This window comes from Embiotoca jacksoni, unplaced genomic scaffold, assembly GCF_022577435.1.
Source record: "Embiotoca jacksoni isolate LCO1_2020_lvr unplaced genomic scaffold, fEmbJac1.0.p SCAF_19, whole genome shotgun sequence".
In the NCBI taxonomy this organism is placed as follows: Eukaryota; Metazoa; Chordata; class Actinopteri; family Embiotocidae; genus Embiotoca; species Embiotoca jacksoni.
The window spans coordinates 4,914,202-5,185,753 of record NW_027185329.1 but is presented as its reverse complement, the minus strand read 5'-3'; the positions used below and the strand labels follow the sequence as shown (position 1 = coordinate 5,185,753).

General features: G+C 41.6%; 3 protein-coding genes across 13 annotated transcripts in view; 1 reads left to right on the top strand and 2 right to left on the bottom strand.

The window, feature by feature from the left end:
* Positions 1-9,726, bottom strand: part of usp1 (ubiquitin specific peptidase 1) — a 9,881-nt gene extending 155 nt beyond the window's left edge. The window contains exons 1-9 of one of the 2 annotated variants that reach the window (XM_069153157.1): positions 9,491-9,726; positions 8,628-8,940; positions 8,369-8,510; positions 6,610-6,711; positions 6,223-6,389; positions 4,558-5,252; positions 4,113-4,271; positions 3,677-3,878; positions 1-2,473 (exon numbers count right to left, since the gene is read on the bottom strand). The exon at positions 1-2,473 is cut by the window's left edge and continues 155 nt beyond it. In XM_069153157.1, coding sequence (XP_069009258.1) covers positions 1,693-2,473; positions 3,677-3,878; positions 4,113-4,271; positions 4,558-5,252; positions 6,223-6,389; positions 6,610-6,711; positions 8,369-8,510; positions 8,628-8,794 — 2,415 coding nt within the window. In that variant the 5' untranslated portion in view covers positions 8,795-8,940; positions 9,491-9,726 and the 3' untranslated portion in view covers positions 1-1,692. The remainder of the gene's footprint in view (positions 2,474-3,676; positions 3,879-4,112; positions 4,272-4,557; positions 5,253-6,222; positions 6,390-6,609; positions 6,712-8,368; positions 8,511-8,627; positions 8,941-9,490) is intronic. The other variant, XM_069153158.1, reaches the window with a different exon arrangement.
* A 702-nt stretch (positions 9,727-10,428) lies between these two features.
* kank4 (KN motif and ankyrin repeat domains 4) lies at positions 10,429-83,659 on the top strand. 4 transcript variants are annotated; one of them, XM_069153153.1, is made up of 10 exons: positions 10,429-10,995; positions 64,007-64,080; positions 64,667-68,155; positions 70,668-70,764; positions 73,768-74,100; positions 76,321-76,405; positions 77,345-77,564; positions 77,771-77,913; positions 78,445-78,645; positions 81,905-83,659. In XM_069153153.1, exons 2-10 carry the CDS (start codon positions 64,062-64,064, stop codon positions 82,022-82,024), a joined length of 4,707 nt encoding a protein of 1,568 aa, XP_069009254.1. In that variant the 5' UTR covers positions 10,429-10,995; positions 64,007-64,061; the 3' UTR covers positions 82,025-83,659. The 4 variants fall into 4 exon arrangements, with proteins under 4 accessions (XP_069009254.1, XP_069009257.1, XP_069009253.1 ...); XM_069153152.1 differs by lacking the exon at positions 10,429-10,995 and adding an exon at positions 13,309-13,811; XM_069153155.1 differs by lacking the exon at positions 10,429-10,995 and adding an exon at positions 54,133-54,151.
* Positions 83,660-95,758: 12,099 nt separating this feature from the next.
* lrp8 (low density lipoprotein receptor-related protein 8, apolipoprotein e receptor) lies at positions 95,759-262,845 on the bottom strand. Of its 7 annotated transcripts, none has more exons than XM_069153127.1 (19): positions 262,409-262,844; positions 261,354-261,479; positions 185,851-185,973; positions 161,160-161,288; positions 143,776-144,150; positions 140,083-140,205; positions 138,691-138,813; positions 136,248-136,367; positions 134,993-135,118; positions 128,998-129,169; positions 125,719-125,943; positions 124,929-125,047; positions 123,176-123,315; positions 116,421-116,562; positions 113,476-113,628; positions 111,336-111,803; positions 107,464-107,532; positions 104,163-104,353; positions 95,759-102,298 (listed from the first exon to the last, which is right to left on the bottom strand). In XM_069153127.1, exons 1-19 carry the CDS (start codon positions 262,473-262,475, stop codon positions 102,260-102,262), a joined length of 3,030 nt encoding a protein of 1,009 aa, XP_069009228.1. In that variant the 5' UTR covers positions 262,476-262,844; the 3' UTR covers positions 95,759-102,259. The 7 variants fall into 7 exon arrangements, with proteins under 7 accessions (XP_069009228.1, XP_069009230.1, XP_069009229.1 ...); XM_069153129.1 differs by having other exon boundaries at positions 104,163-104,335; XM_069153128.1 differs by having other exon boundaries at positions 111,348-111,803.
* Positions 262,846-271,552: the final 8,707 nt, after the last annotated feature.

Below are 271,552 nucleotides of genomic sequence, written 5' to 3'. Positions count from 1 at the left end.
CTATTCAACCAAGCAAAACCAGGCGTAGACGTCTCTCCCAGGTAAAGTTCATGTCGAGTGAAATAACTAAAATATGGCTGGCGATTAATTTACTTACGAACAGACGGTAAATTAGAAACGAGTCAATCCCTGAAGCCATGATTGGACCTGAACTTTACGAGCGCAATTTAATTACAGAAATCTAACGGCGAGTACGATACGATGCGGAATATTTAAATCGTTGATCAACAGTGAACTCGTCCTTTATAAAACTCTGACGACGGCAAAATCCTGATTTCAATTTAATAAATAAAAAAATTAAAATGTAAAAAAAACCAAAAACCTTTAATCAAGATTCTGGTTCTTGCCAACTAGATTTCAGTTGAAGCAGAAATCGAGAGCGTTTAGGAGTCAAAGCAACAGAAAACTGGTGCAATGTTTGCGTCCGGGTGTTTGTACCCGACGCATACAAACGGTTTGCAGCTGTAAAGTCGGTTGAATCTGCTCTGCGCCCGGCAATTTACAAACAAAATCCTCCCGTGGCTCAAGAACGAACTGTTGATCGGCTACTTTTAGCCTCGCAGGTCGTCCCTGTGCGAAACCTGGAGGCGGAGCCTCAGAGGGACAGAGGCGGAGCCTCAGAGGGACAGAGGCGGAGCCTCAGAGGCTTGGTGACTCTGATCGTTCCTTCTCACAACATGAAGCAGGCAGCTCAACTTCTACCACTGAATTAAGGAGCTTTAAGTAACTGGTCCTGATTTGAAATCCTGATTTGCACATTGAAATATGCAAACTGTTCGTAAACACACTACATTAAATGAGAGAGGCAGTTTTTCCATCAGTTTGTATCTTTAAAAAAAACAAAAACAAGACAGTTTCCTGACATTTTTTTTTTTTTTAAGCGTCACTTATTGGCAACTTGAAAAATGTGAAGTCTGAGTGATAAACTACCCGAGTACCCACAAAATATTTAAAAGCTTTGTATCCATTATACCAAACAAGTGCTTTATGTAAATATATTCTGCTACTGTAACTTGGAAGTTACAAGAATAGATGAGGTTCATTTCTTTCTTTTTTTCTTTTTTTTTTGTACAAAAATTGGATTTCCATGTTTGGGGAAACGGGATCGGTTCAGAGGAGGATGAAGGCTTTTCTGAGAGGAAAATGTCAAACAGCACCGACGGCCTCAGCAAAATGAACAGAAGGCAGAAAAAAAAAACAAAAAAAAAAACACCGACTTGATGGGATTTTAGTTCGAAAGTGCATTTCCATTTTATATAAATGAATCAACTGAGAAACGACAACAAAAAGAAGACGGTGGAGACACGGACAGTATTAAAGCCAGTGTCAAAAGAAATTCTCGTAAAGTACAGAAAGCAAAAAAATAAAAATTTAAAAAAAAAAATACACAAAATAAAATAAAGGCGTAACCATCCCTGACGAGTAGAAAAACAAATCGGTGTTTGTGTGAGGATTTCCGTGAGGAGGGTCCCTGCAGGTGAGCGGCAGCGACGAGAGACCGTCGCGGGCGGGAAAAGTTACCTGGCAGCCGCTTGTATTTTTGGCACCGTTTGAAGTATTGCGAAACAAAAACCGACAACAACAACAACAACAAGAAAAAAAAAAAAAAAAAAAAAAAAACATCTGTCTTTTGCCCGAGCGCTCGGCTGCCAGACGGCCCCCGTCCCCCCCCCCCCCTCCACCGTGTGGATTCTAGCGTTCGGCTTCGGGCATCCTTCTGTAGAACAGCAGGTACGGCGTCGAGGACGAGCAGGTCTCGGGGGAGCAGGCTCGCAGGAAGTCCTCCTCCTCGAACAGACGCACCTCCGAGTCGTCGAACAGCAGCCACTTGCCCTCGTACTCCAGCAGGTTGTTCAGCGCCTGCTGCTCGGTGGCCTCCGCCCCGTCAAACTCCTTTTTAAGTCCCGCGTCGGCGTTTTGGCCGAAGCCGTTGACGTTCTTTCGCCGCTTGGATCCCTCCGTCGATCCGCCGCCCCCGAGCTCGTAGCGGGACAGACTCCTCTGTCCCCCCAGGAGGCCGACGCCGCCCTCCGACAGCTTCTTGCTCCCCGGTTTGGCGCCGGCCAAACTCCCGCGCCTCTGTCCTCTCGCTTTCAGCTTGAAGGACACCTCCCCGTCGTCGTAGTCCGGCGCCTCGTCTTTCGCCGGCGCTCCCTCGTCGCTCCCCTTCTCCTCCTCCTCCTCCGCCTCCGCCGCCTCCTCCACCGCCTCCTCCTCCTCCTCCTCCTCCTCCTCTTCGTCCGTCTCTTTCCTGTCCCGCAGCCACAGCTTCACGTCTTTCAGGTCGGACATGCGGACGTAGGAGGTGTAGTGGCCGCTGCTGATGGTGACGCCGCTGTGCATCACCACGGCGAACAGCTGGTAGCGGTGTCCTTCGGCAGAGGACGTCCGCGTGCACCACTCCTCCAGGGACAGGGTGAGCGGCGTCTGCAGGGGCGTGTTCACTTTAGAGAGGCCGGCGTACGGGTCCAACCTGGGAGGGACACAAACAGGGCAGCTCAGACCACATCCATCCCAAAGCCTTCGCTTTTTCTTTTTTTTTTTTTTTCTCCCCTCTCTCTCTTTCTTTTAGACGATACCTTCCGTGACCTTCCGTGACCTTCCGTGACCTTCCGGATCAATAAATCCCACATTCAGACCAAAAAAAAAAAAATAAAACCACGCGTCGGCACGCTCCGAGGTTGCCGTTGTTCCGTGTGCGGAGTTTGTTTTTAAACGTTCCCCGTAACGCCCAGAAACACATCGGCCGGTCCAACAGTGCGGACTCGAGTGATGTCGTCAGACGTAAAGATTATAGAAGAAATTTAGACCAAAAAAAAAAAAAATGAAAACAAAAAAAAATCACCAGTTAATAAGAAAAGCTGAACATTTCGGAGTCTGTTCTATTTCTACGTGGTGCACGTCGACCTGTCGGTTTACAGACTGCGTATTTCCCAGCAGCGCGCGTGCTCGTGTAAACAGGACGGGCCTGCTGCTGGTTATTTATTTATTTATTTATTTACAGGATTAACATCTCCGGTGAAAGTCCCGACAAACATTACACAGTCGTCCCGCAGCGAGGAACTCGTGTCGAGCAGCGGCGGGGAACTCCGACGTGGACGAAAGTCGTCTCGCGTTTAAAATACGATCCGACGTCCCTTTGAAAAGACGGGTTCCATTTTTTTTGGGGGCGAAGGGTGTTTAAAGCGCCGCTCGCGCGTTTGCGTGAACGTCGACGTTGCTTTTATTCCTCCTTTTCATATCTGAAGCCGTTTTAAAATGCCGGAGGTGAAGAAGTGGAAATTCACGGCCCTCGTTTTTTTTTTTAAAAACGTGTAAAAACACAATCGAAAGGTTTCGCTGAAACTAAACTTCACCGTCCGCAAACTGCGATTTTCCAGGTTTTCTGTCTTTTAGAAAATCTTTTTTTTTTTGGGGGGGGGTCAGATTGTTTCCCTGCTGAGCCGCAGAAGAGAAATAAATCAATAGAACAAGAAGAACAAACATCCACTTTTTGTCAAGCTCACACTTCTGAAGTCTCATGAGATGAACTTTTTAAAAATGTGTTTTTTGTTGTTGTTGTTTTTTTTGCACAAACATTCCTGTTGTTCTTTGTCCTTCGTGGCTTCACGAGGGACGATGACGCCGATTCTGTATCGCACCTGGTGTGAAAGTGAAAAGTTGGACGTGAACTCACTCTAAGCTGTTGGCGGAGAAGCGCTTCAGGTGAATGGTGATGACTTCGGGGGTTTTATCGAACAGCAGGCTTCGCTCGGCCTCCGCGTAGTGATGGCAGGTCTCGCAGAAGTACTTGTCCTCCCCGACGATGCGCTCCACCGAAGCAAACTGAGCGATGGCCCACTTCAGGGTCTTCGGCTCGGGTTTCGGGTCCGGAGAGACTGGAGGAGGAGAAAGAATATCCGTGACTGCATCGATCTGGCGATCGTTTTTCATCTGCTTTGGAGAAAGAGGAAGCCGTTTTCTGTCGATTAAAAACCCGAGCGTGCCGCTTATCCGTTAAAAAAAAATTTAAAAAAAATAAACAAACGTCCCGAGGTTCCGACGGTGCGTCTTCTCTTTCGACCGACGGTCACAGCGAAGGACGGATTATTTAAAGCCGTGGAGCCGCTCACCCTCCGAGAGGTCGCCGGGGCTGCCGGGCTGCTCGTCCAGCACCGGGACGCTGATGTCCTGGAAGTCCTCTCTGCGCTCGGTGAAGCTCTCGCACTCCAGACATCGAGTCCTCAGAACCAGCCGGCCCTGGAAGAGGCGCTCCATCAGGCCCAGGCCCTCTGAACCAAACACACACACACACACACACACACACACACACACACACACACACACACACACACACACACACACACACACACACACACACAGAGTCACTGCAGGCCAACTTGGGACGTTTAAGACCCGTTAAGCTGTCCTGCTCCATCTACGCTCTTTTTAACGGCGTTGAAAACGGACAGAGCTCCTGTCCAAATAATTCAAAAAATCGGTGAGAACAGCTGGAGCTGGAGTTTCCTTCAGACTGAAAACATTCGTTCGTATCAAACGTGTCTCTTCGTCTCCTACCTCGGCGTTTCTCTGCCGTCGTGTCTCCGGCGGTGTTCTGGGATGGCGGCTCTTCACTGCTCTTCTTCTTCTTCTTCTTCTTCGTCGTCGTCTTCTTCTTCTTCTCGTCCGGCGGTTGGTTTTCCTGCTCTGGTTTGTTCTGGTTCTTCACGGTCGTGGAGCTGAGCTTCCCCACGCTGCGGAACTTGGAGAAAATACTCGGCTGTTTGCCGGACGGCCTCAGCCAGCTCAGCTTCGCCCTCTTCTTCTTCTTCCCGTCGATCTCTTCGGACGCCTTCTCGCCGCTCGCCTCGTCGTCGCTCGGCCTCGTCGTCCCCTCTTCTCCCTCCGCTTCTTTCTTCTGGGTGCCGTCCACCGTGATGTCACTGGAGGACTTCCTTTTGGAGCGAGTGACGGGTTGATTTGCACTCGCGTCTTCCTCCCCGGGTTTCTTGGACTTGACGGATTTGGGCTTCTTCTTGGCGTTCCCCACCTCGGTGTCGCTCTTCCTCTTGCCGCTCACCGGGCCGTCCTCTTCCGCCGGAGAGTCGCCGCTTTCCGCTTCGACTTCGACCGCGTCGTCGTCCTCGTCCTCCTTTTCCAACTCCTGCTCCTTCCTGATGGTGTCACAGGCCTCCTGGACATATCCCAGGATGCACTGCAGGACTTCCTGAGCATCATGCTGAAGGTAGCCTTCGTACATGGGGTTGAGCTGCCTGCAGCACAGAAACAGAGCCGACTGTTAACGGACGGAAACACGGCGTCATGACACGGACGGACGGACGGAAACACGTCCGCCTGGACTATCAGCGGCTCGGAACGAGCACGAACGATTATCTGGACTTTTAAACACACTTGATCATTTACGTTTTATAAAATGGCGTGCCGTGTTCGGGTCGTACCGCGAGCGCGTGTTGAATTCAATGGTGACAGCGTTCGGGTGTTTTATTACTAAATTTGATCAGAAGCATCCGACATAATTCTGACGATGACAACGCGCCGTTGGTGCCTGAAGACCGCGGGAAGTATTTTCCACTAAAACCGGATGCAGCATGTGCGTGTTTTGGATGATCCCGTCAGAAGCTCACTGATGTCCGAGAGGACGAAGACGTGACGTCACCGAGCGAGTGTTACGTTACGGCGTTGATCAGCTGGATGCTGTGACTGCCAGCGTGTTTCAAAGTAAAAACCTTCCGGCATCTCATTTCCAGCCACATAATCTAATCTGGTTCTGACAATGCAACAATTATATTGACTTTTTTTTTTTTTTTTTAATGTATTGATTTTGATTTAAAATGTTAATAAATGCAATAGTTTCCAATTAAAGACAAAGGTTTAAGCTCTTAACTGTTTTTGTATTTTGAGTCTATCTGCTAGAGGCTGATGAATAAAGACTTGATATCAAGTTGTTGTTTTTTTTTAGAAAACCCTCAGTTTTTAAGAGGCTGTTTTCAACAATGCTTTCAGTTTTAGAGGGCACTCGAGCTCTTCAATGAAAAACGGTTGAAAAGAACAACATGTCGCATCAAAAGCTCTACTTGTCTAAATACCTCGTGCACGACGAACTTGTTGAGTTTTTCTTAAACGGAGTGTTTTTTTTTCTTCTTCTACCTTATTCACCACTTTGGGTAGAAATAAACTACCAGCTGGTAAACGGGGTGTAATTCAACGTGGCCACGTGGCTACCTGAGTGTGTGCAGCAGTTTCCGAGGCGGCGTGGCCAGCTCCCCTTCGGTGAAGCCGTCGGGGTTGAGCAGGAAGCTGGACTGCAGCTGCTCCACCGACGTCATCAGACTGCTGAAGGTCCCGAGGAGCTCGATGTGAGCCGGCGGGGCGTCGGACGCACCGTCCGCCTGCCGAGGAGATGATGAAATACACTCAAACGTTCACATCTGCTGCATCAGGTCGGTTAAAGGGGTCTCGACGCGGTAACTGTGATACTTGTATTTGACCACGCTGTATTTGTACAGCAGCCTTTTAAACACGTGCGACGTCGGCAATTCTTTAAATCGGCCGTATTGTCGTTTTTGTGGGAAACCCCGTCAAATAAAAGTTGATTTGTTTTGCACCAACCTCTTCGTTTTTGTCTGTTTCATCCTTTGGTTTGTCTTTTCTTTTCGACAGGTTGCACAGCCTCTTGATTCCTTCTCTGAACCCTGGACAGTAATAGAGAACCTGCAGGGGCAACACAAGAGTAATCATATTTTTAACGCGACTTGTTTACAAGGAATCCATTCACAAAAAAAAACAAAACAAAGGAAAAGTCTCCAAAAACAGGAGAGATTTTTTTTTTCCCCAACTTGTCCAGGAACATTAACAATCACTTACATTTTGAAATAATAATAATAAAAGAAATTCAGTGGTCTGCGTGTTCTGTGTGGGTGAAAACAATTACAACTGGGTTTCTGCAGGATTGGCCAAGTTACAATTAAGACATTTTTAATACAATTTAACTCTTGTTTTACAGTCATACGGGAGAGAATATGAAAGATACTGCATTCCTCAAAGCAGTGGTGAAACAGCCTACATGTATTAAATAAGAGATTAAGTTTGAATAGTAACCATTTTTAAATTAATTTCTCCTAAAAAAATCCCATAAAAACAAGCAAAAGCATTTCAGAACTGACGTTCTGCCTGTTGCAAGCTATAAAAAGATGTTTAAGTCGGTGTTAGTGAAACGTAAAACTGTTTAATAGCTTATGAGGCCTTTAAAGAAAGTGGAATCAATACCTGCAGATACCCCGTACAATGTCAAAGAGGTAAACAATAATATACAATTACACGCCGAGTAAGAGGTCACCTTATTGTGTAAATTAAAAAGGGGCCTAAAGGAAGAGTTGTCCTCACGGATGTTCTTTCCTCTACGAGGGAAACGTCTTTCTTATTCTAAAGAGGAGCTGAAATATGACCCTGCAGCCACAGCTCTGTTTGATCATGTGTTACGGAGGAGATGATACGAACCGCCTGAATGTGTGATAAAAACCCTCCGGTCTCTTCCCATCCAAACACTGCCCACTACAGATAAGACTCCGTGAGGTCACCTGACACGCAGTGTGTCCCCGTGAGGAGGACACCAAACACCGATCTCTGTCCTTTCGCCGTTCTAACCGAGGACGGCGCTTTATTCACTGGACCAATCATTTCTCTTGGTGACATTTTATTCCCTACAGAAATTATTTGCTGTTGCGTTACTTTATATTTATGCAAGACAATGCATAACTGATGATTTGTTTTGTTTTTTATAAATTTGATGATTCGTTATACGACATGACGCACACAAGTTAAAGACATGACGAAGGTGAGTGAGGTCAGTACATCCCTTTTTCAGTGGACATAAAGTAGGGCTGGGCAGAATATTGATCACACGAGAGAAGACATTGTTTTTGAATTTCATATATCCCCATGCGGTACGAATTGTGTAAATATTTTTGTTAAAGAGCCCGCATTTGTCGCCGCAGGCATTTTTATTTTTTTTTAAATTTTAGTTGAACAGTGAAGAGAAGAGAATAACAACACAGGCCATGAGCTGGTTATACGATACGTGCCCTAACTTTTATCGACTGTGATGTATTTTGGGGTCCTGGTTGTGTAGTCGTATATTTACATGACTTTTGTGAAGCGGCATCTTTTATAAACACGTTTCATATAAACATTAACAGAACTCATGCACAGTGGCGTCCAAAAGTCTCAGACCTCATACAAAAATAAATCTGTCACATTTGTTATGTAGATCTAGAAACAACCGTTGAGTTGTAATGTTTGAAAACACAGGCAGCTCAAGGGCTCGAGAGCAAAAGAGCACAATTACAAAAGGTATTCTGAAATGACCCGCCTGCAAGATGCTGTTCAAATAACAGGTGTTGCCCAGGTTGTTGAGGCCCACAAACGGCACCACGCTGTCTCTCTTCTCACAGGGCGGGCGGCCCGGTGAGGCCGGACGTGGAGCAGGACCGGGGACCACCTGGTCACAGCCGCTGAACCGAGGAGAGGGACGAACCGAGGAGAGGGACAAACCAAGGAGAGAGACTCGTCATGAGTTGGTCGTTATTGTGACCCTGTAACATTCGGCACACTGACGTCACAAACCCCACCTGGACTCGGGCTCCTCTGGTCCAGCTGTTTTGGCTTCATCTGTCTGCAGCTCAGAGAAATCCAGAGCCCGTTTGGCTTCTTTCTTCTGGAAAAACTTCAGAGAGAGTTTGCTCTTCTTCACGGGACTCCCCAGCGCCACCACATTTTCACCCTGTAGACCTGGCATCGTTTTTTTTTATTTTTTTATTTTTTATTATTCCCCGGTGTCTTGAGGGTGATTTTTGTTGTTGTTGTTGTTGTTGTTGTTGTTGTTGTTGTTGTTGTTGTTGTCCTCCCCGTCCCTCCTTTACCGAGACGCAACAGCGCACCTCACTGGCAAGAAAAGGGAAAGGCAGGATTTTAATATCAGCGGGCGCCATCGGGGAACGAGAACGAAAGTAACTGCGCACCTAAGTTGAAGCCGAGGCGGTGAAGCAACTACAACCGAACCGATTCGATGTTATCGAAGCAGATCATTCTGCTTTAAGAAGTTTAAAAAACAACAACAACAACAACAAAAAAAAAACCCAGTTTACAGCCTGAACTACGCATTTATATAACGCGTTAGCCAGCTAGCGCTAACTTAATGCTGCCTTTCTCGTTTCAACAACTAAGACTAACGGCTCCCTCTTTAACTTCAACAGCAACGACGCGGGAAAACAGCGTCCGACGAGCCGATGTTGTCGAGTACTTTAAAAAAAAAAAAAAAAGACAACAACAACAACAAACAAACAACGGCGGCAAAAAACTGGGTCGACGCGGTGGGAGGAGAAAACAAGGCAGCACGTCGTTTCTAAACGCTCGCTTCAACAAAACAACAACAACAACAACAACAACGACTTCTCTACATTCACGAACCGCCGATAACCTTTCTGGATCTTACCTGGACGAGTCATCCCGGTGTTTTGAGTTCGATCTATTTCGACGGATATCCAAAAGTCTCGGCACCATTTAAAGTGTTCGGCGATTCGGACGGTGCAGCAGAAGTTGGCGCTTTTTCCTCCTGATGAAAGACCCGCCGGCCGGCCGCGCCGCCGGTAAAACGCCGTCACGACAAACGAATAATCCGGGGGAAAAAAATGTCTGAATGGCGGCACCCCGCGACGCGAAAACGGGTTTCGTGCTCGCTCGTCGCACTCGCTGGTGGGAACTCACCTCTGGGAAATTATAAAACCAAAAGAGTTACGTTCCTGATCTCAGGCTTAAATTAAAACACCTATTTCATTTAAGGCCCCTTCGTCCGGTTCTGGACGCCATGTTTGTAGTCCGTTGCAAAGACGACGTCAAGTTTGATTAAACTGGCAAAGATATTTTCTTCAAATTAAAAGTAGAGAAGAGGTTGGAAGTGAATCCTAAACGTGATATTTTATCCGATTTAATGAAGAAACCAATCAATTACAACTAAAACGACTCTTTAAAGGTAATCAGTTTCAGTTTAGCATAACCTAACACGTTTGTAATTTATACACTTTAGATGTTGAATGCAGAACTTATACTTGTAAACACCTACTATATTTGTTAATGCCTGCATTTTTAAATGTTATTTCAAGTTTAGACATTTGTACAAGTAAAACAAAAATAGGTTAGTCCAATATGATACACAGTGTATATAGATAAATTAACCAGTACATACACATTCATTATAAATATACATCAATCAAGTACAACAGTTAAAAAAAACACACAATAGGCCATATTAAGAAATGATTATAGCCTACCGAATGTAAAAAAAATACAGCATTTCACAATTATATTAATAATACGTTATTTTCGTTTGCATTATGTGGTATTTTAAGATGAATGCAACTTTGGTTTCATATTGCCAATATAAACATTTTTTTTAAGCAAGCTTTGAATACTTGGTACTTTCTAACTATGTTTTCGTTTGAGTTGGCTGTTTGTACACATCTCTTTTAGTCCTATTATGCGGTGTTGAAGAAGAAAAGTCAAACAGTGTACTACAGAAACCTAAGCAAGAACATAAGAACCACATATTATTGAAGTAAACAGGCACTTTACTTTTCACTGGCCCGTTCTGCTTTTATTTTGAAGGTGGTAAACGGAAGACTATTTTACACCCTCTAAAAATGATAACAGTCCTTTTTCCGCTGAACCCAACCTAAAGAAGTAGATATGAGTTTATTTTGTGTTTCACAACAGCTATCAATAATTGTACTTCAGGGAAACATTTCCGTACGTCAACAAAAGAGAGAAAACATCTCGTCATCGTAAACATGTTCCGGTCGTAAACAGTGTCCCCGTTCAAACGACAGGGGGCGACAGTGTCCAAGTAAATTGAGGCTGAACTGTCCAGCAGCACCATTCCCACCTTCATCAGAGCATCTCCTCATCTGACAGTCAGCAGACTATCCTTCCACGATTTTCACGGTAAGATACTATTGCCGTTTTCCCTGCTTTCTGCGCTAATTAATAAACATAAATCCGCTTCTATCGCTCGTCGCCAGAGCACCGCGTTTTAATCTCCCTTGCGGCTCCATTCGTCTCAGTTGCACTGTGTTGATTTTATTAGGGTTACTGAGTGTTGTTGCATGCGTGTTTTTTGTTGTTGTTTTTTTTTTTTACGATACGCAGCGCCTGGATGCAGCACATAAATAGGAAACGACAGGTGTGTCGTTTCATCCCTTTGCACGCAGGGTGTGGGGGCATTTGTCAATACGACGATATGTTTGCTTGACGATCCGCTGCTGCTGCTGCTGCAGAGTGGCTGCTTGGTCAGCAGCAGAGATGTATCGATGGACATGAGCTACTGTGCCTCAGCTTTCAGAAACCACTCAGGTTTGCTGGCTTGGTGATCAAGTGATGTTGCAGTAAAGAGGCTGACACAGGAGTGGATGGAAGTAGTTTAGGGGGTACAAGACTTCCTGTGGGACGAGATGACGATCGAGCCACTGCAATTACCATTCCCATCCTCAGTCTAATGCCTCAGCATATCACTTCAATCTCCGGCTCTGAGGTGGCTTTAAATCTCTTCACTGAGTGTACTTTCATACCTCTTTTAAATTGGGGTTCAATTTATCCTAAATCACATTTACGGTGTTTAATAATTGCTTAGGGAAATAGGTTTCATTACAGATGAAATAACCAGCTTGTGATTGATCCAGATTTAACAAGCGAGGGCTGGCGGGGAGGTGTTAGATATGCTCCCGCTCACATCCCATCTAAATCCTCACCAGCAGACGTATTAGCAGTTGGTTTCACTTCCCTCATCACCTCCTGATAACATCATTTTCTCGAGGGAAGGCAGAGTCTGTCACCCATGTCCTGAGCCATATACACAGTGCAATCCACACAAGGGGTATGATTGGCTGTAGCATTGCACGGTGAATGCAACAGCGTGGCCAGACACTGAAAGCGATCACTGGACAGATTTGGGCAGTGAAACGCTGGAGGAAATCTTCTTACTGTGCAAATTGTATTTCTGTAGTCTTTGGGAAAGTTTTTTTTTCCATTTTTAGAAGGCATAAAACCACAGACTCGAGGATATAGAAGAAGAAAAACATTCACTTTGTCAAATCTGGACAAACTGCACCAACATATATTGCCACCTGCTGGCCGATCCAGCAAGAATTTAACCCCTAACATGTGGTAGTAATGAGGACCCTTCTCTATGCCCTGAGCTTTATCAAGGCAGGCTTTGTCCCAGGAGGCACGGAGCTCTCACGGCCGCAGAGGTGGGTGGCGTGGAGGGCTCAGAGCCCGTGACACAAAACAACCCCCCCTCCGCCCTCCGAGCCTCCAACCTCCAAACCTCCTCCTCTCCCAGGAGGGGAACACTAGAGGGTAAAATGAAGGCATGTTGAGCGACAGGCAATGGTGCACTCCAAGAATGAGAGGCATGTACTGAAGTCGACTCTCAACAACAGACCCTCTGTACACGTATGCATGCAGTGAGTTTCCGCGCTTCTTTATCCGTGTCACACCAACTCCTACGTAAAGTATATAATCTACGCATATATTTTAGATTCAGTAGATTCAGAAAATAAGTTAACCGATGAATGCTTACTTGATTATCAGAGTAGGCCTGCGGTTGACATTTATTTGCTCTTGTGTTTTTACTGACTATTCGTGAAGACTACAAACTGTGAGAACAAAGCGAAACACCCTCACAGTGCTTGTTTTGCCCAGAAGTCAAAGATATTCAATTGGCAATAATTGTAAAAGGGAGAAAAGCAGCAAATCTACACATTTAAACAGCTGGAACAAGACCTGGGATGTTTGAGCATTTTTTTTTTTTTTTATCAAACCTTTAACCAACTAATTGTAGGAGCGCTACACGAGAGTGACTCTTTCCTTCTTTTGTTTCATTTGAAGGATTTATAGAGGCCTGGAGAGGTGACAATTTCCAGTATTTCACAAGCAATTAATCAGTACAGTTAATGTTTTTCCTCCTCTGATCCTTCCAAGCCTGAGGGCTTAGAACTGCTGTATTTATCAGCACATTTTTTTGCAGCACTAAAACTTAATAAGAACTCACTATAAGCACCAAATTCAACTCATCAGCGGTTGTTCAAGGCATGAAGACTGTCTTTGCGCTGCTTTCACGTCAGCTGGTTTATTTATTTTCACTCAAAGCCCTGGCAGACACGTCTCACAGGCTCTGCTCAGCTCAAATAATAGTTTCATGTGTCAGTGTGCCAGTAAAAGTGAGTTAATGAGATCCTTTGTGAGCACATGCGTGTGTGCATTATCTCGCGTGCATGGATTGCACGCGTCGTATCGAGTCAGATCTCGGGCTGCACATCGGATTTCTCCCCTCGCTCTCGATCTGCATACTTGAGAGCATCTGAGCGACTCCCATTTGATGCATGCAGAGGAGGTGGGTGTATCCAGCCCAGCCGCTCTGATGTTAGGAAGCGCTAACTCTCCCATCCTACTCAGTCTGCTCTCTACTCTCCCTGCTCTCCTGTTACAGCCAGTCTGTCTGCCCTCCAGCGTAGTACTCTCCTTTTCACTCGCCGCTATTCATCACCATCTAGGATATATTTACACAAACCCTCATAGGTAGACAGAGCACCATCCTGGACTGAAGAGTTTGGCTGATGGGTAGATAGGTAGACATATATTTATGTGCATTACCCTGGAAGGACGTAGGAAAGTGTGGCTCTGTAGCACTGCTGCTGGAACTGAAAGTTTCCTCCCCACTACATTTGTCGTCCCAGAGGATACCACACGCAGCTGCACAGGTAAGGGAAAGAAAGCTGCGGTCTGCACTTTAAAAAAAAAAAAAAAAAGTGCCTTTATTTGACTGTTTTGCGCTCATTCTACCTTCTCAGCTGTTTAATTAGTTCATTTCTTACGTGCCTTGTTTGCTATCCTCTGCTCTCTCGAGGAATCTTCTGGTCTGTTACAGGTTTAACATATGCATCCATGTGGTTTGATTTCTTTTTTCCTTTCACCCCGGGGCTCTATTTTTTTTGCATTTTTTTACCCTCTTGTCTCAGCCCTGTTCATTAGGGCCCGAGCACCGATGGTGCGAAAGCCCTATTGTTTTTCGTAAAATTATTCTCGTTTTGATTTCATTTTTTTGGTACAGAAATTAAAAAAAACAACAGCTGATATAGGATACCGGCTCTACTGTAAAGACTCTGGCTTTTTATCAGCTTTGTCTGTCTCTGCGTGCTGGTGTTGTGTTTTTGCCCTGAGCTCTGAGATCTTCAGCATCTGTGCGGTAATCAGATGATGCAAGCCGGGCATGCACATACATATTTGCGCACGTGTACAAAAATGCTAACAAATGAAATCTCTTCCTTTATCCTCGTGTTCCTCGCTCTCTTCCCGTCTCTGTCTGTTTGTCTTTCATGCCTCTCTATACCAGTTGATCCTTCCTGTGAGACGTTTCATTAGCGAGGCCAGGTTTCAGTAAAATTCCCTGCTGGCCTGACTAATGTCTTTCAGCTGGAGCCTGACAATGTGCACATGTGCACACGGTTACAATGCAGACACGCTGTAAAACGTATGTAGAGGATGGTGAGAAGGAGGGAAAGTGAAGACTGAGTGTTGTTTAGAGTGATCTTATATGCGACTACTGCTCGGTTGTCTCTTGAGTGCAGCATCTCTTGGCTTGGTTCGCTGTCCCTCCTTCTCTATCCAACCTCCTCGTCTCACTCCCTCTCTCTGCTCTCTTATGGTCTGCATGTATTCACAGTTAGTCACTGTTCTGCTTGCCTGCCACAGAGCATTGGCCATGGTTGGCTGGCTAACCGCAGCTACACAACATTAAAAAGGCAAAAGGTTCCTATTACGAGGGGCATGTTCACGGGCTTGCCACGTTGTGTGTGTTGTGTGCCGTGTGCCGCGTTTACTGACATTAAAAACTCTCCATCCATGCTCAGGTGAAAGGGCACATTGTTATTTACGCGCACACACATTGTCCTCCGAGACACGGCTGACCCGCATTCGCGTACAGTCCCTCGCCACGCGTGTGTTTATGTTTCTTATGTGTGTCAGTGTGATTTCCTTGGAGGTGCAGGGAGGTGAGTCATACCAGCTCGCTTGCTGGTGTCTGTCAGAGGCACTCAGTGTAACGATGCCATGATGTGTGATTTGCAAATTGACACTGTCTGATGAAACCGGGTTTCTGTGAAATGCCAACTTTTCAGGAAATGAAAACAAGCAGAACTGCCTTTTGGGGAGGGGGGGGGGGAGGCTTGTTACCCATGAATTTTTAAAGCTATCTAGTGTGATCTGACAAGGGTTTGTAATCCCAAATCTCACAGAATTTTTCCAACACAGACAGGGGTTTGTAATGTTTGGAGTAAAAATGCTAAAATTAGAAGAGAAGATTTGTATTTCACTGGCAGCAGTAACATGATAAACTTGCTGTGTCTGTGGGTTTATGTGTAAATGAGCTTTAATAGCTACTGTAGGATATTGTTAACTCAAAGCAGCAAAGAGAACAAATGGCAAATGTATTATAGTTAAAAGAAAAAAAAAAAAAAAGCACATTTATTTTTGTTTGCTTGTAGAATCCACAACAGGATTTTCACATATGATATACTTGCAGGCATGTTGGTCTACCGCTTTGGCCCATACTGACGGCATTGCCATGACATTTTGTTCAGATGTTCATGATCCCGAAAAGAGGAGGACTCCAAATGACCCCCGTGATCACGTGACTTTTTCCTCTTGTAAGAACATAAGGCTGACATTTGTGATTTCAAGTGAAATGTCATGACAACTGTTGGGTGGATTGATTTTAAAATTTAGTTTTATACATTGATGCCCCTTAAAAGGTCAACATAAATTGTATTTCTTTTATTTATGACTTTGATTCATGACAAATACCTACCAAACTGATGACACAACCCGGCATCAAGCATGTAATACACCCATCAGTCCACTAGAGGATACCGTGTCAGTGTCACGCTTCACTTCGCCAAGGCGTGAAACGCAAGGTGCCTGTTTGTGGATGGGTTTTGGAAAAGATCATGGTTTTGGTTCAAATCAATAATTGTAGATAAGTCACATAAGTTACTTAACATGCATCAAGTAAGTTAAATACATTACATTATATATATTTTACATTACTTAAAATAAATCCTTGTTGATGTTCACTTTTTCACGTATTCGAAACCTGTCGTCTGGGTAAAAGTCATGTGTTTTTTTAATTCAACCAGCCCAAACATCATCCCTATGCAGACTTTACCACTCTATACTTCATCACATGTCTTCTGTCACATGACCTCCCTTTTCAACCCCGGTCCTATATGCGTGTAGCTTTCACACCTAGGGGAGGCAAAACGTGACCCTGACACGGTGTCCTCTCGTGGACTGATGGGTGTATTACATGCTTCAGCATTATACTGACATCAGTCTCACTGGATTTCAGGACATTGTGTTAAGTGCTCATCAGTGCCTATTAGCATGCTGAAATGCTAAACTAAGCTGGTGAACATTACACTGATGCTATACGCAGGTGCTGTAGTTAGCGTTTAGCTCAAAGCGTCGCTGTTCAAATGACCTACAGTGGAAAAAAAACAAAGATGAACAATATATCTCCCTAAATTGCATGTGTTGTAAATTAGCTCAATTTGCTCCTGCAGTGGAAACCAGACCATTAGGGACCAAGCTTTCAGTAGAACTGTCCAGCAAAGGCTCAGCAGCTTAATGTGATGGAAAGTGTATTGAAGCACTGAAGCAGACGCACACATACACACACCCTGGGCCTATCCAGAATCTGTAGCCACTCCAGTGAGCATCTCAGGGTGGCTGCTCTTATATGGAGCTAAGAACAGAGCAAACGCTACCCCATGAATGCTCAACCCTCCCAAAGACTTTTGCTACAAGTTTGTGTGTGTGATTGTCACGATGAGGATTATTCCAGTTTATTCTTTTGAAGATAGCTGTCGGCAAAGAAACAACCCAACACAAACCACATGGCACGCGTCACGATGCCTTCACACAGACATTGTAGTGATGTGATGTATGTGTGTGTGTGTGTGTGTGTGTGTGTGTGGCATGGCTAAGGCAGTGTGTCAAGACCTGAGACGGGCAATAATGTGCATGGTGTGTGTGTGTGTGTGTGTGTGTGTGTGTGTGTGTGTGTGTGTGTGTGTGTGAAGTTGGCCGGTGCCAGTAGATGCCAGTCTGTGCTCTGTCTCGACTGGCTGAGCGCCTGGTGCTCCCATGTGGTTCGAATTCTCCAGACTTTCACATCCACTGACTTTTCCTAAGGCTTCACTGAACCTGTAAATGCTTTTCTTGGCCCACACAGCGTGAGTGTTGGTGTACAAATGTGCGTGCTTAGTTGATTGCTTAGCGGGATGAAGGTGTTCAGTTCTTCCTGAACCAAACAATCCACCACAGAGACAAAACAGGGCTTGAAAAAAAAAAATGGAATCTGTCAAGGTATGTTTAGTGAGTGTTAAAAGTTTAAAAAAAAAAAAACCCGCTTCTTTACAAGTACGCTTGAGGTTGAGCCATGCAGGGCATCATGACGATGGATGTTTTATTGTTTTATCTCCGCAGTATTCCTCGTTCTAAAAACATGTCGGTTTATTGAACAAGTGGCAGAGTTGGGGATAAGGAGCTTTAGGCCTTCTGAGCTTTGCTGTGGGAGGGAAAGGGACTCCCTAAACTCTGTCTATGTCAGTCAAAGAAGCCAAAAAAAAACCTCGCTGAGAACACACACAGATACAGTACATGAGAGCAGGAGTCAGAGCGCGCTCACACACACACCAGCTGAGCGAACTAACGCCGAGGGACACCACTACTAATCTCATTCTTTGTTGACACGCTAGTCCTCAGCTGTGCCATGCTTTCACAGCTCTCTCTCTCTCTCACCACGTTGCTATCCTGAAGCTGGAGGTGTATTCCTTCCTATCAGCCTCAGCAGAAGGTAAAGTTCACAGTGGGCCAGAGGTGTGTGTGTGTGTGTGTGTGTGTGTGTGTGTGTGTGTGTGTGTGTGTGTGTGGGTGGGTGGGTGTGGGTGTATACTTTGTGCCCACAGCACTTGCGATCTGCACACCACAGCATCCCACAGACGGCACAACTTTAAAAACAGTGGCACTTTGCAAGTTGAGATGCAGTTCTTACACGGTTTCTCAAGGGCAGGTAGACGTGAGAGGAGCGATTCATCCGGAAAACTGCTGTGGACAGATTAAGAACAAATTTATTCCTATCCATTTACTTCAGAAATGCCTGTAAAAAAAAGCAAAGACAGATCTGCGAGATGAAATGTAGAATATAAATTCACGAATCAGAAAAAATGGCTTCACTTTATTTACCTTTGACAAATGGAGAAGTTTGTAGACATCAGCACTTTGGCCCCAGACAATTCATGAGTTTGTTGTGGCTGGTTTTGATGCAGCCCAGTTTTGGATAGAAGCCAGCCGCTTTTGAAGTCATTGCCAAGGTAGGCAGATTTCTTTCTTTGCCCTGAAAGCACAATTTTTATTTAAAAGGAATGTCAGCTGCCTTAGATCTGCACACAGAGAAAAAAGTCTAACTACAGACTCTGAACTGATTTGATCCATTTGGGTTCATTCAGATCAGGGTTATTCAAATCTACATCTGATCACAGACATGACTTAATGGTCACGCACACTCATCACATGGAGTATCACATCTCTTAAAAAGACACTGTGAAGCTGCACAGATAAAGATTGAGTGATTAAAGCTCAATATTTCCACTTCTGATGCAACTGATTTCACACAAATTGCAATCTCTTTAATGCATTGATGAGTGAGGGGAAAAAAAGGTGCCTATTTTCGTGACCAAGACAATATGCCATAGAATCAGTGTACTGCAAAAAGCTGATGATTCATCCTGTCATCAAACCTTCATGTTTTGCTGTATTATGTGCTGCCACTTATCACATTAGTCCTGCAGAACATTTGGTTTTCCTTGTGTAATATCTTTACCTTCTTCTCCTTCTTTGACAACAACTAAATGAGATCTGAAAGGTTTTCCAACCTTTCTTTGAATTTAAAAGACAGTAACTGAACACCTTAAAATTAATGTAACTTAATATTATCTGAGATAAATAGCTATGGGAGTCAGTCCCAGTGTTTGAAAAACAATGGGTTATGCTTGCATAGATTTGGATTGTTACTGAGGTCAACAATGGCATGCGTGTCTTTGTGGAGTTTCCATGGTGGATGCGTGAGTGGGTGAGTTTAGCTGGACAAGGGTCACCGAGGTGGGCTGCAGTTCATCGCTAAGGGAGGCGGGGTGTGGAGGGGAGCTATGGAGATCAGAGGAACAATACTGGAAGACTTTCCCTTGTTCTTTGGTTTCAGGTCAGGTGGGGGACACCGGCCTGAAAAAACACACAGTACTGCTAACTTTATAAAGCAAGTTTTTCCAGTTACTACATACTGATCTTTGTGTATTACATTGTAATTGCTTGTATTGACATGTCCTCGTGAAAAAGTGTCAACAAAAAGGAAATAGAAGGATTAAAGTCATCACAAAAGTGTTGGCAGCAGACTCTTAGAGCTGTTGGATTTTCGCAGACATGATTTATACAGCCGGGTTTTCAGGTAAAATTTAAAGGTCTCTGCCAGAAATAACTCATAATAAGTAACACGGGCGGACGTTTCTCGAGGAGCAACACTGAGGAACAATGGCTTGGTCCATCCTTACATTGTTTCCCTACGTTATATCCCCACCACTGCTTCTTAATGGGTTCCCGGCATTGACGGGCAGGAAAAAACAGTCTATCGTGAGAGTGCTGAGGGGAACGTGGGACTTCCTTAATGGAACCTTCATCGTCAAATACTGTGTTTTAATTGGCTGGATGCAGGAGGCAGGAACTTCCTGTTCAAGTGTTGTTGGAAGTGACCGCTCCCTGCGAAAAGTTCAAGACCTGTTGAGTGTGTGCATGCATGTATGTGTTTGTGGTAGAGCCCTGTGTGTTCTATGCACACATTTTATGCTTATATGTACCAAAATCTTAAATTTAGATACAGTTTGAAGTTCTTTGAGGAGGGTTTTGTTTCTAATGTGCACGGCAAAGAATGTGAAATGGAGCAAATCCTGAAATACATTTCAGTCAGACCATCAGATGCCCTCTGCTGTACCCACGTGTGATGTATGTTATTCACGGCAACATCCTGAATTGAACTTTTATGCCGCTGCACAACATCTGCAATGCAGCGATTTATTTAAGCTGCTTTACTGCTTACTTTTTGGTCATTGATGCCACTATTAAAGCTGCTTCTTAGTATTTTTTTTGTCATAATGGCTCAAAAAAGTGGTGTTTGATGGATCGACCTCAATTATTAGCGCTTTCATGCACACTCCGCATCCAAAAGTCTGCTCCAGGTGAGCTTTGCTGACTGAATGGCAGAAAAATACACACATACACTCTGTGACTGTGGCTTACTGTTTGCACTCAATCCCACTGTTCCCGCTGACAGCACGAGTGGCGAGGAGAGATTGCGGGGTGAACCACAGCTATGCGAGAGTGTAGAGGACTGTGATTGTCACTGTGGCAGCTGCACAGCATTGAGCAATCTTTAGTCAAACTTCTACATCAAACCAGATCGTTTGCAAGTTTTGGATTGTTTAAAATGGGTCACAATAGAGTGAAGCTGTCTTTACCATAGATGAGTTAGAAGACTGTATTTTTTTTAAAATATGGTAGAAGTTTGAGACACTTCAAAGAGTTAAGGTGGGTATTTCTCAATTAACAAAAAATGAATCTGAATTTTTTTTTGGACAACTGATTTGTTGTTTTAAGTCATTTTTTTCTTCTGATTGGAAACCCGACGATACTACATCCCGCCCAACTGATAGCCGTAACCTGACTCCATCACAGGCCTGTCAATCAAACAGACACCCCAAAAATTTAGTTTTTTGAGATTTTTTTTTGTCTAAATAGAGACGGGATTATTTTCCGATGGACCGTCAGAAAATGAATAAGTAGGAGTGATTTTAGCTAACAACACCAAAATAACTCTCAGAAAAATTGGATCGACTTTGAATTTCATGAGAGAAGTTGAATGGGAGTCTACGGAGCCGGAGGCTTTTTGGAGCCGCCAACCTCTAGTGGCACTCGGTGGTATTGCAGCTTAAGTATTGCACATTGGCCTTATTTTTCAGACCCGGAAGCTACGAACACTTTTATGTACAGTCTATGCATGCGGCAGATAGTTGGTCGACAAGTGACCAATGGTAAGCATTTCTTCTTGAGTTCAAGAATATTTCGAAAAGAAAAAAACCCTCATACAAACAAAACATCTTTGCAAGCATAAGAAATCGGGGACAATCAACATCATCCATTTGCAGAACTGCAGTGGCAGCAGACCTGCGAGTCCTGTTGGCAAGAAGAGAAACGGCAGCAGCAGCATTGTGGAACTGCAGATGGAGACATGTCAGAGTGAGTGAGTGTGTGTGTGTAGTTTCTTTAGTGTGTGTGTGTGTGTGTGTGTGTGTGTGTGTGTGTGTGTGTGTTGTCACAAGCCAGATCCATGAGCTGCTTCACATCTAAAATCTCTTGTTCTTCCTCTCAGATTTATATTCAAGTGCGATTCACAAAAAAGTCGTTTGTGATTCTGCTGTTGCTGCATCTTCTGCTGTTTTCCTCCCTCGTACGTCTGCGGGTGTGTTTTTTGTTTTTGTTTTTTAATTTTTTTTATTAAAATTGTTTTCTTCTTGACTATCCCATCTGTTTTGTCACAGACGGTGTTGACTGGAAAATGCCAAAATGGTTTCACCCCTGTGTTTGTGGATGGGCATCTGAGAGAACCGAGCGATGGATTTTATGTCCGTCTTGTGCTCAAAATCCCCCAACGTCATTCTCAGGACGACTGCAACACGTGCTGTCTCTGCCTGACAACTCATTTTTCGAATGAAAGTTTTATGTCTCCCATCTGCAAGCCAAAGAGAAAATTAGCTTTATGGCTTTTTTTTCTCATCTCTTTCTCCCACATGCACACAGGCAACACACATATGCTCATCTCGGTCGTTTCCAGGGTAAATATTACTCTCCAAGAGACACATTTAAGATTGCAGAAGTTAAGGAGAGAGGCGGACATGAATCAGATTGAAAGGTAGAAAAAAGGGATGAAATGCAAGATAGAACATTTTGCTCCATAAAAATTTGCATTTGTGTGCACGTGCACAACAGTTGTTTGATGTTCCTCATTTTTCAAACTAACTGCGGTGAGATGGCTTGTACTAATGGGCTGCATGAAGCTCAGGAATGTAGGTAAACAGATGAATGCCTTGCTGCCGCATATAACTGTCTATGTGTTTGTGGATGCGTGTGAGAGTGAAAATCCCACCGCACACGTATGCAGTTTCACGAGAGACACACACACACATACACTGGTTTGTAAGCTACTGTGAGCTTCCAGAGGTGTGTGTGTTTGCTTGCACATGTTCATTGCTGTCTGAACCTTTCTCATGCGAGTTGCAGATTGTTTGGCTTCACTGGAGCTGCTGCCCGGCCGAGATTCAATGATCCCTGAACTCTGTCTGCTCCTCCACCTGCAAGTGTGTGTGTTTTTGCAGATTGGTATATTTCCATAAACCAAGTGTATCAATGATGTGTTCAATACAAACACGCCTGTGTGGACAGCTACAAAAAGGAATAAACTGTGTGCTTGCAGAGATTTAAAAAAAAATAATAATAATCACAGCCACATTAGCCCAGAATTAAGATTTGCTGGCAATTGGTAATAGGATCTAAATGTTAAAGAAGGGAGCAATTTCATTCAGTGACAGGCGGGCAGGATCGGGCAAACAAACACAGCAGACTTGGCAGGCAGAACATCCACAGCTGGCAGGCAACAGGTAGGAGGCAGGCAAAAAAAAAAAATCACTCCAAATCAAAAGAAACCTGCAACTACAGCAGCATTAGGCTAATTAAAAGATTCAGAAGTTCCCTCCTGATGTGTGCAGTTAACAATGTATACAACAAACAGGCTGACAAAGCTCTCCCTATCCAGAGAGATGCAAATTTGGACGACACACCTGGTGAGATCACTTACTATCCCCAAAACCATTAAACGCCCCTGACTTGGGAAACCACCGCAGCGACTCCAAAAACAGTCGGCAGTACGAGAAGAGGGAGCGAGGGAAGGCGCAGGTGTCACTGTGACACAATCAGGCTAGATTGCAGCACTTGAACTGTCACTCCCACCATGAATGACTCTAATCAGCGGGGCCGTATCATCAGGGAGGCCTCTTCTGACTGTCAATCAGGGACAAGTGTTTGAAGCCACGCTTAGTTTCTACAACCAGCTCCTTCAAATATCCCAGTAGTAAAACTGAATCCAAGTCATATCTTTGAATATATATATATATATATATATATATATATATATATATATATATATATTTAGCAGTAAACAAATTCAAGGAAAGGGATTCATTAAATTATGGAGAAAAATTGTGTGTTAAGGGTTGGCTGAAATGAGGGCTTATTTAATGGTTATTTATAAAGGCAGAGGTGCTGCATTTGACAAACAATTACAACATTAGTGGACTGTTGGGAAAGCAACTTATTCAAGTCAATCACGAGACAGAGTGGTGATCCGCAGCACCACAGTGAGAGTCAGTACACCTTCAGCTGTGGCAGCTCAGACACAAGTCTGCACCTGTGCAGCTAGAAAGATAACCAGAGGAGCGGCCTTTTCACAGCTCTCTCATTAACCACCATCAGACGTTGGTTCGAATGGTTAAATAGAATGATGTAGGATATAGTGGATCTCGACACATCCATAGCACCAACCAGCACTTAACATATCCACCACAGCTTCAGCCATCGCGGCCGGGCAGAGCAGCTGCAGCTTTGCTCACAGGAGGCGATTACATGCTGCTGCAGATTGCCCTTTTAAAATGAGCAATGAGCAGTAACTGCATCACGTAAAGTGTCACATCATGCGTTTCCTCGACTGGTAGCGTATCATAACTGAACCAACATGAGGGAACGCAAAAGTAGTCCAGACAAAAACTCCATTTCTACTCTGCAGATTACTTTCTCTATTTCTAATCAGCAACTCTGAAAATAGACCTGATGTATTTTTGATACATCAGAGTTTGATTCATTTTTCATGCCATGTCTCGAAGCGACATTTACAGAACATCAATTTTATAATGTGGTTGTGAAAAATAAATAATGAAATTCAATCATCACTTGACTAAATATACAAGAAACAGTGAGAAGATGTGCGTTTTTTGCACATTACTGCCCACCTTCTTCTGTCTTCCTCAATGCCCCTGCAGCCCCAGAAGTTGCTGACACTGTGCCATTATCTCCCTGTTCTCCCCGGTAACTAAAATCCACAGACAGCTCTCCATGTCAGCCAATCAGATAACAGATAGCCCCTGATTTCTGCTTTTCATCCTGCTGCTCGAAAGCATTTTTCTTGACAGATAGGATTCCTGCAAAGTGTTTACTGTATGCAGCATCTGAGAAACGGACATAATGAGAAAGATGACACGGGGGAAGAGGAAACAGATGGATGATGTTGTGCTTAAAGATGGAGAAACAAATGAAGGGGGGAGGGGGGGGTGAGAGAGAGTAAGGAAATAGATGAAGACAGGGATTGAATAGATGGAGGGAGGGAGGATGAGCAGAGGGAAACAGAAACCCTCTTTCAGCTCACCTCTCCCATGTCAGCTGTAAAGGAGGCAGAGAAGAGAGACGTTACAGGAATGAATGGAGGGGGGAGGTGGGGGGGGGGGGGTATGTCAGCACGGCATTCCAGAGGCCATGTTTTCCTCTGTTTCTCTTTCTGCCTGTATGTACGCCTCCCAATCAGATATTTCTATCAGTCAGCAGCGGGTTCCTGAAACACTGAGATATCTCTTTTTGCATCCGTAAAAATCCGATGCAGCGATAGAAGAAGGGAAGGAGGGAGACTGGGGAGAGAAAGGAGGAGAAGATGAGGAGGCAGCAGCAGTGGCGGTTGAAAGGGTAGCGAGCAGAATCTGCGTCTTTGATGTATTTGGCATCTTAACTAAGGGTTTGGCTGACACCAGTGCACCGACTCCATGTTGTGTATTTCACTGCACCGCGGTCGTATTTCCTCCGTGACATTAATGAAAGTCTCATCTGAGCCCAGACCAAGCCTCTGAGTGAATTAGTTTCCTGGCCGCTATGATCCCTGGTTGTACCGCACATTTGCAACGGACAGAGAAGACTTTCCTGTTCGAATTATCCCGTCGGCGAGAACGGCTTCATCCATAAGATGTAATAAATGTTTCAGGCTTTTATAGCGACGGCGCAGACGTACTGACAACTGTAAGTTTTATAGCTCATACGGATGCACAGACTTAAACAGGAGCAATAAGTGCACATCACGCACTCCACAGATATACGATCGGTGAGTAACTCCTGCTCGCAGCCTAAATGTGCAAAACTGGACCAACGATGTCAAGTATACTTTTTAAGTATCTTATTTTCATTGTTGTTACAGTAAGCACTTCAAGATTTTGTAGTGAAAACATTACTGCGCTTAGGCTTTGTAGCTTGTCTTGGCTTGAATATTTTTTTGTACGTTTGTTATGTTTTATTCACTTATGCCACAGAGCTTTTTGTTTTTTTCCTGAATCAACAACTAGTGGATGGATTGCTATGAAATGTTGGACAGACATTCATCATTCATCTCCTCGTGACTTCATGGATCCCCTGACATTTCTTTAAATGACATCACACTGTTCATATTTGTAAATTTGAGTATTGTCTCCAACAACTGGATTTATTGCCAGTTGTTGAGACATCCTTCTGACTTTTCATCTTGCATCGCAATCAAGTCAAAACTTTTGTCTATTGAAGATTTATGAACAAACAGCTGCAAAACGACAGACATTCACATCAGCCTCAACTGAACTTTGATGTAAGCTAAACGAAGACAGTGAATATAGTAAATATATCTGCAAAACCTAAGCACGTCAGTAATGATATTGTGAGCATCATGTGGAAATCATCATGACGCAACATTGGTTTGTGAGCTGACCTTATGGATGAATATCCATAAGGTGTAATAAATGTTTCAGGCTTTTATGGCGACGGCGCAGACGTGATTGAATTCAGTATTTTGGCTGTCGCCATCTCGCTATTTTGGAGCCAGAAGTGACCATATTTGGACGAGCTGGGGACGAGGAAGCGAAGGATCTGTCCGCCTTTTTAAAAAATTTGTTTTTTATGCAGTCTATGGTTAGCCTTTAGGTGAATGCACCGCTGTGTCTAAGTACAGCCTCACAGAGCTGCTAGCATGTCCGTACTGTTTCACTGTGCCCTCTGGGATATTTGTAACAACTTTTGTTGCGTTGCTTCTTAGTCCAGCACATTTGAAATCCAATAATGAGTGTGACATTAAAGAGATAACGTTCAGGTTTAATTTTAGTGTGTGGATAAAACTGCCTACAACTGTCAAAACTGTCTCGAACGTGAAGCTGCTAATCAGCTATTGTTCTCTTTAAATCCAGTAAGTGCATCGTCAAAATAATACAATCTCTACAGATGGCATCAAAAAAAATAGTTAGAAATACAAAACAAATGTCTGTTACCACCATCGGGCCTGAGTACATCCCAGTTTGTTCCTGCTGTGTGGCCGTGCCGTTCACCATGAGATAGCTAAAAATCAACACATGCTTCGCCAGCCCGCATCGTAGCACAAATACAAACCAATGGTGACCCACTGACGCTTTGTTTTTCTGTGTCATGATGCGAGGTGCTGTGCATTGTCTGCAGCTGACTAAGCCTCTTCAAATCTCTCAATGCAATGCGGCAGTTTGGCCTCAACCCAGAGCCCCAGATTTATCCCCAACCATTTCAGTTAGGACGTTCGTGCCAACTGTGGTTTAATGTGGAGAGAAATAGCCTGAGTAACAAACCCAATTTGTGACCAGGATGAAGCAGATGGGGAGTGTTTAGCATGTCTGCTCGGTCCAGTCGTGGCGTGTCTTTATCCGAGCGTATTGCTTGCCTTACATCAAAGGTGGCCATCTGTTTGTTTACCGTGAAAAGATGCAGGCTATCTAGACAACCCGTACCTCCCTATCTTTTATCAGATTTATGGTCAGCGTATATCTCCTGTATACGGCATCACTGTATATACAATATGTGTGTGTGTGTTTGCACTCATCTGTCTTCTTTATCAATGTTGAAAACGTGATTCTCTCCCTCATCCCCGCTCTTGAGTTCTAATACCGTGCAGACACACATACCTAAACACGCACATGCATATACAAATGGATGGAGAAAGGTCTGCTAAAAACGATCTCTTCCCGGCTCTTAGGTTATTTTTACCTTGAATGCTCGTAAGCTCGTGAGTCTTCCTTTTTTGCGTACCTCTGGCCCTCAGTGACTTCTCTCTCTTTCCCTCCCTCTTCCTATCCATCCTTTCATTAGGGCTGTGGGAGAGTGAAGCTGCAAGAGAAGAGATGAAAGACACCAGAGTGGGGTTTTCGTCATAGATACACATGCAGTTCTCCTAATGCAGTGTGTGTGTGTGTGTGTGTGTGTGTGTGTGTGTGTGTGTGTGTGTGTGTGTGTGTGTGTGTGTGTGTGTGTGTGTGTGTAGTGACCTGAATGCTCGCGTTCTGGTGTGTTTTTTCTTGCATTCTGCCCGTGTTTTAAAAAATTCACATGTTCCACTTTCTGATGAATTCATAACATGAAAAGATTAATGTGCTCCGGAGCTGTCTGAATCAGAAAAATGTTTTAGTGTGTCATTCATCCAATTCACAGCCAATTCTGTCTGTGTTTGTGTGTGTGTGTGTGTGTGTGTGTGTGTGTGTGCATTAAAAATAACCAGGGTAAGTCAGTTACCATGAAACCGTGACAGTGAATTAAAAATTTTACAGAGACTGTATGTGTGTGTGTGTGTGCGTGTGTGTTTTTGTTCATGTGTAGGCTGTTGCACGCACATAATTGGATGGCAGTAATGAATAGACATTGTGCATGTTGTGTTATTATGTGCTCACACCCTCGCAGACACAAACAAACACAGAAACGACATTATTTTGGTCGTCACTAACAAATATTTTCAGTGATCATCTCTTCATTTCTTTTTTCATCCGACAAACAATCCAAACTCCAAAAAAGATCAGCTTACACTGACGCGACACAAAGACAAGCTACACATTATAATATTTGGGAAGTTGAAACCATCAAATATTTGGCCTTTTTTTAAAATGACTTTATTGTTTCAGCACTACAAAACATTGTTCTCGTCTACAGTTAAACCGTCATCTAATTTAATGTAAAACAGCTAATCACTACAGCAGCTAAAAAATGGATTTACTGAAAAATGGAAATGCACTGCCACAATTGATTTGCCTTGTCAATGGGAAAATCCTGAGTGTGGCATCCTGAAATTGAATGAACTGTTGGTGGACTGGATGCGGTGCTGCTGAGTGGGGGGGCCCCGACCTCTCCGTGCCGAAGCCCGGTTGACTCTTGACATATAGCTTTGTGAGGTGTTTAACATGGTGGTGAATGGGAAGAGGATAAGCTGACAGGCAGAAAGAGCCCTCCTTTGATGGGATTAGCACAGTGGCAGACAGGGACTAGTGCTTTAGATTGATTAAAGTGTAATCCTGGTGGATAATCATGCCTCCTGATGTGACATGTGTGGCCAGCACCCTCGTGCAGTGCCCCCCCCCCCCTTTCCATCTCTGTCATACACACAATCACAAACAAGCAACGTCTTAAGTCACATTCACGCTTCTAATTTTTCTATTTCTTATTTTAGTTTTCCTTGACTTTTCAAAAAGGTCAAGCGGAATGGAGACGAGAGAGCAAAGATAGGAAATGAACACTTGCGCTGTGATGTCATCTTTTGCTCATCTGAGGAGGATTTAAGGGATGGTGTCTGGCTTATACATCAGAGGATGGAAAAACAGGTTTCTGTAGTTCATATGATAGCTTATATAATACTTTATGTAGATGTAAAAGATTAAGTGACTGCCGGACGGACAGAGAGAGACCCTCGGGGCGTTTCCATCAGAAAAATACAGAGCTCAGAACAGATTCCCAGCAAACCTCGCTTATTTGAAAGGGAAAAACAAGGGAAAAGGTCTATGAATACAAACATTTTACATACGACTGCCCCTATACGCGGCTATGTCCGAGTTGCAGCTACAACAAAACTTTAGGCTCAACCTTGCGGTCACCAACATACAAAGAGCACTTTATATGCGCTTTAACGTCAATGCACTTTACCACTGACACTGGTCGCTACATATGCAAAAGCGTAGTTTGTCTATATGGTGACACAGCAGCTCTGCTACAAATTGGTGAAAACATTATAAACTGAATATTTGGGGGTTTGGGTTGGTCAGATGAAACAAGCGCTTTGGACTCTTGGAAATTGTGATGAACATTTGCACTATTTGCTGAAATTTTGAGTAGTTGGCCAGAAGGTAAAAGTATGAATCATTTCTAATGTAATTAAACCTTACTTTCAGCTCTCGGTGATGATAATTGACCAACTTATTGTAAAACTGAAATGAACAGTATTACTTTTTTGTGTGCCTTCAGTTAGGTGGGAGGTGCTGCTCCGGGAGGGTGCAGTCTGCGAGCTGTTGTTTCTTTTTACATTCATCGGTTTTGCGCCGTTACCTTGATACAGCGATCACTGACCAAGCAATCCCATCAAATCCATCTTTTTATTTTTTTTTTTACAAATTTTACATCCAGTACATAGATGATATTAAAGACAAGTAGTGCGTAGCTCACTAGCCATTAAGAACAGAAAAGCAAAGAAGAAAAATAATGATAGCTAGCAGGCAATCACAACATAATACTCGTGCTTTTTTATTTCAGTTTCACATCACAAAAACATAGTGGAGCATAGCAGAGTTAGTTATCACAATATCGCCCCTTGTTCATTTTTCTCCCCTGAACAAGCTGCACATTTCTCTCCTTTCTCTCTGCTCAAAGATTTCATAATATCAATGCAGCTCAAGTGGTGACATCTTATCCCGGCGGACAAAGCAGGGGACAGGAAAGGAAATCAATTCTGAGAGAATAATAGAGAGCCAAGACATGAGATGATGCCAGCTGTTATGTGGTAAGATGAAGCAACAGAGACAGAGATCTTGCAGCTATTCTCGAGTCATAAAAAATTCATACAGGCTATGTAGCCTGTCGCGTTTTAACATATGGAGACATTTAAGCATGTGACTGGTGATATTATGGACCCATACGTTATAATCTAAAGCATGTGCGGCTGAAGCTAAAGTTGTCCTCTTGCTTTCTTTTTGAATTAGTTAATTAAAAAAACGTGTTGCCTCCCTTACATTTGTTTGACACTTTCTCCACTATTACCTTTAATGTTTTTCTCCCGCATCTCTCTCTCTCTCTCTCTGAACCTCGATTGGCCCCTCTGTCAGTTACACTGACCTCCAACTTAAAGGATCCCCTTAGGGCCGTCTGTACTGTACAGTATGTCTCTGGCCATCTGCTCTCTCAACCCCTTGACAGTGGTATCAACGTTAGTGCTTTCGATGGAGAGGCGAGCAGATTAAAGATTTTGACTTTGTTATGTTTCCCACATCACTCAGTGTGTGACGGTCAGAAACTATAAAGTAACAGATGGTTTTCTCACATCAGCATCATGAGAGGAGGAGGAGGAGGAGGATGAGGAGGGGAGGGTAGTGGAGTGTAGTTTGATTTGAAGGGCATTTCCCACAAGGTGATTTTCTAATAAACACACAGCAGCAGCTTCTCTAATTGTATGCTAATCCATTTCATCTTGTGTTACAGTACATCTTGATTGATTCTGACTGATTTTGGGAAATAACGTCGGCACTGTAATAGACTGATGACCCGTCCAAAGTGCCCCTGCCTAGCGCCCTGTATGAGCTGGCCCACATGGCCTTAAACAGCATGATGGGGCGCCGGTGATGAATGGGTGGATCGATGTGACACATTACCAGGTCTTTTACTGTCCGCGTGTCGAATAGAGCCTGGCTTCAACACACATTGACATCCTTTTCATCTGCATCAACCAGTACTTATTATCTCTTTACAGTTCTGCGTCTTCTTAGGGGGACAGCATATTGTTGGTCACCTTCCCTTTTTGAGCAAACAATTCAGGAAATGCACTCATTTGCATTCTTTCTGAGAGTCATGGAAGATTGATGCCAGCCTTACAGCTAACAACAACTCAGGGGGGCTGTGACCTGCAGGAGTTTTGTTGTCACAGTGAGGTTGCCGGATTCGTTACAATCTTGCCTGAACACGGGCCTACACCTAAACTTGTGGTCACTGTCTGGCAGCAGTTGATGCCGCGGAGAGGACGTTAAAACTGTTGTAACTTCCTCCACATTACTTATTTTCCGTGTACACGAGGAAAAGTCCACATGAACGGCCCCCTCTTGTAACATTCACCAGGAAGGCCATGGAGGCACATTTTTTGGGGGGATGTTAGCTAATATATTGTAATTTTAGTCATGTAGAGTTTGTCATCATAAATGTTGATATTCGGCCCTTTCCGTCCGTGCCTTTGTATCTCCTGCATTACATTATCTCCCTGTTCGCTTGCTTAATTGTTAGCCTCTGTGGCTTGTCGATGCCGTCCATGTTGCCGTTGCCTAGTAATGACGGTCTCACGACTTAACCACTTGAACGCCAAGCGTACGGTGTACAATGGCTTCCCACGTTGAAACCACGATCTCACGGGCGTTTGAATCTTAACACTCAAGCACACAGAAAATATTTTCTTCAATGCACAACTATTTCTTTCCGACTGGGAGGTAACGAAAGTCCTTATTAGAGTAAAAATGCGGAGTAATTTTCATGGTACAGACTCTTAAGCTTTTTTTAAGATTAGCTGGCTTCTATATTTTGTATCATAAATTAAATACTGGTTGCACAAAATGATTGGAAGATATCGCTCTGGGCTACGGGGAGGTGATGGGCATTTATCATTGCTTGACATTTTATAAGCCAAGTGATTAATCAATTAATTTCTTGCTGTGAAGCTTGATTTAAAATTTGGTTAACGCAGTGCCACTGTGAGCTGTGACACTACTGTCATTTTAGGATATAATTTATTCAAATGCTTTTTATTGCTACACCGCTTTGAAACTTAGTCTCCTTTGACTTCTGTGTTCTCAGAAAAGACACTCAATGCTGGGTCTTAGCCCTCGCAGCTGGAGGAAGTTTTTCTTTATTTTTACTACTTTGAAAAGTTGTAATTTCGAAGTTGCTTTTCCAACACTGACAGGCTGACAGCCAAACCATGTATTTCCCTGGTCAGTAGTCTGGTTCTAAGGAGGAATGAGAGAAGGAGAAGTTGTCATGGTTTTTAGGCCTCAGTAGTGTGAGTGGGGAGCAGAAGGAGACGGAGAGCTGAAGCATAAAGCAGTGAGAAATCGGAGCCAAGCGTACACTCAGAAGCTAAAATAAGAGAGGCAGAAAACAAACATGGCTTTATTCCATCTACTGAGGAGAGAGATAAAGATGGAGTGTGCGCACATGCAGTTATGGTCCTTTGAAGAGCAGGGGAATCCCACTGAGGTGACCAGCTCCCACAATCCCCTTGTTCTGCCGGTTTCCTGTTTGTGGTTCCTCTTGACTGAACCATATGATCATGAGCTTACTGCAGCCCTCTTCGACAAACGGAAAACCACCCAGAATACACTTCTGTGGTTAAATCGTATAGCAGGTTACTGGTTCAGTGCTGTTTCAGGAAATAAGTAAAGCTCTGTCCTTCCTGAACAACCAGGCTGCAGATAGGAACCGTAATCCCAACAGCACCAGTACATCTGTCCCATTAACAAACAGTAGAAGGCTGTGGTTGGACTGGACAACACCCAATGTATATCTCCCTATATGAGAATAAATCCTACAAGTTCATCAAAATCCTTCCCTGATTTATAAATTATGAAATTACAACAAAATATTTTAAAATGACCACTTTCTTTCACATTTTTTCACTTTTTGTCCTGAACTCTTGACAGCTTCATTCACATTAAATTAATGCTGGAATAATTGAATCAGGATCAGTCAGAAATAAAATTATTTTTGCTAACTTGAATCACTTTGGTCTTTGGTATTGCAAAATATCGCTGAGCAAACGCCGATCAAATCGGGAAGCGCACGCCAAAACAAAACTGTGCTCCGAGCCAGCACAGAGGGTTGCCTGGATTCAGCCAGGTTTTCACAGACCAATGCCTGTTCTTTTCCTATTCCAGTGCCTTCTGCTACTGCCTCTTTTTGGAAAGCAATACGACTTCATCAGTTTTTCTTCTCTGCCGCCAGGACTCTTTGATTTAAATTGTAAAAATTGTGCTTTCCTTGCACATGAAAATTTGTGTTTCAGTGTGGGTTACCACAGCTAAAGCAGGTACATTGTGTCCCTGTCTGTTATCCTCTCTATGTTGGCACTAACAAGCACAAAAGGGATCAATAAAATGTGTTATGGATCATAACCCAGTCTTAATTTGCTCTTTGAGGAAGCACACAAATTAAAAAAAAAAATCAATGCACTGAAATGAACAGATACCATTTCCCCCTTCTTTCATGTATCTTTTATAAACATCAAAGCTGCCTCTGAGCCGTGCGTCTGCCTCGGGTCAGCCAGCCAGACTTTTGTTTCAGAGACCTCTGTGCTGCCCAAATGAAATCGGCGTTGTTAAATGAGCTCCCTTCAGGCCAAACCATATTAAGTTCTCTCCATGTGGGTTTTCGAGCCGTCATTGTCCGTGATGTGCACTTGCGAGACCTAGTGCCCGTGTCCTGATGTGACTGGAACATCTTTTCAAGTTCTTAGAAATCCAGTTTTAGGGCACAGAAAATTCTGGTCTTTGGAATAAACTCTCTGTGAGTTCAAATCAACTCTATTTGAGTGTACATGTCAGACCATGCAAGGTTTTAACCCTTTTTAGGCATTAAACCTGAACTCTAGTGGAAGGTAAAATACAAATGAAGATCAAATTCAACTTTTACCTTGAGCTGTTTTAATGTGAACTCTTTCATTGTTAAAAGTCAACACTTAAAAGTATGTTTTATTTGACATTCTTGGAGTTAAAATTCAATCACACTGAAAAGGTTTTAGGCATTTATGACAATCGACATATTCATCACAAACTTCTGTTTAATAAATATATACAGTGTGTATACATTTCACGACTGTGATGGGTATCATGTTATGGTTTTTATTCATAGCCCGATTTTATGTATTGTTATGTCTTCATTGAAACGTTCCAAAATGGCATGTTTTAACTAAATTAAATATAATCTCTGCCCATCTAAGAATTAATTTAGGCATTCGGGGAAATGCTAATGTTTTAAATCATGTCCTGAACACCCAGCGAATGAACACTGTAATATCACTCCGCCAAAGAGTATCCCTGAACACAAACTGTCGTCTAATTTAGAAAATAATCTCCCAAAAATCTAATGCTTACCTTCTGTTTAGTTTATCTCCAGGATATTCCACTCTATAAATTTGCTGCATGGCCTCTTGTATAGTCTGCTGGAGCCTTAAGTTGTAGTTCCATAAATGGCCACTAGATGCTGGCGCCAACAAATCTCCGATTGCAATTGAAGTGAAGGGGAAACCCCCATTTTTCTCTCCAGAAATATCAAGTCAATAAATATTGTCTTTGATATGTGGGGGTATTTGTGGTTAACTCACAGACGTCTCACCCTACCAGACTCACTCCACTTCCAAGAAAGCTGCAGCCTGTTTGCCCAAATTCAAATCTTCCAACAACTGACAAGAGAACAGCTGATGACACATTCAGCTCCAGGGTACAAAGCAGACCTTCAGAAAACTATGAGGGACATCAAAGAGGCTAACGTTTTACAGCCAGTGATGCAGGATTCCCGCGAAATTCACCAGCGGTGCAAGAAGCAGGGCTGCGACCACGTGAGAAGTGGGTGAATCTTCGCCTCAACCCTCAGTTTGGGTTCAATTTGCAGTTAAACACAGTATACGATGAACCAAAAGAAGCTGGTTGTCTGTGTGCGTACATGTGCTGTTGTTTTGACTGGTGTCAATGTGTGTGTGTGTGTGTGTGTGTATCACTTTTAAATCTCCTCCCTTTGTCCTGCTGTGGACCTAAATACACACATTTCATCTCACCAGAGAGCAGTTCAATTCTATTTGAAGAAGCTGGTAATTTGGGTAGCTTTGGAAACAAAACGATTCAGGAGAAGTAATCTTCCCTCCCTGTCTGCTCTCTCTCGGCTGGCTAATATGGAAATCTAAGGAGTCGAGGTTTGGTGGGAAAGAATGAAAGAAGCTTTTGTCTTTTTCTTCAGATGGAGAATAAAAAACGGGGCATGTGGGGAACAGTCTGAGATTTATTAAGCGTTCTCGTCGTTCTCGTCTTTGTTATTAAACTGCAGTACAAAGTTTTCCGCAACCTTCAAAATATGTGCGTGTGTGTAAGTAGCTTATCATTTTTGGCTCATCATCTGCAACCATCTTTGCATTGACCTTTAACCTTTGCTCTTGTGGTTTGTACTTGAACGTCCTCTGCTTTGTGATTGTACTGTCTGCTGTGTGTGTTCTTCAGGTCATTAATGCGTGTGTGGTGTGCGCGCATATGTACTCACGTGTTTATATTCCAACAGAACCGAGCTATATTTATCCTGACGGTAAGATAGATAATTTGACACTGACAACATTTAAGCCCTTCAACTTTTGTTTTCTCTTTTTGTGTCGTTATTGTTTATGTTTCTGTCATATCTCTATTTATCTGTCCACGTGTAATTCCTCTACTTCTATCCATCTATTTCTTCTCCCTCAAATTATTTAAGAAATCTTGCCAAAAATACACTTTGATGGTATTAAATGTAAAAAGTGATTCAGATTTAGGAGTGACGCTTGTGATTAAAAAAAAACAGAGGGCTATGAGCAGAGTTTACAAGCTTGTGTTTGGGTCTTGGTGATGAGAAAGTAAAACTCGACATTTGATTAATAAACCAAAGAACTGATCAATTTGATTTTGACCTAATGATTACTGACTGTATTTTAACCTGAAGGAAACATCCACGCATGTACCAAACATCACGGCAATCATGCCATAGTCTTTGAGACATTTCACTAAAAGACGATACATTTCAACCTCATGGTGCCTCTAGAGCAAAAGCTGGTTGACTACTGAGGTCAGTGGAATTTATTCTCTTTCAGCACAATGGACGTCTGTACCAAATTCCACAACAATCCATCCAATAGTTGGGTTTTAGCCACATATTACCAAACTCAAATCTACTTCTTGAATGGATAGTGTCCGGCCACGGTCCATTGAGGATTGTTTCCAGTTGTTGCATCCTAATGGGCGTAGACCCCGGGTTCATTTTGAAACGATTAGAGCCAATGGCCATTGACGACCATATGGTGTGTGTTGTTCTCCAGAACTCGCCGAGCTGTAAACAACACAGACCCGCCCCACATGTGAGCAGAGTGCACCAACGTGTCATTAAATGATGATTGCAAACTTTGGCTTCAATTGTAAGCACTGCTACAACCGTTCGAATCCCTTCATCTCGCTCTACCACCAACAATGTTGGAACTACATTTCAAAACACTTTATCGCCATTGCACTTAGCCAACCCCACTGGTCACTGATTGGTTTATATTTTAGAGTGGCTCACGAAATCTTCATGGCAACACAGTTTCCAGACTATAATCACAGCAAAGACTGAAGCTGTGAGCAAAAGGTGGGCGGAGAAAAATTTCACGAAACACGACAAATGTCAACTTCATGGAGATGCTTGAGGGAAACTCAGGGCTCCACAAAATTCAGGATTTGTCCTCTGAGGACCATAAATATGAGTATACGATTCTTGGCAATGTGGGTGAATAGTTGCAGAGATATTTGGAACCAAAGTGATGGACCCACAAAAAACAACAACAACAACAACAAGTGCTATCCCAAGAGCCAGTCTTCTACCACAGCAAAATATGAATTTAATAAACATATAGAGTCATCCTCAACAGTAAAAGAAATAGAGTCAATTATAGTCCAGTTACTCAGAATGTTGTTTTAGCAACACATTAGCATCAGACAGGAAGCATAACGGTAAGATTGGTCTGTAAACTGACCCCAGAGGTTGTCTTAACTGTACTATCATATCACTGTATATATTGATTTTGGACTATATCCTAATATCTTTTTGATATTACCATAAGGATTTCCAACATGCCAGTCAGCATTAACGTCCATACCATCTGTCTGACATGACTCCTTCATTTGTGTAACAAAACGTCATGAAATCATGATGAGCCTCTGTAAGTGTATGTGTATGTAGCAGTCACATGACCACTGCAGTGAATAATTAAGCAGTACTTCCATATTCAGCAGAAATCACGTCTATCCTCCGTCCTCTGAGAATATACATTGATATGATTGTGTGTGTACGTACTAAAGAGACTGAGAAAGAGGGAGAAAAGGAGAACAAAAGTGACCTTGGCAACCTTTTTTTTTTTTTTCTTTTTCTCTCCGTCTTGTAGGAAAGAGTGGGAGAGGGTAAGGAGTTGAGTAGGAGACGGATTTCACTTGATATCTCTGCCGTGTTGAGGGAATACTCCCTTCCTCGTCTCTCAGTCCGACTATCTGTGTGCCTTTCTTTTTGGTTTACAGCGAGAATAAAAGCTGCCCTTGGAATTAATGGCTCGGTCCTTCATCTTCATTAACATGAAATTCACATATGATCTGCTCAGGGATCATGAATGAAGGTTATTTTACCGACTGACCTCTATGAGACCTTAAACTAGAATCAAGCTGAGATTAGTGCACTGAATTATGGTGTTTTGCTCCCTTGTCTATCCTGTTAAGAGCCTCTCTCCACTAGTGTTGTGTCCTTGTTTACAGAAATTAAACAAACCATAAGAAGACTTTGAACATCCTCCAAACTTTTTGATACTAATACGAGTTACGTTTGACTGAACTTTGTACCAGCTGTCTGACCCACTGCGGTTAGGAAGGCACTGATCAATATTTCCATTCTCCCCTTGTTGCTGCGACCAGGAGATAAATTGGGCAGAAGCTTAGTCAACCTGAACACGGGTAAATTGGGCCTCCCAGTGGTATAGCTGCACTATGTCCTTGCAATACTGTGCACCTTTGTAAAATCCAATGAGTAAGAAATACCAAAACAATAATTATAAGATGAAGTGAGTGATTTCACTGCCTGCCTGTGGAAATAGAGGGAAAAAAAGGCACTCCACACTAGGTATTGAGCTTTGAAAGGGGAAAAAAAAACAAAAAAAGCACAGGGAGAGAGGAGAGCAGGAGGCACAGAAGGAGGCAGTCAGACAAAGAGAAGACAATAGCATCAGACTGGAAGTGTAAGTGAGCTGACAGTGCCTGCGAGCTGTGGGTTGGGAGAAATGCTTCTTGTTTTGCGTGTCTGTGGAAGGACTGGCAAAGTTTTAGTCCAAACCGGTATCTTGCAGTTGTCGCCCTTTCCTCATGTTTAGTCTGAGCCAGCAATCATCTGAACATGCAGCACCTGTGCCACACGTGTGACCCAATTAAAGACCCCGCAGAGCCACACAGGTGTTTTCATTTACTCAGGCTGATTGGACCTCCGTTCATGTCGAGACTAGGAAGCTGGTTTGGAGGTCTCCAAACGCAGCTGCTTACAAAAAAATATATGGAAAGGTGCTGTTCAGTGCAGGAATTGAATTTAATACAAGGAGACATCACTATAATAATACATTTCTGTTATTCTAAAGCAGTTTAAAGGAGGATGCCGCCCTGCAAAACAATATCAGTGGTGTAATACTTCAGAGCAACACATTATTATGCACTGTAATATATAATACAGACAGGGAAACACTACGACATGTACATGTAGCAGGGCAAGAATGAAGATTAAAAGCCTTAAATGTATTAGTCAAATATCAAGGGAACTGGGTTGATGGGCTGTATTATGAGAACAGGGTTAGTAAACAATGTTATGTTTTTGTTTTTTTTCTTCATCAAGCTAATCAGTATTCAGGTGATATAAGGCAGTGAATCTGGTACCAGGTGGTGGCACAGTGTGCACGTTTAATTTTGGTATGTGTGACACCAATTACATTTAAAAAAAAAAAAAAAAAAAAGGAAAAAGAAGGGTTGGCACAGATTTTTCTCTGCATTAATTTCTATGAAGATTTAGCTGAGACGGATCTGCTTACAGTTGCAAATTCACCCAGTGAGGCTGTTCAGCATCCAACCCGTCAGACAGATATTGTTTTGTTTATATCCTATAATTAGATTGCAGGATGATACTACTTCGCTGTAGTGAGTACAAGACCAGTGACAGAGAATAATAGCAGTAAGGACGCAGTATAATCTACAACCTATACTGCGGTTCTTTACCGACCAGCCATGCAAGGTCCCCTAGTTAATTTTTACGACTCAAGCCATGCATGCAATTTTCTCTCTGGCCTACTTTTATCCAAACCGTGCAAGTGGATTTTACCAGGCAAAATCCAGTCTGACCACACTTAACCCTTTTAGCCCAAGGCTCTTTTTCACATTTCCACCCCCCCACCCCCCAAAAACACATTGCTAAATTCAGTCAATGACAGCTGCAAAACAGCAAGGCCAAAATCAACAACGTTGGTCTCTATGGATAAGAAATAGTTGTGGGAATTCTGAAATAGAATACATTTGCTATATACTTATCACCAAGAGATTTCAAAAACTGAAGGAAAAACAACGAGTCGGTAAACACTGATTGTATATTCATCTGCATTCATTTCAGTCAGTAGTACAGGGCAACAGGGCAGCCTCTTCAAAATGTGTCATGCTTGACTACCTTCGAAATATGTGGCTGGTTCTGATTTTATACCAGATACAGCCACTAGGGTGGAATGGGTTAAATATAAATGATGATGGAAGTCATGCTCAGTAAAATTAAGAATATGGTGAAAAAGTAAATCCAGCAAAGTCTATACCCACCCATTTAGAGGAGGTCTGATCTGGCAAAACAAATGCAAATACCTGTATGACACACTTTATCGTAACAGTTGCCCTAATTTTATGTTTTATCTAAAAGTAGAGATCTGTCTCAAATATAGATACATGCTCAGATAAACACACAGCTTCTGGCTGCTGTTTGGCTACATTTTCCAAAATCATTTAATGGTTTCAATCCCTCTGCTTTTTGACAACTTCATCAATCATCCTGAATCGAATACGGCTGTGTTTACTTTGTAGTTTCAAGACAAAATAAATGTTTTAGCTCTTAAATGAGTTACAAGCTGCAGTATGTGAGATATGTCATTTGTGGGCCAATTGATTCTCTACTTCACATCCACACTTGATGGGATTTGTCTCTTTTGCATTAATTTTTTTTTTTATGCACAAATGTGCTTCCTATCAGAATTTTGAACTTATCTAAGAAATCTGGTGAAACATCTGCAAAGTGCTCCACATTCAGAGCTCTAGTTATGTTAAACAGAAGGGGAATTTTGAAAGTTAATTAATTTAAATTTGTTACTTCAGTTCCATCTGCTATTCAAGTTACAGTTGTAATCATTTACTTATTCCTTATAAAAATAGGATTTTATACAGTTTTCTGTCTTTTAAATGTCCGACAAGTGGCTGTAGCATCACTGGAGACCTCCTGTTGGACCTGAAGAAGAGTGACGATGGCAGAATAAGGGACACTTTATCGTAACAGTTGCCCTAATCTTTTGTTTTATCTATCAATTTAAAAGTAGAGATCTGTCTCGAATAGATAGAAACACGCTCAGATAAACACACAGCATATGGCTGCTGTTTGGCTACATTTTCTAAACCATTTAATGGTTTCCATCTCTCTGATTTTTGACAACTTCATCAATCATCCTGAATCGAATACAGTTTCCGTTGTCGTAATATGTAAATCTTTCTGCCATTGGCCTTGGTATTTGATAGTTGTTTTTCCAGGGCTCTTACTAACACCTGCCCCTCGGGCTGTGTTAGTAATGAAAGAGTGCAGTTGTACACCTGCTGTCCATCCATCATCAGCTTTAGTCCGAAACGCACAAATCCACAAACCCAGGCGACAAAGGTATTGCTACGACTAATAAATAAATAAACTTCTTTTAAAACAAAAAAAAAAAGATGTTTATTCTTCTCCAACACCTCTAAAGCGAAAAGAAAATATACGTGAAATAACCTAAAAGACATATACTCCCCATTAAATAATTTGAGATACAACTAATGCAGCCATGGCTCTCCGACTTTCTTCATCTCAGTTCGGCAAGATGCAAAAGTGATGGATCGTGCCACAGTCGCAACCAAGTGGAAAATCAATTTTCCCCCGAGAAAACTTTTCCCTACACACATTATCATATTTCACGCTATGTGACACAGACTGAGATGTTTTATTTTCAGATTTTTGATTTCGCTCATGGCGAAGCAGAAACGGGCTGGTGATTAAAACAAGTGGGAGTTGGTTAACGAGGTGAGGAAAAATAGCACTTCAAAGCCAGAGTCGGGAAAGATTTTCTAATCTTTTTTTATTTTTTTTCGCCCATTAGGAAAGAAAGACTGAGAAGGGGAGAGGAGTAAAACTTATTTTTAACACATGAAGTTAGAGTTTCTAGGTGGATGTTAAATCACAAAAGGGTTGCTGGTCTGAAATCTGTTTACATTCTCAAAAATGATATTCTTGCAAATATCCCCCAGCGGACATGCACAATTAAATTCCTAAATTGACATAATTTAGAAGAAAGTGAGACCCTTGGATGATGTCCCCATTTAGTCAGTAAATTGAGATTTTTAAATCCAGCAATTACGAAAACAAACCAGCGTTACATCGGCGCTGCTTTAAAACAAAATATCACAGAAACATTCAGAAAATGGATCATTAACAGAAAATAAGAATAGAAATTGGCTCAGTGTGTTCTCCGTATGCTCGCGTGGGTTCTCTCCAGGTTCTCTGGCTCCCTCCCACCATCCAAAGACATGCACGTCAGGTTCATTGCTGATTCTACAAATTGCCTTTAGGTGTGAATGAGAGCGTGAATGGTCTCTGTTTCTGTCCGTCTCTGTGTGTTGGCCCTGTGATGGACTGGCGATCTGTCCAGGGTGTAACCCTGCCTTCGCCCATAGTGAGCTGGGATAGGCTCCAGCCCTCCGTGACCCTGTTCAGGATAAAGCGGTTATAGATACTGGATGGATGGATTGGCTCAGTGTCTCCGTAGAGTCAGAACAGATACATGCCAAAATCCATAGATAAAAACACCAGAAAAACAAGATTATCTGATGAAGATAATCTCTGATTTACAGGTAAATCTAAAAATACGAGTACTTTTATATACTAAATGTTTAATGCAGAGAATGCTTGTTTAAATAAAATTAAAAAAAAAAAAAAAAAATCGAAATATAAAAAACAAGACTATAAATCCTCCTTAGGGAGACAAATATAACATGTCAAAGCAGGATTAATTACTTTGAGTAATGTGGGTTTTTTTTCTGCACCAATTATGTTTTCAGGCTGTCCTTGACGCACTTGTTGAGAAGTGACTGCAGATGGTAAACAGTCCCAACAGTATTTAACAAAGGGAGTCTTTCTGTAAGATTTTTACTCTTTCAGTCGGCAGTTTCATCCTGAGTTTTGATGGTTTTGTGCCAAACCCTGATCCAGTAATCACATGTGTTTTGTGGCCAAACCTGAGGTAACTTACTTTTCACGCCTGGGCAAGGCAAAACGTGACGCTGACATACTTTTGCATGAACAAGGCACAACTTTAATAGATAAACATTTTGTCCAACATGAGCTGCTGAAGCTTCACATCAGGATTAAATAAACTGCGGCTTTTCACTTACGCTGAACCTGATTTGGGAATAGCGCATGTGAACAGTAGGAGTGGAATTAAAGCAAATAAAACTTGTTTCACTGTTTGTATTCAGATCACATTTATATTTGTGAAGCATTTTTTTTATTTTTTTTATTCTGCAATTGCTGTGATGTGTCTTTCTCCCAGTTTCCACCACTGTATTACTTTGAATTTGCCACATCTCTGATAATTGCGTCTCTCTGGCTTATAGAGGACATCTATCAACAATTAAAACATATTTTTGCCAGGATATTCACATGTGTCTATTCTGAGGACTACGGTGGAAATATTATTGAGAAAACTTTCCGGAATAAAATAAAAAGCAGTTGCTCACAGTCCATAACTCTATCTGCTTGTTTGCATTTGCATTCTGCTGCAGTGAATCAATTTCCTCACAGTGATAAGTTCCATCTATTATAAATTTAGACACAGAGATACAAATATATGGCCCTTTATCTTATCTCCTGATATATTGTCAGAGTAAACATGATTGCATATCAACAGCATTCCTCTTGCCATTACACATGTTTTGCTGTGGTCAGTTTACATCAACTCCACAACCTTTATCTGACAGGATATGTATGTATATCAGGCATGCTTTGCTAAGAGAGCCTGGCACGTTCATGGCCACACAAACTTACGAGCCATTGTCTCAGGCCCTTGCCTCTGCTGTGAAATATTTGCTTTGGCATCAGAAACAAGGGAGTGTTGGCAGTTTTCCAAATAAGCATGCAGACGTCTTTACTTCAGCATCATCTACCTCCCTTTCTCTCTGTGTGTGTCTTTAAGAAGGGATAAAGCCTTTGGTTTTTTGGTCTAGTAGGAATTTCATGTTACTTATGTTATTCCCAGTTCCCCCCCCCCCCATGGGTGCTGCGGAGATAGATGACTTCTATTAGACAGCGAGAGACAGAATGAGGTGAGTTGAGGAGGGGGTTTAGCTCCAGAGAAGCAGGTACCCTCAGAGGACGTACTGTTTTGATCAATTTGGGGTCGATGAGTTTTTTTGATGCAGCGATGGGATGGAGAGGCTGAAATTATGTCCTTATTGTTCAACTAAAAATGACCCAGATCCTCAAACGTGTGCGTGCGTGTGCGTGTGTGTGTGTGTGTGTGTGTGTGTGTGTGTGTGTGTATTTATGTCATTTGTACTGAAGATTTTCAAACTGCTCTTTGTGTTTATTTATGGTGGTGTGCATTTTTTTAAAAACTGTATCCACTCACTCGGGCACTTATGGCAGCGAACAGACAAACAGATGGATGCTGCAGCATTCGCAGCATCTCCCCAGTGACACCGAGGAAAGCGAACTACAGGGCTGTCATTATGAAAATAAAGTAGCTACAGTTTGCAGCGGGGCTGAGCGAGGGTTGGTCGGGACCACGCTGAAAATGCTTACAGCTCAAGAACAAACGCACTTTAAAAACTTTGGATGGACGTGATCAGAAAGACAAAAGTGGAGGGAAGCAGCACACCCCTTCGAAATTAATAAAAAAAAAAAAACTGCATTCAAAAACTCTCCCGAAATCCTCTAGAAAATGAAATATACCACGCTGACACCCAAATTAATGTTTTATCTCAGCTGGCAGTGAAAGGGGAAGAAAATTAAAAGTCATGTTGTCGCAATGAGTCCAATCTGTGCTTTACAGGCATGTCCAATAATCAACAGCCCTTCATCTCCATCTTGTCTGTCTCTCATTGCCTCTTCTTGTCCCTGTATGTGGTTTCATTTCCTTTCCAGGCTTGATTAATTTCTCTTCTCGTCGAGCTCCTTGTGTTTCCTCTTTACTTTCTCTTTCAGCAGTTTGATATCTCCCGATTCTCCCGTTCCCTTTTCTCAACCTTGGCTAATTGCCTGGCCACTAGTTTCCCATCACTATCGTCTCTCCCTGCTGCTATTTTTGTTCTAAATATTGGGCATCATTTCATAAAGTTACTGAGTAAGGAAACACCTCTCTGATCTCTAGCAAACTTGGTACCTGCTAGTTGGCTCGGCCACTAATAAATTCAGAGGAAGAGAATGATTTGTATTTGTACCATTGACTGTCTGCCTCTTTTATGGAGTATTTTACACACCCGTTGAGGTGGTGGAATAAAAGTGGATGGTGCAACACAGCTTATAAGCTAATGAGTTTTGGACTTGTTTGTTCTCTGCTCCCTCAGCCCCTCATGTTTCCCCAGCTATTTGAAATTCCTTTTCCATTCTCCCTTTCCCTTTACTCTAAGCTTCCTAAACACGCTCATATTCCATCATAACCCTGTCACACTGCTTATAAAAGAAGAAAGTGACAGTTTTATTTGCACCATTGAAATCCCCCCATACATAAAGAAAGGCCAGCAAAAGACTGCATTGCCTCGTCTATTGCAGTAAAACCGGCGGGCCTCGCTCCTCACCCCTGTCCAGTCCCTTGCTGCTGTGCTTTGTGCAGTCCTTCTGCCTGCAGCCCTCCTCTGTATTTAGTGTGCTTCCCATTGTGGTGAGACAGATAATGAAAAAGGCGAGGAAAGCAAGACTACAGGTGGTGAAAGGGGGAGACTGAAGAAATGAAAGGGTTCAACCCTGACTCGCTGTATCATAGCCGAAGGCAGCTGTTGCTCTACAATGCCAATAAACAAACCTCTTCTCTTTGGTTGCACTTCATCTTCCAGATTGGTTTGACACTTTTGGCATTTTAAGATAGGGAAGCTGGGAGAGTGTCAGGAAAGATATAGGGTGTAGGTGTGACACGCAAAAAGGGGCTCTGAGCCAAACTTGAGCCCTTAAAGTACATAGTAGGAAGCTCAGCAAACTTAGTCGCCAGTATTGCCCCCTTTATTCTTCTTTTTCGTATTTTCTGAGCTTTACTAAAAATTTCTCCTCTCCTCTCCCCTTCACGATAAAAAAAAAAAACAGCAAGTAGGAGTAAAACGCCTGAGTCCACATTGTTTTTGTTTGCATGCAACTGGAACCAGACCAGGAACAAATTCCCACAAAAGACAGTTTATTTACCCAAAGAAATTATGTCCATTGTTATCAGCAATTATACAAATCCCCAAAGTCATCCCCAACATGTGGCCCCACTTTTTAATAATTCAAAGCATTTTGTTTAAATTATAAAGATTTATGTTCATGTTATCTTGTGGTTTTCATTTTTAACTCAAAGGAAAACATTACATTCACAAAAAGGATTCCCTTAGGGCAGATGGAAATGGCTCTGCTTTGTGTGAGCAGTACTCAAGGATCTGAAGTAGGAGTATTACAGGCTGTGAGAGGAGTACATGTTGAAGAAAATTATATTAGTCTTTACAATCTTTTAGCCCCTTTACTGTGTGATTAAGAGTCACATTTGGTTTCCGTGAGGCCTTTCGACTTTAATCGTAAATATTTTGTTCTCAAATCTTCCCACTATCTAACGCATTACTCTCACAGCATGAAGACCGACCGAATAGATTTAACCCTTTTAGCATCAACACACCTCTGACCCACAACGCATCACCCCCTCCTCAGACCCTTACTTATGTAAGGAGGGATTCTTGGGAATTGTTCAGACAAGGTCGCGACCCCATGTAGCTTCCCGTCAGACTCAACAAATTGCTTGTGTTGAGGCAGCCTCCTGGCTAACACCGCTGTTTTCCACTTGTACAGTGTGGCACAAGGTGAGCTCACACGTGCCTGGAGATATTTGGATAAATGTAAAAGTATTTAGGGGCGACAAACGACAGTTTTATGAAGTGTAATTTCATTCATGCGATTTCTTTTCCTTCCCACTTGGACTTTTAATCTAGAGGCTTTGTGTTTCCGGCCCTTTTTGTCCATTATGAGTGGCCATGATAAAAATTTTACTCACCACCTCTGTCTAGTATCAGTATAATAAAACAGTAATATAGTTGTATGTTTCTTGGGAAATGAATTGAGAAACTGGTTGCTGCTGATCAACCAGAGGTTTTAAATTATTGACAAAATGTAAGAAAAAAACAGATTAAATACATGTTTATCCACACTTATTAAAAGAGACTTATAGATACAAACATGTTATAATAAAAGCTACCACAATATAAACAGTAAATCTCTGGCAAAGCAGTAGACAGTTAACAAATTTATATCATCTTGTAGCATACATATCATCAAACTGTCCAAACCTATTTTATGGTCGAAATTTGGGTAACATGGATTCTGGAGAGACCAATAACAATCAGGAAAAGGGTACAAGCCTAAAGTTTCACAAAATACTTCAGTATTATATCCTGATAATCACAATATTCTGATTCTTGTTGACATAATGACACCATATTGTTAGACAGTGTAACGTGTGCGTAACATTCTGGAGGGCAACGACAAACAACATATTTTGTTCAATTTGGATGTACCACAGATGGTGAGTAACATATTATCATGACAAATTGTCAAAATATATATACAATGGGAATAAAATTCAGGTTAAAAATATAACACATTTTCTGTGTGTCTAACTGATCTGTATTCATCGTTTTGAGTGTTATGCTCTTAAGATTGATTTCCGTCCCTCTGAGCAGCTGTTGGTTTCTGTCCATCTTACGTGATGAACATTTAGTAAATCAATCTCTATTTTAGACAGCTTTGTATTTTTGGTCTGTTTTACTATCTTCATGTGTTAATGTTGCCTGCAGCAGGGACTGTTTATCCACCACAGGGCCAACCTCGACTACTTCCCGTTGCTGCTTGTATATCACTGCATTTGTTTACATGCATAGTTTGCAACTCTCCACTAAAAGACTGCAAGTCGAGACACATTGTCTTTCAGCGCTGGTCATTGTTTATCCTTCAGTGCTAAATCCGGGTCTGGGAACACACGCAGCTAGATGCCAACGGAGAGAGAAATGCAAGATTTACTGTTCTTCTACAAATGCTGTAAAACATAGATAAACTAACAGATACATAAACTATTCTATGTTCTGTGTTCCCTCTGTGCTCTCTGGCTGTGGTTTCTTGTATGTACTGATAATTCATGGTATTAGAGCCAAGCCTGTAGACTGTTTCCCCCCCACAGGTCAGCGGAGGTCAGCCCTTCAGGAAGAGTCTGTCTGTGGGAAGAGCAATCCCATTATTGCTCAGCCATACTTCACCCACACTTAATGATAAAACTCGGTCTCTCCCTTCTTCTCTCTGTCTTTTCTCGACTTCTTTTTCCGCTTTTGTTTTTTTCAATACACTTTTTTTTCCTTTGTCCTTCCAAACCAGGTCACCTTCTTAGAAAGTCTGAGAGAGTAAAACTAAGCGACACTGGATGATAAATAAATACAGATTTCATTTAGGGAGGGAGACAGACAATAAGAAAGAGTGCCTCCTCCAAAATCAATGAGAGCTGATCATATTGTGATCGAGCTCTGGTTGCGTTGTATCACACCTGATGGAAACGTGCAAGCTCAAACAATGCCCAGATTAAATTTCTTGATGGCTGATGCACATCGTCATCTCCATTTAATGTGCATTGAACCAGCAAGAAACAAAATTGATTGAGTTGTTTGGGGTCTTTGTTATTTACAGCTCGGTTAGTTTCATCGCACAAATGACGTAATACGGAGGTCAATACCAATTGGTTAATGGCTGTTTCAATAGTTTCAAAATTCACCCGAGTTCTACACCCATTAGGATGAAACAACCGGAGGTCCAAAAGTGTGTGACCAGACTTTATCTATTCATGAAGTGAATTTGGGTCTGGTAATACCAATCTGATCGACATGTAAAGTACAGATGGACCTGCAGGATGAGAAATGATGAAGGAACGGCACTATCCCTGTTGTTTCAGAGGAAAAGTGGAAGACAGGGCGCATTATTTTCTGTATTCTCTTCCTATTCTCACTATGTTTCCCTCGCAGGCCAACACACCAGCAAACGGTGGTGGTGGTGATGGACTTCAAACTGCAGCGCTCTGTCTTTAAAGATTGTTGCTCACTCATTCTCGCTCTTTTGCACACACACAGACACAGCTCAAGATAGTTCAGATCATTTCCACTTGAGCAGTGAGGTGTGCACTGTGGTCAGTTCTGTGGGCGTCTGTTTCAACGTATAAACAGTCTTTTCCCTGCCTGAAGGCCTTATCAGCAACTGGCCTTCCTCAGGATGTCTGCCAGCCATGGCCCAGCAGAAGACACACACACACACACACACACACACACACACACACACACACACACACACACACACACACACACACACAGTGGAAAATCCTGCTCATAGCCTGATTCATTGTTTTTTCCATCTTTAAACCATCTTAGTAATGGATATTTGCTGCAACACTTGAACCTACAGAATTTTCTCAGGCAGTGCTTCATGTTTTTACGAAGAGTCAGGGTACAACCTGCATGAAGGGGATTTAGCTGGCGACTGATCACATTACTGTAACTTTGGATTGTGTTTTTTTGTTTTCTTAGTGCACTGTAGTGATTGCTATAGAAATTCTGACTCACTGCTCAGTCAGCTGTCAAAATGTCAGGAGCTGTGCTTCATTTCACTCCTGACTGATTTCTGTCTCGATTTTAACATTTAAAAAAACATGTTTAGCATTAATGCCATATCATATCACTGCCTCTAACTCCTCCTAAAAAAAAAAAAAAAAAAAAAAAATCACCCCAATATGCCAGAAGCACTTTGTCAAAGTGCGTATCTCGGGTGTTATTCTTGTCTTTGCTTCTCCATAATATGATTCCCTTCAAAGAATGAGAAAACAGAACGATGAAAGCAAAGAAATAATGTAGCACACATTATTTTTGTTAGGGGGTGATGGCCTGTGACATCATCAGCTGGTGCTTCACCGTTAGTCGACACTATATATGGTCTGGAGCTGGACTCTGTGTGTCTGTGCGCTCAAACAATTAAGTATAGTTTCAATTATGCGCACGCACGCGCACACACACACACACACACACACACACACACACACACACACACACACACACACACACACACACCACACTTAAAACATTAAAAAAAATGATGGGGGTCAAACTTAAGCTCAGTTGGAAATATCTGATGTGCCAAAATATTTGCTAAATACTGTCAATTCTGCAAACAGTTATTTAGCTTTAATGACAAGGCATACTGTAATACAATGAAAAGAATACAAAAAAAAGAAAAGAAATAAACTTTGATAAACTCATAGAAAATAGGATTTCTGACGTATCCCCAAACAACACGTGATCCCATTTATGAATAATTACATTGCTAGAACTGGATGAAAACTCTTCCCAAAACACGTTTGAATTTGAACTGGATTTTTTTTTTTAAATTAAACATAACATAATGTATGTGTTTCTTCAATTTTCCTATACATCCCTTCCAGAAAAAACACGTGCAAAAACTCATGATCACGTGACCACATGGCACATGTGATTGTGCTCATGTGAAATGTGGTTTTGGAACATTTTCCTGGTGTAATGTGTGAGGCCCATGCACACTCCCATGTGCAAACTTTTCCACATCTTTTCCAAATGTTATCATATGTGGTAAACGTGTTATACACGTGATCACAAGTTTTCACCATGGGATTTTGAGCATCTTTAAATATCACTCGCATTTACATTTCACCATCTAAAATTCAACTCTGAACTATTGTGCATTTCAAAACACTGTTATAGTTACATAGTCTGGAAATCAGCTAAACCCTAAGGCATTGCACAGACAAAATAAAAAGTTGAAACTGTAAACTTGAGCGTAAATGACCATTTTTCTACCATTTTTGGTGTTTGGGTTTTTAGTTAAGTTCAAGAAGAAAACTTTTATTTCCAGATGTTGGATGTAATGTTGTTTGAGAACTGTGAGCTCTGCCAGTAAAAACTGGTTTTGTTTTTTCACACTTGCACCCACTCAGACACATGCACACACCACACATACTGCACGCTACACAGATAATTGTGTGTTGGGAGGTTTGGCGTAAGTTTCCAGCTGCCGGTGTTCTAAAACTGTAACAATAACACACTGAATTATGTTGCGAGACATAGCAGGAATTTAAACTGATTACCAGGAGTATTTCTATGACACTATAATGGAAAATGACATTAATTGCTGTTCCCAGAGCTGAGATAATTTTTCAAAAATGCAAGTCAAAATAACTGACAGTGTAACTCGATTTGAGGTGAGCTGAACAATTAGTAATAGAGCAACTTGCATAGGTTCAGGTAATGGTGAGTGATTACTGCAGTGTCTTCTTTTGGCCTCAAACCATTAGTTATAATTACATTCTTCATATTACAAATACGTTTGTTTACACAATGCTTCTGTGTCGCTTGAACAGTTGAGAAAACATTCTGACTCCGAGCCGTTCTGCTAAACTGCATGTTTATAAGCTGCTGAGTGCCGCATTTAAAACATTATGTTTTAACACTTTTACACAGCCAGACACAGTCAGACACACGTATTTGCAGAATCCTGAGGTGCCAGACTTTGCATAATGCTGCCTGTTGTTATTTTAACATTTTAACTGTGTGTTTTTGCCGGAACACAGAGACTGATAATATACAATACAGGTTGTTGTGTATGTCGACATGCTAAACTATTTTAGACAATGAAGCAGCCAGAGGTCGGTTCGCACTAAGCTCCCCCCAAACTTGTGTGTTTTCAATGCGCTGTGAACGAGCACGTTGTCACGTTGGGAGAACCAAAAGCGCCACAGTTCAGGTGAAAGTTTTTCCTGAGACACCTCACAACATCACAGTAGAACTCTGTGTTGACAGTTTGACCGTGGAGGACAAATTCATGGTGCAGAGCTTCGTGAACGTCAAACAAAAACCACTTGGTTGCGCGCCTGACCTGACCTCACCTCACCTTTTTGGGCTTTGGACAGTGAAGTTCTGCCCTTTGGAAATGGGAATGTCACTTAAAACATCTCTCCCTTTCTCTTTGCGTCATTGGCGTAGGCTTCCTGAAGCATTTCAAGGATCTCCGTGGCTGATTTCCAGAGTTTGATATCAAATTTGATGTGTGCTCTGTGGTCATGGCCAAAACATGTGCAACTCAGGAATTGATGATGATCAAGCGACAACATTTTTAACACTTACTCACTGAGGTTAAACTTCCCTCCCACTCCGTGCACGTCATGATGCTTTGCATCGTTCGCACGCAACAGGAGCAGTCTCAGAACTTATTGATCCACCCTCGTATAAACGAGTCTAACCCATTCTTCAGGCTGGTAAGGACATCGTCTTCACCAGGAACTATTTCCTCACATGTCTCAGGGTCACGGGGGCATTTCAAACCCCTCCGACAAGATGGCGGTGATTAAGCCTAGTACACCTAATAACCCTAATTCGTGCTCCATCTTCCCCTCGTTTGTGAGAACAATATAAAGAAACTTGAACCTCTTCTCTTGAGGCAGCTTCTCCCTTCCAACCATCGTTTGTCTCAGTACACACCATTTTCAAATCAAATTTTTCTATTTTTTTCCAACATAAGAAGAAGCGAAATGGACAGACGATGTCTAACCTCGACATACAAAGAAAAGACAAGAGAGGAGTGAGACTCTAGAAAGTCCTAAAGGTCTGAGGTGGGATCTGATCCCTCCTGACAGGAGACGGTTCATGTGATCGGCAAGAGAGAAGCTTAACCCTATAGGCCGCATCACACCCTCTTTCAGTCCGCTGCTTTAGATGAAAGGATGCGAGCTGATTTTAAGCAGTGTGTTGGACATATACAAGGAGAGGGGAGGATTTAGCCACAGAAGCTGTGAACGATGTCTGAGTTTGTGCTTGACAAAGGTTCCCTTTTGTCAGCCTCAAACTTTCCCTTCACAAAGAAATGATGTCTTTTATCATTTTTAAAGTACAAAATGCACATGATAGAAATCTTCCATACATCCTCACATGTTGTACTCCTCCTAAAGACAGTAAACAAAGTGGTTTATGACAATTAAAGTGCACATTAACAGTTAACCTATCAGATGGGTTTTTTTTATACTAAACTCACTCCAGTTGTTGTGAGTCATGCACCCCAAATCTACGTCTCTCCCTCCAGTCTGAATTAAACTGAACCTTTCCATCTATACAGACTGCTTTAATATAGAGCACTGGTGTTGCTTTAGCTATTCCATATATCCCCATGAATATTTCAGGAGCTTCTTGTATCTGTATACTCACATGGCACTTCAGTCAAAGGTGTGAAGGCTGCATTTTAAGAGCTGTGCTCGAGTTTTTTTTTTTTTTTTTTTTGGAGTGGATGTTTTCTCTTAAATTGTGTTGCACACACACTCTCTAAAAGAGGAATTAGCATTAGTGGTCTGAGGGATCGTGCAGGAGTGAGATAAGAGATAGGACCCATTAGCCTGGGCAGTTAGCCTATTTAAAGGCAGTTAATTATTTACCTCATTTACACTACAGAGCTAACGGGGCAAGTCCAGGGTTTACTCATTAGACTGCTTTCTGTTATTGAGCCAGACAGAGCTAACCAGGGGGTTTACTCGTTAAACTTCACAGAGACGATGCCTCAGAACCAATAATATGGTGCTTCTGAAAAGTATTTTAGACCCAGAGTAGAGCTCGACCTGGTCAAAGCTGGCCTCGTGTGGCCCTTTGGCAGCACAAAGGGGGTTGACTTGAAGTCCTTCAATAATAATTATACTGGTGCATGAAGTTCACTGTAGGGCCGGCCTTAAGCCTGCAGGCTAAGCACACAGACACTAACCACACATGCACATATCCAGAAACACACATGCGTGCACACAACAGTATATGCATGAATAAGCACAGACTCGAACACAAAAAGTTTCCACACACACAAAAACACAAGACTTCTCTGCGCCGTGGCTCCCTTGCGGGCATTTTCACTTTAGGAAATCTGAAGCTTTATACACATCCACCTCTGTGCACACTTAAAAGTTGCTGCACTATCAAATACAGACAGGTGGTTGATTAACATGTTTGTTTGTTTGTGTGTGTGTGTGTGTGTGTGTGTGTGTGTGTGTGTGTGTGTGTGTGTGTGCGCGTGTGTGTGCACGTGTTGAGCCCATTTATCTGTCCGGATGTTATTTTTTTCTGGGCCAGTTGGTTGCAGCAGGCCGGTGAATCTATCACACCGAGAGAGAGAGAGAGAGAGAGAGAGAGAGAGAGAGAGAGAGAGAGAGAGAGAGAGAGAGAGAGAGAGAGAGAGACGATGGTCTGACCAGCTAGACAGCCTCTCCTCTTCTCCCTCCACCTCTCAGCACCATCTGCTAACACGTCAACCGTTTCCCACCCTTCCTCCCTCTTTTTTTTTTTTTTTTTTTTTTTTTTTTACCAGTTTTTTCTTTCATTCTCTGCTGATGTTAAAAGAGAGACAGGGTCAGTAGCACTCATAGAGACAGAGACAGAGACAGAAACAGGAAGGACAGGAGGTGAGAGGAGCCGCGTGGCAGGTGAGAGGCAAATTGCCTCCTGGGAATTAACTCTTTTTTTTTTTTTATTTCTCACTTATCCCATTTTTGTCTTGTTTACTCACGCTCTTTCATTATTTCTGTCTCAAGCTGTTTCCCTGCTCTTCTCACTCCTGTGTTTTCGTCTACCATAATTCCTTTTGTTGAACTCACATTGCTAATTTTTCCTCTCCTTTGATCTGCTACACCTCACCTTTCTTTTTTTAACACCCTCTTCCCGAGTCTATTTTTTGCAGGGGCGAACATAGGTCTCGTGTGTTTGCCTGCGATGTGTGAGAGGGAGTGTGAAAAAGAGAGCGACGGGGCGTGTGTACGTGTTTGCATGCATGTATGTGCATGTGTATGAAGAGAGGGAGAATCTTTTTTTTTTTTTCTTCTTCTTCTTCTGGTCGCACAACGTTAGCGCTCCCCACACAGCTTTGGCAGCTGAGACAGCACGGGAGAAATAAGTAGGCAGGCAACACACAATCATGCGTTCACACACACACGCGAACCCACAGCACTGAAATAAGCAGTGAGCTGCTCAATTCGGCAATCGGCCAATTCTTTCTCTTAGGCGAGTCCTGTGATTTGTGTTATCCTGTGCATTGTGTTTTGTTCTGCATGTGCAGCTGCAAGGTTGTCAGCATGCTTAGATCAATAGAGTGTACATTTACATGTGTCCTCCTGCCTGCTGTGCTGCGACACTTCGTCGTCATTGTTTTCCTGGCTTCATATTTTGCTGGTGTCGGGCAGACTCTCTATAATCATAAGGAGAATTGTGTGTTTGCATGCACAGATGTCTTATTTCATGATTGCACGACTGTGTTTGAATTTCCTGATTGCATGCAAGTGTGCTTGTGTGTGTGTGTGTGTGTGTCTCTTTTACTTTGACTGTGTAAGTAAAAAGTAGTAATTAATGAGCAAGGGGACCCATATTTATTTCAAACTCATGTTTCTGTGAGACTGCTAACACATCAGCTCACACTGCTTACACTGTATATTTGAATATTTTATGCATGCTTGGTGTTTGTTTGTGTGTGTGTGTGTGTGTGTGTGTGTGTGTGTGTTTGTTTTTTACCTGTCATAGCGAGTGGGAGAGGATGTGATGTGACATGGCAGCATCTATGGCAACATACGGCACACACCTTTCCCCCTCTGCCGGTTGACACATTTCTCTTCTTTTTTATCTTTTTGTTTTATCCCCCAAACCCGACTGCATAACCTGAGACTTTCATATTGTCGTCTTTTCTTCTCACTTATTTTCCCCCTTTTCCTTTCATTTCTTGTTTGCTTCCTTTTCAGCACCTGTTGACATAGTAATAGACAATGGCCCAATGCTAATTAGCATCACCGGCCTCATTAACATCCATGAGCGGAAGTAGCCATAATGCTAACGTAGCTCCGACCTGAAGCGGTTGGCTGTGTGCTCCACCGAATAATAGATGGCGTGTCACTTCCTTTGTCACTAATGAAAGCAGGCAGCTGCTCCTCGTACTAGAATACCACTACAGGGCGCGAGGACTGCCGTCTTGAAAAAGGAAGACGCTTTCATTCTGCATAGTGGCATGAAGAGATGGAGCAATGAAATAAGAAGAGATAAGAAGACCGTTGAAGGAAGGGCGTGGCCTGAGAGTTATCTGTCCTTTGACAGATGTGGCAGAAGCTGGACAGGAGTGGTGGCACCAAGGTCATGTCCCCCCCCAACCCCCCCCATGCAGATAAAGCTGAAATGGCATCTTTCTCCTGTTTCTCCCATTTTTAACCTGTATCCACATTTTCCTCCAACACCAGAGCATTAAGAAAGTGCCCTCCACACCACTCTTTGCCCCTTCACCTTTTCTGTATTTCAAAATCATGCAGTAGAGGTGTCATAAGACTGAGTATAAAATGAAGATTTGATTTAGGGAACTCTGGATGGACGGTACAATTAATGAGACGCCGTTATATCACGTTTAAATCAGTTAAATCACGTTTAAATCAGTTAAATCACGTTTAAATCAGTTAAATCGTGTTTTATACTCAAGCAGTAGTTGACAAGAGATGGATCTGTTGTGTCAGTGGGCTCACCTGCAGTGTGTTCAGCTACAGGATACTAAAATATAGAGTCAAATTCAGAAAGAGTTTGATGTAAAAGACTGTAGCTGTATCAATGACTTCACTCAATCCCAGTCTATTAATTTAATCAGAAAAATAAATACATTTGTGTTTTGAATATTGAATACAAATATTGGTATTTATTGCAGAACAGTAAACTAAACCTTACACGTACTTGTCTGATTGACCTTCAATAGAAGATTAGTAGTCTTTCTCAATGTTTAAGCTTCTTATTTAGCCGTAACCTGATTGAACAAAGTAAAAATGAATGGTATTTATACTTTATGTGGAAACTGTGTGTAAATGTGAGCTGTGTGTAATGGCCAAGGTTACACTCGCTTCAAGGTTCAGTGTTATTGTTTCATGGCTCAGTGTGCAGAGTGATTCTGCTGTGAAGCCTTTTATGTACACAGTCCGATTTGTTTACAACATACAACAACAGCTTTTGGCAAATTTAACGAAGCGACATCACTGACCCACTTTATACTCAAATCGCATTAATTAGATGGTAATACAAACCATTTGACCTGCACATAGTCAGTGAACACAAATGAATGTCTTTCTCGAACAAACAGGAAACCAAGCGATCAGGTGTATTAAGATGAAGTTCTCTTCTCATTTCTTTTAGTGAAACTACATGGTACAAAGCAATACAACTGTAACATTTGGCAGAGGTCCTAAACAATCTTGCCAAGCTAAACAGAAAGATTAGACATCCAATGCAGAATACTGCACCTTCTGAGTCATCTTGGAATCCTTGGGCTGTCTAGTAACTGATGGTCTTAAAACTAATTTCCCAGGATAGAAAGAAAGGAAACTGGCAACTGCAACTGAACAATAGAAAGACAAACTTAAAAGACATTGGTTTGTGCCTTTTGGTCTCTTTGTTTCTTTTTTGTGTAAGCACCAATTTCTATTGATTGCCCTAAGCTTAGAAAGAAAATAACTTCCATTCTCTAGTCAGAAAGAGAATATAATGCTTCGTTTAACCTCAAATAAAAGAGCTGAATACAGATTTGTTTCTTTTCAGTTCTGCAAATAACTGATAACCAGCAAACAACTGGAGGTTTTGAACTCATTTCTGCCAATATCTTTCAATGTTGTACCGACAGCGTCTGCTTATTGTAATTACATTAAAATTAATGTTTCACTTAAAGATGGGATCCTTATTTAACTACCCAGTGTAGCCCATAACATGATTCTTTTGTTTTGACCTAAAAAAAACAAAAAAACATCTGTTATAACTGACCTATAATAAAACAGTAGCCTGCACAGCCCAGTAGGATAATTGTGCTACTGTTTAATGAAGCCCACAGACAGAAGTTCCCTCTTTCATTTTCTCTCTGGAGTTGAGAGCCAGATGTTGCTTAAAACAAGGGGAACAATCTGGCCCCTGATGAACACAGATGTAGTCAAACTGGATTGGATTAGATCATACTGGATTAGGAATGAAAAGGAGAAATCTGGATGATGAACTTGCATGGACCCAGATGAATGGATTTGGCCCAGAAGATGTATTCCAGTAGGATAGTATTGTTGTGACGCACTATACACAGACAGGTCTAATCTCAGACTGGAGCTGGAAGGAACCAGACTGTTCTCAAATAGCTCTTGTGGAGCAGAGGGACTGATCTGTTCCTGCAGAGCACACACGGACTAAGCTCTGCGATATCAGATAATGTCTCCCAGTTCCGTCTTTATGATCTGAATGCTAACGGCGTCCTTCATTTGATCTGGTTCAGCAATCACAAACTTTCAGGTTCCCAGTTGTCTTGTCTGGCAATTTTCTCAATTTTCTCAGTTCGTTGCTCAGGAGCGTCTCAACTCTGTAAAGCGTCATTATGCAAAACTGTTATCCACACCTGCAACTCGCAAGATTGAACTAATTGCACCATCACCTGCTCCCTCACTCACATTTGTAGCACAGGGAGAGTTGTCTCTGTATTGGGACACAGACGAGTACAAAATAGATAACATGAGATTTATTGAAACCTCCTGCTTTCATAAGAGCTAAACTTTTGCTGAATACTGGCTAATGGGAAATGCTAAAATGTGGTGTAAGAAAAACACTCCGGTCTCCAGGAAAAAAGAGTTAGAGAGTCGACAAACCAACTCATGCGGTTACTCACCAATATCAGTATAAATGGTAGGTAATCTTTGCTGGTCAGACCAGAACAGCTAAGGCTACAGCAGCAAAATGTGTGGCTGTTTTTTTCATTTCAAACAGTACACAGACTTTCTCTAAAGGTACTTGTGCAGTGCTCATTTAAAACAGACCACTTGGCAGTATACTTGTCTGGCTTGTATTATTGCTGTGTAGCTTTCTTGAGAAAAGCTGCAGACGTAGTTGAAGACACACTTTGACTACGGCCGCTGCGATGCTGTCTGGAACTGCAAATGCGCGGGGCGACTCCACCCCTGCCGCTGCACAGAGAGGCAGTTGCCCATTTGTTAAAAAAAAAAAATTCCAATATTAAATGTGTCCCATGTCCAGATCACAATAAATTCCTCTAACCAAGCTTGAAGCAGATGGGACGAATGGTTTTCAAGATGTGCGAGGGACAAACAAACAGTCAGAGATTCCTCGCGTATTATTATTACAACTCTTTGGATTTTAACGAGGTAAACCTGTTCAGTAAATGCTCTTAAATCCATCTAACTTCATTTCTGCGGTGGGGAGAGCAAATATGGTGGCGATGCAGTGGCTGAAGTTAAAAACTCCTGGATTTTTGAAAAAAAATATCCATTAACTTTTAAATGTATGAATCCCTCAGATAACCTTAAATGTTGATAGGGTACTTTTAAACACCCAAATCAGGTTGCACATTCACCTTTAACTGCGGTTCCCCCATGGGTTATTACCTTTTGCTGCTTGCTTATTGCAATTGCACTCTGGTAATCTAGTGCTGTAGTAGGCATTTAACAGAAGGTACTTCTTCGGTACTTTGCATTCACACGTCTTTATCTGTCCCCCCCCCCCCCCCGTGTTTGTCTGCACATGTGCTCCTGCTTGAATGTGTTTATGTCTATCGCAGGCTGAGAGTTGGCGTTATTAAGGCGGACGGTCCTGCTTACGTTCTCAGGGTAGGGGGTAGTAGGAGGGTAAACAGAGATAGCTGGTCCCATGTCAGGGCTGCGATAAGGACTCGGGTCCGGTGTTATTTTTGCTTGGCCTGCCTGTTTCTCTCATCTGCTGCTGCTTACAGTTCCTCACAGCCACTCTCACACATCAGCTGATGAACACATGTTCGGGGCCGCAGCTGCAGTCGGTACACAATGCTTGAGAGTATACGAGAGATTGTAATGCTTTCATACGAAGGTTTTTCTTCAAAATGGGATGAAGTATGAGACAGAAAACGAGCAAAGGAAATCTGGACATATAACAGTAAAGCCACTCTGCATGTATGCCATACAGCTAACACTCCAATTTCTGTCTCTTTCTCACTTTCTCACCCACTTTCTCTCTCCCACCCGCCCACCTCTCGTCCCCTGCTCGCTCGCTCCAATCTTATTTCCTGCTGGTCTGTCTTGTATCCAAACGCGCTCTGTGTCAGTGTATCAGACTAATTCAATCTCCAGAACACAGGCACTCCAATGTAACGACCAATGACATTCAATTAATGCCTCTTGGTAGGTTAGGTCAGCTGCAATTTTATGTGCATGTATTTGTCTGCTGCGTATGTGTGCATCTCTGAATGTGTGTTGTGTGTATAATTTGAAAAGGATGGCAGTCAGTATAACTTAATTTTTTTTTTTTCATATCCTCACATACTTTTAGTTATAAGAATTTAAATATCTATGAATGGCTGTTGACACTTCTGTGTTTTTTCATATTTTTTACAATACAATGTTTTTCCTCGATTCCCTACTGGCAAAAAAACAACTATAATATTGTGGCTGAGGGGTTTTTATATTCCATCAGCATAGCTGTCAGTGTGAGCTAATTTTCTGTACTGTCATTACTCCTATTCTTCCGGGCTTCTCATTACCGTTGTCGTCGTCGCCTCTCCACCAGCTGTCACGCTTATTGGATTGGTGTTGAGAGATCGCAACGCGTCCTTTGAGGGGTTATGTGCAAGTGAGAGACATGGAGTGAGTTCCCTGTTCAAACACAGTGACTCAACCACACACACACACACACACACACACCACACACACACACACACACACACACACACACACACACACACACACACACACATATATGACCCTACATACTGCAAGCAATGTTAGCGCACACGCAGACACACATAAACAAACACTGACAAAGAGAGAGTGACTAAGTTGGCGCTGACAAACACATTCACAGTTTTGGACACACATTCTCGTGGCTTCCATTTAGCTTTGTGTAGCCTGTAGCAAATACTTTCAATTTGGATTAGCGTAGCCTTTATGAGCTTTCAGTTCATAGTCATTATGACTGTAATCCAGCGAGGATTGTGCATCATCAGTGTCACCAGGGGCTTCCAATATTTAATTACTAACCTAACCCGGATAATCTACTAGTTATCGTACGGAAATAGCACTACCTGCATATACAAACTTATGAATTACCAGTATCTGTTTACAGATTGGTATTTTGGCTCGACATTGACAGTAATCATCCATATTGCCCTGCTGAAGCTCACCAAATGCAACATGATTCTTCTGTTGCTCTGAGACCTTCATTAGCCACACACACATTAGGAGTGACTTTAATTAAAAGTGGAAACTTTTTTTTAAAAATCCTCTCAACCCCACTGCAGGGAAGGTCAGGTAGACGCAGTCTCATTAGAGAAAAATTCCAGCAGGTCTGTCATGTTTGTAATTGTTACAGATTTTATTACCTTTCTGTTATTTCTACCCTTCTCATCCCATCCTGTGATACCCGTTTGTCTTTCTCCTCATACGCTTCATCTTAACTTCATTCCCCCTTCTCGCTTATTTCCTTTTTTGAAGTCTCTTCCTCTCCCTCCATTCTCTTCCGCCCTACCTCGGTCTCTCCGTTTCAGTAATGATCTAATTAAAGGGAGTTTTGTGCCTGTACACTGTTGTCGTTGGGGTCTGCCTGTACTTCACTCAGCAATTACAAGCAGTGTTCTTCTGCGCCCAAATCGGCTAATTAAGCCTTAAGGACTGCGAGCTGATTGTAGTCGCATTAAGCATCGTGAGGAGTCGGGAATGCCCGTGCTCCTCTCACTCCTGGGACACGCAGAAGTGGTGGATTGCAGGATGGTTGCCATGGTAGCGATCACGGTGTCAGATCCTGTGCAGTCACTGTCAGTCACTCTGTGTGTCTCTCCGTGTGTGTGTGTGTGTTTATCTGTTCCTCTGAAACAGAGACAACAATTCTGCTCCAGGTCACCTATTCTTTTCATTATTAAGGCTCGATCTGTGAAGACGGCAGAAGGGCCAAATAGCGCTCGTCACAGTTCCTGTTTAGTTCCCCCTGGTGGACTGGCTGTTATTTTGATTGATTACTTTGCCAGCTCACATAATGCTTGCCTTGCAGTATGTCGCCACTCAGCACTGCACACAACGCAGATGTTGCCCCATGGCCAGGACGCTGCACTTGCTTCAACTATTGTATACTGTATAGTCCAAGTACCAATCCAAGTATCTTGGTTTGTTTGTATATTTCTTGGTTTGTTTGTATACAATATATATAGATATATACTGTACTGTATATATATATATATATATATATATATATATATATATATATATATATATATATATATATATATATATATGTTGACTGTGTTCTTGGTTTGTTTGTATATAATATATATAGATATATAATGTACTGTATAAACTGTGCATTTTATATTTATATTTTTTACTGCTATTTACTGCTATTTTATTGCTTTTCTATTATTATATTATATTATATTATTTTATTCTATTATTTCTATTATTATCTTATTGCTTCTGTATGCTGCTGTAGCGAAAAAAATTTCCCCTCAGGGATTAATAAAGTAAATACCTACCTACCTACCTAAGTATAATCCAAGGCTACAAACACGCCAACATTTCCAAATATGCTGCAATAGATCCAATTTTAATGGTTTAATTTATTACAGTCGGGCTCTTTCGCATGCAATAAAATGTGTATGACTTTTGGAAACATCATTTGGTACGAGGTCAACTGGAAAATTGTCTCAACTGCTACAGAGAAAATATCAACAGTTTTTTTCAGTACTGAGACTGTTTATGGGAGTGTTTTCAAATATCACGTATGTCTTGCAAAAAGATACAGTGTGGAAATGAGTGTTCCCATTCTTTATCCAGACATCAAACCAGCCATTTCACACGGGAAAACTACTTCTTAAGAGACAGTGTTTCCATATTCCCACAAGACTTTTATCTTCTGAGAGTAAAAATGGCATCAAAATAAGAAATGAAATGACAAGTGATAGAGAAAACACCACTAAAGCAAAATGGCATCCACTGTTGCACTGTTTTAACTCCATGTATTGCATCAGTTATAATAGCTGCATACCTTGAGACCCACAGGCATAAAAAAATACAATGCATAAAAGAGAGGTGTGAAAAATTCCATCTGCAGCATCTGTTCCAATACAAATATTGCATATACTGTAATGGACCACCTACTAAAAATAATGAAAATGCTAATTTACACCTCTGAAAATGCCTCATGTTGAAGTTTGAACTCTAGCACTTATTAAGCCACGGTTTCAGGCTTTTGTGCGCCATGACTCCTACATAGTAGATATTTTCTCCACTGACACAGATTTGCATGGAAATTGCGTGAATAATGTGTGCCTATTTTCTAAATAGCCTTAGAGCTGATATTTGGCTGTAGGGGTTTAAGTGTTCATTTAGTTTGGATTTGAACTGTGCGACTCGCTCAAAGCTGGGCGATTTGCCTGGGTTTTATTATTAGTATTGGATATTTTATTAGGAGGCTTTTCATAAGCCCTTAAAAGTTTTGACTCCACACTCTGAATTGTTTTTCATTTCTCTTGCCTCTACTCTGCAGTAAGCTCATTGAGAAAATAAAAGCTCTGGTTTCTTGGCTTCTTTATTTGGAACAAATAATACAAAGTGCTCTGTGGGCCTGTTTAGGGTTTTGCTGACTTTTAATGGCTCCTAAATGTTTGGACTTGGGAAAACCAAATCAAATTAAGCCAATGGACACAATGACACTGCATTTAACTTCACTGAGCAATTAATATTTGCTTTTGCTTTTATAATCTGTCATTTTGTCTTCATAGCTGAGACAGCACAATATTTATCTTTAAATGCAACTGAAAGATATATAATTTCTTCATTACACATGAGCCTAACAACTGAAATGCCATTCCTCACCTCAGTGTAACCATCTTGACTGTTATCACTCTTGCACTGCTGTAGACTCGAAGACAATTGGCCTAAAAGTGTGCTGTTTCATTTTACCATTAAAAAGTCCCTCATGTTTATTCGACATCATGTTGGTATTACCTAAATACTTTTGCAAATTGCTTAGTTTAAGGTCATTTATTTTATTTTGCCTTGTCTTTTATTGCTTTTTTTATGATTATCGTAAAAATGTTTTAACCATTTACTTATTTATGTTTAATTAACTCTTCCAAAGTAGGTTTTATTGAACCTTTTTCTTTCTAATCTATTATTGTCTTTTATTCAAGGCACCTGGTTTTATTTTTGTTCTGTGAATGTCACACGTTTTACTCTCGTAAAATTCTGTCCTTTGTTCTGTTCAGACAATGAGGAACAATACTTCAGTTTGTCATATGGCCCTGTCATTTCTGTTTTATCCAGGCTGCCAGCTCCAACTGTAGCAAACTCAAGTAGATGACTGAGAACTCTGCCTCCCATGATGGACAAGAAAAGTGGTGAGTTTCACTGAGCCTGTATTCAAACAATCCCATTGCATCTCTCATGTGCCATAAACAACAGCTTCTTCTTTTTTTTTTTTTTTTAAACAGCACTAAGAAACATAATTAATCATCAGATTTGTGTTCATTATACTATACAGTATTTGACATAAAAGGTGAAACATGTACCTTGCTGTTTCTTTGTTTGGCCAAAAGCGGCTTCTGGCTTATTTCCCTGAGGTGATAACCGTCCTGTCTCATACTGCATTCATAAGTTGACACAGCATGAGGAGAATTTTACATGCTGATTAGTTTGTTTTGGCGCAATCACTGCATGATAATTACTTTCCAGTAAGTGATCAGGTTTTACATAATGAAGCACCATGTGTTCAGCTCAGTACAGCCTGTCTGCACAAGTGGGCGAAAAGGAATAATAATGCTAATAATAATCTGTGATTTGCGTCATGTTCATTTTGTCAAGTTATTGCACATGTTTAGCACTTTAATTTCAGCTGTTACCATTAGTTTTTGTAATAGGAGCAGTAGAAGAAGAAGAAGCATTGACTGATTAAGAAATCAATCGATTGTTGTTAATTTCCTACAGCCAACGGCTTTCAGACCAAGGCCAGTGAGGGCGGTGTTCAGAGGAAGCAGCTGCCCTACTCAGTGGAGACTCCCTATGGCTTCCACCTGGACCTTGACTTCCTCAAATATGTTGACGATATTGAAAAAGGAAACACCATTAAAAGGGTCCACATCCAGCGCAGGGTGAAGGGCCCACCTAAATTCAGCACTCTACCGAGGAATTTTAGTCTTCCAGGACATGGAGCCAGGCCTGCCCCTAAGGAAAAGGACACAACATGGTCTGGAACATCCACTCTGGGGCCCAAGCCTAAATCACGAGTGACAGAGGTACAACAGATCTTTGACTTCAGGGCCAGTGAAGGTCTAACTTCCAGCCAGAGCAGCAGGGGGACAACCAGTCAAGGAACTGGCTATGTTACAGCTAAACCCAGAGAAGAAATGGGTGCAGGGGCTCGAGGTGTTGACGACAAAACTGCTGGGATTCAAGGTCGGCCAAATCTGCTCAGAGCATCAAGCATGCCCATCACCCTACAGCAGCGTAAAGGTTCAGATTCAAGCAGTCCCGACCGTACCTTGGGAACACCAGAAAATGGCTCAACAGAGAACATTTTCCGTGCGTCACCAGATGTAACAGAAAGACGATGTATTCCTCAGGATAGGACAGGACTTCACCAGCAGATTACAGTGGCACTGAAGAGGGTCAGAGAGCTAGAGGAGCAGGTCAAAACCATCCCAGAACTAAAGGCTCAGATCTGCTCATTGAGGGAGGAGAGGGAGAAGCTCCTACTTCAGCTACAAGCCCAGGTCCAAGCCCAACTTTCCACATCATCTTCTGCAGTATCCACAAGTTCTGATGCTGGGGCAAGCAGTCAGTCACAAAGACATAGACCTTCAGAAGGGCTCAACTTAGCTCTGATGAGTCAACCCACTGGATATTTAGACGCTTCAGAGCTTGTGCCCTCAAAACCGGTTACAGGGAAGGAGAAAGTGCTACCAAAAGAGAAGGAGAGTTCCTCAGCCCAAGGAGAAATGGGTGGGTTGTCAGCACAGGAATTGGAGAGACAAAAACTACCATCAGAAGAAATTGACAAACGAAAAGATACATTAGAGAGTGCAGTGGAGCATGCTGTGCAGAAGCTGTCGCGGGACATAAGAGGACAGGAATTAACATCACTTAGGGTGTCTATAAAAGAGGCACAGGCTAGCAGTTCGCAAGATGCAGCAAAAGCAGGAAAACTTGAAGAACCAGACGGTGTGCAGAAGCTGGAGGAGAAGCTAATGACACTGGAGGCTAAACTCACTCAGGCTAGTCAAGAGCTGGAGAGGACAAATTCCCTTTTGAAAAAACAAATTGAGGATAACAAGGTAAAAGAGGAGAAAATACTACTACTAAGTGAGGGAATGAGAGTTGAGATTTGTACTACGGAGGAACATGAGCGACCGAGAAGAGAGAGCATTGACGCGGGGACAGTGACAGAGGCATTAGATTTAGCCAACCAAGAAACAGAGACAGAGTTGCCCGGTACAGTAGATCAGGGGACAGACACCGATAGAATCTGTGTTGAAGTGTGTGTACCCAAACCGAGGACCGGAAGTATAGATCAAGGAACAGTGACTAATAAAGTTGACAACCAAGACCAGGTGACAGAGATGGAGGCAGATATAGCAGCGGTGAGTCCACCCAGACCCAGAGCTAACAGCATGGAACGGGGCACAATAACCGAGAGGGTCATCACTCAGGACCAGACGACCGAGACGCCTGTGGCAGAGAGGGTAAACCAAGTCACAGAAACAGAGGGAGAGACAGTGACAGACCATCCGCAGAGACCGAGGGCCAGCAGCGTAGACCGGGGGACAGAGACAGAAAGGGTCGGCACTGTGGACAGGGTGACAGAGACAGAGGTAGCACAGAGGTCAGACCAGCAGACTGAGACGGAGACACAGAGACGACAGGACAACAACCCAGCCAGAGATCCAGCAGCACCGAGTCATGTAAGAGAAAATGCAGGGAGCCAAAGAGAAGATGTAGGTACAGTGGTCAGTGAAAGAATGGAGGATGGGGGAGCAAATGAAAGCAGTCAAAGAGACAGTGAAAGTGCGGTTGTGGAAGTTTCTACAGGGAGTTCGGTTGCAGCTGCAGAAAGCATAGTTGTACAAATTTTAGTTACAGATGTTATAAGCCAGAATGAAGAGTGTTCCAGTCTGGTTTCTGCAACAGGAGAAAGTAAGATTAAAGCAAGTCCTGCACAGGATGACTCAGAAACTAAAGAAATTACACCCCTAAAGAGTGTAGAAACAGAAACTTTTAAAACTAATCAGGTTGCAGTGGAAACTTTGGAGAAGAAAGAAACAGCAGAAGCCAAGATTGTGTGTGTAACAATCAAGGAAACTGTGGTAACCGACACTGTTATAATAACACCAGAAAATTCAGCTGTGAAGACAGTAGCTCCTGTTAGGCCACAGAGAGGCCGGAAGCCTTCGGTGGAGGAGGCACAGCCGCCACCTCTGATACTTCAGGCTGCACCTGCGCATCCTCGTAAGGGAACCGCTGAAACTCAAGCCCAGCAGAATCAACCCCAGACAAAAACCCAGCCTCAGGCGCACGTACAGAGTGCATCTCCTCTTGAGGATCAGTCCCCAGCACAGCCCTCCGAACCACAGGTAAAACATCAAACCCCATCTGTGTCTCAGGTTGAGGACCACACCCCAGAAAAGAAGCCTTCTGTAGAGTCAAGTGATAAACAATCTCAACCCAAACTTCAGGGTGAGACTCCGAGCCCATCTCCAAGCTCCAGGGCAGTCCAAACCAGACCCAAATCCATTCAAGCTCAGTCTCAATTCAAAACATCTCGACGTGACTCGAAAGAGCTGAAAGCACCGCAGAGGACGTCTAGTCTATCACATACTCCTCGTCGAGGATCAGGGGAAGCCCAGGCCCGCCCAACTTGCCAGGGGTCAAGTGATGCCCAACCTCAATCTCAGGGCTCTCGTAGGAGCTCCAGTGAAGCTCAACCCCCTTACAAAGATGCCGGTGAGACACAATCACTGCGCAGAGGCTCTGGTGAAGCAGCTCAGCGTCGTGGTTCAAGTGAAGCCCAGGCCTCACGTCGGGACACTGGTGAGGGTCAACCTCCTCGTGGAGGCTCCAGTGAGTCACCAACATCGCCGGCAGCTTTGGGCCAAGTTGTGACTCGATTAACAGGGCTTCTGGGGGAGCAGTGGGCACAGCTGGGAAGCGGCTCTGGAGCCCAACAGACGGCCAGCCAGCAGGAGAGCCCCAGCACACCGAAACAGACGGCAGGGAAAAGATCAGAGGCAGGGAAGGGAACCCCGGCCAAGCCTGCGGGGAAAGCCGTCCCTGCAGCAACAACAGGGAAACCATCAGGGAAGCCCGGTCCTTCTAAAATGAGCTCCATTCAGAGTCAACTGGTCAGCTCCCTCAGTGTCCTCTCGGCTTTCTACTCTCCCGCCCAGAAAGCAGCTGCTGCCAACAAACAGCAGGAACAAGGTAGGCCTGTAGTTCGGTTGTGTATCTGTCTGTCTGTCTGAAAGCTGCTTCCTTACTTGTCATAGACTCAATGAACTGAATCCAATCTTCTCTTGTATTCATTGAAAATGATTAGCCACACCACTTAATTAATTACAACATGTCTCTTATGATCTCCAATCGCCGAGAAGTCCTATGTGTGCATGTACATCAGTAGCCTGGAATATCAATTTACCACTCTTACTTTGGAAAGAAAAGACCTGCAGGAGCAGCCAAACATTGTCAGAATGGTTTGACAGATGTTTGTGGTGCTTGTAGAGCTCTTAGCCCTGCAGACCAACACATTTCTCAGCTAATGTAGGACACACTCTTGTTATCAAACTGAGAGAAAAGTGGTGTATTTACAGGATGCTTGTCTCTCTTTGTGACTATAGTTTCTTTTCTTTGCAACCTGAAACCACATTGGCCCTATTCAATTATTTAGAAACACTCTACTCCAGTGATATGCTGTCAAATCACATCTTTTGGTGCTTCTATCAATAGCACTACATCAACACGAACCAGTATCTGATTTGTTAGATATGCAGTTCTGGAGTTGGGGTAGAAATAAAGGATATGCTTCTTTGTTTTTTTTCTTTATCACTTGGCACAACCTGCTTTTCTGTATTCAGTAGACAACACATTTATATTTATAGCCGTCGTGGCAGTACATTTGGATGTCTATATGCAATATATGCTGTGTTTCAAAGATTCAGCAACTATTGGCTTTCATGTATACGAGTGTGGACAAAAATACATTGTGACTAAGTACTGGTGAAATGACATGGTTCAGCGACTTCCAAGAGCACATCAAACACATATTTCTTGTTACCCACATTATATAAAACCACACACTCAGAGGAAAGTGCACGCATGCATAGAGGCACTTACAGACTCGTGGACTCTCAAACACAGCCCCTCACACATACATCAAACAGACGATGGCTCTCTTCCCTCCCTTGATGTCTTGCTATTCTGTTTCTGGCCAGGAGCTGGCATACAGAATCCTGCTGCTATCACACACATATTTTATGTTCAGAGTTCATGTTAAGTTCAGTGCTGGGAGTACAGTATACAGAGGGGCTTTTAAGTGAAGTGTGTAGATATATGTGTTCTCCTAAGATTCTCGCTGTTTCTCTGAGGTTAACGTCCACAACTTTGACATCTGAAATTCCATATCAGACTTGTTTGACCTCATATTACACTAGTGTTTAGCTTTTTATGGAGATAGAAACAGAAACCACTACTGTTGCACTGAGAACTCTTCCTCAGTCATCAGAGACTCAAGTTAAGCTTTGCAGATTTATGAATTAGCGAAATATCTCAAGTATCCCCAACAAAGTGAGGGAAGGTTAAACCATTGTTATATTTATTAGAAGTTAGTGAGAGGATGTATTGAAATGCAAAAATAGGTTCAAAACTTCCCCTTTCTCTGTGGCCATGCCCTGACAGATACTCCATTTAAAAGCATCCTTCTTCTTAGATGGTGGTCACTAGGATCTTTTTAGCCTGCGGTTTTCTGGCTCAAAGCCACATTCTTGTGTCCTTGCATAAAACATTACAGATCCTCCGCACCATGTCTGCTGTCAGGCACAGCGAAGACAGACCCACTGGGCATAGAGCCAAAGGGAGTCAGCAAAGGAGCCCATGCAGAATCAATTATTGGGCAGTTACATACACAAGCAGGCCTGACAATGTCAAGGTTGTATGTTGTCAATAAGGCCTATAAGACCTCCTCTGTATATTACCATGGGGAGTACTTTGTGTGGCCCTGATGTGCACTTAGGGAGCCTGAAATAAGTTGATTCTATTGAATAAATCAGCCTGGTATGTAATGTGTAATACACCCATCAGTTCAGTAGAGGGTATTGTGTTAGTTTTACGTTTTGCCGCATCTAGGCGTAAAAAGGACACGCCTGTTTGATCAGCCCGACTCAAGTGACACAGTACTAAGTGGTAAAGTTTGGGTACGGAGGAGGACGGGGTTAAATAACTGATGTAACGTACGTCATTTTAACCCAAAGCAACCTTTTCCTAACCCTAACAACGTAGTTTTTGGTGCCTATATCAAAGGGACCTTCCTTTTTACACCTCAATTTAATATATTGCTTTTACTAAATGTTATATCCATAACTTACTTTGACTAAAGACTCAGTTGTAGAGTGAAGAACAATTACAGCGTCCTCAGAAATCTTACATCCTTCCATGTCTAAAGAGAATTAAGTCTGGATATCGCAAGACTTTTGGAAGGGGTTGAATTAATAGAAAATGCATCTTCAGTGGCTGAATACAGCATCTGCAGATGTGTAAACAAGGTTGCCTGAAGGATGTGGTTTAAAACTGTAAATTGTGTTTAGATATGAGGACATTTTGTAAAGAGACAAGACAACACTCTAACACAGACCTAAATTCCACAGAAACATAATGATTTTTTTTCTTTCTTTCCTCCCTGTTCTTTTTTGGTCTTCTTCTCTCTCTCTTTCCTCCTCTTCAGCTGGACTAAAATCTATCATGAAGAAAAATGGTGTCGCTGACAAGCAAGGGAACAAGGGAGCCAAGAAAAACCTGAAGTTTGTTGGGGTGAATGGAGGGTAAAATCTTCTTTTTAATCAGCCTCCAATTTCTGTGTGATTTATATCTTTATGTGGGCTGCACTGTGTTTTTGTACACTTATATTTGTGTGCCTTTGTGTTTTTGATTTTGGGAGGAGAATTAATGCTGAGTCATTTTTCCATAGAGATTACTACTGATTAATTAAATGTAATCTATTTTATCCTGATTTAATTTAAGAAATTCATCACAGCAGATACAGTACATATTTTCACTTTCATTGCTGTTGGGTTTAATGTGTTGTGTTCTGCAAAATGACTTCAGATTATTTATCTTCATTAGAAACTTAGAAAATGGTGGAAAATGACTCCAAGGACATTATGTAAAATAAATGATACCTACACATAGAAAGAGCAAAAGATTACAGTATTGTCCACATTTCTCTAAGGAAATCAATACATTTGAATATGCCTAATTATATCTAATTATTTAACGGATTAATAAAAGTAAATCTTTCTTCTCATTTACATGTAAAAGTAAAGCCAGTTTATCTTAGAAATAATCATGTCTGGTTTCTGCACACTGTGGGCCACAGCAGAATCCTGTTCTTATTCATCTTGGGAATTTTTAGCCAGGTAAATATTTGTTCACCTCCATACGTGTAGAAATCCTGGGGATGCAGTTCTGATTTTCAAGCAACAGTATCTCAGGCTCCACTAGTGTTTTGGACCATTATTATTGAGCTCTATCAATTAAAGATGAAAAATGAACTGACCCCGTTGCAGTCGTTACTCTTAGTTGTCATGTAGCTCAGTGTGGTAGCTTTCTCCTTGCTCATCTGATTTTGAACTTCAAAGTCCAGCTGTATCTCACACATCTGCTTCTTGCTGCGAGTCGCCGAGGCTCATCTGAAGACGGACTGCCCTGAATTTGACCTCAATGCTGCTACTGCGAGTGTGTGCGCATGGATGTGTTTTACATTATGTGATGTGTGTGTATAGTTGTAAGTGTTGATGATACCTCAGTGCTTTGTACAAGCGTGCCTATGTCAGCATTTACTGATGTTCAATGCAGTGAGTGAGATTGTGCGTGTACGAGTGCTTGTAAAAGCTGATGAATTTTAAGTTTGTATTTCTACGCAGGGAGATTATTTGTTTCTGGCTAGTCTGATTCTTTTAGCTGCCTGTTACATTTATAACATGAGGCACCCGCATACACACAAACACACATGTAGTTTTGCAACTTGTGAGGACATTGTAATGGCCGGCAGTAATTTTTTTGGATGCCTTACACCATGACTTTGGCTAACACAAAAATATTTTACTTTGATGGAGCCATTCATTATACAGATACGTTTGCATAGATACACAGCTACACACACACACACACACACACACACACACACACACACACACACACACACACACACACACATGCACACACTCAATTACACAAAATGATAGATATTTTAAGATATTCCTGTAATCCTGTCTCTCTATTGTATGTTAAGAATTATTGAATCCTGTTTTAATGTAGTCAGGCTTCTAAAATCATTAAATTAATATGAAGATAAAACGAGGGAAAACACATTTTCTAGTGGACGTATTCTTAACCCGTAGATTAAAAAAATGAATTAAAATGTCTTCTATCCCTCAGTAAGATTATAAAACAGAGCATTTTTTTGTGGTTCATGCTCATATCTAATCATAAATTTGTTTCACAATGAAACATTTTCAGAATTTCTCACCTTTTCCTTGAAGCTCCTAAATTCTTGGGTGGTATGATGTCCTGCATATCAAGGAAACAGATGCCGCGAGCAGATTTGTTTTATTCCTGCGTTGCTGTTCTTACATTCCTGAGCTTCACTGTTCATGACCCGCTCACCTTTATAATGTTTTTCCAGTGTTTTGTTTCGAGGTCTATTTCTTCCTCCCTGTTTGCGAATGATGTGCAAACAAACCCTCTTCTCGACCACAAATTATTTATGTGGTATCGCAAGGATTCGCTCCACATAAACAAACACCAATATGTTTTCTAAGGTTTGAATCAGTTACATAAAAATAGTCCACATGTTGTTTCTTTAACTTCTTTGAAAAATCGATTCATTTCTGTGACCCACTGCTCGATTCCGAAGATGTTATTTATAATGAGACAAACAAGTCAGACTATCTTTAGGCTGCTGCCCACACCAGGAAGTGGGCTGCCGTTTGTATTTCTTCTCTCTGGATGGTCTAACCTATCTTTGCTCTCCCTTGAGCTCCCCTGGAATCCGGGGAATGCTTGTGGCCCCTGGACAGCTCCTGTGGTGTGTGTGTGTGTGTGTGTGTGTGTGTGTGTGTGTGTGTGTGTGTGTGTGTGTGTGTGTGTGTGTCCACAAATGAGCATGAATCAATGGCCTTCAATATGAGACTTATCTGATCATTGGCCTCACAGAGACGCCTTCATGATACACCACAGTGACCGCACTGACAAACACCAGAGACCAACTCTCAGTATATCATCAGCCTTTCCTCTCTTAACAACGTTGTGTTTTGTTCAAGGTTGTGAGTGTGCAAACATACCTATGGATTTTTACGTACATGTTTAATGAAGATGAGGATGTTTTAGGATATCTGGGCCAAGACTCATTAGACAAGCATATTTTTCATGTCACATTTGAGGTTATTATTTACCTAGCCTTGGCTGGAGTCGACCTTACTGCTCTGTACCTGCTTAGATGTTTCACTGATGTGACTGCTTGGCTAAATTCTCCACACATGCTTACTTTTAGGGAGGAAACCTAAGTAAATATTTCTAAGCCTGTGATACATATTACATGTATTTCTGTTGATTTAGTGAGTGTTTTCTCACTTTTTAGGTAAAATCTTGTAAATATTTTAACATCCAGCCATGTTTAGTTCTAGCCTATGGAAGGATCTGGGTGATTTTTGGTATCTGTTTCTCATAACTGTGTGTGTGTGTGTGTGTGTGTGTGTGTGTGTGTGTGTGTGTGTGTGTGTGTGTGTGTGTGTGTGTGGATCCACCTTTTTTGTGTCCTATTCAAGCTATGAGACGACGTCTAGTGAGGAGTCCAGTGGAGACGAGAAGTCAAAGGTGGAGGTGGAGGACAGCTCAGAACCAGAGGTGGAAAAGGAAAAGGACACAGACAAGGATGCAGAAAAGGACGCGGAGAAGGAGAAGGAGAAGGAGAAGGAGAAGGAAAAGGAAAAGGAAAAGGAGAAGGAGAAGGAGCCTGAGGAGGGAGCAGAGACCCAGGTAAAAGATGCAGAGGTCTCAGCTGAGGGAGCGGGAGCCGTGGCCGAAGAGGAGAAGAAGGTTGAAAGAGGCCTGCTGGATCTAGAAGGCAGCCAGGAGCTCCTGGAAGAGCAGGCTGAAGGGTGAGGCAGCTAAATCTAAATTATAGTCATGTGATCAGAGATTTACTGTGGCTACGAGTCTACATGCAAATAGCCGCTATATGCTCCACTGTAGGTGTACCGCCTCAGAAATGTATACAGATTGGGCCTTTATCAGCTGCAGACACGAGTACTCTGGCTAACTTGAATTTTCTTCTACAAGTTTTCAAATAAGATTGTTGAGGGAATATGAGATGAATCGAACGGAGCACAGGCTCAGCAGGTGTGTGACACCCCGACACATTTAATGAAGACATCCCTAATGCAAATACAAATATGTGATTGTCCAGCTCAAGATACTTTCCTCATACTAGACTGGAAGGGCACTCAGAGAGCGCACACCTCCGCCAAAGCCAAAAGTTCACTCTTCCCTTTCATCAAATTTAATGAAAATCAGAGGGGTAGTTTGTTCTATAATCCTGCAGAGGTTATGAACCTTACAGTGGTTTCATTGGGAAGAACTGGAGCTGATACAACAGCTGAGATGTGAAGATTAAGCTCAACACAAGGTTATTTTGAAACCATTCTAATAGTTTAGAAGGTTTAGGGGTTGCTGTTGCAGATCTGCATATCATAGAAGAGTGGACTATTGACCCTGAAAGAAGCCTGCACTCCCCCTTTACGTTTTTAATGGTTTCTATTTAATAACACTCCTAAAGTAAAAATGTACAATATTATAGTTAATATTTATGCTACGGTGCCATATCCACAGCCTGTATCAATAGTCCAAAGACTAAAATCCCTGATTCCCAAAAACTAAATTATTGATATGAAACATTACTGTTGAATACTTAAAAACCTGCATGTTTAAAACACAAGACAGTTTTCAGCGGAAATATTAACAAACGTGCATTTATGTGACTTCTCTGAACTGAAGACACCAACATCACCATGGACATGCACACATGTGGCAGACATGCAGATATTGTAGCTCGTCTTGCACTGGAACGCGAGTGTTTATTTGTGCTATTGACCACAATTTATCACAGCAATGTCCACACACAATAGTATCATATTGCGTGAAACAAGCTGGGCCCTGCCAACATTGCTTCTATCATAACATTAAAAAAAAAAAAAAAATTGAACCACAGTTACAGCGGACAGTATAATTATTATACAATACAACCAGATCGGATACAATACAGCTATAATGATTATAGACATATCAGGCAGACATGACTGAGTGCTTTGTTTTGTGTGCATCTCCATCCTGTACTGTATATTTTGTCTGAGACAGCTGTTGAATGACGCTTCAGTTCACATTATGACACACACGCATACACAAATCCAGTTAACGCAGACTCGCCTACTTTCACTTTTGTCCAACCCTGCTAACACCTTAACCATCTTGCACACCCACTGCCATCCTCACACACGATAAGCTTCTGTTTCATACACGTACACACTAAATGCCCACGTACACTTTACTGTAAGCCTCTCACATGCGCACACATAACTTAGTCCTACACACCTCAGTAAAAGCTGCTCTTGCACTGATAAAGGTCTCAGACAGTCACACATCTTTCCGTGAAGAACCAGCGATCTGGGACAAAAGCAAATAAGCAGCAGTATTGTCCTCCCTGTCGCTGACTGATCACTTATCTGTCTCAGGTATGCGGACAGGGCTGAGAGCCATGAGGCCAGACAGTAGATGGAGGGGGTGGAGGGGGGGGGGGGGCAGAACTTATATTAACTCATCTTTCTGCACTTGTCTGAATGTTCTTATGTGTGTGTGCGTGCGCTTGTACATGTGTGTATTTGTGTGTACATACAGTACACGCTGTGACCCACTCAGGCTTTATGCAGCCTGGGACGAACAGTTTGCATGATGGATGACCAGCCTGAGCACTGTGAGTATTAATGGCCAGTGAATCAGTGCAAAGTCTTACCACTGAGGTTTGCATGTGCTATCAATGTGTCAGACTGCTGACTGATGTGTGTGAGCTGTGGAGTTTTGAAGGGCATTTTTTATTTTGTTGTTTCCATGTCTGACAGAATTTACAGAAGAAATCAAGAAGCCGTCTCTCGGCCATATGTTATCCAGGCCAGCTGGTATTTCCGCATTAAACCTGAAAAATACATAAACAGTAAAGGAAAGAATAGGAAGAACAGATGTGGAAACACAAACGTATTGGAGGACTTTGGCGAACCCAGGAGACTCCACCTGACTGTTTCATCTGTTTGTTTGGTTGTTTTTTTCAGGGGAAAAGTTGACAAGGGGTTTATAGACGCCTGCCTTTATGTGAAGGACCGCATGGAAGATGTTTCATCCCCAGATAAAGAAATGGTAAAGATGTATTCTGCTGTGCTTCACCAAATCTATCCAAAGTTAATATTCATGGATTTCGATCTGTCCCCCACTTGAGATTTTTGTTATGTATCTTTTTTTTATTCTAGAAAAATATTAGCCAGGTATTACCAGACCCAAATTCCCTACATGAATGAATAAAGTCTGGCTACACTCCACTGAGGATTGTTTCCCGTCACTGTATCTTAATGGGTATTGACCTGGGTTAATTTTTAATTGTATTGTAACCAGTCGGTATCAACCACTATATGACCTCCAGTATGTTGTGCGCTGAAACTCACCAAGCTGTTAACAACAGAGAGCCTCCCCTAAAGTGAACAGACTTTGTAAAGTTAATGTAAGGATACCAGGAGCATTTTTCTCGCTCCGGCTTCAATTCCTTCATATTTGGTAGCGTTGCTACAACTGTTCGTATCGCTTCATCAAGCTCTTCCACTGCTGCCGTTGTCACAACTACATTTCAAAACCAACACTAAAATTTCAACTTCATTTACACTTAGCCTCTCCCACTGGTTGCTGATCGGTCCCGTCTTCAGAGCAGCCGAGCGAACCTTCTTGAAAACAGGGTTTCCAGACTATAATCACAGCAAAAACTGAAGCAGTGAGCAATAGGCGAGTGGAGCCAGGCTCAAAAAATGTATGACATTTCTCTTTTCTAATTCAGGTCTCAAAACTATTTTCTGTTTTAGGAAAATGTTCTTTGTTGACGTTCTTTCTTTTAGTCTATGACTTCATAAAGTAGAGGCATGTGGAGTAATTTGGGACATCAGGCTGAAAATGAAAGCTGCTCAACGGCCCAAACGGTAAAAATTATGTTAAGGGAACAGTAAAAAAAAAAAAAAAAAAAAAAAAAAGGAAATTGCTGTCACTGTCAACTGTTTTTATTTTACATCTTTTCTCTCCGTTCTGTCTTCTCAGCGTCAAGTGTTAGTGGTGCTTTACCAGGAGTGGTTCCGCATCTCCAGTCAGAAGGACTCACAGGCAGATACTGTCAGATTATACCTGCGACAAGTGGGACTGACCACGCCCACTCTGCTGCCGTATGTTGTTAATTTGACAGACGGCAATGGGAATATGGCTCTGCACTACAGTGTGTCGCATTCTAACTTCCCTGTGGTTAGACTGCTGCTGGATACCGGTGAGGAGAGAGCACGCGCACGGACACACACACACACACACACACACACACACACACACACACACACACACACACACACACACACACACACAGCTCAGATCAGATGAGTATAAATACACACTTTTATCTAAAGCTCTAAACTTTGTGTGTGTGTGTGTGTGTGTGTGTGTGTGTGTGTGTGTGTGTGTGTGTGTGTGTGTGTCCAGGTCTATGTGAAACAGACAACGTGAACAAGGCGGGCTATACTCCAGTGATGCTGGCTGCGCTGACAGCTGCCGAGAGCCCCGATGATCTGGAGGTGGCACAGCAACTGTTGAAACTGGGGGACGTCAACGCATGCTCCAGACAGGTAATACACAGTTTACCGTTGCACTGACACATGGGTTGTCCTCAAGTGACTGACTATCAAACGATGTGCTTGTGCTGTGTACGAGGTGTAATTGTTGTAAAGAATGTAGCTCGGGAACAGTAAGTCCGGGAATTCAATGGATCCTCCGGGGAAATCAGGGGTTGTTAGACAATGTTTTGCAACTGGGTCACTTTACACAAATACATGTTAAAGTCAGCTGTTTTTTCTCGAATGCAAGATTAGCTTTGGTGGAAACCATACACAATTTATGAAAAGGAGACGAATAGCATACAAGGAGAAGCATATCGAGGTCACAGGAACTTACATGTACGTATGAAAATGAACTTTGTCCGTTATAGCTGCTACTTATATATTAGTCACTGCTACCTGGAGATATAGATTTAAATCATCACTCGCCCCCTCTTTATCCCTGACACTGCATCACTCCTCGTGTACTATATATCTCTGTATCTCCCTCTTTTACGAACCCTCTCACTGTGTAATTCTCAGTTTTTCTCACTCTTTCTCAAGGCGGGCCAGACAGCCCTTATGCTTGCGGTGAGCCACGGCCGCGTTGCCATGGTGAAACTGCTCTTGAGCTGCGGTGCGGATGTAAATGCTCAGGACCGCGAGGGATCCACGGCCCTAATGTGCGCCAGCGAACACGGACACACACACATCGCTCGTCTGCTGCTGGAGACCGGTCGCTGCGACACAAGTCTCGCAGATAAGGTATACCGTCACACTGTAGATTAGAAATTACGCTATTATTATTAAAAAAATTTCCCCTCGGGGATTAATAAAGTAACTACCTAACCTAACCTAACCTATTATGTTTACTGGACTATTAAAAACTTGTAGTTTATTTCACTTCTCATTTAAGATGGTTCAGAGGGCAGCAAAAGGGATATGCCTTCTGAATGTGTTCTTGTAAATGAACATTATTTGAAGCATTTGTACAGTTTTCCAGACGTACTTTACACACTGCACTTTACTGCATGACCAGCGTGGCCCCACTACCGTTACGGCATGCAGTGCTTTGGGTGAAGTGTTACCTTTAGTCCCCAGCCAGGTTTAAAATACATTATAATTTCTGTGTGCTAATTGGCACAGTTACGTACTAACACTCACTATTTTGATTGCATAAGTGCGTTCACATTGTCAAGTATGGAAACATGCAGTGTGCTGCCCAGATGGTGTACTCAGAAAAGTCCCAAAATTGTGTGTGAAATGATGGACACCTGCCACGCTCAACAGTCGCCATTTTGTCCACGACGCGGAAAGAGGAAACACCAGCGTAAATCATTTTTAAATTCCTGCATTTGAAGAAGATTTGCGGCTGTTGCGGGAACCGCACTAAACAGAGGGCACGAAAACACGTTCCTTTCTGGGTGAAGTAATTAAAGCTGGCAGACATGTTGGCAGGTGATGCATTCACATGTTACGATTGTTTCGGTCATTGCAAAATGGCAGCGTGCGATTTGAACCAACACCACCCTGTCGAAATTACGAAAGTACGACACAAGTAAAAGTACGAACATATCAGAGGACTTTATGCGAGTGTACTAAGGGAAATATGTCACAGCCTACATCATATAAGTAACAACTTTGCAACTTAGGCCGGACCATAAAAGCTGACTGATCAACCTATGTTTGACTGCTACATAATACTGTATAAAATATTGTACGGCATATATGGAGGTACTTTCTGTCAAAAAACGATTTATTCACCCGTGTCCCCCACGGTAGTTTATTTATACATAAACCAACTGTATTTCGTCCCATTCATTTCACAGCTTCATTTCAACAGCTAATTATTTACTGCTCGTATTACAAAATGGTCACATGGCTCCTATTGCCTCGCTCACACATACAGTATAATACCTCAATAGATATTAGTGTTAGGGGCTCAGGCTACATCCATACAGCGGCTGGCGGCTGGCCCACACATCTTAGATTGATTGTTCAGTCTGGTACATTGATTTCTCTAGATTATAGATTGCCCTCTGCAGTCTGGAGGTGCTCAGTCTGAGAGTGATCATATCATGACTGGTGCCTCACTCTGCCAAAGCACCTGCCTCATGCAAACAATCCTGTAAACGCTGTTGCAACACCACCGCTGCTGCTGTTCATGTAACCTTCACCACCCACATCCACCTGTTGCCAAAAGACACAAGTGTCTTCACTTCCAATTCAACAGAACTGATGCCAACACAACAAATGTCTGAGATAAATGCACTTGCATACGCATGTACCTTGAAATAACCCTATAAATCATCCGCATGTCTCTGGTAGATAATTTTCTGTGTCACTCCATGACAGCAGGTGAGTACACATTATATTTGTTGGTAGTGGTAATAAAAAAAAAACCCACTGGTAATAAGCAGCTCTACCAACAAAATCTAAATTAAATGCATGACAGTCAAGCAGTTTGTTTCACATGGTGGCAAGCTTTACACCTAATATAACACAGAACATTCACACTGTTTATGGACAACCGTGTTTCCATGAAATGAGAAGTCTCAGCATGCAGCCTGGTCTGCTGTTGTTTAGCTTTAATAACTAATATCCAGCCCCCTGCATTGGAGAAATAAATTGAAACTCTAAAACACGATGCAAGAACGGAGCAGGAAGTTACAAGCAGCACCACAGAGCATGGACAGTATTCCAGCTGTATTATTTGATGGCCGTCTCACTGTTACGTGAGAAATGTGTGAGATGCTTAACAGGACTTCAACTGTGAAGAATTGCTTACCGTTTGGAGAGGTTTGTTCTGTCAGCGACAGGTTGGGGAGATCGTTATCCACAAGGACACAAGCACAGATTAAACATTCTCATTTTTCATAATTGCTAGTAATGCATGACTTGAATGCTTGATTATCCTTCCACTGTAGATGAATACAACAGGTAAAAAAAAATATACCAAGCAGTATCATTAATATTAATTTAATGATAACAATTTAACATAAATATCCATTTTTGGAATTCAAAAACAACAAAACTTATAGATGGTGACTGAAAGAATTATCAGTATATATTGTCATGTTTGTTTATGAAATTAAGATGCTAATATAACAGTGTAGAGAAAACGAAATGCTCCAGGAGACAAAGCACAGTGGGACTGATGAGGGCTTCACATTTCAGAGGGTGTGGGCTTGTTAACATGTTTTGATCAAATTCAAATATTGCTCAATGACTTAGATCTGTAATTAAGGGTATTTCCCATATCAAAAGGGATTAAGAATGCTGTTATCATTAAGTGACAAGAACAACTAATATACAAATATACAGTAGATATTCTCTTTCCAAAGTATATTGCAGTGGATGCCACCTAGCCATGATCAGTTTCTTTCTTCACTTCATTACCACGTGGTCACCTGCTCTGTTTACAACTCTACCATGATTTTCTGCAAAAGCAGCCATTAATATAAACAAAACATAAAAAATGTTGTGTGGGCTGCCCCATTAGTCTGTATTATTCACTGCACCTCTGACCTTTGCAGTGCCACTGTTTAGTTTTGTATGCCTTCCTTAAATTTTTCTTTTCGTAAAATCCTGCAAAACATCCCCAGGCTTGGAGCTTAACCTCGTCTTATTTCAGAGGACATTTCCATCGGATGTAAATGAGCTTATGAGTATATTATCATATTATTTGCTGCACATTTTGTGGACTTTTGGAAAACAAATTATAAACTGTTAGTATATTTTTGTCATGTTTCTGCAGATCTGGTTTTTGACATTTTAAGACAAGACGGAATACTTCATCTTATTTCCACATAAGGAATTAGATGTGTATACGATATAATTAAGATAATATAACTCTCCTAACAATGTTATCTGCATCATTATCCGGACAGGTGCAGCATGTACTGTACATTTTCACTGTAATGCCCGCTTTCTGGAGAATATGTTTAAACCAACACGACACTGCCACCGTCAGGATCAGAAACGTCACCGCGACGTGTGTCACATTTTGTCTGATTTCCCACAGAACGGTCAGACAGCTCTGTCGGTGGCGGAAGGAGCCTCTCACCAAGAAATAATTGACCTCCTGAAGTCCCAAGGCGAGACCCGAGCCTCCGAGCCCACGACTACCACAGACCTCCTCTGAGTCCTCCAAAATGTTCCAGCTGGCCGACGCCAACCCCTCCATTTCCACGGCCTCTTTACCCACCAACATGGAGGGGAAAAAGACATCCATCTGAGACGAGGATCTACACTGGATCCTCTAAGACTGGAGCGTTCCTTCTACATGTCTGCCAACGTGCCCTGTGGGTGTTTCTGGATATGCTGCATCACACCCAAGTGGACAGACAACAAAAAGGAGGCCGGACGGACTGATGACAAGACATCGCCATAGTGACAAGTGTGATTGACCGGTGTGATTCAGTAGGACACAGGGTGAGAATATAAAAGCGGGACAAGTGGACAGAGGGATCCTCTTCACTGTTGCTGCTTCGTATCATCGACTAACTCTTAAAGCAAAATACTAAGCACATGATCTACCTGTCAAATATATTAAATACAACATTATTTTTTAATTTTTTTTTTCTTTAATGACATTGCCATTGTTCTTTTCATATTTGGACTTAAGCCATTATTGGGAACATAGTATATGTAGAATGTTATTCTAACAGATTATAATCATACAAACACAGAAACTGTATTTTCTACTGCACTTTTTTTTTTATTGTGTTTGTGTACAGTAAATAGTCCTCTAATATCGGTGTCCAGAAGAAACTATATATAAATATAAATATATCTCCAAAAGTGTTCATTAAGAATTTAAATAAGAAGTATTCTTGTCATATTTGACATTATGTAATGTATTGTTTTAACCATAGTACTCATGTTTTTCACGTGTGGGACTTGAGTGATCATCATCTGTGAATTACTGAAAAACAACTAGTTTAATCCGAGATAAAATGTATAAAATAATTTTTATTACCAAAAATATGACTTAAGAAAGACAAAACGAAGTATTTTAGTAAGAAGATTGTACCCAACAGAAGGTGCTGCATGCCGATACAGTTACTCCCCCTACTGGCTATCCTGTAGTACTGAACAGCAGTATGTTGTAATACTGCCTGTTCTCATGATGACCGTCTCTCTCTTCCTCTGTGTTGCCATCCCCTCAGTTCAGATATAATATATGCCTTGTTCGCCTGCTCATTTCAGATCAATCCATGTATGCAACTGCTACAAAATGCACAATGAATGTTCAGGCTGGCTGTGACACATTCCAAGAAAAAATATGTAGCTAAACTGGCATGGATCAGAGGACTAACATAGTCCAACAGAACGAGTCTAAATATGTTTTTTTTTTTATGTGTGACTAGATATATTTATTCACTTGATCTGACCACCCTGTCTTCAAATTACCATGATGACTTCATCCTGTTCTCACATCCAGGCTGGTAAATCTATAAAAAAAAAATGATGGAAGGAGAGTAAGAAGCAATATCAGTAAAATAATACCTAGAAACTAGGTATTTTGAGTGACCTTGGTCTCGCCTTATTCAGACGACTGTCCTCCATCCTCGAGATTTAGTCGTTTCCCACTGAGCGAGGTCTTTTTGTTTTGTTTTGTTTACCAGAAACCTATACATCCATATCCCTAAAGTGAAGCCGGAGTAGTGGTCTGATAAAATGTTTACAAGCCAACTTTTTCTGCTCGGTGACCACTGCAGATGTCAAACAGTTCAGCGTGTTTACATGAAATAATAAAGTGATTATAATTTCATGATTTAGTCCACCGTGAATCTCGCCCCTCCTCCTGATGATAACTGCTCAAGATGAACCGTGCTCTTGCCTCTTCTTTTTTTTTTTTGAATGGGGAGGGACACTTTGCTGGGGTTACTGAGGATGGAATTTAAAAGGGCAATACCACTCAATTTAACAACTGCCATATCTTTGCTCGACAACGATCCAGTCCGCATATAAAATAAATCCCTTTCTACCGAGGCAAAGACTCCAGACGACTAATCAAACTCTGGAGAATTTCTAGCATTTGTTTCTTACCAACAAATCAAAAAAAATCACAGCTCTTATTACTTAAAACTGAAGCTGGATTCGAAATTTGACAGTTTGTTTCCATCCTTCGCTGTCTTGTTAAGCATCCAAACTCTTTTGTGCAGTGTGATCTGACCACTGGTCCTGCACCAGTCAGTCCCGGACCCTACACAAATACGGGTGCTATTGTAGGAATATGTACTGACCATAAAGATAGACTTAAAAGTCATTTCATTCGTTGAGTCATAAAAAGTAGCACAGATATTCTCAGCAATGACACTGCAGTTACACAGCATCAGTGAATCTGGATTTGAACTCTGCGCAGCACATCTGATAATCATTGACTGTGTGTTTATTACGGAGTAAAAATAACAGTCTGCGTAGCTTCCCACAGTCCAGACAGCCAAAAGGATGATGAGATCAGTGCTGCGAGAGCTATCTGGTGTATCCGGTCTTCCGTGCCTGCATATTAAAACTTTATGGAAATCACAACTGTATGTTTAATCCAGTGTGACCCAGATGTAATAAGATTTCACATCTGGCTGAACATCAAAGAACTGAAATCAGATGTTTCACATGGGATTAAATATACGTTTTATCTGTTCCTGTAAATCCAGCCAAATACATGTACATACAGTATTGTGAAAAGTATATAACAAGTATTGTCTGACAGTTTGCTCTAAAAATTATATGAAGTATTTATTCCAAATACTATATTTTTTACCGTATATAATATACTTATGTATGCATGGACAAATATTAAAGTGATACTGCTCAAGGGGAATTTGGATGATTGAAAATTAAACCGCGTGTTCCCTGATGATGTGATTATTTGATTTAACTTTGATCGGTTTGGTGGTTGTAGTACATGTGTGATTTGACGAGGTCGTGGACTGTCATGTGCCCTTTAATGCTACTTTGGAAATTTTGCAGGGAAAATATGAACCAGATCTGACACTGGTTTAAACTACGAGGGCGACGTCTCCCTCGTTTGAGTACCCGTCTGAGAATCCGAGTCTGTGTACATGACAGAGTCAAAAGTAAAAACCTGTACCTCTCTGTAATATTCCCTCCACAACGGACTTGTATGTTACAAACCAGAAAACTACTTCTAAATAAATAAAGATTTAAAACCTATTAAATGATTACTTCATGTTGTCCTCTATCATTTCAGAAGGAAAGCGTCAGCTGCAAAAGGTTCAGATTAATGTGTCAGTTTCTGCACATGCCCACGTGGTCATGTGACAAAAAGACATGCGTTGTCTTTTTTGGTTCGTGGTGTTGCCTCACGCCGAGAATGCTGCATCATCTAAAAGAGTGCTCGAAGATAATGCAAGTCGGTCTGTCCAAAAGTTAAAAATGAACCACCGGTGGACTTTTGCCCTTCAATGGAATAATGATCCCAGCACATGATCAATTACACCAAGGAATGGCTTAAAGAGAACAAATAGAGGGTGTCAAAGAGTGATTAAAAACAAGAGTCTCTGTAACAACAAAATTTCCACTTGCGGGATTAATAAACTACCTCTATCTATCTATGAAGCTGACAGCAGCAGCAAACGCTCAATGCACACAGCGCAGGAGCATCGGTTCAGGGCTTCTTATGCTGCAACCACAATCTAATGAAGATCTGGTGTACGTGATGCAAGCACACATGCAGGGCAATTGATTCTGCATCAACGTACATTTATTATTGTTTTTTCAAGCTGTAAGCAGTTTGTTTACAACAGAAGACAAACCTATATTCTTATATATACACAAATAATTAATGCTTGGCGTTTGGGACATAATCCTTTGTTAAAAACGATTATTACATAAATATATTAAGCAGGATGAAAATTATTGTCAGGTAAATTTAATCATGGTGGGATGGTTTGATATATTTTTCATTCCATTTAGCTTTTTAATCATTTTAGCTTTAAGGATGATACTTTGGTTGCTCTTTAAGAAAAACAAAATTCTATATTAAACAATGTGTAAACAATCAAAGTGTTGAAAACAGTTTGAAAATCCTGATAAGCCTAATCTCGTGAAGATGATAAGTGATCGTATTTTGAGTTGCTGATTATGAGTTTGGTGGATTTGGACTGATCAGAGCACGATGATGAGTCTACTGAAACAAAACCTGCTCATAATCTCATTTATTTCTCCTGCACATTCCACTGGATACAGACGTCTCATCCCGAGCACCATTTTAGGGTGAAATGAAAGTCAGTGACCACCAGATGGCGGTATAACCTCACGGTGAAAACACAGAGACCGACGGAGAATAGATTTACTGTACAACTCAGCGACTTTTAAACAGCACGTCTCCACTCTGAAGATCAGCTGATGATTTTGATGACGCAAACACTAAATATTTCACCTGAACTATGATCGCTGCTTCAAAGACATTCCTCTACAATCTGTCCTCCGCTGACTTCTCTACTTCTAGTTGCAGTAGCCAACATAATGAACAATTAGGAGTGCCAATCATTAGATAACCTTGATCGTTACACAATGTTAACGGCCTGATTTCCTTAGGGGCCACATCTGCATGGAAACACCTGTCGACATCTTATCCTCCTTTTTCAAGCATTCTCTTTGTTCTGGATTCTTCAGGACTCAGTTTGGTTCATTTTTTGATCTCATTAATTAGTGTTGTAAATTTTCTGTGTGATTTGAGAGTTAACCTAGACAAAATATTTATAGAAAAATAAAACCATTACATTACATTACTTAAAATTAGGCTGCAATACAGAAAACAGTCTCATCTCCACTCGTGAAAACAGAATAATTTTTGTTCTTTCAAGAGTCAGTTTGGAAGTTATGGAAGAATCTAAAAACCAAAACGTCTGAGAAGAAAAAAAAAAAAAAAAAAAAAGTTTAAGTAATAGAATCAGTTTAAGTTCATTGCATAAAAACATACTGTATGCAATAGCAATATGGCTGTAAAATAATATCTTGATATTTTAGGGTATTTTATTGAAAAATATTGTATCATTGTTGTCAAGACCATCAAGTGCAACAAAACAAGTGTTACGGTTTTCTATGACAGCACAAATGCTACGGTTTCCCTTTAAATACTTAGACTTTGCACATTTTACCACTGTTTGTTGTGCATCTGATCTTTTGCACCCAAACCACCTCCTGTGTAACATACTGGCAAAAAACTGACACATGAAACATTTCAAAACAATAGAAATACTTGACTTGAATGAAAAGACTGGAAACTCATCCCTGTGGAAAACAGATGGCCGTTTCTCAAACTGAGAGGAGGAGAGCGATTTGCTATAACCTGAAGTGGATGAGTTGTCGGTGGTGGGTTTGAGTTGTTCCAGCTGCAACAATCTTACACACACTGTTGAGCCTGTACACACACCGACACGTGGCGAGGAAATGTTTAACTTCCCGACGCGCACATTTAGTATTCCCACAGACCGGACAGCAGAAGAGAGGATAATGAACAAAAACGATGCTCTATTCTCATCAGCTCCTGTTTGGAAGCCAGGGGACTGTAAAGATGAGGATTAACAGGTGGGATGCAGATCTGAACACCCTCACCTTAATTTGATCCATTTCTCACAAGTGTGCAAATACCACATCTGCAGAACAATAGAGTGAAATATCTGACGTTAATGCATCTTACACCTCTTTATAATCCTGTTGCTTCCCGCTGGTTGTGTGCCACAGACCGCATTTAGACGGGGAATAAACCCATCATAGGGAGTGAGCCCATTACGAACTTCATTGTGTGCAGAGCGTGGACGCCCTCAAACTCAACTCACACTGAGCCCCTGTACCAGCCAATTAAACTGATGTACAGTGTTCCATATTTGTGTGTGTGTACCCTCACGCGTGCAAACACACCGTTGAGAGGCCGGTCTCTTATTTAAAATATGTGTAGCAGTAATCCCCTCACCGCATAAGTAGCAAACACACACACACACACACACACGCACACACACACACACACACACACACACACACACACACACACACACACACACACACACACACACACACACACACACGTGTAAAGTACAAATGTGTGGATGGGGATAAGAGGAAGCCAGAACAACACAGGAGAGGAATGTAAAAGACACACACACACACACACACACACACACACACACACACACACACACACACACACACACACACACACACACAGAAGTGCTCCTAATCTGAATTGCAGATGCTTTTTTTTTTTTTTTTTTATTATTTTTTTTTTTGGTGGCCTATCTGTCTGCCAGCGCCAGGATGATGAGCCGTCCTCGTTAGCGTGGACACTTTTAGCTGTAATTATCTGGTAATGGCACTTAGCCCATCAACTCCTCCTCTAGTGTGTCCCACTGCAGGCACAGACACATTCAGACACACACGCCTGGCACGCAGCGAGACAGACAGACAGACAGACAGACAGACGCATGTACACACACACACACACACACACACACACACACACACAGCTGGGAGAGGAAATCCACAAATACAGACGAAAGAGAGGCAGACTCAGACAAACAAACACACAAATACCGACAGGCAAACACGAACGGAAACAGAAATCCACGGGAAAAAAAATCCCCCCCCAGAAATGCCAGGAAACATACACGCAAACAAACACACAGCGCCGTATCGCTGCTCCTCTTGTCTGGCCCCGTGGCTGATCTGCGCAACTTTTATTATCCAGGAGATAATAGGAACTGTCATCCATGAGACGGAGGCAGCGGGGGAGGGGGGGGGGGGGGGTGTTCACTGCATTTTTTTTTTTTTTAAACAGAGAGGCTTCACAGCGATAAGTTTACGAGGCCAGATGTGCCATATTAAACCGCTACTTTCCCCAAAGTCGAAACACCTCAGCACTGCAACAAACGGTGCCACAGTGGGGGGTGGGGGTTACAAAAGGGAGGAGCAGAAGCGCTGATGGAGGGAAAACGAAATGGACCAAGAGGGACAGGGAGAGAAAGACAAGAAGGAGGGACGGAAAAGGTAGGGAGGGATGTCGGAGAAAAGCCGATGCGAATGGAAAGAGCTGGAACACGAGACCTTTTTTTTTTTTTTTTTACAATCAAGTTTTATAGAAATGGCTGTGAAACACTTCAATTGTTCATTTTTTTTGGTGATACCGTTCTCACACGAGAGAGCCATAAACCTGCTTCTCAGTGGCAGCGCAGATATAAAGGCAAGAGAGAGGGCAGGAATGACAGAGAGAGGGGGACACAATGGAAAGACAATAATGGAGACACATTTAAAAAAAAAAAGAAAAAAAAAAGGAGTTACGGCTGAAAAACATGAACACAGACTCTGCAATATGTCACTATGTTTAAAAGAAAGCGCGCGCTCTGACAATAAAATGGCATTTTAATCTTCCATGGTTATAAAGAGGAAACTGGCCTCGTAAAAGGCTCTTTCTAGAGCCAGAGTTTGGTTTGTCCCTTCTTAGATTCTTAGTTTGACGTGCATATCAAACAAAGTTATGTCAATCAAAACCACCTCATCTTTGCCTAAACCCAGCCAAGCAGTCGTGTTGCCTAAACCTAACCAAACTGCGACCACGTCACAGCGCCAACAACGCGTTTATCGTTAATGTCACGGCGACTCTCCGACTCCGACATGACGCGAGGACACGTCGGTCCAACGGGACGCGTTTTTAAAACACTCACGCGTGACGTTTTAGGGGTTGGCGGAAATCGAGCTGTTGTTTTGGTATGAGGACGTGTGGAAATGTCAGGCTAAATGCTGGTACACGAGTGTCCAACCGTCTCTGTCGTCCGGTGGTAAAGAGCGCTTTGTCTGAAAACGGGTCGATCTCGGTGGTTCAGAGCAAAAAAAAAGAATAAAGCTGCGGGCCACGAAGCCGAAGCAGTCGGCTGAAACGGTAAGAGACAAGTTCCTGGCACAAATCGTGTTCCGATTCAGTTATTTAAAAATTAAAAATAAATTTAAAAAAAAGTTCACTTTACTTCATACAAACTGCAGAAGCTCATACTACGACTTTGAGTGGGTACAGTTTATGGGTGGGTGGGTGGAGGGGGGAGGATTTTGAAAGTAAAAGACCGTCGGTCAAACTGATAAATAGGTAGATTTGAAGCATTATAACTATTAACTTGATCTAAAAGTTTTCAGTTTCAACTTAATGCGCAGTCATCAAATATTTTGCACTCTATAAAAATTGCACGGGAAGAACAAATTTAAAATGCGAAACGTAAATTGTGCCACAACTCCAGCCAGCGCAGCTCTCTGGGGAGGAGGAGGAGGAGGTGAGCACACCGAGGTCCGCTCCGCTATTCCCCAAATCATTTTCACAAGTAGAGTTGTCATCCCAGGCACCTCAAATATTTTATTCATTTTTAAGTGACAGGTGGAGAGAGGAGATTCTTTTGCACTCAGCCACCTGGATGCCCCACTAACTCCAAATGTGAGCTAATAGAGTCCGACACCGGCTCCATTTAGCGGAGGAGAGGAAGATGGAGTCGAGCTGCGGAGTGAGGCTGGATTTGAAAGTGGACTTTAAAACGGGCTGAGCAGAAAACACGATTTATGCTGTTGTGTAGTGGTAATGTGAATAATGCGAAGCTCCTGAATGTTCTCCGTTTTTCTGGTCTCTTTGCAAATGCGCACCTGTTTCCAGGTGGATGGATACAACACTCTGAATTTCCCGCAGGTATGAATGCGTCAGTCAGCGTTGGGTTTGTGACAGACTGGCTAATTGTTTGGGGAATCTTTCAACCTCCTGCCACTTACCGGAGCTGGTTCCAGACCTCCGGTGACCATGAAAAGTCTTAGTTATCGTGGTGATTGTGAAATGACTGATTTAATTTAATCATTTAACCCTGAAATCTGACAAAAGCACGACCTCTTGTTAATATATATATATATATTTTTTAATGCACCAGATGACAGATATCCTGTGCCTCTGTAACTTCAACCAGCTATTCAAGATCAATTTATGTTTTATATTTTAGTGGCATTGCAGGAAGTTGAGGACTCACAGAACTAAAGAAAAAGAAAAAAAAAGACTGAAGTCTTAACGGTAAATATTTATATAAATTCATTGCAGGCCTTTACAGATGGTGGGAAAAAAAATGTCCGAGAGTGCACAAGTACAAACGTTTCAGTCCATCTTCAGTGCAAAATAAAGCATGCATGCATGACGTGTTCAGACATCCTACATATGGGTTCACTGAGGGCATACCTTTTCTTTTTGGGGACATCTTTTAGGACCCGTGGTGACCGAGCATTTGAGGTTGCAGCTCCAAACTGTAGTGCTCTGCCTGCACTACAGTTTGCTGATACTATGCTCTTTTAAAAAGACAGCTAATGACATTCCTGCTTACACGCAGACGTCTTCGTACTCCTGCTAACTCAATGTAGATGCGTTTATTTAAAATGTGGTCATCAAATAGTCCTTACTTCATTTTATATGTTGTTTGCTAGTTTAATTTTAATTTTTTTAATTTTTTTAATTTTAAGAACTTTGTAAATTTGCTGTTCAAATAAACTTAACTTACTAAAGAACAACTCAGCCATTCCAGTGAGCTGCTTGATCAGGGCATTAAAGAAAGTTAGGGAAAGCTGCAAATTCACTACACAGCACTCAGACGTTATCATTCATAAAAAAAAAAAAAAAAAACGTTTTATAATCGAGCTCAATGTTGGTTATTATTACTATTGTGTGTCATAACAATTCAAGCCTCCGGCGACCCCGCCGCCACACTGACCAGGAGAAGCACTATTAAAAGTGATTGCATAAAGGTAAACGAACATGGTCACCACAAACAGACACCTGCAGCGGACACAGGTAGACAATATACACACACACACAAAAAAAAAAAAAAAAGTCCTCACCCTGTCCGTCGGTGGTCGAGCTTGATAAAGCTGGACACGCTGTTTGCCTGCAGAAATTGTTATTTCCCTCCACGTTGCATTTCTGCACAGTCAGCTAATTCAGCCCGCCAAAATTCAAAACTCGGTTCCGGCGTGACTCATCGCGTCTCTTCATTATTTCCGGCAGACTGGACCCGGCTTAGTGTATTGCTGCTTTCCACCGACGTGAAAACGCCGTCGCGCCTCTTCTCCATTTCGAGGAAGTGTATTATTCGCCGCGTCTCATCACTCTGCCTGTGACAGGTAACTATTTAAACATACTTCTTTGCGTTTTTTCGACCCATAAAGTTGCATTACCGCCTCCTTCTGGTTTTAATAGTTCACTGCACTCTTTGTAATCAGTCCGGGTTCTTTCATAAACCTGACGATCCGTTTCCCCACACTCAAACACATCTTTAATCCTGCTTCCACCCATCTTGGTCTTTATAGTCCTGCAGTCATAGTCGTACCTCTAATTAATAGGTTTTGCATAAAATCAAGACGTTCTCTACTGTCCCCCCCCCCCTTTTTTTTTTCTGACTGTGATAACAATGAGCAGGATGTTTCCCCTGACAAAAAGTGTGCTGTTTAAGTTGCTGTGAATGTGATCAATTCTCAATGTAGTCATTCTTGCTCCTTTTTATTGGTTCCCATATTCCTCACCCTACTTGTTTTTTTTTTTAGGTAATTACCTTCCTTCTGTTGTTGCACTGACCCAGTGTTGCTGCCGTGGTTTGATTATTTCCCTCCAAACTAAACTTTCGCCCTCAGATTTTTAAAAGTTTCATTTTTTATTTTCCACATTTTTCTCTCCTGACCGCCTCCTTTGCTAATTGGCTCTAATTTCCTGGGATATGTTTCTCCCCTGGCTGCCATAACCTTAAATTAGTGAAACAGTGGTTCATACCAGGTCTTCATGATTTGTGGCTGATAAATATTACATCAATCACATATAAGGCTATATGTGGGCGGGGGGTGGGGGTTGGCCACTGTCAGCAACTTATCGGGCAAAAAGTTCAAATGAGCTGGTACAGCCCGGTGTGGCCCACCCACAATGTGGCCTTCCCTCTCCACAGACTCTATTTCTAAATTATGGTTCAACAGGGTTCAAGCATGTGTCCCTGATCTTGCAGGGGATGGCTGCTGATCTTTATTTTATTTTTTTCTCCATCATAGCACTCTATTGTGTTTCCACCGGGCGTGTCCTCAATGGGAAACATTCCCATGAACTGTGTATTCTGCGGACACCTTTGGGAGTAGATTTCGGTGATATGCATGAGCAAGTGTGCAAACATGAATCAGATTAAATGCTTAGGAGAAATCAAGAATATCACGTATTCATTTAGAAGAAAAAGGATTGATTTCTGGACTAATAATCCTGACCTTTAGACAATTTAGATATTTATAAGGCACTTAGAAACTGCCCACTGCATTGATTCATAGAGAGATTGGTATTAGCTATATGACATCTGACAGTTTTAGCAAACAATAACACGTGTGACCTCAGATTTGGGTGTCGTCAAAGCTTTGAAAATTTCTCCGTTCATGTATTTAAAACAGATTTTTAAGAATCACATGAAAAAAAACAATGAAAATCCCTCCACTGACCAAAGTTCCAGAAATAAAAAGCCTTAAACATAACCTCACACCCCCCCCCCCCCACCCCCCGCAGTTATCATGAATCTTAAATGAAACCGTTGAGCTGCGTTGACTTCTGTAATGTTTGGGGAGATGACAGAGCTCATGCAGGGTTGAATCTTCAATGAAGAGCAGCAGCAACTGAGGAGGAGCTCGTGGGCCATAGAGGTCTCATATCATGAGCCAGCTCCGCCCGCCAGCTCATCCATCAAACCCCCCCCCCCCCACCCCGTGAACTGTCACTCGGCACAGCTCTCCAGGGACGACACACGTCCCCCGTCAGGTTGTTTTTTTTGTCTTACTTCCACAGTCAGTCCATTTTACCCTGTCTCCACTAACCTTTACTGTCTTTTTTTCTCTGAAGGCCTGAGCAACGCAGACAAAGACAAAATAAACCAGGAGGACACGGGTGTCATCTTTATCCATCTTCAAAGGTCAAGCTAAGAGTGAAAAACCAAATGCATGACAGGTGCGCCTCCTCTCAGTGAATTGTGCTCTGCTGATCAGAGAACAATAAAAACTTGAAAGGCAACTTTTAAAACCGACCACATGGGCAATTCGTAAATTACATTTTAAGATCCAAAGCAAATGATCTCTGATTATGTCAAATAGAAGACAGCTGTGCTTCCATTAGTGAACTCTGCTGAAGCGAATACAATCACACTGCGATCGTGACACACAAGAATCTCTATAATAAAGGGAGCTCAGTTTAACATGGTATGTTTAAGCCACTAAGAATTGTTCATAATATTTTATTATAGTGCAGTTTGGACCATAAAATTGAATAAAAGACGTAAAAGTACACTCTGAAGATACTTACATCAACGAGGTTCTTAAGATTAGCCGGACTACAGAAGCTGGTGATTATTAACTTCTCTTCACTTTAGACTAAATAATTCCACTAACTTTCTGTGTGTGACTTATAATAATTGTCAGTGTACTTTGTATCTTAGAATATGTTTGTATTCTCTGCAACAAAAAAAACACAACCTGACTTTATTGAACTTAATAAACTGGCAAGAACAAGAAACACATTCTCAGTGGGTGGGTTGGAGAATTTGTCTGACATAAAGCTGCAACCTGCTAGTTTATGACCCTCAATGTCTTTGTAAACACATATTTCATTTAAAAGGCATAACGATGATCTGTACATAAATTCAGCCTTACCTGATCAAAATCACCATGTCTTTGGTTTATTTTCTGTAGAACAAATATTATTTTTTCTCCTGGGGGTCACCACAAAATGTATATTCTTTTGCAGCTGTAGTGCTATAATGCTGCTGGCAACAATAAACATTGACTGCTCCTGGTTGAGGGCTCATGCTGCCTCACAAATGCTATAAATAAATATGAAAACCAATAACTAATTGATCTTATTGACAAGTAGTGTCGCCTAAACCAAATGCAGGCTATATCCTCTGTTCTGCAAAAACCATGAAAAACATATTAATGAGCTACATCTTGCCAGTGGGGGACATAGTCTTTAGCGTTTGGGAAGTCGGAAAGTCTTCACACACTTGTTCTGTGTCTCAATTCAAAAACCTGTCAGTAGACTTCTGGGAATTTTGACGAGGTAGTGGTGGTTTAAGTTGCTCACTAACATTCTGCAGTTTCCGGACATGAACTGAACATTTAAATTCACCAGCTGCCAACATATCTGTTGACTTTATTGGGTTATTTTACCCAAAACTGAACGTGGTTTTGTGCCCTATGTCTCATATCCCCAATAAAGCTTCTATCCAACAGCAGCATAGTGGCACTTAGTGGAAAAATAAACACTTTTATGTGGAAAATTTCTGTGGAAAATACTTGACAGTGTAAATGCATTCATGCACTTAAAATTGTTTGTGCCCGTACAGGATTTGAGACGCAGCCACAGAAATAGCAAAACCTGAGTAATACCAGCCTTATTCTTTAAGTCAGGCAAAAGTGAAGTAGATGAATCGTGGCAAATGAAAATGTACTACAAACTTCAATTCTAACAGTGGAGTGTAAATTTACTCCTCTTACGTTTGCCTTAAAGAATGATGAACTACTTTAAGGTCCATGTTTCTTTGGTAAAAAAGACGACAGCTTTTGGGTTTATTAGATGCAAGGAGATATTGTACAGCCAAGACAGGATCAACACTAAAAGGTCGCACAGTTTTTATAAATTTAATATATCAATATATAGAGATATTTATCAACAGGTTGATTTCATAGAAACGTGAGTGAGACCATTTTGGCATACAGTACAGATATTCCATGTAAGTACAGAAGTTGCTAAGTTTTTAAATCCCCCCCGCCCCTTCCCTCACCTCACCAACCCACCAGTTAACCCCCCCCCCCCCCCCCCCCCCCCCCCCCGCACACAGACACATAACACAGAAGAACAGAAAGAGTAAAAGTATACAGGAGCACAAAACAAGGCACCAATAAATTAAAATGATAACCCCTCTTTCTTTCTTTCTTTTCTTTTTTTTTTTTAAACACACAACAACCAAAATTAAATTTAACAGAATTAAATACAGTATGAACACTAAAATCCGCAATGCTGTTAAAAAGCAAAAAAATAAACCAAAAACGAACAAACAAACGGAACAGACAGGAGAAAAAAGTCAAATAAAAACACTTTGGCAGATTATTAATTTTTAGTTACAATCAAGTAGTAAAGAAATCCAGTGCTCTTGTGTACAAATAAATTCATATATAGTCTACACTCCTTTTTACCCCAGAAGTTTATGTACACCCTTTTTTTTAATTTTTCTTTACAGGTACATTTAAAACATTATCAAAAAAGTTTTTGCTGTATGAAAACGTATTATTTACAAGTCATGATTCAAAACCAGTGGACTGTACCATTGGACGCCCCCCCCCCTTTATTTCCTCCCCGACTAAGAACGTTATCTCTTTACACAGTGCAGAAGGCTTCTTGAAAAGTTTTGTGCAACAAACAGCGTAAAAAAAATGCCTGTCGTATGGCTGAGGAATGGACAGAGCCCCGGATGGTTTGTGAGATTTCCTGGCAGGCAATGACACATCAGCAACAGTTGTGAGGAAATGCAGGTCGGATGCAGGAAAAAACGGAGCGGATTGTTTCTTACATTTTTGCAGTGATTTTCTCCCACCTCCATATAAAGAACATTACAGTAAAACGTCCAAGTCTGTGACAGTAACGTTACTTATCAAAATGTTTGCCCAGGTTCGTCGTCGTCATCGACCCAACCCATAGAAAGATTTACACAGATTTCACAACCTCCCCATCCATGGCCTCTTCCCCGCAACCTTCATTTTACACTGACCGGTAGAAAAATTGCAGGCGACTGAACAGCGCTGCCCTTCAGGTAATCAAACATCAAGTAGATCAAATATGAAACTGGGAATGGTTTGGTGAAGAGAGAGAGAGAGAGAGAGTAACAACTACAACTCACTTACAGACTCACGGGTGAAAAAAACAAACACATGATAAAAAGAGGAACCAGTTGATCGAGGAAAGTCACTGGGTCAACGAGAGCTAAATGCCAGCCAAGTGGAGTCACTGAAGGTTCCTTCCAGAGTCCAAAACTGTAGCTCGAAGGGGGAGGCTGCTTCTCTTGGCTGATTGTTCGCCGGTTTGCTGGTTCACATTTGGGAAGGGTTTTTCTTTTCCTGCTTCGGGGGTTGCTCTGTTATTTTTGGGCTTCCAGGTTATTTCCTCCAGTGTGTGTGTGTGTGTGTGTGTGTGTGTGTGTGTGTGTGTGTGTGTGTGTGTCTGTCTATCCAAAGACTGAGAGCCATTGCCAAAAGGAAAGATGTCAATGGCTGAGATGAAGACGGGAGCGCAAGAAAATGAGAATGTATGGAGACAACAATGATGACTTTACTCTCTAAAAAGTTCAAATTCAGCAGTACAAGAACTAAAGAGAGACTTGAAAACTCATTACACTCGATACAGTGCACGAGGAGGTGAAGTGATGTGAGTGGTATTAGAAAGCATTAAAGCAGCGTAGGTCAGATTCTCCACTCAGAAATTTTAAGAGTACACAGAGGGGGAAAAAAAGGGACACCGGAGTTAGCAAAGGGAGCACAAATCAGGAACATTGTACTTTTAGCAGACATTTATACCAAATCCATTAGATGGGTTATCAGAGCTGTTAGTTCAGATAAGCTAAAACATGCAAGACCTTTCCTGTAAGAGATGTCACAGATTGAATTTAGTTTTGGGGTGACATCATTTAGTTTGACCTATTTTGATAGCAGCATGTGTATTATGCTTCAGGATTTATTAAGAATATTTGAATGCGTTATTCATGAATGAGCTTAAATATTTAGATGCCTACACCGGGAATTTTGCTGACCAGGTGTGTCCAGTATGCTTCCTAAAATACACGAAATGAAATTCTCCTCGAAACTACATCTATGCAAAACTAATTTGCAACAGCTAATACACTTTTGCAGTGTAATGTTCCATTTCTATAAAATTTTCTGTAATGTTTTTGTCTTCAACCAAAATATTCAATCTGTCAACACTTACAGTAACTTAGAGTATTAGTAAAACTTTTTTATGTTTATGTTTAGACAAAAATACAGTCTGCTTCAATGCAGAAAAAGTCTGCAGTGACATCAGACAGATGGTGCTTATCAATATTTAACCAGAACCACAATCTGTCCCAAACCCTAACCAGAGAAGCCTTAACCTCACCGCCAGAATGTCAAAGTCCTGCGGCTTTGTTTACCCACCATCCACCCTGAACACCTCCCTGCCACTCTGGTGCAGTATTATTCAGTCAAAAAAACAACAACAAAGAAGTTACCTCTGAATATAATCTAAGCAGCGATTACATTTAACCCCAGGATTTAACAAGGTAAACAATTTAGTACTATGGAAATGTATTTTCCTGGAGACACGATTGATTCTTTGACAGAAAGTAAAGGTTGTTCAGACTTAAATATCAAGTACCAAGGCAAGTCTGGCTTGTATCTTGCTTCACCAAGAGGAAGTGAGTCCCAGAAACGTGTGATATCATCTTGCAAAGCGAGGAAGTTCTGTCAAAAGGTATTCTGTAGCCGTTGGACCATTTCGGAACTGGATTGACGAAACGTCTAACTGATCCTTTATAAAACTCATCAAGTTTTTCAGACACAATGAACGTTTACCAGCATGCAGGTAAAGTGGATGTTTAAATCTAGAACCACATTTTTAGTATAAAGGTCTTATGACTTAAACTTGAAAATCACTTCAAGAAACACGATGTATTACCAAAAGCTAGATTTGCTTTTCTGGTTGAGTGTTAATTAACTCTGTGCAAGATGATCATGTTTCACGATGCCCCTGGTTCTCCAAAGCAGCAAACACTTAAAAAAAAACCTTCAAGAACAAACAACTGACCTATAGTGAGAAACACACATCCCTTTACAACAGTACCGGTAACACAGCAACCTAATGACTCAACATATGTACATGAAAACCGCCAGTAAACTATTGCTAGACCTTTTCAGCATGAAGCAGATTGCTCAAATTGATTCGCATAAACTGGAGATTGACACATTGGAAAACTATGATGATGCTGACATCAGAGCATTGGTCAGTGCCTGTAATAATGCAAAGACAGGGCGGCAGTGGTGTAGGAAGGTCACAACATGCCCTCTCCTACCACTGTGATTACTACAAGCCCCTTTCTGGAGTGTCTCGGTGTCCTTCAGTGCTCTGGAGGTGACCACCGAGTGGACCAGCCAATCTGTCTTGACACTGGCGCAATAATAACTTTCCTACAATGCCACGCTCAGGCACCCCAATAAATAAGCAATTTATTCCCCTATAACTGCAAACCCTCAGCATGGAACTCCATTAGACCTGAAGCAAACATGGACACGAAGGAAAGAGTGAGGAGGACAGAGCTGACTCAGCTCCAGGTTCAAATTCAGCTCTGTGCCTGTAATTTATTTATACTTAAATTTGCAAGGATGTTCAACCTGTGGCGTCTTTCTTATGAACTTACTTCTGTCCTTTTGAAACAGGACTAAGACTTTTTAAAAACAATTTTTTTTAATAAAAACATGATCATGTACGCATAATAAAAATTCCCGAGGCTAACGGACCTTCAGATTTAAAAAAAAAAAGTGACGTGCAGCATATTACAAATCGCCTACTGTGCTTCATAAACTGAGAGGTAAAGAGTGCCATCCTTGCGAAGGAGGTGAGAGGAGAGAGCATCAGCATACCGCGATGCAACACTGGCAGAAATCCGGCAAAAACAAATGACCCACCATTCATCTTCCGAGCACAAACCCGCTCCTGTATGCAAATCCTGGCAGTCACGTCCTACCTACCTTTGTCTTTGTCTGTTTTTACTGTCCCTCCCTTGTGGTTCTACAAGCTTCTACACTGAGCAAAGCTTTCCGAGGAAACAGCGGGACCCATGAATAATCGCTACCATTAATCAGCTGTTGTTGTATGAATACATAATGTGAGAGTGTTGGGAGCCTATGCTGGAAGACGATCGTGTCTGAATTATATCTGTATTATTTTTTTTTGTGTGCATGTTATTCAGTCATATCAGGTTTACAAAAAGCCCTTGCATATCTGAAATGCAACAGTGTTCAGATTTGTTAACATAGAATGGAAGTCAATCAAAAACAACTATACATAACGCATTGTAAGTTTGCTTAATGTCAAAATTAAGCAAAATGTCTATTAAGAGACTTAAATAACGTCCAGAAGAAGACAGTTGTTAATTTGCCATAACTACTTATAACAGCTATCATGCTATTCTGTCATAATGGCTTCCAGTAATTCACTGCTACAACACACTATCAGCGATTATTGCAATATTCACTGAGCATAAATTCCATCTGATTCAATGAGCTGGAAGCTCGTCTGAGACAAGCCAATGGAAGATGAGCTCTTTACGCCAGGTCACACATTTCCTCTCTATCCAGCTTTCAAATCAAATCAGCGCTGGGCTCAGTCATCCTTGGTGCATTACTCATCTGTTCATACAAAACGGTGGGGCCACTCACAAAGCACACCGAACAAGTCGGTGACAGCAGAAAGTGATTTCTTCCAAATGTGGGCTCTTTTTTTTTTTTTTTTTTTACATCATCTCATCCAGAAGACACACAAAGCTACATTGTTAAAAGAGGGGAGTGAAGATGAGGAGGCAAAAAAACAGCAAGACAACCGGAGCTGTGAAGTCGCAGACACACTGGGACTGATGTTTATGGGGTTGCTCGAGTTCAAACACAAATACGCGAGTTGGGCAGCACCGTATAGATCATATACATGTCAAATCAAAGTGATTGATTGGGAGCTGTACAGGCCAAAAGTACACCAATACAGATAAAAACTCACTTGACAGTTTCTGTAGCCATCAATATTTGTGACAGAGTCTCAGTAAATCAATAAGGGAGCACAATATACACTTGTTGTCTTTTTTCTATCCTCTCTCTTACTGTGTCACTTCATGTAGAAGCACGTTAGATGCTCTTTTCTAAATCAATTTGCTGATAAATCTGTCATGAAGCTGCAATTTAATCTTCATTTCAGAAAGTAGTAGTCAATAATTAAACAGTTGCAGCTCTATGTTTTTCTTAGACTAAATTTCTGCAGGATTTCAATACATTATGTAAAACTACGCATTTAAATGTATTCAGATTCAACCACTAAATGAGAGAAATTTATATTAAAAAAAACCCATTTAATTTCTGGAGTCATGATGAATATAAACAAAGTTTTTGTGCATTCCTGTTCCAGCTGAAAGTCATCCTGGTCACAGGAAGGTGTTTTGTTTCACCCCACGCTGTCTGTAAATACAATTTTACCTCCAAAGCATTAATGCCCCAAGACACAAACACAAACATCGAGACAGGGACCCACGTGTGAGTTCTTACGCCGACTGCAAATAAGCAAACAATCCTTCATTATCGACTGTACGCATACCTCTGATTACCAGGAGAGAGGATTACCCATAATCCTTTGCCTTTTCTGCCCTGCTGCTTTCTGCCTTGAGGCATTACCCTCTGGTGGCACAAATCCTTCTATTCCCATAAAAAAAAAAAGAAAAAGAAGAAAAAAAAGCAACCTCTCTCACTCTTTCACCCCAAAATCACCTCCAAATGCACAGACAACCCCATCATTTTTTCTCTCTCCCTTCCCCTTGGCTATATTTAGCTTTACAGAGTGTCAGGGGATAAATCCCAGGGGCTGCGTGTGAAAAAGGATAACATCCCCCCCTTTCAAAAATATGTCTTGTCAACTCTGGATGTGAGGGCAACTATAAAGAGATATAACGTCCTTGTCTACTCCTGTACTTTACAATGTATCCTTGCAAACTTGATCAAATCTGCCTTTCTCACCAAGAGATGCTTATTACATATTTACAACAAGCAAACACGTACAAATAAATAGAGTCATGAACATGAGGACATGAGGAACTTCGGCTTTTTCCACTTGTACGGTGGCCCGAAAGCCTTCTATTTACAACGTGCACTGAGAGAGCCGAACGAGGTTAGTGTGAACGATGTGATCGAGCAGCATTTTGCACACCACTACTGCTAACAAGAGGCAGAGAGAAGAGAAGAGAGGAGTGGAGCAGAGGCTACTAGACTAACACTAATGGTGGTAGTAGTAGTGGCTAGTAATGGTAGTAGTGTTACTCCAGTGGAGGAAGGAGGAGGAGAACGAAGGGGGGGGGGGGGGGGGGGGTTTACAGGATTTACATGTCATCCCCGCGCCGTAAAAAGGGGGGAAGGCAAAATGAGGACTCCTTCTCTTTCTCCTCTGCGTTGTACTGGCCTCATTGTAGTGGTGTAGTGGTGTAGAGGCTGTGGTGAGGGGAGGGGCCAAGGATGGGACTGGAGGAGGGCAGGCTGCATCACCCCCCACCCACCCTCAGGGATAGCCATCATCCTCCAGACTGAGTGCCACGCGCTGCAAACAGCAGATAAAAGACGGTTACCACACCAGGCTGGTGAGATAGAACACAGAGAGCGAAAATATAGAGACACAAAGGGCAGAGGAGGAGAAGAGATTCACGTCTAGGTGGAACCCAAAAGAAAAACGGCACATTTTCACATGCTCTTTTCTCTTCCTTGCAGTCCTCACTTTTTCCTGCCTCTCCCTGACCTCCCTCTTCATCTCTTTCCACCCCCCCCCTTTTTTTTGTTTTGTTCATCCCCTCCTTCTCTGGCTGTTCCTCGGCGAGGAATGCAGGTTGCTTGCCTACGGCTGCAAATGTCTGGCCCACATAATGCCAGCTTGATTTCTCTGGTTGCCTGAGTTGCCACGCTGCTACGAAAGGCGAGAAAAAAGTTAAGGTGCCGAGAGAGGAAAAGAAGCAAAAAAAAAAGAGACAATAAAGGAGATTTGCGCAGATGTAAATAATACGATGAGAGGAAGAGTACAGTCCCCTCTTTTAGCTCCTCGCTGAGGGTTGTTGTGACTTCGACCTTGAATCTTAATACGACTCAGTCGTGCACCTGTTTCATGTGCGTGTGCTTAGCTTGTCATCGTGCCAGTGATACCCAGAATTCTTTGCCTTCTTTCTCTATGGAGCAACACAAAGAAATCTGTGTTACCATGCCAACCGATCAAAGCGCTAGACTTCCCTTCCCCCTATAATCCTTTTTGGCTGCCCTTCCCTGCTTTTTCTCCAGCACCCCAAAACAACATATATTCAATAAATGTCATAAGTGTCCTAATGATGCACTCTCGCCAGATTTAAGTGCATTTCACTGCAAGATACAGCTGGCATTGTTTCCAGGGTTTATAGAAAATGTAGCTTTGAGTGATTTTCAAAACTGCGTCCACGTCAATGGGAAATCAACAGGATAGTCTGCAAGTCATGATGTGGAAATTGATGGTTTCTGCGGCTGCACTCAAGATAGAAAATGAGATAAATTCTATTTTGCCCTATCCTTCGTCCTTATTCGTGCTCCCTTTTTTATCTTCTGTGTCTTATTCGCATCATAATGAAAATAAATCACCGCAGTTCAATGCAATGATTTAACGATCTACTCTGAAAATCCAATTTACATTGCAGCGTGGTCTAACCTTGTGTTCTGTTGTCCTTTCAGCTTTCAAAGTGACTATAAAATTGATCCAGTTTCTCCTCAAAATAATCTCAAGACACGGTGCCCCAGTTCTGATCATGTCTGGATGAACGTTTATCATTTTTAGCAACAAGAATAATAAACAGCCACAGAAATCTTCTCCGACAGGCATCTTACCATGTGGGACATGTTTTCCGGTATCTAGTCAACAAGTTGAAAAAACAAACTTTTGCATCCGCTGCTTCTGTTAACAAAAGAGGACATCTTTTGTGTATGTAGGGACTTTTTTTTCAGGGAACGGGGACAAACACTTTATCGACCAGAAACACTAACACCATGTATGAACAAGTGGGATGGCAGGTCGGGGATAAACACATGTACTGTATGAATATGGTCGCTGAAGGTGAGTGAAATGTGAACATGGTGTCGTGGTGAAGGGCTTTATGTGTGTTGTGCATGATTTTCAGTGTTTCCTGCAAAAATGATATGTGAACATGTGGACGTGTGCGAGCCTGTTCTTTCTTTCCGCCAGGCCGACATGTACAACAAATGCGCTTTTTCCCAAACCCTCGCGCATCCTTCCCATTTCCCGAATATTCCAAACTCCTTCCTTTGTCGCGCCGCAGCTCCTCTCATTTGCTGCTGGAGAGCATCGGCGCCCCCGAGTACCAGTGAGAGTTGCTGTCTGTGATGCCGCCCCCTAGAGGAAGAGCTATGAATGGCTGACTGTGGCTGCCACTCACTGCTGGGTAGACGTGACCGATGGACTCGCTGTGACGCCCGATGTGGATCTCGTCGTCGTCGTCCTCCGTGGTTTTGCGGTACACGGGGTTGTCGAAGTTCATGCTCTTGGTGTTCTTGCGCCGCCAGTTGCGCCAAACCAGGTATCCGCCGGTGCAGAGCAATCCGATGACCACTGTGGCAAGGATAGGGACTGCATGTGTTTAACACACACACAACAACAGACGGCGGGAGCGTTAACACAGCCCAGGGGACACAGAGCGGCGCTTTAAGCACTCACACACACACACACACACACACACACACACGCACACACACACACACACACATAAACACACCAAGCGGACATTCTTTCATCAACTGAAGGCTCATTGTTTTGTGTCTTTAATTTTCAAAATTAAATAAAATCTACTTTACACCTATTAGAGGTTTGTCGGGTGCTACCACAAAATTTAAAGGCGACAATTTGCTAGCATGAAATTTAAATCGTCGTTAGGTTAGGTAGTTACTTTATTAATGCCCGAGGGGAATTTTTTTTCGCTACAGCAGCATACAGGAAGCAATAAGATAATAATAGAATAATAGAAAAGCAATAAAATAGCAGTAAAGCAGTAAATTATATATAATTAATCTCAAAATTTTTGCTGCAGGTTATTTTTCTTGTGTAGCTCAAACAAACAAAATGGTGAATTTATCAGTTTATTTATGTTTTCAGTGTTTGAAAAGGTAAAAAAAAATTAAATTCTTGGTAGAAATTGGACCATAAAGATGCAACTAACAGAACAAATACTTTCAATTTAATGATTTGATTTGTTTTTAAAGCTGGACATTGTTCACTGTAACTAAAAACAATGATCAGCTTCTTTTCTGAAATAAAACATCAACCTTCAGGTAAAAGAAGACGAGTTGTCATTTAATGCTGCAAATTATTTTGTGGGTGTGGCTACTTATGTTTCAGCCATCATCAACAAAGTAATCTTTTTAAGATTAGATGCCTCATGACCACCTCAGATATATGATTTCCTGTGAGAAATTCAGTATGTACTTTACATCTGCAATTAAATCAATAAAAACAAAAAGAATGAGCCCTCATACTGTCTGTATAATCACTCATCCCATTACATTCCCACTCAGTCTCACAGTATGATCAAAAACATGCATAACTGTGAATGCACGTGCACAATTTGCAAACATCATACAGAGTATACACCCCATTTCAAACACACACACACGCAAACACAAAGTCTGAACCATACAGGTTTATAATAAATCTTGGAGCATTCCGAGCCTGAAGCCAGTGATTAGACTCATTAGACATTTTCGAATAAAAGCACAGCAAGCTTGCTTAACTGTCATCAGCATATTATCCTGGAACTCCATTTTGGGCTTTTATTTATCATTTTTCACTTGCCCGGGCTGAAAAATCGAACTCCATCAGCTCCATCAGACGGACTGACTCTGGTGTTCTTTGGATGTGGTTATGAGAGGAGAATGGGGAGGGGAAGAGGAGGGGAGAGGAAGGGGAGAGCGAGGTTTGGAGGATTTGAGATAAGCGCTGTCTCTCTCCTCTCATTACCATAATCAGCATAACTGCCTAACTGCCCTGTAGGACCTGCGGATGTATAGTGTATGTATGAGAGTATGTGTAGTGACAGACCCACAGCCAAACCAGAGGAGTGCCAGGAGTGTAGCAGTGTGTGCGTACGCCTGCTTCCATTTTCCCCTATGGAAGCTACATCTAATTGCACATTTGTTGGAAAGGCTCTTGAGATCCCTGTGTGACTGGGCTGGAAACCCCAGCTCATCCTTTGTTCTTCTCTAAATGCTCATTTGTTAAAAAAAATAAATACAAAAAACATCAGCTTTTGTCTCATTTAGGAAATTTCACTCCAATTAGAAAGTGGCATAAGAGCCTGACTTTGGCTAAATACTGATAATCATTGTTGGACCGTTTCCCCTGGTGGAGCTGCGGTTGGGCGTGGTGCATTACTGGATGGGAACGGAGAGCTGGGGTGCAGAAATCCGGCCCTTGTGGACCTCCAACAATAATGAATGTTTAAAGCTGCCAAAAAAAAAAAATGCAGAATGGGGGGATTTGTGGCCGCAATAAATGGCAGAGGGACAGACTGAAGGATGAAGCGGAAAGGGTTAACTGTCTCGGGGGTTGTTTTAATGAGCTGATATCTCAACTGTTGAGAATGAAAAGAGAAAGAAAACTGCCTTACAATGTTTTAAAGCTTCCATAATTGATCAAACTATTAAATATTTGGGATGAAAGAGATCTCAATTAGCAGCATGTGCTGCCACTATAAGGTCATTTGCACATTCAGCTGATTTCTCAGTGAGGTTGGGCATGAAAGAATTAAATATTTCCATAAAATTAGATTTTCATTTTAATCGGAGCTAATAGAATAGATTAACTTTACTAAGCTGGTTTGATTGTAAGAACTTGAATTCTCTCTGTGTGCCTATATTAGTATGTATGGTAGTATGGCGGCTTCATGGTGCTTTTTTTTAAACCCTAAAGAGACGACAATGTTACTACCCAGGTCCTACATTTACCACGCCAAACCGCAACTTTATCTCATTAATCCCTCTTTCAGCCCGTCGATATTTTCTCATGTCCAAAAAAACCAAACAATTCCAGACAGTGTGTAACCAGCTATCAGTTCACTCGGTCAGAGAAGTAGGTCAGAGCACCAGATTGATTGCACTACGAGCATACGATATGACCACAGTGGGAGCCGGAGCTTAATGTTATAACAGCTGGTCAAGTGTGATGACAAAACACGAATTGAATTTCCTATTTGCTCAAATCTCATTAATAACGACATAATGGTGCACATTAAAGAATGCCCGGCCATTCGCTGACTGACGAGCTTGCTTCCATATAATGACTTTTCTAACCGTAGGGCAGGAGGGTTATTGTTGGATAACATCATAGCTCGATACAGTTTCTCAATTGCCAAAACATTATTTTAAGCTCAAACCTCACTGCTGTGCCTGATACCGCGCTTACCCAGTGAAAAGATACAAATTATTATTAAAATGAGAACATTTTTAGATTTAATCAGCTCAAGTGCGAGAACTAACACTCTTCAAACCGCGCACACACCCACACACGCAAATACATGAATGCACAGACAAAGAATACCCCCCCCACACACGCACACACACACACACACACACACACACACACACACACACACCATGCAAGCAACAAGCAGAGATGGAGGAGCAAGGAGGGAGAAGCAGGCAGGCAGAAAGCAAAGACAACACGGTGAGGACGCCAAGAGTACTCACCAATAGGAATGACTATCCCCAGAACCGCTACTGTGATATTGTTACCTATCAGGTAGTGATCACTCGCAGCTGAGATGAAGAGAAGGAAAGAAAGAGAAGAAGAAAATAATCAAACGAAGAAAAAAGTTTTTTTCAGAACTCTCTCTTCCCTCAAAACGCCTCAAAGTTTGCTGCACCAGAGGAGCATCAAAGACATATTTACATAATATAAGGGCAGAGAATCCATTTGATTCCAGTTTGCACTACAGACTTTTTTTTTTTTTTTTTTTAACAGTATGTGTAAATGAAATGCGGATGAATCATATCAGGGTGCCATAAAAATGCAATGAGATGCGTTTTAATATGTTAGGAGACAAATGCAATTCCAGAAAGTAATACATCAGAATTTGTACAAACATCATTCAGTTCGCCGGAGGTTTAAAACATGCTGGAAGACTCCACCTGACCTTGAGCATGAACACGTGGTCCTTCGCTGCGAGTCTTTCTGTTTTACACCGTGTTTTCATATTGTGCCACAAAGCAATATCGGACACATTTAACTCTAAACACGCTTTGTGTGCCAGCTCCCTTTCAACTCTCACCCAAAACAGGTCGGTGTATAGCGTTGACATCAATCCTGCTCCCAGCCCGCCTATTAGCAGCAGGCCAGCCATTAGGCAAAGTGTGATCAGATGGCTATAATGAAGTCTAGTAAGAAAGATTAACAGAAAAGATCACAGTGCTGGCCCTGCATAGTGATTGGCTCATTCTAAAAAGAGACTGCACTTCTGTGCATGGCAAATAGGCACAGAAGTCATGTGATGGACGAGACATACAATTAAGACACATTATTTCTCATAATTGCAATCATATAGAGGAATAAACTGCCGATAAAAGCACGCATGCACGCACGCACACGCACACGCACACACACACACGCACACACACACATAGAGACAGTGCCATAGAGAAAGAGCCACAGAAGGTGAGGTGACTTCGTATTGAGCAGCAAAGCCTGCAAGTCCTGAGTCAGCAGAAGTGAATTTGGCTTCTTTTTCAAAGTGTGAGCGACGTCCAATGGGTCCTAAGACTCAAAAAGGCGGATTCATAGAATGTTATTGAAGAGGCTGTGATGAAAGGGGCAGTTTTGGAAAGTGAGGGCAGAGGGAGCGAGCGGGGAAGTGAGAAAGAAAAGTCTCTATTTCATTAAGACTTCATTAAGATTATTGCTGGAGGGATTTTAATTTCAATAAGAATTAGCTGTTTTCGGCTACAACATAAAAAAAAAGAAATCCCCATTTATTTTTCTATACATTTAGATTTGAGTATAACTACAGACAGACAGACAGACAGATCAAAAGTAGAATTGCAGATCTGCTGAGCAAAACACTGTACATCAAATAAAGAGAGAAAGAGAGCAAGAGCAGGTGTGCAAAAAATGGCCGTGTTATGGAAAAAGGTAAGAAGGATCTCATTAAGCTTTCTTTGTGACAGCAGGGTCGATTCATAGTAACTATTATAATTTGTATGTTATCTGTTCTATACAGTAAATCAAATTGAATTAAAGTGTCTAGTTAAGACTAAATCAAATAGAAAAAGAAAATACTCCTCTTGTACATACTGATTATTTAAAAGATCTCTTTTTAACATGCTTCCAATGTCAGTAATGTGGAGGGAAAAGTATGTTTATCTGAAGACGATGGGAGAACTATAACTTTACACAATATAAGCCTCATATTACCTTAAGATAAACATTCTAAAACATTTTTGGACAGACGAGGACTGCGTATGTTGGATCATATGGGAACGCAAGGAATCTATTTCGGTCAGGGATGAAAACAACAACAACAAAAGCGTGTGTCAGTGTTCATATGGGACTCGACTGTCATTTGAAGATGGACATAAAAAAATTGTGAACCTGTCCTTCAACAGTAAGACAGCATGTCGTTGCTAAAAGGCTCATGAATAATTACTGACACCGAGAGAGAAGTTTGAAATATACAGCATAAGAGCAGAGATGAGCTCTGGGAACCAGCTGTGTTTATTTTTCATCTTTTTCTTTTTTCCCCTGAAAGTCTTCCCCGCTCCACCACGCCAACCCCAGCGCTGCACAAGTGTAACAGCTGATGCCGGCAAACTTGACAGTGTGCACTGAGTTGAAAATTACAACACATGGCCCGTGGGTTTGGAGACACGTCTTGTTCATGCCCCATTTTCTCATCCGTGTCTGCTCCACCTCTCATCTGGAGCACTAGTGGTGTGGTGAGGAAGGCTGACAACTTCAGAGACGGGAGGAAACATGCTCTCGCTTCTTAGTAACTCTGGGAAAACCCAGAACCCCCAAAAGTGGTGCGGCCGGCATTTTTCCTTTCTTTCCCACAAAATCACTTTCTTTCATGCCTATTTTCCATCCTGTCGTTTCATATCCTTGTAAACGCAATTTTTTTTCCCCCTCCCAACATCATGTCATTTTTCAGATCCCATCCTCCCAGTTCAAGCGTTGGACTGTCATGTTCTGTTTTGATCTCAGTTCACTCCTCTTCCTCTGTGGCCTCTTTATTGTCTCTCACTGTACCGTTTCATTTAACGACGCTTAGTTTTACTCCGCACTCTTCGCCTCATACATTTCCCTGTCCTCGCTTTGTCTCCAATTCTTCATCTTTTCCTCCTCCTCGCACTCTGTATTGCCTTTTCAGCCTCAACACTTGCTCTCCTGGTTTCTCAATATAACAAAAAACGTCTAAATGCCATAATGTAAAATCAAGTGTTAAAAAGTTCACATACTGCAGCAGTTCGCTGTCTTTCTCACGTGCAGATCTCCTTTCTACCTTTTTCTATTCCATCTTTTCTCTCTAGTGACCAGCCGGCTGCTTCATTTAAATAAATACATTATCTAAAGATGTGTAAAGTGTTTAAGTTTGCCACTTTTTTACTGTTTGTCTGCCTCTTTGGTCTGAAAAGGCGGAGGAATTTGAACAAGGGCCAAATTCATTTTAAGACGCGTTAGAAAAACAACAACTTGTAAATAATAATCTTAAGAGTCGGTACTAAGAAGGCAACTTATTTGGATCCTTTTTGCAATCTTTCTTCTGTTAAAAGGAAAAAAAGACATAAAGCTGCCTCTGCAGTTTGACAGTTACAGCCATCTATTCTTAATCTCTGAAAACAGTGATTTCTAAAAAAAAAAATCATGTGGTGTGCAGCACAGCGGTTTATCAGTTTTGCTTTGTGGTGCCATCGAGGATTCTTGTTTGCTTCCAAATACAATTTAAGTCTTAGCGTGGCTTCGCAGAAGCGTTGTTACTGCTGTTATATTCTGCTGTCATTGTTTGTCTGGGCTGTAAAATGGTATTTTTTTCCTCGTGCGCCTGTAAATCTTGATTTGCTGTGAGAATGTTACCAGTTTTTCCAGTGAGGGAAAGTAAGGAGAGGGGAGAGAGAGAGGGGGAGAGAGAGAGAGAGAGAGATGGAGAGAGAGAGAGAGAGAGAGAGAGAGAGATGAAGAGGAGAAAGACAAAAAGAGTGAGAGAAGCTGTCAGAAAGTGAGGATGAGTGATGAGAGGCGGAAGGCGTGGATGGAGGGTACTGTCGTTTGTTAGCTCTGACACCTCTGTTAGACGCCGGTCATGAGGGACCAACAGCAGACCGAGAGATACACCGTGTGTGCTGTGTGCAAGCGAAAAGAAAAGGGGAAGACGAGGTCGTGCGGTGGCTAGACAGAGAGGTGGAGGGGAGGAGAAGCCAGAGGAAGGAGGGATGTAAGTGATGGCTTTCAGTTCACTGCTGCTTTGATGGCAAGGTGGTAGCGGCAGTGATGGGCAGTGGAGCCCTACACGCAGAAGAAAACACACACCGTACGCTCACTTCGCACACATTCACAGTCCTATGCTCACCGTGATCCTTACCTCTGTGGGAGAGGTTGGCGTTGCTCTCCCTCTGAATGCTGTTGGGGGCCACGGGGCCCAACAGGGGTGTGTGTGTGGACGTGGACGTCTGACTCGTGCTGCTCACGCTGGTGGTCTCTGTGCTGGTGGCAGCGGGCGTCCGAGAATGCTGCGTACTTCTGCTGCTCCTGGAAGTCTGAGGAGGCGCCTGTGTGGTGACGCGCCTGGTTGTAGGTCTTTGTGTGGTGGCAGCAGAGGTGGTGGTGGTGGTGGTGAAGGTGGTGGTGCTTGAGGCTGTGGTGGTGGTGGTGGTGGGAGTTGAGATGGTGGAGGATGTGGACGCGGTGGTGGTGGCGGCGGCAGCGGTGGTGCTGGCTGTAGCGGTGCTTGTGGTGGGAGTTGTGGTTGGAGTTGTGGTGGGAGTTGTTGTGGTGGTGGTGGTGGGGGGGGCAGCTGTAGTGGTCGTCCTGGGTCGAACTGTACGAGAGAGGAAGGACAAAAATCAATACAGCTTGACAGATTTTCACGTGTCACGATGAGTGTTTTCACTTGAAACATTTCTGTGGTATCCATCAGCATGCAGTGAAATGGAAAACCGATGACAACAAACTTTTTGTGATATCAGCAAATCATAATATGGCAATGTACGCTAAGTAATAAACTTTGCTTTGATGATTTTCCACACATGCTGCAAATTCTTCAACCACAGAACCATTTTTTTTTAGGTCCCAAATCATTAACTTTTGAGAAAAAAAAAGGCGTTATGGAATCATAATATATTACATATGGCTTCAAACTGGATCTAAAGTACAGCATTTCGTCACCTCCAACTCTGTTTCTCATCACTTTTTTGTGTATCAATACTGCATATATGAAAATGCATGCACTACTACTGACATCATTTTCTGTTTGCGTTCTTAGAAAACTGAATGACTATAAAAGAGGATTCGATTGAGGGTCACAAAGATTTCTTCTTCAGGCCTGCAAAACTGACAGTTTGCTCCAAAATAGACAGAAATGAAGCAGTGAGCAAGGGGACCGTAATATCCTTTTATCATCATAAGTAAGTGCTCAGCAGAAATATCTTTATTCGATTTGCCAAGTCCAAAAGTTGTCGTGTAAATGTAGTCTCTCTGTGAATGTGTTTGTGCGCTCCATGCTCATGTTCCCTCTCTCGGAAGGATTCTTTGAATGGAGGCCTACATACATCATCATCATCATCTCCGTCTTAGTTTTCTGTGTGTCAGCTCCTTTTGCCTCACCCTTACAAACAGTGCGGTGTAAAAAAAACATAGTGTGTCCATTAAGGGTAACAGCTTAACAAATGTCTTGTCTCTACGGAGGCTGAGGACAAGCTGAGTGGTGAAATAGGGTCAGAAAAATAATGGAGGTGTGTTGGGAACACAGGCGGAACCCCTGACCCACTTCCAATGATGGTGTTACAGTAAACGAAAGGTTTCAGATTCTCTCAAGGAGTTTGCTTTTCAGTCCATCACAATCAATACAGTTCGATTTCTATATTTTACAGTTTAGCGCTGATACTGGCAAGAGTATTTTGTACTATTTTGTTATGATTTGAGACAGATATGATTGAGTATGAATAAAATGGCTTAAGTAAGGACGGACAAAATCGCCACTAGCAAGAATGAAATTGAATATTCTTGTGATTTTATCTCCAAATATTTCTAATTTAGCATTTTCTGTATCTATATTACTGTCAATTTAAAAAAATTGTTCAGTCGATCTCCTCAAATGTTAGACTTTGAGCTGGGCATCGAGATGGGAATAACAGAAGCTTCAACTCTAGCACTAAAACCTACAAAGAAATTTGGTATAAATGCAGTTTTTCCGTCAGCCTGCAGTTGTATGGGAAATATTTCCCTCGACCATCCCTGTACAAGATTGTAAATGCTCAATATACTGAATAGTTTAAAGCTGAACATTTATTTATAGGATTGCATAAATACTTAATTATGAGGCGGAGAGAGTGAACGCCCCGACCAGTTTAATATCCGTACAGCCTGGCTCTCCATCATGTCACTGTGATTACAGCAATGTGGATCTCATGTGACATTTGTCAGCACAATTTCTTTAATTAGGTGCGTCTCTGGACAGAGTGATTTATCGGTTCAGAATGTGACCGACTTACCGAGAACGCAGCGCCTCATGTCTGGACCGAGCTCCATGCCATCAGGACAGGCGCAGGTGTACCTGGGGGAGTGGTCTGTGATCTGAGGGGCCTTCAGACAGAGGTACTCGCAGCCGCCGTTGGGAAGACTGCCCATATTGCAGGTGTCAGGGGCTTAGGGGGACACAAACAGAAATAAAAGGAGGATTAAAAAAAGGTTTAGTATATTTTGCCTTCCAAAACAAACAAATTAAACTCCAAAGCCTTTCCATGTATTTTCCTTAAAAACGGTATTGGAAACCATGATTTATAAGCCCCTCAATTTTGACAATCATTCATTCTCAGCATTTTAGTGGTTTCTACAAACTTGCAGAAAATTGAAGAGCCATGTCAGCACCAGGGTGATGAGCACATGTTTTGACAGAAATGGACTTTAGACTGGAAAAGCTGAGAGGAAAATAATATTGAGACCTGGACTGGACCGCAGTTTTAAGCCTTGTTCTGACTACCAGCACAAATCCGTTTTTAAATATTTTTTCTTTTTATCAAATCCAGTTTGGATCCAGATTGATTTTTGGAGGTCTGGACAGCAAAAATAACACATGAAATGTGATTCCAATCGGATTTCTACAGATATGTCTCGGTCTGGTCTGGCTGAGATCCGATTTCCTGCATCACTCGCAACACGACACTACGTCATTTTCAGAGTGACAGAATGAGCAGAATCTATGCTACCACGAGCAGAGCGCTTCCAAGGAGCGGAGATTTTGGTGGATTTTGGCGCTTTGGAGGACAACGAGACCAACAGTCTTCCGTGTCAGCAGCTGGCGTGTTGGAAAGCTGCGTCACCTGCGGAGATGCCCATGCTTCGTTACGAGAGCAGCGCTGCAGATAGGTTGGTGATGTCTGGAGACTCCAAATACGAGAACAGTGTGGACAGTCTGTCCTAAAGATCTGATTCAAGAAGCAAATCCAACTTGCCTGCAGTCCGAACAAAGCCTTCGAAACACCGAATCAGAGCAAAGGGTCTGGAACATTTTCAAGGCCTTCACTACTTATTATAACTGTAAACCTTATTGTATACCAAGCAGCAAAACAACATCAAATAGATGCTAGATTCACATATTTGTATTTATGCCACAGGGTAAGTTCTGGTCTACTTCAGTGATGCTTAGGTTAATGCAGGGATGTCTCAACTCTGCTTTTTTTTAATCTCTTCACCCAAATGAAAAATTTACATGTAATTTCTCAACCCGAGACACAGACTCATGGAAAAATATTTCTCCTCTTGTCATGTGGGGGAAGCAGCAGAATTTAGGTCAGGTCGCGGTCGATTCTGCCTCCTGATTTGTGATGTAGTTTTAGAGAGCAGCACATTAGAGGAATTATCAGCTGTCAGGAGTGGAGGCAACATCACTCACCGCACACAGGGAGATTTTAATAAGCTGGGAATACATTATACCTCATGTACAGTATCTCGGCATTACGAGTGTGTAGTAAGAACAGCTGTCTAAGTTAAATTCTTCAAAGCTCCAAATGTCTCACATATGCTTTCAGAAGAAATTAAACTCTTTCCCGTTGTGGGAAAAAGCAAGTTTCTGAAACGCCATGACATACTGTGACAATACGTTTAAAATGATATACTAGGGGGGAAGAAATAAGGATGACAACAGAGGAGGAGAGTTAAAAAAAAAAAAGGAGATAAGGAGAGTCAATAGAAAAATAAATGAAAGATGAGAAGGAGGGAGATAAGAATAGAAAGTAAAGGAAAAGGAAGCAGAAGATAGAAAAAGGACTGCAAAACTATGTTTTAAAGTTTCAAAAGCTCCACTTTCTTTCTTTTTGTGTCTTGGTCGAGAATAAGAACTGAAATATGGAAACGAGGCTTCAAAAAAGAGCCGGAATGGAACAAAACAAATAAACAGATAAATAATAAAAAAGACAACAAAGTGAGGATCGGAAGAGAGGCTCTTTTGAGGAATTGTGTCCAAAAAAACAAAAAAAACAACAACATTGTTTACCTTGAGCTGTTGGAGATTTTTTTTTTTATGTGTGGAGGTGTATTATATCAAGGAATCATTGGAGAGGATATTTGCCTTTAGGTGGAACATATTGTACACATTAGTTGAAAGATTATGTAAAAAATATGAAAAGCAAGAGAGATGAAGATACATTTAGATAAGAAAAGGAAGAAAGCAGGTTGACCTTGCAAATTGCATCAGTCAAGGTCACATTTTACGGAAATATTTCATTTTATTAGCGCTACGAGTATCCTCACAGGGCAGCTAGAGTTCATCCAGCAACGTCCCCATTTAGCCTACTTAGGCCTGATTGTTTTGTATCTTGCCTTTGTTGGCATTTTGGAGAGAACATGTTCAATTCTGTGATATCATTTTGAACAGAACTCTTGATTTATTAATGAGAGAATGCAATTAGCTCCCTACTGGCACACAGACAAGACTGCTTTGAGCGCCGAGTGAGGAGAGAAAACAAAGCTTGAAAACACAGACTCGCACAAACAAATCGCTGGCACACACTATCAAACAAGCCAAGGTACACATGCAGAGGCGTTAACTAGCACGCACAACCCGTCTTGGAAATGAATCCATCCTGGGAAAAATAATCAACACATCATTTGACATGCCCGGCACAACTATCAGTCTAATCACACACATCAGGTGAGTCGTTTATCGTGTCAGACACTTTTACTAATGTGCATCCTCGGGTATATATGGAGACCAGAGGAAATATGTTGTTGTTTGGGTGTAAATATAGACCCTCAGTATGCTGACCAACGCTGAGCAAACACTCGGGTGTTTTCACAGAATCTGTCCGATTAATCTGGGTGCCGCGGCTGCTTCGTCTTCTCCGGTACTGCCCCGGGAATAACTGAGTCATCATCCAAAAAAAAAAAAGCACCCCAAAATAGTCTCTGTTGTATCGTGTTAGTTGATTTTCTGTCTTACCCTTGGGCTGCCTCTGCTCATGGAACACCACCAGGTCCAGGGGGTTGTTGAGGTGCTCTGCTACCTTTGCCACGTCATGTCCCGTCAGTCGGTTGGCGCTGTATATCGCTTCGTCCTCCACGTCTGTCCAGTATATGCGATCCTGGGTTAAAAAGAGGGACAGACGGTTTAAAACAATTCGTAAATAAATGCTAGTCATTGACGCTCCTTCATTCAGAAACAAAATAATACGGATAAATGACGAGCTTTATAAAAAAAAGAAAGAAAAAAAAAGATCTTTCAAAATTGTATCTGCAGCCAAATATAGTACAGCTTCCTCACGTCCAATCATGTTTTGGTTGTAATTCAGACCCACATGTTGCCTGCTTTACATCTACAAAATCCCAAGAGAACGTTTAACATCATCTGCATACAACTGTAATTCATTAAATTATAATAAATTGCATTTCATTTGTTAATGTGGTAAACAAAGCAAACTCCGCCGGGAAATACTGCAGTGGATGTTTTTTGGTGATAAAAAAAAACCACACACACACACTGCTGTTTGTTGCAGTAAAATGTGCTCATCCTAACAATGAATGTTGCATTAAAGTTACATTCACTTAGAGGTACCATTTTTGTTATCTTATTGCTGTTTGGGTCACTTTAAGTATAAAATAGTTTCTCTAGTTTACCTCGGTCATAGTGGAAGTCCAAATCTCTGCTCATCAGTTTCATAATTGACAACATTTGATTATATTTGGGTTTGAGGATTTACTTGACAGGAGAGTTTTTAGATGTTTTATGCCTGAGGTAACTTTGATTGAATTTTTTAAACTGAAGGCATAGGATAATTAACAGATTTGAAGGCTCCATTTAAAACATTATTTATGGAGGTTAGGTTAGGCTAAAGGCGGTTTTAAACAGGCCGAATAAATTCTATTGTGATGTGAAATGTGCTATTTAAATGTATCCTGTGACTTGTTCATCATCCAGCACAGTGACTGCTGAGGAAATAATGCCTTTCGCAATATTGTCAAAATTTAGTACCCCTCTCTCTGCCGTGAAAAGTCTAAATGGAATGAGTATATTGACACAGCGACGTGAGCGAGTGAAGATTGTATTGATGAAAACAAAACATTTCTCTGGTGAAATAACAGTCATACACGGCCTTAAAACACCGATACCGTGTTTTTCATTTCAACTAATGAAGAAAGTGGTGGCGGCATGTTTGCCGCTTGTATTTTTAGCCATCCTAATTAATCTAACGGATCTAAAAGGAAAGAAGAGGTTTGGCATCTCTTAGATATAGTTTACGCTTAAATAACATCTCAGTGCTCAGTGGATAAAAAGGATGCTTTTACAGTAAAAACATAGTTTCAGGTACGAGTCTCCTCTTGAGAAAAACATCCACCCGGTCGTTTGTTGTAAAAGCCTTTATTCCGCTGACTCTCTAACTTCTCTTTCTGCTCGGTTCAAAAGCAGGAAGAAGTGTCTTTTATCTGGATGTACAACGTGTTTGAAGCCAAAACCGTAACCCTGAGCAAGGAGTTTAGTGACCTAAAATGGACCGTACCTATACCACAAGACCCATATCGGGCACAATAACATAAGCTCTTATGGAGGACATACAGTATGTGCCGCAGTTGGTATGGGAAATCTGCTGTAGATGTATTTATCTGAATAATCTGGCAGAAACAGCTTTGGCAAAAGTAGAGCCATGACATCCATCACTGGCGTGGTAGATATCGTTACACCTTACAGTTTCAGTGTTGTAAAAGTTGCATTCAAATATAATATAAATTACTCTGAAATAAAGTGTCATAAAGGGACGGCTTATAGCTGCAAGATCATTCTCTCATCTTTCATCTTTTTTGCGGCACTTTCCCGATTTCTCTTCTTTTTATCTAACACCTCCTCTTAATTATCTTTATTTATACTACAGGAAAACAGGGATACACAGCACAAGTGGTCACGACACTTGGTTTCCACGGCAACCGCAGGCTCCTCTGTCTACGCAGGCACACAGCAATTAAGCAAAACACGTACAATTATAGCAGGAGAAAACACTGAGGCACGAGCATCATAGGAAGGTTAAAGGAAAATGTGTGTGTCATGGAGACTCCTATAATAATTTGTTTCATTACACTTAGGCAGTGTCTTGTTGTCTCTTTCAATTCAAGGATCTGTAGTGGTTCAACCACAGATTTGTAGGGTGTGTGTACGTAAGTAGGTATGGGTTTCCGCGCGCATGTGTGTGTGTGTGGTTCAGTCAAAGCCTTGCTTTCCATTTGTGCTGGATTATCGGTGGACTTAACCTTTCTCTCACCTTCTCCTTTTCAATCTTTCAGTGAGCTCTCTATCGCTCCATCTCCCCCTCACTCAGATTCAGATAACCTTTACTCATAAGACAGTAGAGCCGAAACAGTGAAAGACAAATATCCGCCATGCTGCTAAAACAACACTCAAATCTATTATTCCATCTCTCCTTTTCACTTTCTCTCTCTGTGGATGTCTTTCTTGATCTCTGTCAATCCCTTCCACTGTTTTTCTGTTAGTTTCTCTACTGTCAATCTCTGCATTTGTCACTTTCTCTGACCTTGAAGGCTTCAAACAGCGATGCAGGTGCGGGGAGGGAAGTGCACTTCATTGTAGGATCAAGGCGAATCTTTCATGTGTTGAGGGATAGGCCAGAACTTATACACAAGCTCTCACCCGAGCTCTCCCGAACACATGGCAGCTCTGCATCACATCAGTCAGGAGCGCTGCCTCTCGGGGGTGGGGAGGGTGGAGTACATTCAAATGGATGTGGAGTCGTTTTAGGGTCAAGGGGAAAGCAGCCCTTGATGATTTGATCATGATTCTGTCCCAGAAGAACAAATGTTGGGCAGTCAGACTGACACTTCTGCCTGATGAGATTGAGTTGCCTCCTGCATACTTAGATGTCACGTCAGGACACCATAAAACGAAAGCCAAGCCACTCAACTTGTGAAGCCTTTGATCCTCAGTGTGTTTGATTTGTATTCTTTTTTGTCAACCCAAGTTATGAAAAATTAATATGGGCTTGGGGTAACATCTGGAAACAAATGATGTTACGAGACATTTTCTGTTAATCTGCAATAGGTTGCAACAAAATATTTGTATTGTTCTCACACGGTTTTTACCGAAACAGTTGTTTAGTCTTCTTACTTTGGGCTGCAAGTGTGGACAGGTATGTCTTGATTGTATAATTAAGCTGTGGTTACAACTGCTCTAGCCTCTACCAATATTACCATCCATTCTCATATAATTTTCCTTGTGTTAGAGCGAAGCCTTTAAAACCTGTTAAAGTTCCCCCACAGTGTTAAGTTAATGGCAAAAGACCAAGTATATTATTTCCTTTCTTTCTAACATATTCATTTCTAGCGTCTATTTCTTTCAGTCACTCCCTCTCTTCTACTTCTTCCCAAACCCATCTCGTCTTTTTTGATCCCTCCAGTCAGACAAAGAGTGGATAAAAAAAAAGTAATACAATGATACTAAAGCGAGAGAAAGAGAAAAGCTTATTCTCTGCATGGCTCTGCGATCTACTTCCTCAGTGCTTGGTGTGGAGGCTGGAGGTGGACACCGACTGGCGGGGGTCTGAATGTGTGTTTTTTTGTTTTGTTTGTGAACTGGAGGTGTGTTCAGACTTGGCTACAGAAGCTCTGTGTCTTTCCTCTGCAGTGATGACAAACATCCGTACATCAGTATCAGTACATCACTCAGAAATATGAGGGTCTGTAATCACTGAAAGAATAAAGCCTAATAATGTGAAAAAAAATAATGTTTGGTTAATTAAACTATCATGAAACCCCAATATTTAAGAACCAACTGTGACAAAAATGACTACATCCTACAAGAGTGAGACTCCATGCTTGTATTTTTCCATGCATGTACGTCTACCTATATTTCCGACAACTGACTCCTCAGTCCTCCTGGATATGCATGACACACACGTTTCACACCGTGTATTTATGGAGAGATGTTCTACCTTTCTTTACATATACATTTTGTCAGCAGCTCTTTTCTAGATGGAGTTTTGTTGCTCTACCGTCCACTTTAAAATACTCCTAAGTCATTCTGTTGGATTCAAGTCAGGGGCGCAAAGTTGGGCAAGTCAGAGTTTCTACTTCTGTTCATTCACTGTAATCTAGTGCCATTTATAAATGTAATTACCTCTACACCTTTTGTACTCATGCAACCACCAGATCAGCACACTTCCACCTCAATACTTCACAGTCGGCACTATGCAGTGCAGTCCACTGTGTGGTCCTGGCAAACTCCATGCCAAACACACTGAACCCCGTCTGATACAAAATATTGGATTCAGGCTTTTCTTCTTAATGTCCTGAGCAGTCGATGAAACACCACTTTCCACAGATATGACTGTATCAAATATCAAACTGTGCGTGACATTATTTTTCGAGCACGCCTTCTGATATTGTAGTAGGGCTCATCCCAGACCTCCTAACCACTGACTGCAATGTGTTTCGGTTTATATTCAGAAGCCTCCTGAAGCTCTTGTACCCCAAATTAATTAAATCAAGAAAGAAACTAGTTTAGAGTTTCACTTCACAACTTGAACCAGGCAACTCCAAAGTAACAAACCTCCCGTTATCGGTCCGTTGGGACCAGGACAACCTCCCGCTCTGCTAAAAGGTTTTTTTTTTTTTTTTTTTTTTAATTTGGTCTGTATCATAACCAGAACAGAACAAAGACCAGAAGAGCTGGCTATTAATCTCCAGGGTTGAACTTTCGCTGCTGCCCAAGACATTGGTTTTCTCACACACACACACACACACACACACACACACACACACACACACACACACACACACACACACACACACACACACACACACACACACACACACACACGTTCTCAGCTGGACATGATGGATGTCCCTTCCTCACTTTGCTTCTCATCATCACAGCGTGTGCAGCAGAGAGAGGCCTGGAGAGAAAGCACTACTTACTGCTCACATTTCACCTCCTGCTCTCTCCACCTTCATTCCCTCCTCTCCTCCGGTTCTGTTTCCCACCTTCCACACCATCTACACTTGATCAGCTCGAACAGACTGACTCACTCCCTCCTCAATAAATACAGCCAAATTAGTTGTATCGATTGCCGTACTCTACTGTGACTACACTCGTCAAAGGCTAAACTATAATTCCTTCTCGGGGTTTGTCCTGCTGCTATACTTTTAAAACATCTCCATTTCTCTTCAATCAATAAATGTTCCTCCCTTGACTTCCCCTACTTCTTAAGATGTCACACTTCTCTTACCACCCATTCCCAAGTGTACTCTAAAAACACCAGTATGTGCTTGTTACAGCAACAAGCAATGCCCTATACATTCATCAAGAACTCACAAGTGTTATTACTTTCAGGATTTCTGGTCCCCCATTTCTGACGAGGAAGTTAGCCAAATATGTCAAATTTAAAAATAACATAAGAGAGAAGCGAAAAACTCATCCCACTGCTTGAATCTGGCTCACAAGAAGTCTAGAAATACACAGCCATGATGGAAATCAACAAGATATGAGCGTGAACACCCACGAGGCAGAGATACGTCAGCACAGACCTGATTTTCTCTGTGTATCTGCAGTATCCTTTGGAGGTCAAACAAGGACATTTTGCATCTTGTTTGCCTTTCAGGTAGAGATCTTCCATAAACACTGCTAGGAAATCAATGCCAAGTCCCAGAAAGGAAAGATAAATAAAACTCACTGTGCATATGCAGTATACATACAGTATGTGTACACAGTGCATTTCAGGATGATTTTTCTCTCAGTTTCTTTTAAATGATTTAGTTTAGCTGTATTTAAGCGAGCTGGTTTGAAATGAATTTCAATCATTTGTTTGATTTTTTTCTTGAATTAAGATTATGGTTACATATTTATAAGGCAAAACCCTAGTGGTATAAGAGCTGCAATCACAAAGTTCAGAAACGTCCTGTTGTGCACGAACACAGCGCAGCAAAGTAATGCACATGGACCAGGGGGAAGCAGTGAACTCTGACTGAGTATTCTAAGTTACGTTGCTTGATCAATATCAGCACCTAAGTTATACATGTTTTTGTGACCAGTGGTACGTGCACATTTGCGATTTCACCATAGACCTGAAACTTGAGCAGAGAGCGCACAACAAATTTTGTGTCAAATTTTTGGGCAACAGAAAGAACCCAAAGGGAACCAATCCAGGTGATTAGGGAGCAATGATTATGTTGTAGCAGGTGACATTATCCCACAATTCAGCTTGTTTGTACCGAATGTTTTCCCTCAGACACCTCAGAACATCGCTGTAGAGCTCAATGTTGACATTCTGACCACATTGGACAAATTCACAGTGCACAACCCTGCGAATGTGAAAAAAAAAAACCCACTTGGCTGCACTACTGACCTGACCTGCATTTTTCGATCTTGGACAGTGACATTCAGCCCCTCTGAAACACCAGTGTCACTCAAAGCACCTCATTATGTCATTGCTGTAGGCTTTCTGAAGCATTTCAAATGTCTCTTTTACCAGTTTCCCGAGGATGACACAAAATTTGACATGTGCTCTATGCTCAAGTTTCAGGTCAATGGTGAAATCGTTGTTCACGTACCAGTGAGTGGTCACGTAAACGTCTGTAACACAGGTGCCTGAAGGTAAAGGTATGTTGCTGCTTGTAATAACACACCAGACCAAAGCTTGGCAATATCATTGGCTGGACTGACTCCTTGAGAGTTTTAATCTCAACTCTTTCCTGTACCTCAAAGACTGTGAGGGCAAAGGGATGTCCCAGGTGGTGATGGGAGGACAGCAGCACTTTGCGGTTGTCTCCATTCAGATCCACACTGGACAGCAGGTGCAGCTTGGAGTCCACCCAGTAGAGACGTCTGTTGGACAAGTCTGAGAAGATGTCAGGGGAAAGAGAGAGAACAAAACCAACGGGGAAAGGAAAAAAGAAGGAGGGAGAGGGAGGTGAATGGAGAGAGAAAGGTCAGTTGCACAGAAAAGGCCTAGGGTGAGAGGTATCTGAATGTAATGGCCCAGCAACTACACCATCAATCTTATTTGACATGACGGCTGAGGCCCTGCTCTGAGAAAACACAGATGTGATTGTAATATTGCCGCTTGACTTCTTTGCAGGGGAAAATATATGTGCCCTTGAGCAAATTCATTAGTCCTGCTGGACCTATTTTAAAGGAACACTTTGATGTTTTACAATTCTATAATCCTCTATGTATCGGCCCCAAGACCATTTACATAAGGCCTGCAACATTTCTGTGTCCTTGCTATAAGGCGCAAAGTGACGTTGTGGTTTACTTGAAAGTTTACAGAATGCAGTGAATTTGACAGCAAAGGATATAATCCTAAGGTGACTTTCCTTTTACTCGCTTCTAACATTACACTTACAAATTAAGCAGTGTAAGCACAGAGTGTGCATGAATAAGGAATTGTATATGTTTTCTAATGTATCTTTTTTTAACCAACCTTCCACTTAGTACATTTTTACAAAATAAAAAAAACCCCGAAACCTAAAAAACAAATAGGAGAATATTAACATTAACTTAGCGTCTCAATTCGATAAAAAGAAAAACCTCCTCTTTTATGGTTAACTCATCTGCATTTGCCAACCAGTTCAACCATTAACCATCAATTGAAGTGAACAAATCTTAGCTGAAAAAAAAGTGTTTTCTTGGCCAGCAGTGGCTAAATTAGATTTTTTTTTGCTCAAAAAAACAGACAACTTTTTAAATTGGGAAAATAATGGAAATCTAAAAAAATATCAGTAAAAGCAGGTCAGAAGGGTTAAACCGAAAAAGGAACAGCATTACCATTGTAATAGCAAATAGAAACAGAGAAACCACATTTTGGTTTTGAATTTTCATTCATGTCATCTGACTCAGTCAGTCACCTACTCCGTATGAAATCAATGACCAAGGGAAAATAATTCACCCCTTCTCCCACAGCAACTTAGGCCTACTCCATCATTCGCCTTATTCTAAAAAATAATTTGTTTTCATAGAGATGCAGCGACACCTCAATTCCACAGAGTGTGGCAACTGTGTGCTTCCATTTCTCCTCAGGCAAGGGCAGCTGAGAGAAATTACTTGGTGCTGAGGAGGGAGTTGAAGGGGATGATGGGAGGCATCGACAGCACAGAGCGTCTGGTTTATTAATTCGGAGGCCCATACTTGCTGCTTTGATTGATGAGAGCCAGACACAAACTGAGCTATAACAATACGAGCTACTTGGGTTGCACCCCTAGACTATTTTCTTGTCTCTCAACTCTTGCTGTTTCTCTCTCTTTGTTTCCTTCCATCTATCTATCTATCTCTGTTGTCCTCTGGTTCTTTGTATTAAATTTGCTCCGGCCACCCTTTTCTTTCTCCCTGAAAGCATTTTTACATTAGAACTACTTTCAGAGCTGATGGATTTTTCTGCCTGTGTATCATCTTGTAATTTTCTCTGCCTTCTTCTTTGAGCCTTGCATGTTCAAAATGGCATGTTTTCTTTACCTAGAGTGATTCCATTGGGCCACTCGATGTGTTCAGACACCAGAACTTGTCGGTCCACTCCATTCATCCCAGCCTTCTCGATCTTGGCCTGACTTCCCCAGTCTGACCAGTACATGAACCTGTGGAAAGATACACCGACAAGTTAAATAACCAACAACCAATTATGTGTCAAACATTAAAGTCCTTTCCCAGGAGCAGCGAATATGACTGAAAGTACAACAGAAGAAGTATCTGAGTGAGTCCACTGTCGTCTCTCGTGCAATGTTTCCATCTGTCTATGGTTCCATATCATTTTCTCTTAAAAATGATAAAGTTTTACTCGTGAAACAGGCCTAAAGGAAAGTAGACACTGCAAAACAGCAGGTACCAGAAACTTGGACCACTTCTGAGTGTGTGTGTGTGTGTGTGTGTGTGTGTGTGTGTGTGTGTGTCCGTGAGAAGCCCGGCTTCATTTGCATGTATTTCATGCTATTCTAGTTTTATAGCACAGTGGAAAGAGTCCTTTGGGGAAACTCAATACACCCGAGACAAAGAGGAGAAAAAGGTAGAATGAGATTACAAAAAGTCATAATCGTACCTCCGCATAATTGTTAAACTGCTTAATCTAAAAGACGGATCCGGCACTACAAATAGAGTTGCTATGGTGTCGTAAAATGTTTTAGGCCAACTTCTAGACCAAATGTCTGTTCTCTATAATAACACCCTCCTCACTGCCTTTTCACTTAACTCCTTTGCCATCTTCTCATTCTTTGCCCATTACTCCCTCCACCTTCAAACTTCCCCGACTCACCCTCGATGTGGATCCACTGCGATGGCCCGCGGCTCGCTCAGCTCAGTGGTTATCAGCACTTTTCTCTTTCTGCCGTCACCCGTGGCGACAGAGATGCTCTTGTTGCCTGAGTCGGTCCAGTAGATGTTCTTGTGGACCCAGTCGACAGCCAGGCCCTCGGGGGAGTGGAGCGAGTCGATGAGAGTCACCTGCTCCGATGAGTCACTGGCCTTGTTGATGTAAGCACTGGTGGATGGTAGAGAAGAAAAGCAATCTGGATAAAATAAAATATCAAATAAATTTGGAAAGGCAGAAGACGACGGATCTGTTACTTTTGATTCTGGCTTCTTTTTCTTGTGAAGAGAGGTTTGAGAGTGTACGTTGTGTGCCTTAGTATTCGGTGGGGAACCGGTATTTTCTATTTGGGTGTGTGGGACACCCAAACGTGACACCTCTGTAACAACCTCAGCCCTCCCACCGAGCAGCATCTCCCAGGGAGAATGAGTCTGTCTTTATCTATCAGCAGCACACAAAACAACTCGCCTCTTGCTTTGTTTTTGTCACTCTGCCCCGCCTCTCTTGTATTTTATTTTATTTTTTCTCTTTTCTACTCGCTCCTCTGTCCACGTTCCTGTTTTTCCCTTCCCTTCCTCCCTCAGCTGCTTTACCACTGACACACGTTGAGACATTATCGTCTTCACTTCGTGGGGGCTATGAAACAAGACAATACAAATCACCCTTGTTAAAAGGTTGAGAAAAGCAATGTCCCAATTTACATCCTGCCGTCACGTTAGCACGGTGCACAGGAGTGGAGAGGAGAAGTAGGAATGGGAGGAGCGCGAGGACGCTGGCGAGGTAGCTGAAGCGTGCGGGTAAGGTGGAGATGGATGAGACTGGGACTTGGAAGCAGATTGTGTTGTTAATTGACTGTGTTGCTGTTTGCCAGAGCAGACGTCTTCATCTTAGTGGGAGGGGTCGGTGGTGGTGTTACCGTGGTGGATAATCCGAGGCTTCTCTTGTTTGAAACACAGATGCAACACCTGTCTCTCCCTCAGGGTCAAATTGAAATGAGGGACGGAGACGAAGTCCTTCATGTTATTGATGCAACTCTTTATTTAGGAACTGAATTGTGGATATGAAAACTCCGAGACAAAAATGATATTTTACACAAAAATGACAGCTTTTTCCCCGTGTTACATCTTCTATTCTATTTCACTGTTTGTCAAAAGTAAACAATATGATACTTTTTTCTTATCCTATACTGACGCAGTACGCGCAAATATATTAATGTAATTACTCTGATATTTAACTTTACTAATATGTACTCGTACAGGCTATTGGTAGGCTTCACTATGTCCTTATTTTTAGTTAAAAATCTTCCTTGAAACTGGGATGAACCGTTTGGAGGGGAGAGGCTACAGGCTGCAGTGAAGAATGAGACAGAGACAGATGAGTCCAAGACCAGTGAGCAGATTGCATCTTTAATTGGCCGTACTATTGTTTGCAACAGACATCTCCATCATGGGGAGAAGTTAACAAGTCGTCGACCCGTAGCATGCTAATCACTAGGAATTAGCCTGGAAAACCACATTATCGTGGTGAGAGCAAATCAGGCGTACGCACTTTAAAAAATGCACCTTATCAGAGGAAGAGCTTCTTCGCTGGAGAGTAGGATGCCGGAGTAGGAGGTGTGATCAGTCATGTCATTAGGATTAAACAGAGCAAAGAAACAACAAGTTGCAAGAAGCAGTTAATATTGTGACAAAGTTTAAAGGAGTATGTTGGTTTGGGAGGTTTTTTTTTTTTGTGTTGCTATTTTTCATCTGTGTAACTTGGTAGCTCCTGAGTTTAAAGCAGGAGACTCCAACGCCACAAGTATTTTGTTACCCGATTCCTAGTAGCTCACTGAAGCTACGAACAATACGCAGTGCTTTACATACATATATTGACAGCCGTATAGTATATTTAGCGATCCATTTCAGCATTTTTTTGTATTTATTTATGTCCCCTTGCTCTGCTTCAACTGTGTCTGCTTCACTGTGTCAGGGCAGCAGAGGTCAGTGAAAACACACAGAGGTCAGAGGAAAGAAACTGCGACCTGCAACGCGCCTGCAAAACGCAGCAGAGACTCTCACACTGAGCTGAAAAGAAACAGGTCCTCATAAATTAAGGTAAATAACATCAATACAATATACTAAACCAACCAAGTAGACTCTGATTGGTCAGTTGTCTCTCTAAGAGCCAGCATAACTAGCTAAGTAAATGTTAGTGGAATGAAATGTGGATGGAGATTTAAATATCTGCACACAGACATGAAGAATTGTATATAGAGTACACCCCACCTACCTGTACAGCTGCACTTGTTGCAAGCCATTTAAAGAAAATGTGTGTGCTTGTGTACATAGAGTTCATGATGAAAAATGACTTCATTCGTCCTTACTCTGTCACAAGCCCCCGAGCGTATCACCAAGTTTTTGTGGGAAAATGTGTACGCGTGTGCGTGTGTATGCAGATGAGTAATGGCGGTGATTATTGAGGCAGTGAAATTAAGAGAGCATATGGCTCAGCTGAGATGATAGAAAGCCCCTCCCACAACCTGCCAGCTATCAGGGTGACACCAACACACACACACACACACACACACACACACACACACACACACACACACACACACACACACACACACACACACACACGCGCGCACGCGTACCAAGCAATGATATACCTACAGTACATGTAATCGCGTGCGAAAATGTGTGCGCACCCTCAGACATGTGTGTGAAGGACAAACAGCTCCACCTTTAACCGTCAGACAGATGACACAGCCCTCCAGGTGTGTCTGCCGTGCTACCAGAAGGTGTGACATGCTGAAGCAGACAAGATGGATGGATAGCGGAGAGAGATGATGACAGGCTGGCTGAATGATGAGCAAAGAGAGTTATCCAAACTTCGAGGGTCCTGGCTCTGCACAGCGCCGTTCCTGGGTTTATACGGGCTTCATTAACCTTTCTGATACTCCTTGCAAACACACCATTTATACTGATGATGAACTCTGAGTGTAAATACCACTGGAATATATTCGTTTCCACCTTTACATTGTATATTACAACATAATCCAGTGGATTAGTGATGCAGCACAGGGTTATCAGCCAAGTTATATTCCTCACCTTTCTGCAGCCTTGGGCGACTTCTCAAGGTTGTTTGTGTGCTCAGAAAATATGCAGCCGAGAGGTACATCTGATTTGTCACTGTGTGGGAGTGTGTGTGTGTGTGTGTGTGTGTGTGTGTGTGTGTGTGTACCTGTATATTTTACGATGATATAGATCACACCAGAACATCTTGTTGGTGGACACATCCACATCCAGGGCCACGGCGTTCTTCAGTGTGGGAACCACCTGCGTGTATTCACTCTTCAGCAGGTCGATGCGGCGGATTTCGTGACGGTTGGTGAACATCAGGTACGGACTCTTTCCTGATGGAGAGGGAAAGACATTCACGTCACGATCACGTGCGAGCCGAAGAACGTTTCCTGCCGTTTACTTCCTGCTTGACAGTGACAAGAATGGACAGAGAGGTCACAAAGGTCAGGAGGCAGGAGGAGACCCTGAAGGCCCCTTAACTTGCTGATGTGACCCCAAAAAGAAAGCATTTATCGTTCTCAGTCCACCGTTTACTAGACATGGGTCATCTGTACTAGTTTACATGTAACAAGGAACATTTGCTAATCTTGCCACTGAATAACACATCCTGAACCTGTACATAAAAGCTGAATTCGCATATGTGGAATTTTTCTCACGTGAACTTCATGCTGAGGCTGAGATAGACGAGGTCACAGTGACATTTTATCTGCTTTGTTCACTGGCAGTAGGAAACAGTTTGATGTCATTTCATTGCAGTCATGTGTTACCAAGTGAACAAGATCTTGAAATTGTCAGAGTGTTGACTAGATATATAAAATAATATATTTGTCCTTCTACATATGAGTATTATTGAACACACACACACATTCCTACTGTTAAAGAGTGATGCTGACATGTCAATGAAACATTGACAAAGCAATTCCCACTCCCATTGGAGCTATTATTCAGTAAATTTGAATCATGTAAATAAACCATTGAGTAACCAATGTGCAACTATTTCAGGTTGGACATACTATACATCTATTTACCGTATACATTATACATTATTATTATGCGTATTATCAAAATACTAATCGGTGTGCTCTAGTCTTTCCCTATGACTTGTTTTTTACCAGCTCAACCTAAATACTGTAGTCAACAAATATACAATAGGTAGTGTTGAATGTTGATTTTTATTCCCATAAGGGAACATAACCAAAGATAACTGAGGCCTTGTTTTGCATTTGTACTATTCAAGTCCTTAAAGCATGTGTTTTTGATGATGTGAGCATAAATAAATCATCCAACCAAAGCTTTTAAAATGAAAACGCATTAGGCACAACATTATGTTATCTACTTAATTGTTCACACAATTATGCACTGCCGGGAAGTAACACATGCAGGATGCGATTTGGCCCGAATGGAAAGCAAAGCAGACTTACAAAGGACACATCCACTTTAAAGAGCGTTGCTTTTGAATATGCATGCGAGTGTGTGTCCTGCAGCTGGATGAAGTAACAAAGCGCACAGTGCTTGTGGAATAAAGCAGCCCAACAAAACGACCTGACACATTGTTCTATTTTTAGTGCGACAGTGTGTCAAAAGTGTATTTGTGGGTTCTCTTCTTCAGGTGCATACAGTACGTGCTGCTGGCTGGCACATCGGTTACCTGGGGCACATTTATCAGCCGACTGGAGGTGAGCATGAGTCAAGCATTTGAATAACTCTCAGGCAGTTGACAAGGTCAACTTCATTTTCAGTATATACGGATACAAAAAAGGTCTTTTGTGTGCATGCCAGCATATGGTGGAGACACCAAGATGGCCAAAAGAGGCTGCATATACTCTTGACATGTAATTTCACCTTGTATATACACTTCGTATAAATGAATCGTCAACATATCTCATTAAACTGCAGTGCAATAATTCCTCTTTAATTTGGCCTGACAGAACTGGTTCTGTCCTGGATTTCTTTCCCACATACACTCACACGTTTCATTTTCTAGCTACTTTCCTTCATCTTCACTTCTCTCTCCTATCTGTCACGTCACCCCTCACTCCCCACTGTCCAGCAAAGCAGAAATGCCACATAAAGCCTTTAAACACGAGACAAAGTTGAGGCAACAGTCAAGCTCACACGCACAAACTCGTACTTTTTACTCAGAGCCAAACACGCTTCGATAGGTTTCCTCAGCCCGCGGTTTACTATGGGCTACTGCACAGGGAGAAAATATTAAATTTCTACTACTGTTTGGATACAATCGTTTTCCTCTCACTACTGGGTCTGTAACCATCAATTTCACCTGCTGAGAGACAGAGAGGGAGAAAGAAAGAGATAAAGGAACAGAGCATGGAAGAGACAGGCACAAGCAAATATGATGGATGCAGGTACAGTCATGGAGAAATGAAGAGTAAAAGGATGTAATTATGGGAGGAAGAAAGAAGGAAAAGACATCAACAGATCAAGTGACAGCAGGGGAGAGGAAGTCAGTTGGGAAGAGTGAGAGGAGGAGACAGACAGACAGACAGGATGAGAAAATAAGAAATAGTAATAACATTTTGAAGCATGTATAAAAAGGACAGAGAAAAATCTAACTTCTCTTGCATTAATTCCCCTGACTCACTTTTTCGAGACAACATCCCTTATCCCTCATCACGGTTGTTGCAGTAATATGTCCATCTCAAGGCAAAAAAAAAATAAAGAAGAAGCTGAGTCACTGTTTTGTTCAGGCCGCAGCACTAGAGAAGTCATCAAAAAGTGCAATATTATCTCTGCTTCATAGATCCCAGTCAGCTATCTTAACAAGAGCCCGGTCCCCTAGACATATTTTAATCTGTACTGCCAGTTCAGGGCTGCTCTGCCCTGTAAGCCAATTAAGATAACGCTATGAAATGATAAATAGGGGCTGGGGAATGCCGTTAGGTACTGCGGAAGCATTGATTTGACTCGCACCAAAGCAGATGTTTATGCTGTGGGATTTGCAAAGTAAGAAGAGGAAAAAAAAAAATCCAACATGAAGACAGATGGAAAGGTCAGAAATAATGGTGAAGAATTTTGCAGGTTGATAGGTATGTTTGGTTGCAGCCAGTCTGAATGGACCCGCAGTTGGAGGAGGTTAATAGGATGATGTCGTGTCTGGAAGAAGACACGCATGCCTTGGTCAGCCGCGCTTGTTAAGACTGTTCTATACGTATAATGATGTATAGATGCAGCAGCAGAAAGAACAAAAAAAAAAAGAACTTCCTGTCAACAACTCGTGTCAAAAGTCATCCAACTCTGGCCAACATTCCTCACGACAAAGCAAGTTATATAACTCTTCATTATTTCTGTGCTGAAAGGGCAAAGTCTCCATTTTCTTTTTCTAATACCAGTGAAAAACATTTATTTTTCTGTGCATTCAGTTGTGACCATTAAAAGGTTTAAGAAATCATTGAAAGTATAAACAACAGCATATAAATGACACAAATAGATTATCATTACCAATACTCCTGTCCACATATAGAATGCAGTGTCATCGGCTGGTCTATTAAAAGCTGAAAACTGCAAGAGAAACTTCTGAGATGAGTTTTGACAACATTTTGGATCCCATGGCAAAATCTTTTGACAATGGGGAAAATCTGACCATTGCCTTAAACGCATTTTGAAAAGTGTGCGCTCAAACTGTCACGCATGACACAAACTGCTCTGGGCACTGTGGTTTGATCTGCAGTTCACTGTATTTGAGAGCAAGAGAGAGGACAAGGAACAAAAAGCAAAAGAAAAGAAAGCAACACTTTGGTCCAGAGGCAGTTTGTACGTTTTCTCTGCATCGTTGTGACACCAGGTCCTGCTTTTATCAGCCAGTTAGTGGGTGTACCTGTAACGTGTTCCCGCTGCTCTGTCACACTCTTCTGGTCCCTATTAGTACTCCTATCTGTAATAGCTTTGTTTTACTGTCTTTAGAAACAGACAAAAAACTGTGCTATTGAATATGAAGTGAATTTTGCTCATTCATTTTTGCACCAGCTACAATTCATTTATGAACTAAACTGGTGAAGAAATACAACTAATACTGCAGTCAGGGTGGCTTGGTCGTCTTCAGACGACTTAATGGACACTGCCTTGTGCTAATACAAACACCAGCTTAGAAGAAAGAATGCATTATGTCTCCAACTTGGGACTTTATTTTTAATTAGCATTGCGAGCGTAACAGTTGCACATTACTCTGAAATTAATCTGCAGAGCCAGGAACTACGAGCAAGGATTAGAATATAATGCACTTACTTTACATTGGAGAACACACAAAGGAGAGCTCTCACTCAGCCTTCAACAACCTTTTTCAGAAATTATCTACATAGGCTCGATTCACAACGGCATGTGGCATTATGTCTAACTCGAGGATGATTTTAAGGATGACAGCCAGGCATTTGGCAGCCTGAACTTCAATATGCGCCGACGTTATTGGCACTTGGCACGTGTCACATCTCATCACAGAAATGCAACATTCCTCCTGACCAGTCAGTCACCGGGGAATCGCATCTGTGCGCTCCTCAAAATAACTACACGTGCGTCCGTGTGAGCAGAATCGAAAGTGTATATGTGGGCTGATTTCTGTGGGCGAGCATGTCTGTGAGATCGGGTGCACATGTGTGTGTCTCTAGGAATGAATTCACAGGCAAATGCAGCTTCATTAAATCCACATTACCTCAGCTTCACGAAGCAGGCACATCTATCTATTTATGGTCCTATAACCATTTGTTCTTCTGAGTAAACTCACTTTGAACATTAATCATAATCCTGTCACATTTCACTCTCTTCCCCTTTCTGTCTCCTTTGACGCGCTATAACATGTGCCACAATGAACAGTTCGGATGACTCTCTGCACTGTGTAAATGAGCAGAGACATATTCATACCATGAATCTGTCCATCCATCTGTCGCTTTTATTCCTGCCTTTATCCTCCCCTCTAATAAATGACCCGGCCTCTGACAAGGCCAGTTTGTTCTGCCCTAAGAGTAATAACGATTCACACAGAGCGACGGAAAGCAATCAGCTGTGTTTTTTATGCCACTTAGCTGAGGAGTGAGGGTCTGTTTTCTGCTTTAAGCTCTCTCATTACCACACCAGTTCACCCTATAATGACTTAATCTGAGACCATAATTACCAATAACACTCTTTTCTCTCTCTTTTGCGGCTGAAAAGTTCATTTGCTGTGTAAGTCAATCAGTTAAATGTTCCATACTGAATGTATGTCCACAATTTAACGCTGCCAGAACATGTAAATAAACCGATGATATTGCACTGATTCGAGGTTCTAATACCGTGTTGGTCTCCGTTGGCAGGTAACCATCTATTCTTTTAAGTGGAAAAGGTGCACTATTGTGCATTTTAGACAGCTCTGCACTGTTAGATGTAAAATATACATCACCGTTATCTGCAGGTGCTTAAACAGGTGTTAACAACAGCATCGTTGTCGGTAAAGCCAGCTGTAAAGGACTGAGAAATGGGGCGACTGATTAAAAAGCCCCTACATTCTCCTGGAGCCCTTCAAAAGACAGTCTTACTAACAAGCTACAGTACAGTTGCATCTTCACTACGGGATTAAAGAAGGAACATTTTTCAATAACAATATCGCCTTGGGCAGCTAAGAGGACAATATTTTATTTTCATTCATACCACTGCTCAGAGTGTTTGTCCTGGCCAATAAGGGGTACAGACCCCGTCCGTGTCCTATAGTGAGCAAGCAGGCACCCTCCCCACACAACATCCTTCTCTTGATACTCCAGGGAGAGCGGAGGCGGCTGGCAGCAAACTTTTCATTAGTGAGGACTGCAGAAAAAGATGGCAAATATTTATCTTTGCACAGATTGCTGCGCAGGACCTGCATACAAAGCGAGCGTCTCCTTTCACAGAGTCCCACTGTGGGAAAATAGAGTGGGATGTGACTTAGTAGTTACGGGTGCCGGAATAGAAGAGTAATTTCAGTGCGTGCAAGAGTGGCTCTCGATGTATGATTCCTTTTCAGGCACACATGTGGCCGTGACTGCATTTTGGCGAGAACATCCATCTATGACAGTGTGCGTCTTTACCTGCATGAATGTATGTGTGTATGTGTGTGTGTGTGTGTGTGTGTGTGTGTGTGTGTGTGTGTGTGTGTGTGTGTGTGTGTGTGTGTGTGTGTGTGATAAATGGCTTACCCACGGCTTTGCAGGTCTTGGAGGCAGGGTCCATCTCGTAGCCTTCGTAGCACTCACACTTATAATCGCCTTTGTAGTTGATGCAGATCTGACTGCAGGCATCTGGGTTCTCACATTCATCGATGTCTATAGAAACATGACACAAAGTTGAAAAGATCAAAACAACAGAGCCACAGAGAATAGAGACTCACACGAAGTCCTTTTTGTTTGAAGAGCGAGAAATAACATAAGTATATTTTCTGTTTCTAGCATGTCAAAAATCTTTCTCCAGAGAATGTTGAGTTCACCATATAGAAATATTGACCGTGCTTGGTTGGCGTATGTAATCATCTGAAGACAAACGAAAGACAAACATTATATCAATTTAGCATGTCTATGAGTAAAAATGTCAAATCTGAAATTTCTGTTGAAAAATTAAAACGTGTTTTTTTTGGAGAATTTACCAGCAGGTGTTTCTATGCCTGCTTACTGAGAGTAGGTGAAAAAAAGGACTAATCCAGAAAAAATGATTTCTGCTTCTGACTTCAGAATGTCCAAACGTGATAAATAAGGTACAATATGCTAACACGACTTGTTTGGAGTTGTTGGAGGAGGCGGTTTTCACCAGAGTTCTGCTCCCATTTCGTTGTGCTAAGCTGGGCTATACCACAGACTGTATATTAAATGCACACATAACCTCTTTGAACTTCACTCAAAGGATTTCTGAAAAGCGGTTTTGAAGCTCAGGTTCTCGTGGTTCTAGGTTCTTGAGGCAGCTCGCCAACTATGACAGCACCCACCTGTCACTCAAAGCAGCTACGCCCTTTAAGCCTTAATACAATTTAACACACGCGAAGAAATTATATGAATGGGGAAAATTAGCAGCAGCAAACAAAACCCTTTCTGTACCAGGTTGTAAACATGTTTATTTCTGCTGTAAAGTTGTGCATTTTAACATGAAGGTCTATGAGGATTAACCCCGTTTTAAAGCCAGCCTCAAGTGGCCATTAGAGGAACTGCAGTTTTTGGCAGACACTGTGTTAACAATGAATGCAGAAACTGCCAGCAATCATAAAAGTTCAGTTGAAGACAAATCCTGGCAAAATGTTCCTTTTCTGGCCAAAGTTAGTAATCCTGTGAAATTCAAGGTCTCTCAGTGACAGATCAAGTCTGGCTGGTCAAGCCCAGACAAGATATAATTGCACATTAGTCACGGTTTTCTACATTAAGGCAGTAGTTTTGTTGCGTCACCCTTTTTTTTTTTATTTGTCTTTACCTCCACAAGTCTTTTTGTCCAGGAGTTTGTACCCAGAGGGACAGTCACAGTCATAACCGATTCTCCTGTCCCTGCAGATGTGCGAGCAGCCGCCATTGTTTTCCGTACACTCATTCAGGCCTGCAGAGAGAGAGAGAGAGAGAGAGAGAGAGAGAGAGAGAGAGAGAGAGAGAGAGAGAGAGAGAGAGAGAGAGAGAGAGGGAGGGAGGGAGGGTCAGGAAGAGGAAGGACGGAGAAGAGGACAGGGATGAGAGAGGAGGAACAGAGGGAAGTAAAGAGGAGTTGAATATTGATGAAATAACTCCAGCAGGGTTTTTGGACGCAATACTTTGGTTTGCATACAGCACAAAGAAAGAACTGGACAGAGAAGAAAAAAAAAAAAACACTCCACATGGTGCAAGTTTGTGTGCGCGGATCGTTTTTATCATCCTGCCAGGGAAGAGAATTTTGTCCTGTCAAGTGTGTCTGTTTACGTCATCATTTCAATTAAAAAAGAAAAGACAGTGAGCTTAAAGAGAGACAGGGATTTGTATTTCTGTGTGTGTGTTCGTAGTACATTTATGATTGTGTGTGTTCATGGCCTACAGGCACAGTCTTAGCCAAACGCTCCTGGAACCGATCCATTCTCCAACAGGGAGCTTGGCCTGGACCAGGTGCCTCTCCACTATAATGCCTATTGTTGCTCAAGCACTTGCTTTCCTTCATCCTCTCATCTCATCCTCCTCACTTTTTTTTTTTTTTTTTTAGCAGCAGACCAGATTGGACTCCCTCTCAGTCATCCTTCCTTTCCTTTTTTGTACCCGTTCCTGCGTCTCCATTTATCCCTCTGTTTTTAAACTGCCCTCTGGGGAGTGGAGAGAGATCACTGCAGAAAGCTAAAGCTGGTACTTCATTACCGGTTTACATTAAAAATTCAAGCTTCAAGGCTACAGGTACTGCTGTGAGACAGAGACGCTGGCAGAGAGAGAGAGAGAGAGAGAGAGAGAGAGAGAGAGAGAGAGAGAGAGAGAGAGAGAGAGAGAGAGAGAGAGAGAGAGAGAGAAATTGCAAGAATAGAAATTGAGACCGACAGCGAGAGGAAGAGGGAAGTAAAGACTTTGACAAATCAAACTGACATTTAACTACAATTAAAGCGACAGTTTTGAAGTTGGGTGGCATTTGTTGAGTTTACGACACAAGTGAGTCTCTCCTCTCTATTTGTTTGTGTGCGAGCGGTTGGGTGTTGGACAGGAGGAGGAGGGGCGAATAATTGATTAACAATCGCATAGTTCCGAGTGAATTTAGAGTATTTTTGCTTAAAATTGAACGAACAACTGATTCTAACACCTTTGGGATGAGCTGCAAATCTCGACTGCAGGCTGAGCTGGGAACCTGCTTCCAAACATTTAGTGGAAACTCAAATAAGTGGAGGCTTTTACAACAACATCTTAATTGGAATGAAATATTTAATATTAACATATGGATGCACAATGTTCAAGTGTCCACATGCTTTTGACAACATTGTGTATCTTGACCATAAGTTTCACTCCTCAGGCATTTAGTTTTAAGTTTTCTTCTCCTGTTGCTTTGTCACTGATTAAAAAAAACATTGTTCATTGCTTTGGTCTGACCACGTTTTCCCTGGTGTGGATTATGGCAGTTGTCGGTTATGGCTACAACAAAAAGGAGGAGAAGGTCGGCCTTCAAACACACAGAACATAATATTTAACACTAATGACGTGGTTACAGGGCAATCTCATTACAGCGTATATCCGTCTGCTTGGAGATCAGCACTCGCTCAAAGGGCAGCCCGCTCACGTATAATTTTGTACCCATGTGACTGGTGAGTCCACTCCACTTCAGAGAGGCGCTGTGGGTGAAGTGTAACCTCAGGGACTCAACTTGTACATAAACTTGAGTAAAAATCTCATTGATACAACGCAAATTGCTTCAGCTGTAATTACACGAGCTTCATTAATTTGATAGATTTTATTAACAGGTGGGGTCTCCTCCACCGCCTCAGTCTGTTTTCAGACGGTTTGCATTGCCTATGATGTGAGATGTGTGACTGAAGCTCACTAAGTGGTAATTATCTATGGTGTGTGGCTAATCTGCACGGCTCCTTCCGGGCAACGCAGTCCAGTCACGTTTCCCTGGCTAAGATTGCACTAGAGTGCAGAGTAGCTCGGCTCTTTGATCATAACAAAGCAGTTGAGAAATGTCCTGATTTACCCTGCCTTGATCAAATGAATCTCCTTTTACCAAGAACAGCGACCACCCACATCTGAAAAAGTTTATGAAGCCTGGGAATGAGTGTGTGCATCAGTGCTGTTACATTCGCCTGTACGGTATGTGCAGCCATGTATGTCTGCGTTGGTGAACGAACTAATGAGTCTCTGGGTGTGTGCATTTTTTATTTTTATTTTGTGTGTGTGTGTGAGGAATAAAAGAGAGATCATCTTACCACACTCCTTCATAGGTTCATCGGACCAGTCCTTGCAGTCTTTCACATTGTCGCACACCTTGCTGCTGTCGATACACTCCCCGTTCTTACAGCGGAACTTTCTCAGCCCGTCGCATTTGGTAACTGTGGTGAAGATGCAACACAAAGTAAAAAAAAGACAGAAAGAAAAAAGAAGGGTTTTACTTACAGCACTACTACACTTTTAAGCTAGAAACATACAAATTAGGTGACTTAGTAGGTGTCCTAAAGAAGTTACACAGCTGAATAAAATTCCTATTCTGCAAAATAATTATTCACTTCTAATGAGATACAAATTGCGAACATGTCATAGTTTCTTAGTGCAGTCTTTTTGGTATAGATACAGTAAATATAACAACTTTGTAAACAATACTGTAGGAGTTCATTGACGTTTGTGCAGATAATAATCCAGGAAAACTGACGGCTGTTCTCACACTGCTATGGTTCTTGATAAATACAAAGTTGGAAATAGTTTGCTAAGGTTTTAACTCGTCAAGCTAATTGATTAATTTGCAACCTGCAAAATGTAAACTCAAGGAGATACTACGCATGTTGGACAAGGAAAAATAAATAGAATATCATACATATCATGTCAAGACAGATAAATCCCAAAACAGATAAGAGGATCCAGAAGAAATGTATGCATGGCATGGTTTGAACTACAGATTAGCCAGGGGCAGCAGGAGCTCCCTCGAAACCAATAACAAATTGAATCTGGAAAAAAAAAAAAAAAAAAAAAAAAAAGTGGCATAATGCAGCAGACGTGATACTCAGCCTGGAAATGCATGAAGCTGCTTGAGTGATATGTAGAAGATTTGTGTGATGCTTGTGTTCTGTGTACACCATATGCGCCGCGTGGTGACTGGATATAAAAATATCACTGTCGCTTCTTAGCAAATGGGTTGCATGCCTCGCTATTCCAACACTCGGGAGAATGAGGTGGAGTCAGAGATTAAAGGCACAAGCACACCGAAACTCTTCCAATACTTTGACACTGTAGCTTCTTGTGCTTCCACTCCTCTTTGCTTTTCTTTCTTCCGTGGTGTGAAATTTTCGGAATTAAGTTTCTCAGGGGGGAGAATCAACTAGCGCAGCCATCTGTGCTGCTCTCTAGTACATGCCCTGCGAGTCTCGTTAAAAGTATTACCATTGTACTTGGACAAATGTTTAGGTAAATCAAGTACAACAAAGGAGTGGAAAAAAAGCGTGAAGCTGATGACTTGCAGAGAGAAAATAAATTTGTAAATGGTTAAACCGATTGTGGAATTTGATGGAGAGTTTTAATACCTACGGTAAAAGAAAAATAACGATGAAGTGGTCTGCTGATATTCAGGAAGCTGTTCGCCTTTCTGTTTGTACTAGTTTGACACTTACTGTTGACACAGCCAGCTTCGTCACTGTAGTCTGGACAGTCATGAACTTTATTACACTGTTTGGTGCCGTGAATGCAGGAGCCATCACCACACTGGAACTCATCGGGTCGACATGTAAGCAGGGCTGTGGGGACACAAACCGCACAAAAACACACACATCACAACTAGCTGAGTTGCTACATTATTAATATTTTATCAAAAATGTGATCTAAAAGATACACAGCTAGAGGCTTATAACGCAAGTAAAGAGTATCTTCAATAACGGGCACAGTTCTCTTCCTCCACTGTATCTATGGAGATTGTGTAACTTTGTGTGCAACATTTATTTTTGCTTCCCTCATCAGTTGTGCATTTCAATCCCACAGAAATCAATCACACACAACTCCGCACATAATCCCTTATTGAAAAGAAAACCAAGCAGGTATTCATACCGTGTCTGAAGAGAAACCCCATCCGGTGGCCTATTGTGTGTATGTGCAAGTGTGTATATACACATTTGTTTGCGGTCGCTCTCACAGCAGAGGGCAGCTTTATTTAACTCATTCGTCTTTTAAACTGGCTCTTTAATTATTCATGTGCAGTGTTTTGGACTGGCTCTGCCAAGGGAAAGGAGGCAGACATGATCAATGCCAGTGGAGCTGGCAAAAAACACACGGCACACAATCCCTGTATCAGGAAATATGGCATAAAACCCAGCCACTCACACCGTTTCACACCAAGTGAGCACAAGTGTGGGTGAGTGGACGCGGTGGGTGGGTGAAACGGACAGATTTCAATTTAAAGAGCTCGCTGTAAGATGTGTTCACATTTACATGCTCAGAAAGGGAGGTTGATTCTGATTTCTAATGCTCAAAAAAAAAAAAAAAAAAAAAGACACACTTGTTAAGGCTAAAATCAGCAAAGTGTGCGAGACATAGTCCTGTGCCGTCGCAAAATGTGCCGATTCTTTCAGCCCAATGATTGAGATCTGAGCTCAGCTAATTATGATAAATCCCCAGGATGAATAGTAATAATAACGGATTGCCATCTGCAGAAACGTTGGCAGAAGAGAAAGGAAAAAAAACAAAACAACTTGAGATACGATTTGACCATTTCTCATTTACATTAACCTCCTGTCATCCCTCTCACAGTCACTTGTCTCAGCGTGTCTGTGACAGAACACAAGATTATTGAGACAGATGTTTGAAATAAGATGGGAGATAATAACTCAGGGACGGGTCTGTGGGAATGAGCAAAGCCTGAAGGGATCGGAGAGGAGGAGAGAGCAAACTGGATGAATGAAATGATTCTCACATTTCTCATTTACATTGAAATGTTGCACCTCCCTCCGCTGCACTCTGCATTCTCATTTACATGACACAGACATCTAAATCTATTACATCTTGTTTTTACACAGGCCTCCAACCGCCCACATTTATTCACACACACACACGCGTGCACACACACACACACACACACACACACACACACACACACACACACACACACACACACACACACACACACACACACACACACACACACACACACACACACACACGCACACAGCTCATGTATCATCATATCTGAGTGATCCGAGTTAACAAGGTTATTGAGACTGGAACCAGGAAAAGACTTCAATTAAAATCAACGCTGTTCAAATATGTTACAGAGTTAGTTTTTAATTATTCTTTTTTTATTTTATCTATTCATTTTTTTTTATTATTTATTTTAGAATCATTAATGCTTTGATAACTCCATTAATTGTAGACCTGGAAAAAGGAATTTATAATCATATCTTCAGCAAGCTAGCAAGCAAACTGGTTGCAGCTCATAATAAAAGATGTAATTTGGTAGTGAGGCTCACATGATTGACCACTTAAAGGTCCAGCACGGGGGATTAAGAGGGGTCAGCTGGCAGAAATGATAGATATACGGTAATCTTCATAATCCTTTGTTTAATAGTTTACAATAACTAACCGTTACAGTCGCCCAGAGGGAACAAACCATACATTGGTTATCGATATGGCCTTTTGCATTTTTCAGGAGTTTCGCAGCCGCCGCAGATTCTGCTACATGCTTGGAAGAGGAAGGTGAGGCGAAGGTATTTACCATTAGATGCCACTAAATCTAAATCCAACACACTGCTCCTTCAATTAGCTTAGTATAGGTGAAACTAAAGTAAAAAGCTTCATGGTACTTGTAAAGACACAAATAGTAGGAGAGTCAATTAGTTCAGGAAATCACTTATTAGGCATATATAAATCTTATATATCCAACAATAAGCAGAAGTAAGGATAAAGAGTAAACGACCAGAAAAGTCTACTATAGCAATATAGTAGATTATCACATATGCGAATTAATTCCTTGTGCCATAACAAATAAGGAAGTAGTGATAAATATTTAATCACCAGGAAGGGTTTGAGTGGAGAATTCTTGCCTCTATACTAAATGTGATGCTCATTTGAATATTGTTTTTTAACCTTGTTGTCACAATATATTCACACCCAAGCCTATGCCATTATGCAGTGCATACCTACATTGTTATTTTGATCTCAAACACAATGAATAGCAATGACCCACTGGCCTTGTGAAATTGTGTCTGGAGTGCAACGGCCATCACCGTGGAGAGATGAGCAGTGGTCTGTACATCCAAGCAGCTGCTCGTCTTTTGTGATTAAACCTCAAAGTTTAAGATTGCATGTATGTGGCTGTTAGAGGGCTAGTTTCGTGAATGTGTGTGTGTGTGTGTGCGTGCGTGCGCGTGCGTGTGCGTGTGTGCGCGCGCACTGTGTTCGTATCATGTCTTATGTGCGAGGCTGCTGTCATCTCACTGAGTGGTGTGTGGGAGTGTGAAGAGGACACCAGATGGGGGTCTCGCTTGATGAAGGACCTTCACCTCCTACACTTGTATGGACACGCTCGCAAAACACGCTCGCACACACGCTCGCAAAACACATACGGTCACACGCGCTCTCTCAGAGGTTTCTCCTTCTGCTCGTACAGATCACGCGGTTGCATGGCAACGCACTCATACATCATCACAACAAAGTTAGTATTGATCTTCCTTTCGGTCCTTTGGTAGTATGTTTGTCACATCGCCTTTGTTCTCCATAAACAGCACGTAAGCCTTTAAAGTACAGCTCACACACGCGTAGACATTACTTCACAACGCAGCAGACGTAATTGTTTTGTATCTATTAATCACGTTGATTAAAGGCTACGGCTGGTATTAACTTTTTATAATTACAACACCAACCGTACATAACACATAAATTACATAAATAATGTGACAAATATAGGACATATTCCATCACTGAAAAATGACACAAAATACAAATGTAACTTATTGGTCCGCATCTTTTAGTATGTGCATTAGCGTCCAAGCCCCCTGTGTTCCTGAACATACAGTCATGTTGTGCATATTGTTTCAGGACGAACTACACTGGCTCAGTTTGTTTTAATTAAGGAATACAGTATGTAAATGGTATGACTAATGGGTTTTTCTAATCGCTTTGAACACTGAGGGTCTGTCATTGGGGAAATGCTATATCACGCTGCGGCAGGAGCGTAAATATGTTTTAAGTTGGGTTTGTTTGATGGTAATTAAAACGACAACGGCACGATCCTTTAGTAAGTTCATTCAGTTCCACGTTCATTTATCCACCCACTCATCAGTCCGAGCACATGAACAATTCATCCCCAGCCGACTTACGACAGTTCGCTTCATCCGACTTGTCCTTGCAGTCCGCGTCGCTGTCACACTTCCAGTTCATATGGACACACTCTCCGCTGCCGCACTGGAACTCGCCAACTGGGCAGCGGGGCTTCTGGGGCTCCGTCCTCCGGCTGCAGCGCTCCATGGACTCGTCCGACTTGTCCTTGCAGTCGGGGTCGCCGTCGCAGCTCCACAGGGCCGGGATGCACTCGGAGTCGTTGCAGCGGAACTCGTGCTGGCCACAGGTGGGGGCCGAGCACTTCTCCTCGTCGCTGGCGTCCCCGCAGTCGTCGTCGCCGTCGCACACGAAGATTGGCGCAACGCACTTCCCGTTGCGGCACTGGAAGTCTTTGGAGGTGCAGGCCTTGGCATCTGCAGGAGGAAGGGCACACACGGATGCAAACAGGAGAGGTTAGCTTTGTTTCCTTTATTGTGTCATAGTTGTTGTTTGCTTTTATAGACAGTATAATCTATAATCTACTTTCTTTCAGAAACTCCAGTCAGCCGCTACATGGAGCATACATTAAGTATGTGGGAGTAGATCAGAGGAAGTGTGAGTTCGAGGACAGACAGCTAACTTATCACTGCATTTATTCAGACTCCTTCACGGGGGAGGAATATAATGCAGCAATGTATCTTCAGCTTCCTTCTCTGGAGCTGGAAAGAAAGACAGCACTGGTGTTGAAATTCAAAGTTAATGAGCAGAACTTCCTCCTCAGCTCGGGAGCTTTTTTTTTTTGTTTTTGGTGTCTGGCAAGAGTTAAAAGAAAGAGTGATCAAAAGTTGAACTGGTGACTGAGCGTGGCGCACTTTAAAGCCCACGCTCCTCGGTAGCCTCCCAGAACGAAGTGTGGCAGGTGGAGGAACAAAAAGGGAGACAAGCAGTAACTATTAAAGTCACAAGAGATGAAAAACCAGATAAAACCAGATTAACTCGCCTCACGGGGAAAACATGAACGATGAATTATTCAGAAAAATAAACATTGGCTCAATAAAACACACTTAAAACATAATGGATAAACATGATGTTGACCGTATTTAGCACACGGTCGATAGCATATGTGAAAGTCCAGCACGTGAAAGCGGGTGTATAATGAGCACAGTCGGGGCACAGCTGCAGGTGCATGCTGCAGCGCAGAACCCCCCCCCCCCCCCCCCCTCCACGAGTCTTTGTGTGTGTCTGTGTGTGAATGTTTTGGCAGAAATACCTATAATAACTGAATATTCATGTCCACATCTGTTTACATTTTTTTCCAGAGTAAAATCGAGGCTTTTGACAGACGTTTTCACAAAAAAAGGGGTGATCATATTTCAGCTATCTACGTGTTCGTTTAAGGATGCGTGTGTGTGTGTGTGTGTGTGTGTGTGCGTTGTTGTTGTTGTTGTGTTTCCCCTCTGCCACATCAAAGCAGTGACATTATCTAACTCCAGCCAGGTTGGACAAATCAATTTGAATCATGTATTCTGCTGATAAAAAAACAAACAAACGACCAAAAAACAAACAAACACCGGTTTCTTTGATGCAACACGCCCCTCTGGGCGGCCGGCATAAATGCTTCATAGCCTCTCTCTCTCTCTCTCCTTCCCACACAGTGCACCAAAGGGACTGATTATGATAATAGGCTATTGGATTCCCTGCTAGCTATTACTGCTAGCATGCTAATCATCCCCACTCAGATCTAAGTAATTTAATTAACACGAGTACATAAACAAGATCAGCCGCATCCCGGTAGGTGGTTCGGGGGTCGCGTAAGGTGTTTGTGCAAACAAGCACTTGGGCAAAGTTAGCGAGCGATTGTTTTCTCAAAACTTTCTGTTCAAACAGCGTGAGGCATTTTTTGTTTGTGAAAAGTATAAGTATATTTTTGTTTCATCCCAGAGGGGTGATAATGTGTTGCAAGTCAGTGTGAACACCTTTTTTTTTGTTTTCTTTTTTTTTTTATGCTTTAAAAAGTTTTTCATTCTAGTAGAGAGCCCGGTCAGTCAGGTGTGCTGACTATAAACAGCCAGGCAGGGATAAGACGCTTGTTAGTGTGACTCCCACTGGGACACAAACAACAAGAGAGATAGTTTGTTCTCAGTAGCTGCATTTCCACAACAGAAACAGGCAGGAGGCTGTGAGTACATCGAATTTCTGTCTCATGGACAAGAACAATTTCGGGTTGAATTTCAAATTCGCAGGTTGAATTAAACACATTCCTCCATCCTCTACGACGATACCATCTTTCCTTTTTTTCAGCTGTCTTCTTTGATTTTTGTCACGCTGCGACCTGATCACTGAAACGTGATTAATGTGGAAATATACAGCTGCGATGAACATCCGTGAGACCAAACAGAATGACCACTTACAGTAGCGGCAAATGATGTTGACTGTCTCGTAGGAACTGCGCATGTCAAATCTGAGCTATGTCAGACGGTGCTTGAAAAGTCAACAATCTGACTGAAATGAATCAGCAGCAGGGTATTGGAAATGTGCAGGGACAAAATCCGATCGGTGGCGGCTTCATGTTGCAGTTTACAGGAATTAAGAGGATCTGCTGTTAACATGTTGGTGCCAGATAGCACAGGGCACCTGCAAAGAGCCGCCATCAAAGGTCATACTGTTTTGGTTCATCATATTTATAAAATAAAAGAATAAAGTCATATTGTGGTTCCACTATAGTTGTGCAACACTGTATCTATGATTGTTTTTCTAGTACGAGTTTCTGATTTATCCAATTGGCCCCTCCGGGACATCAAAAATGTTTTGTACACTATTGAATGACTATGACAGTTTTATTTTAGTTTTACCGAACCAGATTCAGGATCTTTTATTACTTTAAAATGACTTAATTCATCTCTTCAAATATTCTCAAACACAAACCTTTATGTTATGACGTTTGTCTTATTAGTGACTTCACACTTTGTGAATAGCAAATAAACGTCTTTCCTGTATAAATAAAGCGATTTACTGATGTTCAGTGCCCATTTAGTATCTTTTCAGCACTGAAACATCAGCACATACAGGACTGTGCAAATGTTTTAGTCACAAGATACTCAGATTCTTATCCTTCATACAACACCAGCAGAAGAAGTCTCTGATCTTCCCTGAATTATTTCTACAGTATGATAACAAACCCAAACACCATCAATCATGAAGTATTTTCAGCGACAAAAATAACAAGGTGTGTGTGTGTGCGTGTGCGTGTGCGTGTGTGTGTGTGTGTGTTGTTCCCACAGAGACACGATTTCAACATCTTCGAGGCTGTCTGGAATTGTATGAAGAGACAGAAAACATTCAGACAAACTAAATATACAAAAGAACTGTTGCAAGTTCTCAGAAGTGCTTTAAACAACCTATCTGCCAAGGTGTTGTTTTTGTTTGTTTACTGCAGAGTACTTTTCATGAAGCAATTTGGTAAGTAAAAGGCATTTATACCCTCGTTTTTAAAACCTGAAATGTTGGAACTTTTGCGAAATGTGTAACACACTGATATTTGCCATGTTCCACTGTGAATCTACGCAGATCACGAGGCACGCCGGCTCTGTGCTGGTTCAATCCCTTGTTCCTGTCACCTGGCTGCGTCAAAGCTGAGACACGCAAAGCAGACTTTGGTCGATCAGTCTGTGTCGCCGGCCTCTCAGTTAACACAGGCCTAAACCAATCCTAAAAAGAAAGTGGAGATTGGAGAGGAGACGGGTGCTCAGAAGAGCACATGGGGAGGTAGATCTATTGATAGATGTGAGAGTATTAATGTCTTTTCTCATCAAAAGGGACTCAGATAAAGGCAGAGAGGATGGTCAAACGTGAAAGAAAACATGTTTCATATATGGTGGGATTACAATCAATAGCGTGTCGTCAAATAAAATCAATACAAATTCTAACTAAATCAATAACTATCATATGATTGAAAGATGTTTCTTTATTATGGATATAGATTATGTGTGTATCAAAAAAGTACTAACCAGATATCCAACAATAAAAAGTTTTGGCGACGGTCAAAAGTCGGTAAGTCAAAAGCCACAAACTGAGCCAGAAATCATGGTTTGGTCCAGACTTGAATTTTAAAAGCCAAAGTCAGCCGACTATCACCGTCAGAACCTATCGAGGTTAAAGGACTTCCTGTATGTGTCAGCAGGATTTGGAAAAACTCTTTCATGCGTTTATCTTCACTGTTCCCTCGACTCGTCTACTGCAATGGTGCATTTAAAGGTCTCTCTAAACAAGTCGATCAGAGAGCTGCAGCTGATTCAGAACTCTGCTGCTCGAGTCCTGACGAAGACCAAGAAGGTGGATCATCTCACTGCAGCTGTCAGATCTTCACACTGACTTCAAAGTCAAAGAATTGATTTCAAAACACTGCTGTTAGTTTATAAAGCACTGAACGGTTTAGGGCCAAAAGACTTTTCTGATCCCATTTCCATGCAGACCCCTCAGGTCATCTGGGACGGGCCTTTTTTCTGACCCAACATGAAGAAGCAGTTTTCTGTTTTTATGCTCCACATATCTGTAACAAACTCTTAGAAAACTGCAGGACTGCTGCAACTCGCGTTTAAAAAACAAAATCCTGTTTGTCACCCTTTCAATGAATCAAATGGATAACTTTCACTGTTGTTTTACTCTCTCTTTCTTCTTTCATTTTTGTATTTAACTCTTTAATTTCTAAGTGCGTTTCTGTCTTCTCATGTTGCTTATGTATGCTTATCTTGATGCCTTATGTTACATTTAAAACACTTTGGAATTGCCTTGTTGTTAAAAGGCGCCCTGCTTGCCTCACTCTGGAGGATTTAGTGGAAATAACATTTAAAAAATAAGTAATAGTTGAGAAGAATCAGATTGCGCGCAGAAGGTAGACTCCCGACTGTTAATTAAACACATCCATCCAACGGATTATTCTACCAATTACAATTTTAAATAGGTAATCAGTAATCTGTGCCTGATTACATCTTGACGGTAACCTTCCCCAGTAGGTGATTGTGTTTAACTTGGGGTCAAAGCTTTCTATCCATCCATCCCCGGACCCACCACTGGACGGCTAATAGATGGGGCAGTGAGATAGGGCACAGCTCATTGACCTTGAGCCGAAGGACAATGGAACTCTCTTCCAGCACGGACTAGTACATAGCAAGCAGGTATACATGCACACAGACCCGGAGGAAAAACACACATACGGATGGACATCGAAAGGTCCAAAGAAATGAAATGGACAGTCACGCGATGCGCGCACGTGCACACACACACACACACACACACACACACACACACACACACACACACACACACACACACACACACATATATATCTCTCCTCGCAGTTTTTCTCTTTGAGTCACTGAGTTTAATGTTTCTGGAGCGAGGAATCCAATCAGACTCTGGTCTAACATGTCAGGCATTGAGCCGCGGTGTGGGAGCATGTAAGTGCGCACACACACACACACACACACACACACACACACACACACACGTGCACACAATCTCGCCCACATACACACACTTGTCCACAAATCTCAGTTCACCAGGTGTGCGAGCAGCAAAGCAAGCTGAAGATCACAGATCAGCTCTTAAAAAACAGAAATAGAAATGAAATATTTACTTCCACGCACGCTGTGAAATGCCGCATTTAACGGAACGGAAGAGAAACACTCTCACGCCACAATCTGCTGGAAACAGACAGCAACACCTGAAGGCATTACGGTGGTGAGTAGGCTTAATGGGCCGTATAGAAGACAAGCGACATGTTCATCCACTCTATGGAATATCAATATGTATGTCTTATCTTTCACACGAGAGCATCAATAAAAAACAAATTCGTGTTGAGTCAAGCATACTTTGTACTGTCAGATGCATGAGGGTAATTGCAAACAAACCACCATCAATATTCATGGTGATTAATGAGGGGGGGGAATAAAAATTCCAAAAAAGGACAAACATTTTCCATTCAATTATTCAACATCCATTAAATTGTCTTCCGAATACTTCTGTAAAGTATTCCGAGTACCTTGGGCACAAACAATATACACAGAACCAGTGATTCCCCTACCATTGTCTTTGGAGGGTGGACCCCCCCCCTGAAAGAAACAAAATACAATCGTAGAAGTGCAGTTACGTCCAGTAACTACTATTTCTTTACTTAGTTCCTGCGCCCCCGTTTAAATTCAGCTCGGTGCCACCTCCCACCAAAACAAAGGCACATGACACAAAAAGCTAAATACCCTTTGCAGAGGAGTGACAGTGTTGCATATTGTTACATATTTACCCTATTTGTGCACATTATTACGGAGACAGAGATGTCTGTCCAGCTCTCTAACTATGTCTGACCCACTTCAGCACTTTCACTAAATATTCAGTCGAAGTTCAGTATGAAAGGAAAAACAAGAGTGCAATTACATGATAACGACTCTTTTTAGGAACAAATTACAGGGTGCCAATTTTTAAATTGCGAGAAAGTAATATTGAAATGACTAGATACATAAATGAAAAGGCCTGACTCATGTAATCCACAGGTCTCACATCATTTTCTTGCACTCCGCAACCCAGCAGCACTCAAGACACATCATCATCTCCTGAGACTGTGTTCAGGACAGGTAGCTAATGTAGCATTTGCTATGTATCAGGCACCATTACCCTTGAAATCATGAAAACAGAGAATCGTTAGAGGAAGAAGTGTGCCAGCGGCGTTGGCGTCTCAGCATCGTCCGTAACAAGATGGTTGTGTTGGCCACGTTAACCTGCCACTTACTTTCAGTCTAAACACAGAGGACTGGAGAAGAAAGAGGAGGAGGACAAGAGGGAGGAGAGGCAGGTTTAGATCATACTTCTGATGCAACACAATCTTCCGTAGTGTGTGTGTGTGTGTGTGTGTGTGTGTGTGTGTGTGTGTGTGTGTGTGTGTGTGAAGACGGACATAGTAAGCTTGACATGCTGTCCCTCTCCAGGGTTCTCACAAAGTGTTTATCAGTGCTTTGGCTGCATTAGACGTTTGAAGTATCATCACAGAGGGATAGCAGCATGCACACACACACACACACACACACACACACACACACACACACACACACACACACACACACACACACACACACACACAGAACTATAGACACTTGTGACCACCAGAAAGGCAGGCCATATGCCCTCAGCTCTTCAACTTATATAAAAGTGATCCTCTTCTCCTAAAGGAATATAAAGTGAAGAGAGATGAAAGTCTGAATAAATTTGTCACTGACTGACAAACAGAAGGCAGCTTTAAAAATAAATTCACAATCCAACAGCCTGGCCAAATGGGGTTTAACAGGCACAGAGCTGACACTACATGCTTGGAGCATTGGTGGGGAAGCGCCATCTCTTTAGGTTGGAAGATGCAAAAAAAAAAAAAAAAAAAGAAAGAAAGAAAGAAATGTGATGGAAGATAGTGCTAAAATCCCAGAGTTTCATTGTCTGGGTTTTTCCTTTTTTTTTTTTTTTTAACTGAAACTTTACATATTCATACATAAACATGATAATAAAATGGTCACAGATGGATCATTAATTGAAAAATATTTGTGTTATTAAACTTGACTAAATCTCATCTAAATCAGACTAGTTTTACATCATATTTCGTACTTGTGTGCGTTCATCTCCAGCATGCTACTGGTAAAGTAGCCACTGCAAAACTATTAACAATAAAGTGACGAAACCAAATCAATCACACAAAATAGTGGCACAACACCCGCAACACGATCCTCCAAATAGAGACCCTCTGTTTACCGGTGCTGGTTCGACTGTCTTTGCTCCGAGTAAAAACAAGTCAAACTGAGTGTGAAAATCTACTGAAAGTAAGACCTCGATGTAGCGTGGCAGAAGAGCTTGGGGAATCCAAGCGAAATGGCAGCTGGGATAAAGAAAAAAAAAGAAAAGAAAAAATTGCATCAAATTCACAGAGAGACTGAAACTATCTTTGTAACACGACTGGTATTCACCAGGGACAAACTTCTCTTAACCACCTTCATGATGAGTGGGGGACTGTGGGGATTGCACACACACACATACACCGAACACGCACACCAACAGGGACACTATACTGAATACAACAGGATATTTCAACAGCTCAATCACTATTCCATCTGACAGCAGCTTATAATTGAATATTTACTGCCTCACAAGCAGTAGGTTGTATGTGCATGTGTGTGTGTGTGTGTGTGTGTGTGTGTGTGTGTGTGCAGGTGGTGTGTGATGAATGTCCTTGTGAGGCTCTACCTGTAGGCGTGCATATTGACATAATGTTTATTGTGGGTGCCAGTGGTAAGAATTCAGCCATTCAATTTAAAATGTGACATGGCCATCACTCCATTGCTCCTCACAGTCTTAAATCGTATCAGTTTCTCCCTCCCATAGACACACAACACCCATACACACACACAACACCCATACACGCATGGACACGACATTCCCGTCTGGAAGATAATTCTATTCCCTCCCATAATAGTAGAGTACTAAATCTATGAATATATCAAAAATAGGTCACTGTGATTAAGTGTGATGATTGCATCTCAACAATAAATATATAATCCCGCATTTTATCATGAATGTTGCATGATAATGACATAATTACTATTTTAGATGGCTTCATCGTAACAGAAATGTTGTTTTCATGTCTGAAATCTCCAGCATTTTTTTTTTTATTTTTTTTATTGTATGATACAAAGTGTCCTAAAACTATCCTGCTGACAGACCAGACTCGGTTCCACAAGATTGGATAGTGTCTCTTATCAGCCTGTCAGAAAATAAAAAGATTATTTCTCTGCGAAATGGTCATTTATCAACTCCAATGAAACTGAAGGTCTTTTCACACAAAAGGGAACATTTTTGTTGGAGGGATGATTGTTTACAAAAAAAAACATGTCTGTGCAAGCTAGAATGTTTCAACTGAAATTGAAAAAATTATCAACATTTATTGCAAAGCTGTCGGACACTTTTTCATGTTATCAGTTTTTTTTTATTCCTTCACTTTTTGTGAGGGAATAAAATGTTCACATTTCTCTTGATCCGGTTGAAATTTATTTATATTTTTAACATGCTTAAGGATCCGATTATCACTACGTCATGTAAGAAGGGCCAATAAAAACAAACTGGATGGTCAAAGTTGTTATATTGACATTTAAGATGTATTCATTGATCGACAACTCAACTCGAAGCCTCGTTTCGATCCGCTACCGTTTGCTCTGGTAAAGTTACTGTATTATATGCTAATACGAACTCGACACTTCCATATCAAACTAAAACCGTGTGGCGTTTCAGTGGACAGAAACCCTTTATTTCCCAACAAGTCTTTTATTGTGAAGCATTTGCAGGAACTTGTTGTTCTGAACTTTAGTTCAGTAATTCAGAACAACCGATGAAAATGGCATCATTCAATGGTTGACTTTCTTAAATTAAAGAGATGAAAATATACATCAATGACTGTTGTGTGTGAATATGCCACCGCAGTGGTTACACAGCCTTAGACATGAGCCACAACTTAAGAGTGTGCGCCACATGTGCACTCCGATATTTCAATAGCACTGCACCTCTGCCTGGGACGTGTAATGGGATGTCGGCTGTCTATAGTTTACTGGCTTAGGAAGGCAGCAAAGTGAAAAGCTCTTTCCGCTCTATTACTTTGTTGATATCCAAAAGGCTGGAGCTAAGTTGTGTTTCCTCCTTGGTCAGTTTTCAAACGAGCAGGCTTAGCTGGCATTTCCATGTGATACGCATGTGTGTGTGTGTGTGTGTGTGTGTGTGTGTGTGTGTGTGTGTGTGTGCGTGTGTGTGTGTGTGCGTGCGTGCGCGCAGAAAAGGACGGGGGTTGTGGGTGAAAGAGGAATGAGTAATGTTCTTGAAGCTATCAGTGGAAGAAAACAGTCTGCTTGAGTCTGGAGTGCAACCGCCTCTGGGTGCCCGGTGAGCCTGTTTCTGTGCCGCCGCTCCATTACATTACACCTACGCACACAGCGAGAGCAGTCAAAGGATTATAAATGAAGGAGAGCGTAATGGGAAAAAACTCTGAGACAAGAGGCTCGCACTCTATGTCTGCGCAGTCACCTCTTCTAGTGGAAATGTGGGTGAAGCAAGATAAAAGAGGCAAAACACACGACCGCAAGCACACACTTTTTTTTTAACGCGAGTGAACTCTTCTTGGTTTTCTTTGATCCGCTATCAAATAATAGAATCGAAGCTGCTTTCACTGTACGGCAACCCGGATTAAAAAAAAAAAAGAAAAAAAAGCTATGTATTGCATGTGTGTAGATGTCTTGGGGTGGGGATGAGCGGGTTATTTTCATGTAAACAGTTTGCATCTCACTCTGTTCACTTACGATATTTACTCCGTGTGGAAAGCACCCGGGCTTTCAGATAAATGTGTATATTAAAACGTGCCACTGTATTCACTCCTCTCCTTTTGCTCCCGACCAGAACAACGCGCACGCAGCACACACATCGTGTCCGTCCACCCTCCGCTCCTCTCTGCCCTGCAGTAAAACACCGGCTAACGTATCCCTGGTGGGCAACGATTCAGCAGCAGCTCCCTGTAATGCAACGTAGCAGCGCAGGCTGACGTGAGAAGAGCAACAGGTCCCCCGGGGCCCGCAGGAGACTCCCCGACTGCCGTCTTCCTCTCGGTTTGTCTCTCTGTTTTTTGCGGACGTCGCGTGAATTTGTGTTGCTTATTGGAATCTTACATTTCTAGGACTGATTTATTAAGATTTGTTGAAAAAAAATAAAAAATAATGTGTGGAACAATAAGGATAACACGATTTAAAACAAAACAAAACAACAAAAAAAAACCTGTTGGAAGAAAGAAGCCAGTTCCACTACCGGAAGAATCCACTTGTGATTTGCCTGGTACGGTAACCGGCTGATGTGCTGACATTGGCTAACGACGCACAAGCGAAGATGTTTCTTTTGCGTCAGTGAGGGGAGGTAAGGTAAGACTAACGCATCAGTAATCAGCTTGCTTCTGTCAAAGGAACATTAACCGAGAGTCATAATACGCAGTAAGAGTGTCACGGACCCAAAGGGGCGGGTGTATAGACGTACTGTTTTATCGTGCATTCTGAAAAAGCAACGGATCGAGTGTGTGCGGTGAGCACATCTTTTAACGGTAGGCTTCGATGGGAGCCGAGTAACTGCCGGCTGATGTAAAAAAAAAAAATAGTCAAATCCATTATAGCGGTTGTATTAGCATGCTCGTCACATTGGCACAACTGCAGTATTTTCACAGCTCTGAGTATTAAATAGCCTGGCTGACTGTGATACAGCTAAGCTTCTCCGAGCGCCTTGTTAGCAGACATAGTTGACAGTATTAGAGAGAGGGGAAAGGATGCGGTGACAGGGTAAGAAAGGCAGAAGCATAAAAACACATGGAAAGATGAAATAAAAATCAACTTCATTTTTAGCGGTAATGACGCAAACACGACATAATTAATTGATATCTCGAGGAATTAATTTGAATGATGGAGGACAGTTTAATTAACTCTCTTAACCTCTTAATTCCCAACCCGACACGCATCTTTTTGTTTCTATTAACAGGCGTCTGTAATGCATTGAGGTAAGGCGGAGGGGGGGGGGGAATCACCTGAACCTTTGAGTGCCTGCTCTCATTCAGGTGTGCGTGATCTCACTGGGTTTGCAGGGATGTAAAACCTCCACTGGTGATCAACCTCTAGCGAGCTGGATAGCTCCTGCTGCCGAGTCAGTTCCTCAACCCGCTCCACGACGCACATCGGCACACTGGAATCATTCTGGTTTCCATTTGTAGTTCGAGTATTATTGACCAATGAGCGGGCTTTGGTCGTATGCCGGTAAACAGTCCGCGGGGGAGCAGGAAAAAAAAAAAAAAAAAAAAAAAAGGCCCGGCGCTTCGGCCGAAATGCAATCTTGACAACCGTGATGACTCACGAGCTTTGTTGCGGTGGTTTTAAACTTCATTTTCACCTCCATGTAAACAGCGGCTGGTTTTTGGTAGAGACATTTTGGCAACAATATCCGCCAGCTGCGCTGGAATCCTGAAATATTAGCCATAGTCCCCTAAAGGTAACTGCTGTCAACCCCAGTAGCTGACGGGTTTAAATATTAATCTCCACCAAATAATAAAAAAAAAAAAAAAAAAAAAAGTGCAAAAGCGGTACTGAGCAAACAAAGATGAGCCCATCCTTCTTGAAAACACCCGCTCAACCCAAACATGAAAAATGATGTTTTACCTACACACACCCAGAAGCGTATAAACACACCGCTCGCAGCAGCTGTGAGCCTAAACAAATGCGATTTCACATTAACATAAATTAAAGGCTCATAAACTTTCTTCAGAGGCCTCCTCTAAATGTAATAAAGAGCCCCTCTTCCTGGAACCATGTTTTATTCAACATTTGGATGTGCTCAATTAGCAGCCTTAATTAACGCTAGCTGTGCTCCAATTGTAGCTGCTGACGGAGGGAGGCGGAGGGAGGCGGAGGGAGGCGGAGATGGTCATGGTGAGGATTAGAGGATGGATGAAAGTCACAGATTTCAAAAAGGAAAGCACATTTTCACCAACGCACATTCATGCTGCCGTGCAGTGAATGCTTGGAGATGGTAAAGCGAGCACTTTTTGCCAAGTCAGTGTGCTACCGGATTTAGCGAATTTTGCATGGACAACGGGCTCTCTATAAAACTTGTGTTATCAGTTGTTTAGCACAGTGCGTCTAGTTTTACCAACGATCAAATGAGCGTGTTGCAGAAATGTTGGCGATGCCAGAGGCGGTCTGTCTTGTCACATAGCTGCGCATTATCATCTGCATGAACAATACTCATTTGTTTCTTTGTTATATCTGTTTCTGGAACATCAAGTACAAATCAATTTTCCAAGAATAATACATTTAACAGCAGCAGCACGATTACGTTTTCTTCCATGCAAAGTGACTGTTGGTCTGATTTATCCTTTCTGCCTCTTCTGTTTTAATAAAGTGTAAAGTGACAGGAGAGAAGAGGAAGGATTGATTCACCTGACACATACTTTTTTTTTTTTATGACATGCGGTGATGAAATATTTGTTCATCATCATTTGTATTTATCTCCTCCATTGTCTGAGCTTCGTGAATTTAGATTCTAGTCATAGTTTGATATTGTATATCGTTTAATTTGATGGCGTTCGATACACCACAAATATGTAAAAACAAAGTGACAAAATCAAATAATGGCCGAACAATTAGTTGAACGTGTAAGGAACTGTGGGAAATGTTTTTTTTTTACAGCTATATTGATGTTGTTCTCTGTTTAGTGATGTTTAAAAATAAATAAATTATAGTAAAATTACTATGTATAGCTTTCTTTTAAGATTTGACCTTAAAGAAATCGGGATGACAAAGTTGGACTTTTAACTGGTGTTTTCAATAGTGTTCAACAGTCGAATGTCAAAACTGCCATCAAATACACCACTACACATACAATATTTACCACATAGCAAAGTTGTCCTATCAAAAAATACAGTTTAAAAAAAAAAAATGTCAAAGAGCCATCTTTTTAAAATGTGAAAATATAATAAATAATCTCCATACGAATCCCTTCCAGTAGTTTGGTTTGATTATAATTTTTATTAATGACCAAGATTTGTACAAACTGGGACTCTTTATAGTGTAAAAACTCAACTTGAACAAATTATGTAATAGATCAACTGTTTCTGAATAAGTATATATGACAAAAATGTAGACACAACATATTTTTAATAAACTAATATTGACTGCAGTTTGGTCAATTTATCAGTGTAGTTTATTACGTACTATACTGTATATAAACATCAAATAAAAAACGGTAAGCGACTGATATGAAAAACACAATTTTTAGCATTATCTGAAGCTGTCCAACGTGATTGGATGGCAACTGTTATTTTATCTACATTGTAACAACTTGCAATGTTTTTGATTGATTTTTTTTTTTTTAAAGAATATGTTTGTTTGTAAAACATTTTCTTCAGTTTTGATGAAAAGAAAAAGACCATTGTGTGCTCTTTGAAGTGCAATTTTTCTGTAGGTGTGAACTCGGATAACGCAGGTCGTTCACAACATGTCAGATGAATTCCTTAGCATTCATCCCTTCATCTCTAAATGATAGATCAAAAGATGATCTCGGCAGGTTATTATAACAGCAGGACTCTCATAACGCGCACACACACACACGCACTCAAATCACATCAGGCAGGAAATCAATTATCATCAAGCCCCCAATGAAATATTTCACAGATGTATTAACCACTATATTTTTCACTGTAATAGGGGGTAGAAGCTCACACAGGTCAGACAGATGAAAGGCAATGGAAAGAAAATATGGTCTCTGATTGCCATCCGTGTCAATACAAATAAATTAAAAGAGAATAAAAGAGTGTAGGCGCTCAGCACTCAGCGTGCATGAAAAGAAGACAGAGCACTCTTGTTTTTCGACCGTTTACGTCATACATCAGAGAGACAGTGATGTTATGTGAACAATGCTGTGGCAGCTTGGGTTACATGACTAAAACAACAGCGGCTGTTGTTTTCATTAGGTCGCGGCCACCAATTCCCTGATGTGATCACTGTGTGTACGAGCAGCGTGCAACTCGCAGACAGAACGGAGATGAATGAATCGGCGGAGAGACGCAGAGAAAAAGCGATCAGCAGAGGGAGAGCAGAAAACATGTAGAAAAGATGATAAGTGAAGACATGTTTCTATCCACACGTCATAAAATGTTAAGACAGCTTTTGAAATGTGGCGAGATGGTGATAAATTGTGGCTTTCATGTGTTTGCATCAGTGGGGTTGGTAAAAACTGTAATTTCTGAACTTTCTGAATGTCAAAACATTTGAATTTGAAAAGTGAAAATATCATCAGAGCTGATCGTTTGGCAGCTGATGTTTTCCCAGAGTTGTTGATTATATTTTTACAGCTAAGATGCTGCAACTTTTTATACATTACGGGTAACACCAAACCTGCTTTATTTCTCTGTTTCCATTGCTATCCATCTTGATTAATACACAATCAATCAAGTGTTTCTGGCACGTTGAACTAAATGTAATCAGCTCCTCTGATGAAAATGAATAATACAAATATTTGTGGGTCAGAATCATTGAATGTAAGACAGGGAGTTAATAATATGAAAAAAAGAAATGGAAGAGAAGACATTATGAAAAAGAGGAGACAGACGAGGAGGTTTAACCGATGATGTTGCAAAAGCACAGAATCCGTCAGTGGAACAAAGGATCATTATCAACTGAAAACTGACCTTTAACAGTGTAGAGGAAGCATGCGATGTGGATTCAGAGTGAGACTGTGACGTGCATCGAGCCAGTATTTACGGTTTGAAGGCAGTATGTTACAGTACAGCAAAATAACTGAATAATAGCATTTAAATACTTATTTTGCATTGTTTTTTGTAGGTGTTTGCTATTGGATTACTGTGCAACCTTTAGGATCTTCAAAATGAGGAGACTGCACACCTCAGAATGAGTTAACATTTCTATTAATTGCCTCTGCAATCAATAAAGTTCATTAAAACCATTGAGTTAAGGCAGCAGTAATCTTACAGTGGCTTGCGGGTCCTTCATTATGTGCATGTGCACGTCTTGCTGCTTCACTGTCGGCATGAGAAAGTATGAATGTCACAGTGCCTGAGGGATACTGGCAACATTATGGAAACAATACAAAACAAATCACATGTATAAACTAGTTGTTCGATCTTTACAAAACTATTGCTGCATTCGCTTCCCCCTTTGAAGTACCGACAACTGACCAAAACGTCTTTACCTTTGCTCTACTAAAATGTCATCACTGTCAGCCATTTTTGGTCGCACAAACACCCACATACAGATTTTTTTACGCAAATTTCAGAACACAGGTTACGTAAAGGGCAAACCTTAAATCCAATCTATATTCTTTGAAAAGTGCTGTGTGTGTTTGTTTCAGGTTTAAAATCAATAACGCTGTGGGCCAGATGTTTATGCTGATGAAAATCCATTTACCTTTTACAGTTTTGATACGAGCTGTGTGGATAGGCTAGGAAATGTGACAAGAGCGTATGTATAACAACACAAAAATGTGAGTGTGTCTGCAGTTTGCTGAAAACACTGTTCTATTACTTTTCATAAAGGCTTTTTAAAAGCCTTTTTTCTGTGAGCATTAGAAGATTAAAGTGATGCTCCTTGATGCTCTGTTACCACAGAATTTGCGGTCCCTCTCGGTGAGACTATGGGCTCCATTTCTGTGAAGGCGCATCATGAATTCAAAGTGGATGACAGGAGCAAATACGATTGGCTACAATTCTCCAGCCCCTAACAGACCCCTAACCGATGATTTACATAATATTATTCATAACTGCAACTTGTTTGTGCACCACGTCAAACCAAACATGCTCCACCCTCTGCACACTGTGCATAATGTACACCACTCTGTTTCATTCACAAACACAAGACTGTATTTGCTTGGTGTGAGTGTATTTTAAAATGTGAGTGCATCAATGTAAACACAGAGGAAAATTGGTGCAGAGGAGACACCTTGAAACTTATAAGATACAGTACATAACTCGGTTTCCCTTCCATAAAAGACTCCCTGAGTCTTCCAGCTAAAAGAGCTACCACCCAGAACAAGGACAAGATTGTGGGGAGGAAAATATATAGCCTATGAATAAATGAAGACATGTACAATTTTACTTTTTGGCAGCTTGTCACTGAGTAAGACACTTCCTGGCTGCACTTTGGACCAGATTTTAACACAATCTTAAAATTTGTGATGACCCAGCTGACACTGCAAAGTGAACCCAACTGATTCTGCTTACTTGGCATAGCTGATATCAAGTGAAACCCTCATTTCCCCTGTTTTGACACTTTTTTCAATCAGCACCCCAGGGTCTGTGAAAACACATCTAACACAGAGTTACGGAAAAAAGATGTGCCACATTAACACATTTATAGAGATAATATCACAAATACAATTTTCAAGGTATGTTTTCTCTGTTTCTTCTTTCTGCTTGTCACTTCTGACTTCACATTTTTCCATCTTTTTTCTGTTAATGTTATTTCTGTTCATTTCTGTCAGTTCTGTCTCCTTTAAAACCTTCACCCAGTTTGAAAAAGACAAGTGCTTCACAGTGCAAGTAAATCAGTGTTATATGCATTTTCCTAAATACTTGTAAAGATTATTCACCTTTCTAAAAGTGAATTAAAAAGGTATCAAAGGTTTTGTGGCTTTGCATTTTAAGTCCAATGATGTTTAATTGTGCAGGTAATAAAACGCAAGCTCGGCAGATCAGATTATTTGTTTTCTGGATTAAACAAAGAGCAAGCATGCACTAAACAAACAGCAGCTGATGAAGCGCACAACAAAAACAGTAATCAGTCCTTTCATTGCCCCTCCCATTTAACATTTCCATCACCCACCACAAACTTACCTGCAGCGCACTGCTCCTCATCCGCCCCGTTCTCGCAGTCTCTCTCGCCGTCGCATCGCCATGACAACGAAACACATTTGCTGGCAGCCCCTCCACAATCAAACTTCTCCGGCGGACAGGTCTGTCGGCCTGTTGTGAGAGGGCGGGGGTGAAAGACAGGGAGGGAGAGAGAGCACGGAGGGGGGATGACAGGGAAGGAAAATGGATAGAAGAAAGAAAGGAGCGAAAGTGTGTGTGTGTGTGGGGGGGGGGGGGGGGGGATGAAGACAGGGAAAGTAAAATGGGGCAAGAAATAGGGAGGAGGCAAGAGATAGAGAGAGAAGGGACAGCCAGTCAATGAAACAGTTTGATAACTTGGTTATTTTGTTGCTCAAATCGATCCCCACTCAAAGGCCTGCAATTAAACTAGACACACAGCGGCAGAGGAATAAAGAAGCAGGAGCAGTCAGGAAAAGACACAGAGTCAGGAAAATACTCACATGTACACAGAATAAACACACAGGATAAAACTAAAAAGACAAGCACCATAGTGTGTGTAAATTGAATATATATATATATATATATATATGTATGTTATATGCATTTTCCTAAATATTTGTAAAGATTATTCACCTTTCTAAAAGTGAATTAAAAAGGTATCAAAGGTTTTGTGGCTTTGCATTAAGTCCAATGATGTTTAATTGTGCAGGTATATACGGTGGGTACGGAAAGTATTCAGACCCCTTTAAATTTTTCACTCTTTGTTTCATTGCAGCCATTTGCTAAAATCAAAAAAGTTAATTTTATTTCTCATTAATGTACACTCAGCACCCCATCTTGACAGAAAAAAACAGAAATGTAGAAATTTGTGCAAATTTATTAAAAAAGAAAAACTGAAATATCACATGGTCATAAGTATTCAGACCCTTTGCTCAGTATTGAGTAGAAGCACCCTTTTGAGCTAGTACAGCCATGAGTCTTCTTGGGAATGATGCAACAAGCTTTTCACACCTGGATTTGGGGATCCTCTGCCATTCTTCCTTGCAGATCCTCTCCAGTTCCGTCAGGTTGGATGGTGAATGTTGGTGGACAGCCATTTTCAGGTCTCTCCAGAGATGCTCAATTGGGTTTAGGTCAGGGCTCTGGCTGGGCCAGTCAAGAATTGTCACAGAGTTGTTCCGAAGCCACTCCTTTGTTATTTTAGCTGTGTGCTTAGGGTCATTGTCTTGTTGGAAGGTGAACCTTCGGCCCAGTCTGAGGTCCAGAGCACTCTGGAAGAGGTTTTCTTCCAGGATATCTCTGTACTTGGCCGCATTCATCTTTCCTTCAATTGCAACCAGTCGTCCTGTCCCTGCAGCTGAAAAACACCCCCATAGCATGATGCTGCCACCACCATGTTTCACTGTTGGGATTGTATTGGGCAGGTGATGAGCAGTGCCTGTTTTTCAGCACACATACCGCTTATAATTAACGCCAAAAAGTTCAATCTTGGTCTCATCAGACCAGAGAATCTTATTTCTCATAGTCTGGGAGTCCTTCATGTGTTTTTTGGCAAACTCTATGCGGGCTTTCATATGTCTTGCACTGAGGAGAGGCTTCCATCGGGCCACTCTGCCATAAAGCCCCGACTGGTGGAGGGCTGCAGTGATAGTTGACTTTGTGGAACTTTCTCCCATCTCCCTCCTGCATCTCTGGAGCTCAGCCACAGTGATCTTTGGGTTCTTCTTTACCTCTCTCACCAAGGCCCTTCTCCCACGATTGCTCAGTTTGGCTGGACGGCCAGGTCTAGGAAGAGTTCTGGTCGTCCCAAACTTCTTCCATTTAAGGATTATGGAGGCCACTGTGCTCTTAGGAACCTTGAGTGCTGCAGAAATTATTTTGTAACCTTGGCCAGATCTGTGCCTTGCCACAATTCTGTCTCTGAGCTCCTTGGACAGTTCCTTCGACCTCATGATTCTCATTTGCTCTGACATGCACTGTGAGCTGTAAGGTCTTATATAGACAGGTGTGTGCCTTTCCTAATCAAGTCCAATCAGTTTAATCAAACACAGCTGGACTCCAATGAAGGAGTAGAACCATCTCAAGGAGGATCAGAAGAAATGGACAGCATGTGAGTTAAATATGAGTGTCACAGCAAAGGGTCTGAATACTTATGACCATGTGATATTTCAGTTTTTCTTTTTTAATAAATTTGCACAAATTTCTACATTTCTGTTTTTTTCTGTCAAGATGGGGTGCTGAGTGTACATTAATGAGAAATAAAATTAACTTTTTTGATTTTAGCAAATGGCTGCAATGAAACAAAGAGTGAAAAATTTAAAGGGGTCTGAATACTTTCCGTACCCACTGTATATACACCTATACACATATATATATATATATATATATATATATATATATACATGTAAATATAAGTGATATACGTGATATCATAGGTGATCAAAATTATGTTTCTAAGTGAAAACCAGTGAAAGTGAATGAAGTGGGGAAAGTGCATGTTACAGATTGTCAAACACACTCCCATACACACTGTGTGCAAGTGAGAAAGCGGTCCCTCTCGGTGAAAGCCCATTACAGTGGAGAAGGCCATTGTTCCTCCATGTGTGACCACTGGGATTGGTGCAGGGAGAAAAAATACAGCATTCTAATACATCAAGTTACGTAGTCCCCACAGCAAATCCCTGTCCCTCCTCTCTGCAAACAACCACAATCCCTCACCCTGCCCTGCTCCCCCTCCACCACCTCTGTTCAATGTCTCACACACACACACACACACACACACACACACACACACACACACACACACACACACACACACACACACACACACACACACACACACCGTAGAGACTCTATCCCCAGATTACATTACACTATGTCAAACTCAACTCCATCAATTTTATATTTTTGACCACCAGTGTGCTTCCTGGCAACCACCCTCTGTTTGTTTGTTTGTTTGTTTGTTTGTGTGTGTATGTTTGTGTGTGTGTGTGTGTGTGTGTGTGTGTGTGTGTGTGTGTGTGTGTGTGTGTGTGTGTGTGTGTGTGTGTGTGTGTGTGTGTGTGTTGCAGTCACAGATCAATAGCGCCTGAGAGATTCACCCATCCCCATCTCTAATTTTATTGATGTCGTATTTCTTTCTTCTCATTTTGATTTTTAACAGTACTGTAGAACATTCAAATGCTGCCCCTCGTGGAGGGAGGCTGGGAGTTTCAGCCGCGCCGCTGGTGATTGCCAGGATTTTCTCCAACTGCGCCAGTTTGGTTGCCAGGTTCAACACTACTGAATAACTGGCTGCTCGCAATACAGTGTTCTGTGGGTCTGGACTAAGATTCAGGGGTTTGGATTCCTCTATTCTGCTGTCACTTGCTGGTGTTGATCTTTTGGATGACCACTACTTCCCTCCCTCCGGGCTTTCTTCCTCCAGCTGAATATCTGGCTCCTGTGAGCATCGTTTCAATGTGTCTCCCTTAAATGAGGTTTCCCCCGGCCTTTAAAGAATAAAAGCCTCCCGCAAATCCCCTTTAAGAGAGCGTAGGGCGAGCACCATATCAGCACTGTCTGGTTATTACTGCCAAGGGGACTGAATGGACTGTGTACAATAAGTGTGTGTCCGTGTGAGAGAGTGTGTGTGTGTGTGTGTGTGTGTGTGTGTGTGTGTGTGTGTGTCTTTGACGCACAAAATGCAGCTCCTCTGGTCAGTGTGAATATGAACACCAGTGGGGTTTTTGTGCAGACGTGTTAATGTGTGGATTGTCTCACACCTGGCTTACTGTTCAATCAATTTAAATGTGTCTTTTGGAGATACTGTACCGTCTATATAATGGTGGTCTCATCCTTCACATTATCTACCTATTCTTAGTGTGTGTGTGTGTGTGCGTGTGTGTGTGTGTGTGTGTGTGTGTGTGTGTGTGTGTGTGTGTGTGTGTGTGTGTGTGTGTGTGTGTGTGTGTGTGTGTGTGTGTGTATTTGTGTAGTCCAGCACAGTCCGAGGGCTGGATCCTCAGTTTCATCCAAACCTCTCTCACATAAATACCCCCAAAGGGGTTCAGTCCACTAAGTGTGTGACTGACAGCTGGGTTAAAAGGATGTAATTTGTCTGACTGACTATTTCAGGTCCTGGGGGTCACAGAGGCAGAGGCATGGATAAGCTGCCAATCAAGAGACTGAATACAGATGAACAGGAACAACAGAGAGCTCCACTGACATTGATTATGACCCAATAAATTAGATGATTTTCATCCCAAGAGTAATAATCCCCACTAAATAAAAAGGACAATTCAAATTTCCTCCTATTGTATGTAAAGTAATAATCTGTAACCATTTAAAAAGACCGTTCAGCCGCTCTCTATTAGCCTTTGATATGGTACAATAGCGGTTCTACGCCGTCTATAAAAAGGAGTTTTCTATTTGCTGCCTCAGTTGTCCTGCGGGCTGTTCCTAGAGAAAATTGGGTTGCGCAAACGAAGAAATGCATTTTACACTGCCTGCAGAAGCGAGAGCCATTTGTTTGGAATGAATAGAAGTGGTAGTACATGGAGCAATTAGCATGATCAGCAACAGCCACCATGTCTGCACAGACGAGAGCAAACAAACAAGCACAAAAACGATGCCAAGTGTAAAGGGAGTCGAACTTGTACGTCTGCACTTTGAGAGCAAATAAACAAAGTGAAAAAGCACATCTGAACACAAGTGTAATATCTATCTATATCGAGCATGTTGTTTAACTTTGCAAGTTCAACTGATGAAGTTCATAATAAAGTTGTAATTAAGGTACTTTTCCCGGACTTTTAAAAGTTGGGGCTAAGCACAAATCCGCCCTCTCTCTTTGTTCCCCTTTCACTAAATGCTGACGTGTACACAGCAGCAGTTCAGGCTCCGAGGGGCATTGACAGACTTATTGACAGGAAACGGGGGCACACCCGTGACTGCAAACAGAGATATTGCACACTATCATATTACAAGCCAAGTCCAATATCTGACCGCCTCTCACCTTACTCAGAAAAGTATGTAAAAGTTGCACACATTGCAATTTGTACGCAGATGTCTATGGCGAACACAAATACAGAGAGACACAACGTTTGACATCCACAAAAAACTACTCTCGGTCAGAAATTCTCCTCTTGGAGCTTTGCCAGCCAGAGCCGTTTGACAACAACGAGACTTTTTCCTGAATGAATATTTCAAGAATCTCCTGGGTACAGACACCAACACTGGGCTGTCAGCAGCCAGCGAGCTTGCTTACTGCCAAGGCTTACAGCAAATAAAAGCTCAGGAGCTGATAGGAGCCATGCTCCAGTGGAGCTGCTTGGTGCCGAGCGGTGAGATGGTGGTTCAACACAGCGGCTCCCAGGTGGGCGTATGCATTATCGAATGAGTGTGAAACGGGGTCAAAGCGAGAGTGTCCGGTCAGCGAATACATCCAGGATGCATCGACTTCAAGCAAACAAACAGGCGCAATTGGGCAGACGACCAGGTCAGATGCTTTCCCTTAACTCCCATTTTTATGACATAAACAGGCATATATTTGTGAACATATTCAGCCATGTGCCCTTTTATTCTCACTGTAACCTCTTTTGTATTTATTCTACAGTTGTTCTGAGCTAAATGTTTTCCTGTCTGAATGTGAGGATTTTTTTTTCGCAGTATGACACAGCTGTTAAAAAAAAAAATGAATGATGGTAAGTGCACAAAATTTTCATAAAAACATGAAAAACTTTAGGTTACAGAGGTAACCTCGGTTCTTTGAGGTATCCGACTATGGGAAAAACTCTGCCTGCTGAATGCTTTAACACCTTAATGATGGCCTGATGTTTGTACTGAATACCCAAAAGGCCCACTAACAGCATTGTCTTATTACTTATACAGAATCTGAAGATATTCAAGAGATGTTACAAAGATGTACGTTAAAATGATTTGAGTGACCTCAATGTTTTCGTGCAAATTACATGAGCAGAAACTTGTGTTGCAGAGTGAAAGTGAACTGGCATGAGCTGACTTTGCACAGACTCCAGGAAATATACTGTTGAGAAAAATGATAACACCAATATACCCATATCGAACTTGGTCTGTTTGTTGATGCAGAGCATACAGCTACTTGTGCAGACATTGAGTAACATTAAGTTTATTCTATGGGCATTTAAGTGAGGTTTAAAAAACATATTTATAAATTAATACAGACAGATTACTGTCTACATCCAGTTTGTAGGAAACACATCTGTATGTCTTAGTCTGCACACATTTTGAGGAAAAACAATTCTTCAGAACAAGTACTTATTTTACATTGTTGTTGTTGGTGTTGTGAAAATTGTTCATTGGGTTCTAAACTGATTTTGCTTTTCCTCGGGTCAGAAAACTCATTTGGCACATCGGTTACAATGCAGTCTTTTAATTCAAACAAGTCCGCAATCAGAGGCGGTACGGACTTGTTATTCCCCTCACATGGCCTCCCTAAGTGTCTATTATGAGGAGGCTATAGGGGTGGACTGAGTAAGGCGCTGTATGCTAATGAACTTTTGATTAACTACCTTCTTAATTTCCCTTCACAAGGAGGGAGGGATTGGAGCATTGTTGCACGGCACCATGTCCACTATCCAGCCGCCTGCCTATAGCATCACAGCTCGCCTCCCAGGTGATTGATTCAGAAGGCTCCAAGCCCTGCAGCCTAATGTAAAGATAATTTATTTATTATGAGGTGAGTGTATAAGGCCAGCTAATGTAAGTCTTCTTAAAGTTAACTGTCTATCACAGTGACACAGAGAGTCAAAACAACAGCACATGGGAGGGGATGTGATAATGTGGCACATGATGAATGGGGATGAATGGAAGCTTATGGATGAGTTTCCCTGTGCTGGCATTATAGTTGCATGAATTTAAAATGCTTAAATGTGCACTGAATTCCTGCATACTTTAGACAGCACAGCACTGATTGATGAGGTCCCCGGCTTTAACGTCTTTTTATGCAAACACCTAAGAAACACGTCTCATTAGATCGGTGGGCTGTTATGTATGGCCAAATACTCGGCGATGCTGAGAATATCAATTGGCTTCGCAGGTAGTCCAAAGCAAAAAAGTGTGCCATATGCAAGGCATTTATATTGTCTTCACAAAATTCCTTATAAAAATCTATACGCACTTTTATATTATCGTGTAACATGTGCCAAATGCCATATTTTTTCCACCCATCCATTTTCCATCTTTGAGCTTCAACTCTTTGAGCTTTGACAGTCCACCGGAATTTTATGCGCACTGGTCTATCGGCCTCCTAAACCTAATGGTGTTTTTATCCAGGAGTTTTCTAAATCTTTAGCCGAAATTTTCCCCAAATATGATCATATTTAAATTTTCGGTAATTTTAATGTATTTTAATTTCGAGCAGCTAGTCTCTGGTCCCACTCATAAATATGGTCCTACATTGGACCTTGTTTTATCTTCTGGTATTTCTGTGAGCATCAGTGAAATTTGTGAAGCAACGTTCTCTGATCACAAGCCTGTTATCTTTGAAACTGTTCCCGCTGGCTCAGACACTCCCTCTCCTGCCCCTGTTCGCTGCTCTCGTCTTATCACCTCCAACACCGCACAAGAGTTTTTAAATGCTTTTAGAGACACTGTACTGTTTTCTTTTAATCAGACTCCCCAATCTCACCTTTCTCCGGAGGATATTTTAACAACTTTTAACGCCAACTACTGTGAAATTCTGGATAGTGTCGCCCCCATGAGGTCATACTGCCCCGAGCTGAAACTTCAGCCCTGGTTAAATGAAGCAGGAGGGCTGAGAGAAAATGGAAGAAAGACAGACTCCATGTGTCCTTTGAAATCTTAAAGAAATGCCTCACAAACTATCAGAATGCAGTTAAGTCAGCTAGAAACAGCTACTTCTCTGACTTTATTGCAAATCACTGCCACAGGATTCTTCCAGGATAAAATCTCAAAACTTAGGTCAGGTGTTACATCCCATTACATTGAACCAACTAATTCTCACACTTCCTCTGCTGTGTTGGACCACTTTGAGCCTGTTTCCCTCACAGCTCTAACTAAAATTGTGGATCAATTAAAAGCTACATTGTGCCACGCTGACATCATCCCCTCGGGTGTCTTTAAAAAGGTTTTGATGAAATTGCCTCTATAAATTCAGTAATGAGCTGCCTGGCTGATGTCAAAATGTTCTATGCCTCAATGAAGGTAAAACAGAGATCTTGCTGCTCAATCCCTCTCGCCTTTCAGCTGTGACACCTGCCAGTCCTTCATTCTGTCCCAGCCCCATGGCAACCCACTGTAAATTTCATGTAAAGAATCTGGGTGTGATTTTGGACTCCTCTTTTAAATTAGATCTCCAGATTAAATCTGTTGACAAAGCCGGTTTCTTTCAGCGAAGAGCTTTAGCCAAGGTCAAGCCCTTTCTCTCCTCAAAAGACCTGGAGAAAGTTATTCATGCATTTATCTCCTCCAGGTTGGACTATTGCAATTCTCTGTGTGCTGGAATTGGACGGAATCTTTTATCTCGACTTCAGTTGGTGCAGAACGCTGCAGCGAGGCTTCTGACAAGCGTGAGCACATTTCACCAATCCTAAAATCTCCTCATTGGCTACCAGTCCAGTATAGAATTGATTTTAAAATCGTAGTGTTTGTTTACAAATGTTTAAATGGAGCCGCCCCTGCCTATCTGTCCGACCCGCTGCAGCCCTATATCCCACCTCGCTCACTCAGGTCTTTCGACCAACAGTTATTAGTTGTTCCCAGATCAAAAATGATGACCCGTGCCTTCTCTGTTGCAGTTCTTAAGCTCTGGAGCAACCTTCCTCTTCATAGTAAGCTGTCAACCACTTCAACAATGTTCAAAAGCCGTTTAAAAACCTATTTATTGTCACTTCCCTTTCCACTTTAACCTCTAGTAAATATTTTTGTGTGATTTGTATTAGCCTAAATCTTGATTTTGATGTGACTTGTTTTTATTGATCAAGTCTGTTTGAACGCATGACTATTTGTCTATGTGCAGCACTTTGGTCAACCTTTGATGTGTTTTAAATGTGCTATACAAATAAAGTTGACTTAACTTAGTTTTTCTTCTTCATTTACAATCAACATGTGAGGATTCCTACAAATCTTGAAGGACACAACATGAACAACATGAGTACTGGAAAATGTATGTAAAAAGAGAGAAAATAAACGTACTTCTCACGTGTTTGACAGATCATCAACTAGGTCTGACTAACAGGGGATCCATAACAGCTGATCGTCTGTGAAATAGGATAATTAAACTTCAGTTTTCAGCCATGAGGTTGCTCCATAAATTGTTGAGTGCCTGCTTGAGAACAGTAAACTTTTATCGCTTGGCTACTTTGTGCAGTAAAAACAGGGCCAAGGAATCTCTTGAATCAATATAAAGTTATGTACTGGGCCTTTCTGGCTCAGTCCTTTTATGTAAAAGGCCAAATAACATTTTAGACAATCAGACACACTATATGCCACTCTACCAATATTATCATGTCTCAATCTCATGACTTTATAGGTAGTCTAATTGCCAGGAAATAAAACAGGGAAGAAAAAAAGACAATGATGGGTAAAAAATATTAAATAATGCAGTGCCAAACAGGGGTGGGGGGGGGAGGTGGGGGTGTGAGGTCAGATATTGGTCATAGAATGAAGAATATCAATATGGGACTGAGGCAATTAGAGGAAAACATTGGAAAGACAGAGTGAGGCATTGTGTTGGAATCTGATCAAATTGAGGCTTGTTGTGACAGGAGGGCCAAATGCACAGAGACTGATATAAATCCTCCAGATCTGACATTACTTTTTTAAACTGAACAGCACAAGACACAAACAAATACATGCACTTGCATACACGCTCAGAAACATGAAATCCCATGCAACAAATCTCCCAAAGGTTATGCTGTTATCTATTTAGAGATGTCGGCTGGATCGAAATCTTAATGTGGCAGAAATTTGGAGAAATGGTCCACGGTGAATACACTGTTTTAATTTTAGAGTATGCAATTTCATTCAGATAAGTTGATCTCTTTCAGAAATTTCTCTGCATGCACTGGAGCATGAATGAAATACTGTAACCTTTATAAAAGGAGAAGAGGGAGGCAAGACCAAGGACAGGAGGAGCTCATAGAGAATCAATGATTCATACACGACCAGAGATGTATCCTATAGATCAGCCAATTATTCAGCTTCTGAGGACTTTTCAGGTCTAATGGTTTGATCGGTTGAAGTGGGTCATATCGTCACGGTGACTCATTAACCTCCTTCCAATCGGTCCTATCTTTAAAAGGCGCGTTTAAATAAGTTAGGCCTTTAATGCTGTGTGTGTAAATGAGTGTGTGTTCATTAGGAATGTGTGAGGGGTTCTCCGAGGGGCATTTTTTAATTCTGGTACCATCTGAGTATTTCACATTTCCTCACCACAGGTGCTTTTACATCTGGTCATGTGACAAAAGAAGAAAGAGTAGAGTTTAAAAAAAAAGTAGATGCTCTAAGTTGTTAAGCAGTGATATTTTTATACATATATTGAGAGTTGAAACCATTTGTCAATTACTCAATTGGCGGGAAGATAAGTGTCAAAGATTTTAATATCTGATAAATGGTAAAGTCATTTTTCAAGCAAACAGTGAAAAAATGCCAAATATTCTTCAGTTACAGCATCTCAAATGGAGTTTTTGCATTTTTGTGTCATATTATCGTAAACCTAGTGTCTCTGGGTTTTACACTTTTGGTTGATCAAAACAAGCAGTTTGAAGACGTCATCTTGAGCTCTGGAAATTTCTGATGGGCATTTTTTCACTGGCATTTTTTACACTAAATAATCAATCACGTGCAGATTCATCGACGATCAAAATACAAATTTGTTGCAGTCTTGATAAACTTGTGCAGAGATATGTCCGTGGTACGTACCCTTTGATAAGTTTAATACAAAAAATGAAAAAAAAAAAAAAATATTGTCCTGCACACAGAAAGGCAGATTTTTCTGCTTGAGCCTAAAAATGACTAAATTTGCCCCTGCGGCTTTGTGTGAGCTGTCAAATTAGGAATAAAACAAGCTGATAGATCTAAATGACTTGTAAATCTAACTTCAGGTTCACTCGCAGTTCCTTTCGGTCATTGTGGTGAATCAGCCAGTGAAGCAACACATCACTCACAAAGGAAAAGGATAATTCATCCAGCGTTCACTCACTTTAGGCACGATTACTTCATCCGAGTTATTTTGGAAACAGAACAAGTGTGTCAGTGGGTATGAGTGTTTGTGTGTGGGGTGCATGTACAGTAGTTACAATTACTGAGCATGCACGAGTTAAAATGCGCGTCTCGTGTATTTACTGTATGGTTACGTATAATTGTGTATGCATGCCTGAGTGCCTGTTTGGTTGTTTGTAAGAATGAGTACATAATGTATGCATGAATGCATCAGTGTGTGTCTTTTGCATAACCACATATTGCACACTGAGAACTGGAGCATGATATTTCAGAGCAATGGGAAATGCAACGTTGTAAAAACAACAAAGGAAAGACAATAAGGTGTGGTTAAAAAAACCCGCCAACTTCTTAATCAGGTTATAGTTTTGACCCTAACTTGTCCCATTCGTTTGGTCCCTGACTTGTTGACACATTTACAGTTACTTCTGGGTCATACTTTTAGTCACACTTTTGTTTAGATCGATACCTTAAAGCTACCATCATCAAAATGTTACTCATATGCAATTAAGCTCTGTAGAAATATTTTGTATTAATGTTGGATGGCAGCACAGTTGCTAACGAACAACTATTAAAACAGACTTCAAGGGCTCTATCTCAGACTTGGCACCAAGCAGCATAAAGTGCAATGCGAGTGTCTTTACTAGTTTGAAGGTGATGCAGTTGTAATTTTCCCATCCAGCACTCGTGTTGTGTTAATAGCACCAACAAAAGCCTTGTTTTAAGTCAATGGCGCAGTATTCTACTGTTATTTATTGTTATCATTATTAAGACAGTGACATGCACCTACATACGCAGGCGCACAAAGAGCATTCACTGTGCTTGTTACACACACGGGGATGTGGATCTGTGCACAAACATGCAAAATATAAACATTTAAATGCAAAGGATCATTTTTGTGAACATCAATCTGTTTACAAGGTCTGTTTACTCTGCTGAAAAATGTTCTTTTCTACTACTTGGCAAATCTGCTGTCATAATAGCAATCCACCCATGTGCAAGTGCAACTACCTTGAAACAGAATTGTAGATGGCATTCTCATTGTTTTTTTGTTCCACTATGTGTCCTAAACACACTTATGATTACTTAAGAGACTTAGCGCAACCTCTTTAAACTACGCACCTTACTTTGTGCTCAGATGATCCACTGTTAAACTGGCAACAGTGGATTAGGCCATGCGCTTTAGATCGTGCGCTTAAATCGTTAAAATACAGACCTAAATATTCACAGATGACTCCCACGACAACAGATGTTATAACAAAATTCATTTTCACACATTTGTGTTTACTTTTTGACTCTTTTAAGTTTTGTCAAGTTGGTCGGCCCCCGTTAGCGCTGAATTTAAATGAGGGTGAGTGTGGACGTGAAGGCCGAGGCCGGTCTGCTGAAACTAGCCTGGAACGTTTTGCCGCCCTCGTCCTTCAGATGTGAAATCCAATTTAAGGAAAGGGCGTATGTGGTTAATATCAGATTACATTTTAAATGAAGGTTAGTGTTGATTAGTGGCTTTCTTTGGAACACTGATCTCCAATTATTACAGCCCTGATTTAGGGAGAGAGGGGGGAGCATGTTGAAGAGTTAAAAGATAAAAGTCAAGGGAAAGGAGAAAAAAAATGATGAGAGAGAGAGAGAGAGAGAGAGAGAGAGAGAGAGAGAGAGAAGAGAGAGAGAGTGAAAGGAGAAAGCAGCAGAAGGGCAACAAAACAAGTAAGGAGGAAATCAAAAGCCAGCAGTGGAGTAACATCAGAGAAACAACTGTGAACCTGTGAGAGCCAAGAGCCCCAAGTTAAGTTTTGAAAAGCAACTATGGGGATAAACAGCTAACGGGGGCCCCTGTCTGGATGTGAACCTGCGACAATGCAGCTAAATGCGTCCATGGCAACACAGCTCTGTATATTTTTCTGGGCTGTTTGGAGGGAGTGAGCAGCTGCATGACATGCAACTTTTGTTTAAAAATACATAAAACAGAAGCAGGTGCCACAAGAAGAAAGTCTTTTAGAAGAAAAACATCTGTTCCTTCAATTCTCCCCCTCAATTCTCTGGAAATTTGTTACTTCCACTTCACAGTGGTTTTTTTGCACAAATATAAACGTCAATGAAGACAGACGACAGACTGAGATTCCTCATGTGTCTCTCAGCTGACGCAATTAGTTTGACGGGTCTGAAGTAGATGCTGCTAAGAAGTCAAACTGGAGATGATGCCCTCTCCCTCTTGTTCTCTCTCTGCATCTTTCTCACTCTCTAGACTGTGCGAAGGAGAGAGAACAGGCTTGTTAAATGTGGAACCATTAGCACAATCTAGACTGTGTGTCTGTCAGTGCCATGGGGGGAAGAAATACAGCGTGACACTCTCATAGGAAATTGCCACTTTCTTCCAACGGAGCCCTCTAAATGGCTGTTTAGCAGACGACACAATGGGCATTAAAAATACCGCCAATGGCGAGTGTCACATCTCAACTAATGAGAAATTGCAGGAAAGGGAAGGAGACGAAAGAAAGGAGAGGAAGAGCAGGAGTCGGGCCTGTCTTTTGCGATGTTTGGGGCTGAACTCTGAGCTTATTTCCTCAGTGGCCCTTTTTAAACTCTGGGTCAGGGAACAAAGGCAGAGGAATAGAGGCATCTGATATATATGGAAAGCATCGACTCTTTACGGCTTCCAAATGGCCTCTATTTAATATCATAAGGCAACTGCTGGAACCCTGTAATGCTACTTCAAAAAGTCATTGCAATGTAAGGTGGGTTCAGTTAAATTATACGCTTTAGCAAGTTTAGCAGATTCAAAAACAACAATTGTAGTCTGGCAAAATTATTTCCAGCACGATTAATTTGAGTCATGGGAAAATGGGAAAACTGAATCCTCTGGGGACTGTTTGTAAACAACAACTCTTTTTGTCGGTATCATCCATACAAAACTTTTTAAATGAATCATACTTTATTACAATATTTATCATCTGCAAAAAAGTAAGCTTCATACTGTTGCCTGTTTTCACCAATTTTGGCAATTTCCTTTTTTTACACTTAAACTTGATTTACATTTTACATTGCAGCCATTTATCTCACAAAACTCGTTACTACAGGTTTGACCAGCTTTAAGAGGATGCCTACATGTGCTTTTGTCATGGAAACAGCTGCTCCACCGGAGTTTTACGAAATAATCTCTTTTTACAATTTTAATTTATTTGAAGTTCTGTTTCTAATTCATGTGATATATTTCTGGATTGTGCCGTTATTTAAGTCCTGCTATGGGCCCACAGACTGTATTTAAAAATGAACATATGAACAAATGCAGAAGTGCTTTGAAGTGCAATACCAGAGGGCCACTAGGGGCTGGCTCCAAAAACTCCCTGGCTCTAACAGACTACCTTTAAAAAAAAAAATTAACTTTTTTCATGAAATACAAAGTCAATACATTTTCTCCACAAGTCATAAGTCATATTCCAAAACACCAAACTCGAAGCTTCCAAAGGACTGTTCACAAATCGATGTGTGATGTCACAGTGGGATGCCACTTGTCCAAATTAGGTCTAAGTAGGTCTTAAAAATCGCTTCCTTCCATTTACTGTAGGTTTGAGAGTGAGGTATTGTGTATGATGGGACACCAACTGGAGCAGATTTATGAAGTCTGAAATCACGGCAGTGCTTTTTCCTGTTAAGGGAAGATCTTTTTTTTTTAATTTTTTTTTTAAAAGGTCTATTTTGTTTTCACCTGCTCTTATGCCCATCTGATGCCTTCTTACAACTTCCCTCCTGCCTTAACTCAGAGGAGCAGATCTTTTTGACTGTTTGACTGTCATGTTGTCATGTCATGTTGTAGGCCTGCCTTCAGACCTATTCAAATCATTTTCTTTCCAACAACTGTTCTGTCCTCTGACTGGATATTACATCTGTGATGGAGTTTTGGATTTTCTTAGAAGAAAAGGAATATGAAAATAAAATAAAGCTTAAATGGAAAAAAAAAAAAAAACTATTTCAACCCAATCTGAATAAATGAAGAAGGGAATTTTAGGTGAAAACAGAAATGTTATTATTCCCGGCTCATTACAATCATGACCAGAAACACGAGCAATTCCATCCGGTTGTACCGGCTCCACAAGACGTCCTCCGAGAGCAAAAACATATTGACCACCGATCAATGTAACCAGGGTCAGAACCAGGGTCGCTAATTGAACGGAAGAATGGAATTTACAAATAAAATCACACGGTGGCGGTCACTGCGTGGGTGGTTTTCCCTGTTTGATTGCCATGTAGTGTAAACAATAGAGCGGGTTTGCTGTATACAGCTGTTTCAACTTCACACAACCACAAAACCGGCGTCCAAATGTTCCTCAATATCAGTCAATGTAGATTTAATAAAAAATATGAAATAAAATGTATCAGACAGGGGCAGAGACAGAAACAAAAAAAGTATATCTGAATGACAAGTGGCCGTTAACTCAAAACTGTCTTCAGGCAGTTCTGACTTCAGGATTAATCTAATATTCAATTATTAGAACTTCCTAAAAACCTTTGAAAAGCTCTACTTATAGCTGTAAGTGGTTCCTTGTTCGACTAAAAACTTTGAGGTTTTCGTTGAGTAGCTTGCGGGATTTACATCAAAAATGACCACTTCAAGGTTTTGATAAATCATTTTTCCTTTAAATTGTCTTGGTTTTAGATTTTAACAAACCTATAGTTATCACTGAGTACATGAGACAAGTCAGCCCAGTGTGCAAAGATGCCACAGGAGCATTTTCTTTAAGCTCATCAAGGTATAATTGTACAAAAAGCTGAATACGTTGAGTGGGATTCAAGGTTATCGCAGCCTTCAGAGATAAACGTGTAATTCAAACTGTAAAGCGATTCACCGCATGAGAAGTAGAAAGACAGGTATTATTCAGTGATACTGAATTAAATCAAAGAATTGGCACGGAATCTGGATTTTGATGTTGACCACACGAAGCATGTCACCTTGATTTGAAGTGTCTCTCTGTGGTTGAGCCACAAATCAGAGGTTAACATATTCCTATTAATATACATTCACTTGCTGATTGCAGCGACCACTGAAACTGCTCCATGTCCTTTGAACATTTAGACTGTTAAAATCACATTACATTAACTAATAGATGAAAAGAAAGTGAATAACTTAACAAGTTATTTGTTTTTTTTAACCAAACTACAATTTTATGACATTTCTGTGTGCAGCCAGCTATAGCTAGCATCTACCAATAGGCTGCATGTGAGGCGTTTAGAGGGCATCTGTAAATTTTAGCATCTATTTATGGCTTGCATGTGAGGTGTTTAGAGGACATCTGTTAATTAGCGCAACGGAAGACCACCTGCATTACACTCTCCCCCCCCCTCTAAAGTGCATGTACCTAAATGTGTGATGTAGTTTTTCCCATTTTTAAATGGATTTTATGAAATTGGTATTGAATATAGTATCATTAAGGATGGAGATTCAAAGTCGATGTGCTGGTACCAGTCCTGAACATTTCTGAATGATACTCAGCCCTAGACTGAACTAAGGAAGGCTGGTATGTTTGTTTGTGTAATTGAGCAGCTGCACTTGCATGTGTGTGTGTGTGTGTGTGTGTGTGTGTGTGTGTGTGTGTGTGTGTGTGTTGTGGCCAGCGAGTGAAATTCAGCTCAGGGCAACAGAGAAATAACACGCAGCAAGACACCAGAGATAAATGAGACTTTTTTTTTTGTCTCTTAAGTGTATGAGTGACCTCAGAATGCTCACTCATGCACTTTTAGTCTTCATAACCATACACAAGCTTCTGAATTTTTTTCGGACACGTCTTAAATGTGCGTACGTAATGTTAGTGTGTGTTTTGATGACAGGGTCACTGACTTTCTACCAGGCGGAAAGAGCGAGTAAGACAGACACAGGTAGAGAGAGAGAGGGAGGGAGGGAGAGAGAGAGAGAGAGAGGCCACCTGGGAAATTATGGCTGGCACTGCCGCTGCCTCAAGCATGAAATTGAAGCCGTCCGACAATGCAACTCACTTGATTCTTCCCGGTTATATTCCAAAATAATTAACTACCACAACCTCCGGCCTCTGTGCCATAATATGCTGACCTGCCTGTTGTCTCAGCGCACGCAGACAAGGCCGAACCTCCCTCAATACACAGGAGCAGGTGGACATGGTGACAGCGGGGACAGGAAGGAGGGATGAAAGTTCAAGTTCCACCTTCTCCACAGCACAGCACACATCATGGCACCTTGGGCAATACGACAGTCAAACATTGGATGGCAACTGATTATGTTTTCTGCGGCCAAAACTATCCGGATTCTTCTGTCACTAAATGAATATATTTTCACACTGGGAACCGTGAATGTCTAAACTGAATTCCGTAGTGATCCATTCAATAGTTAGCCTGTAGGAAATGGGAGTAATTGACTAGAAAAAGTAGAAATATTGCTGCAAGTCTTGTATAACAAGTAAACGTCACTGCAAGTGTGACCAACATGAGTAACAGGTACAACATCCAACAGCAACCAGTTCTGAAACTGTTGATCTTGAGTTACATCAGCCGCATCCTCATTATCCACATCCTGCAATGATGAGTGTCAAAGACTAGAACCTTCCTCTTCACTACATCAACAGAGGAAGAAGTTGCAATACCTGTTTGATTAAAAAAAAGTAGGAGCTATCCTCCGGGTGCCTCACTATCCGCGTTCAATATCTTTCTGAAGTTTTCTCATCAGTAATGTTAAAATTATCATATGAAAAGGAACTTGACTGAGTCAGTAGAGACTCAATATGGATGCTTAAAGCAGTAGAGAAGTCATGTTGTGATAAGAGGCTCTGCTTTGATAGTTTGTGTCTTTGGATGAGTGGGTTTCATCAGATGACATCAAACAAAAATGATTAAAATCATGGCAGTTTTAAAGCGCCGTGGTGTCCGATGGGTTGGTAAAAAAAAAAGATAGAATAGGATGATAAATAGAAAGACATCAGGAAGGTGTAATACTATATAACATGTCATGATTTCATTTGACTGTCTTATAGAATTACAAGAGCAACTTAATGCAGATATGCTGAGTTCAGGGACCTGCAATAGAGTTTATTTTGAAGCAACTTTTGTTTAGTCACTGTGATAAATAACTTCCCTTATATGAAAGGCTTCTTGTTTTCCTTTGAGTAAATTAAAGCATAACTTCTTCCATATGAACAACAACAGGAGTGAGTTGACTTCTAAAGTTATCAAAATTCTCATTGTGTTTGTCTAATTTACACACATTGTGTCTCACAATGGCTTTAAAGTCTTTTCAGTACAGCCTTTATCGGCACGCCTCTGAGTATGAAATGTGCCTGAGTAGACTTGAATTGGATTACTTACAACGACAAGATTTTTATGTTATGAATATAAAATATCCTCCACATCCTCGAAATAATACAAAGCTTAAGCCCCTCTTCAACAGTTTTTTGCTCTGTATCCAAAGTTTTCAAGCATCACTTGGACTGGCGAGGGACTGTAAAAAACTGCTGCATGAGGTTGAATGAGAGAAGCTGAGTGTCTTGTGTCGAATAACCTCTCTACAGGGACACTTGGATGGTGAGAAGGCCTCACTTTCATCCCCTGGAGTACAGATATGCACCAGTAGAGCCACAGCAGTGTGCAGTGCTCACACATAGAGAGGGACTCCAAATAATACTCCAGAGACTCTACGCAGGTCCTTTTAATTGCCGCTGATTGTTAAACAGCAGGATCCTCTTGGTGCCACTCAGAGTAAATGGATGGCGACTTTGTAATGTCTAGACACCAGAAAAATCAGAGCTTTGATGTCTGGTAAATGCATTGTGGATATGAGCTGCTAATACCATGAAACATTATGAAAATGTAAAAGTTATGTGAAAAGATGACCCGACTGTGGTCAAATGATAAGTCTTTTTTCTTTTTTTAAATATAAGTATGTTTAATACAGGTAAGATTTACTGGATGGAGTACCTGAAAATGGAGGTGAAACAAAAAAGAGGGTGCTTAATATATTCTAATAAATATTTATTTCCTGAACAACTTTTTTTCGGTGTACAAAAGAGTTTATTTTAATTGGATTCATTGTCATGCTATTGTTCAAGAGAGTAAAACCATGGAAAGTGAAACGAATGCTCAAAGACTGGAGTGTGTGTGTGTGTGTGTGTGTGTGTGTGTGTGTGTTAAACAGTTGATTTTAAAACCTGAAAATAATTTAAACATGTTTAAAAAAGGTTTATATTACCACCATACCAAAGTTTGTTTTTAAAACAAACTTAATCCAATTTACATAATTAAAGAAAGATGGTTAAAACGTCACATTCATCCAACTTTTTGTTTGAGTGTTTCAAGCGTGGAAAAAAAAAAATCCCAAGTAAACCATCCAATTCAGTTATTTGAGTACAGCTCAAATATCTTGTTGTTGCTTGTTTATTTAAATAAGTTATTGTAACCTATTTAATCATTTAGTGACTTCATTGCATGTCCATGACGACTGCTGATGCAGCTGCAACGATCAAGCGATGATGTCTGCACTTCAGATCAGTGCAGAACACCGCTTGTCTGATTGAGCATTTTCTCCACAATCCCTTCCAGGCCCAGATTCATTTTTCAGATGTGTAATTACAGACCGCTACATGGGGGCCTGTATGTGTGTGTGTGTGTGTGTGTGTGTGTGTGTGTGTGTGTGTGTGTGTGTGTGTGTGTGTGTGTGGTTTCAGAGGCGTCATCGGAGGTCCATAGTTAATCAGCAGTCGACCAGAAGTCTCTGGGATCAGCCCATCGATTCTCTCCTCGGGGCAATCAATTCTATCAAAGGCATTACTTAAATTGAACTCAGATCAGAAAGTGGAGGACCTACAGCACAAAAGAGACGGAGAGGACAGAGTAGAGGACTTGAAACAGGATGGCAGGGTGGTAGAAAGACGTTCAGAGGCTGTAAAGACACAGGAAGGGATAGATGTGGAGGAACGGATAAAGTACAACAAGTGAAAGAAAGCTGACAGTAAAATAGAAGAGAAGGTCTGATCACATTAAATAAGAGCAGATATGATGGTGGTGACAACAAGAGCTGGGTGTACTTTCATTTCATTTTCATTATTAGGGCCCGAGCACCGATGGTGCGAAAGCCCTATTGTTATTCAAACGATTATTATCATTCGCCGCAAACAACTGTCTTTTTGGCGGCTTTATCAAAAACTCATGAAACTCGTGATTTTTACTCAAAAATCATGAATATTGGTACATGCGTCCCTCCCGGCGGAAAAATTTCATGTTTTAGTGGAGTGAGTGGGTGTGGCCAAATAGCTCGCTAGCGCCCCCTACACAGATGCCTCAGCGGCAACATTTACGTACATGCACGGAAATCGGTGGACATGTGTATCACACCTAGACATACAAAAGTTACATTGCACCATTACGTCAACTGAACAGGAAGTCCGCCATTTTGAATTTAGTTGCCATTTTTGGCGATTCGCACGTGTTGTACTTTAACAAACTCCTTCAGATTTTGTTAGACCGACTTGAAATTTTGTCTGTGCACTCATAACATGTTTGGAATTAAAAGTTATCAAAATAATTTGTTTTCGTCGATCGGTGTGACCGTGGCGTGGCGGCCAAAAAGTGACCCAAAAGTCCTACTAAAGCATGTCGTCCAAAATGTGATATAAAAGTCATACTATAGCACGTCGTCCAAAAAGTGACCCAAAAATCACTTTTTGCTGTAGTATGACGTGCTATAGTATGATCCTTTTTTAAAGTCATACCAAAGCGGGGAATCGGGGGGGGGTTTAATAAGCCACACGGAAAGCGAATCCCTCTAAGGGTAAGCCACGTGGTTCACAGAGGGCGAGACCTCCTAAGGCGAGTCCTTCTAAGGGTAAGCCACACAGGGGGTTTGTACGTGCAGTCATACTAATACCAAACAAAAGGTCAACAACAATACGAAACTCAAAAGTCCAAAAGACATTTTTTCTTTTTTTGCATTGTGCACTGGTTTCTCCTCACAGTGAGAAGTAACTTGAGGCATGCATGTCAGTTCAGAAAAAGTGCTCCAAAAAGTGATAAAAAAAAAAAAAAGTCAGTAAATCTTTTTTTTTTTTTTTTTTTTTAAATGTATTCCTTTTTTTGTTTATCTATCTATTTATTGTTCTTTAATTTATTAGGAATTTTATTCACTAAATCAGTTAAAAGCACACTTTTACATCAACGAACAATTTCTTAATTTCCCCCAAAAAGTTTCTTAGTATAAAAAATGAAACTTCACATACTGTATCTTAACAGAATATTTTTGTTTCACTTTGCAACTCTAAAGATACTTTTAAGTTTTCAGTTCGACCTGAGGCACGCAGGCTGATGCTTGCACGAAAGCATGCCGATAGAAAAGCGCGCACACACGCTGCTGCATGCACGCAAGCATGAGAGTGCACACAGCTGAGGATCAATGTGGCTGAGAAAGTGAAAGAAGCTCTCACAGTGTCTGACCTTGATTCAATGTAATGAGACTTAACCACAAGTTCACTAATCTGATGAAATGACTTACAGATTCACTTTGTCCTGAATACTAAATACGAGCATCGACTGTGGCGCTATACAAATACTTAGACCATTTATAGGCATGCGCGCGCACACACACACACACACACACACACACACACACACATACACACACACACACACACACACACACACACACACACACACACACACACACACACACATACACACACACACACACACACACACACACACACACACACACACACACACACACACACACACACACGTTCTTGGCCCATCCCAATCAGATGTATTACTTCAAAGGGCCCTTTGATCACCTCTTTGAAAATCATCTTTATAAAAATTGCAAAACGAGGAGGCCTATATGGAAAGTTTTGTGATAAGACAGAAGTTGAAACACTGACTTCTGGTACTTCTGTGACTTACTGTATCCTTGGAGGAAACACTGGCTACATAAAGATTAATATGTAAATCATCTGTGAAATGCCAGTGAATTCTGTGTTAAGTCTGGACTCTTCTCCCTCGGCTTTAGTTCGGTGCTGAGCAACTTGCTCATGATGTTTCCAACGTATGATACAACCCTGCTTAGTGAGGGATATCCAAACTCCACCAACCTGGGCAGTGTGATGTACCCTGTTCAAACCAACTGCAGCAACCACTGTCTTCTGCTGTTGGGACACTTAAAAGATGAATAAAGAACAGGTTGGAAGCTTATAAGATTTGCTGTACAGTTACAGTACAGTATTTTTACTGCTTCGAGGCAGGATTTAACGACTCAATAATTTGCCCTCTGCTTCAATGCTTTTAAGTTTAAAGACAGAATCAGCACAATTGTGCCTGTGCTACAAACTGCTGGTTTATGTTTCACTCTTTTACACTTGTTATTTAAAAAAAAAAAAATTTGCTAGGCAACCCTGTTTCTTCCCATCGCAGCCGGGATGTGATAACGGAGATCTGATTGAGGACGCTGCTGTGCTGCTGTCAGTTTGAACACTGGCTTCACAGAGTTTCTGGACTTCAAGTGCTGATTTTATAAAGACAGTGGAAGCATGATAGTAGATACAAAAAAAGAAAAGGTAAAATGACTGGAAAGGTTAATTCTGGTAACTTGGATACAGATCACCTTTAACGATATTCAAGGTATGGGCTCATAAAATCATCTAATACCTCACCCAAACTGAAAGCCACCATCATCCAAACATCTTTTCCTCTTCTCTCCCAAACCCATATATGAACCATACCTTTACATGACTTTACATGTCAAACAATCCCTTTCTCGCCCAGTTATTGACTAACATACTGAAAGCCACTGAAGACTCAAAGGCGCCACTCTTGAGCCTTTCTCGTACCTCCTATAAACCGTTCCTTACCACGAACCTGAGCCTATAAAAGAAAACAAATTCTAAAGTTCATGACTTACAAAGCTATTATGTAGCTTTGTAAAAGCCTTGTGTCAGAGAAGTAATTTCACCTCTACCAATCGCCTCCAAAAGCCAGTTGATAACCTCTGGTTCAAAATTTAAAGGCATTTAAAACTTCTAGTGTCGGTCCTTTAACACCGCTGAACACACCCACACAAAGTTTCTTCAGTCTTCTCCGTCTGTAAGCTTCTATTTACACCATTCAGACACACAAACAGACTGTATATAACCTCCCTGCCCCACCATGCACTGATCACACTGGTTTGTCAACAAGTTCTCAACCAGTGAATCTGTTCTTTAGTTTAAAACATTCAAAAATGAATTAAGGTTATCAACGGAGTCCAAGGAAATAACGGTTTTGACATCATGTCAGGGACATCTACATTGCAAAGATATCTACTGAACTTAGCATGCTAAGCAGCCAGCCAAATTTCGCACCAATTCTTAATAGCATCCTGCACGTCAAACAGGTCTCTTCTTTGTAAATTCAATGGTGGGTGTTTACAATCTAATTTTAAAATATAAGTTATAAAAAAAAAAAAAAAAAAAAAAAAAAAAAAAAAAAAAAAGCCAACTCCTAACTATTGGCAGGGCAAGGATATGTAAAATTAAGACAAAAACTGGAGAAACTCAGTACCCAGTATTGCCACGTACAAAGTACTGTTAAGACATGACTTAAATCTTACATATTGCATTTTTAAGGGGTGGTAAACCAATGTTTGTAGTCTTTCCACTGAGAGGTATCTAAGAGACACTCATAAACTGGTCACTGTAATTTTTAGCTATATTGGCTGCAAGGCACCATAACTATAAACTGGCATTTCACTTTTTATCAGGGCTTAAGAGTTAATATGAGAACTTGCACAAAATGCTTTTAGTATGCGCTGCGTAACTGAACAACTGAACGTGTAATTTACAGAAAATATTTTTCCTGTCATGAGCTGCTTGATGAGAAAATAATGAATTCAAGGTTAAGTGATTATGTCCAAATCTCACTTTTCACTTTTCAAATGTGGTCTGCGGATATAAAGTGAAAGAAGCAGACATCTTGTCCCCTCTTCCACACTCTGTGGTCTTGATCAAGCCATGTATGGAAGTCCAGCCTCGGACGGCGCAGCCAGCAACACAAAGGAACGAAAAGCAATTTTCTGAGGCGACGTGGAAGAAATAAAGGGTTTGCACAGCAGTTGGAGCACAGCAAAATGTGACGCACCGAGAATGAGCGACCTTGGTACCACTTTATGCCGAAGGAAAGGTACGTGTGCATGTGTATGTGTATGTGTGTGGAGGTCAACCACTTTATACACGAATACATGACTGTGAAAGAGACAAAAACAATGACATCATGCTGGTGTCTAGGTCACAGAAAATTCCCGTAATTCAGTGACTTTCCTTACATTAAAACACACATACTGTACATGCATGCTCCCACACTAACACATTGCTGTTAACACAAGTCAAATGTGTGCGTAAAACGTGCGTTGAGCTACCTGGCTGTGTGTTCGTGACCTCGTGGCTGTTGCCCTGTTTGGAGGTTTGCTTTCGTGGCACCGACTGTCTACATGCCTGCTTGTGTTTGTCTGTCTGACAGTCAGCGTGTCTGTGCTGCGACTTACTGCAGATTGCATCAGCCTCATCTGAACCGTCTGCGCACTCCGGTTCTCCATCGCAGCGCCACCTAGAGGGGACACACTGTCCATTCTTACAGGCAAAGTCCGTGGTCGCACACGTCTTCTTTGCTGTGAAGAGAGAAGAGACATTGAACGTTACCATACGTCTCCAAGAAAGGCCAAGCAGCATCGTGTCTGCTGTTACACTCTGCAGAAAGTCAATCTCTATTAGACTTTACATTTGATGTTTAATGAGAATATTTCTAATTGTCTAATTAGACGCAAAAAAAAAAAAAAAGCTACAGAAACTGCACACACTGACCAACAAGGGACCTCTGGGAAATGTATGTACACTCAGTGATAAAGAAACATGTCAAAAGTTTTATAATCCACTTAACGACTCAACAAAGCCAGGCAATTAAAAATGTAACTTAAGTCCTGAGTAATTCCTGAGCACCAACTTCAAACCAATTTCCCCGTTCGGTTTTAATTTCACCTTCAGGAGGTTATGTGTTGAAGCAGCTGGTCACAGGCTGGAGTCTCAGCGGTGTGTTTAAGTGCAGCTGGTAAGAGAAGACGCGAGGGGACGAGGGGCTTTTGATTAGCAGGACTCTTTGTGGAGGCTGACTTAGTGGATCAGAGCTGTAAGTCCAGTGAGATCTTATACAACAGCTTTTTCCCACCTGTGTGTGGGAATGCAGTTGAGTGTATTAAACCATTTTTTTCACTTGACAGATTCAACGTGGACATAAAGGCTCAAGTATCGTGCTAATAATAATTTTCATATTACAAATTGGTAAATTTACTGATGAACTCATTAACAACGTAAGTTTGCGGGAATTTGGTTAGGGCTCAGAAACATATCATTTACGATGGGCACCGCAGCAAGAACCAATTTGGATGCTCTCCGAAGCTAGTGCTTGTAGATGCTAGTTTTGAACGTAAGGGTTTGTTGGACAGACACGTACAGTATGTTGTGCTGAATAAAGCACATCACATGCACTAGCACACTTCGGCTGCCTGCCCGGAACTGGCTCAGAGGTTTTCCTCCATTTGAACCTCCCCTTGATCCACTTTCGAACCCCGTCTTTGTAGAACCGACTCCGGCTCATCGTAGCAGTTTCCTGATAGCTTATGGACTCCAAAAGGTTTTGTGCAGTCACTTTCTCCAAGCAAGGGGAAAATTGAAGCACTTGGGTCTGTCACGGGGAGAGGCAAAAAAAAAAAAAAAAAAAAAAAAAAAAAAAAATCCCTCTCCTTGACAGCGAAAGTCCCTGAACAAGAGAAAGCACTCGCTTGGCATGTTAGCGATGCCTTGCCTCGCCATGATGAAATATATGGGGGGTGGGGGGTGGGGTGGGGTGGGGGGGGTTGACAAATGGCAAGAAACTGTGTGTGTGTGGTAGTGGTGTTTGTGTCAGAGTAATTTTCCTCTGACATGCAGAGAGAGTGAGTACTACTGTTCTATTTTCTTTCACGTGAGCCTCGTACCACACCAACCTTTAGTTCAGCTGAAAATATAAGCTGGACGATGATACTGTATGGATGAACAGGAAATGAAGCACACCGGACTCTCCAAAGCAGCTGACTGGAGTTAGAGGAGAAGATCAACATCGGATCCATGTCTGGATGCTAAATGTGGCGATGCAGCCAGGAAAAGGCAATAAAACTGAAAAGAGATGGAAACAGCCAATCTGGTTGGGTCTAAAGTCAAGACAAAGAACCGGACGTGACAGATGGTTCATCAAACAGAACATCGAAGAAGTCATTTTTGGAAACTGTTTTGAAAAAGGCAGACACTTCCAAAAAAAAAAAAAAAAAAAAAAAAAAAAAAAAATTGGCAGGTGATTAGATGTAATTTAAACCATTACATCTTGTTTGTTTAATCTGTACAAAAACTAATGAGTAAAAAGAAAAGTTGGGGTTTTATGGGGGGTTGTGAGGGACTATGTGTCTTGGCTGGAAGCAGTGACTAAGCAAGCTGTTTCTTGGCTACATCTTCATATTTAGCAAATAGACAGAAGAATGACAGAAATTTTCTCATCTTTGTATGTGGTTTTCAATATTACATTACATTTCATTTAGCTGACGCTTTTATCCAAAGAGACTTACAATAAGTGCATTTCAACCATGAGGGTGCAAAACCCAGAACAACAAGAATAAAGAAAATACAATTTCTTCAAGAAAGCCAAACTACAAAGTGCCATCAGTAAGTGCCATTTTAAGCTACTAAAGTTCTACTGTTCAAGGTAAAGTCGGAAGAGGTGTGTTTTTAGTTTGCGGCGGAAGACGTACAGAGTTTCCGCTGTCCTGATGTCGGTGGGGAGCTCGTTCCACCATTTAGGAGCCAAGACAGCAAACAGAAGTGATTTTGTAGAGTGTTTAGCTCGCAGCGAGGGAGCAACAAGCCGATCGGTGGAAGCAGAGCGGAGGGAGCGGGCTGGGATGTAAGGTTGGACCATGTCCTGGATGTACACTGGACCCGATCTGTTCGCAGCGCGGTACGCAAGTACCAATGTTTTGAAACGGATGCGGGCGGCTACTGGTAACCAGTAACCAATATGAAATTGAATAACTATCTATCATATGTTGTTGTTTTTTTACAAAAAATTGCACCCTTCATTGTATTCTATAAAGTTAGCAAGGGAACAGCTATCTGGTTTATTAGCTTGTTGTTTATGTGTGTAGCCTTGGATGTCCTATGGTGTGTGTTAATAGACACGGTAATGACTGATGGCACAACTGGGAGCCATAATATTGAAGCACATGCTGGGAAAACTGACAGCATCTCAGCGGTGGGGCCCGATGATTTCTGTACGTATATCTAAATTTACCCACATGGAGGATAATATGGCAGATAGAGGAAAAGAGAGAGATAACCGCATATTCACACACTCACCAGCACAGAGTATCGATTCTAAGCAGGGAGAAAAGAAAAAGGGAGCTTTAAAGACATAGGAGAGGAAGAAGTGAAGATGGTGTAGGCCTAGAATAAATGAAAAGCGTGTCCCTAGGCATTACAGACGAGTCAGAGCCTGAGACAAAGGTAAATAGAAAGAGGAGAGAGGAGAGAATAAGGGTACGGAAATGCAAGACAAGGGGGAATGAGGCTGTCAAGGTGGGGTCTCGTGTAATAGCATCAGTCTTCACGAAGGATCACATAAATCCCTTTCCTCCCGACCAGTGTGTTAGCATAAATCCCATCTCTTCCTGTCCAGCCTCCCTGTTTTTCCATCTTTTCCTCCATCTCTGCCTACTGCCTGATAACAGAGACAGCTGTAGCACACATAGAATATGTACCAGGTGGTAAAATTCACAATACCTCTGTAGATCACAACAAACCTGATGTCAGATATACACACACGAGTTGTTTTTTTTTCACATTCATATCATATCTCCTGCTGGGGGTCATCTTAATTCTATCCAAAACCAGCTTGAATAATTCAGAAGGTGATGCAAAATGGTGCAGGCAACAGACGGGCTAACAGTATATCACACTCACAAGGATTAATTAAAATGCAGAGGCGAGTAAACTCTATCAATTCCCCGCAAGCCTTTCCTTAACTCATATTACCTCTTATCTAAAGGACAAAAAGGGAAATAATACAATTCACCTTGGAACCTTTTTATTCTGGGAGCAGGATGCATTGAATAGCTTCTCGTCTGCGTGCAAATAAAATATGCGTTTAATTAACCTTAGAGCAGATGATGGGTACCCACACACATTTAAAAGTTGCAGTGGATGCAGGTAAAAAAAACAAAACAATAGGAACAAACATTTGCCACTGCAGCTGCAGGACAGGAAAGCCTGCAATACACCCATCAGTCCACTAGAGGGTGTCAGAGTAATATTTTGCCTCGCGGCGGGAAAGGTGCCAAAGAACCCGTTTTTGGAAAAGATCGTGGTTTGTGTTACAATAAGTAACTTCACATATGTAGCCTTATGTACGTCACGTAATTGACTTAACGCATTGTGCAAGTTAAATACATTAGGTTATGTGCGCAACTTACTTGTGCTACTTAAAAGAATCCCACATTGACTTTGGCTTTCTCGGTGACTCCCTGGTGAAAGTCTTGTGTTTGTTACATCCAACCACCCCTGACCTCCCACCCACGCAAACTTCATCACTCCTTGTACTTTGTCACAACCTCCTTCTTCGAAGGTCACATGTGTGTACTTTTCACACTTAGGCGAGGCAAAACGTGACACTGACACAGTATCCTTTACTGCACTGATGGGTGTATTACACACTTTGCCGTGATACCGGGGAACCGATAAGTGGACATTTTTGATCATCTGGAGGTAAAAAAAAAAAAAAAGACAACAAAGACAAAAGAAAATTACATAATTCATATGTTCAGAACACTTTACTTTAGTATTTAAATAAAGTACATTGTAGATAGTCATTATCATCCATCTTGAAATCCAATAATAGTCACACTGAATCCCACAGATGGATATACAATGCAACAGTTTGGAAAGAAAGCTACCTTATAATGAAATAAACACATTTTTCAGCGGCAACGGGCTCAAAAACTGACACCACGAATCATAAAAGCAATCCACACCTGAACACTCCAGAATTGAGAGAGAAGAACAAAAATATGAACATTTCACTTATTTCACACCAGATCTTCTCTAAATTGTGGACGAATGTATGAAGAGATCATCAACTGCAAAATCACACACTCGCGTTGCAACTAATATGCAAAAAATTTGCACACATCTTTCCATGCCTCTCAAGAATTTCTGATGCACGCACAAACAGCTGCTTACATTTACATTGTGATGCACCGAGTCCTGCCATATACGACGGTCATCCATATGGAACAGCCTAAACCTGCCGTATGTGGTGTGAGTGAATGTGGAGGAGAGAAAAAAAAAAAAAAAACGTATATAAATGCATTACACAAATACACACACCCATACCTACCGACCACCCCTCCGCCGAGAGTTGAAACAGAACATTTTTTTCCTCTGTCCCCGCACTGAAAACCCGATGAATATTTATGGGAAATAACAGAGACAGTCCAGAGCAACTGGAGCTTGCTCACAGGCTGATTTTATCCTCAGTCTTGACTCATCACTAAATGTGTGCATTTTTTAAATTACACCATAACATTTTCATTTGATCCATCATTCACTTGCACATCAACTAGGGATTTCTTAGCCTGATGTTTCACAGATTAAATTACTGTTTGTTGAGCAACATATGTGTAATGACATTTACTTTTGTGGAGTTTTGTTTTGTTGATAGACTTTAGTCACTGGAGGATGCAAATTCACTGTAATGTATATCGCTTTATTCGTTCATTTATGGAAGACAAGAGATGTTATTTAATATACATGTTATGTAAATGTATCTGATTGAGCCAAAAGTCTCATATTCAGCTGCGGTCCCTGAGCAGGTTGGTGTTATACATTAAAATAAACAAATGATGTGTACACAAAGCAGACGAAACACACCATAAAGTCCCACAGAATAGGATTTCATTTCATCCTTTCAGTGTGTTTTTATCACTTAATTGCTCCACATTGGTGTGGGGACCAAACAAACATCATAGTGCTTAGACACCCTCTGTTATTATATGATATTACGTCACCATCTTCAATATTAGTGCAAAATTCTGTACATTGTCATGTCTTCATTTGACCAAGTGAGAATATCTTTAATAGCTTTTGAGTCCTTGAGAGTGAGATAATAAACTACACTTTAAACTTTAACATTTGGACGATCAGTCCTCTACATACATGTATATATTATACACTTATGGGCTCATGCAAAGCCAAGCCATGAAGACAAAGGCTATTTTACCCATGCATGGCACCGCCTACATGTGACCATTTGGACAAAACACAGGACAGATTTAAAAAGATGATACTGCTGTCCATCTTTGCTACAGACAACGCTGCATTGGTTTTCTGCTGACATTCTACTAATGTCACAGTCTGGAGGCCCCCATGATCAATGTGAGACCACGTTGACCTACGGATGTTCGTACTGTCTGCACCCCATCTACACAAAACGCTGGACACTTGTTAAGATTCTCCTCCACACACTCCTGACGATACGATTTGGGACGCTGTGTTTCGACATGAGAGCAGGTAAAGGTCAGCTCCTGCCTTGAGGTCATTCAATTTACCCACTCCATTACACACGCACGCGCGCACGCACACACACACACACACACACACACACACACACACACACACACACACACACACACACACACACACAGACAGACAGACAGACAGACACACACAGTGAAAGGGAAATGGAAATGAAGCATCCAACAGCACAATAATAGATAGGGGAACACGTTGTCACCTCTAATTAGGATCTGCTGCCTCCAGTCGCCGAAATGTTGATTTGCTCCAATAACAATGGCTCAAAACAGACAACCGCTGTTGTAGTGAGATTATTTACCATCCTTCGATGAGAGGCAGTGACATCTTTTAATCTGCTTCCAAGCACAAGCGAACAAAGGGAGCATCCTCAATCGACTAGCTCTATCCGGCAAAAGAGGGCTGTTTATGTTTATTACTCGCATATATGAGACCGATGAGTCTTCAGCTGGATTTCAGAACATCTTGGTTTCTCTGCTCGCTTTATATTTTGACAGTCTAAAGGTTAATTAAGATTGAAAGGGACTTTTTATTTGGCTGTATTAAAACAATTTAACTGCTGGGGGGTGAGGGGGTGGGGTTATAGTCTGTGGTTATTGGTCACCGATAACAAATGGATGCAGATGTCTGTTCTGACAGTTAAGACATTTTTTGTGGAGTGTGCCTCTGAACCGTATCATGTGTGCAGGTCGCGGCTCATACAGAGAATCACTACCAGTAAACATTTCCATTACATAAGAGGAAGTTCATGCAGGTAATCTATCTGTTGTGTCACATTTATATGAAGTGAAGTCACACAACGTTTATCTGTTTAATGTCTTTGTCAATATGTATGCTGCCTCTAAATTCTACTTTTATCTGGAACCTAGATTCACCTGAACGTTGGTGCTCGACTGTCTGGAAAAAAATGAAATACTTTGGTGTCCCTCTACAGAGAAATGTGATTTAAAATAACCAAGTCAGAATTTACCACACGACCAAGAAGCAAAATGGAGAAAAAGTCCAAACTGATCCAGTCAGTTCATCTGGAGAAAAGCCAGAGTAAATACTATGGGAACCATGTCACCCTGCTCAGATATTCCTTTACAGATAATCAAATCAAAGTGTGTTGAACTAATTAGCATGTAGCAGAAAAACCCAATTGAATAGCTAAACCAACAAAATTCAGGTGACAGAAAGTAAAAACATCCCCACGGAGTGTTTGAAAGTGTTTCAGCAGTCATCACTGATGAATAAAGACGAAAAGCCAGGTGAACACTGGACAAAGACCGTCTGTGTAAACTAATGATTAGGAAAATTAACTTTGCTCTGCCTCAGTGTTTTCGGTTGGAGTGAACTTCCTGCTCATTGTATTTACTCCCCACATTATTCTGAGAATTACACGAGACTCTCATGAAATGTTAAAAGGCGTACTACATTTTTTTCCCCGTCTTTATTTCTTTGGGAGAAAAAAAAAAAAGCGTAGAATTTGTGTTTTCTTTTGAAGGGACATGGGGCTGCCCCAGAATTAATCTAGAAGCAGTAACTGTGTGCCCTGCAAAACACATCTTTCTTGAAACACCCTACATTCAAAACAAACAGTACACAAACAAAGTAGAAAAAAAAATGGTACAGTATATCTTTGGCTGTAAACAAGTCTAAGGAGCACCCAGGAAAGAGCAAGTCAAAGCTGTGAAGGGAGAAAAAAAAATGAGACCAAAAGTAAAGACAAATGGAGAGCAGGAGAGTGAGTGAGGGTGGGAGGAAGAGGAGAGGAAATAGATGGGTTTCGACATTGTTGTGATCGGTTAAAGAGGTAAAGAACGGAGCGTGTCAGCGGAGGAAAAGAGGCCGTTAATCAGCGAGCGGAGGTTGAACCACAAACAGGGAATACTCGCAGATATCCATGTGTGTGAGCGAGAAAAACGAAAGAGTAAAGCAGACGACTGTAATATCGGTCTTTTGAGGAGATTAAAGATGTGCCGTGTTTCCCAATAATCAGTTGGAGACAGAGATATTGTGGGGAAAGGACCAGAATACAACAAAAGCACAGCAGGGCTGAAAAACATGAATAATGGACACCAGGGAGGCATTGAAAGAAGCATTTTGTTTTCCCTGTGATAAGTTTGAATTTAATGACGTTTTGATTCGAGTCGCTTATTCCTTCAAATACCAACTACAACAGGCAGTGTGTAATCCACTGAAGTAAAGGAACAAAGAAATAGACAACAGATGATCCACCCACTGACTGATTAGAAGAAAAAGGTCAACTCAAAATGGCAAACTTTTATAATTGCCAAGTAAAAAGTTTCCCAAAGTCTTCTAATCTAAACTCTCCTAACTGTAGCTTTAAACCATGTTTAGAATTGGTATTAAGCATTCCGGTGTGTGCCCTTGGTAGGAAGCCTTTGCAGGGCGGGATGGGTGCAACTCTGAAATGAAACGGGTGCACAGGAACTAAGTAAATAAATAGTTTTTTACTGGACGTAACTGCAGTTCTATGAGTAAGTTTGTATTTAATTTTTTTTCTCCCAAGATAATTGCAGGGGAAACGCTGCATTCACTGGGATCAGAGGGGAATGCAAATACTGTAAGTGTAACATTAATATGAGTATAAAATGGAGGCGTACAATATAAGAAAACTTGCATGCATCTATATGTGTGTGTAAATGGCTGCGAAACTCTGATGCGCACTACAAAGGCACGAGGAGAACTCACGGACCAGAAATCCAGACAGCTGGCCAGATCAAAAACACTGAATATTATGCTCCTCACAGCACATCAAATACCACCTACCAGTTCAAAGGAGCATGTTCCCATTCTATGATCTCCCTCCCTGGACACAGGAGAGCCAGGCCTGTAGGATCCAGTTTTTCGAGACAAAAACAAGTAAATAATGAATGCGGTGTACCAGAGGTGAGCAGGAGTGAGAGCTCCTGGGTGACAGTTGCATCATGTGTTAAAAGAGGACTCTGAAGCTCAGCGTGGCAAAGATGAAACAGACGGCAGCAAAGTTTGGGAATCTCTATTGACATACTGCATACTGAGAAGAAGTAGATGTGGAAGGCATTTTTAAACAGGCTAAAAATAGAGCAAAAAATTATGTAAGAACTGCGATAGATCTACTTTTTTTTTTAAACAGTAACTTGGTGGATTTGGTGTGACGTTCTGCCAGACCGTCATGAACCCGGAAGACTGCTTTACTCTAAATAAGAGTATTCGCCAGTGGTGTGTCATATCATATCGTTCACGATAACACCGGTATCATTTTTTTTTTATACGATAGAAAAAATGCATACCCTAATAAAGGCAATAATCCGGCCTGTTGGCGTAATGATGTCACACTGGTAAGCAGTGTAACCGTCATCCACCCTCAACGCTAAACTTTCTGGAAATCAGTCCGAAACATCGTTGAATCTGCCGACAGGGAGGAGGACACGATCAGAAGCTCTGCTGCTGATCACGGTAGTCGTCCTGACAGAGCAGCAGCTCCCCTGCAACACTGCATCACCGAATCCTCCCCTGCAAACACTATCTGGATCTCACTTTGAGTTATTGTTGAATACAAATTTTAAAACTGAAAGATCATTTTTGTTGAGCTTTTACTGAATATTTGAAGGCACACTTTTATGTCTGTGCTGAAATCTATATCTATTACACTTATTTTGTTCAAATTGTATGTTATTAAAGTTATTATTGAAATATTTTTTGGCATTTTGTCATATCTTCAAGAATAAAATACCCAGATATATCGTGAGATTATTTTAGGGCCATATCGCTGACCCATCGCATTCGAACTGGAGAAATATTGTGAACTCCACCGGAATGTCTTCAGCTGGTGGGTTAGTTCATGGAAACGGTCCCAGGCTGACGTCATGTGCTGTGAATGGGATGTCTACCTGCTGGGATATTCTGGGTACTGCAACAGATACGTGCAGGTCTGTTCCCCCTCAGAGGCTAAAATTGATGGTTTCAAATGAGCCAACTTCCACCTTAGACATCTGGCGAATGGCCAAAGGTGGGCAAGACGCTTTGTGGAAGTGTGCAGCTCCATAACTCTTCCACAGAGGTTAATCTCTCTTCTGTGAGTATCTGTGTGCTCATGTATCGGTTTCTACTTCTGCTAAATCTGCAGCTGTTTACTTATTTAAAATACAGATTGCGCCACTCGCTCTGTGTTCTAATCTTCCAGAGAAATACGCAGAGCCTTTATATGACTCACTTTGGTGTGATGGGGATTAACATTAAGAGGAGCTGATGAGAGAGGCTGCGCTGCAGAATAATAATACCATTTTCACGACTAGGTCTTAAGACATTGTGAAAACAGCATTACCTAATTGCACAAAATGAATGCACACGTGCAAAGAGTCACCACAGGAAACACTCGCGCACTTCAAACATCCTGTTCGGCCCGTAGCAAGCTGTCTCTGCTCACACTGGCAAGAATAACTAGAGGCACGCCCTTAGAGTCAAACATGTTTGCCGAACACCTTGACCAAATATTAGTACTCTAAAATGAGTGCTTAATCTCAGTTTGTCCTGTCGTTTCCGGAAAATGTCAAATTTGAAAAAGGTCCTTTAGTTTAAGGTTTCCTTTCTTAAGTGATTTCATGTATGGACTCTATTGTTTTATTTCGGTCTAAAACAGCAACGGTTCAGTTTTAAATGCAGTGATACACATGTATCTTAACACAAGCAGAACCATTGTTTTATTATTGTATGAACAGCACATATATATATATATAATTCTAAATCTGCACAAGACCACTTGAAATGTATGTTCCTGTACTCTGACACTCAGTGATGCTTATGTTAAACATGCAGTTTGGACAATCACCAATGCTCTGGTCAGTTCATGTTTTTTTTTTCCTCCATTAATTCGTCTGGCTGGAGAGAAGAATCACTCTGGGAATGTTATGCCATTGTCATGGTGGCTCTGTGTTGTTTCCAGATCCCTGGATTTAACTCCCAGAACAACACTGGCTGCATCAGCCACATGCCAAAAGGCCAAGACCTCCCAAATCCCAGCACATCCCGTTTTTTTTTTTTTTTTGGATGACTCAAACAGATGACCAACAAAGGAAATAATTTCCATCATAGAAAACTCACATGGGGTTTAGCTGTTAGGCTCTCAGTCCACCATCAACACACAGGTAGACACATACGTCCGAAATCCCTCATAAGATGGAAGACAAATACACAGCCATCATTCCTCTCTCTGTCTTTGCAAGACTTCCTTTCTTTTCCGTCTTTCTTCCTCCCTCCCAAACTTTCTTTTTCGGACATCATGAGCCTAGACGACTTTCAGCCTGCTCTCGGAGAGACAAACAAACGTGTGTGTTCGGGTACTCGTTGCTGTGACAGCGAGCGGATATCTCGTCGGCGAGATCTGAGAGCAGCGGCTTTTGTACTTCGCACTGTTTTAGCTTCACAGACTGCTAATTAAGTGGCAGCACAAAAGGGCCATTGTGGGAGCACATGGTGAAGGAGAAACAAACAGGGCCGGGCTTGTTTTTGTTTTTATATCACGCAGCACTATCAGTCCTTTAAAAGATTGAGTCAGACGAATGCAGGGCGCAAAAGGGACACGTGTGTGCGTGGGGGCATCGTAATGTGTGCGAATACATTACATGGATATGTGTCTGTGTGTGTGTGTGTGTTGGGGGGGGGGGGGTATTCTTTTCTAAGATGTCTGGAGACTCTATGAGGTCATATCTTTCTGCTTCAGTACCACTCATTAGAAGTGACATATGCACAGAGAAACTTCACTGCCCCTGTGCTGTCTACACACACACACGCGCGTACACACACACACACACACACACACACACACACACATACATACATACCTCCCGTAACAACAGGCCATCTGGGTGACTTCCGGCTCTCAGACTTGACCTGTATTGATTTATTAAACACTCAGACACTGATCCCAGCCCCGTTTCTCTCATACGTATTCGCACTCATGCGCACACACACACTTCATCCCCTCCCCCATGTCCCACCTCGACGGTCCCATCTCATCCGACTATCAGACGCACACTTTCCGAGACAGGGTCATCGGTTTTTAATGATATCGGCCATCAATTCTTTCAGCCCGCTCCTCCCCTCACATGTAAAGTCTATATGGTTCTTCATTCACCAGGGATCTGTCAAAGCTCTGGTGCAATCATGAAGCTGCTGCATACAGGAGTTGAATCGGTTTGTCATATGCATATTGTGCAATTACAAATATCTTTTGTTTTTACTGGAGACTGGAGGAGTCGTACGCACACATAAATGATTGGGTGGTTTTTGAAACACAAGAAAAACAAAATGTCCTCTTTACTTTTGTCTTTAGTTCTGTTTTTGATGTTTATGGTTTTTTTTCCTCAAAGGAATAAGGTATAGGTGTGAACATGCTCAAATTGTCTCGGCTAACATCCAGATAAAACCTCGACACAACAAGAAGAACAGTCCCTTTTAAAGAACAGAATGTAAAATGAGGCCAGCTTCCAGGCTGCCTCCAGAGGTCAGGATACTCCTTGTATATACACACACACACACACACACACACACACACACACACACACACACACCTACCAGGGACACCTACTCACACAGTACAAATGTCCCACTGGAGCCATAAAACCTTTGTGGTGATGCATGGGGGAGGGGATATACAGTACTGTACTATATGAAACCTCAGTTGGTCCAGCCCTTTTGCGACTACCAACATGCACACACATGTTCACACATGCACACACAAAGCACAATAATGTGTGTGTCTGTGTGTGCATGCCTACGCTGACTATGTTTTTTCAGAAAGCAGCTTGAAGAAATGTAAATACTGAATCCAGCTTGTCAAACCTATAAACGCACGCTGACATGCTGAAAAACAGGCTAAATATTCTTCTTAAAATGGTTAATCCATTTATCAGCTCTTTTTATCAAGGCATAATTCCTAAATGATTAATAACCTTGATGACTAAAGCATTTACATTTTCAATTACAAATCAGTGCCAATCACACGTTCTAAAGCCAAATTGCCGTGCGAGTGGCAGCCACACTCAAGTAGCAAAATACAAATTCATAAACTCTGTTTTGTAATTACTCTTCTCGTGAGTGACTGACTGACTGACTGACAAGCGGAAACAGGCGACGTTTCAGCAGCTCTCTCCCAAAACAAAAAGAAAAGCAAAAAAACAACATTCCCGCTGGCTGTATGAATTGAGCTCGCTGTGAGCCTGGTAATTCCCCCTCTCATGGCCCTGCATTTCCACCAGCGCCATTCAAATCCCAAACCAGCACACATGCAGTGCGCTGCTGGTCAGGCCACATGACAAATTACTACTGGGCTTATTATCAAAAATCAGCACTCGCCAGAGGGAGTGGTTGGAGAGGGGGAGGAGGGAGGAAGAGGGGTACGGTGGGGGATTCCAATAAAGCCACCAGACAAAAGAGAGGGACAAATTTCTCCTGCCGCTGACAAGCAAAAAAGAAATCATTTCAATTTACAAATGGTAGCAACAAAGAGGCTCACAAAAGGTCACCGGGAGTTAGAACATGTGTGTCTGCGTACATTTACTTATAGAGCAGGGTGCGTCTTCTGCATTATTTGTGTGGGGTGGGAATATGTATCAAGGTTCAAAAAAAAAAAAAAAAAAAAAAAATCCCAACCTGCTGCTCTGGATTGCTCAGAGCTCCCAGAAGCTATGGCGGAATGCGATTATTTTTTGTGACACGCTGACCCATCTGCTGTGCTCTCAGGAACCGCAAAATAACACCACACACAGCCTCCTGTCTTTTGTCTTCCCTGCCACCTTCATTCGTTCAAGGCTACTTATCCGCCCCTCTTCTCTCTTCTCTCCCTTCCCCTTCTGCCTCCGTCACTGGCTCGCCTCCCTTTCCTCCCACCCTTTTTTTCCCCTTTGGCAAACAGCCAGTGGTGTTTTCCTTTGTCTGCGTTTGGTTGTGATCACTGATTAGAAAAATAAATAACAACAAAATCACCTATTGGATGAAAAGGATTGCGGCTGGAGTTCAGACAATAGCAAACTCCCTCTGGGAGAAACCTCAGTGTGATAAAAACGTGAATTCGAATATTTCAAGATAAACATTGTGCATGTCTACAGATGAGCTTATTAATTTGTCTCTGTGCACCTCCTGAAATGATAATGACATGAAAACTATCAGGGATCTGCTTACCACTTGTTGACCATCCTTAAGAGATTAAAAAAAACGAATCACATCAACTGAAGATATCTGAGTGTAGTTTCACTTAAAACAAATTGTTTTTATTACTTTTAAAGCAATAATGTTTTTATTGCCCTCCTCCCTTTGTTCCTGGAGACGTTACACACAAAGTCAGTCGCTGCTGTTCTGGGTTTAACACTGGAAACATTCCACAAAGTGAGATGAATTGTGAAAGTATAGACACAGTAAAGCCTTTATTCCAGTTTCACTATTAGTCTTTATATCAGTGTGAACATCACGTCCTTCTCTACCTCCACTTGAGCCTTTGTACAGTACGTCTCCACCAGGAAGTAAATAATAAGAATGTTAACTCACAACTTTACCAGTAAACCACGTCTGTTTATCACTGTTATTATCGTCTTTTAAGGAATATATAACAAGGCCACCATGGCTCGACAGCGGGGGGCCAAAGGTAGCTCGGTCAGTGCGGTGACTCACTACATGCCACCGCTTCCTCCTCAGAGGTCTGCCATTATCTCATGCAGGTTTACATTACTTTCAAAGTAATCATGCAATCCCGAGCTAATCCCTTGAAGGCCTACATGTCCCGTCGTCGTCGGCTGCATGAAAGAAATTACACAATGACTAAGCTCTTTTCATTGGCCCTCAAAGCTGCTTGATTTGGGACCATTAGGACACAGAAAGGGATGCGGTGGGAACCATTTGAAGCAGCTTTTGTCGCAGCTTATGAATCATCATACTTTGTAAGCTGGCCAAATGAGCTTGTCCGTCTAGTATAATCTCATGACATCTCAACTTTGAAAAAAGGGGGCTGCCAGGAGGGGTCTGTGGTTGTTTGACTCATTATACAGTGTATGGGGACTTCAAAGATAAAGATCATGTTGGCGTATGATGGTGATCGTCACTGTTCACTGTCACAACATTTTAAATGAAGATGGTTAAGGTGTGACCCTGCTAGGATTTCCCTTCAAAGCTGGGCTGCCACTCATGCTACACACGAATAAACACATTGTACAACTTCTCTGCTCAGGCTGTACGAGTCAATCGACCGGCCACCAAGTGGAACTGATGTCAGTTCTGAAACTCAAATAGCACAGTTGGCTTTAATGGTTGATTGAAGTTAAATTTCAATATGTTGCACTCTTTTTTTGTGTGTGTGTGTGTGTGTGTTATTTATTCATCTTATTGACAGTATGTCTACATTTGGAGTGCCTTAACTGTTGTGAATTAAGGTCTATAATGAGCCACAGTTGTGTGTTCACGTTTTTTTTTTTTAAATAGTTTTCTCTGCCGTACTATAAACCATGACCCAAACACTGACGCCCCAGTTGTAACGGTGCCAAGCAAATCTCTCACAAAACCGACTCAGCAAATTTGGTACCAGCACTCAAACTAAGTTATTCTTTTGTCCACTGTGTCATATATGTATTCAATTACTGCATAAAGCAGCAAAAAACAACAGTCAAAATCAAATTCTAGCAAATGAGACACAAAGAGTAACTGATGTTTGCGATGATGAACAAACATTAGCTGGTGAGCTTACCGTATTCAGCTAAAATTATTGACATGTCATGATTCTTACCTGTCCGACAAATGTAAAGCCAATTGTGCATCAGTATTACATTTTTGATCATTGTACAAATTTAACTGTGTGCTTTAGAGTTAAACATCCATCACGCTCAGCGGGTAGTTCCTGAGACTTTTAATGAATATACAAGAAGACGCATAAAATTACACGGGCGTAGCGTCCATTTGATGCGTCGGCCTTTTATCCTTCATAAAAAAAATTTTTTTAAAAAAGATTTATGTCTAAAGTTAGACACTTATAACCATTTACACAAAACAGATGAGTGAGGACGCAGCCATAGATGAGCATGTTTAGGACAGGAATGACCTGGAGTTACCTCACACTGTGTGGCTCTTTTTAATCATCGTGGGTATCAGGGGCACGATGGAGAAATAACCGCTCTCCCACTTCCTCCTTCTGCATGCTTCCCAGTCACCTAGGTGTATCCACGGATACCCCGGGCCACCGGAATACAAATACAACCCAGACACTCGCCTCTCAGCCCCATTACCACAAGCACACACACACACACACACACACACACACACACACACACACACACACACACACACACACACACACACACATCACCCTGTCTTCTCTCCTGTTCCACTGTCTCTCTCACCATCCCCCTTCATTAACAGTTTTTCTTGTTTGGAGACAGTCACGGGGGACTATTTGTTCAGATTTAATAAACGGGACGGTGGGGAACCTTTCTTTCATTTGCTTTTCAGAGATTATGCAAAATTTGAAGTGGGATGTTTTATGTGCCTTTGAACTAGCGAAGGAAGGCTACCTTAAACCTTTTGCTCACTCCTCCCATCCACGGATACTGACATGGAAGACTGATCATGTATTCAACGTGTCACAAACTAGTTTGGTGTCATGTTGCTGCACATCTGTGTGTCCGCATCTGCAGTTATCTGTCTGATTGTAGTTATGTGTGTGTGTGTGTGGAGAGGTTGCAGGGGTGTCCTTGGATCGCTTTAAAAAAAAAAAAAAAAACAGGGAGGCTTGATGAAAGGACTCCCAGCAGGTGCTCTTGGCCACACAACACAATACTAGAATAGCCTTCTGGCCGAAGTAGCAGAAAAGTGGTGCCAGGAGGGTGGAGGGTGCAGGGCAGAGGGTGGGTGTCGTTTGGCGATGGGGTGGGCAGGTTTTGAAGCCAGCAGTGTGCAGGCACGGCTTTTCGGTGGCATCGAACAAAGCCGACCTCTTCATAGCCATCCAGAGATGCAAATTGCTCTTCATCAAAGTTTCACACTCGGCTTCCAGCGAACAAAATGGAAATGCGGACTCCTTGGCTAGAACCGTCAGTAACTCCCCGTCCTCTGTCCTCTTTGACCGTTTGTAACTGGCAGTTCTTAGACAGACGGCAAGGTGAGCACACACATCCACTCACATTCATGCATGTACTGGCCATCCACAATAACACACACACACACACACACACACACACACACACACACACACACACACACACACACACACACACACACACCACACACACACACACACACACACCCCTTCAGGCCCAGCTGTCTTTCCACTGGCTCTTTTTTGATCCAGTATCCCACAGGGAAGCTTGCGATGAGCCCTGCTTCAAATTAGGCTGGGCAACAGCCATCAAAGACATCCCTGCCGGAGGGGTGTTTAGACCTGATCAGCCTCATCCCAGAGGTCCCTACAGGTAAGGCAGACGGGTGTGTCTGTGTGGGCAATGCAGACAAAGAGAAGAAGAGGTTGCATGGCCACATGGGTATATGTATATACAAGAGATGCCTTTCATATTTCAGGTGGTGTTTTCCTAATTTTCCTTTTTGATGCCAGCTACAGAAAGGGGAAGATGGCCTGAAGTCCTGGTGTAGTCCGATAACAACGGTACTTCAACTTCATACAGGACCGTCTTTCAACATGCTGGCCAAGTCTGAATGCTTTCAAAAATGTAGACGAAACAAACAGGTCAACTACACCACATTAGCATTTTTGGAAGGTATGCCTGGGTGGCGATAATGTTTTCTCATTCCTCTGTGTGTGTTCGTGCGAGTATGTGTGTGTTCTGCACAGCTTGTGCCAAGCACTAAAGGGGCTGAACCCATTTGACCACCCAAAACCCTGGCTCGCTGGTAAACTGATCTAAGCTGTATGCATTTCTTTCTGGGGTGAAGGAGGAGCGAGTGAGCAGAATTTAAGTGTATTTTAACTGCAGAATTTTGGAACGTAGAGATTCGATATCAAAGTTATAAGATATTTAAAGTTGTGCATCTTTCACATGGCGTAATTCCCTTTCTCAGTTTTATATCAGTCGGTTCTCATTGCTGGTCACAATAAAATCAGCGACCGTGGCATTACCGTGAAGTTAAAGCTTGTTACGTGGAAATGAAGGGATGTTTTAGAAATCAATCAAACAGTGGACAAAGAGAGAGGTGAGAGATTCTCAGGAGCTTCCAGCATAGTGCCCTGTGGTTCTTCTTGGAAGTTCACAAGTGTGTTATTAATAGACCTTTTCAACCAAACTGTCACAGCTTGAATTTTGCACGTGATCAAACAACATAATAAAGAAAATGATTACCAATTTCACGCTGTTTTTTTTGTAATGTACTTTGATATTAACTTTGATGTTTAATATCAGAGGTTTGAAATTGAAGTTTAAAATATTGATGTTGGAAATTAGATGTTAAACTAGAAAAACAGAAAAAGTGTTTTGTTGTTTTGGGTTGCTTTTATGCTTTAATGTTTAACTAAAATAATTAGCACTTCAAGTCCAAATTCAGTGAAGCGTCTTCCTCCTTCTCGTCCTCTTTTTCTGTGGAGCAATTCCATCTTTTTATCACAAATTTTTTTGACTCTTTTTTTTCTGAAACTGTTCCATAAAAGAAAGTAACATTAAAGAAATGTCTCTGCCCTGGTCTTGACACTGACAGAACAACCTGTGCTCGCTTGCAGGCCACAGAAAACCTCTATATTACACGTGTCAAATACAATTGTTGATCAATTAAGCTATTTTTCATCTTAACGCAATACTTTGCTGTCCAGTTTCAAAACAGCACAGAGTTCTTTAATATAGACCTTTAGACAGGTAAGGTCTATAACAGTACCCACCTTCATCACTATCCCAGCATTGTGATTCAGTCTCTCACAAGTTAATAAGTAATATGAGACCACCCATTTATCATGTCTTCTGTTATTTTCTACCATCCTTGACTGAGTCGAATCGGCATACGGAGGTGGCCTTACTGATTAGTATTCTTTAGAGTCCGTACAAACAGACAGGCCCGCGATCAGAATTCAAGGAAGTCCTCTTTCAGGCGGTGAAAGGGTGAGGGGGACGAGACAGCGGAGGCCTGTCTACCATGTAAACAAAGCTTTAAAGATCACATTTACAATGCTGCACAGTCTTAAACTAAGAGACAGCACAGAGAACGTCTCCCCTGCATTTCCTCTAAGGTGTGATTAAGATCTTTTTAAATGTTTTCTATCGGTGTTGTATTAGAGTCAACATGTGCCTTAAATATTTTTTTCACAGAACGAAGACAGCTGTGAAATGTTGCATCTGAACTTGTCAGACAGAACAAAATCAATGAAAAGAAAGTGTTTTCACAGAATAAATAAAGCATGTGAAGTCATGAAAAAGTGCATTTTCTTTTAAAGAGTAAAGAAAAACAGACACTAAAGTCCTCGTAAGCAGAAACATAAAAATCATTGCAACATCAAATAAAGAGATGAAGGTAACATCTTCACCTTTTGACTTGTCTGGCTGTCTAAACTGAAGATTCAATATATATTCATGTATAATCGAGAAAAGCAGGAATTTCTTGCATTTGTTAAAGCTGTGAACAGGATATGTTTGGCATTTTTGCTTCTTAAATAAAAGATCGCTCTTTAGATTTTTGATAGCTAAGTTTCTCCAAATTGACCATCAACTAACTGATTTTTTTTAAGTACCAATGAAGTTCTCTTATTCTGACCTCTAAGGCTAATGTTACAGTTTTGGTTTGTGGTACTGAAGTTACAGATCATTCACTTTTATAATGATGACACGTCATACCTTAATCCCTAAATTTACAAACTGGGAATACAGATTTTCCTTCAAAATCGGATAAAAATAACATCAAACAGGGTCCACAACATTTTGAAATCATGTTCATGTTTCAAAAGATAGAAAGAAACTAAATTAAACCAATTTCCTTTCACTGTTTGAATCAAACCAGACGACTTCCTCTCTTCACTACACACGCCCACATCCTTAATTTTATTTAAAACATAATAGGTGCGATATTCCCAACAGGATCTCTCTCCACCCCCTCACTCTTCTCCCTTTCTCTTTGTCTCGCTCTCTCTCCTTCTGTCCATCTTCTGTCTCTCTCCCCCTGCACACTAAACAACCTCTTTTTGTGGTCCACGTCATTGATATTGCATGGCCTGGGCCTTTCAGGCTTGACGGATAAGGGGCCCATAGGAGCCGACTGGGCCCTGATAAAGGTATGGCGAGCGGGAGCGAGTGTGGACTCCGGCCCCCTTAGCCCTCCAGAGGAATAATTTACAGCTCTGCCACAGCTGATTTCCCTCACTACAACCAAAGGCACTCAGAGACTGGCTGTAGCACCACAGCTCGCTGGCAGAGAGCTCAGCGCAGCAACGCACAATCATACACAAAGGAGTGGAGAGGCAGAAAGGAGGGTTTGAATTATTGAACGTTTATCATAAAGACAGGAAAAAACAACATTAATGGGAGAAATGGGGGTTGTGGTGGTGTGCGGGGTGTGAAAAACCAAATGGTAACGCTGCTGTGTTCGCATGTATATGTAGCTTATAACTATTGAGGTTGTTTCTTTTCAGTATTGATCGATCTTATTATTAGTTTAAATTAATCGTTTAGTGTCATAGTAATTGCTTGATTTTTGAATTTTTCTTTCTTTCTGATACAAGTAATATTGTATCAGAAAGAAAGAAAAATTGTTGACAAATAAAAAAATCTTTGCACGACATCAACTTTTTGTTGTCTTGTGACCTTGTGGAGTCGCTGAAGTTGTCATGGAGATTGCTCCGTTATAATGCAACCTACTGTAACTACAGAAGGTCAGTCACGTGGGAACACACAGTACATACAACATGTGTACACAGAAGACCTAAATGTAAAAAATAGGAGATCTTTTTTTTTTTTGTCAAACTGCTGTTAACATTTTCAATACTGACCTTAAACTACTCAATCTAACTGCATGTTTTGTAAAAAAAATACTTTATTTGCGGTGACAGAAGAGGAGAAGACAGCAGGAAATAAAGAAGGTGGAACCAGCTAACTATCTCTGTATCTAAGCCTAATAACTTTAAAAAGTTGTTGTAGAAACTCTGTTTTATCAAACATCTGCTCAAAAGTGTAGATGTGAGGTCATTGGCTTTTTGTGCCCGTTAGTCTGTACGAGTGCTTGGATGTGTGCATTCAAGCTGCGTATATTTGTGCCCGTGTGCAGCCACAACATACTCCCCACCCCCTGACTCCTTTCATTTGTTCCACACAAAAGAAGACCCCAACTCTCTCCGCAGAGTACACACACACACACACACACACACACACACACATCCCCCCCCCACCGGTTAGGCCAAAAGAAGAGATCGGCTTTGACATCTGCCTCGGTGTGTATTGTCCTCTCCTCATTTGTATGGGGCCTAATATCGCCCTAACCTTTACGCCGTGCACTGGTTCAATTGCATCAGCATAAAACTGCTGCAGTGAAAAGCCAATTATCGCCTCAATCGCGCCACAATACCGCTTAGGCACTGCCCACACCATTGCTGAACGCACAAAACAACCAACAATGCTGGCGAAGTGACAAAACTGGGGCAGAGCACGCAACGGCGACAGCAAGGAGGAAAATTCAATTGCACCCCTAATCAAGAACTCCGTGGCCACATTTTCAACACATTTCGAACAAACGCTTAAAGGGATTATTTTGCGAGCAATAGCGCAAACACTGACTTTATTGTTTTTCCAGTGTGTGCAGTAGCATAAGGCTGAGCATGATGACGAATATGGAGCGAAATGAAGCGGAATCTGGTTTGCTTTAGGTGAGATGGAGAGGTGGAGGATGCCGTCCGTCACGTACCATGAAGGCCTATTTGCTGCCACGTCGTGCTTCTCTCTGTGGGTCGAGACATGGGTCTCTGTCCGTCTCATTTATGAGCTCAGTTCTTTTCTATGAGCATAAAATATAATGATTCTGCAAAAACGGGCACTATGAAGTGTAAGAAAAACACAATTTGGACCAGAAATGTGAATCCGCCTCCAGCACTCAAATGTGGAAATTAATCCACTCCACTACGTCGTTACAGAAGACAATTTACATGAGTAAACAACAGTGAGAAGATGACAAAATGTGAAAAAACTCAATATTGACTCTGTAAATGAACACAGGTGAGGTGTGTATCTGAATGACCCTTAAAACGCACCGGTTTAACGCTCTAATATTTCTAAAACTTCTTGATCTAAAAGAGTGAGGCTCGAGACTTCATTGCCTCCCCATTCACTTTCAATTACCAAGGCATCCTACATCTAAAAACTGCAGCTCAGTTTAGCATAAAACACAAGCAAACAGCACGCAACTGACCCGCAAAAACAAAACAAAAAGCGCTGAACTTGTTCGATGCATTTTTGGGTTTTTGAAAAGTAACAAGAAGTCTGCTGCGCTGGCGGCGGTGTTCACTTCGAATTGGCGAAGAGAGAAAAGCTTGAATGATTGAAGTTTTGCTCAAAAAGTCATGCTGACACTATGGCAACACAAAAGCATTGCAGTGGGAATGGAGGTGGCAGCGAGACAGAAAATGACTGTGTCTGTGTGTGTGTGTGTGTGTGTGTGTGTGTGTGTGTGTGTGTGTGTGTGTGTGTCTCCGAGGGGGTCGAACGCAACTCAAACCCTTTCTTCACGTTTGTTTGCAAGTAATGGTTGAATGGAGGGGAGAAGGGCGGTGACTGTTATTACCTTACTTTGCTCCACCCCTCTATCAATCCATCTTCACACACACACACACACACACACACACACACACACACACACTTTCCCAACTTCAGTGAAGCATGGAACAATCTGTCTTTTAGCCCTTTTATTCCTGGGAAAAGCTTATAGATCTTAATTGCATTACCGGGAGGCGTGAGGGGCCACAGGGAGCATTCGAACCTGCTGGAAGCGATACAGAAATGGAATTTTGATTTAACAGAAAGGAGAATATAATCCCTCGCTGACAGTCTGGAGGTGATCTCTTCCTCTCTCCTCCCCTTGGACACTCTCACGCGTCCAACTAGCTGTCTTTTCTTCCTCATGAGCTGCACGTCCACATCGGCGCCACTGTGCAAATTATACCAAATTATAACGGTTAGAAGTAAACAGCACGTCCGATCAAATTGCCGCCACACTGACATGTTTATCCTCTGAAGTGGAAAATCTTTGAGTCAATGATGAAATTGTGCGATAAATGGAAGTGGAAATGCATTTGTTGAATTATTAATGAGTCGAACATTAAGAGGGGGTCATTGAATGGTTTAATTTCATTATGAATAGAAAAGAGTTGTTGTTTTTCTCTGTGAACTCTTTGCACATCACAACCCCCCAGAAAAGTCAACGCTGCAGCTGGTTTTATCTTTAAAGTATCAATATATATTTCCTTGTCATATTTAAGTATTTGTTTTTACATACAATAAGCATGAACAATTGTGTCTTCAGTTCATGCAAACTGGAAAACAAAATGTGCTTCTTGTTTAAACTTCACTTCACGGGACAGCAATGTATCTGTTTGCCAATAAGAAGTCACATGCTCTTTTCTCATGATTTCCTATTGAGTACACCTGTTAGATACCTATAAATAGGAGTCTTGTTCTTCACCACCTTCCTTTGCACTACAAGACGTCCATATGGACTGCATGAACACTATAGCTTTGTTCATGTCTTAATTTCCGCTGGTGTCTAAAAGGAACACTTTGTGGTATTTTTCCTGTTTTTTTATGGACATTTTTCCTAAAACTACATATTTACGTAAATGTTGTTGGCACACTAAAAAAAAAATGGTCCAGTGTGTTTGAGCCTTTAATGTCACATTTCATGTTTGTTTTTTGTTTTTTAATTTTTTTTATTTCATGTTACATATTGAGCTGTCAGACTGTCAAAGCTGATTTTTGCCTGCTTGTCAAGGCGGCTGATTCAAGCATGACATCCAAACTGAAAACTGCTGCTATAAACACAGAAGAGGCTGCGTATGTGAAAATGTCCTTTGTCTGCAACTCTTCTCTCTAACAGAAGATACCGCTGCCCATCCTGTCAGAAGGACGGCTCCTTTTAAGGGGAGATTTAAAGGCAGACTGAGGAGACTGTATGAGGTAATGAGGGGACACATGGTGGAAAAAAAAAAAAAAAAAAGATTTGTGCAATGAGTGAGGAGTTAAATAAAAGGATGTAGAGGGTTGAACTGTGAACCCTGTGCTTTTCTCCGACACACAGGGAAGCCATTGTTTAGACTGAAGGCCTTTAAGTCAGTGTCTCAGCCCTGCTCACCCCCTCCTGACCCACACAGGGTGACAACTATAGGCTTGAACTCTAAGATTAATGCTGTCCCCCTTTCTGTCCCTAACATGGTTCCCTGGACTTTATAAAGGCCTCCTCCCCATCATTTAGACCAGACATCCACACATACACAACTTCCAACAACTCCTTGGCAGGCGAGCACCAACAAGGCGTGAGGAATGCAGCTTCAAATGCTGGACGAGCCGCGAAAAGGGCAGTAATGGCCCGATGCTGAACAAAAGTAGGCAGAAGAAGTGCAATGCGGCTTTCTTTCTTTTTGCATATGTTCGACATGGAAAAGTATGACGGAGAGGCTCTCGAAGTAACAATATAGGACACTCCCCGGAAGTTTTACTCCCAGAGTTAGTGACGTTAGGAAGCTCAAGGTGTGACAGCGTGCGGAGGGAAGTGTTGGTTGTGAGAGGAAGGTAGGACTTCATGGTGGTGATGAGCGCAGCAAAAAAAAAATCTAAAGTTCTTTGTGTAAAAGGTTAGGAGGTCTCTTAGTTAAGGAACTATCCAATTATCTAGCGATCGGATGTGAACAGCGACAGTGCAATTTGCACAGCGGGAGGAGATGATAATTAATTTCGCCACCCATGAAGGGGCTTTTCTCTTTTATTTTTGGTATTCTCAACCATTGGAAGAGAAGGGGGGGGGGGGGTAAGAAACAGAAAATGATGGAAGAGAGGATGGAAGTGAAAGAGGAAGAAACAAAAATTGACAGCAAAAGAGAGTTAGTGAAGTAGATCTGACACAGACATCAATTCCAGATACAGCTGGTGGGAGTGTCGATACATTCCTCTGAAGCCATGAGCGGTATGAAATACTGAAGGGCTCCTCGTAACAAATTAAAGAAATTACAAACGAACGAGGAGCGAGCCGAGTGGCCGGCCTGCCGACTATTTATTCTAAACCACAAACTAAAGAAGAAGAGTTGAAAGAGAGGCTGAGAACAGAGTGAACAAGCACATGGTAAAACTTTGTATCGATGTGCGGCAGGTATTAATGACGACACGCTGTTCTTTGGGGCAATAAGCACCTCTAATGGCAAACACAAAGCTAAGCTCTGTTCTTCTGCAGCACAGTGAGAAAAATGGTCTCATTACGCCTGATTGAAACGAGGGAGAGTAGTTTATCCAGAGACGCCAGCGAGAACTGTAAAAAAAAATAAAAATCTCTCTCTGGTCACCTTTTGAATGAAACAGGAGAAAATAAAGAGATAAGTGAGAAAATTCAGGCAAAGAAACAATTTGATACAATTCAAATTTTCTACAGAGAAGTCCTTTCTTATCTGGACTTTAGCAATTTAAGGTGTCTCGTTGTATCTCCCTTCAAATATACTCCGTATTTGTGTTTGTGCTACTTATGGAGAGAGTTTTGCCTGCCTGAAAATTGCTTTGGCTGTTTCTGGTGCAGCTGCTTGAATCTCTTGTTTTGCTTTGTAAATATACTGCTGCAATTAAATCGACCGAGGAGCAAACAGAGATGCAGAAATGTGAATGCACCGTGGCGTCGAAGAAACGCACGCACATACTGTACACAAACGAAATACATAGTACACAAAAGCTGAGAGACAAAAGGCAAACACACTGAACCCTCCGCAAACACTCGGGAGGTAAACACATAGCGCTGCAGACCCAAAGACACTCGTGGAACATCGATTCAAATGGAAAGATTAAAATGAATCAGGACATGATTGTGTATGTACTGTCTTCATTTAGACCAATCAGATGTCACCTTGAAACGTGAGCTGCGATAGAAGGTCCATCCATCCTGTCTAGTCAACGCCGCCCATGCTGTTCGCGGTAACTGCAAGAGGCGGACATATTGTACTACACTGACATTTTGACACCTCGCAACAAAGACAGAAAAAATAAAAACGCAGCAGACTAGTTCCATCTCAGAGACGATAGTTTAAACATCAGTGAGCCGATGCAAGGAGGATCGTGTCAACACATGCTGCCCTGAAAATTATTGAGTTAAACTCCTGTCAAACTGCTGTCAGCTAGGCTATAATATTCCTCAGACTGACAGAGAGGGTTGCTGACACTGACGGTGTCGAGAGATGGACGAAGGAGAGTAGAAACTTGATGCTTTGGGGAAGTTACTGCTATAAAAAAAAATAATAAAAAAAAAAAAAATCATCATGGCTGCACTAAATAACGAAATATAAAAATGGAATCTTAAAAAATATATATATATTTTCATTTGAATACGCCTGCGAGACTTCTGAAAAAAGAAATAACAAAATCTTTCAAATAAAAAAAGTAGCATTTATAAGGAACAAAAAAAAAAGGATCCTTTCTGAGTTCAATTAATTTAGCTGGTTTGCATCTTAAAAATTAAGTTAATTGAATTAACAACCCATTGCTATTCCCAGTTATCATATTTTTGAGTATTCTTTCAATTACATAGTATTTCTATATCAATAAGTTGACTTTTTGTTGCTTCACAATGGTAAAACATAAAAAAGAAACAACAACGGACTGTAACAACATTTGTTATAGTTGGTTTGCTTTACCAACACAAACCTTTTAATCAGCTATGATCTAAACAGAAGGATAAAAGAATTCAACACAATCACTGCATGTTTTTGATGTAGACCTATAAATCTTGCATGATATACCTGCACTTTGTGTGTGAACCACTAGTCTACTTGTTCAGCCATACAAAGGGGCTCAAAGCACCTTCATTATCATGGAAGCATTTCGGCGGACACAGAAACTGGGATTAATTCAGACTACGGCTCCGCTCACCATCAGTACAGGTGTCTCAGGAAAATGGATTTACACCGTCATTGATAACGATTTTCCTGCTCTGCTCCTTGAGTGCAAGTTAACCTATTAGTGAATATTACCTTCATAGGAGCTTTGCATAGGTGTCTGAAGTGATTTCAGACAAATCATCTGGCCATACTTATATACAATAGAAGAGGAACATAACAATACAACAAGGATTTGTTTTGCCACTAAAGTGCCACTCTACCAGTAATAAAGATTGTGTTACCATGTAAACAATTTTATATCATGTCTGAGCACCTGCACTGGACACTTCGCTGTTTGATTCACATGGACTCACTTTAACTTCCAGATATCTCTCGCTTCATATGAAGTTTGAATGCATTTTGTTGTAAATTGCTTTGCGTAAAGGTGTCTGCCAAATGACCCGTGAAGCAATGGACGGTATCATCATCACTTCCAAAGCAAACAAGGGAAATTAATTCTGCATCTGTGCATCAGTTATATAAAATTTTACTTTCAAAAAATCAGATGCAATCTCTGGTAATCTTATAAACAAGTTTCTAAACCAAAAGCATGTTGGAATCAAATAACACAGCATGTGGCAAGACATGGTAATTTAGCTAAATCAAAAGCTGTCTTTTACTACAAACGTTTTGAAAGCCAAATTCATATAAAGACCCCGTGAACCCTAAATCAATCAGCCTGTCCAAAAAAAAAAGCTCCAAAGCTGCTGTTAATTACACAAAGACTGATCCACCATGGACGATCACCCTGCAGGCGAAAACACCGGGAGCCCCGGGGAGTTGCAGGTCAGAGGGAACAGCACGGCACCATTTGGCATGCTACCATCGCCTGTTATTCTGCAGGAGCAACAGGAAGCATCTGGCACCACCAGAAAAGAATCAGTGGATTTTACTGTTTAAAAATCAACTCCACTCTCTAACAAGCAGATTGCACGGCCTTTATAGACCTTGGATAGTCACAAAAGTGCCAAACTGTCTCCAAATGTTAGACTCTATCTTTGATCAGGTCTTGGAAGTCATTCAATTCAGTCATTTGCCATGACTATAAACCCTTCAAGGCTGACAGCCGGCCCTTTGATGTCAAAACATGCCCTTTGGCAAATATATGAGTATATGGGGAGCACTGCTAAATTATCCCAATTTTTTATTTTTTTCCCCCTGCACTTTCATCCTCCTCGAAAAAGACAAGCAAGGTGAGGGTGATTCGTTCAAAGATCTTCCCTGATGCTCTGATGTGATGTTCAGTTGATTTAGTTTTGGCTTCAAAAGGATGTCTACCCTTGGCTAAACCGTATTTTTACGGTTTCATATGGGGATCCAACAGAATCATTTATAGGATACGCAATGTCAAGGAAAGACTCCCCCTAACATTACTCTGCACTTGTACCAAACAATGAGAGAGAATGGCAGAAAAAAAACAAAAAAACAATACAATTGCGGGAAAGTTAAAACCGGTGTGCTTTGAGATACACAATGAGAAAACAATGGATGATATATATCGATTTATTTGTACAAAGCAATCCTGTGATTTTATTTCACTTGTTATTTTGGAAATATAAAAGAATCAATCAGAATGTGGAAACAATGGAGCTCAATATTTCACAGTTTGCATTGTCAGATCAGCAGAAATCTTGTGAACCCTCAGTTCACAGAACATTACAGGAGGAACAGATTCGGTCTTTCAAGCCTTCATTCTGCCTATAAGGAGATCAAAAGGCTCTCTTGTTGAAAACGTATGCAAACAAAGCTTTTTTTTTTATTTTGTATTACGCTAATCACATCCTACTATTGCTCACCTAAAACTATCCTCTTCACCTGCTTAATATCCCCATCTCATTACAGCATACAGTATTTCCTGTATTGGCAGCAGGCAGCTTACAGAGCTCAGCTCTATCGATCCGTCTTAGTGATGGTTAGACATGCCTGCGCAGAGAAGAGGCAAGGGGGAGAAGCAGCGAGGCATTCACTCAGACTGAGATGTGGCTTTCTCTCACAGTCCAGTAATGATAGCAGAAAAATCTAATTTCACGACTCACTGCCATGTTTGTAAAACCGCATCGGCAGAGGCACATCCCGAACAAAGCTCGAAGGAGGCTCCGGTGCTAAGTTTAACCTGTCTGGGTCCGGGACACGTCTATGCAAGAGGTGAGGGCGTTAACAAAATGAAAATCTGACAGGCGGGAAGAGTGTGAGGGCTCCAGGACAAACGCTGGCAACATCTGCTTCTTTGGTTGCTAATGGCTTATTGATTGAGGCGGCGATGCAGCCAGCTTACCTCCGTGAAATGCGTCCCCCTCCGTAGGGGTGAAGCACGGTGCGATCAAATCAGTCAACCTGAGAAGCAGTTGTTCTTTCCACTCAAGCCCGCCAGACAAGGGCCAATAACACCACAGTTGGAGGTAACATTGTTGATATCCCCCTCTTCTCTTAGTACCACCACTATCTGTGCCAACGTTTACCTCATTCTACAGAACGTTCTGTTCCATCTCTTTTGTTCACTCATTCACGTGTTTATTTGCATTGAAAATTCAATAAATAAATAAATATAGATTTTTTTTTTTTTTTTTTTTTTTTTCTTTTGGCTCTTTAAAAATGATGGACACAAATTACAAGAAACACAAAAAATGTTGTTTTGACATGACCTTTGAATTTGTTGTCTTTCCCGCCCTGGTTTGGGTGCCCCCCCGCTAAGAAAGAAGGAAGGAACATTTTGATTTTTAGGTGCCTTTCAGACATGTCCTTGAGTAGTGGAAGGCGAATCTACCGAGGATGCTAACATGTTTACTGTAAATCTGCTGTTATTATGTGCGATGGCTCCCCTTGAGGTAAACATCAAGTTTCAGACACTACAGGATGTCGGGTTCGTGGACGTGGCTAAATTAAAATAACATGTACGCCTTACAAAAAACTCCACCATCCTTTCTCTAACCATAAAACCAGCCGGCCTTATAAAGCTGCCAATTTGCATTAAAAAGTTGAATTTGTCGTTTGTGTGGAATTGAAGCTGGACGGGTTTTATTTTCACGTCATGGATCAATTGCTGTTTTAGTTGATTCCCAAACTCCTACACAATAAACATCCGGAGTAAAAAAAAAAAATAAAAAAAATTGCTGTATGTATTTGTACATTTTGGAATGATGTTATCTGCGAGTCATCTCGGGTTAATTTGATCATTTTTAAATCTAACTTAAAGATACTTAGTATATACACAGACACTTTCCTTTTAAAAAAGCACTGCTGGTGTCCGTTGGGTGAACCCTCGAGTTATATCGAGCGATCTCGTCATCAGTTAAATCTGTGGAATAATGAGCACGCGGTCGTGCCTCAACCTGTTCAGACGCCGGGACGCTCGAGCTGCGGTGCTCTGCAGTAATGCCCGTCCTCTGCGCTGGTTTAATAGCTACCTGTTAAGTGTGCCTTCCTTGCTGGTCCCGTGTGTGCTTTGTTCGTCCGTGGTAGTGAGATTAGAGTGAGCTCAGCAGAGGAGAATCGGCGCCGAGAAGTGGCTTGGCAGTAATCCAGACGGTGCCGACGTCGGTGAATGAATTGGTCGAGGCCTATACCTCACAGGTGTGTCGCGTATCTTCGGTACGTGTTGAGCAGGACCAATTTCCCAATTAATATTAAAGTTATGTACAATAAGAGATGCATTTTCCAGCTAATAAAAAAAAAATACAAGGTTCCCTTTTCTTTTGTCTCAACCAGCGAACAGTATTTTCCATCATAGCAGCGCAAACCTTTTGTATTGTTTGGAATTTGTGTGGCAAGGAAGATTTTCAGGGGCAAAAACGTTCATATGCTCACAGTATGGAAATCCACTGGGACAGCAGTAAGCTAGCATCGTATGCCGACAACTCTACACGAACCAGATATTGCACATGCCGTGGTGTCACACAGTCATGCATGAATGAACACACACACACACACACACACACACACACACACACACACGCGCGCGCGCGCGCGCGCACACACACACACACACACACAGTTTGTGTCTAAGTCATTTTGGCCAGTTACAACGGGATTCCTGAAGGCTTCATTTTTCACAGTGACTGAAGCCAGGAAGCAGACCCGGTAGTCCAATCTGTGTGTGAGCAGATTTACAGAGAGAGGAGGTTATTAGGGGGCATGACTGTGTGTGTGTGTGTGTGTGTGTGTGCATGTAAGTGTGTGTGGTGCCTTCTATCCTTGCCAGTGCTGGCCAGGGAATAGATGGAAGCCCATCGTAGCTTCTCTGTACTATACTGTATAGAAATATGTGTGTTTGTGGTTACGTATTCGCCTCCACCTTTCCCTGGGCCACTCATGTGCCTTTCTTCCTTTTTTTTTCCCACTTGAATCTAACACCCCAGTGCAGATGATGTGATTCATCTACCTTACCTGGATCATAAAAACCAAAGAGCCTCTTAGAGAATGGCCCTTCTCAAACAGCCTCAGCCATTCTGCAATGAAGGTGTAAATACAACCTGAAAAGGATGTCCACAGTGCATCTTCCCTGCTTTTTGTTCATGGTACTGAGGGATTCAAAAGGCTATTTCAGATCAATCAGAAGTGAGACACATCATTCCTCCTCTCACCTGCGCACAATCAAACTTCAAAGTCTCGGTCTTTCGATAAATCCTTCAGCAATACATCCTCAAAACACCGTCTGTTCAATAAAAAGTTCAGCAGAAAAGTTTGAAACAGTCGAACTTTGCAGCTTATTTTTTTATATCTTTTGATTTCCAGTTTTGGTTTTTCTACCTAAAAAAAAAAATCGTAATAATCTATTACTCTAAGATTTATAGTGCAACAGGTCAAATATTTAGAATGAAGCAAATCTCCATTTGAATGCATATCATACAGAAAACCATTTCAAACCTAAAATTCTGCTGCTTTTCTTTCAGACTAGGAAGTTAAAATAAAGGGTTAATGTCTTCAAAGATTTCTGTAGCCAAGGACTTTCTGTCTATCAATGTTCCTTGATAAAAGATTCCCTGTGTTCCTTCCGATTCCTCATTTACTTCCCATTGATGTCGACAGTGAATGGTAATCTCCCGACATCTCTGATGGGATGATCTTGAGGTGGAAGTCCAATTATTTCAGAGGTGAAGAGATTAGATGTGTAATGCAAACCCCCTTTCCATTCCTGTGACAAGGCACATTATCGGATAATTCCTGTATTATTTCCCTTAATGGGATATTTAGATGGTTCTTGAGCCCTGACAGCGCTCTGGATATGACTGGGGGTTTTGGTTGGAGGGGATTTTTATATAAGGAAATGACTTGAGGTTCTGGACATGTGTAACTCACATGTCATACGTTACAAAAACATGAATCAAAACACTGAAATTACACTGTTTTACATGTTTATGGGGGGAAGGGCCTCATGGTTTTAACATGGCACACACATTATAACACTTGTCACACACATAAAAGGTGTTCCAACACGCGGCAGCCAGCAGCAGCCGCCCAGATTAAGGTCAGAACAGCTGTGTGTCATATTAGTGAAAGGCTGATTTTTTTTTTAATTCTTATTTTGCGTGAGTATGTTTGAAAACACAAGGGGCCAAATGTATGCGTGCGTAGGCAGCAGTTAGTAGGCCACCGGGTCCCTCAGGACTAGTTGGAGTCATCCCCGTCGTCATTCCTCTTTTAATAAAAACCCAACCTGGAATAAATTCAGACGGAGGATCTTACAAAAGCCTGATTTCCGCTGCGCGGCTAAATCAGGCTGTTTAGAGCCTAGTCATTAGCCAGGATTCTGCTACGGGTCCAAATAGAGCTAGTCAGCATTTAATCACCTAGTGCGACGGTAAAATTGTCAAACACAATATTTCTAATGTCATAATCTCGTCTTTTTTTACATATATATATATATATATATACTTGTACCAGATGGTGATCAGAAAGAAAGAGAGATGCAGTCGAAAGAGAGCCAGCGAAAGAGACAGACAGTCGGGGAACCCTTTGAACTCGGCATGCCCAGGAGGCTGACGGCAGGACAGAGAACTGCCATGACCTTGCCTTGGCATTGTGGTGCCTGTCAGCAGAGATCAGGGTCAGTGAGTGTGTGTGTGTGTGTGTGTGTGTGTGTGTGTGTGTGTGTGTGTGTGTGTGTGTGTGTGCGTGTGTGTGCGTGTGTGTGCGCGTGTGTGTGCGTGTGTGTGCGTGTGTGTGCGTGTGTGTGCGTGTGTGTGTGCGTGTGTGTGCGTGTGTGTGCGTGTGTCTACCTAGAGCCATCTCAAAATCCTTCTCACCTCTGTTTTTTTTTCAGCAGAAAGATACCCAGTAGCAATGGCAGTTCCTTTCACACTGTGAACTCATGAGCAAACAACCCGCACCACGTCCTACCCTTGATAAAACATTCATCAACACTGGATTAAAGCTCTTTTAATAAATATGTTTTATATTAAAAATGGATCACGTTAATAATGCAAAGAGGGGTCACCTGAAAAGACCAACACAGAAAATCATTATCAGACTCTGCAGGTCTGCTCAGCTTTACAGAGAATTTGAGCCTCTTTCAGTAAATTGTCTTTGTTCTACTTTTACAACTTCACGCTGCAACTCGTTATGTTTATTGCCAAGCAATTAAAGGTGAATGAAGCTACGATGAACAGATGTAAAGCGTTTTAGCAGCTAAAGAGCCACATATCTTTCTACAGGAGTTGATAAGAGGCACAAACATATTTTCAAATGAAGTCTAATGTTTTTTCTGTGTCTGCAGGATATATATCATACAGTTCACTGTGACTTTATAAAAATAGATCATGTCAGTTGCTTTTTTAACAGCTTGTTCTGCTTCCCTCAAGAGGCCAGAAATCAGTGTCCAGATTTAAAGGAATTCCAACACCCTCTACAGCTCTATAGATTTATTAGAAAGCCAATATTATCCTGTTGCTGTTTTTTTTGTTGTTGTTGTTTTTTTAAAGCAACATGGCAGAGGTGCATTTTTACATTAACACTGGACGGTAATAAGCAGAAGTAATTCTGGTAGGAGGCGGAGGAGAGGTTGAATGTTTAGTTGCAGCACAGATTGAAAAGCTGATGACTTCTTTCTCGATTTAGATTCATTACTGAAAGCAAAATACACTGCATCACTGGTGGTGCATAATAATGTGAGCCGAGACTGATGAATGTTGTTTTTTTTGTTCATGCCTATGCTACTTAAACAGAAAATCAAACTGCAAGCAGATATGTGTGAGAACGCATAAACAGGTATCGAACAGGAATTTAGCGGTGCAGCATCGGAGGTGTCAAACTTTCAAGAACAACAAGTGTTCATCGGGATTTTATTTATTATAATCACAGACAAAATTTGGACTAAAACAAACCTGGAAATGAATTTTGTGCTCGTCATTTTTCTACAATATGATTCTGTTGTTTGCTCTGCTCCAAATGTTTTCAGGGCAGTTACATTTTAATGTAAACACACAAAACCTTTTTCTTTCTATCCCTCTTTTGCTCGATTCTGGGTTTTGTACCCAACTTGATCGCCAGGCTTCTCATCTCTCTCTTCTCTTTAATGTTAATGTGGCATCATTTCAGCAATCAAGTATGTAGGAAAAAAAGAAAAGAAAAAGCAGCCAGTAATACGCACGTCTCTCTTGCTGGTACAAATGAACAAAGACAACATTATCTGGCAGGGAAACGGATGAGCCATCAGCGTGTTTTATGGGTGGGTGAAGAAATGAGCAGCGACAGCGATATATGCTCTCTGTTTATGGGTGTCCCACAGGAGAGGGGCAAAACGAAGAAGAAGTGGGTGGATGAGGCGGGTTAGAAAAGGGGAAAAAAAAAAGATGAGGGAAGAGAGGATGATTAGGGATGCAATATAAAAAGGGAAGAGATCACGGGGCGGAGAGGGGGAGAGCCGTCCTAGCAAAAAACCAATTTGTATTGTATCAAGATCAGTAGGTGATAACGTCTCCTCATTTCCCCTCTGCCAGATTTTTACTGGACACCTCAATGTCTCTGTTGCTTCTTTACAACATCGGGGAAAGAACAAAAGATGAGTGGAGAGGCGAAACAATGAGGTATCTCTGATCTCTCCTCCTCTGAATCCTCTGGCATGGTTACAGCTAATAACAGGAAAACATGTGAGAATTGGGAGGCAAGAACAACCTCACCGAGGAACACTGGACCAAAAATAAAAAGGAGACGAGAGATAAGTGGAGCAGCATCCGTCAAGAACAAAACCGGCCGTAAAAATGCAAGCTCGCACGCATGCCCACGTGAAAAATCAGAGTAGGATGACTTGCACGCAGAAACAAAACCACACATCCATCTCGCCATAATACCACAATAAGATAAGTAAGACATCAGACTTGGATGACCACCGTTTGGAAAATAGGTCACTGGAGCAGCACGTATTAATAAGATACAGCAAAGAAAAATAAAGAACAGACAATGGGTTTAATAAAGAATTCATATCTATTATCAGTGACATCAACGCTGTGGTAACACAGTAGCTTAGTGACACAGATAAGAATGTTTGTGGTGAGAAAATACAGTTATGATGCAAATGTGGATAGTATTTAGATAATAGAGTTATCCTCACACACACACACACACACACACACACACACACGTAAAATCTTTAAATTTAGGCAGTCTAAAAGTGTTTTGACATCTTCTAAAACACTACATAAGCTCCCATGAACACATGAATACAAAATAATAAATCTGCATACATGAACTCAGACAATGCGCACAGTTCCTGCATATCCCGAGCACACTCTCGGTGCTTTGTCTCTGCCTTTGGGCACTTTACTCTAGTGGAAATGAAAGTGCATAAACACATTCCTCATTACAACGCAGGGGGCGTCTGGCAAAAAAAAATATCCCGATGTCATGCGAGGCAGAGTGCTCAAGGCAGCGCACACGTTCTTCCCATATGCTAATTTAATATCATTACATATCATCAATAATGCATCTACCTGGAGCTGGTATTACAATACATTTCATAACTGCTGTGTGCAGTAGAGATGAATATTGAATATGCATGGTGGGCTGCAGTAGCATTTCATTGGTAGGGACGTAGAAAAACACCACAGGTAGAGGGTAACCTGAGGGTTATACAATATCATTTAAAACAAGAAAAAGAAAATGGGATTGTTCGCTGGTTGTTTCGTCTCCTTTGTTTACTAAAATGGTCGTCTTAATTAACATATAATGACACAAGCTACATGGAAACAACCTTAATTCATTGTTATGGTGATACAGGGAAAATTGCTTTTGTAAATAGAGGTACAAGAATCATTATATTATGCGAGACAAAAAGCATCCACACTTGCATATAATATGCTATTATCTTTTAGAATGTCAATACAATAGCTTGAAATGCTGTTTTTGATATAGAGCAGGCACTAATGTATGATATATATTATCCTGTATGTGTCAGAGATGTCTAATAGTAATGCCCCTGAATGATGCACTATATGCATCCATGGAAACTGACCAAAAAGCATTAAAAAAGGTAATATGTAAAATCGGGAGACTTGTGAGAAACTGAGGAATAGTCAAACCTGATGCAGAAGAAGGCAACCTAACAAAAATGTTTAATTGCTGCTTCCTTTTGAACATATATTGAGGACAAACGCCACCTTTTTGTTTGGTCGCACCATGCCCTGTACTGGGTCTCGTTTTGGCTGCGGGTGCCTATTAAACACTCATTCAAAGCCGCTTGGTTTATCCTGCTGCTAAAAAAACGCTTTCACTCACAGATAACACAAGTTCAGAATAGACGGCAGCATCTTTGAATACTGATTCCAAGTGGACAAATCAATACCGAGGAGCTTTTCTCTTGTTCTGGAGGTTTGTCCCACAGAGTCACAGAATCTCAGCCCCATATGCAACTGTCTGTCAGTGCCATGGCTCTATGTATCATAGCTCTATGCAGAGGCTGCGACGCAGTAATCCTGTTTTTATTAAAACAGAATATAAAAGGAAACCATCTGAAACAGGTCTAAGCCCTTCTGACAGCAAAGCATTTCATTATTGCAGTTCACGGTGCGTGCGTGCATGTGTGCGTGTGCGTGTGTGTGTGTGTGTCTGCGTACATACGTGTGTACAAGAGACCGTAGTCCCACATACTGCACATTACAAATATTACTTTTCATTGCTTGTAATGCACAAAAGTAAGTTTTAACCAACGAATTCCTTCAAGAGCTCTCAGCTTGTCGTTTTGTCTTTGAATAAGAAGCTGTTTAATCACGCTGCCAAGTAGAGTTGAAGGTTCCAACAAGAGCTCTTTGCAGCTGTACTCGGTCCTTTTTTAGCCAAATCAAGAATTACATCTTTTGTTGTGTTCTCGAAAAGAATTGCGCAGCATACTTTGATCTTTTCAGGAATTACACCACCACCCACACTCAATCTCAAAGTGCGCAAGTGGGAGGGAGATTAAACGCCACCGGTGACTGTTCGTGTACAAGTTAATACGGTTAGGAAGTTTCAGCAAACCAGCTGCATGTTGATGACCCTGATATTCAATACAAAACTATGAAATGATAGGGAAGGATTTGATTTGCTTTAAAAACTCGTATTTAGCTTGAAGGCAAAAGCGCTGTGAAGGCAGCTGGATAAGAAAGAGACAGTCTCACACACACACACACACACACACACACACACACACACACACACACACACACACACACACACGTCTTTTCACACATAAACCAATGCTTGAACGACAAAAACACACTCCCACATACAAAAACGGAGTGAAAATGTGAGCAAATGGTCCCCCGAACGCATGTTTTGAAAAGAGGACCACAGGTGTGCGGGAAGACGCAGCCGAAAGCGCGATTGTCTGAAAGTTCAGCCCGTGTGCTGCAGCGTGTGGTTTCAGCAGGGCAGGGAGGTCTTTGTGTTTCATCTGTTTCCATTCATCTCTTCAGCCCCGGCGAACTGGTATTGGGGTCATTGCCTTCATAAGCCTCCGTTCCCAGTTAAAAAGGAGGACAAAAAAAAAAAAAAAAAGAGGACGAGAGAGGAGCGAAATGAAGAGGGAAGAGAGCGACCGAATGCAACCAGAAAGCAAGAGAGACATTCAAGGGGAGAGAGAAAGAAAGGAGCCCTCCACCATCCTGCGTGCCAGAGTCATTGTGGCCTGGTCCATTGACCAGCAGGACTGCCCACCACTTCAGCTGCTCTTGCGCTGTTTACAGATCCTTTTCTTGTAAGGCCTGGGAAAAGCCATCAGCTGGGAAGAATTTCTCGCAGAAGCAGATGAAAGCCTGCCCTTAAAAAGTCGACTTCTGAAATAACACACGACAGGGTTATGCTGAATCTTCAAACAGTGGAACAGGAGTTGTTGTTTTTTTTTTCCAGTGGAGGAGGAAGAAGTCAGCGCATCCACAGTGATGGAAATGTAGGAAGAAGAAGAAAAAAAAGAAAGAAAAAAAAGCCACGAGTCAGCATTCTTGCCAGAAAAGGGGATCAGGTTGAGGTGTACATGAAGAAGAAATTATAATTTGTTCAACTCCCACTCAAGCAGAAAAGACAGTCTGGAGATGTCAGGGTTGAATTACAGATGCAACACATTTGCACATGAGAGAGGAGAGGTTCAAGGTTTTTACTGTCAAAGGTCACATGCACACGGAGTGTACCCCAAAGGAAATGAAAAAAACAAAACAAACAAAAAAACAGCTATGTTAATCCTGCACTTCAAACCTTCAGGGACCCTAGGACTGTAATGCACAACCTGCTCCACCAATTTTCTTTTTCTTATTGATTATTCATTTCCAATTCTTGGTAGATTCTGAGTCAAATCTTGATCCGATTAAAAGAAAGGGAAGCACTGTGTTAAGCTCTGTGGAAGCTCTTATTCAAAGTCTGCTAATTAAACCTATCAAGCTAACAGGTTTTGATGATGATGATGATCCATCTGTAAAAGAGAAAGAAAATTTAAAAAAAACCACACCTGGGTTTCAAGTGTTGTATGAATCAGAGCCGGTACGTGAAGCGAGAGATTTGCCGCTCAGGCTGTCCCACCCAACGAGCAAATTAAGACACGAATCTGAAATATGACTTAAGCCTCCGTTTCATGGCCACACAGCAGGAGAAATATATGCTAATATTTTAACACGGCCACTCCGCAAAATAAATGAATCCACGCTCGGCTGAGTGCAGACCGACGCCCCGAATAGCATCACATCGGATCGCAGGGGCTAAGTGACACCCTCATGTTGAAATATCCAGCTGCTGTTGGGTGTGCGCAATAATAGAGAGTGAAAGGCCAGCAGAGGTGCATCGTTCATCATTATTACAGCGACACGTCGTCCAGCTCCGTCTTCGACTGACAGCTCTTTTTAACGCGCTTCTAAAGAGCTATTCTTCCAAGGTGGTAATGTTCAGGCACCCAATAAGCGCTGCTATTAAGCGGCCAGGAGCACTCCTGTCACATCTATAAACACGCGACTGTTACTCCCGGAGTGTTCGCAGACCGCCTGGCGGGGAGGGAGAGGCGGGCGCGGCAAACAATGTCACTTCACAGCCACTGGAATTATGAATCTGTGAGATAATGGTTCTAACACAGGAGCTACACATTAAGTGACTCTTTCATTGCATGGCTTGTACTAGACTTTTTCTGAAATGCAGCTTTACCGCAGACACGACAGCCGGTCATTCTCTGACAAGTGAGAGTAGAAGGCTTCCTATTTTTTTTTTTACAAGTGGCCAGTTTAACGGAACCAAAAAGGAAACATAAATAAATCGAAATAATCTGGTCTGGTGTTCTGCAGCTTGAGGTTGAAGTTTGTCCCCTTGACAGCTTATTTTAGGCTTTTATTGAAAAAGATTTTAAAGTCACGTGACGAGTCAAGTCGAGTACCTTTCACCTGTGTCCGCCTTCGGCTCGGCAGACTCTTTGAGCCGAATCACAACTCCGCCCTTCATGATACAGCCGAGCAGAGAAACAGACAAATTAGGGCGACTTTCAGTGACAGAAAAACGCATGTCTGACTGTCATACCGAGCTGAAATGAAACGGCTGCGCAGCAGCAAAAGTAAAGAAACAGTAGTTACTGGACGTAACTGCAGCTCTGTGAGTACGTTTGTATTTTGTTTCTTTCAGAAACAATGACAGCGGTAGGGGAAACACTGGTATGACAGGCATACAGCACGTCTGTGGCGGCGCACTGAACACTGGTATGAATGTGTTCAGAGGCTCTGCCATAATGCGGGGAGAGCTGTGGGTATGTGTTTTCTGCACAAACTATGCAATCTGACGATTTAAATCCAACGAACACATTAAAAACCTGTTGCGAAATGTCTGCTGCAGCTGTGCAAGGCAGCTTTCTGAAGTCTAGCAACTAATCAGTGTGAAATCATGAGGGTTATCTTGGCTTGGAGACGACAAACCTTTATAAAAAGGAAAGTCTGTGTTTCACAAAGGGGGAAGCCGAGTTGTACCAGACCGGTTGGGTCTCCGGAAAAGATGTTATCAAGCTGCACTGGCGTCGGCGTCAGACCCAGTGTTTTATGGAGCTTGACAAATAGTAGCAACTGAATGTAAATTTTGTAAGCTGTCTCCGCGAGTGACTTCTAAAATGAAAAAAGAAATAAAATGAAAATAAGCATCTTATTTCATTTCTGGACGGATTTTAAAACCATCAAATAAAACTACTGTGCTCTACAATGACTGACTTTCCCTGCAGAGCTTTCGGACAGACTCGACAATCAAAAGGTATGGGCTTCACTGTGCCTGCAGAGGGGAGCCGAACAATTCAATTGATCCCTTTTCATAATTAATTGCTGCTGAACAAAGGATCACTTAGCCAACAAATGGCTGTAATCCACAGGAGACAAGGAGTTAAAGCATGGCCTGCGAACAAGTGCACGAGTGTGTTCGTGGGCTTAAAGGATATGTCTTTAATGTGGCAGCGAGATGTTATTTGCACACCAATGACTTCATTCTCCAGACTAACGACCTGAATCTGCTCAGCCAATTAAGCAGCCCAAATATTCTGTTGCTTCCATTCGAAAGAGCTGCACTGAGTCCTGTCATTCATCCCCTTGTTTTTTTTGTTTTTTTATTTATTTTTTATTTTGTCAGATAAATAGAGAGTAGTTGAGGAATACACAGAGGAGGAGAGGAAATAAGATGAATCAGACACAACAGGGGCAAGAAAAGGAAAAGCAGAGCAAGCCTGAGGGAAAATGAACGAGGTCTGATCCGCACTCGGAGCCTGGAGGGTAGAAAGGGAAAACAAGATCACACAAGGGTAATGACGGGTCAGGAGGTGAGCTTTCACATCGGATCTGGGGAAGAAGCGACGGCAGCTCCCGCGATTCAACTAATACCGAGTCTAAGGGTGCGTTACATCCCGAGACGCAAACACGGGGGCCTCGAGCGGCGAATACAAGCCTTCCCGCCGAGTCGTAGAAAAGTGGGTGGGAGGTAGGACGGGAAACAAGCAACATGGCAGTGAGATAGAGATCATTTACACCTCATCACCCGCTCATGCCTTCTCTTCCTGTCACCCCTCCCTTCCGTCATACATCCTCCCTCTCTACACACTTGGTGATAAGTCATTATGACAGAGCACACTTGGGTAATTGGGGCGATAAAAGGAGAGGAATCTGCATGTAAGGAGGGGTGCCACTCTGACCTGCATTTCTTTACATCGCTTGAAACCCATTAGCCACAGTAAGCTTTTAACAGCCTGCTGTATTTACTGCAATTATAGCTAGATTTTAGAAATGCAGATGTCTGGTTCCATAATCACTTTTATTCTGCCAGCAAGGCCTCCTCAGGGAGTTGGATTGTCAGCTTTTACATACAGCATACAAATGCGTACCATTGTGGGGTGCCATTAATGAATTACATTTCATAAGCAAGTCCCACATTTTTGAAATTTTTTCTGTACCAGATTATTGCTCAGGCGAAGTAGAAATTCATTTATTCATTGCCTCACACCCAAACACTATTTGTCAGATTTAATTAATATTTTGCTGCCACATTTCCGAAGCATCCTGCACGTTTTCTTGCCGATATCTTACAAAATATTTTATCTACAATAAAACCCCGCTCATTTCTGCCGGTTTCCGAGTGGCTCGCGGGAGGTCCAAACAACATGCAGCGTTTCCCACACGTGTTTTCAAATGAAAACATACAGAAAAAGAACATACACACACTGTTGAATTTAAGCTGTTCTGAAACAAAATGTGTGTTGAGTATGAATTTGTTATTGTTTATATTAAAAAGAAGCTTGTTCAGCTGGTTTGGGTGGTTACTAAACATGAGGTTGGAGACCAATGCACAATGACATAAGTAGAGGTTGTCAACAAGGCAATAGTTTTGTGATTATGTGAGGTAAGACACCTTTATTTGGCGCTGAAATATCTATGATCATTTCTTACTGCAGTTAAACTGCAACACCAGCAGGTCACATTTGAACCAGGAAGTCAGTCTGCAATATGTGACGGTTGCCTACAACATTTGTGGAAATAAATATCCCCACCGTCTGTATCGTCTTCCAAAAAAAAAAAAAAAAAAGGTCTAATAAAGTGTAATAAAGAAAAAGGAACTAATTTAAAGAAGTGCTTTCAAAATTGTAGATGTTTCAACAATCCCTCGTTTTACGTGACATTAAATAAAAGTGATTCTAACGTGTCTTAAGCAAACATTTTAAATGTTGGAAAAAGAGATCAGTGGTATTGGATCAGGACTCCGTATTGCCAAATAGTCTGAGCTGAGAAATTGAAATGGGTATTAGGAGAGAAAAGGTTGAATTGGTGTCCCCCACAGATGACTGATGAAACCTGGATGATCTAATTGTTGAGTTCTGCTTGAGGGCAACCAGTTTGTAGAGTGTTGTCCGACCACTTCAGAAATCAAAAAAGTGTTGAAGTCTGCCATGCTATTGTTCATGTGAAAGGAATGGAAAGGCAAGAAGTTAAAAAAAACTTTTTTCTCACCTCCACACAGCTGACAATCACAGCATGAAGGGGGCATGAATGTCGGCTCGTCGGAGTCGGAGAGGAAGTATCTCATGATATCAGACCATCCAACAAGTAGCTCTGAGGAAACATACGGGCAGCTGAAGTGACGCCAATATGTTCCTCGATCTCAGCAATTAACTTTCTAAGTGTAATGTTGTTATCACTGATAGAAATTATGCCTAAAACTATGAAAATAAGATAAAAGTTTAATGAACTGGAACTTTTCTTGAAAATGTAGCTCTGATATTTCTCATACCACACAACATTGATTAACTAACAGAGAGTGACAGAGAAACACCACAGGCAATGAGGAGGAGGAGGAGGAGGAGGAGGAGGAGGAGAGGGATGAAGCAACGAGGAGAGAGAGCAGAAGAGAGCACAGGATGTCACAACTGCAGGGCGCACGCGCACGTGCACACACACACACACACACACACACACACACACACACACACACACACACACGCACGCACGCACGCACACACACACACCTTTACGGTAACAGTGGCTAAGAAAGGCTATCATGCATAAAGCAGCGCTCACCGCTCTGTCCTCCAGCGTCTTAAGATTGCAGATTGCCGTCATTTCTAAACTGCCTGAGGAATCTTCGCCTCAAGAAAAAAGAGACACAAGGGGACGCTTGAAGTTCAGCAGACCAGATGGGTGTGTGTTACATCTACTCATAACGCTGCGACTTTAAGTCTGCCTCACGCTCCATTATCCTCTCATCTCCTCTGTTTTTGCTGTAAGGGAATCTGCGATACAATGGCCCGTGATGTGACTGAAGTTAAGCGAAAAACTGATCTAAAATCTAGACCGCACTTCAGAACATCAGACATCATCAGATCAGAACAGCCCTGAGGGTTAGGAAATGGGAACTGTGCTGTTTGGATTTCATTTAAACAACACAAATTCATGTGTTGGAGGTTTTGGAGCTTGTCTGTAATCTTTAAAGGATAGTTTTGAAGTTGTATTTCTTTGTAATTTCTGTGTCCTTTAGGGTATAAATGTCCAGTTTTATCCAGAGCTTGGAGATTAAATTGATATTGATCTTCTCGTCTGACTGCTGATCAGAGGGCAAACAACGTTATCACTGCAGACATTTGGATGTTCCCTTTTATTATCCTATATTGTGAGATTACAATGTATTTTGTGATCTTTCAAGCAGAACTGGATCAAATTAGGTTCAGAAGGTTTATAATTTTTTTTGTTTGCATTGATGTTAAGCACTATTGAAATGTCTTCTAACATCCTACTTGTACTGTTTTGTTAGTCAGGAAAATTCCCTCTTAGAAAAAGTTTAAGTAGTGACTGGGATTTCTTTTTACACCATGCAACAAAATGACAATAAATTCATGCAGTTGTTAGAAGATGCCTCGAGTCTCTTGAGCCATTTTCCACCTTCATGATGCATATGTCACGTTTTCTTTGCCAAATTCTGGTCTGTTGAATTTTCTCACATCTAATTAATGCAGATTTATTGCACATGCATGCACGCAGACTCTTTCACACACGTACACACATCTTGCATGAATGAAAATGCTTACAAACACAATCTCTCTCTCTCTCTGCTCCACCCCATCCCAACACACACGCATACATACAGTACATGCATATCATCCCGGCTTAATCTAATCCATTAGTCATATTAAGCAGATGTGGTAGTTGTGTGGACCAGACTTCTCTATCTACCAGCAGCAGATGTTGAGTTCCCCCAACCAGAACTGAAAGCTAAACACATATTATTACATTACATATTATTTATCATTATGACTCCATTTACTGTAGATGGTAGGAATGTCAGTATAACATCTTATTAGGAATCCTCCTACGATGCAGCTTTGTGTCATTTTGAGGGTGTGTGTGTGTGTGTGTGTGTGTGTGTGTGTGTGTGTGTGTGTGTGTGTGTTTCTCTGCGAGTTTCAGCAGCCAGTTGAGTGGCTGTTGTGGGCATCGGGCCCGAGACAGCTGGTGTAATGACATTTTCACAGCAAGCGACAGAACGGCATGTTATTTTCTTCCATGGATGGTGAGCCCGCAGATTTAAAAAGGCTCGAACAGTCATTCCCATTCAAATCAATATTCTCAGTAGAGGTAATTTGGCCGGTACTCTTGAAATGAGATGCAGGGAAAGAGAGGATTATCGGCAAGTTATAAAACTGAGTATCAGCAAAGTGTTTCAGACTTGTGTTTAATGTGCTACTGAGGAAAAGTTGCATTTTACTTCATTTTTACTCCATTTTATTTCAATGACCCTGCCCAGGCTATCCGTGCTAAATCATCACATCTCATTTCTCCCTATAAACAATCCCAGTAATATTTTTCAGACTATATGTTCTACAACACTAGCTTCAAATGTACCATACAGCAAACTCCATCAGGGAGAGCCGTTTCCACTGATCTAAGCTGCGTGAAGGAGGCACATTCAACTCCGGTGGGGTTCTTTGGGTGGATGACTGCCCTGAGATTTGGCATCCCCACTGTCTCCACTGCAACAAGTGGGGCTGCACCTGGGCCACATTTCAGACTTAATTCAGTACAGACTGATGCAAGCACTCGCAACATTTTCACAAATTCAATATTACAGAAAAAGCACTGCCAGAGGAGCCAAATAGGAACTAAAATAAAATGAAGGTCACTGTCCTCTCTGTGTATAGAGGGATTCCATGTCGGGCTAGGACGAGCAGAGTCAACAAAATAAAACGACTTTCAGGTCGAATTTATGGTAACGTATCATCTCAACAATGGATCAGTGAGCTGAATAGATATGGATTTGATGGATATGCGATCTCTTGAATCCTACCCGTGACCTTTGCATCCATTCAGTCATATCATTACATGTGAAAATTGATATAGATATTTGTATCGGAGGGACATGTCATTAAAGTCATTTCTATGATAATCAGATTGATCAAAATTGCTACAGTAGCTAAATGACATGTCAGCAGAAATAAAGAAAAATATCTGCATTCGCTGCAAATTGCTCATCAATTGCTTATCTCGGCTCTGCAGCTGTAGTGTTCAGAATAAGAAACTATCGGGCACATAACTGATTAATCTGGAAATTTACAAAGAAATAAAAAGGTCAAACGTGAGTCAAAAATATGGCTCATTTTGACAGACCGGAATGATACTGTGGAAATCGATTAAATTGTCACATTAGAAAAGCTGTGTTCAGAAAATATGTGCTAATTGTACTTCATTTGTAACATTAAGCTGTCATCAAAACTGCCAGATTCATTTTTCTCTTGATGGAGTGATCAATTAACAATTTAAATCATTTATGTAATATTTACGAAGGTTATTTTTTTTTTTGCTTTGTGAAGCTTTTAGTTTGTAGCTCGTTTGCGCCTTTATTTGGTTTTTCATTGCTCTTATAAATGAAGGCAAGAAGAATCAATGTGGATAAGAGTTTTCTTTGAACGGTAAAACTTTATGATACCATTTAAATATAATCATGAATAAATAAATGGTCATTATGAAAACTTTTGTTGCAACAGACTCAACTGTGATAAAAATAATAGCATACTTTGATACATTTATACAGTGTTTGCGAGCGAAAGCTAAGTGAGCACTCAAACAGAAGAGCTGAAGGTGCTAAAAGCAAAGAAAAAAAACAACTCTTTAGAACAGAAGAGACTTATTTTTCTTTTCTGCATTTTGATCACATCCATAAACCAGCTGTAAAACAAAAATTACAAGCACATTCTGTCACTGCTATAAATATCATTAATAGAAAGCTAAAGTCCACTTGTGGTCTGTATGTCTCTTTCACATTTTTATGATCTCATTCTCTGAAAAGCAAAGCAAATATTTTCCTGGAGTTTAAACTGTGGATCTACTACTGTGAAACAGTAAAATTTTAATACATAATAAAATCTCTATTTTCATACACTTCGTGTGAGTTGTAGCTAACTGGTCAAGGAAAGTCAAAAAAGAAGAATTCTACACATCACTGACAACATGGTGTCGCATAATCTCCACCACACACTGATGAAACTACTGAGCTCCATTCAGAAAACATCAGGAGTTAAATTATAATTGGCTTACACTACTACTTTATTGGGCTTATACACATTTACCACATATAACAGATAAAGACTTTGACTGGGTTCTCTTTCAAATATCTTTCTGCATTTCATATACTGATTTAAAATTGTTTTTTAAAAAAATGTATTAAATTGGCCAAAACCTTTTTTTTTTTTTCTTTTTTTTAATGAATAGGTCTGTCATCTCTACAAACTTTAACTTAAAAAAGTCAGGAAGTTCATGTTCTGTCTACTTTTCTGAGAGACATCAGTGTTATGAAATCAAGCTTCATTTTTTTTTTCCATTTAGCTTTTTCTTTTTTTCTCTGCAGACATCCGAAGTACTGAAGCTTCAAGGCCAATTCGTAACAGCCTCGACCCGAGAGGCAGGGGAAGGAAGTGGAAAAATAAAAACCTTAGGCAAGAGACACACTTCTTTTTTTCTCCTTCTTTCTCGTCAAGTTGTAGAACGGTGGTTCTACAACGAGCTACACACACACACACACACACACACGCACACGCACACGCACACGCACACGCACACACACACACACACGGCTGGCTGACATTTTCATTTGACACGCAAAAGTTCCATCTTTCTCTGTCACACATAAAGGCAGTGTATCTTTTTTCCTTCTTACGTTCTTCTTCGGGATAACTCCATCAACACCTCCCAGCAGCATCATTAGCAGCTATTAAGGATACATGGAGCTATAATGCCTGTCGCTGCCTGTGTGTGGATCACCACCTGCGTGTAATGGTGTGTGTCTGCTGTCTTTCTACCAGCTGACATTTTAGCAGCTGGTGTCTGTTTTCCACAGTCTTAAAGCAGAAATCTTCAATCACGATTCACATTTTGCTCGACTGAAATCTAACTGATACAAGGGGAAGTTTGTAGTTTCAATGGGAAGTATTTTTCATCTAAAAAAAAAAAAAAAGGCCAATTCAAGGGTAAAATATCCACAGATTTGTATTGCTTACTTTCTAATCAAAACATTTGATTAAGATGCATGCCTATTCATTGAGATATTCTAATTTGCTGCTCCCAATATTTAACGTTTCAAAAGGTGATTTTGTTTTAAACGAGAGTACTGTTGTGCATGGACATGACGTTATTAAGTTATTGAATTTGAATTTGGGGTGGATCCCTTAGGCCCCAAGACCGCCATTCATTCATCAAGGATAAGAATAATTGGATTTCGGTGAGGCAGGGGACAAATATGAGCCAACCAGAGAGAGGCTGTGTGTTTAACCATGCAGGAGAGGTAGAGGAGCTCACACTCTGACCTTGACTGATCACCTACTCTGAGCAGCAGAGGAGAAACACAGGTTTGTTCTGCAGGAGTCAGCAATACAGACAGAGCAGGTGCAAGACTTTAAAGAAGATTGTCTGGAATAAAAATTTTATTAAGTGCTTATTGGAGAAACTTATTTTATCTTTTAAAAATATTTTTTATATTTCCAGCTATGCTCAGCACAGTTTGTTCTTGACTTATTGCATCCTGTGGTGGAGGAGGGCTGTTTTGGGAGAGTCAGCACTACAAACCAGTGGCAAGTAAATAACAAGGAGCAGAGCGGAGCAACTGCAGGAATCGCGGGTCGATGGTGCAGTGCAACATTGCTATTAGATGGTTTTTCCACCCAAAAAGGCATGGGATTCACTAATATCTATTATGGCAATTAAAATAGCACCTTCAAATTACAGGTGGATACCACCAAGTGTACACTAAGTACAACATTAGCAAAATCTCTCTGATATTGAGATGTAACCTGTGTTTTGCCCTTTCTTACAGGTAAATTGTTTTTGTCAGTTATTATAATGCACACAAAAAAAAAGAAGATCTAAAAAGGGGGCCAAATAAGATAGAATTGCTTTCTCTATTCGCTCCATCAGTCTGTCTCGGAAAATGCAATATTTTGCACAGAGGAAGCACACTGTGGTCTTTCCCATCATACACACAACACACAATATATGCACACTTCAGCCTAAAAATCCATCATCAACACTGCAGTGTCATGGGATTGCATAGAGAAAGGATCAAGCAGGCAAGCGTAACCTTTCTACTGATCCCTTAAGGGGTATCTAGAATAAGAAGCAAAAATTTACAAGTATTGTACTAAAATTGAGCAGCTAAAGAGAAGACTGTAGAGCAGTAAAAACAAAGGAGAAACATGAAGATAGCCCCACGCTGGGGTTGAAGGATTAAAAAAAAGTTGCCGAGTGGTGCGTCAGACGTTATAATAGAGGTCAGAATGTATTAACCTGATGAGCGGATCATCAAAAGGTAAAGGGCAGGAAGCGGATGTGATGCCATGTGCACCAGTGGTGCAAAGGGCAATTAAATGTTCAGAACAACTTCACTTTTAATATTCTGACAGAAGTCCTACACTGGATCCCTCAGGAGAAGGAAAAGGAAGAGAACTTGACGGATTTGTCAGAGTCCTCCGACAAAAGACAGCTTCCTCATTATCGTGATGATTATCATCACGCTGTTTTTGTCATCGTCAACTCAACTGTTTCTGCAATCATTCTGCAATCAACTCTGTGAATATGACTGAACCCAAAGCCTACACGAACTCACTCTCTTGAGTGACACCCCAGGATTAGTGAGTGAGGGAGACAGACAGAGACGGAGAGAGACCCCATGTAGACCATCTGACACACTGTGATTAGTGCGTGTGCATGTCCTAATCTCTACAGACTGATACCCCGTGATTAAACACGATGGATGAATGAAAAGTGTGGGTGTGTATGTGTTGGGGACGGGGCAGCGGGGTGAAGATTAACAATCATCATTAACACAACACATGTCCATTAATCCTTATCATAAAGCCCGCTATTATTGCTCTGAAAAATTCCGCTGTTTGTCAGCGGCTGAGCTGCACAGCGCTGCACACGGCAGGAAACGCGCCGTGTTGTGCATATAAATTGTAACGGACAGATTGATGCACACTTGATATCGGTCCAAAGCAAAAAGGACTCACGCAGCCTTTTGACTCTCATTCAATTTATTTCCAGTCCTTTAAGTGGCCACATGAGATGTGAGCGGAGACCTTGAACACTGCACTGTTGAGTCACTTTGTAACTTTGCTTTAATTGAAAAAGTTCATGAAACAGATATACTACACTGCATCATCTCATCTTAACCTTTAGAATTCGATGGAATCATTTTTGAGTCCAAATTCCCACCCTTTCCTCTCGGTTAAATCGTGCCACGACAAGCAGCGTGTATCCTATGAAACTGCACGGCTTGAACTTTCCAACAATGTTGGTGGCTCGTCTGTGTGACAGAGCGCTACGGAGAAAATAGGCTTTAAATTTGCATCGTCGTTACACTGTGAACAGCTAATTTATCATAACAATATATGACCATTGGACACTACCAGCGGCAGGCCTTGCTGAGCCTTCATTGTCATGGTAACAATAATGAACACGTGGTTAACATTGTGAAACGGTCACAGACAACGCAGTCACACACACAGTTAAGTTTAAGAAAAGATCATGGTTTGGATTAAAGTCAGAACGTCTATCATGAAAGTTACGTTACATACGTGGTGTAAGTTGTCTCGTTGTGAGCAATTGAGTTTTGTCTTGACAGCATGTGAAAGAAACTGCAAGATGCCCTCATTGTACATCTTGACATTTGACGCTAGATTTCATCACATCAGGATTACGATTTCGTATTTCTCGAGCCATTTGAAGTAATGGCTTGTTACCAATACGAGTGAAGGCACACTCCATCCCGACACGCTGTTTCCTCTCCAGCCCTCATTGAGTTGGATAGCAGACGATGATTCGAATTCCAATAGGCTGTAGCGGCTGTTGAATTAGCATGGAAAGAAGGGCTGCCTTCATTAGGGGCCTTGTGGTTTGTCTGGGCTGATAAGGGCCCAGCCAGGAAGGAGACGAGCGACACATCGATCCTACACAGTGAGCACTGTGTGACACGCTGGAGCCCCAACGTAGATTAAGACTTAATGAAAACCAAATCAGACGAAGAAGAGGGAGAGCGGGAGAGGCAGAGACAGAGGAGAGGAGATAACACCAGTGGGATGGGAAGGGCAGGCAGACCGGGAGTCCCTTCTTAACGAGGGACAAAGTTAGACGGGATAAGCAGAACCTTAGAGGTTGAGAGCAGAAGAAAGGGTTTATTACGTGTACCTGCGTGTGTGTGAATGGAAGAGGGGTTTAAGTGAACCAAGAAAAGACATCGAAAGACAGCAAAATCGAAGAGAAGCTAACATTTTGTTGGAAAGTAAACGTTCAGCAAGAAGGACACGGCCTCCTTCAGGAAAGGTTTTGAGAGGAAGGAGCTTTCAATGAATAGATTCACTTTTTCAAAAATAATCGTATTTGCTGTCCTCCTGGAAGTGAGCTGACAAAAGTGATGTAAACCACATGTTAGTACACAGTAGGAATATTTTAGTTTGACATTTTGGGGAAATGCCTCAAATCACCACAAAATGGTTAAAGCACACCGTAAACATATACACACCGTAACACATCTTTATATTTCTGTTTGTGTATAAATTAAATACATATGTTAATTGGTAAGCTTTAGAGGTAGTGTCTTTTGAAATGTAAAGAAAGCCAGGCTAGATTTTCCTCTCCTGCCTCCAAAATGTTGAACTATTCCTTTAAGCCAAAAGTTATTTTGCCCAAATTAGCATAAGACAGCAGGGAGCGGCTTTAGAGTCCTACTCTAAAACTGTCTTATTTAGTCAGCATATCTTGTTTGTTTAACCAAGAAATATGAAAAAGAACAAATCATTTTAGATGGAGCCTGTGTTGGAGCTATTTGGATGCATATTTTACTAAATGTTGAACGGTTCTTTTAAGGGGTCATTAAAGGGTTGCAAGGACATAAATTTCACACTATAGGGACTGTATTTTATGAAATTTAAAAAAAATAAAAATACAATACTGTGTTGTGGTCATCCATGTGGTAGTTTTAAAAATAAAAAAGATTGAGTTGTGCCCATTGCAGTAGAAGTTTCGGGGTGAACTTTTGCCCCTCCTCTGCTGAGCATGATGGCCGCTGTCACTACTTAATGACCTGCAGGGTTGAACTGTACCCACATGTGGTGGCAACACAACCCAAATATGTTCCTACCTGCTGCCAAGGTGGGAAATAACAAGCCGAGAGGCGCAGGAGAGGCAGACAGATAGCTGACGGCTCGTGGGTGAGGATGAACAGCGGGACTGTGAAGGTGTGGAGGAAGAGGGTGACTCAGTGGAGAGCCAGACGTCCTCGTTAACATAAAGAGACCGGTGTGTGTTTCTATAGGGGAATAAGATTAAATTACATTGCTGTAACGGTATTTTTGCCTTTACTCGTCGGTGGCCATGTTTTTAATATGTGGGTCAGCCTGCACAATCACACATCTCTCGTGGTCACACGCACACATCTGCTTTGACTGGACACCAGCTACTGTGGGATTAAAGCTGGAGAATCTAGCAGAAAAAAAACATCAGCATTGGTCACTTGCTCCAAATGTTCTGAGCTTTTCCCTGACAAGTACGGTAGTGTGAATAATGAATGCTCTTTACACAGCAAAGGCAGAAGTCGTTTGAGGTTGGCAGTTTATACATCAAACACTTAATATTGCTTCTCTTTAGGTTATCAGCCAGTGCCCAGATTTTAGGTATCAGTCCCGTCTGAATACTCTCTCTTTGTATCATGACATTTCACATCACAATATTCACAAGTCGAGGTGCATGAAGCTTCAGAGATGATGAGAGGAGCTGATTGGGATCTTTTTGTGTTTAATGAGGTGACAACCACATCGTGAAGGATGAGTGTTTTCTCATCACAGTATAATTCAGATTTAGGCCCGTTTAGATGGAGGTCACTGGGCTTTTAATAATGGGCTACATGGTCTACTGGCTCAGTGTGTGTGTGTGTGTGTGTGTGTGTGTGTGTGTGTGTGTGTGTGTGTGTGTGTGTGTGTGTGTGTGTGTGTGTGTGTGTGTGCTGAGGGGGCGGACAGGAGCTGCATGCGCGTGTGTGTCTATATGTATTGGGCTGATGAGCCGATTGACATGCTGTATTTTTTTTCCTCATTTAGCACGCACAGAGATGTATAAACTTTTAAAATTGATTTGGTCTGTGGAAACCTGTCCAGCAACAACGACGAGCAGGAATAAACCTTTCTGATTCACACACACAAAGAAAGAACAGGATTTAGTGAGTGTGTGTCCGTCAGCGGATAAAATCTGCTTGTGTGTGCATGTTTACTGTCCATTTTCTTTGTGGGGAAAAAAAAACTGCTTAGGTGTGCAAATTACCATTTGTTTGTATATACTCTATATGCAGTGTGTGTGTGTGTGTGTGTGTGCATCTGATGACAGTCGCCATGCTACTTTCTCTCAATCCAGACAAAGCTGGAGTCTCCGCCGCATGCCATGCCCTTGCATTGCTTCACTGCATACACACTCGCAATCACACGGGGGATAATCAGCCATTTCCCCTACCTCAGCATGACACTGTGTGTATGTGCATGTTCCTCCGTGTGTTTAAATGGCGTCTCTTCTCCATGTGACAGATGGGCTCCCACAGTAGCAGTTCACATGGGGGTGGCAGAAAGTCACTTTTGGATGCGATAACCTTCACACCTACCAAGAATTCTTTTTGGATGGAGAAGGTGGGGGTATAGTGGGTGTGCGGGGGTGGGTTCCTGTTGAACTGGACAGACTCAAGATCCGTACATTGGCATGATCCATCTGTGTGTTAGTGGACCAAACAGAGCCAAATAAGGGCAAAGCGAGCCAAAGCTCCCGACCAAAAGCCCACATACAGAATATGGTTTTAATATTATGTAAATTGCGTCGGTAAATATGGCTCCGCACACAACTGCCAGACCTATAAAGCGCAGAATTAACAATGAATGTAAATTATAAATTGAATTGTAGATTGTGAAGGGGAAGGAAAGAGAAACAGATGGCAGCCGCAGAAGGAAAGGACAGGGCAAATGGACACCCTCATCTGTGCCGTTTCTGCTCGCACTTCTACTCGACAGTTGTCTTTGTCAGATTTTGGGAAAGTCAGTCAAAATGTGCTGTGGCTGGCTCAAACCCCATCTGATGTCAAAAGGCTGCCTACATCCGTATGCCTTGATAGCAGAGCAAATACGGCGACAAATACTGACATTTCAAATTATTATTTCAAATACACAAAAAAAATGTTAAAGCGCTTGGACGGCCACTAAGGTAAAAGTGGAGATATCAGTGCAGACCATTTAACCATGAATAAAACTGAACACAGACTCATTCATGAAATTGTTTTGTATTAATATTGCCTTTGAGCAGTGAAACTGTCCTTGATTAGGTAATATGTACATTAATACATTATATTCAAGTAATGAAATGGCCAGTTTCACTTCCCATTGCTATACAGACGGATACAATTACGACAAACTGAATATTATCGACAAAAATCTAAGATTCCAGTTTTGAGCAAGGCTCGCTGTCCCTTCATAAAAAAACATAAGTAGCCCAGATGAAGAAGGGTACAGTTAGTAACAAACAGTTAAACAACAAACAAACAATAAATATTTTGCCATTTCCACTCCAATGTATATATCCCTGAGTTTTATTGCTTAAAAAAAAAGTTAATCACAAGCCACCATAATATTAACATCTATCAAAGGAAAAAAAAAAAACACATTTAGCTGCTTTTTTCCCCCAACAAAACCAACATGTATAATTCATGGGTACATGCTGCAGTACATACAGGCATACAACAACACACCACAAGTCGTTTCAAACTGTCCATTTGCGTTTTAAAATGTGCCTTGAAAATATACTCTCAGCCATGAGGACACTTTAACATCAAAAGGAAGGTCAGAATAGTATTGAACGACTATGAAGGCAGCAGCCAGTCAGAGCACACGGCACTTGGAACCTGTTTGCCTGGAAACTAGTCTATGAAACAGCAGGAGACGAAGCAAAGCAGCTAGAGGATGTTTATAATGATAATTAGCATTACATAATGACTACATGTTTGTCAAAGACTCTCTCTCCCGGGTGATGTAGTGCTGTCTCTATCACTTTACTATAAACTTCAATTCATCCTCCTCCTCCTCATCCTCCCCCTCAACTTCCTTTCTGTTGTTTTTTTCACCCCTTTGCTGTCACTCTCTTTGGAATTATTTCAACTTCCTCATCTCAACAGTCCTGTGTTTGTGCACAGCAACCGTCACTCTCTTCCCCAAAACATTCTTTATATGCAGGACACCACTAGTGACGCCTTCATAAGCAGTCAGGTATAATTCATAAAATGTCCTTACAATAACCCCTGTACTTCAATTCTTCGCCGCTTCCTCTGTTTTTCATTATCAGCCGTGATTTTACAATCTCTCCCTCACCTTCCTCCTTCACCCATTCTCTTTCCGTTTTCCCTTTCATCTCTCCCGTTCGGTCTCTCCTTCCCTCTGATGATATGCCACTCTGCCAATGAGGAGGAGCAGAAGAAGAAAAGAGGAATGAATCTGGGTCACAGGAGGCCATGCATCTCAAGTCTCCACTCCGCCACAATAAAAAAGGAAATTGATCTGTGGCTCGCCCGCCTCTCTTGCCCCCTTACAGTCTCGAGGCTGGACGGACACACATAGAGGCACACGGGCAGCTGAGTCTGTCCATGGAAACAGGTTTCATCCGCCTCTTGGAACCATCATCCTTTTTTCCAGAGCAGCAGGTGCACTCACACTGGGGGCACAGCATCATACAGACACACACTGGGTCTCTTCCCTTCCACACCGCCACCACCACCCTGTGTGCTCAAGTTTCATGTGTGACGGTGTAATTCTGTTTCTTATTTCAAATGGTGGTGTGAAAGCAATTTAGTTGAGACTTTAAACTCCAATCTGCATTTTAGATAAATTTTTAAATATCAAATTCAGTTTCTGTTTTACACACTGCCATCTATCTCGCTCTGCTTCTGTAATTTGCATGTATGCATAAACATGGATCATTATGTTTGAACTAGGGATGGGACATGATTTTCGAATATTCAAATAGTCGTTATAATATAAAATAAATAAATAAATAAAAAAAGATTAGTATGCGCAACTATTTTTCTTCCTTATCTTCCCTGTTTTTACCGGCACCTCGTTGTTATGCGTTACTCCTGTCAGAAGGTGGCAGTAATTGGCCTAAAATCTGCCAGCTGCCATTAAACAACATAAGGAGAAGAAGAGCACGTTGCTACCAGTCGCCAGAGGTCTGCAGTTAAAACTGTGTGGCGCTGTGAGATTAGACGTCACGGTGCGAACAGGAGAAACATGCAAAGACTTCTGGGTGAAAATCTTTCAAGACATAAATGAAGCTGAGGTGCAGTTAAACTCTGCAGGTAAAGCTGGCACTCAATTTACGCACAGATTTCAAATAGTACTTTTGCTTGAAATGTTGGAAATCAAATCATTATTATCAGATATCAGAATAGACAAACCAAACAGAACAAGCAAAACCTTTTTTTTTTTTTTTGTCCCTTTTTTAATAATATATCTTGTCTATAGTGTAGAAAATGTCTGAAAATTGTGCAAAATTTCCACCAGGAGTTCACAGAGCACTAAGTAAGGTCTCCTGTTTGCATGTAAGGCAACCACTAGCCTGCAACCCGCAGCTTTTATATTTTCATTGAACCAGAGAAGATGAAAAGCTTCACATTTGAGAGGGTGAAGCTACAAGTTAAGAAGAGAGAAGGGACAAAAATCTAGAACAAGAATGAAAAGATGTGGACATCAATAAAAGGATGAACAAAAAAGTGATGGTGTAACAACGAGAACTAGAATCCAAGAAAGCCAAGTAAGAGGTAAACAAACTGGTGAAGAAATCCACAGTGGCCATGGGCATGAGAGGGAAGCAGTGAGATGGAGAGATCTTCGGTAGCCGTGCAGCCAAAAAGAAAATCTAATCATTTTCTCATTTCTATGCTTCCTCGGTTAGTTGGGCTGATTTGGAGAAAACTGATTATGTTCTTCGATCGCCCCCGCCCTCCACCCTCCACCCATGCGGCGCTCGACTTTCGCCGAAGCGTACGCTCTCCACTGGAATGTTTTGGATAACTCCCGGTGTTACCTGCATGCACGCTCGCTGGTTATTACGTGCAGAGAGACTTCGGTTCATTTAGCTGTCACGGCAAAGACCCGGTGTTCTCACAATCATCAAAACACAACCATCACTCACAGAGGAAGTTGATTACTGATCGCACTGTGAAGTCAATATAAATATTTCAGCACGGATGCACACAAAAAAAAAAAAAGCTTCTTGGAGGCATACTGTGCAGCAAATTGCATGTATCTATGAGTGTAATTATGTACACAGCGTTTTTTTCACTGTTAAATTTGGGTTTTGTCATCTTTAAGACTCAGGCGAGTGTTCGCATCTATCAAACACACAAATACACTGCACACACCTTATTGTCCGAAAGCAATACGCTTCCTGAATGAGCGCGGAGATGAGCAGGATGATGTGTATGTGTGTGTTTGTTTTTCTGTCTGTAAGAGTGCGTGTGTGTGTGTGTGTGTGTGTGTGTGTGTGTGTGTGTGTGTGTGTGTGTGTGTGTGTCAATCCCTCATCAATGGTTGCATTAATCAATTAGTACAGAAGTGTGGGGGGTGCAGGGCGAACAGGGAATGGCCAGGCTCTTCCATTTCTGACCGTGGGGTCACCGGCTCTACAGTCCCTCAAAGCTAATGACCATCTCTGGGACACCCACACCCACACACACACACACACACACACACACACACGCACTCACTCTAATGTGCTGTCTCTTATACTCTCTCTCTCTCTCTCTCACACACACACAGAGAGAGAAGGCAGGAAACTCTTCATCATTGGGACACCTCGGAAGCACATGCAGGCACACACACACAGAGAGACTCATTAACCGTCACACCAATCTATAGTCTCTTCATCATGGTGACACTAACAGTAGGAAGCAGTCACATACACACTCGTATACCACAGACCCACACAGAAACACAAATATATGGAGGATGCAGCAGTGCAGAATGAAAAGACACACACACACACACACACACACACACACACACACACACACACACACATACACACACACACACACACACACACACACACACACACACACACACACACACACACACACACACACACACACAGCTTTATGCACATAACTTTCCTGCATTTTCAATAGTGGACTTCTTTTAGAAAATAGAACATAATAACACTGCTATAGCATCAGGGACAATGGCTCTCTTTTATATGGGTTGATAACCTGATGCATTGTGGGTGCATTTTAATTGAAGACAGGAACTTACATGATATTCAATAACGGTATTTGTAACCTGCAGTTATGAAATAACCTGTTAAACATACAGAATGTCCTTGTTATTAATTTCACTTCATGAAAAACATGTTCGTGTGTACCAGTAGAAACAATTTCCCCTTTCTGTCATAAAGAAGACATATTGAAATTATGCAAAGTGGTAAAAAGAAACCGGCTCACTACAAACAAAGACAGTACGGATGAAGTTGCCAAAAGCAGCTGCCATTTAATACATTTTGTTTGAAATAGTCAAATACAAGAGCCATTTAAAATGCAAGCCTCCCACTTCCTGTACAACTCCCCCTATAGACTCTCTTGTGGTGAGCGTGAACATCTGTGCCACAAAATTAAAACTTAACTAGGTTGGAATTCATATATATAAAATATTACAAATTGTTTTTAGGGCAACGCAGCACTGAACGAGCTGGACAGGGAGAAGCAGACAGACGCACAGAGACGCTCTCTCACACACCTACAGTACACGTCATTATTGAGCGAGGCAAACAACCTTTTTATCAGTTTAATCAATCACTGGATCTATTTCTGTCACTGCACAAATGTTAGATTGATTTTTAGGTAGTGCTGGAGCTGCTGAAAACAACAGGAAACACACAAGCGGAGACACGCGTACACCAAGGGGTACTTATTTAGTCAAACCTACACAAACACATTTAAACATCTCTGTCTCTCACTCCCTCTGCTTACCTAAAAAGAAAGAGTTCAATCACCGCGCTTCCACACATGAACAGCTTTACCTCCTCTGCACAGTTCTTGCTGTTGATTAAAAAGCATGCACCGGAGGGAGAGAGGGATGAGCGAAGGATTTAAAATGAAGAAAATGGGAAGACAGAAGGAGAAAAACAACAACCTCGCGAGGAAGTGCTGCATATCGCTGGTCTCGGATGTAAAGAAAAACAACTACAGCCGGTTATTTAGCCTCACAACACACACACACACACACACACACACACACACACAAGCATCATTTTTGAATTGGGAAAGATTATAAAGATGTAAAATGTAATGTATACAGTGTACGCTTATGTATAAGGTTAAATAATGTAACAGACAAACAAAGGGATAGAAAATAGAGCAGGTCACGAAAACAGGTGTTTTCCCTGAAATACTGACACACTTACCGAACAGGAATATGCAACAAACTGCAGCGCACACACACACACAGGACAGTAGATCATGTTGACAACGTGTGACAAAGGAGAGAGATTTCTGCCAGACACAGAATGTATACAATAAATATACGGTGTAAATTTACATCACAAATCAACCATAATCATGACTCACAAAATGAAAGATATAGGGCATGGTAGAATGGGATGTAAGGGTTGCTATGATATGTACAAGAACACACATTTAAGTGGGCCCACATGTGCGGAATCTTTGTACTATAAAAAACAAATATAATCACATCACTATCACTATTTATGGACAACACATAAAAACACACGCATATCCACACACACACACACACACACACACACACACACACACACACACACACACACACACACTACACGTTTCTAAAGCACAATGCCGTCATCCGTTTCTAGATTTGGGGGGCAATTAAATGAAACATGAGAGCAAGCACATGATTAAAGATTTATCTGCCCAAGGTCCCTGCAGCCCTTTCCCCTTTTCATTAAAACACACACCAAAATACACACACACCTTCTAGTACTATGACCATCTGGGGATGCAGGAAGGAAAGCATTGATCTCATTAAAAAACTGACTTTACAGATTGTCAGTGAACCCCCCCCCCCCCACCCCCACCCCACCACCACCACCACCACCACCACACACAGAGATAGACAGACAGACATTTGCATGTTGGTGTAATTTACTAAGTGAAGTATAAATGTGCCATTCTTTGAAATCAATTAGCCAGGGGTTTCTAACTTTGAACACATCTCCATAGCCCCTCTGGAGACTTGGTGCTAATGTGGTGAATTAAGGTCAACAGCACAGAGTTAAACTTGCATGCATGCACACACACAGAAACACACACACACACACACACACCATGGGGGTTGTCGCTATTGCTTTTTGCATTAGCAACTTATAGATCTCACCCATTTTTGCATTATTTACACCTACTGCACATAGTTTTACATAGTGGCTGCAGCAGTCCGTGAAACAGACATATTGCATATAAAAGTGGCTGTTGGCATAAGTGGCATTTTGAGATTTTGCTAACTGACCTCGAGATAGCTTTTTATGACTGCCATCGGCCAACAACAGCCTCCTCCAATTAACACGACAGAGTACTGCCAGTTGCAGTTTTAGATCTTCTAAACGATGAAAACACCTCGCCTATAAAAAAAAAATACAGATGAACAATAAAAAGTGCGCACTTTTCTTTTTATGCCAAGACAGATGCAGAACTAGAGCTGATAACGTAATAATCAACTGAAAATTTAAGAAAAAAAAGGCTCCGAAGTCCGGTTCATATCCATTTCACAACATTGTATACAATCCTTATGTTTTCAAGTGTTTGTTGTATAAAACAACCCTTTTTTAAGACATTAGCATGGGCTAACCTACAGTAAATTTTCAACTTTTTTTTCTAGCATTTAAAAAAACTAACCAATTAGTCCTACAAACAATTTACAGAGGAACTGATAACCAAAAACAATATTTACTTGCAGCAGCCATATACAGAACTCCTCCACAAAAATAGAACAGTAAAGCAAACTGAGGCATGAAGAGATGCACTAGTAATGATTGCATTTTGGTTTCCAGGGTACAAAAAACAACAACCTAAACATCCATCTTCTCATCTTGAAGCCGATATTTTTTTATAGGCGTCTCCTCCTTCCGCACTAATTTTTTCACTTCACGAATACCTTAAGTACGTACACTTGTTTTTCCCAGTGTTTCCTCTTTTTCAACCTTTGTTATACTTCTCTCATATGACTTTATTTTTACTCAGCTCAGCCTTTCAAGTTTGAAGCGTGGAAAAAAAAAAAAAATGTTGTCTTCCCTCTGGATTCTTTAACAGGTGCAAGGTGCGAGTCGCTTGATTAGAAATGGATCAATGCGTCTGCAGTGCACTCAGATGAAAACATTCTGAAGCTCTTTGAAGTGAACACACACACACACACACACACACACACGCACACACACGCACACACGCGCACACACGCGCACACACGCGCACACACACGGCACAAGCAGCCGCTCTATGTTTCTTTACATTGCAAAAACAATGCTGAAGGGTAAAATCATTTTCTGGCATCTAATAAATTGAATTATTAACAAATGAGGTCTGGGGGCTTTTGTCAGGATGACATTGTGGGATTTCAATATTCCTGACTTCCTGAAGAGAATTAATCAGGGAAGCTGTGAGGGGTCTTAATTAGAGAAGGTAACCTGAAACTGTCTCTCGCTGGCAGAACTAAAAGTAAAATTGCAATAAATGACTGATTATTCAGCATTTACAGTGAGATTTGAACTCCTGCAGAGTAAAGTGAAAAGACAAGAAAAGTGCTTGAAAAATTACTTTGGAAGGAGGTTTGAAATGGACATTAATTATTTTGGACTTACTGTGGCAGAATGCATGCTAATGCTGTTTATTAATACTACTTTATGCAGTATCCCCCCTTTTGAATGAGGCAAATATCCAAAGCCGTTTTGTGACACCTCTTATGTTGCCTTCATGTTCCTTCTTTGCTGCTCAGTGCCATCAAATTACAAACAGCTCCTGTCTAAGTAACCTCTGAAGTGAAAAAGCCTTTGAACTCTGAAAAAGAAAGAAATGTGAGAGGAAAAGGTCAGATTTGTGTGCATATTAGAAAATAACATGCTGCCTGCTTTGACTGTGACTCCCTGTCAACTCATGTCTTTTTTTTTTACACAATCAGTACTTTTACGTAAAGAAATCTCCATCGCCTTTTGTTGGGAAGTCCACAACCAAAAAAATATGTTTAGAGTCTGAAGTCCTTTTGATGACAAGGTAAGTAAGATTTGAAGACAATATAGTTTTGTAGTTGAAGTATATTTCCACAACGGTTGACTAATCAACAGCCAGCACTGCCGAGTAGCGTGAAGTTCCCCTTCAAAATGGAAAGCGTAGGTATAAATCATAAAGGAAGTTCATCTGGATGGTGTCAGGGTTTAATTAAGCTGTCTGATCATTTATGAAAGCACCACCACACATCCAAAATTGGACCAAAGCTGCCTTGTCTTTGCCAAAAGAGGTGGAATGAAGCCAATAAAGGCACACAAAAAAAAAAAAAAAAAAAAAAAAAACATCACAGGAGCAACACCATGTGCCAATTATACTTAACTACCGCCTTCTGTCACAACTGGGTCACTGGGTCTCCTCCGAGCAGAGTGGAACGTGTGCGTGTTGCGGAGGGTCTGCTTCGCACATGTGGCATTGTTCAATAAAATATGTCCAGAAGTTGGGTTTACGCGTTCCAGTTTACTCACACTCATTTTGAAAACTTGGGGTTCAAAGGGAAAGAGACGACCGAAGACGTTCCCCGTCTGTCTGAATTCAATTTGAAGTTTCCTTTGTTGAGAATTTGAAGAGACGGAAGATGTATTCAACGGAACGGTTTACGCCGTGGCGGGGGAAGGCAAATATTCAAACAAGAGAAATTTAAAAACCATAACTCGGTAACTGAGGCAAAGGTCAATGAGTCTCCTGAAACGAACGTATCAAAGCGGTGTTTTCTCCGAGTCGCGAAACTTTCTGAGGTCACCTCGGAGGCCGTATCAACACGCATCGCAGATCCGCTCCCTGCTCTGTCACGTCTGAAGGTACTTGCAATTTAGCTTGAGTGATTTCTTTTGGATGTTTACTTGTGGGGATTAAATGTTGGCTTTTTAAAATGCGTTTGTGGGATTTAGTGGTGGTTGCACCTGAGCACAGCGGGCACTGCAGAGTGGAAATTCACAGGCAACAAGGCATGAAAACTTGCAGATGGGCCACGGCAGCAAGGGAGTTACCCCTTCACCAGCATTTCCAGCTGAACAGACTCATTTGGCCGCCGTGGTTGCTTTTATGGCGAGACGGTTAGTGTTTCACCATCCTGACCAAACACAGCTTGTCACGTTTAATCACTCACCACAACTCAAATTTCTATTTATAAATCTTACGTTACTTTTAACGTTGTCCGAGCGACAATTGCGTTTATTTACAAATTAAGCGCCGAGTGCGTGTTGCTGCTGTTCTACTCTGTGTATTTTTATTTATTTTTTTATCAAGTATATATTTAGCTTATAGGGCCTTTAAGTTACTGGGAGGGATAAAGCAGTGTCTCCCCTACAGGCAGACAGCCATGAGATGAAGACTGGGATGCCACTGACAAGACAATAATGGAGCCCAGTAGAGAAGAAGCATGTGGATAAAGAGAGTCTCTCCTCAGACAGTGACCGCACTTAAACTCCACAAACAAACAAACAAACAAAAACAACAAAAAAAACTTTTCTGAAGTGATGCAACACATCAAACGAACGTTAAAACATCAAAAGACATCAAACGCGCAGGTATGGTATGAATCAATATTACTAGCAAGAGCACAGCATTAGCAAACCGGGACCACGTGGCCGACATCAAGCAGCACCGAAAAACTCTGAAACCAAACAAAAGGAAAATCACTTTCATACAAAGCCGGTTATTCTGTACTGAGTATGTCAAAGAAAAGGTCACAGTATTCAGTCTTGCTATGGCAGCCAAGAAGCTGAAGTAGGAGTGCGTGAGTGTGAGTGTGAGTGTGCGTGAGAAAGACAAAGAAATAGAGGGGATAAGACACAGAGAGCAGAGTAGGTACATACCAGGACATGCAGACCTGCTTTGTGCTGGTGAGGCTATTTGCATGTGTGCATGTAAATAGCCTCTGTTTTTCCTCCAACAACCCAGTGTAATTCGTTCGGAAGGATCATCTTACTGCCCGTTTTAAATCTTACTAAGCCTCCGAGACCCCCCCCCCCCCACCCCCCAAACAAACAAACAAACAAACAAACATTGTCAACAACAGGAGCGGACCAACAAAAAGGCCTCAGGACTCACTTTTGCTCCTGGAAAATATATGTAAACAGATGCTTATGTAAATCAGGTCACCGATTTAAAAGCTAATGAAAACAGGAGGAGCTCTGTGAAAAAAAAAAAAAACAAACAGATAGGAGTAGTAGACTTCGTGGGATGGGTATTGAATCCAAAAGGATAATGCAGATGTTACATGCAGGGTCACAACACTATTCATTATGCTTGCACACGCACACACAGACACAAAAACAGTTGTCAATGCATCTTTTTAGTGTGTGTGACTGTGTGTGTGTGTGTGTGTGTGTGTGTGTGTGTGTGTGTGTGTGTGTGTGTGTGTGTGAGGGGGGGGGGGGGGGGGGGGCTCTCTGGCTCCATTGAGAAGGTGTCACCCTGCTTCCAAACATTCTGGCACTGCTTCCAGTGATACATAATAGCGGGTGGGGGTGGAGAGAAAGGTGGAGGGGCACTGAGAGTGGGAGAGAGTTGTCACTGGTTAAACACACTGTGAACACATTCCAGGAAAGAAGAAAGACGGGAAGCATAGGGGATCTCATCCAAAGCATCAATACTGTACAACAAATTTGACAAATACAGAAGGATTTCTTCCACTTGGGTCTGCTCTCTCCCTCTCTGCATTTGGCTCCTCCACTGATAACACAGCAACTTTAAACTGTGAGTTGAATTCTTTGAAAAGCAGCCAACATCTCAAATAGCTCAAGTGCAGTTTGCAAGTCAATACATCCTAAGAGACTCCTGATGCCACAGAATATCAGCTTTTTTTTTTTTTTTAACTTCAAACACACTTCTAATAATCCCCACATCGAAACTCCAAGGGAAGGGAATGTTTTATCAGATTTTTTTTTTAAGCAGATGATCAGAAAAGGAGTTTAAAAAAAAAAGAAAAAAAAAAAAGAAAGAAATGTTTCTCCTCAATCAGCAGAGAAAATTGTGGTCCTTGCTGTTGATCCCTTTACTTTTTCCTCACCTTTTAATCTCTCCTCAGCCCCTTCATGTTGACACAGTGGCATTGCAGCGTGATAATGAAGCATGCTGCAGGTAAAAGTGTTGCACGAATAAAGTGTGTAGCCCCCAAAACACGGTGTCTGTCTGTGTGTGTGTGCGTGTAAGATTTTGTGTTGCACCACACACATTTTGTGTTTTTTTCCCTGATAACCAGTATTACTGAGCAGCAGCTATATCATCAAAGAGAGTCTCCACCCTCCACCACCTCACCCCAACATCCTGCAACAAATGACAAGCAAAATCCCCTCAAGGTAAAAAAAAAAAAAAAAAAGACCCGTTCCCAGGCTTAGGAGCTGGCGAGGCATGTGTAGGAAGGAGATACGTTGTGTGTGTGTGTGTGTGTGTGTGTGTGTGTGTGTGTGTGTGTGTGTGTGTGTGTGTGTGTGTGTGTGTGTAATCTACATAAATAGCTTCATTCAAAAGCGAGATGGAGGGAGGATGACAACCAGAGAGAGAGTGAGAGAGAGACAACCCGCTCTAAGTCTGAACTTTTTCCTCAAGTTTTTAATGTTAAAGTTCCTTTTTTTTGGTGGTTACCTCCTCTCTGAAGTTCAGGTGGTTTTGATTATTGATCAGTAGTTATAATGCATCGTCAACTGTGGAATAGTGTATTTAGTACTCTATTTCTGGTTTACTGGCAAAAGCAAGCCATCATTTGTCATTTGCCAGTCAAAACTATTTATCAATTATTTCAGTGCTTAATTAAGTAATTAATTTGACTTTGTCTTCAAATTGCGTGTTTAGTCAGGCAAGTTTAAAATGTAAAGATATTATATTTACTATTGCAGATAAAAGCAAAAAGTACAAAATACCTACAATAAGCCTGCATCTCAAGCAGTTTATTTGTTTTCATCTTGAATAATTCAAACAACTAATCGATGATTAAAAATGTTGGTGATAATTCTTTTGCCAAACCCAAAATGTAGAACTTTCCTAACATGCAGAGTTGGGCCAACTGTAGTATTTGTAATCCAGTTTAAAACTCCACCATGTGCTCTGCAACTGGATCTTAAGTAAACATGTGTTCAGTACTTATGTCTAGTAGATTTGGTATGACATTTGGGGAGCTATATCAAAATGATATACGGAATAAAATCTACATCAAACGTGTAATGGAAAAAGAACATCAACTCAAATCAGGCTGGAAATCCGTTTCAGCTTTGTTAAGAATAACACAGATATTTCACTCTGCAAAGATCTCAAAACATTGAAAATCATTCCTCTTTTATAACCATTATGCTTTTTATTTTCGAAAACTGGCTGTAATTCTTACATTTAGATTAATAAACACACTTCATTTCATCGTCTTATATTATCATTAGATGTATTTTTAGCGTCTGTGTCAGTTGGCGTTTTCTGCTCCCCAATGGCACAGTTGCGATATAAGGCCGAGATCTGATTTATTATCCACTTCCAGAGACCTTTTTCTTTTTTTTGACACCTTCAAAGCCTGTTTCCATCTGCTTCCTGCCTGCAGGTTTTGGGGCAGAAAATCTAGTTTCACAGACAAAGACACAGTTCTAACCATCACGCACAAACACAGGTGCACGCACCGAAATTGCTACATCAACAACTCTGACTTTAACCAAACTGATTTGCTGTTTCAACACCACGGTGTGTGGAAAATGTCCTGTTTTACTTGACAAGAGACAAGGGAAAGGATGTGATAAATCAAACGGAACAAATCAGCAGTTTGTTTAGCGGTCGTAGACAAAGTTTGTTCGCCAGTTTTAGACAGAGAGAGGAGAGGGAGGAAGAGAGGGAAGAAGAAATGGTAGACATTAGAAAATAGTAGGCAACAGATCGAAGCCAAATGAAGATGAAAATTAAAGTGTAAAGAAAGAAATTAAACAGAAGAGAGAAAGACAGGAAGATAGAAGTCAGTGTAAGAGAATTCATCAGTCAGACTGAACTCTCTTTCCTTCACTTAGTTACTTCCGTGCAAAAACTCCCCATGAAAACTTTTGACATGCTGCACTCAAGGGCCCTATCTCGGTGTCAGCCCAGCAGACTGGTATTAGAAGCCATGTTTTATTCATCAGCGTTCTTATTTGTCATTTCATACGCCGCTCGCTGACTGCATGTACGAGGCAACGGAGCACAAGGTGAAAAACAGGATTACAGCAAATGTAAATAATAAAATGGAAGCACATGAAGATATTCGGTTAATCTGAGTTGGGGATTAATGCCATGATACCCTGTCAGACACGGCTGGGTTGGGGAGGGGGGCCTAATAATGGCACAACCCAGCCAACACACAGCTAAATATACACACATCCACATGGAGGGGAAATAGGATTGTAGTGTTATCGGAGTCTGACTTTGAACAATAAGTGACTTTGCAGCAGAGCAGACAAACAAAACCAGGTAATCTGTGGAAAACGGACAGAATAGACAAAAGGGAGTGGGGGTACTGCATACAGAGAGGAAGAGAGATAATGACGAGAATTAACAAACCACTGATATAAAGTCACTTTTCAGACAACTCTCTCCCTTTCTTTAGTAAACAAAGTCTTCCTCCCGCTAACTCACGTCTTCCTCTCCTGTTCACAGATGTCGTTCTGGTTTTTTTGTTTCACCTAGAATAATTGCTTAACTTAAATGCATCATAGGGCCCGAAGCAGTTATGTTATGTTCAAGGTCATTCTCATTGTTCCTCAGGTGAAATCAGAGGCTGTGAACACAGCTACATTAAAAAAAGAAGAAAAACACCTTGACTGTCTGCAACACCAGGAGGGCATCTGAGGCTCTGACGTCTGTCAACTGCAATCTTGTTGCTTTTGTGGTTGTTAAAAAGTGGAAGTGAGTACGGGCGTGAAATTCAGTCTTCTCCAGTAGTTCGGACGATATTCTCCAACGTTCTCTTTTATTTTAAGAAACAGCCACCGACTGATAAAGAACCACACATTCAAACTTCCAAAGCTTTAAAAATTGGTTTTCCAGGCAGCTTGTGTCGAGGGTTGGTCAAAAGTCATTTAAAAAGCAAATAAGCAGGCTTTCTGAGGGTCCCCAACTATCCTAGAACATAGGTTTTATACATTTAAAATATTAACACATGAATGTTCACTCTCCTTTTAACTCTTTTTTTTTTGGGCTCCACCACCTCTTGAGGGAATTATTTGGTTCTTTAACAGCCTAGCCTGGCGTCACCGACTATCGTTCGCAGCTTCAGTTTTCTTCGCTGTGAATACATTTGGGGGAACGCGGCTTGTATTAACGTCTGCACAGCCACTCTGAAGGGCGGACCAATCAGCGAGCAGTGTCGTGGTTAACGGTGCTGCCGAGTGTGAAAATGAGAGCTGAACCAAAACAGCAAAGTTGCGAGTCTTAAAACCAAAACCATGAGCTATATTCATATTTTAGAAATCTTATCATGCTCCCCCAGTTTCATTATGTCCTTCTGTTTTTACATGTTTTAATTTCCACCAGAAACTAATCCATTACTTGGGGATAGAAAGTTAAATCCAAGAAGGAAATCCAAAAGCAGAAAAAAAAAAAAAAATCTTCATCTGCTGCCTTTTTTGGGGAGAAGCAATAGGGAGATGGACCAACATAAATAGAAAGAACAAGAAATTCAACTATCTTTTTTTGTGTATCCACCCAACTTAAACTCTAGAGGCAAACTCACAAGCTCTTCCCATCTCAGCTTTCTCTGACACACACTTCTGACAGCGCAGATCCTCATCCACGGAGACACTCACTAATTAGATTAGACGTATGGAGATGGACAGCGCAGTTTCAATTTCGCTCCCCCCCCCACACACACACACACACACAGCCACAGCACAGTCTTGTAAGTTCCCTTGTAGGCTGTAATTCATACTCCTGCCCTTCCTGTCCACACAATGTCATGATTTCAAACTGTGAAAGAAAGACAGAGAGAGAGGGAGATAACGAGGACGTGGAGGGTCGAAAGAGGCCAAAAATTAGCAGCAGACACCGACTCACAGATGGACAAAGAGGGAAAGCAAGAGAGAGCAAATGCCTAAGGACCAGCAGTGACCTCAGCTAAAATTACCCTGCTGCTGTTTTGCACCACTGCACCCAACACCTATTCAGCACTCCAGGTATTGTTAGCTTGTAGAGCATGATACAGTGTCTGATAGAGGTGATGCCCTGGCACATTTTGGGGCTCGTCATCTGTCATGGTAGCAATGCTGCATGTGACAACTTATCTACTTGATTATGTTTAATATTCAGTCTATAAGGAATACATGTTGTTTAGAGGATTGGCCAGTGAGTGTTCTTACTGTGCCCTTTACTGTGTCAACAGACGGACAAGGGGACTAGCATAATGAAATATAGGGAGCCAGATGTGTATTTAATATTACATTTTACTAAAAGTTTTATCAACACGAAGCATTGAAGTTGTTTGAATGTATTCAAGTATGAATTTCCTACAGAGGACTCGGCTGGCTGTTGTTCACAGATTCAGTTTACGCTGTGATTATAGTCTGGAAACCCCGGTCACGTTAAGGTTTGCTCAGCCACTAATGGGTCGACCAATCAGCGGTCAGTTAGGGTGTTTAGCTGTGATTACATTGGAAGTAGTTCCAACGATGGCGACGTTGGTAGAACTTTGCAGCACAAATTTACGATATTTGGTGGTCAATGCTGGTATGCTCTCAGCACTCTCAACAATTATAAAGCCTCCATACATTCGAAAACTAGAATAGAAAAGCAGTGATGTTCAAATTTATGAAAAGTTGTGATAAATAGTAAAATTATTCTTTCACAAAAATGTTTGCCAACTAACCATTTTCCCAAAGACTGCTTGTTTTTCAGTGACATACATGTCCTGTATGCAGTCATCTGTTTGTGAAGTGCCATTACCCCCCCACCCCCCCCGCCCCTCCCACCCCCAATCCCCACACACACACACACACACACACACACACACACACAAATGAGAGTCCCACAGTGCCTCAGTAGTCAGAGCACAGCAGGGGGTCTTTCTCTGGAGACTGAAGCACTACAGCTGTACACCCCTCACACGCACACGCATACGCATACGCACACACACACACACACACACACACACACACACACACACACACACACACACACACACACACACGCACACGCACACTATTCCCTTAATCCAATACAGAAACGAATGATGAAGTGGGGTGTCAGAGACCCCATGTGTGTTTGTCAATGGATTGTGGGTAGCCCTAAGAGTAAACAGCAAAACTGAAAATACACCTGCTTTGAAACTACACTATAAATGTTTTCAGTGTTGGTGTTAACCCAGATTTTAAATCTGTGTGCTTTGTCCTTTTAGATGCAGTGCATTACTCTTGTTATAATCTATGCTTGTGTGTGTTTGTGTGTAATTTATTAAGCCACTGGTTCCCTTTAACTCATATTCCCATTAAAAGACTGACCCCAGCTGTGAGAGAAAGCAGTGTGTGTGTGTGTATGTGTGTGTGTGTGTGTGTGTGTGTGTGTGTGTGTGTGTGTGTGTGTGTGTGTGTGTGTGTGTGTGTGTCAGCAGGTGACTAGAATGTGTTTTTGTGAGCCAATCACTACAATGCCTTTTATGCCTGAAGCACCTCTCTGCAGTTTCTTATTACAGTGTGTGTGTGTGTGTGTGTGTGTGTGTGTGTGTGTGTGTGTGTGTGTGTGTGTGTGTGTGTGTGTGTGTGTGTGTGTGTGTGAGACAGGCTGATCTCACACACACCCGCAGCAGCAGCGTGAAATGTGTTGTGATGTCTCCTCTATGGGAAGCTGGTCTCAGACTGCAGAGGAGACGCTCCCTCCTCAGACCTGCTAAGACTCATTGTCCTGCTGTGACATACGAACACACACACACACACACACACACACACACACACACACACACACACACACACACACACACACACACACACACACACACGCATTGAGTTCAACAGAAACTTTCTCATGTATTCTGTTTCTATTCCCCTGCTTGTAGGTGTTTTGAAGACACCAGGTTTTCAGGGTTCAATGAGGGTTTAGGATTCAGAATTTGTTCCAATCGTTTGAACTGAACGTGTGAATCATCAGTAGGGCTGCAACTAACGCTTATATATATATATATATATATATGGTGTCAACATTTTTTGAAATAGTGCTAGTTTGATCTAACCGGTGATTCAAAACTTCATGTGACCAGCAAATATCAGACATGTTTTGTTTTTTTGTTTTTTTAAATATACCTTCAACGATGGATAAACGATTAATAATGTTGTCAGCATTTTCTTCAGTAACATTTTTGCTCATAAAACCTGACGGATCATGTTTTTACAGTGCAGTGTGACCAAGGCCATTTGGAGGAGAAGACTCTACAGCTTTGCCAGAGAAGGGAGAACAATTGAAAGCTAACACGAGCTTCAGATAGGCGATGATTTTACAGTGGCACTTTGGATTAGGCCATGTTTAAATCCACTTAAATCCGCTGTAAAAATGATAAGGCCTTTTTTTTCCCCTGTATATTCCACAATCAAAATATAGGTCATACAGACATGTGGGAATGGACAGTTGCTCGTGTGCGCGCACGCACACACGTGTGCAGGAGTGTTGTGTTCACTACAAAGAAAGCACACACATGCACAAAAACCCAACCACCATCACCACTTTACTGTCTCCCAGGGCAACAAGAGTGGAATCTACCAAGAGGCATGTTGAGAATGAAGGAGAGGAGAGGAGCAGGAGGAGGAAGAGGAACAGAGAGACGGGCACAAAAGACAACCCAATCTAGCACGATTTATCCTAATACAGCTGCTGGAGGGTGGATACTATAAGGGTAATCCCTGCTGTGAGAGACCTGCATGTGTGTGTGTGTGTGTGTGTGTGTGTGTGTGTGTGTGTGTGTGTGTGTGTGTGTGTGTGTGTGTGTGTAAAGTGATGAGTGATTTTTTTTTTTGCATTTGTTGAGTTCTACTATGTTCTAACATATTTAAAAGTCCAAAGTTTCCGCAACAAGTGTTTAAACAAGGCGCTGCAGACACAAAATTGAGTGCCGCTCAATTTTGTGTCTGCAACGCCTTGTTTAAAGATGCTCTATATCTGTATTTCCTACTTCAAATCTGTTTAGAAACCAAATTCTGCAGGTTATTAAGGCCATGTTCAGAAATCAATTTTTTTTTTCCTATCCAGATTCTATGTACGAGTATTAACAGCAAAAAAAAAAAACACACAAAAAAAAAACACAAGAATTGCATGTAATCCAGATCCAAATCACATTTAGAGGTGGTTTGAAATGCGATTCCAATCAGATTTCTCTTGTCCCTCGCAACACGCCACACACAGTGACGTTAGTTTTGGACAACGATAACTACACTCCACGGACTGAAGCTGAAATAGACTTTCTGCTGCCACTTCCTTGCTGCCATCAGCTTCCGTGTTGGCAAGCCGTGTCACCAGCGTAGCCGCGCCTACGACGCTACCACAGCGACCCATGCAGATAGATCGGTGATGTCTGGACACACCAAATCCGATCTGTTAACTTGCAAATAACAGTACGGTCAGTCTATCCTAAAAATTAGATTTAAGAAAAAAAAATCAGATTTGAATGCAGTCTGAACATAGCCTAAGGTGTGGGGCTGAACAATACACCAAACTCATCAAAATACTGACGTTTTAGAACGCTTAAATGTCCTAAACTTACTCAGGGAATATAGTGTCAACATCTCATACTATGAAACTACACAGATAAGAATAACAACCAATGAAATTCAATTTTGACCCAATTTAACCAACCAATCAGCTCACAATCTACCAATAGCCTCTACAATCTGTAACTACATCACATGTGAGCGAACTCATGAAATAAATATGACACACAGATGTACTACGTGTATTTTGATCAAGTTAGATGTGACGCTAGAGATAGATATCTATAGATCTAAAGACATTCTTTCCCATCACAGGTGTCATTAAAATTCAGTTTCAAAATCAGAAGCAAAGACCGAGTCACAGCCAAGGAAGTGGTACCGCCATCCGATGCGTGCTGGGAAAAATCTTCCCCAGCACATTTAGCTGACGATGCCTTCATCAAACTTGTTTGTTGGCTTCGCTGGACCAACCTCACCCTCATTCGTCTCACAATTACGTGATAGCTCCTCTCTGTGCTTTGCCCCCCCCCCCCACCACCACCACCACCACCACCACCCGTTCTCCAAAATTACTTCCTCCTGTTTCCCTCATCATCTCTGTTCTACATCATCCTGTTCCTCTCAATCAATCTGTCCCATCTTTTCTCCTCCTCCTCCCCCCTCTCCGCAGAGCTGTGCTGGTGATGTTTGGTTTAAGGGAGGGGGCACAGTGGCAGTGCTGGCATCTGTTCCAAGGTGTTGGCCTGTTGCCAGCCACTGAGCATCACTCCAGCAACCAGAGTCACGCTGTTGGATTTATCTCCAACCAACCTGTCAGCTGATGCTCTTTGTGGGCGTAAGACGAGTGGGCATAGCCTCTTTGGCATTCGCACTGCCAAGGTGCCCACAAGAGATTTTAAAATGGGGGGAGGCTCAGTGGGCGCTACAATGCTGAGGAAGTGAGGGAGCTTTTTTAGAAAGAAGCACCCAACTTTCAGCACAGGCTGAGGGTTGAAGCTCTCAAAGAATAGAGAGTGCAAAGCGGGTAGGAAGGGAGAGAGGGAGCAAAGGATGGGAGAGAGTATAAGGCACAGCGAGGGGGGGGGGGGAGTCGATAAAAGCACAGACTGAGCAGGAGAAGAGATCGAGAGAGTGACAGAGAACCCAGGAGGAAAGCAGACCCACATCTGAATCTTACAGGATATGTAGAAAAGGGAAGGAGGAGAGAAGAAAGAAGCCGAGTACATTTCTGCCACAGACGAAATGGCTTGTTTAAAAGAGCAGTCTGTCACCTTCTGGCTTAAGTGCTATTATCACATCCTCTTATAGCATCGCTTCTACCAAACAACACAGCAAACCACACCTGTTAGAGTGAAGGGGACCTCATTAAAATCTAATTCCACTTCCATCATGTATTGCCCACTAAATGTCCAATAATCCCAATCATTCTCTGCAGTCAATGAGACGCGCTTTGAAATGTCACGGCATTCACGCGAGGGAACTCCCAGGATATTCAGCGGCAACCACCACGGAAGGCGTGCGAGATGATATACTCGTGTGTTTGGTAAGATAAGTGATGAATCAATTGGCCACTAATATAACCATTCAGGCAATTAGTACCATGACAAATTTATAAGCGATGATTACTCGGCTGGTTGTCCGTGCAATTTCCTGAAAGGAACAGACACTACCGATCTTTTTTCACACTTTCCTGAAACACATAATACAATATCTGATTATATTATATATGCAATTCTGTATTATAAACTCCAATTACAAGCAACCTGCCCAGAGAAGTGGAGGCACCCCGGAGACCAGAAAAGCAGCCAATTTGTGCTCAGCCATATCTAAGAGACACAGAATTTCCATTAGAACAGCCTGCACTACTCAGCATTTAGATGTCATGACACACAGCAATGGTATCACCCAATTTCAGATATGACACAATTTGTGCAGCCATTAAAACTGTGTATGTGAAGAATGATGAGACAGGCTGGCAGGGGGGAACTGCCTCACTGATAACAGGACTGACCATATCTACACAGTCATAGGACGCTCAGGGTAATAAAAAAAATAATAACGTCAAAAAGACCACAGCTCTGCTTATGTCAGCGGTTTGTTTCGGAAGAAATTAGAGAAATTCCTGTGGCCATGTGACTTTGATCCGGGATCAGCATTCTGCACTCACCTCTGTAGACTAACAACTGAAAAGGAGATTCTGGAGGGGCCCCAAGCAAAAATGATAAGGAGCTTATTCTTGGTACAACTTCCACTTATTCGAAACTTACAATGTGGATATAATCAGCAAGCGCTCATATCAAATAGCTGTGTGCATAATGCTGTTGAACATGAGTCAACTTAGTGTTTGGGGAGTCCTCGTCTCTGATTGAGACACCCGTTTGTAACATACAAGCGAAAAGGCATCAAGCCAATGTATAACACACTGTGGGGTACTTACGACAGCTCTCCTCATCGCTGCTGTCAGAGCAATCATCATCATCATCACACCTCCACAGGGTCGGGATGCACCGTCCGTTCTTGCACTGAAACTGCCCGGTTTCACACTCCGACTCTGTATGAGTTCCTGGGTTTTTAAAGGGAATAACAAACGGTCAGTGACTTATTCAGTCTGTGTAGAGATTGGAATGTGGACATTAAAAGAAGGTGAATATCAGAGTAAAAAAATAAATAAATAAATAAATACACTCTGAAAATGCACTTTAAAAATAAAGTCAAATTACTTCTCTAAGTTTGGGAGGTTATAGACTGTCTGAGAAACACAATTATTTCTGAGTATCAATGGGGTTTTTTTTTTTTTAAAAAAAGGAGGAAATTGCTACAGTTGCTCTAAATTATCCATCAGGAAGGCCTGCTGCTGTAATCACCGGTTAATTCATGTGTTTTACTCACATTCAACACTGTTGAAATGTGACATACACTTTTTTTTTTTTTTTTTGCCTGGTCCGTCCTGATGGGCTTTGCCTGTTGTTTATGTCTCCAAACGCTACTACCTACAGTGCGACACTGACTGACTGACTGATTGCCACCAGTGTCCCGCTGCCACTTTAACACTAAAAAAAAAAAAACGTGTTTGGGGGCGAATGTATTTAGCTGCAGCTGCAACAACATGAAACGCAGCCCACACGTTGTGATCGCATCACCGACAGACAGCCTTTCTCTCTCTCTGTCTGTCTGTCTACCGCGTGTGCGATCCTTTTCTTCCCGGTATTGTCACCTCACGTCACCTGTGATAGCGTTCAAGAGTGCGGGCGGACAAAAAAAAAAAAAAAAAAAAAAAAAAAAAAAAGTGGCGGTCCGTGTGGTGAGCACGCGTGTCATGACAGAAGTCTTTGAGAAGCGCATCTGGCGCTGCACTTCTGAAAAGGCGAACACCGAGAAGTCCTTTCATTTGGCAACGACCCCCCTCCCTCCCCTCCCCTCCCCTCCCCAAGAGTGATACCGCGTCCGCCGCTGCCACGCAGATCCAGCCGCTCGGCGAGACAAGTGTCTTACCTTTAGCGCAGTGGAGCTCCATGAGTAACAAATGTAACAGCACGAGCTTTCCGACTTCCGTCCACATCGTTAGATCCGGCGGGGGGAGGACGGGGGACGGGGGGGGGACGGGGTCTACGGTTGTGTTCACGCAAGTGAAAAAAAAAAACCCCACTGAAGGATCTCCAGCCTCTCGCTCGCTCCGCGCTCCTCTCCGTACCTCTGCTCGGGAGTGTGTGAGCGTGATCAGCCGTGCCTCGCCGCTTTCTCTCTCTCCTCTTTGCCTCGGCTGCAATTTGAATCGGTGACGCTTGATGGGCGGGATAACTCGCGACGGCGCCCCGCGGTTAAAGTTGTCGGTAGATGAACACTGTCTAGTTGTTAGCGAAGGGAAGTCACACCTGCAGAAACGGCTGAGTCACGTTGAGTCACGTTTTTTTTTATTTTTTATTTTTTATTTTTTTTACATCCGTTAAAGTGATTGCTTTAACGGAGATTCAGAAAGTCAGGGATTAAAAGTTTGATAAAAAAAATTTTTTTTAAAAGAATAGTTCACGTTCTGGGACGTTTTGTGGCTTTTAGACAACTTTGACAACCAAGAAACAGTCCTGCTATGTAACTTTGCATAAAACTACAACTTGTTATTTTTTTTTACTATTTCTACACTTTTTTTTTAATTTGTTTCGATTTTTAGTTGATGTTTATTTGTGCGATGTTCTTGTCTTTGGTTGATCTTGGTGTTTAAAGCTTACACATTGGTTATTGCATTGATCATACAAATTACATTTACCTTGAGCTTTAGTGCTAGTTAGAGTATAGATGATGGATGTATTAAGAACTAGATTGGAGAGATAGACTGTATTTAAAAGTGGACGTAGCTTGTGTCTGAAAGATGAGGCCAATAAGGAAGTGCCATAAACGGTAATACCTCTGAGGGCCACTAGGGGCTGTCTCCAAAAATCCTCCAGCTTCCTAGATTCCTATTCAACTTCTCTCATAAAATGCAGTCACAAAAATAATGTTTACAACTCATTCTAGTGTTATTCACTAAAGTCCCTCCTTCTTAGTTTTCTGGTGGTCCATCTGAAAATAATCCTGTCATTAATTAGATATTAAGCCTCAAAAAGCCTTTTTTTTTTTGGGGGGGGGGGGGGGGGGGCTTCTGTTTGATTGACAGGTCTGTGGTGCAGTCAGGTTTCTGCTATAGGTAGGCAGGACATCATGTCATCAGGTTTCCAATCAGATTGAGTCAGATCCACCGCTTGCTCCTCCCCAGCTCGTCCAAATATGGTCACTTCTGACTCCAAACTGCTCTGAAATCTTACTCACATGCTGATCTTGAAAACTGAATAGCACTCAGATTTTGTTTTGAGTCGTTGCAAATTTTTGCCCTTACCGAAAAAACACGAGTTTGAGTTGGCTCCCTGTTTTCCACATGGGGCACATGTGATCACATGAATAACGCATGTTTACCACATGTTGCCACATAATGATAACGTGGAAAAAACATTCACACATTACACGATGAAATAGTTTTTTTTCTTTAAGGGTTTCTTACTACCATAGAGTGGGACTGGGGCGAGCACTGGGTGAGATTTTAAATATGAAAATATGTGCAATTTCTATGGCTTGAGCATGTATTTAAATGCATTGGCTTCCGTGCAACCATATGGTACCGAACAACTTGTAATTTTCTCTTGCTATCTCGCTGCTCTATTGGCATTCTTTCATTCCATCATGGTGTCAACTAGTCATGTAATATGCTATTTGAATTTCATTTGAACATCAGTATTAGAAAATGCCATCCCTAATACCATCATATATGTAAACAACAACACCAGCACCTCTGGACTCATTTTTCAGAATCCATTTATTCTGTTGCCATGGGAGACAGTATAAGCTATTAGAGAAATGGGGGCACCATTGGCACCATTGGCTATAGCTATATATTATATCCACTCTTACTTTGTAGATGTGTCAAGCTGTGGCACTTTCAATATATTTTCAAAGTCAGTTAATAAGGGTTATTGTCAGTCCACGTCCTCCAAAGAAAGCTCGTTAAACAGATGAGTCACTAAAAAGGGATTTTTATTTTTAAATGCAAAAAAAAAAAAAAATAATCCATAAATGCAATATTGTCATATATAGTCTTTGAAATATAAAGCCGAGGAATTTTCAATTAGCAAGAATAATCAGAATCTTTAACAAAACAGAATTGGGTTGCATTCACAGTCATATCTGCAGAGATAGGTGAAGCCAGTGGTGACCACACAGAGTGAGAGTCAGAGAGGATGAGGTATAGAATTTGAATTGAATGAAAAGTGTGTGCAGTGGAAGGGAACCGGCAGGTCTGTACTGCTGTACAATGCCACTAGAGTTCAGTTTTGATTTGCTGCAGTTCAGCATGGCTCATGTGCATGAAATGACTTTAACACATGAATCAACACATGAATAATGAATAAAACTGCCGTATAAATATAGAAGGAAAAACTGAATTCTTGCCTCTGATACATTATTCAATAAAAAAAGAGTGTGAATGAAACATTAAAAGGTTGGCACAGGTGCTGAAAGATGTTCAAAATAAGGCTTTGCATCACTCCCACATTAACTGTGTTTGTTGTTGGAAAGGGAAAAATACACCACAAAAGGAAAGTCACGAGTTATTGCTACAGAATTTAGAGTCTTAGTGTTTACTGAAATGAAATCACATTTGATAATGAATTTACATATTGTTGTTACAAAATGTACTGTAACTGCTGACAGTTTGTTCAGCCTTCTATCATGCCGTCTGTGTCCTGAACCAGAAGAAATAATAGGTTCACAGCTGGTGTTACATCCTCTGAGTTTGTCGTTCATGTTTGAGTTGTGCACAATGTGTTTTATGTATGCACAACTACAACAAAGACTACATGTATGTTATGTCATCATTCATCCATCAAGCCCAGAGGATTACACCATGTGTGTTGTGCACCTACAGCGCAGCCCTGCAGTGGAGATGAGCTCAGGAATGGACATGAATTAGAGCAGAAGAGCCAGAGCAAGTTTTCTGCCCAGACTCGCTAGACAGCTGCTAGCAACGGCCTGAAAAATGATGAAAACAAATCTCAAATATATGTCAATGGATAAAAGACCAGATGCATAAAATTGCTGGCAATCTGAATTACTGCAATCAAACAGCTGTTACTGGTTTAAGAAGAGAGGAGAAAAGGAACAAAGGTGTAACGCACTGAGGGCTTTGAGAGAAATTTACTGTTTCTGCAAATGACATCCAATTACAATGCTCAAATCTTATTGTTTGCACTGCCAACCATGAGCTCAAGCCAGCCAATAATTATAGTTGTTACTTTGCTGATAGAAAAAAAACCCACAAGTTTTACATGTTTTCCACATGGGACACTTGTGATCAAATGTATGACATGTTTACCACATGCTGCCACATATTATGGGGAAAAGTTTTCACATGGGAATCTACTTGGGCTTCACACACTACACCATTAAAATGTCCAAAAACCACGTTTCTCATAGGAAAAATACATTTAATACGTTTCAGATGTGCGCAATCACACGTAAATGTGGTCACGTGATCACAAGGTTTCGCACGTGAAATTCATGTGTTTGTTCTGAAAGAGTTAAATATGCATTCTCCAATTTAAAGCTGCCCTAATTAATCATTTTAGGATGCGCAATTGATCAGTTGACTACGCTCAATCCACTGCACTGTGAAAAGGTGTCATCCAGCCTGGTATAATGCCAAACGCGTGTAATATACCAGCAAGTTTACTACAGAATATTGTTTCACTGTCACGTTTTTGCCTCCCTTTGTGTGAAAAGGAAGATTCTACCCAAAACCACGAGGACAGGTTTTGGAAGAAAAACTACAGCATTACGGTTAAGCACAAAAGCTGCTTGATTAGCATTAGGAAAAGACTTCTTTAAAGAAATCCACGTTGCTTTCTCACAAGCTTTCTCGAACCCTGGTACCCTAAATTAAAGTCATAGGGTGACTCCATCCACCCCTGTCCTGCCTCCCTCTGCAGACTTTGTCACTCTTGTACTCTTGACCTCTGTCACATGACCTTCTTCTTCAACCCTGGTCATACTTTGCGTGTACTTTTTACGCCTTGGCGAGTCAAAATGTGACACTGACACAGTATCTTCTACTGATGACAGGGCTGGGCTGTGTCCCCGGTAGTTTAAAACACACAGATAATTATTACTCGACATTTTCCTTGACCTTTGCAAAGCCTTTTAGATAGATAGACAGATAGATAGATAGTTACTTTATTAATCCCCAAGGGGAAATTCTTTCGCTACAGCAACATTTATAGATACAGGAAAGAAATAAAATAACAGTAAAAAAAACATCTTTCAGCTTTATGTTTTACTGTTTTGAATCCCACCACCTTCATCAGTGTCGTTTTCAGTTGTGGCAGGCAGCGCCTGCTTCATAAAACCTCTGATAAATCTCTTGTTCACAACCTGCCCAGCACCAAAAGGCAGACAGATGCAGTTAATTAAATTCCTGGTGAAAGTAATGGAACATTTAACAACTGAAGAGCCAGACATACTTCTCAGGAGATGCTGAAGTCCACACATAGTTAGAAACTGAGTGATTATTAGATATCTATCAGATTAGAAATGATTAAACCTGTGGTCTTAACAAATCAAGAGTAGACTTTTTAAATTCACTCGGAGAATGTAGCATTTCTGAACTGTGTAAACTTGGATTTTTTTTTAATTTTTTTAAGAAAATTAATTAAATGGGATTTTACAGTGTTAATAATCCTTTGGCTACTCTACAGGGATAAACAGTGACTAATGAAAACATTCTCTCCAATTATACTTGTGGTGCTTCTCCATGCCTGTGTCAAATCATATTCAGCTCTCAGCATGCAGAATTGGAGAAAACTCTGAATGTGACAGATGTTGCTGAATTCATCCGTTCGGAAAGAATTACCTCAGCAATTTTACAAAATAGAGACAGAGTACAACAGGGAGGACATGTTTGCAGCCTGCCGTTGAATGTGTGACGTGAGACTGAACAGCAGGGCAGTCCCATTGCAGCACCACGCTGTCATCGTGTTTCTACACTCACATTCAACTCTTTCTGAGTTTTACCCCTTGGGGTCAGTGCGGAAATTGTGTTCATCTTTCATCCCTACACACACAGCTGGAGCTAAATCTTGCATTCATCTTTGCTGTAGGACAGTGAGTGAGTCTGACGAAGACCTTCGGACCTTTAGGAAGATTACTTTCCTCTTCTGTCTCTTTATCTTTCTTTCTGCCTCTCCTTGTCTGTGTCCACTCTAACCAGGTTTGCTTTCTCTATCTCTGTCTGTCTCATTTTTGTTCTTCCCTTCATCATCTCTCTCTCCATCCCCGTTTCTATGGTCTGTCTCCCTTTCTTTCTCTCCTACTTTTCTGCACCCTCTCTCTGGCCCGAGACAGATAGTGCTGTCAGAAGAAGGCAACAGAGCCGGTGGTCAGCAAATCTTCTGTCTTTTCCGCACAGCATCAATGTATGTGTGTGTGTGGCACAGTAGTGGATACAAGACAGAAGAGTCATCTACTTTCCTGTCACAGCTTGTGACCCAAAAACCATGAGTGAGGTCAGTTCGTTGGCTGGCCAGGTGCCTGCTACAGGCAGAGAGGCGATGGGTGAGATTTGGACATCGCTGCATCGTCAGACAGTATGGCAACAGAAGAAGGACATGGTGAGGAAGATGACTGTCAAATGTAATCCATTAAAGGGGAATCATCACTGATTCCTGGACGTTTTTATTTTGATGAAATTGAAAGCTATATCCTTCAAATAAACTTTAAATTATTTATGCAGCAACTCTGTATTACAGAAAAGTGTGTATTAGACACGCCTGTCCAATTAAGCAAAACGTGTTATTCTCAAGCCTAGATATCACCAGGCGTAACAACCACACATTTTGAGTTTTGTGAACGGACGTGTCTATTACACGCAGGGCAGGAAAACAAAACCAAGTGCAAACCCACATGGTTAAATTTAGGAAGAAAAACATGAAAAAAACCAAAAACTTACTTTGTCACCACCTAGTTTCGGACCTCGTTGTCCCCCATACCAGTCGGTAAATTACACCACCCCTCCTACCTCCTTATAACGTGAAAAATAGGCCTTTGTACTTGGTCACAAGTCTTTTGTCATGGGATGACGGTCACATGATCTTCATCATATTGACGTGCCTATTTTTACATGCGAATTATTCCCACTCCCACTCCATCAGGCGTAGCGGTCTCACATTTTGCTTTAATTGATAGGTGTGTCTGTTACACAATACATACTGTATTTTCCAATGTTCTATTCAAATTTTTAAGCCTTATTTCTGAATCAGAAAGAAATTGATGAGCATATTATTCATAAAGACAGTGACATTAAGATATACACACATTTCTCAAAATAATGCATATTCATGACCATAGTCACAAAGTAAAAAAATGTAAAAACGGAACTGTCATCTGATAGCTGTGCAGTATTTCATTGAGGGACCATGTATGTAAATTTGGACGTAGTCTCCAGGTCAGAAACGTGAAGCCAATGAGAAAGTGCCTTAAAGTGCAATACCAGTGAGGGTTGCTCAAAGCTGGCTCCAAAAGTCCTTCAGAGATGTTCAATAGGTAAAGTGTTGTGCCTCAACCTTCTCTGACAAAGGATCCAACCTCCATTTAAGGGTGACATTGAAACAACCACCACCATTCAGTTTCAGTTCTGGAGCTTTTGATGAAATCTCACAATCCTGCACCTGACCTAATATTTCCACATGAATGTTTGTACAGAGATATTTTAGGAGATTGCGTGGGACTTGAGTTTTGTTTTGGATTTAGATCACTCTCCTAACATGTGATGTAATTCCTTGTCGGCGATGGACCTGGGTGATGAGGCAGTGAAAAAGTACGTGTTGAGCTGCCATGTCCGCTCAGCAAGGCCGCAGCTGGAGCCGTCAAAACTAGCATTTCAGTCTAATGCCGAGGGGTCGGCAGCTGTGTGTTGTCATAGAGGGGGGCAAAGAAACACTGAACTAAGTTTGAGACAAAGCATAATGGAACAAACAGAATCTCATAGTGAGAGTGATGCCACATTTCAAAATGTCTGCCACTGAATCAGAATACAGTCAATTTAATTTTTATGAATAAATTAAATACAGTAGATTTAATTTTTATGAATAAATTAAATACAATTGTCAGTTCTTTAAAATGAAACATTCATTTGACAGTTAAATTCATCTGGGTCCCACGCAAGAGAGTCATTCTTTTTGCCAAACAGCCTGTAATGGTTCAAAGATGAGCATGGTTGAATGGACCTCTGCCAAAAAGCCTTTATTTCTCTGTTTTTCAATAAAATTGCCAAAATATTCTTTGTTTGTGAGGATTGTATTTGCCAAGTAAACTGTTTTGTTTTTCTGGCTTTCAATTCCAGCCACTGTTTTGGGGATTTTTAATGTCACATTATATCTCAGATCAGGAGGTTAGAGTTTGGTTTAGGTTTTAAAAATGGACAATATCTTGTTTGAAAGACATGCACTTAGGGACAACAAAACCCCATGCAGACAGAAATGAAAACTTTCACGTCTATAGGTGCTTCCTTGTCCTTCACCTATAAACTGATAACATTTACAGACCATCTCCCGCTGCGGAGTAATGCTTTAGAGGGAGGGAGGGGGGGGACATTATCACACATGACACTGGAACTCATATCTTACCACATAAACCCCCCCCCCCATGCATAATTCAAAGGCAGAATATTTCTCATGCTCTAGTAATCTGGTTAAATAATTTGGGATTACACTGCCTCAGCTGTACACTAGTAAGGGGATCAGCGCTCTGCCCATGAAATGCCCTCTGTTGTATGGTACAAAGGGCATCTCAGTCGCCCATGTATTTTGCAGTCTGGATAATCTCCCACTGGCTTTCGAACCAAATGCAAGCATGGTTTCATATCTGGGAAAGCTTTGTTAATAGCTAATAGGGCTGTTTACTCCGCCCCCCCCAGGCGGAGCTGTGACTTTGACACAGACAATTTAATCAGGAGCAATCACGCTGCGATGCAAATGTAGGTGGGTCGTTAAAGGAAATGCCTGTAAATTCTTTTGCTTTTAATTTGTAATTTGTGGCTTCAAAAAAGAGAGGAGCAAAGAACAAATTTCACATTTATGAGGCTTATTTATGAGGTGTTTTGAATCGTGTGAATGTAAAAGAAAATTGCTGTTAGATTATGAGAGAATAGATTTTATTCTTCTCCATCTTTGGAGCATCTGAGCCAATATCACACTCAGGCTCTTTGGTGTTGGAATTAAATACGGACTGCTTTGCTTTTCTCTATTGTCCGTCTGCCAGATGCCTTTATGTGGCTAGTTTAGGTCTCTCCCTCTGCTGTCATCAGTATTCCTCCAACATAACCTCCTCCATTGGGTCCCAACCTACACATTTGGGTAAAAAGTGAGAGGCATTGTGTATTCAGATTGGACCGTTTGGTATATGGAGATAGAGGGGTGCAAAAAGGAGAGGAGTAACCAAGAGATAGTGGGAAGATAGATCGGAGGAGAGGGAGAGGGAGAGGAAAGAGAAGGAGGCAGAGGTGAAGGTGAAAGGAGACAAAGCAGCCATAAAGAGCAGACCAATCTGCCCTCTTCCCTCCGAGTCCTCGCTCACATGATCCCCTGGGAGACAAGAGTGAGAGATGAAGAGATGGAACCCAGGGAGGTAAAAAAAAAAAAAAGAGAGATCACATCATTAGGCAGGCGAGAGGTGAAAGGTCACGGAAGCAGCAAACCTGAAGGAGGAGAGGAGTTGCAACCCGGTATCATGGCAAAGCGTGAAATAGACAAGCCCGTCCACGACAGAGAAATGTGAGATAGCCACGCTTTGGGTTGTCTAGGCATGAAGGAAAATTAAACTTTTTGCAAAAACACATGGTTGGTGTTAGTGACTAAAACACGGTTGAGGTGTGGAAAAAATAAAGAACTCAAGAAAATGTTGTTACCTCCTGGATTCAAACCTCATTGTCCCGCATGGCAGTCTGTGACTATTGTAATGTTGCACATACTTGGTCTCAATACCTCTGTTGCGGTACCTTGGTCTCATGATCCCGTGTCACATGATATTTACTTGCGTGTAACTTTCCCGCTTACAAACATTTAA

What these genes read in the sequence shown, in the direction of transcription:
- kank4 (XM_069153153.1), top strand. An exon ending in TTTGTTGGGGTGAATGGAGG is followed by an intron (nt 70,765 to 73,767) that starts GTAAAATCTTCT and finishes GTCCTATTCAAG; the next exon opens with CTATGAGACGACGTCTAGTG. An exon ending in TAGACTGCTGCTGGATACCG is followed by an intron (nt 77,565 to 77,770) that starts GTGAGGAGAGAG and finishes GTGTGTGTCCAG; the next exon opens with GTCTATGTGAAACAGACAAC.
- lrp8 (XM_069153122.1), bottom strand. Translation starts at nt 262,475, where the DNA reads ATGTGGACGGAAGTCGGAAAGCTCGTGCTGTTACATTTGTTACTCATG. An exon ending in TGAGGAGCAGTGCGCTGCAG is followed by an intron (nt 144,151 to 161,159) that starts GTAAGTTTGTGG and finishes TTCCTCCTGCAG; the next exon opens with ATGCCAAGGCCTGCACCTCC. An exon ending in TGAGCAGAGGCAGCCCAAGG is followed by an intron (nt 113,629 to 116,420) that starts GTAAGACAGAAA and finishes TGTCCCCCTAAG; the next exon opens with CCCCTGACACCTGCAATATG.